Source organism: Phodopus roborovskii, unplaced genomic scaffold (assembly GCF_943737965.1).
Source record: "Phodopus roborovskii unplaced genomic scaffold, PHOROB, whole genome shotgun sequence".
Taxonomy (NCBI): Eukaryota; Metazoa; Chordata; class Mammalia; order Rodentia; family Cricetidae; genus Phodopus; species Phodopus roborovskii.
Window position 1 is genome coordinate 1,788,911 of NW_026125538.1, and position 288,358 is coordinate 2,077,268.

Here is a 288,358-nt window from a genome sequence, read left to right on the forward strand (position 1 = left end):
AGCTCAGAGGTTAAGAACACTGACTGATGAGTTCAAGTCCCAGCAACCACATGTTGGTTCACATCCATCTATAATGAGATCTGGTGCCCTCTTCTGGCCTGCAGGCATATATGTGCAGGCAGGACACTGTAGGCATAATAATCTTTTACAAAAAAAAAAAAAATCTACATCTACAAGACATAGGCTTAAAAAGAAGCAATGTAATCTGGGCACACTCTACTACTCTAGAGTAGTGACTAGAGTCTGTTACACAAAGTGAGTTCCAGGACAGCCAAAGGGCCAGAGCTACATAGTGAGTCCCTATTTCAAGAAAAACAAAAAACAAAACTACCACTCTCCCCAAATAGAAAGCACTACATGATCTGTGTCAACAAGTTTTCTCACCCAAGTTAACAACTCATGAACTAATAACTAATGCCACTTAAAAAAAAAAAGCAAATTTTTTTTTAGTAAAGAGCATGTACACAGGGGCTGGAAAATGGTTCAGCATATAAAGAGCACTTGCTGCTCTTACAGAGCTTTGATTCCCAGTGCCCTACATGGTGGCTCACAACATAATTCCAGTTCCAGAGTATCCTAGTCCTATGCTTTCTTTCAGACCTCCATGTCCAGCACACACAAACAAGGTGCACTCATACAAGCAAACGTTAATACACAGAAAAGTTTTAAAATGTGTTTCTAGGTTATACTACCAAAAACTTCCCACCAAGGGTTAGATAAGCACCTTAAAGGGCACTTTAAATGAGCCCAGCCAGCCAAGAGAACAAGTCATCACCTGGCACAAAATCTAAGCCTGGCAGTGGTGGCACGTGCCTTTGCCTTTAATCCAGCACTTGGGAGGCAGAAGGTGGATCTGTCAGTTTGAGGCCAGCCTAGTCTACAAAATGAGTTCCAAAATAGCCAGGGCTACACAAAGAAAGGCTTGAAAAGCCTAACCAACAAAAACCAAAAACCACACAAGATCTAGGGAACCATGACTCAATTAAGACATTGGTAGTAAAGAGCACACCAATCTGAACTAGAATACTTTAAACAGAAAATCAGCTTCTGTCTTTTGAGAACTGTAAAGACTTAACCAGGAACCTCTACCCACTGTAGTTTTTTTCACAAAATCTTTCACTCAAACACCTACAGTTTTTCTACATCTGAAAGTTGGTTTTTAATCAACCAATTCTCCAGTAAATCTAGTTTCAAAACCATAAACCTTCCAATGAGAACTGAGTGTATGAAGCACAAGCAAACAGTGCTAAGGACAAATATAAGGTTACTTGACCATTGACAGATATATTCTGTTCTGGTTTTTAAAGGCAGGGTTTCTCTATGGAGCTTTGTACACCAGGCTGGCTCAAACTGGGGAGTTCCACCTATCTTTGACTCCCATTCAGAAATCCACATTTCTAACACCTTTGAAGGGCTAAAAGTGGAAGAGACAGGGGTCTCATCAGGCCTGAAAATTCTTTGTAGACCAGAATGTCCTCAAAGTCATAAGATATGAACATGCTCTGCTGGGAGGTGTGGGCATCCATGCCTCTCCTGTATGCCTAACATTTAATGGCAGATGTTTCTCAACCAATCTCAAGTACTGCCAGTAGTCATCTTGCATACTAACTTCTGACATTTATTTACAACACTATTTTTGATGGATGAATTCCTATTTCTCTCTTCACCAGAGCAAAATTCTACTCTTAGGCATATTATGAAGAGGCTAGGCAGCAGATCTGGTCCACAAAGCAAGTTCCAGGACAACCCAATCTTGAAAAAAAACAAACAAAAGGCAGGGAAATGGTGGTGCACCTTTGAGCCCAGCACGAAGGAGGTAGAGGCAGGAGGATCTCTGAGTTTCAGGCCAGCCTGGTCTACAGAGGAGTTTCCAGAACAGGATCCAAAGCTACAGAGAAACCAGGTCCCAGAAAAAAACGACAAAAAATTAACTCCCAGACAAACTGACACTCTACACTATTAGTGCTGGGGATTAAATTAAGGGCACCTTGCATCCTAAGCACTACCACTGGGCTACATTAGCAACAACTCAACACCTGTACCAGCAATTAATGGTTTGGGAAGGTGGTTGTTTTTGTTTGAACACAACTGCATTCGAGCTCTACCTTGTTTAAAACAAAACAAAAGCACAGTTTTACTGTGTAGTTCCGGGCTGGCTTGCTATGGGTACTGATCCTCCTGTCTCATGGCGTCTCAAGTGCAAGGATTACAGGCATGCAATACCACACCTAGCTGGAAACTGCTTATTGCCAAGTTTAGAATGGATAAGATATTGGAATATCCGGAAAAGATTATTTTGTTTTTGTTCCTATTACCTTTAATTTCGGTATCAGCTTTCCCTAAAAATTCAATTGTCTTTTTTGTGCACAATATTCCAGTAACTCGGAAAAATCATTCACCTACCTAAAAATACCTTAGTTGCTCTAATTTAGTACGATACTGCCAACCACTTTTAAGTATCATTTTAAGTACCTACCTCAAGCAAAGTTCCACTAACTTATATATTTCAAGTGATTTCTAACCTGCAGATAAAAAGTAAGCTGTAATTATTGCAATTTTAATTAATCTGCGGCATTTCCTTTTTACAAACAGAAAACTCCGCCTTCTACCGTTTATTCCTATGGGAGAAAAAGTAATGACTACTCAATCTATTGTTAAAACGCCGCTCTGATGCCATGTGGCCCGCCCGGAATTTAGAAGCTTCCAGTACATCTTCACTGTATCGCTCCCCCACCCCCGCCCGACGCTGAACTTAGATTAACAGGGGAATCGTTAAGACATTAGAACTCCAATTATGTTAACCAGCATTTCTTTCTTCCTTCCCACGCTCCCCTCTCGGAGTCCTAATGGTCGAAGGGAATCAAAGTGGCCGTTAGACACGAGCGCGCAGGCAGGGTGTTTTCCGCGCCGACCGTGGCCTGGAGGTCACCAGGTTGACGCTGCGCCAAAGCCGAGGCCTGCTGGCTGCCGCCGTAGTCCCAGTCCCCACACCACGGAACAAACGCGGGTCCGCGTCTGCCGCGAGGCCGTTTTCGCTCCCACACGCCCTGGCAGGGCCCAGGAACCCAAGGCTCCCCTGCACTCGCCCCCTCCGCTTACCAAGAGGAAGGAGAGTGACAAGAGACCGCCTCTCCTCCTGCGGTTCCGGGCCGAGACTCCGAAGCGACAGCAGCAGGCAGCAGTACACGACCGTTCGCTCTCCGGCGCTCCACAAAATGGCCCCCGAGCTCCTCTGCCGCCGAGGCGAAGGTCCAGCCCCGCCCCGCTCCAGGGGGCGTTCCTATTAGCTGCGCCTTTTCTCGCTCCCGCTCCTAATTAGATTGCGCTACTGCTCCTCACAGTGCTAGCCAATCACAATCAGGAGTGGGTTGGTCTAGTTGCGAGAATTTCCACATGCGTAACAGAAGCTCGTTAGTAATTGGTGAATCTTCCTGTCACTTAATGTATGAAGAATGGTCATTGGTCTCTGTACAAGACGGAAACCTGGGTGGAATGTTCGCCTTTGTATCGCTCACAGCTTCTCATCCGGGCACCGGCGGATCTGACTGACGCCGCGTCGTCCTATCGGCGCTTCGTAGATCGCCCAGATCCGCCCTGATCACCGCATTTCCGTGGCGCGGGGGTGGTGAAGTCTGGGTGGAGTCTGGTAGCGGGTGGAAAGGGCCTGCCCTCGCCCCAGGCCTAGAAAAAGGAAAGAGCCACAGTAAGCCTGAGTGTGGGGAGGAGAGTAATCCTTAGGCCGCCTGCAGTGTAGATAACTACAGCCCTGCATTTTTTTTCAAATTCAGATCCTTCCTCATTTCCACATTCTATAAACTGCTTAGGAGGAGGTGGCCTCTCAGCCTATCAGGCTACACAGCTCCTTCCAAACCTAGTCCTCTCCGGTTACCTGGACCCCTACAAATCGGTTGCACAGTCTGCAAACCGAATGGCCAGCCACCTGGATTTCCCACTTCCTGCAATAACTGCCTCTTAATCCCCTCAGGTCTGACCTGGCAGTACATTTCTGGTTATTCTGTAGGAACTTTGAGCACACCGAAATGTATACAGCCCGCTTAGAAAGAGGGATATAACCCCAAGGGAGATACACTAGATCTAGGAAATTCTGATTTAAATTTTTAAGGGTTTTTACATTTTGGTTTTTTTTTTTTTTTTTTGGCCAGGTAATGATGGTGATGCACGCCTTTAATCCCACCACTCGGAAGGCAGAGGCAGGCGGAGTTTGAGACCTGCCTGGACTCCAGGGGAAGTACGAAGAGAAATCCTGTCTCAAAAACCAAAAAATAAAGGAGAAAAATTTAAACCTATGGCATTTTCAAAAGTTTTATTTATTCTATGTGTAAGCATTACGAGGGACCCGATGGACAGTGATTCTAGCACTGGGGAGCCACAGAACACTTTGTGTTACAGCTCAGATGGAAAGGTATTCTGGCACTTGGGAGCCAAAGAACATCACAGGTCACAGAAAGATTAGCAATTTACAGCCCTGCTCTGGCAGGAGAGGGATTCTCCAGCGAAGTTGGGGACTCCAGTCCCCCCAAGAGTATGCTTCTTTGTCGCTAGTTTCAGGGTCAGGGTGCATTTCTTTGGTTCTGATTGCAGGCCCAAAATGTGTTTCTTTATTTTTCCTTTTCTTTTTCTTTCTTTCTTTTTTTTTTTTTTTTTTTTTTTGTTTTTTTTTGTTTGTTTCTTTTCGAGACAGGGTTTCTCTGTGGCTTTGGAGCCTATCCTGGAACTAGCTTCTTGTCGACCAGGATGGTCTCAAACTCACAGAAACCCGCCTGCCTCTGCCTCCCAAGTGCTGGGATTGAAGGCATTCGCCACCATGGTCTGGCAAAGTGTGTTTCTTTGGCTGCCCCTTTTCCCCTATACTGTGTGTATCTGCTTAAGTGAGTTTATGTGCTCCCAATTTTACTTTTTGTTTGTTTGTATTTCGAGACAGGGTTTCTCTGTGTAGCTTTGGAGCCCTGGAACTCACAGAGATCTGCCTGCCTCTGCTTCCCAAGTGCTGGGATGGGACTAAAGGCATGTGCCACCACGGCCCAGCTTACTTATTTTTTTAAAGAAAAATATGGAGGATTAAAGGCGTACCATAAAGATGGCTCAGAAGCTAAGAGCACCTGAAGCTCTTCCAGAGGACCCAGGTTCAGTTTACAGCAATCATGAGGGAGGTCACTGGGTAACTTCAGTTCCAGGGGGTTCTAAAACAGTCTTCTGGCCTCCAAGGGCACTTGGCACACACATGATACACAAACATATTTACAGGTAAGACACACATATACATAAAAAAAATTTTTATATATATTAAACTGACAAGTTGGTGGTGCACACCTTTAATCCGAGGCAGAGGCAGATGGATCTCTGTGAATTAGAGGTCAGAGTTCCAGGACAGGTTCCAAAACAATACAGAGAAACCTTGTCTCAAAAAAACAAAAGACAAGTTCAGTGCTGAGCTCTTGAGCTTAGTGATGGAGTGCTTGCCTAGCGTGCACAAAGTACCACAAACTAAGGAGAGACAATAATGGAGGAAAAAATGGAGATTTCTGTGTGCTACTATTAGGGAAAGAGCCTATTTTACTCTCCCCAAACAAAACCCCAGAAAAAGTTTCTCTGTGTAGTCCTGGCTGGCCTTGAACTCAAAGAGATCTGCCTGCCTCTGCCTGCTGGATGCTGGGATAAAAGTCGTGAATCACCAGACCCAGCTCCTATTTTACATTCTTTATTTATTTTGGAGGGCCCACCTTGGATCATGTATAGTGAACAAAAAAAAAAAAAAAAAAATCCACACTGTATCTCTCAATCTATTATCATCATAATTAGTATTATTATTAAAGCAAAGCACAAAGCTGGGCGTGGTGGCTCACACCTTTAATTCCAGCACTGGAGAAAGAGGCAGGCTGATCTCTGGGTTCTACAGATCTCTGGGTTCTAGACCAGCCTTGTCTACAGTCCCAAGACAGGCAAGGCTATCCAGAGAAATTCAGTCTCAAAAAAAAAAAAAAAAAAAAAAAAAAAAAAGACACACAACACACACAAAAAATGAAGCACAGAGCACTATCTATATAATGTCATTGTATTTGTAGACATTTTTGTTGTTTCAGGCATAGTTTAGAACTAAGTGTAAATGCTAGAGGAAAGTCACAAGGAAACTGTTATTCTAGGGGAGAGAAACCTTCACACTTTCATTATTATCCCTTTTTATATAGTTTAATTTTGGGGGCGGTTGAGACAGGGTTTCTCTGTATTGCTTTGGAGGTTGTCTTGGAACTTGCTCTGTAGACCAGGCTGGCCTCAAACTCACAGAGATCTGGCTGCCTCTGCCTCCCAAGTGGTGGGACTAAAAGCTTATGCCACCACCGCCTGCCTAATTTTATTTTATTATTTTTTTTTTTTTGGCCTTGTTTGTGTATTGCTTGCTACAAACTAATCTGAAACCCAAAACAATAAGTACGGAAAATATATCCTGAAATGGTTTCTTTGGAGGTTTTTTTGGGGAGTAGTCCATTTCTCTGTAGATTTGGAGGTTGTCTTAGAACTCACTATGTAGTCCAGTCTGGCCTTGAACTCACAAAGATCCACCTGCCTCTGTGTCTTGAGTGCTGGTACTAACACTGAAATTGTTTCTTTGAGACAGAATCTCACTGTGCTGCCTTGGCTGGCTTAGAACTCACTATGTGGCCAACCTGTGATAAACCAAAAATTAAAATTAATATAAGTTTAAAACCTTGAGCCCTAAATTTAACTCCTTAAATCTGGAGTGCCATGGCTGGTGCCTGACCCCCCCTCTCAAAGAAGGGGAGGTGACTGGCCACCACTTATGTCAACATTCCTATGTCTGCTAATTGCTGGTCAGAAAGATCCCCTGATGGTTGTAAAGATCCCTCAGCCCAGGGGGATAACTGACAGACGGTGTGACCCTGTAATCCTGCAACCCCATGCCCTGTCTTATCTTACTCAAATGTATATAACTTAAAATATATAGTTAGTGCTTTACTCTGTGTGACCTTAAGTAACTATGGAAACTCTGGAATTTGTGACCTTCAACCTTATGGTCTTCCCCTTTAAAAGCTTCTCTTTATGGCTGGTTGGCATCTCATTTCCCTACCATGGTGTGAGATCCAAGCTGGCCAGCTTGAACAATAAAGAGAAACCTTTGCGTTTGCATCAGAATTGTCTGGCTCCTTGGGTTGGTCTAGGGCTCTTAGAACATGGCACAACACCTGGGTTTGAACTTGTGTCAATCCTACTTCAGTCTCCCAAATGTTAGGATTTTCAGTCTGCACTACCATGCTTGGCTGTTCTGAGAGTTTGTTTGTTTCATTTTTTTGAGTTTCAATTTTACATTTAGAGTGTTATGTACAGGTGTGAATTCATTTCTTTGTTTCTTGAAACAGGATCTCACTTCGAGACCTAAACTGACCTTTACCCCTTGATAATCCGGTCTCCACCTCCCAAATTCAGGGATTACAGACATTCACCACCATTTGTGGTTTAGAGGAGTTAACAGGATTACCAGGATTACAAATCCCTACAATGTCCTCCCAATTTAACCTATGAATAGAATGGAAAAGCAGCAATGGTCTCAGTATCTGTCACCTGGGGATGCAGCTCAGTTGGTAGATTGCTTTGCCCGGGATGCACAAATCCCTAGGTTCAATTGCCAAGGCCAGGAGAGGGTGTCAGATCCAAACAGACAGAGAAAGAGAAAGGGAAGTGAGTGGGGGTATGGTGCCGAGGACAACTTTGTGGAGTGGGTTTCTCTCCTTTCACTGTTACATGGGTTCTACAGTAAAAGTCAGGCGATCAGGCTTGCACAGCAAACACCTTTATCCACTGAACCATCCTGCCCTTAACCTCCTGAGTGGGGGCATTAAGCCACCATGATTCTCTCAAATCTTTATTATCAGCCACATTGCACACTAAAATCTATTGCAATATAATTTTTTAAAAACTCAGTATGCGTGTGCATGTGCCAGAACTTCACAGCAGAGCCAGAGACAGACAGCCTGTGTACTCCTCAATCATTCTGCACTGTGTTTTGTTTTGTTTAAGACAGGGTTTCTCTTGTAACAGCCCTGGCTGTCCTGGAACTCACAGAGATCCGCCTGCCTCTGCCTTAGAGTGCTGATATTAAATCAATGCGCTACCCCTTCCAGGCTTTGCTTTTGTTCTGACACAGGTGGTGGGTGACTGTGTCTCCCTATTGGCTGTGTCCTGACCTCAGTCTTTCATGAAGACAGTCTGGTTTTTAAAGCATGGGGGAAATGAGGAAGGAGAAGGGAGAAGGGGTTGCTTCAGGCTGAGGATTCTGGAATACAAAGGCTACCTGGAAACAAATGCTTTACCAGGTGGGGGAGATTAAAAGATTTGCCTAAAATGTTTACAAAGTAAAATAAATATATGGAATTTTGGTAGTTGAAGGACTAGCTCCTTTTATGTATGTATTTGTTTATTTTTTGTTTTTGTTTTGTTTTGTTTTTTTGAGACAGGGTTTCTCTGTATTGCTTTGGAGCCTGTCCTGGAACTTACTCTGTAGACCAGGCTGGCCTCGAACTCACAGAAATCTGCCTCTGCCTCGAAAGTGCTGGGATTAAAGGTGTGTGCCATCAACGCCTGGCTCTATTTATTTATTTATTTATTTATTTTGAGGCAGGGTTTCCCGGAACTCTGTAGGCCAGGCTACTCTCAAATTCATAGATACCAGGCCAGGCAGTGGTGGCGCACATCTTTGGTCCCAGCACTTTGGAGGCAGAGGCAGGTGGATCTCCATGAGTTTGAGGTCAGCCTGGTCTACAAAGAGTTCTAGAACAGTCAGAGCTGTTACACAGAGAAACCTTGCCTGGAACAAACAAACAAACAAACAAATTTCAGAGATTCTCCTGCTCTTTCTCCAGTGCTGGGATTAAACACCTGGGCCACCACACTGGCTGCTTTTAATTAAGAACAATTTTTTAACTGGGTGGTAGTGTACACCTTCAAACCCAGCATTCTGGAAGTAGAGGTAGGCTGATCTCTGTAAATTCAAGGCCAGCCTGATCTACAGAGTGAGTTCCAGGACAGAGAAACCCTATATTGGACAAAAAAGTCAAAAAAAATTTTTTACACCAGTGCTGTGATTATAGGTACAAGGCATGATACCAGGCCTTTGTATTAATTCTGGACCAACTACGTTCCTTTTTTGCAGGTATTTCAAGCACTTTATAACTGAGCCATCTCTCTAGCTATATATACCTTTTTCTTTTTAGGCTCAAATTTTTTTCTCCAATGCTTCTTTTGTCTCCTCTGCTATTCTTTCATCCCAGCAATGACCGAATCTGGCTTCCTATAGATTAAGCCTCTTTAGCACATTGCCATCTGTTCTTCTGGCTCAGACAAAAGATTTCATCCTCTGATCTTCCCCTCCCCACCCCAGATTAATCTTTGTACAGACTGTGAAATGCGGCCAGGCGGTGGTGGCACACGCCTTTAATCCCAACACCTAGGAGGCAGAGGCAGGAGGATCTCTGTGAGTTTGAGACCAGCCTGGTCTACAAGAGCTAGTTCCAGGACAGCCTCTAAAGACTTGAAAACCCAAAAAACAAAACAAACAGACTGTGAAATGCTTTTTAGTTGATAAAATTTACATATGATTAGGAGCACTTTGCTGTAATAGCACAGGCTGACTTTTGAGCAAACACCTAAATGTTATAAAAAATACTATGTAAATTTCCGGATGGCGGGAGTCATAGCTTTAAAATGTACAATTATAGTTTGCTATTATAAAACACACATATGGGCTGGGGCTAGAGAGACAGCTCAAAGGTTAAAAACACTAGCTGGTGTTCCAGAGGTCCTGAGTTCAATTTCCAGTAATTACATGATGGCTCACAACTATGTATAATGAAATCTGGTGCCTTCTTCTGGTCTGCAGAGATATGTTCCGATAGAACACTGTATACACAATAATCTAAAATAAAAATTAAATTCACACAGAGGATTTTTTGTGGGTAGGGGGTGTGGTTGAGGTGGTAGAGCTTTAGCTGTTGTGTCACGATTCCAGTTCCACCCGAGACCTCTTGGTGACCCTCCCTGTGAGCTTACTGGGCTGGCTACAGAGAAGGAGTGTAAGTGACCCTAAACAGGTCCATCACCACAAAGTCCCATCCCACAATAGGGTGACATCATGGAGCTTCACGGGGTCGTCTTAGCATCTCCCACCAACACATGCAGCTTTAGGAGAAGAAGGAGTGTTAGCTGGAATCCCAGATGGTGGTCAGAGAAACCCTGGACAAATGACTGAGAAGCCTATAACATATCAAGGAGGGTGCAGGCCAGCTCGTCCAGCATCACTCAGTACCTGTGGCTTCTCCCAGCATTTCATTTTCTTTTTTATTCATTGCTACGTATTTATTAATTGGATGTGCATGTATATCCATGTGAGGGTGTCAGATCCTCTGGGAGAGAGATCTGGAGCTGGAGTTACAGACAGCTGTGAACTGCCATGTGAGTGCTGGGGATTGAACCAGGATCCTCTGGAAGAGCAGCCAGTGTTCTTAACCACTGAGCCATCTCTCCAGCCCCTTCCGCAGCATGTCTCACCCGTACCTGCCTCCTTCCCTAAACTTCTGCAGCCTAGGGGCTGGGCCTCGATTCTCTTCCCCATAGCTTCTGGTCCCTCCTTGCTCTTTGGTTCCTCTTGGTTCCTGGTTTGTCTCTTGGCTCCCTCGAGCTCTCTTGACTCTCTTCCCTCTCACCCCTCTTCTTTCTCTTGCTTGCTTTCCCCATCTCTCTGCTCTCTTGGCCCTGTGCAGTCTGGACCCTTCCAGATGACTCCGACCAAACTCTCCTCCATATCTGCCCTAAACCTTCTCCTCAACCATATCATAGAGCAGTCCTTTTCCATTCACCTCCCACCTTCAGTTATTACCATAGACACGGCTCAGTTATTATTTTGCTTAATTATTTGCAAGGCTATTCAACCAGGGTAATCTAGACTCCAAGATGGTAGCCCTGTTATGTTTTAGTGAAAAAGTTAGGGCTCAACTTTGTAAGCCTCTTGCCTCAGCCTCCCCAGTACTTTGAATACAGGACTGCACCAAACACTCTGCACTCTAGCTCCTCTCTCTCTCTCTCTCTCTCTCTCTCTCTCTCTCTCTCTCTCTCTCCCCCTCTCCCTCTCTCTCTCTCCTTGGTCCTTGTTGCTCTTGGTTTTGTTTGTTTGTTTGTTTTTGTTTTGTTTTGAGACAGGGTTTCTCTGTGTAGCCCTGGTTGTACTGGGACTCACTCTGTAGACCAGGCTGGCTTCAAACTCAAAACTGCCTGCCTCTGCCTCCCAAGTGCTGGGATTAAAGGCCTGCACCACCACTGTCTTTTTTTTTTTTTTTTTTTTTTTTTTTTTTTAAAACACATATTGTAGCCCTGTAGTGGTGGTGCAGGCCTTTAACCCTAGCTCTGGGGGGGTAAAAGGCAGATGGATCTCCATGAGTTAGAGGCCAGCCTGATCTTCAGAGTGAATTCCAGGACAGCCAAGACTATTTCACAGAGAAACCCTGCCTCGAAAAACAACAACAAAATATTGTAAATTGATGTTTGCCACAGCACACATGTCAAAAGGCAACTTGTGGGAATTGGTTTTCTCCTTCTACCATATGGGTGCCAGGAATTAAACTGAGGTTGTTAGGCTTAGCAACAAGTATCTTGGACCTCTCAGGCATCTCATCACCCCCATAACAGCAGTTATTAACTGTTTTGGAAATGGTGTCTGAGTGCCACAGAGAGTAGAAACAGGGGAAAGCTACACTGAAGCTAACAGAGGAAAAGGGAAAAGGAAGCCTGTTGGCAGAGAGACTAGAAGCCATTCCCGGGTGACATGCAATGAGCAAAGCTTAAACAAAGCCCCCCCAGATGAAAGAAGCATGCAAATGGTGTATAAATGGTGATCATGGTGCCTGGCTGGGCTAATTTCTAACCATGTGTCCCTGGTCCAGCTTTGTCTTTTGTCACAAGAGCCTGTGGGCACTCCAGTGAGCACCTGCTCCCTCAACCCCCATGTCTTCACGCCTCTACCCATTCCCACTCAGACCCCTGTCTGGAGCACTGGGCTTGTTTCCAATTCGGAGGTGTGTTCTGTTATGGCCAGCTCTGCCTGAAGATCACTGCCTTCTTATCACTCCACTTTGTACTTCTGGCTGGCTAGTTTGTTTGTTTTTTCATCTTGACATAAACTGGACAGCTGGGAAAAGAGAACCTCACTTAAGAAAATGTCTCTTCACATTGGACTGTTGGCAAGTCTGTCTGTGGGCCAGCCTGGAACTACATATTAAGTTCCTGGACAGTCAGAGTTACAGAGAAATCCTGACTCAAAAAAAACAAAACAAAAAGAAAAACATAGCCAGCTGTTGGTGTATGCCTTTATCAATCCCAGCACTTGGAATGTTTGTAAGTTTACTCAGCCTCATTTATAGAGTGGGTTCTAGGCAGCCAGGGTGTCAAAGTGAAACCTAGTCTCAAAAACAAACAAACAAAGGCCAAGAGATGGAGGAAGTAGGATACCTTAAACCCTAGTAGAAAACTATTAAATTATCTGAAGTCATCTCTTACTTGAAAAGGCTCTGGATGCCATGGATTAAGCCAGAAACACTGATCCCATGCAGTCATTTTCCCTCAAAGAGATTTCAGGGCTCACTCCCTCCCCATTGTCTTGAGCTGAAAGTGAAAGATTCTGATTCTTATTTTTTTTTTTTTCCTAAAACAATATCTTGCTGTGTAACCCTAACTAACCACAGACTCACTATGTAAACCTGCTGACCTCCAATTTAGAGCATGCCTGCCTCATACTCTCAGTCCTGTGATTACAGGCATGGGCTCCTACACCTGGCCTGGTAACCACAGATGTAAAAGTCATCCTCCCAATTCCAACTCATTTTTATTAACTCCAAGTCAAACATGCATTTTCCAGCTGTAGTTTTAGTGGAGAAGTTCACTGGTTAAGTAATGCTCTCAATGGTGTGTCTCTAAGTTCAATATGGATCCAGAAAAAGTAGTCTTCACTAGAAGAAAAACAGATCTACAAAGAGTTAACAGCTTAAAGGGCCTGGATTAGTGTCTCCTTGGGCCAGCAGGAGGACAAGAGGATTGGAAGCAGGAGTATTAGAGACAGCAGGAAATCCAGAGGGAAGAACTGCACAGAACTCTCTGGAAGAAGCCAAGATTGTAAGTCTATATAGCTAATACATATTTATAATCTCTCATCTTTTACCCTGGATACCCTTTTTTTGTTTTGTTTTGTTTTAAGACAGGGTTTCTCTGTTTGTGTTTTTTTTTTTTGTTTGTTTGTTTGTTTGTTTTATGGTTTTTCCAGACAGAGTTTCTCTATATAACAGCCATCGCTGTCCTGGAACTCTTTGTAGACCAGGCTAGCCTTAAACTTACTGAGATCCACCTGCCTCTACTGCCAAGTGCTGGAATGAAAGGAATCTACCACCACTGCCCAGCACCCTGGATACTTTTGAGATAAGCAAAATAAGTGTATTCATTTTGTATCCTTTCACCAGCCTTGGAGATCCTGTCACTTTCTTAGGTCTGCTCCACATCCAAGTGTTTGGATGAGTGATGATCCATGCCACTCTTCTGTCCCCAGACCTTCCCCCCCCCCCCACTTCCCAGCGTTCTGCTGACCAAGGGCAATGTCTGGCTGGCTCATTCTCTCCTCCATACTCATTGTTTGTTTGTTTTTCACTTTTTGAGATGGGTCTTGCTCTGCACCCCTGGCTAGCCTGGATTTCACTATGAAGATGAAGCTAACCTAGAATTTGTGGTCATCCTCCTGTCTGCCTCCCCAGTCCTGGCTTTACAGGCATGTGCTGGCATACCACCAGGCTTCCCTCCACACTTCCCAACTAACTAATAACAGAGCAGATTTTCACAAAATTGCCACATTTTAACCTCTATTGCTCTTTTTTTTTTAATTTATTTACTTATTTTTTATTACATATATAATGTTCTGTCTGCACATCTGCCTGCAGACCAGAAGAGGGCACCAGATCTTACAATAGATGGTTGTGAGCCACCATGTGGCTGCTGGGAATTGAACTCAGAACCTCTGGAAGTACTCTTAACCTTTGAGCCATCTCTTCAGCCCTCTATTGCTCTTTCATTCAAAGGAGAGTAACTCCCTTTGTTGTTCTTGCTTGTTTTTTTGTTTGTTTGTTTTGTTTTGTTTGATAGGGTATCTCTAAATAGCTCCAACTGTCTGGAACTCACTATGTAGACCAGACTGACTACAAACTCAGAAATCTGTTTGCTTCTGGCTTCCTGTGCTGGGATGAAAGGCATGTAATATTGTACTCTGCTAAATCATTTTTTGGTTTTTGTTTTGTTTTGGTTTTGGTTTTTTGAGACAGGGTTTCTCTGTGTAGCTTTGGAGCCTATCCTGGAACCTGCTCTGTAGACTAGATTGGCCTTGAATTCACAGAGATCTATCTGCTTCTGCCTCCTGAGTGCTGGAATGAAAGGCATGCACCACCACACCCATCTAAAATATTATTTTTTGAAACAGTGTCTCACTGTATAGCCTAGATTGGCCTCAAACTTATTATCCTTCTGCCTCTTATTAGCATGAGGAGAGCCTCTTCCTCTAAATGCCCTCCAATCCTAAGCATGGCAGCCATCTCCATTCTTGCTTTCCTGAAGGTGCACTCACCCAGGGCATAGACAGACCATATTTCACAAATATGATAGCGGGGCATGTTGGTACAAGCCTTTAATCCCAGAACTCCAGAGACAAAGAGAAATGAGTTTGAGGTCTGGCTGGTCTACATAGAAAATTCTAGACCTGCCAGGAATATGTAATGAGACCCTGTCTCAAGAAAACAGTTTAAAAAGAAGAGGACTAGGGAAAAGTCAAGAGTTTTGACTTGGCCCCTTCATGGCATCTTCTCTCTTTCATTTATTTGGTATATATTTTTTGGGTTCCTATTGTTTTCTAGGAACCATTTTCAGGGACTATACAGGATATGTAAATGTAACAAGTTACATTCATTCTCTTCCTTCAAAGTCCTTATATCTTAGATGGGAGTCAGACAATAAAGAAGTGTAAATGAGTGACAATGATACTTGAGTATTAACAATGGGACAGAAGCTGGACAGTGGTGGCCCATGCCTTTGATCCCAGCACTCAGGAGGCAGAGGCAGGCAGATCTGTATGAGTTCAAGGCCAGCATAGTCTACAAAGTTCTAGGAACACCAGAGTTACCTACACAGTGAAACTCTATGTTAGGGAGAAGGAAAAAAAAAAAGGAATGTGACAGAGGTCTAGTTGAGAGGGATGGTACACAGCTTTAATCCCAGAACCAAGGAGTCAGAGGCAGGCAGATCTCTGAGTTCAAGGCCACTTTGGTTTACAAAGTTCCAGGACAGCTAGACTACATTGAGAAACCCTATCTCAAACACTCACATACACCCACACACCCACAAAGCATGTGACGGGGTAATAAGCAGAGTGAGAAGAGTAAGTGACAGGGAGACTGTGTACTTTAGCTGTCAAGATCAGAACAAGCTCTTTTGGCACATAGAAAGATGCTGAGGACTGCAGCTATAGTTCATCGGTAGAGGATTTATCTAGCCCAAATGAAGCCCTGGGTTTGATCTCTAGATCCCCAACCCCACCCCAAGAAAGAAAACAATGCCTAGAGACTGTGTAATAAAGAGGCAATCAAGTTAAAGGTAAGAGAAAAATAGTTCTGTCCTGCTGTCACACCCCATTAATCCTAACACTCAGGAGGCAGAGGCAGGCAGATCTCTCTCTGTAAACCCAAAGCCAGTCTCATCTACAGAGTGAGTTTCATGACAGCCAGAGCTATGTAGAGAGAATCTGTCTAAAAAAAAAAAATCAGCTGGGCATTGGTGACACATGCCTTTAATCCTAGCTCTGGGCAGAGGCAGATGGATCTCTGTGAGTTCAAGGCCAGCCTGGTCTACAGAGTGAGTTCCAGGACAGGTTCCAAAGCTAAAGAGAAACCTTGTCTCAAAAAAAAAAAAAAAAAAATCAGCCAATCAATCAATATAATAGTAAAGGAGCAAGAGAAAAAGCAGTCAAAGTTCAAGTGCCATGGAGACTAGCAGGAGAGTGATGACTGGAGCCACAGAGAAGACAGTAGTATGTTGTGAGCTGAACTCAGGAGGCACAGAGCCTGGCTCGGGGAGTGTGAGAAGGACACCGCTTTGTACAGAGCCTAAGGGACTTTGGCAGAGAGTTTAGATTTCATTCGAAGGTACTGAAAACCCCCTGGGAACTTTTAAGCATTGCATTATACATGTGGGTTACTTTATAAAGTTGCTATGAATGCCTTAGGGAGAACTGATAGAGGTCAGAGAGAGAAAACAGGGGGGAGCTTTAGGAAAACATGGCAGTTGAGGAAAGACACACAGGTACCTGAGTTGGCAGTGTTGAAGAATGTGAACTATTACTTGCGGAAGAAACCAGAGGACATGCTACTGGATGAGGGAAAGAGAGGTAGCAAGACTTTGAGACTGCTAGGATGCGAACACCACACATAGTGACAGAAATAGAGATCTAAGAAATTAGAGTTCTACTTGACAGGTTGAGTTTGAGATATCCAGGAACCATGCAAGTTAGGATGCTTAAAAAAAATCAAGTATCAAGTGAGGGTTGAGGCTGGAGACCCTCCAGATCCTCTTTTTGTTTTCCCTCTGAGACAGGGTTTCTCTCTGTAACAGCCCTGACTGTCCTGGCACTTGCTTTGTAGACCAGGTTGACCTCCAACTCAGAGATCTGCCTGCCTCTGCCTCCCCAGTGCTGAGATTAAAGGCATGTGCCACTACCCCACCCAACTTTTTCTTAAAGATTTATTTATTAAATACACAGTATTCTGCCTACATGTATGCCTGCACACTAGGAAAGGCCACCAGATCTCATTATAGATGGTTGTGAGCCACCATGTGGTTGTTGGGAATTGAACTCAAGTTCTTTGGAAGAGCAGCCAGTGCTTTTAACCTCTGAACCATTTCTCTAGATCCTCTGCTGTCTTCCTTCCTTCCTTCCTTCCTTCCTTCCTTTCATTCTTTCTTTCTTTTTAAACAATGTCTTGCTCAGTAGCCCATACAGGCTTCAAACTTTGAATCCTCCTGCCTTGGTCTCTTAAATATACCACCATATCTTGCTTGATTTAACTTTCTTTGTCTTTTCCAAGCTCTCTAGGAAATAGTACATGACTAACTTAACTTTAGTCACTATTCTGTGTCTGGTCCCATCACAGTAGCTAGGGGGACTAGGTCATAGAATATAAACTGCTAAGAGTCCACCCCTGTAAACTGAGAAGAGAGGGTTTACAGGCCCATTTCTCAGGGATAAGGGTTGGTGATTTGCTACCAGAATGAGCAGATACTTAAAATTAATAAAAAATGGTATCAATCCTATAATCAGAAAATTAATTTTAATTTGGAATAAATACTATCATTATTGCTGAGTGTATGGCCTTAGAGTTGTTCGCACTATCACAAATATAACTGGGATGTGTCAAAATGTTATCACAAAAGTACTGGGAACTTCCAGCAGGGTGTTGGTGGTGCATGCCTTTAGTCCCAGCACTCGGGAGGCAGAGGCAGGTGGCTCTTTGTGAGTTCGAGGCCAGCCTGACCTATAGAGCAAGTTCCAGGACAGCCTCCAAAGCCACAGAGAAACCTTGTCTCAAAAAATTATAATAATAATACCTACTACAATTTAGAGAGAACCTGCAGAAGACAGTCTAAAGTTATAACTTCATAAAGACTTTTTAATTTAGTGTCTTCTAGGATCTCTTACAGCCTGATAACTGAGGTAATGATACATCTACTGGACCATATACCAGAAGATCTGCCTGTTAGAGACACAGATGACTCGAGTCATCTGTTGGAAGGTAGGCATATCCAGTGCCTAGATGTGGCTGTCTTCACTGACTGAGAGAATACCCAGTCTGTCATGGTGGGACAATCCTGACAACTGTTCTCTTCCAGCCCTTTTCTTAAAATTTCTTTTTGTTTAAATGTTTATTTATTTAACTGTATGGGTATGCACATGTGTGTGTACCTGAGTGTATGTGTGCATCACGTTCCTGCAGTGTTGTGTTCATCAGATCCCCTCGAACAGATTGGTGGGTGTGAGTTGCTGTGTGGGTACTGGGAACTGAACCCAGTCCCTCTGCAAGAGCAGTCAGTACTCTTAACCACTGAGCCACTTCTGAACCTTAGATTCTCTTAATATTTTATTCTGATTCTGAGTGTTATGTTGGTGTGCATATTTGGAGAATAAACACTAGAGGCCAAAGGGCAATCTTGGGTGTTGGCACCTTCCACCTTTTGTTTTGGGGTAGGTACACTTATTGGCTTGGGATCTGACTATGTAAGTTATGTAGCTTGCCTGTGAGCTTTCGGGTATCCACTTGTCTTTGCCACTGCTGGGGTCACAGGCACACGCCACCATGACTGATGTTTTGTGTGGGTTCTGGAGCTCTAAACTCATATCCTCAGGCTTCTGAGATGAGCTTTCCCAACTGAGGCATCTTCTCAGCCATTGAAGTTGTTGTGTTGTTTTCCTTTCAATTAATTTACATGTGAAATGATTCTTGATGCCATGCCTCAGCTTCCAGTTCAAGAGGAGCCCAGAGATATGCGCTGGGCATGTACTCTTGAGACGAGTGCCGCTGCATTTTTTTTTTTTCCAGACAAACCCTGGAGCTAGAACTGGCTCTGTAGACCAGGCTGGACTCAGACTCACAGAGATCCACCTGCCTCTGCCTCCCGAGTGCTGGGACTAAAACGTGTGTGACACCATCGCCCAACACCCTTGGAATTCTTATAGTAAAGATTCTACCCTGAAGTGGGGATGTAAAAAAAGGCTTCTACATTTGTATATGGGGAACTCTTCTCAAGCATGCTGGTTGTAGTCCCACTGGTCCAGGAGGGCTTGTAGTTTCTGTTCACTAGCTGTTTTATATGTTAATCTATTTCTTCTTCTATTTTTTGAAGAAAGGTCTCACTGTGTTACCATGGCTGGTAGACCTCAACAGAAATCTGCCTGCCTCTGCCTCTGGAGTGCTGGGATTAAAGGCTTGCCTCCTCCCTCAACACCCCTCCAGGCTCACCACAGCAATTTGGTGTAGTTTCTATTCTGTTGCTTTATAGATAGAGACTGAAGAATTACAAGTTCAAGGCTAGCTTGTGTTACAGAGTGAGACCTTCTCTCAAAATCAATAAACAGGGCCAGGGTGACCTCAGCAATCAAAGGCACTTGCCACAAAGTCTGCCACCTGAGTTCCATCCCTAGCTTCAGAGTTATAGGCTGTTGTGAGTTGCCCACCATGGGTGCTGGTAACAGAATTTAGGTCCTCTGCAAGAACAGTATGTGCTCTTAAATCCTGGGCCAGCCTTCCCGAGAGCACCCCTCCACCATTTTTAAGGATATATGTCTATATATCTACATATCTAAATCTATGTATTTGGTTTTTCAAGATAGAGTTTCTCTGTGTATCCTTGGCTGTCCTGGAACTCACTCTGTAGACTAAACTATCCTCAAACTCAAATAGCCTGCCTCTGCCTCCCAAGTGCTAGGATTAAAGGCACGTGCCACTACATCCAGCTAACCTATGGGACTCTTTTTTTTCCCCTCTAGACAGGGGTTCTTTGTGCAACAGCCCATGCTGTCCTCATTCTGTAGACCAGGCTGGCCTTGAGCCCACAGAGATCTGCTTGCCTCTACCTCTCAAGTGCTGGGATTAAAGGCATATGCCACCAACGCCCAGTGAGACATTTTAAAATATTTATTGTTATGTCCATTGGTGTTTTGCCTGAATGAATGTCTATGTGAGGGTCTGAGGTCCCATAGAACTGAAGTTCAGACAGTTGTGAGCTGCCATGTGGGTACTGGGATTTGAACCTGGGTCCTCTGGAAGAGCAGGCAGTGCTCTTAATGCCTGAGCCATTTCTCCAGCCCATACTTGGCAAGACTCTTAAAAAATTAACAAATAAATAAAGGTCCAGGCTTTCATGGTGTACACCTTTAATCCTAGTAGTCAGGAGGCAAAGGCAGGTGGGTCTCTGAGTTTGAGGCCAGCTTGATCTACAGATCAAGTTCCAAGGACAGACAGAGCTACACAGAAAAACCCTATCTGGAAAACCAAACCTACAAACAAACAAAATAAAATAGAATAAATAAACAAGACAACATGTAAAATGTTCTCCAACTACTCTCTTTAGGGGCTTCAGGTAAGAGTGTGAAGTCTCAGTCACAGGTGGGCAGGATGAGCCAGGAGGAACGGAACTACAGACTCTTTCATCTTCATGAGGAGCCCATATTGGTGAAGGAACGAGAAAAAAGCAAAAGGTACCCAGAGTTCTTACCTTATAATTGCAAAAGCTGTGTGTGCAGCAGACTGACTCCACACTAAACAGAAAGGGTTATATTTTCCTTAGATGTCTGTCCCCAAAATGACTCAAACACCAAGGATGCTGGGCTCAAAAATATTTTGAGTATTGCTTTATTGTTTTTCTACCACACATCTCATAATTTAACACAGCCCAGAGCAGCCCAAGTAACCTTGGTGATGGCATGCATATCGAGGCACAGAGTAAGAGACTTGGCAGGTTCATGTTTGGCTGAAAGGGAGGGGATGAAGGCAGGGTGAACGGTAAAATCTTGGCAGAACAAGGAGGTTAGAGGTATAAAGAGGAAGTTTTCCTTTGAAAAGTAAAGATCAATAGACTCTACTGCATGCAGGCATTTTGTGTGTTCTGTACACACATGAACTGAATTTCTATTTGTTTGTTTGTTTGTTTGTTTGTTTTTCGAGACAGGATTTCTCTGTGTAGCTTTGGAGCCTGTCCTGGAACTAGCTATTGTAGACCAGGCTGGCCTCCAACTCACAGAGATCTGCCTGCCTCTGCCTCCCCAGTGCTGGAACTAAAGGCTCAAGCCACCAAAGCCTGGCTAGGCTATGGACTTTCAACAGTGGATCTCTGGGTACATCTAGGCAGGAATCTGAGATAGAGGTGCAGGGAGATACACACATAGAAGGATGGACAATCTGAAATCAACCTTTAAGACACTTTGAAGTGACACGCTGGTGTCAGGGCCTTCTAGCCAAGACCAACATTATTGACATGGTGTAGCTGGGTTTTTGTTGTTGGCCTGCCTGGCCTGGAACTTTAAGTAGTCCTCCTGCCTCTTAGCCCAAGGCTGGGATTACAGGAGACATCACACTCCAGTGGTCTCTTGCTTATTCTCATGTGTTAATGTTTCCTAAACAACTGTGGGGCTGAGCTGCAGTTAAATCTAGAGCTGGAATTATAGGCCTACATCACCAAGCCTGAGTCAGAGATTAATCTTTTTTGGGGGAAGGGGTCCTGAAACAGTCCTAGCTGTCCTGGGACTTGCTTTGTAGATCTGCCTGGCCTTGGACTCATAGAGGTCCATCTGCCTCTGCCTCCGGAGTCCTGGGACTAAGGGCTTGTGCCACCATCCTGCTCAAGTAGAGGAGGTTTTTTTTTTTATTGTGAATAAGAGTGAGAACATATTTAGAAGAGTCTTAGAGCAGAGAGAAGAGAAAGTAGAATGGGCATGGTCAGTGCTATCTTCTAGAGAAGCAGGAGAGCTCAGAGTGATGATTCTGATTATAAAAAGGAGGAGCAGCTGGAGGGAGGGAGAGACGTCCATTAGCTGGGGCAGGCCTGGGGGCTGGGGGGGCAGGGAGGGCGGGATACTGGCTATCATGGAGACTTTGAAATGTTCTAACAAGTACTGAGGGAGCTTCCAGGCCAGCTTGGGCTTTGATTTGCAATGTCAGGTAAATGTCAATGAAGAACTATGTGTTCCTTCTGCCAAAGACAAAGGAAATGACTCCTGGCAGAGGGGAATGGGAATGAGTTTTACAAGTTCCTGAGGAAGGAGTGCTGGCTTTTATCTAACCACCATGAATCCTTTTATAGTCCAGCTTGAACGGAACCAAGACTGTCATATCTGGACCTGGGGACTGCCTGAGACCTAACAATTGCATAGAAGTAAAAGCTTTCCTTAAGTTTAGTTTCTTAACATTTGTTTTTTTTTTGGGGGGGGGTTTGTTTGTTTGTTTACCTCCCAAATGCTAGGATTAAAATCATGTACCACCACTGACCAGCTAAAATTTGTTCCTTTTTTTTAACCAGGCATCTTAGGTACATGCTTATAATCCCAGCACTGGGAGGCAGAGGCAGGTGGATCTCTGAGTTCCAGGCCAGCCTGGTCTACAGAGAAAGTTCTAGGATAGCCAGGGCTACATAGAAAAACCCTGTCTAGAAAAGCAAACAAACAAAAGATCCATCTATAGGGCATTTTCTTAGTGATTGATGGGGAGGGGCCCAGGAGAGTCCAGCCCATTGCAGGTGATGCCCTTCCTGGGCATCCTCGGTGGTCCTGGGTTCTATAAATCAATCAATCAATCAATCAATCAATCAAGCAAGCAAGCAAGCAAGCAAGCAAGCAGGTAGAACAAGCCAAGGGAGCAAATTAGGAAGCAGCACTCCTCCACAGCCTCTACAACTGCTCCTGTCTTCAGGTTCCAGCCCTGTTTGTGAGTTCTTATCCTGACTTCCTTCAGTGATGGACTACAATTTGGAAACAAGGCAAATAAGCCTTTCCTCCCCAAATTGTTTTTTGGTAATAGTGTTTTATCAAAGCAATAGTTAACCCTAACTAAGACTCCAAAGCTGGAGCTAGCTCGAGGCTTACCGAGCTAGAATCAAGCAGTTAGTTGAACCTCAGCGTGGGTTGGTGGGTGGGGAAACCCACGTGGTCTATTTTGTTATAGGCGAAAGAGTACATTCCAGCAATCCACAACTCCCCAACCAACCCTGCGGGCACCTGCTGCGCTCCCACAACCTGTGAGGCAGCCAAGGTCCTCCTCAGTGCCTCAGCGCCCTTCGATTCCCAAGAAAAAATCGCGTCCACAGAGGCGGTGTCCCTCCAGCGCGGCAGGCAGCGTGCAGCCTCGAGTCCACGCGGGACGAAGACTGTCCCACACACCTGGTGTGTAACTGCAGCAGAAAAACAAGCAGAGAGAGGGGCGTGTTTCTTCCCTGCTTTATTCCTTTTTTGTTTGTTTTCCTTTGCTCTCCCCCATCCCACCCCTCCACCCCAAAGGTTTCTCTATGTAGCCTTGGCTGCCCTGGAACTCACTCTGTAGACCAGGCTGGCCACGAACTCAGAGATCCGCCTGCCTCTGCCACTTGAGTGCTAGGATTAAAAGCATGCCATGATCACTAGGCATTACCTGCTTTAGTCTACCCACCAGCCCGTGGTTGCTATCTCACCTTTCTAAAAGCATGCCCCGCCCAGCCTCCGCCCCGCCCCCCCCCCCAAGCCTGGTACAAGTTTCTGAATTCACTGCTGGCATGTGGCTCAGTGGCTTAACATGCTTGACTGAGGTCATAGGTTAATCTCCAGGACCACCAAAAGACAAATAAAACAACAACAATAATGAAAGAAAACAATCTTGGAACTAAACAAAACCAAGGGGAGAGGATAAAGAGTAACAGTGGCAAGGAATCAGAGGGAAGAAGGGATGATTCTCTGGGGGAAGCAAGGGAACCCACCAAAGGGGTGGGGGAGGCAAAGGAGGAGATACAAAGCAGTGGTATGTATGTACAACTACAGAGAAACCCATCATTGTGTATGTTAATCAAAAAATGAAACATTAAAACAAAATCAGGACTAGCCAGGCATTGGTGGCACACGCCTTTAGCCCCAGCACCCAGGAGGCAGAGGCAGGTGGATCTCTGTGAGTTCGAGGTCAGCCTGGTCTACAGAGCAATACAGAGAAACCCTGTCTTGAAGCGCCCCCCCACCAAATAAATAAATAAATAAATAAAACTATCAGGACTGCCAGGCACCAGGCACGTTGGTGTGTTCTTCAATCTGAGTGCTCCCCAGGCAGAGGTAGGATGAACTCTGTGAGTTCCAGGCCAGCCTGATCTACAGAGCTAGTTCCAGAATAGCCAGAACTAAATAGAAGATCCTGTCTCAAAAGAAAAGAGTGAAGGGGAAAAAAGAAAAAACAAAACAGGGCTGAAGCAATGGCTCTGCGGTTGAAAGCAAATGCTGCTTTTAGCAGAGGACTGGAGGGGAGGGAGTGGGCAGCTCAATATGGAGGCTAACAACCACCATCGACAGCCTTTTCTGGTCACTGTAGGACCCTACACACATGACCTATAGTCTCACTTAAATAACAATAATAAAGATCTTAAAAATCAACAGCTGGCCAAGCATGGGGGCTTAGGCCTTTAATCCCAGCCTTTGAGAGGCAGAGGCAATCGGATCTCAACTCGAGGCCAGCCTGGTCTCAAAAGACCAAAAAAAAAAAAAAAAAAATTAAAATCAACAGCTGGTTTCTATACTCTCCACTCCCTATCCAGAGTTAAGAGGCTGCGGGATCTCGGAAAGTTTGGGTCATCCTGCCCTAAATAGCAAGTTCCAATCCAGTCAAGAGTCCATAGTGAGACCCCAGTCTCAAAAAATAAAACAAAAAATGAACAACTCAGTTTCTAAAGGATTTTGCCAAAGACAAGACAAGAGTGCAAAGAACAAGTTTTGCTGGTGAAGCCCACAGCAGCGTAGAAAGAAGGTATGTTGAGCATTAGGACTATGTTTACACTTGAGGGTCTGACAGCCAGGCGTGAGGCTGGGAAGCCAGGGCTTGCAGGACAACTGGGCCTCTATGCTTTGATTTTGAAGAACAGGACTCCTTTGAAAACATGACTATATTTAAGGCCCTTCTCCCAAGAAAACTTGGCATACACACAAATTCCACACAATTCTGTAGGCTCAGCTTTTCCCTGAGTACAGACAGTCCTGGCTGAGGTCTAGAAGCTAGACAGCAAATGATCAACGTGGATTATACTTTCTCTTCCTGGACTCCAACTGGCTGAGTCTGAAGTGTCTTGGCTCAACAGCAGCCTCCAGAAGACAGGTAAGTCTCCAGAAGGACCTAAGTTAGTGAGGAGAGCCTGAGTAAAGGAAGGCTACAAACAACATTTTATTAAATGCTCACATTATTGCTAAATGCTCATTTAGGTTTTTTGTTTTGTTTTTTCAAGACAAGGTTTTTCTCTGTAGCCCTTGCTGTCCTGGAACTCACCCTGTAGGCCAGGGCAGCCTCAAACTCAGAGATCTGCCTGCCTCTGCCTCCCAAGTGCTGGAACTAAAATCATGTGCCACCACTGCCCCGAAATACTCACTTGTTTTATGTAGCATGGTTCTATACTTTTAAGTCCTATATTCCAGATAAGGAAATGTTTGTGAAAAACAGCAGAAAAAAAAATAGTCTAAATTTTAGTCCTGAGCCAGGCATCACATTCGTCATTGCAGCACTCAGGAGGCTGAGAAAGGATTGCTGCTACCAGTTGCTGGCTGAACTGGACTTCATCGTAAAACCCTGAATTTAAAAAAAAAAAAAAAAAAGGCAATGCCTTTAATTCCAACACTTGCAGAACAGCCAAGGCTACACACAGACACCAAACCAAACAAACAAAATGAAATAAATGAGTACATTTAAGCATGATTGAGCATCTGTTAGGAGCAGGTTAGGGCTGGACACACATCCTGGCTTGGAGCAGCGTGGATCTTTCTTCTTTCTTCCCACTTGCACCCACTCACTGAAGGAAGGCATTTGCCCCGTGAGTGTATGTAAGAGGAAGGCCAATTGTCACGTAAGGATCTCCCCCCAGAGGCCAACACTTGATGTCCAGGTTTTGGCATGTGGTGTTCTGGAAGGTACTGTGGCTGCATCTCACAACTTTTTCTGCCTAAACTTTCAGGGCCAAAAGACAGGCACAGCTATAAGGTGCCTCCCACATTCAAGGGCTATTTGGCAGATGAAGCCAACAGACTTGAACTCACCAGTGAACCCAGCCAACTGTAAGTTCCTCTTTCGAGTTCCATGTTGTTACCTAGTGGGAAATAATATCATTTAAGGACCAGTGAATGTGGCTGATATCCAGGATAATCAGAGAAAACAAATGGGAACTGTAAGTCAAATTTCAACTTCTTTGTTCAAAAATACAATACTTGAGCCAAAAGGATGAGTATTCCTTTAGTCCCAGCATACCTGCACAGAGACAGGTAGAGCTCTGTGAATTTGGGTTTATACAAGTTTATACAAGTTTATACAAGTGAGGCACTTTCAAGATTTACATTCATATTTATATTTACTTATTATGAATGTAAACATATTTAGATTAATATTTATATTTATAAAATAAGCATTTCTTTGTCCTATGAGGGAAAAAAAGCCCTTTTCATAATGCTAATCCTGAAATTTTCCAAAAAACAAAAACCAGTTCCATCATTTTGGCCAAATTTAAGCAAGGTCTTAAAGGTTTTAAAAGGTTTTAAAACTGACCAAGATGGAATTTGGTCAGGACCATCGTCTGGAAACTTTCCAGGTCAAGGTCAGTGGCCCCAAGACACATGTTGACTGGGCTCTTATGGACAAAACCATAGGCCACTGTACTTCCTTAAGAGGCTTTGTTTGTTTTTGTTTTGTTTTCCTGAGACAGGGTTTCTTGGTGTAGCTTTAGAACTTGTCTTGGAACTCAAACTGTAGACCAGGCTAGCCTAGAACGCACAAAGATCTGCCTGCCTCTGCCTCCCAAATTCTGGGATTAAAGGCATAACTAATGGCTTCTTTATTGTTTTTCTTTTCTTTTTTTTTTTTTTTTTTGTTTGTTTGTTTGCTTTTTTGTTTTTCGAGACAGGGTTTCTCTGTGGCTTTGGAGCCTGTCCTTGAACTGGCTCTTGTAGACCAGGTTGGACTCGAACTCACAGAGATCCACCTGCCTCTGCCTCCCGAGTGCTGGGATTAAAGGCCTGTGCCACCAATGCCCAGCTGACTTCTTTATTTTTTAAGAACTACAACTCCCAGAATCCCAGGAGGTTACCTGGTCCCTGGGCAGGTGGGGCTTACAGATTAACAGAGTTCCCTTTCCCTTTTAGTTTTTAATCTATGTTGACATTTGCAGGTTATATTTTATAAGATTATCCTCTTTATCATTAAGGTAACTAATGTTCTAACTTTATGGTAAGTAAATAGCTCAGTATTATGCCCTAGAAAAATTTCTATTTCTCCCTTTTTTGTGATTAATCTTCCTCTAATTATAACTGATTCAGGCTAAATTCCTTGGTCTATGTATGTTTAACAGTGTTCCCGTTATGGCTACTACACAAGTAGAAGAGCCACCCAGGTCTCCTGAGAGAGTGCCCAGAGATGAAAAGCTTGCTCAGAGAAGCTCAGTGGAGTGTGCTCGGAAGGCTGTAGAGCTGCGGTAAGACCTAGCATTCAGTGCCTCAACCCATACTGAGTAGAAACAGTTAAGGGTTTGGTTTTGTTTAGTGTTTTTTTTTTTTGTTTGCTTGTTTTGTTTTGTTTTGTTTGTTTGTTTTGCAGCTTTTCTTCACCTCCAAGGAAAAGAGACTTTTTAGGAATAGAGTCAATCTGAGACATAGACTTGTAGTATCTAGTAAGTTAAATAAATCCTGCATATAAAGAGGTAGGTGTGCCAGGCTTTGTGGTGAACAGCTTTAATCCCAGCACCCAAGAGGCATAGGCTAGTGAATGGCTGTTGGAGGCCAGCCCGGTCAACACAGAGAATTTCAGGGTTACACAATGAGACTACCTCTAAAGAGGGAGGAGATGGGTAGGGGAAGAAATAAATTTCTCCATGTAGCCTTGGCTATCCTGGAACTAGCTTTGTAGACCAGGCTGGCCTTGAACTCAGAAATCCACTTGCCTCTGCCTCCCAAGTGCTGGGATTAGAGGTGAGTGCCACCATTGCCCAGCCCCCCAGAAAAAAAATTTAATGTATTTAACTTTGGATTTTGTGCATGAAGATATCAGATCCCCTGGAACTGGAGTGACAGACAGCTGTGACCTGCATGTAGGTGCTGGGAATTGAACCTGGATCCTCTGGGAGAACAGCCTCTTAACCCCTAAGCCATCTCTTTAACCCGTCCACCCAAAATTCTTAAAGAATTAATAAAATATAAAAAGAGATAGGCAGAGTACTTATCTCTTTAATGAGATAATACACTCCTCCCCAGACTCCTCCTCTCAGTGACATTTTCTTGAAAAGCCCAAAGCATAACTTTTCCTTTTCTTCATCCTATCTTTTTTTCTAAGCACGTTTGCCCTGGCATGTTGGGCATCACTATTTCTGTAACGCCTCCTCCTCACTATGTGGCTAACCTATTTTTTAGTTTAATTAAATTTATTTAAATTTATGAATGTTTTTCCAGAGGAGTTCAATCCCCTGGAGTTACAGATGGTTGTGAGCTGCCACATGGATGCTGGAACTTGAACCAGGTCCTCTGGACGAGCATCCAGTGTTCTTAGCTACCAAGCGCTCTCTCTAGCCCCTTCATGCCCTCTTAACTCAAATTGGTATGGTGTTTTTCCTTCTCTCCTCCATTCTTCTCCTTTGAGCTCTCCTGCCCTGAAGCAGCTTCCCTTTAAATCCTAATAAAATTGGGTTAGGGTTAGAGACAAAAGGAATGAAGGAAGGAAATCCTGCACAAGCCTGTCCCACCTTTAAAAAATATTTCATTTTGCTTTTATTATTGTGTGTGTATGATATGTGTGTGTAGTTGTCCAAACACACAAGTACACATGTGATGACATGAATGTGCAGGTCAGGCGACAACTTTCTGGAGCTGGTTCTTTTATTTCATGGGAACTTTTTATTTCTGGGAACAGTTTCCCAGAACTGAACCCAAGTGTCTGGCTTCCATGGCAAGGTTTTTAACCTGCTGGTCTAAGGATTGGGGATTTAGCTCAGGATAGAACCCTTGCTCAAGGGCAGAGATGGCTTGCCTCTACCTCTGGAGTGCTGGAATTGAAGGTAAGACTCACCACACTCAGCAAAGAAAAATAGAAAAGACTAGGGAGATTAGCTCAGTCAGTGAGCTACTTATCACACAAGCATGAGGACCAGGGTTTGGAACCCCAGCACCCACAGGAAAGCTGAGCATGGCAGCATGTACCTACAATCCCAGTGCTAGGGTTTTGGAGACAAGGGACACCATGGAGCTCATTGCCTAGCCAGGTTCTGTGTGAGAGACCTTGTCTCAACATATAAAGTGGAGAGCAAATGAGGAAGATACCTAGCGTCAACATGTATGTGTGTGAGCATGAGTGTGAGAGCAGACACATACCACATGGAAATGGACTGTATTGCTTAGATCAGTTTCTTAGTTTCATAGCAAAATTGCATAAGAGGTGCATACCCACATACCCCTGTCTCCACAGCCTTTCCAGTTTTTTTTAAATTTTTATTTCGATTCATTTATGTTTTATGTGTATGAATGTTTTGCTTGCATATGTCCATGCACCATGTGAGTGCCTGTTGTGGAGGTCAGAAGCCTACTAGGTTGTACCCACCTACCATGTGGATGCTGAGACTCGAACCCCAGTTCTCTGTAAGAGCAACAAGTGCCCTTATAGCCAAATTTCTTTATTTTTCAGATTTATGTGTTTTATGACTGTAGGAATGTTTTGCCTATAGATGTTAGTGCACTATGTGTGTCTGATGCCTGAAGAGGCCAGAAGAGGGTGCTAGATCATTTGGGACGGAGGTTGACTGCTGGTTTAACCTGGGACTAGAATCTGTGCTTCCCAAGAGGGGTAAATGCTCTTTACCACTGAACTGGAAGTGATGCCTTTATTACAAAAATTAACTAACAGCTGGAACTGGTGGCACATGCCTGTCATGAGCAGTTTCCTGCCAGCCTGGGTCCAGAGCCGCGTCAGCCCCAAATAACACAGAGATGCTGTATTAGATATAAAGCTGTTGGCCTGTTACTAGCATTTATTGGCTAGCCCTGTCTTAAATATTAACCCATTTCTATCAATCTAAGTGTTTCCATGTGGTCTTATCTTACTGGAGAGAGGGTCCAGACCTTTTCTCTGAAGTCCCTACATCTTGAATCTCCCCTACTACATCTCCCAGAATCCTCCTTGTCTCCTAGTCATGCCTATCTTGCTTTCCTATTGGTCAACAGGGCTTTATTCATTAACCAATAAGAGAAACATATTTACAGAATGACATCTCCCATTACACACCTTTAATCCCAGCACTCTGGAAGCAGAGGCAGGTTCATCTCTGTGAGTTCGAGGCCAACCTGATCTACAGAGTTAGTTCCAGGGCAGCCAGGACTGTTTCACTGAGAAACTCTGTCTCTCGAAAAGCCAATAGAAAAAAAAATGTGTGCCATAAAATAACTTTCTGGCTTTTTGTTTTGTTTTATTTTTTTGAGACAGGGTTTCTTTGTGTAGCTCTGGCTGTCCTAGAACTATCTCTGTAGACTAAACTGGCCTTGAACTCAAAGAGCTGCCTGCTTCTTCCAGAGTAATAGGATGAAAGGTGTAAAGGTGTGCACCACCATGCCCAGATATGTAATTTTTTTTTAAGGGGGGAAAAACAGGCCAACTTGGGTATATAGTGAGATGTGTCAAAAATGTAAATTAAATCAAATACCCAGAAACATCACTCCCTAGCTTTGGAATAGCCTTCGTTTGTCTCTATATTCATGTTTCTAAAGAAATCAGGCATATATTTAGTTGGACTCTGTAAGATTTCTGAGAAATTGTGAGAACTGTAATTTTAAAAAAGTTACTATGTTTTCTTAGAACTCAAGGTTTAAGATTAATGGTCCTCAGATCTCAACTGTCATAATTAAAAACAGGAGAAAAAGGGGCTGGAGAGATGACTCAGAGGCTTAAGAGCACTGGCTGCTCTTCCAGAGGATCAGAGTTCAATTCCCAGCAGTCACAACCATCTATTATGAGATCTGGTGCTCTCTTATGGTGCACAGACAGAGGAAGGATACATTGCAGATTGTGTTTCTACTTCCAGTGTGTTATGAAGGAACAGAATAGGCAGCAGGAGGAGGTCCTGGGCCCCAGATGGAACAGTTCAGTGTCTTCTATTTACAGAGCTTCCATTAAGGAGAATGTGGAGCTGATCCGACTTAAGAAGCTCTTATATGAAAAGAATGCCTCGCTGGCAGCCACAGAAGCCCAATTAACACAAGTTCAAGAGGTGAGCTGCCATAGTCAGCTGTGCTTTGTAGAGAGGGAAAAGCCAATTAGTTTTTGCATGTAGCAATAGGTTCATTCCCTAGTACTGCAACAAAGGGGACCGGGTAGGGGGGTTACTTAAAAAAAACAACAAAACAAACAAACAAAAAAACCCACAACAACCTAGACAGTCTGTGGTAATGTTTGCCTTTAATCTCTGCACTGGGGAGGCAGAGGCAAGTGGATCTCTCTACAGACATACTTCTAAGACAGCCAGGGATACACAGTACACAGAAAAACCCTGTCTTGAAAAGCAAACAACAACAAAAACCCCAAAATTTGTTCCTCCTCCTCCTTTCCTTCTCCTTTCCTCTACTTCCTGTTCTTCCTCTGCTTTGTATCTACCCTCCTCTTTGTAATGGGCACTTATTCTGTAACATAGGCCAACTGAAACTCACTGTGTACCTCAGGCTAGCCTCAAACTTGCACGGTCCTTTCTTAGTGCCCCCAAAGCTGGGATTCCCGGTGTGTCCACCACAGCCATCTGTCTTTTTCTGTCTTACATATGTGAGACCATAATTCAAGACACTAAGTTACTTATCGAAGGGCATATAACTTCCTGGTGGTATTCAGAGTCTATTGTTCTCTCATCGTTTCTCTGTTATGGAAAAGACTCAGGCTCTTGCCCACTAAGGTGGAATTTGGCAGGGTTAACTTCTGTCAGGGTTCAGGTCCCAACCAAAGTAATCAGATTAATAGACATGGGTTAATTTAAATGTAATGTCTAGTTAGTAATAAGCCTAGGTTATCAGCCAAACACTCTGTAATTAATATTAAGCTTCTGAGTGATTATTTAAAGGCAGCTGTGGGATGGGGTGGGACAGAGAAAACTCCGTTTACAAAAGCAGATGAAAGTACACACAGCAGTGAGCAGTGAGGGGTTACACTCCAAAGAAGACAAGTAACTGGGTCAAGGTGTAAAAGAGTAAGAGGCAGAAGAGGATTTGATTGAGGCTAGTACCACAGCTTCCCCACCACCAGGTTAGAAACTATGATGAGAATGGTGGAACCAGGACATCAAGGTCTAAATGAGATGTCAGCACCATTCTTTTATTGAACTAGTATGGATAGAGTATTAAAACTGTGAAAAGTCCTAAGATAGAAAGATTACACTGGCAGAGTTGTTTCTTTCTAACCCAAGTTGTTTGAACTAGAGACCACAGTGAAGAGCATCACAGCTCTAGTCTCCAAGGTCTCCAAGGCCATTACAGGAGTGAGAGTGTGGCAAGATCACAGAACAGCTCTATATGGGTTATGGGAGGTGTAACGTGTATGGGTTTTTCCTCCTGCTGCCAACTCTTGTCCTGCCGCCACGCCACCAGCCCCAAATAATGCACAGAGACTCTGTATTTGATATTATACTGTTGGCCGGTTACTACTTTCTTATCGGCTAGCTCTGTCTTAAGTATTAACCCATTTGTGTTAATCTATGTATTTCCACGTGGTCTGCCATACTGCTTTCTCCTGACTCTCCATCTTGGCTCCTCCTTACTACTTCCTCTTCCTCCTTGTCTCCTAGTCCCTCCTATCTTCCTTTCCTATTGGCCAACAGTGCTTTATTTATTAACCAGTATGAGAAACATTTACAGAATGACATTTCCCATCAGGGAGGTATCAAAAAAGGAAGTGATCAGGCCCCCAGTGGCAGGTGTAAAAGAGAAAAGGCGTCATAAATAGGGATTGGAGTGATGGCTCAGTGGTTAGGAGCACTGGATGCTCTTCTAGAGGACATGGGTTTAATTTCCAGCAACCACATGGTGGCTCACTACCGCCTTTATCTCCAGTTCCAGTGGATCCAGCTCCTTTCTGGCTTCTGCAAGTACCAAGTATGTCGTGGTGCACAGACAGACACTCTGGCAAAATCTTATACATACAATAGAAAATAAATTTTAAAACATTCTAAGAGGGATAAATAAAAGGATTCATTCATGAACTACATTCTGAAATATCACAAGAGTATCATGCAGCATCAAGTGTGCAAGAAAAAGAAAGAATTTCTAGGGAGATGAATGTGGACACACTGAAGGTTTAGGTCCTAGCACCTGTCTGGTAGGAATTTAGGCCTGAGCATGTAGACAGTGGGCAGCTGGAGAGGGAGTTTGAACAAACCTATCATAAGATCAATGTCTTCTCTCCAAAAGATCTCATAGCCTTTGAAAAGCTCTTTGAAATACATTTTAGTACGTAAGTAATATCTTTTGGAAAATGGGTACAAAGTACCAATAGTTACTAGTTACCAATGTAGGTGCCTTTTTGTTTTGTTTTGTTTGTTTTTTTCGAAGACAGGGTTTATCCCTGTACCTTTGGAGCCTGACATGGAACCCACTCTGTAGACCAGGCTGGCCTCGAACTCACAGAGATGGCACAGGCATGTACTACCATCACCTGGCCTGTGGGAGAAATCTTGAGATGTCTCAAGAATTGCAATAGCTCAAGGTGATTATCAACAACATAGCAAGTCTGTGACTAGCCTGGACTATATGAGATCCTGTCTCAAACAAACAAACAAACAAAAACAAAAACTAAACAAACCAACCTAAACTAGGAAGGGGCTGAAGAGATGGCTCAGAGTTGAAAGAACTTGACCTTGTGGAGGATCCAGGTTTGATTCCTAGCACCCACATGGCAGCTCACAACTGTCTGTTACTCCAGTTCCAGGGGATCTGAAACCAATACAAAGACATACATGCAGGCAAAACCCCAATGTACAGAAAATAAATAAGTATTGATAAAAAAGAAAATAGCAAAATTATAGGAGAACAGAATAAGGCTAGAATGGCTGATACAGGTTGTAGACACAGAAATCCTGTAGGATTCCAGGACAGGAGAACCATGGAGATTAGATAAGGACCCAATGAGAAAGAAGCCTGCAGAGAAAGGGATCTTACTTTGGTAAGTCCAGGACACAGAAGAACAGGCTATGTCCCCAAAAGGAGAGAGAGTGAGGGCAATGGAGAAATGGAAGGTGGCTTCTGGATTCCTGCTTTAGGTGAGTAGAAGGTAGTGACATCATTCTCTTTGGTTGGACCTTTCTGCATTCAGCACTGTCTAAGACATGGGTGCTCTGCTGTGGCATATAATATATCTTTTCTTTCCCCTTCTCTCCTTATGAAATAAGGTTTCTTTGTGTAGCATTGGTTGACTTGGAACTTGCTTTGTAGAACAGGCTCGACTCAAACTCATAAAGATCTGCCTGCTGCTGCCTCGCAAGTGCTAGGATTCATATTTATCTTATAGAGATGTCAAGTATCTCACAAAATTGGTGAATTGGTAAAATAATACTTACTTATTTCTTCCAGGCATATGAAGACTTGCTCCAGAAGGTAATTTTTGTTGTTGTTTTTTGAGACAGGATCTGTAATAGTACTTTTTCATCAGCACCACCAGCCCACAAATAATGACACGGGGACTTATTATTTTTAAACTATTTTTCTGTGACTGTTACCATTTTCTTTTCTTCAGCATCTAAGTACATTTTTGGTTGTGAGCCTAGCCTTTAACTGCTGAGCCATCTCTCCAGCCCATCTAAGCACATTTTTAAACATACATCTGTTTAGAGCTTTTCTTGGTCTGAACCTGACTTTATTGTATACTTGCAGCATTCTCTGACCACATGAGATGAATCTCCAAGGCCCTCAGCAGCACCGGCAGCTGGCTCTGCCCACTTCGGGTACTCCTAATAGTGTCAGCTACACCTAACCCTCCCAGCTCTAGGAAGCGGCTGTGTCCTTGCTGTGGAGGCATTAGTATCTAGTCTCCTGTGACAAAGTATCATTATCAGCTGCTCATAGCAGGACCTCTTAAACAAGCTGTGCTTCTGTACACTTTGAGCATTGGGCTCTGTGTATGTGCCCCTTGTTGGGAGCTAAATGTAGTCAGATTTTTCTTTGGGCTGCCAACTTGCAAATAATGACCTGGAGACTTATTATTAATTATGAACACTCAGCCTTAGCTTAGGCTTGTTCCTAATTATTTCTTATAACTTAAATTAACCTTTTTTTTTTTTTAATTCTACATTCTTCCACAAGGCTTGTTACCTTACCTCCATACTGTTCATCCTGTGTCTGATGACTCTGCCTTTCTTTTTCCCAGAATCCTCTCTGTCCCTAGAAGAAGTCAAGAAGTCTCGCCTAACCTTGGCCTGCCTTGCTATTGCCCATTCAGATCTTTTTTTTTTTTTTTTTTGAGACAGGGTTTTCTTTGTAGCGTTGGAGCCCTAGGCACTCAGCACTCAATCTGTAGGTCAGGCTGGCCTTGAACTCATAGAGATTCGCCTGCCTCTGCCTCCCAAGTGCTGGGATTAAAGTTGTGCACCACCACACCCATCCCTAAGTTCTTTAAATCTATTTTTGTTTTGTTTTTCAAGACAGGGTTTCTCCATTTCTCTGTATTGCTTTGGAAATTGTTCTGTAGAGCAGACTGGCCTGGAACTCACAGAGATCTGCCTGCCTCTGCCTCCTGAGTGCTGGGATTAAAGGTATGCACCATCAACACCCGGCTAGATCTATTTTTTAATAATTTACTGATTATTTTTATTTTATGTGCATTCATGTTCTGCCTACATGTTATATGTCTGTGTGAAGGTGCCAGATCTTCTGAAACTGGAGTTACAGACAGTTAGGAGCTGCCATGTAGGTGCTGGGAATTGAACCCAGGTCCTCTGGGAGAATAACCAGTTCTCAGGAAGAGCAGTCAGTGCTGGTAACCACTGAGCTATCTCTCCAGACCTTTAAATACGTTTTTAGCTGGGTGGTGGTGGCACATGCCTTTAATCCCAGCACTCGAGAGGCAGAGGCAGGCAGATCTCTATGAGTCTGAAGCCAGCCTGCTCTACAGAGTAGGTTCCAGGTCAGGCTCCAAAGCTACACAGAGAAACCCTATCTCAAAAAAAAAAAAAAAAAAAAAAAAAAAATCTATTTTTAGTAATCAGAGCAATCAAACTTAAAGTTATATTGTTTCCTCCTTTTTCTTTTTTCTTTCTTTTTCTTTCTGTTTTTGATAATATTGTTCCTAATAAGATGAATTATGCTATTACTATTACAAATTCTATTTATTGTCTTTTTTCCTCTTTTTTTTTTTTTTTGTTGTTTTTTTGAGACAGGGCCTTGCTTATAGTTTCAGAAGCGGAATCCATTGTCATCATGGTGGTAGTTTTCATAATGGTGGGAAAATGGCAGCATGTAGCCACATATGGTGTTGGAGAGGTTCTACATCCAGATCCCTAGGCAGCAGGAAAAGACAGAGAGCCACTGGGCCTGGCTGGGGCTTCTGAAACCCCAAAGCCCATCCTCAGTGACATAACTTCCTCTCACAAGGTTGTACCCACTGCAAGAAGGCCACGTCTCCTAATCCCTCTCATGCAGTACTACTCCCTGATGACCAAGCATTCAAAAAATATATGAGCCTACGGAGGCCATTCTTATTCAACCTACCACATGGTCTGTGTGGCCTCCATCTAAGAATGCTGGAGTTGTTGCTGTCTGGGGACCATTCCTACTGATTGGTATGATCATTCCAAAGGAATTTCCCTTTGTCTGCAGAATCAAGGGGTATTGAATGCAACCCATGATGCCTTCCTCAGCCAAGTGAATGAGCTCAAGGCAGAGCTGACAGAAGAAAGCAAGAAGGCCATGAGCTTGAAGATGCAACTGGAAAATGTGTCTATCTTGCAGATAACGCTGAAGGAGGTAAATACTAGTAATGAAAAGATGCCATAAAATGTGCCATATTCCGGGATTGGGAGCAGCTCAATTATACAGTACTTGCCTAGCACATATAAAGGCCTATGTCTGATCCCCACGCAGGTGTGGTGCTGGGTACAGTGTCAAACACCTTCAGTTCCAGCACTTGAGAGGCAGGGGCAGGGGATCTCTGAATTCAGTCTGTCCTGGTGAAACCTTGATTCAATGCGAAACAAGTGTTGACATACATCTGTAATCTCAGCAGTCTAAAAACAAGATGGTGAGATATTCAAGGTCTTCCTTTGGTGTATAGTGAGCTTGAGACCAGTTTGAGGTACATGATAAACAAAAATAGTTGTGCTAGGCCTAGGCTAAGGACCTGAGGGGGGGACATTGCTTTTTTTTTTTTTTTAATTATTAAAACTGCTGCATTCTAACTTCAAGATGTTAAAAGTGAGCAACATAGCAACATATGGCTGTTCCATGCAAACATTTATTTTACATCTATTGGTGCGTTGCTTGCCTGTCAAGGATGTTAAGGCGCAGGTGTGAGTCCACTCAGGTCCTTTGAAAGAAGACTGAGACACTTTAAGAATGAACTTAGTCTTTCACAGCTACAGGTTCCCCAGCCTCGTTGGACTGAAGCGCTTTCCCTATGCCCAGGGCATTTTTATTTTTCCCTATATTTACACTTTAGCCAGTGGATTACTATATGCTCAGAACAACTTGAATGAAGCTTTCAAAACTTCAATGCCAAGTGCAAAGTCTTGATTCATCAGGTACCACAGTTTTCCAGGTCTCCTGAACCAAGTTTTGCATAGACTTTGTATCCTTTGGAAACTCTTAAACAAAGGTCACATAGGGAGACAAAAGGTATCCCCTCAATAAGGATGGATAAGGGTAGGTGCTAGCTCTCTGGAGCTAGGCCAGGTGCAGCCCAGCAGGGGTTAGGGCTAGTTAATAGCACTCTGGTGCCAGGGCAGTAGGATTCTGCTACACTTATCTGTATGCCACATTAGTGTCTGGTATCTGCTGAAGTAAAAAAAAAAAAGCATCGGATCCCCTAAAATGAGGTTACAGATGTTTGTGAGCCATCATCTGGGTGCTGGGAATCAAACCCTCTAGAAGAGCAGCCAGCGTTCTTAGTTGCTAAACTGTCTCTCCAGCCCTGTTACTTAATTTTTTCATATGAGAACAGTGAACTTCCAAAGTGGTTAAAACACATAGTTTAGAGGATTGCAACATTTGAGAATTTATACTTGTCTATTTTCTAGAGTCTTTTTTTTTCCTTTTTCTTTTTTTTTTTTTTTAAGATTCATTTATTATGTAAACAGTGTTCTGCCTGCATGTATGCCTGCAGGCCAGAAGAGGGCACCAGATCACATTACAGATGGTTGTGAGAGCCACTGTAGTTGCTGGGAATTGAACTCAGGACCTTTGGAAGAGCAGGCAATGCTCTTAAGTACTGAGCCATGTCTGCAGCCCCCTCTTTTTGAGGCAGGTTCTCACTGTGTAGCTCTGGCTAATCTGAAACTCACTCTGTAGACCAGGCTGGCCTCAAACTCACAGAGATCTTGCTGTCTCTGCTTCCTGAGTGCCAAGGTTAATTGTGTGTATCACCAGGATTGGCTGTTTCTTTTTTCCTTACATTTATTCATTGTGTGTCTGTATGTGCAAGTACATAGACCACAGCTCAAGTGTGAACTTTTGAGTTAGTTTTCTCTTTCTATTGTGTGGGTTCTGATGGTCAGACTCAAGTTGAGGGCTGTGTGGAAATCTCCCTTATCTGCAGAGCCATCTCACTGACCACTTTTGTCTTTTATAATGCATTGTCATTTCTCTGATGGTAGGAATACAGATGTAAGAAAGCCATCTCAAAGAGAGTTCACTAATTCCAATAAAATTTCCCAGTTTACCTCCAATTGGCCCCAATCTTTGTTTTTTGAGAGGGGGTTTTATTGTGTAGCCCTGGAGGTCCTGGTGCTTGCTCACTCTGTGGAGTAGGCTGGTGGCAAACTCAGGGATCTGACTGCCTCTGTGCTGGGATTTAATGAGTGTGGCACTGCCAGACCAGTCTTTCAAATGACACTTTGTAGAACCAGTATGGAAAAGCCCATGCCATGGAATGCAAAACCAGCATGGTCTCAAGGATTCTATCATTCTAGTTTCAGGTCAGAATTGAAGATTTGGAAAATGAACGAAAATTGCTGAGGGACAGTTATGACAAACTCTTAGAAAAGTAAGTACAAAGTCCGGTCCCAGAGCACTGCTTTCTATAAGAGAGTCACGGAACCTTACAAACTTTAAGCAGACTGAATAGGTGTCACGCACCTTTATCCCAATGTTTCAGAGGCAAAGGCAGGCAGAGATGGAGGACACAAGACCAGCCTGGTCTACAGAGTGAGTTCCAGGACAGCCAGGGATGTATATAGAGAAAGCCTGTCTCAAAGAACAAAACAAACAAACAAAACAAAACAAAAAGGAGAGATAACAGTAATATTCAAAGGAAAACCAAGTTGTAAACCCTGCCCTGGCTTATTTGTTTTAACATGCTGAGACTATGCAAAGTAAAAGGGTACCTTCACTTTCATTTTAGGTCTTAGGTCTTTTATCACCTTCCTTCCTTCCTTTCTCTCTTTCCCTTACTCTCCCTCGCTCTCTCTCTTCTCTCTCTCTGGTGGTGGTGGTGGTAACACATGCCTTAATCCCAACACTTGGGTGACAAAGGCAGACCATACTCTGTGAGTCAGAGACTAGTCTGGTCTATAGAGTAAGTTCCAGGACAGCCAGGGATACACAGAGAAACCCTGTTTTGAAATGTTTTTTATTTATTTTTATTTCATGAGTCTGGAAGTGTTGCCTACATGTGTGCCTGGTATCTGCCTCTGGAGACTAATGGAGGGTGTTGAATCCCCTGGAACTGGAGTTACAGATGGTTGTGAACCACCATGTGGGTGCCGAAAACTGAATAGGTCTCCTGGAAGAGCAACTGGTGTTCTTAACTGCTGGGCCATCTCTCCAGCTTCTTGTTTTAATTTTTCACAATAAGCATACACTCATGTATTAATTTTGTAATTAAAAGGGTCTAGCTGGGCCTTGTGGCACAGGCCTGTAATCCCAGCTACTCAGGACCTGAGCCAAGTTGATCACAAGTTCAAAGCCTACCTGGGCTACAGAATGAGTTTGAGGACAACTTGGGCAACTTAATGGGACTCTGTCTCAAAATAAAAGCAGAGTGATGGCTGTGGGTGTTGGTTAGTGGTAGAACATTTTCCTCACTTGTGAAGTCCTGGGTTCAATTCCCAGTTTAAAAAAAAAGTACATAGATTTTTTTTTTTTTTTTTAAAGCAAAATGCCTTTTGTCCAGCAAAGGGAGCTGGGAGTGCAATCCTGCACTGTGATCCCAGGATTTAGGCAGCTGAGGCAGGAGAATAAAAAGTTTCAAGCCAGAAATATAATGCGATAAAAAGCAAGTAGCAGAGGAGAGGTCCCCAGGCAGCTCCAGCTTGAAGGTCTCCTGTGGCATTAACTGCTGCTGGTCCTTCTATCACTTAGAATATTTACCATCTTCTTGGGTCTTTAGGTGATAGATAATGCAGCAGGGGAAGGCTTTGAACTCTCTGTACATCCAAGAATGACCTTGAATTTCTGCTCTTCCTGCCTCTACTTGGTCTATGCAGTGCCAAGGACTGAACTCAGGGTCTTGCCTACCCTAGGCAAGAAAACTTTTTTTTGGGGGGGGGCACAGGGTGCTGCGGTTACAGGTGTGTGTCACCACTGCCCAAACAAGTTGTTTTTAAATGGCATTCATTCAGAAATAGGGTTTTTTTGTTTGTTTGTTTGTTTTTTTGAGACAGGGTTTCCTCTGTGTACCTAACCATTGTCTGCAGTCCTGGAACTCACTTCTATAGATCAGGCTGGCCTTGAACTCAAGAGAATCACCTGCCTCTGCTACCCATTCCCAATGGCTGGGATTAAAATGTGTGTGCCTCAATTGCCAGAACATGGTGTTTTGTTTTTTTTTTTTTCTTTTTTTTTTTTTTGGCTAGGATGTTTTTAATGTCAGTGTCATTCCATTTGTATAAATTACTAAGACGTGGCCTTGCATGTTCTATATCCAAGGCAGGTCTAACCCTAAATAACGTGGGATGGAGGGGCAGGTGCTGGAAAGTTCATTTTTGTCCTTGAGTGTAGCAAGTAGTTTAAAGGCACGTGTTTTCTAAAGCAGTCATTGGCAAAGGCAGATGAGGGGACAGACAAGGTGAGAAAAAAAAAAAAAGCTCTTGCTTCTCACTTCTAACTCAGGAGGTCTCAGCATGCCTTAACACATGGGCTGTGTAAGGAAAGCCATCGTGTTGGAGAAGTTCCTTGAAGAGTGAATGATTGGGGTGCTAGCATAGTGGAATCCTGGAGACTTAAGTAGAAGTGACACTGATCAACTCCTCAATGCCACCCAGAAGTTCTAAAGCAGTTGGCAAATGACAGTTACAAATAAAGCTGGGGCAGAAAAAACATGTGAAGAAAGGAATGATCAACTAGGTCCCAGAGATGCTGAAACTGTGTAACAAAGACGCTGTAGCATACTCCTTTGAGGGTCCACCTGACACCGTGCCTCCACTTTTCAGCATGCTGGACAGCAGTCATCCACCTCCCTGGAGCAGTGAGCACACCAGAGAGCAGCTACCGCAGCCAGCCAGCCCACTGCAGGACCAACTGGTCGCTGGACTGGAGGAAACAAAAGTCTTATTCCAGGAAACCAACAAGAACGGTGGGTCAGGTCTGAAAGAGCCTGTGTCTGGCTTAGGAGATGGGAATTTGCTCTACCTTTCCAATATCCCCACATGATGCTGTATTTTGTGGGTCATCAATAACTAGAACTAAAACATGGGCAACCAGGTATTGATCATGCTAAAAGCAAATTTCTCACCCAGTGTGGTAATTCACACCTTTAATTCCAGTGCTCTGCAGACAGAGGCAGACAGATCTGAGTTCTGGTACAGCCTGGTCTATCTAGTGGGTTACAGGAAGCCAGGGCTATGTAGTGAGACCTTGCCTCGAAATACCAAAAGGAAAGAGAAGGGGTAGGGAGGGAGAGAGGAAGGGGGAGGGATGGAGGGAGGGAGAGATAGAAAGAGAGAGCATATTTCACATTTCACTTCCTGTCTCTTTTTTCCATTGATTCGATGCTGGAGAATTTTTTTTTTTCCTTCTTCCTGAGACAGTAGTTTTGGAGCCTGTTCTGGAACTAGCTCTTGTAGACCAGGCTGGTCTTAAAGTCACACAGATCTGCCTGCCTCTGCCTCCTAAATGCTGGGATTAAAGGTGTGCGCCACCACCGCCTGGCTTGGTGCTCGTGATTTTTAATGGAGGGGCCTCATACATGTTAGACTGGTGATCTACACAGGCACTGTCACCAGTTCCCACCACCACCACTTATCTTTTTCTGTCCATTTGTTTTTGAGACAAAGTGTTACCATGTGGCTCTGTCTGACCTCAAATTTTCAATCTTTTTCCCTCGGAATTCCATATGGATTATAGACACACATGCACTGCTTTGTAGACCAAGCTGGCCTCAAACTCACAGAGATCCGCCTGCCTATACCTCCCAAGTGCTGGGACTAAAGGCATGCTCCACCAACGCCCTGCTTTTAATCTGTCTTTTAAACAATGTCATGAAGACTGTGCTCTTCATCTGGTCTCAGATCCTGCTGTATAGTCTTTTCAATTTGTCCTTAGATCCTAGTTTATTCAAATAAGAAAATATAGGAAAAGAAGCATGATACAAGGGCAATAGGGACCTTTGCCTTCCAGGACATGGCAGGAGGATCAAGAGTTTGAAGCTAGCCTGGGCTATGCAATGAGAGTGTCTGTCTGAAACAAAAGAAAGCAGCAAGAAGGAGTGAGCCTTCGTACCTGGCAGTGGTAGTGCATGCATATTGGGTTTTTGAGTCTGAGGCTAGCCTGGTTTATAGAGTGAGTTCCAGGACAGCCAGGGCTATAGAGAGAAACCCTGTCACAAACAAACAAGCAAACAAATAAACAGCAAGAAAGGAAGAAAGAAAGAGCTGGGTTTGCTGGTGCATGCTTTTAAACCCAGCACTCGGGTGGCAGAGGCAGGTGGATGGATCTCTGCAAGTTTGAGGCCAGCTCGGTCTATAGAGAGTTCCAGGACAGGCTGCAAAGCTTCAAAGAGAAAACCTGTCTTGAAAAACAAAAACAAAGTAAGAGCCTTCAAGCAGAAGCCATAAAATAAGAAAGTGTGGGAGCATAACCCAAGCACCTTGCAGTGTGCAATAAGTACAAACTAAGTCTTACAAGATCTGAGGAATTCTCATGGAACTTCCCTGGTGCTCCCTGAGTGCTCTGCATCCTGAACAGCAGTAGCCTTCCTTCCCTGAGACACATACATAACTCCCAGCCTCCCTTGAGTCAGGGAGGGTATGGAGATGGGGCTACAGAGAACAAATGGCCAGAAGTCACAATGAAGAGAAGTTGGTGAGAGACTGGCTTGGATTGTGCTATCAAAAAAGTAATATTTGGTGGGGCATGGAGCTTGGTTGATAGAGTGCTTTTGAATGCATAAGACCCTAGTGTTCATCATCTGTTTATCCCCTCTACCCCCCCTCCCCACTCCCAGACCCTGGACAAAAGTACTACGGGCCCGTCCCAGGCAGCCATGCTGTTTCCCTCTCCATCCCACAGTTCCTTGGGTGTTCTTCTACCATCTTGGCTTTACCTCAGAAGTACAAGTGCTACCTCCTGTTGCCAGGGCCAGCAGGCTATAGGTCCTTTTGTGTCAGCAAGATCCCTCTTGCTTTTCTGTATAAAATGAAGCCTTAGAGCAAAACATTATTTCACATCATACTTGATTCAACTCCGCGGTTGCTGATAGCTGGTTTAAACTCTCTGGATTCCCTTTTTCAGCAGCCCAAGATGAAGATCTGAGGCTCAAAGTCACCAACATCTGTTACCAGCATAAATGGGAAGAAGAGGGACTCCAGACAACAGCCACAGCGCCCCAGTCTCCAGAAGGGCTATCTGAACCAGCCTCTCAGCCCACTCTGCTCCTACAGAGAGATCAGAGAGAGGTAAACAAGTCACTCTACTGAGAGGTTTCTGGCAGGGAAAAACTAAAGGGACAAACTGTCCTGGTTGAGAACTGCATTTGGAAAGTGCCGAGGAAGCTGATAGGTAGTTTTGTGAGCCCCACCTGGTACTTGCATGCATTGCAGCTCATAAGAGGGAGATTCTTCTTTATTTTTCATTAAAATTTCAAAAAGATTTATATATTTTATTTAATATATGAGGCTTGTGTTTGCATGTATGTCTGTGCACCATGTGTGCATCAGTGCCCATGGTAGTAGAATAAGGCATTAGATTCCCTAGAAATGGAATTATGAATGGTTGTGAACTACATGTGAACATGTAGGTGCTGGGAACCAAGCCTTGGCCCACTGCAAGAGCAGTAAGTGCTTTTAATCATTGAGACATTTCTTCAGTCCTTTCGTCTAGTTTTTAAAGATTTATTTACCTTTGTTTTATCCATATGAGTGCTTTGCTTGCATGCATATATGTATCCCACATAAGTGCAGTGCCCACAGAAGTCAGAAGAGGACACTGAGTTTTCTGAAACTAGAGTTATAGACAATCGTGAGCAGCCATGTGGGTTCTGGGAACAGAGCCTGGGTCCTCTGACGGAGAAGGCCTGGGTGAGGAGCAGAGCCTTTATGAAGTGAAACACACCTTGTAGGTCCTGGAGGAAATTTGCTGCTGGTCTTGTACAGCTGTCAACAGCTGCTTGAGAGAGAAGGTTGTGACATACCATACCTGTCATGTTTATTCTTGCTTTTGCCACTGTTTTCACTCTTTAGTTCAATGAACCAAAAGCTCCAGAAGAAAACCTGTCTCAGATGCTAAGCGAGTTGCAAGTGTCGCACGCAGAGACCACACTGGAACTAGAAAAGACCAAAGACATGCTCTTTCTGCAGCGCAAAATCAACATGTGTTATCAGGTGCAAGGAAAGATGAATCAGGAAAAGGGACAGGAGGCTGGGTGTGTGGGACCACACCCCCACACTGGGAAGCAAGCAAGGCCCAGGTTTTTCGGGCTGGTGGTTAGGGATGTGCTGCCCATGGAAGAACTTGAGGACTCACACATGCCCAGGTACCCTGGCCCTACAAGTCAGCTAAGGGGCAGCTCATGAAATGGCAAGTGCTAAGCTTCTGGGCTCATTTCTCCCCAGAGCCTAGAGGAATAATCACCTTAGGGTGCTGCAAGTGCAGCTAGGTGTGGAGGTGGTTGGGAATCCTGTGCTTTCTTCCTGGGTCAAGCCCACCCTGCTGAGGAGGTCGTGGTCTGCTTCCCCGAGCAAGACCCAGTTTTAATTAGAACTCTTTGGATCTGTACCACTGAGAGGGAAGTTCAGTTTTTACTTTTTTTCAGGAGGAGCTGGAGGCAATGATGACAAAAGCTGATAATGAAAGTAGGGACCACAAGGAGAAACTGGAGAGGTTGAATCACCTCATAGACCTCAAGAACAACCGCATAAAGCAACTGGAAGGTATTTTAAGAAGCCACGGCCTTCCAACATCTGGCAAGTCTTTCTTAGTTCTTTGTTTTTAATCTTGGGTGATGTCACGCGACTAACATTGATCTACCCGACTTTTTCTCTCCTGCTTTCTTCCTCTCATCTCTTGTTTTGTTTTTCGAGTCAGGGTTTCTCTGTGTAGCTTTGGAGGCTGTCCTGGAACTTGTTTTGTAGACCAAGCTGGCCTCGAATTCACAGAGATTCCCCCTGCCTCTGCCTCCTGAGTGCTGGGATTGAAGGTGTGCTCCACCACTCTAGGCCATCTCTGGTTTTGATACTCGGTTTGTTACTTCTTTTTCTTCATCTGGTCAGCGTGAGTCTGGTTTTTCTGGGGAATTTCAACAAGGCCAGTGATGCTTCCAGGTGGTTGGGAGAGTGTCATTAAGGATGATCCTGAGGTTGGTGACTCTCTTCTTCCTTCTCTGTTATTTCTTCAACAATGCCTATCAGCCTCTAAGGCAGTTCTTGCCAGGTAATAAATAGGTCTTTGACACTCATTTCCTGTCAGTCTTTTCTGTGATGTCTCTCTGTGCTGCAATGTAAGGATGTTATCAGAGGCAGGGGAGGTTCTACCCAGCGTGTTTCCCGTTCAGGTTCTTCTTATGTAGTTTAGTCACTTCAGGACAGGGTCTCAACCTTCCATGTCTAGAAGCAGGCTTTGTTATTATGCTCAGTGCGGAGAAAGGTGACTTAACCTGGAGAGACTCACCGCAGTCTGTACCTTAAAGCATAATACAAGTTACTACCATCAGCATAAGGGGAGCCGCTGCGGACTTAGCTGTATTATTTCTTTTTTCTTTTTTGTTTTGTCTTCTCCTCCTCCTTTTCCTTCTCCTTCTTTGTTTCTCAAGAGGGGTTTCATGGTATAGCCATGGCTGTTCTGGAACTCACTTTGTAGACCAGGCTGGCCTCAAAATCACAGAGATCCACCTGCCTCTGCCTCCTGAGTGCTGGGATTAAAGGTGTGAGCCACTGAACCTGAGAATTTTACTTTGTAATATAGGCTGGCCTCAAACTTGCAATCCTCCTTTCTGTTTCCTGAGTACTGAGAGTACAGGCATTCACCACCACATTTTTTTTTTCTTTTTAAAAACATTTATTTACTCTGTCTGTGTGTGTGTGTGTGTGTGTGTGTGTGTGTGTGTGTGTGTGTGTGTGTGATGTGTGTGCACACATGTGTGAGGCATGGTACACTTATGGGGGTCAGAGGACAACCTGTGGGAACTGGTTCTCCCCTTCCATTGGGTAGGCTCTACAGAATCAAGCTCATGTCCTTAGGTTTGGCAGCGAGCAGACTTACCTACTGTGCTGTCTTGACACCTCTCCCCTACCCACCATTAGACATGAAGACACTGGGGGTGCTGGACAGGTGATTCAGTGGTTAACAGCAGTTGTTGCTCTTGCAGGGGACCTGGCTTCAGTTCCCAGAATTCACATGGAGGCCAACAGCTATCTTTAACTCCAGTTCCAGAAGATCTAGCAATCCCCTCTGTCCTTATGGGCACATGTGGATTCATACATATATTCTGGCAGAGCACATAAAATAAACAAATCTTAAACAGTTTTTATTTACATAGGTGTTTTGCTTGCATGCATGTCTGTATATCTTGTTTATGCTTGTAAAGACTGTCAGTCCAGTAGAACTGGAGTTTCAGACAGTTATCAGCTAGTTACCTTGTAGGTACTGGGAAACAACAGTGCTCTTATTGGCTGAGCGATCTCTCCAGCTACCATCACAACCCATTCTTTTAAAAAGGATTTATTTTTAGTTTAATACACACACACACACACACACACACACATGCATGTATGTCTGTATGGAAATATATGCACATGTGTGCAGGTGCCTACAAAAACCAGAAGAGAATGTTAGATCCTTTGGAGCTAGAGTTACAGGCAGTTGTAAGCCACCTGACATGGGTGCTGGGAATTAAAATTAGGTACTCTGAGTTATCTCTCCAGACCAATAAACAAACAAATGAATAATAAATAAATGAATGAATAATAAATAAACATTTCGATATACACACAACATTTTTATTCTACTGATTAAATCCTTCTTTCTCCTCCTCCTCCTTCTCTTCCCTGAGACAGGGTTTCTGTGTGTAGCCCTGGCTGTCCTGGTACTTTCTCTGTAGACCAGGCTGGCCTCAAATTCACATAGATCCTCCTGACTCTGCCTCCCAAGTGCTGGAATTAAAGGTGTGCACCGTCACTGCCTGGCTAGATTTAACTATTAAAGTGAAGTATTCACTGTCAGCACACTGTAAGCATTCAGATGTTCCCAGTCTGAAAAGGTTTCTGATTGGTTGGGCTTAAGATCAACATGCAGATTTGGTTCTGTCTCCGAATCTTTCTTCGAATCGACAGCATTTTTAACCTCTTTCCTGTAAGTTTTCTTTCTTACATTTTAACTTGTTACCCTTTGATTCAAAGTGGATTTCTTGATCTCTTGTAATGAAATCAATTTTGAACAGAGAACAAGGAGCCCTCTTGTATCCGAGCTGGTTGGCTCTAGGCATCCTTTCCAGGTGGCCGGGGATGATGTGATAAATGCTGTCACTTCTTAATCTCTCCAAGGCTGACATACAGTTTATTAGAAACATAGTTTATAGTTTATATTTCCAGTGCTTCTCCTTGGGAGTAATCTGTGAATTCACAGTCCCTTGATGCGAGTCAGTGGCACCTGTGTGGTGGCTTGCATTTCCTGGGTGTAGTGTTCACTTCCCAGTCCTCACTTTGCCTTTCCTGTGATGTGTGGGGCAGTCATTTGCCCTTTAGAATTCATTCAGAGCTTCGGCTGCCATTGTATTGCCTTTCCTCTTAAATTGTGTGGCTTCTTGAAATAGTCTTAGCTTGGACTTACATGGTTTCTTTCCCTCCCATTTATCCTCCACACCCCAGGGATGAGCTCTCTCCCTTTTAATGCATAGGCAGTATTCTTTCCCCTGTAGAGCAGCTCAGAGACGTTGCTTACGGCACCTGGCAACCGTCACTGTGTCTGGAGTCTATGCCAGCCCACAGAGGTGAGGATGAAGTGGACATTTCTCTGCTGCGTCAAAATGAAAATCTTTTTGAACTGCACATTCATCAGGCCTTCCTGACACCTGCTGCCCTTGTGCAGGCTGGAGACACCCGACCTACCACTTTCTGCACTTATTCCTTCTATGACTTTGAAACCCACTGCACCCCACTTTCTGTTGGGCCACAGCCCCTCTACGATTTCACCTCCCAGTTTGTAGTGCAGACAGATTCCCTTTTCTTGCACTACCTTCAAGGAACTTCAGTCCGGCTCGATCTGCATCAGGCTGTGGCTAGTGAGCATCATATCCTTGCCACTGGATGGATTTCATTTGGCAAGGTGCTAGAGACTGTGGAGAGAGTCCATGGCTCAGCTGCACTTACTGGTAAGTGCCTTTGGCTTCTTGTAGTTCTTAGGACTAGAGGCTTTGGGAAAACAAAGAATTGTCAAAGCCTGTAGCTGCTTTCTGGTGTTTCCCCCTTTTCATCTTCTGCCGCCAGGCTGGCCCTGGACTCATGGCAATCCTCCTGCTTCAGCTCTCAAGCGCTGGGATGTCAAGGCATTTCAGCAGCCTGGTTTCTGTTCTAGGCTTGACTTTTTTTTTTTAACCACACTATTTTCCATGCCTTCCATGCCTTTTGCTATTCAGGAGCTGGTGGAGAAGACTTGGGGGTGTTAGAGTACTGGATGAGGCTGTGCTTGCCCCTAAAATCCAGTCTCCAGGCATGCAATAAGCAAAAGAAAGCCCAGGCCTACCTGTCAGTCAATGTGCTTGGAGCTTGGAAGGCCCAGAAGGATGAGGTGAGAAAAAAGATGTATTCATGAACCCTCAGGTCATCAGCCGGCGGCCCTCAGAAAGGGCTTGCTCTCCTGTTCCCAATGAGTATTGGTGAATGTGAAATGCTGCTATAGCAAAGTCAGTCCAAATTCTTCCCACGGTCAAAGTTGAGCAGAAATGAACTTGTGTCCAGGGTTAGATATTATTCTTTGCTGTGACCAAATCAGCTTTTCTCTATCATTTCTTTTTGTAGTTGTAATTTTTTTTTATTATTATTTTATGTTTTTGGTTTTTCCAGACAGGTTTTCTCTGTGTAGCCCTGGCTGTCTTGGAACTTACAGACCTCTAACTCACAGCGATCCTCCTGCCTCTGCTTCCTGAGTGCTGGAACTAAAGGTGTGCGCTACCACTGCCCAGCTGTAATTGTAATTTTTATTGCAATTAGTGATCAGCACTGAGATGGAAGGTAGTCTGTGGAAGGCTATGCTTCCAGATACTGCAGTTGGGTAGGTTTGTCAGAATTTCCTAGTAAGGGAAACTGGGATGCAGTTTCCCTTATTGGGGACCGGTATCCCCACCCAGAGCTCGCACTCTACACTTACTTCAAAGTCACGGCCCACTTTTCGCCCTGCACTAGGCATCTGGCCTGGCAGTTCCCTCCTGCCATGTCTGTTTTAATGAGCTTGGTGAGCTTCGTGTGCCTGTATGTCAGTCTTCCTCAAAGTTGGAAATCAGGGGCCATTAACCTTCAGATATTCTTTCTACTCTAACCATAGCCTCATGCCAGCATTCCAACTATTACAGCCTGCAACACTCCCTCAGGGACTACCTGTTGAGTTCCTTCCATTTTGGTCACAATTTTTTTTTTTTTTTTTTTACTCTCTAAGCTAACTATACTGCTATAGTTTTACTGACTTCCTACAAAATAAAGTCTAATATTCAGTTAAAATGGATAAGCAACATACACTTGTTTGCTGTGTTTGTACATGCCATGGTACGCATGTCGAGGTCAGAGGATAACATGCAGCAGTCATTTCTCTTCTCCTAATGTGTGGGAACAGGGATCAAAGCTTGCTCTGTTCTCTCTGTCATTCAGTAGAGGAAGCTGGAGGAAGAGCATGCCCCTGCAGCCACCAGAGCTAGGGACAGGCAGACGATGGTCATCAGGCTTCCTCATGACCTGGCAGACTAGGTTTCTAGACAACCATTCTTCTTCCTATGCGGCCTGTACTTATAACAGCATCTCAGGCTTCCCTGAGTCCAAGATCAACATCTTTCCAGTCCAGATCCGAGACTTGGACACCTAGGAACGAACTGCGGATTGAAATCACCGGGTGCTGTGGCCTCCGGAGCCGGTGGCTGGGAACTCAACCCAGTCCATATGCCATGTATCGCTTCTTCACCTTTCCTGACCATGACACCAACGTCATCCCAGCCAGCAACAATCCATACTTTAAAGACCAGGCTCTGTTCCCAGTGCTTGTAACCTCTGACCTGGACCAGTATCTGAGGCAGGAGGCCTTGTCTATATACGTTTTTGATGATGAAGACACAGAGCTGGGCTCCTATCTTGGCCGAGCTCACATACCCTTGCTGCTGCTGGCACAAAACAAACCTATCAAAGGTGGGCGTTACACATTTTGGAGCTCTTCCCAGTGTCACCTCCCTGTCCTTACTCAACTTGCCTTGCTTACTTGCTTAGAATAGTCACTCTTCCATTTAAAAAAATAGTATTTTTAATATGTGTGTGTGTGTGCATGTGGTGAGTCTGTGAGTGAGCATGCCACCATATACCCTTGTCAGAGGACATCTTTGCAGAGTCAGTTCTTTCCTCCCATCATTATGTGAGATTGAATTCAGGTTCCTAGACTTGTGTGGCAAGCACCTTTTCCTGCTGAGGCATGTTGGGCTGGAATAGTCTCTCTTAAAACCTGAAAGGACTCTGGGGTGTTATCCAGACATTTACAGCTGCCTTGCTCGTGTGAAAACATGAGCTCCTGCTCCTTTGAGCTACACAGTCAAGATGTCCAAGAAGCTTCAGCCTGAAGCCTGAATTCCATACCTCTATCTCTGAAAACATTTTTTAAAACATGACGTCTTGTGCTTTTAATTCCAGCACCTGGGAGGCAGAACACAGCCTGGTCTACATAGTGTTCTCCAGGCCAGCCAGGGCTATATAGTAAGACCTTGTCTCACAAAACAAAAACAAACAAACAAAAAAACCAAACAATTATAATAGGACCTCTTCGATGTTTCCCACCACTTGCCTTTGTTTAAAGACTTGTTTCTTCTTAGTTCCATACTAGAGATTTACGCATAACTTAACACTCTAATCTCATTGCTTTTCAAACATTAGAGATGGCCAGGGCAGATGATAACAAAAGCAAATTCCAGTGACCTGGATCTGAGCTTTATTGTACCTTATTTGCTTACTCAGGGTTGTGGGGGTATGCCTAGGAGAGGCTTGGTCTGGCTTCTGTCTGGGGAGAGTTGAAGCAGTGATTTCCAGACTTTCAATAGACAGTATATCCAGGATAGGCAGTGTCAACCATACTTAACAAGATTCTGAGTGCCCTGGGAGTATGTGAGGCCTGTCTCTAGCCAGTGTCTTTAAAGAATAAGACCTGACACTTAGCCACCTGCTAAGTGGGGATACAAGCAGAAATTTGCCCCTCAGGACAAAGCCACTTTGCTTGTTTTCTTGGTACCACTTGCATAGGTGGTAGTTTTCTGGGGATGACTACACCATAGTAAGTACTTAGTGACAATAAAGATGATTGCATCATGGTCACCAGCTGGATGGCTGGTGACATGCAAGCTTCGTTCCTCTCCACATACCTTTTGATCATCTCTTTCTGAAGCCGGGAAATGCCTGTCTTCCTCTTTGATGCTCTCACTGCACTGCTGCTTTATGTTAATTTTGTATACGTTGTGAATTTTAGCATGTTAATGAATTACTAACAAACGCAATGAATTTTTAAGTGGGAAGAAGTAGAAATGATATTCATAAGTACTCACTAGCCTATCTCATGAGACCAGGGATGACCAGTTTCTCTGGGTCTCTAAGGTGATTTTGATCTCATGGACTCTTCGGAGAAGACCAGCGGGTCCATCAAAGTGCAACTAGACTGGAAGTCTCACTACATGCCCCCAGAGGTCCCCAAACCAGAAGCTAAGACAGAGGAGAAGGACACCAAAGATAGCTTGGAGGCCTCAACCACCGAGGAACCAGTTCCTTTTCTTCCCCAGGTAACTAACTCTCTAGAACCTGCTGGACAGAGGACCTCTCTACATATGCTGTGAAGCCAATCGGAGAGAATAGTCTCAGGGCTGGAGTAAAAGAAAATCCTTCATGAGCGCCATGTGTAATCAGAAGCTCTTGCTGGAGCAGAATCTCAGGCCTTACTATATGGAGGGGCAAGAGCAGGGGAGAAGGACACACTCCTTCTCATCGTTTAAGGCTGTCTGTCTCTGACTCGTCTCTTCAGGACCAGATGGCATTGACAGAGATTCCCATTGAGGCTGGCCAGTGTCAAGTGAAGAGAAAACCTCCTCCAGTAGCACAGAGGAAGGAAAAAGAGCATCAGGTTGCAAGCTATACAAGAAGAAAACACAGTAAAAGGACAGGTGTCCAAGGCAAGAACCGAATGGAATATCTGAGCCGTAACATCTTGAATGGAAACACACTGCAGGTAAGATCCCAGAGACTAGGGAGAGCAGAACATCGGCGGCCACCAGAGGGGAGGAGCGGCGAAAGCAGGAAGGCCACAGTGCCTCCAAGTTGCTTCCACATGCATGTCCAGCGCTCCAGGTGGTTGCCTCACATCTTTGTAATATAGCCCAGCACATTAATGCTATGTACACTGTAATCAAGGCTTGGAACGCTGATACCGTGTGTGCTATGAATTTCTTTAAACGGGGCTGGAGTTTTAAAGTCTGAAAAGGCTAGCCTTAAGAAAGGAAAGTGAGATATTACATCACTCATGCAGTACTCCTGTCCTTGCTCTGAAGCAGGTGCATTACACTGAGTGGAAGTTCTCAGGGCTCAAGCTGTCCCAGGATAATGGCTTTAAAATCCAGGACAAGAAAGAGAAAAGTCTGCCATCCCATCCAGCACTGAGACAAGAAGATCCCTCATATCCTACAAACGGTATCGTCTTTCTAAGATTGAATTTTTCTATTTCATTGTGAATTCTTTTCCTTTTAGAAAGTACCTATTTTTTATCACTCTTTTTTTTTTTTTTTAAAACTTGTCAGTGTATGCATCTGCCAGTGGATATGTGCTTGTGGATTCTGAGTACAGGTATCTGTGGAGGCTGAAAACAGGGTGTCTATTTTTATTGCTCCTATTGAACATTATAGGGGAGATTTTTTGGGGGGAGGGGGAGACAGGGTTTCTCTGTGTAGCCCTGGATGTCCTGGAATTCACTCTGTAGACCAGGCTGGCCTTGAACTCAGAGATCTGCTTGCCTCTGCCTCCTGAGTGCTGGGATTAAAGACATACACCACCACGCTTGGCATAGCACAGATTCTAACAAGTGAAACAAGGGGAGGAAAAATAGTCAAAACTACACAGGTTGGAAGACAAATAGTCTTATCTTTACTTGCAGTTGAAAATTCACCCAAATAAACCATATTTTTATATATTAACAATAAGCCATCCAAAGAAGAAATCCAAGAGACAATCCTTTTCATATTTAGGGATATATTTGACAAAAGAAATCTAAGACCTATGCAGCGAAAACTACAAAGACTCTCAGGAAGACAATTGGGATGGCTTAGGCAAAATCACCTGCCCAGCCTGAGGCCCTTAGTTTGATCCCAAGAACCCACATAAAAATCAGATGCAGCGCTTCACCCCTGTAATTCTAGCACTCCTACAGCAAGATGGGAGGCAAAGACAGAATTACTTGGAGGCTCTTGTGTGAGACCCTGCCTCAAAAAAAAAAAAAAAAAAAAAGATGGAAGTAAGTAGAGAATCAACTCCAAAGAAACAAACAAATAAATCAATCTGTTTTAAAATGTTATCTGGAGTAAGTACCATCTACACTTAACATAAGTGCATGATGGTGCACACCTTTAACACACGCGCCCAGGAGGCAAAGGCCAGTGGATTTTTGTGAGTTCTAGTTGGCCTCACAAAGATATACCTTAGGGGAGGGCACATGTACTCTACCCTTCCATCAGAAGAATGTGGTAGGCATGTGAGAGGAACAGAGGGTGGCACTGTTTGGAGATGACTTGGGGATGTGGCTACCACACACACAGACACACACACGCATACACACACACACACACACACACACACCACATTGCTTGCTTTTCCTTAGTATGGTTGTTTGTTTTCTTCATGCTTCTAGGGAGACTAGGCCACCTGACTACTTTCTTTCATTTTTATATAATTATTATTATTATTATTATTATTTGTTTTTTAAGACAGGGTTTCTCTGGGTAACAGCTTTGGCTGTCCTGGAGCTTGCTTTGTAGACCAGGTTGGCCTTGCCTCCCAAGTGCTGGGATTAAAGGGGTGTGCCACCATGCCCAGCCGTGTGTGTGTGTGTGTGTGTGTGTGTGTGTGTGTGTGTGTGTGTGTGCGCGCGCGCGCGCACGCGCACGCGCGTGAGCTTGGGCATACATCACTATGGCCTGTCATAACTTTTAATTTAAAAATTTTTATGTGTATGCATGTTTTGTTTGTCTGTATGTATATGTACTTACTACATGATACGTGGTGCCTACAAAAATCAGAAGCCGGTGTTCGGTTCCCCAAGAGTTGAGTTACATACAGATGGTTGAGAGCTGACCTGCCAGTGCTGGGAATTGAACTCAGGTCTTGTGGGAGAGGAACTGGCTAGTGCTTGTAACTGAATCATCCCTCCAGCCACACTTTCCTTTTTTCTCTCTTCTCCCTCTCGCCATTTCTCTCCATTATCCTCTCCTCTCCTCTTTTCTGTCCATCCTTTTCTCCCTTTCCCTTCTGAAATGTACCCTGTGTTGACAAACTTCTGAGTAGTGAATCTTTGACGTGCAGAGTTTGACTCTGAAGTAAGGAGGTCAGACAGGGGAACTGGGGTGGGCCTGGCTCTTTGTGGAGTGGAGGGAGTGTTCTGAATCGGTTGTGTAATTCAGCTTGTCCTCCAGCAGCTCAAGAATCCTCTGGACAGACTTCAGAAGCAAGTGAAGTACAAACTACAGACAGTGATGACATCATAGTGACACCCCAAGCTCAGATGTGTCCTAAAGCTGTAAGTACCAGGGGTAACCATTGCCTGTTAGAGAAGGGTAACCAGTAACAGAGTGCTGAGTGGCTACATGTGTGAGATTCTAATCCAGCTTCAAAAAGCCCGCTGAGAAATGCAAGTTAAGTGGAAATTGTATCTGTGTGACCGAGGGTCTGCTGCTGTGGTGATGAAAGGCTTTTCTTATTTTGATGTAAATGACAACTGAGTGTAGCACTTCTTCCCGGTTTGGATCCCCAGCCATTCATGTCCTTCACTGTGGACTTGTTCTTACCCAGCTCGGCTGAGGCCATTTTTCAGGTGAGCAGACTTTGTGTAGATGTAGAGACTGAAAGAAAGGAAGGGATTCTCTGTGGAGGGCTTGGAGAATGTTTCGGTTTCTACAATTTCTGACCCCTCCCTCTCTCCCTCTCCTTCCCCCTCCCCTCCCTCTCCTCTTGTCCCTTCTCCTCTTCCTCCTGTTCTCTGTGGCAGTTTGAATAAGAATGGCCCCCATTGGCTTATCTATTTGACTGCCTGGTTACCAGGGAATGAAGTATTTGAAAGGATTACAAGGATTAGGAGGTGTGGCTTGGTGGAGGAGGTGTGTCACTGGGGCTGGGCTTTGAGGTTTCAGAAGCCCATACTAGGCCCAGCCTCTGCCTCCTTCTCTCTCTCCCTCCTTCTCTCTTTCTCTCTCTCTCTGCTTGTGGATCAGGATGTAGCTATTTCTTCAGCATCTCTTACTTCTGGAAAGAAGAGGCAGGGTAGTGGTTGGTGGTTGGGTTTAAAGACCCTCCCTGGTGTAAAGGTACCTTGATGTTGGCTGCCTACCACAATGAAGGAGGGGCTTGTGTTTGCTTGTATACTTTTGAAAATTAGACAAACGTCAGTCTTCTAGCCAACAGCTCTTGTGCCATTGTAGGCAAAGATCGATGAAAAGGGAGGATGGTGTGACAGTTGTTTTGCATGGAGCTAAAGCAGGGCAGATGCTGTGCATGGCCTGGTGGCTTAGACACATGTCTGGTTGAGTTGTTTGCTATAGTGACTGAAGCTGCTGGAACTCACAGAAGTGCTGATGTGGGTTTTATTGAGAAAACGAGAAAGCTATCTATTCAGAAATCACTTTCTTTATTCTTTGTTTGTGTGTGTGTAGCCCTGGATTCCCTGGAACTTGCAATGTTGACTAGGCTGGCTTTGGTCTCAGAGATTCACCTGTCCCTGCCTCCTAAGTGCTGGGATTAAAGGGGTGTGCCACCATGCCCAGCCGTGTGTGTGTGTGTGTGTGTGTGTGTGTGTGTGTGTGTGTGTGTGTGTGTTCTTTCTGTCTCTGCTACTCTCAGCTTCTTCATTATTCGTCTGTGGAGATAGCCAGGAGTAATGACTCAGGAGGAGATAGAAACCAGATTCTCCTTACAAATTCCCCAGTAACTCTGTGCAGTTTCATCAAGTTGTCTGTTGGTAACTGTTTGGCCTGTGACTTGTCAGTCAATGACTTTTTATAGTGTGCCATGGTGAGTTTCTAGAGAGTATTGTGTTAACATTGCAGCCACATTAAGCTTTAGGGAATCGATATTTCCATTTCAGGATTCAGAGAAGATGTGCATTGAGATTGTGTCCTTGGCCTTCTGTGCAGAGGCTGACGTCATGTCTGATGAGAACATACAGCAGGTGTATGTGGAGTACAAATTCTATGATCTGCCTCTCTCCGAGACAGAGACTCCAGTGTCCCTGAGGAAACCCAGGGCAGGAGAAGAAATCCACTTCCACTTTAGCAAGGGTGAGCTCTCTCTTGCTATTTACCAAAGTGTTATATGTACATGACTTGAAAATATCAAGTAAGTCCAAAAAAAACAGATTTAATTAAGAGGTATTTGTTCTGCAGTTTCTCTTATATTTTTGGTTGTGAGCCTATCCTTTAACAGCTAAGCCATCTCTCCTGCCTATGTTCCACAGTTTCTCTACAAATCACTCTTCCTGCTCCCTCCCATGACTCTCTGTAACGACTTTTTAACTTTTTCAGCTATTTTTAAAATTTAGTTATATATCTAAATAATATTTCCACTTCAATTCTATGATATACTAATTATAGATATTCCTATCCTAGATAAAAAATGTAAGCTATCTTATCCATGTCCTTCACTCACACATAATTGTCATACTTTTTACTGTAATTTTTATTATTTCTATTATTCTAGAATATATATTGACTCTTGTAGTGCTAAGTACCTTCTCTTGCTTTAGTTCTCCTTCCTTTCATATTTCTGGCTTGCCTCTGCCTCCAGAGTGCTGGGATGAAAGGCATACATTACTATGCCTGGTTTGGTTTCTTATTTTAATAGATGTTTCTCAGTAGCTTTCACAGGAAGAGATATTGGAAGTAAATAAATATTTTTGGAGAAAATCAGGCATGAAATATTTTTCTACTCTCCTATTTGGTATCTACACACACACACACACACACACACACACACACACACACACACACACACGCAAGGCATCCACAGATAGTATGCACACACATGCATATTTTTCTTGTTAAATTTTACTTAGGCCTTATTTATCTATTTACGTATCTATGTTTTCTCAAGACAGGGTTTCTCTGTAGCTTTAGAGCCTGTTCTGGAACTTGTTTTGTAGACCAGGCCTGCCTCTGCCTTCCGAGTGCATGCACCACCATTGCCCACCAGTTAGATTTATTTTTATTTCACGTCTGGGCATTCTTCCCACATGTATGTCTGTTCATCACAGACACGCAGTGCTTGCAGAGGTCAGAAGAGGGTGCTGTATCCCCTTGGAAATAGAGTTATAAATAGTAGTTAGCCACCATGTGGGTGCTGGGAATTGAACCTGGAGCCTCAATGCTTTTCACCTCTGAGCCATCTCTCCCACTCCCACTTTTTTTGTTTTTTCCAGACAGGGTTTCTCTGTGAAAACTTGTTTTGTACATCAGGATGGTCTTGAACTCAAGAGATCCACCTACCTCTGCCTGAGGCAGGGTCTTACTTTGTAGCTTTGGCTGTACTGAAACTCACTATGTAAACACCAGTCTGGCCTCGATTTCAGAAACTGGCCTGCCTCTGCCTCACAAATGCTGAGACTAAAGACGCATGTGCCACTACCATCAGCTCAATCTTAGTTATTTGTAATAAAACCATATGAAACAGGGAGCCAACCTGTAGGTCTCCTTTGCCTGTGTTTGCTTTGATTCACTGAAGCATGCAAATAATAACAGTAGCCTCTCCCCGTCCCTCCCTAGCAATACTGAGGATTGAATCTAGGACCTCTTGTATAGTAGGCAAACACTGTACCATAGAGCTACATACAGCCTCATCCCTGTATTCTTTGCTTTTCTTTTACCTTTCATAGTGATAGACCTGGACCCAGTGGAACAACAAGGCAGAAGGCAGTTTCTATTTGCCATGCTGCAAGCTCAAGATCCTGATGAGGGACGGTAAGCCCTTTCATAATGACAGTGCAGATATTCAGATAGGAGTTACGAAGTTTGACTTTTGTGCTTATGCTAATATTTTAATATCTTCATTTTCTCTTGATGAATCTCTAATCTACTGGAGTATCTGAGTGCCCATTCAGTTTAGGTTTAGTTCATATTTCACCTGTGGCAGGGACTGTATGTAGGTGACAGTCATGATATGAATCATGATAGTGTTTTGATAGTGTCCTACATGGGGCAGACAGAGTATTTGGATATTCTTAAGTCATTTAGCTAACTTCTCACATATACAGAAGTACTGCTGGCACACCAATTCTGTGCCATTGTAATACACACACACACACACACACACACTATATATATATATATATATATATATATATATATATATATATATTATATATATTTGTTTTTCAAGACAGGGTTTCTCTGTTTAACAGGCCTTGCTGTCCTGGATCTTGTTTTGTAGACGAGGCTACCTTTTAGACTCTTACTCTTGTGTGCTGGGATTAAAGGTGTGAACTACCACCGCCAGGTTTATACTTTTATTTTTTAAAATTAATTTTTATTAAAATTGAAAACAATCTTATTTTACATACCAATCCCATTTCCCGCTCTCTCCCATCCTCTAATGCCTTCCACCAACCCCTATCCACTCCTCAGGGAGGTTGAGGCCTCCCATGGGGGATCATCAAAGTATGTCACATCATTTGGGGCAGGGTCTAGGCCCTCCCCCATGTATCTGGCTGAGAGTATCCCTCCATAGGGAATGTGCTCCCAAAGTCCATTTGTGTACTAGGGATAAATACTGATCCACTACCAGAGGCCCCCTAGGCTGCCCAGGCCCCACAACTGACACCCATATTCAGGGGGGCCTGGCAGTCTTATGCTGGTTCCCCAGCTGTCAGTCTGGGGTCTGTGAGCTCCCACTTGCCCAGGTCAGCTGTTTCTGTGGGTTTCCCCAGCATGGTCTTGACCCCTTTGCTCATCACTCCTCCTCTACAACTGGATTCCAGGAGTTCGGCTCAGTGCTTAGCTGTGAATCTCTGCTTCTGGTTCCATCAGCTATTGGATGAAGGCTCTAGGATGGCATATAAGTTAGTCATCAATCTCATTATCAGTGAAGGGCATTTAAGGTAGCTTCTCCACTATTGCTTATATTCTTAGTTGGGATTATCCTTGTGGATGCCTGGAGATTTCCCTAGCCCATAAATGGTTCCCTCTATTAAGGTATCTCTTTTCATTCTCTCCTTGTCTGTTCTTCCCCCAACTCGATTTCCTAATTCCCTCTTTCCATCCCCCCTCCTCCTCCTTGGGGGGGGGGAAGGCTTGTATGTCTCTGTTAAGGTCTTGTTTCCTAGCTTCTCTGGGATTGTGGATTGTAGTCTGGTAATCCTTTGTTCTATGTCTAAAATCCAAATATGAGTGAGTACAAACCATATTTTTTCTGTGCCTGGGTTACCTCACTCAGGATGATTTCTTATATTTCCATCCATTTGCCTGCAAACCAAGATTTGTTTTGTTTTTCTCCATGTGTAAATGTACCACATTTTCTTCATCCATTCTTCAGCTGAGGGGCATCTAGGTTGCTTCCAGGTTCTGGCTATTACAAATGATGCTGCTATGAAAATAGTTGTACAGATGCACTTTCTTTGGGTATATGCCTAAGAGTGAAATTGTTGGATTGTGTGGCAGACTGATTCCCATTTTCCTGAGGAACTGCCATATTGATTTCCAAAATGGCTGTACAAGTTTGCACTCCCACCAGCAGTGGAGGAGTGTTCCCCTTTCTCTATATCCTCTCCAGTATAAACTGTCATTGGTATTTTTGATTTTAGCCATCCTGACAGGTCTAAGATGGTATCTTAGAGTTGTTTTGATTTGCATTTCCCTGATGGCTAAGGATGTTGAACAATTTAAGTGCCTTTTGGCTATTTGAGATTCTTCTATTGAAAATTCTCTATTTAGGTCTGTGCCCCATTTTTTAAATTGGATTATTTGGTGTTTTGGTGACTAGCTTCTGAGTTCTTTGTATATTTTGGAGATCAGCCCTCTGTCAGATGTGGGGTTGTTGAAGATCTATTCCCATTCTGTGGGCTGCTGTTTTGTCTTGTTGACTGTGTCCTTTGCCTTACAGAAGCTTCTCTGGATAGGTAGGATCAACATAGTAAAAATGGCAATCTTAACTAAAAGCAATCTATAGATTCAGGGCAATCCCCATCAAAATCCTAGCACAAGTCTTCACAGACCTTGAAAGAACAATACTCAATTTTATATGGAAAAAACAAAGGATCCAGGATAGCCAAAACAACCCTGTACAATAAAGGAACTTCCCCATCTCTGACTTCAAGCTCTACTATAGAGTTATAGTAATGAAAACAGCTTGGTATTGGCACAAAAACAGACAGGTAGACCAATAGAATCGAATTGAAGAACCTGATATTAGCCCACACACCTATGAACACCTGATTTTTGACAAAGAATCTAAAATTATACAATTGAAAAAAGAAAGCATCTTCAAGAAATTGTGCTGCCATAACTGGATGTTGACATGTATAACATTGCACATAGATCCATATCTATTGCCATGCACAAAACTTAAATCCAAATGGATCAAAGACCTCAACATAAATCCAGCCACATTGAACTTCTTAGAAGAGAAAGTGGGGGCTGGAGAGATGGATGGCTCAGAGGTTAAAAGCACTGACTGCTCTTCCAGAGGTCCCGAGTTCAATTCCCAGCAACCACATGATGGTTCACAACCATCCCTAGTAAGATCTGGTGCCCTCTTCTTGCCTGTAGGTATACATGGAGAAACAACACTGTATACATTAAAAAAAAAAAATGACCCAAGAAAAAGAGGGAGGTACCCTTGAACTTGAAGGAATTGGTACAGGAGACTGCTCCCTGAACATAACATTAGTAGCACAGACACTGAGATCGACAATAAAAAAATGGGGCCTCCTGAAACTGAGAAGCTTCTGTATTACAAAGGACAGTTATATTTGTATTGTAAAAGATAATTTAAAATTGTATGTGTGGGGCTGGAGTGATGCTCAGCAGTTAAGAGCACTGGTTGCCCTTTCAGAGGACCCAGGTTTGATTCCTAGTATTCACACAACAGTTCACATCATCTATAACTTCATCCCAGGCCATCTAAAGCCCTCTTCTGGCCTCTGGAAGGCACCACACATGTGATGCACAGATAAACATAGAATTTTCTGAAACTTTTTCTTACATGTGTAGGTGTTCAGTCTGCACGTCTACTTCTTCCTTTGGCTTCTTAAAAATGTTGCTTTCCTTTATTCTCTTCCAGAGGTAATCCTCTTCTGCTTCTTGTTGGGTCCCAGTTGGCTCTGCCCTTGGTGGTTTTACCAGTGTGGTGTGGCAAACAGCACCCTGTCTGTCAGAGGTGGTTTTTGTATCCCAACTCCACTCCTACTTTTGAGCTCTGTGGTCTCTGCAGTGTTGCCTGAATGCTCTTTTCAGAGTGACCCATTACCCACAGCACCTAGCCTGTGATGCCAGTATCCAGGCTGTCTGTGGGCCTGGGGACCTCTTTCACACTGCTGTCTCATCATAGTGGGCAACATTTGCTTTTCAAAGTTTAATAAAAAGAGGCACCAGGGTGGCACACTCTTGCAATCATAGCACGTGGAAGGTGGAGGCAGGAAGCCAGTCTTAGCTATGTAGTGAGTTGCAGACCAGTCTGGGGCTCCACGAGGTCATCTCAAGGCTGAAGCAGACTAATGGGTAAAAGCGCTTGCTTCCAAATCTGACGACTTGAGTTCAGTCCGCAGGATACACACGGGGAAGCAGAGAACCAACTCACAAAAGTTGTCCTGACTTCTATGGGTGCTGAACCCTTCCCACAGATTCCTGACTTTTGGCTCCTTAGAAAATGGAGGCAGGGGATAGGATTCAGATTCAGGGAAAACACGATTAGCTACCAGGTGATGCTGAGAGTCAAACCTGGGTGCTCTTGAAGAGTAACCAATGCTCTTTCTTATTATCTCAGCCACCTCGTCAGACTCCATAATTACTACACAGGGTTTCTCTGTGTAGCCCCAGCTGTTCTGGAACTCACTTTGTAGACCAGGCTGGTCTCAAACTCAGAGATTTGCCTGCCTTTGCCTCCTGAGTGCTAGGATTAAAGGCATATGCCACCATTGCCCAGCATATGTTCACAATTTTAAATGGATTGATTTTTTATTTGTTTCAGTTTAAAGTTTACAGTGGTAAGTGATCCTCTGGATGAAGAAAAGAAAGAATGTCAAGATGTAGGGTATGCGTACCTTGAACTGTGGCAGATATTTCAATCTGGAAGAGATATCCTAGAGCAAGAACTAGAGAGTGAGTAATAACATTTTCTACTTCTTAGTTCCATTTATTTGTAGAGAAAATCTACTTATGTGTAGCTTTTGTTAACCTGTGAGGTTATCTGTGAGGTTGATGGACAAATGTTTTTAAGTCTTCCCCCCACAGCCATATGTATTTCATTCTATGCTTGTCTAGACTCAATCCTCGGAAGTGGAGAAAAAAGTTGGTCTACTTTTATTTTTTTATATTCATTATGTATGTATGTATACACATGTGTTCAAGTCAGGGAACAACCTGTAGGAGTCAGTTTCTTGCCTTCCACTATGTGGGTTCTGGGATTGAACTCAGCTTGTCAGGTTTGTCAGCAAGTGTCTTTACCCACTGAGCCATCTGGCCAGTCCTAAAACCCCCTTTTTCTCTGTTCTAGCTTTTGTCTTGTCTCCAAAGCACCTTAACCTTTTCCTCATGGATTTAAACCACACTATAATGGTTTCACTTTCTTATGAATGAGGAAATAACTCCAACATGACAAATACTAGCCATTAAAAGTGTATAAATGGATGGCTGTGATGGATGGTATAGGCCTTTAATTCCAGAACTAAGGAGCAAAGGCTGACTCTGTTTGAGGCCAGCCTGGACTATACAGGGAGTTATAGGTCAGCCAGGGCTAGAGTGAGAATCTGTCTCAAACAAACAAACAAAACTAAAGTGTGTAAACCAAACATTGCTGGTACCTAACAGCTCTATCCTTCTCCACAGTTGTCAGCCCTGGAGACCAGGCCATCCAAATTGGAAGGCTGAAGGTTTCCCTTCGAGCAGCTGCTGCCCTCCATAGCATTTACAAGGAGATGACTGAAGATTTGTTTTCATGAAAGAACTACTCCACTCTAAGATTTGAGGGAATCACAGTGAGAGTCTCTTATAAAGTAACATGCTATGCCATAAATCTGGTGTCCTGTGCTATCTGCTCTGTTTCTCAAACTAATGGTGAGGCTTACAACCACCAATGAACTTTTGTGGTACTAGGCAGATAAAGGCATTTTGTTCTAACATGCTGACACTTTAGTAGGGAAGACAATTTTAGAAACTGCAAAGAAATGGTCATAAAAGACAAATTTACAAAAAACAAAACAAAACAAAAAAATCCCAGTTTATTTATCTTTTAGTTCTTCCAAAATTCAAAATATCAAGTCCTACAGCTAAGGAGAGAAAACAAACAAACATAAAATCTGAGAAGCCCCTTCTCCTAAAGTCACAGCAGAGGTGGCGAAGTGGGACAGGTGGATGCAGAGAGCCTGCAGGGAGGACAGCAAGATAAAGTCCCCCAGGGCTTCAAAGCTGATCATCAGAAGTGACCAACCCAGGATGCTGTAGACAAAGTAAAGGCAGGAGAAGCAGAGTCCAGCCTTGTGGGTATGGCCTCCTTCCCGTTTCTCTTCTCGTCAAGACATGACTTACTCTTTCAGATGTGTTTTGATTCCCTTGAGCCTCTCTCTAGATTTCATCTGCAGTATGAGGCATGACCTTTCTTCTTTAGATGTATCAGAAGAAACAGTGGAAATTCTGCCTTCTAGCATTGTACCACTTGAAAGGAGAAGAAACCCAGCCATGGAGTGCCAGTGCTTATGTCTTCCAAGGGAGCAGAAATGCCTCAAAATGTGCATGAGGCAAAAAACAAAACAAAACAAAACAAAACAAAAAAACAGGAAAACTTATGACCAGCCATCAGCCCACCCTGCCTTTAGCTCAGCTGTGATATCAATCCTTAGCAGAGCCCATGGACCTTTCTTGAGAACTTCAGATCTGGAACTTAAAGGGACGAAAGGAGGGCTGAACCTGTGGGGCCAGAACCATGCTCCTGCTAAGTATGGTGGCTCAGGCCTGTAATCTCAGCACTTGGGAGGCAGAAGAAGAGGATTACAAGTTTGAGGCCAGCCTGGTTTATGGAGACTGTCTCAAAAAGCCATGAAAAATAAAAATGCAGAGAAAAAAAGAATCATAGTAGAAATAGTTAATGGTCAACTTTTACCACTGTCTTGGTAATTCAGCTTTGAAATACCAAAGATAGGTTGTCAGAAGAAAACAAACAGTATCAAGAGTGGGAGGTGCCTCCTGCCCTTCAACATCACCTCTCTTGCCAGCCATTTGAACGGGGCCACTGGCACATGTCCTGGTGGGCCTGGAATTCCCCGAGTAGCTTGGTCCGCACAAATGGCCCCTAAACCCATAAACACAAATGGCAAAACTTCAAAGAAACCAAAAGGAAAAACAGTTTCTATGTCATGTCGGATTTTTAGGAGTTGACTGCAGAGAGAATAGAGCAGAGGACCACAGTTCATATTACTTTCTCTTTTTCTTGGGGGGTGCAGAGCTGTGTCTGGAACCACGGTTTGAGCCACCACGGCCTGAACTATGTACAGATGCCTTCCTCTTCCGGCTCATACTTCGACTCTGTTCTTCTTCTTCCTCATAACGGCTTTCACGGTCCGCTAAGCAGAAGACAGAGTGATTCATTAGCTTAAAATTCCTACTATTAGTGGACAGCATGAGCCAGCAATTCAACTTGAATGTTAATTTTTATTTAGTCAGTTACTAGTTATGTGACTTAGACAACTGCTTAATCTTTTGGAGCCTGAGCCCATTTTCAAGGAGAATTAAAAGGGTACCTGCCCAAAGCACTTCCCACAATGCTAGGAACAGCAGCAAACATATTCATTTTAATTTTTAACTTTTATTTGGGGCTTGAGTTTAGAGTAATGACACCAACACCAACTAGACAATATTCCTAGTTGTAACTCTCTCACTATGAGGAAATCACACTTCTGTACATCCTGAAAAACTTGAAGAGATGGAATCAAGCTCACCTGGAGCCTATGGGCAAATTATACATCTTATGTCTCCTCTGGTCAAATTCTACCTATGTCTTAGATTTTGTTTTCATTCACGCATGCATGCATGTATGTATTTTCTGTGTCTGTGTGTTTGGGGGAGCACCTAGGGCAAAAGTTGAAATTAGCAGTCTTCCTCAATTGCTCTCTATCTTATAGGACAATTTCTGGGACTGAACTTGGAGTCCAACTAATGGGGTAGACGGGCCAGTCAATAATCCCCAAGGACCCTCATATTTTTGCTGCCCCAGCACCGGATTACTGGCATACACTGTTGTGCTCAGTTTTTATGTAAGAGCTCTAGGGAGCAAAGTCAGGTTCCTTTTTTTTTTTCTGATTTTGGGTTTTTCTGTGCAGCTTTAGAGCCTGTCCTGGAACTCACTCTGTAGACCAAGCTGGCCTTGAACTCACACCTCTGCCTCCTGAGTGCTGGGAATAAAGGCACGTGTTACCATGGCCTAGCCAAACTCAGGTTCTTAAGCTTGAATGGCAATCACTTTACCAACTGAGCCATCTCCCCAATTTCCTGCTGAAACAACTTTATAGTATTCTTTTCCAAATCTCATTGCCTCCTAACATTAACACTTCAAAACAAAGAATAGTGTTAACTGAATTTGCACATAAATTAAATGAATAAATAAGTGACCCCAAACAACAAATCTTAAAAGAACCTTTTCGGGCTTCTTCTTCTAGCTCATCCCAGTCTTTCCCGCTTTCTTCTTCACTGCCCAGAGACTCCTTGGAATAGTCTGCAACAATAATGATTGCACATTGATCATGCAGCAACACAACATAATGTACAACATTTTCCTTTTTAAAAGCATTCTTTAGGAATGATATCAGACGAGGAAGCCATGGTTAAGTGTTTTCTCCTTTAAAATTTGTTATGTGTGTGGGTGCACTGGCCTGTGCATGTGCAGCCCAGGAGGATGTTTACCTTATTTCCTTCCTACAGGGTCTCTCAATAAGCCCGGAGCTCCTGGGATTTTTTGGCCAGGCTGGTGCCCTACAAGTCCCCATGGTCCTCTAGTCTGTGTCCACCCCCTACATCCCTGACCCTGTTATTCCTAGTGCTACTACAAGAGAGCTTGGCTGGCTTTTTATGTGCATGCAAGGGATCTGAGCTCAGAGACTGTAACAGCAAGTGCTGTTACACACAATGAGTCATTTTTGTAGCCCAGCAAATACCCTCTAACCTGATTCTTCTGCTTCTGATGAATAATCTTCATCACTATCCTCTTCTTCCTCTTCATAGTCATCCTCAGAAGGATTAAAAGTCTCATCTTCAATCTCAGACTCAGAGTCTCCATCCTCAGCATCACTTCCCTGGTGAAGTATGGAAAGCAGAAGACCCATACACTCATTTTCTCATATTCACCTTATTAAAAAAATTAATTCAATGTACTTTGTTCACTATCATTTCATATATAAAAATCAAAAATAAGAAAGCTGAATGACCAAGAGATAAAGGACTTGTCTTAAAATTATTCATTAAGGTACATTTATTAGATTCTCAAACAGTCAATTCATCTGTTTTTGTGTGTGGGAATTAATGAGGGAAACACACTTTGTATTAATGCATTATGGCAAGGCAGGAGCTCTATTTAAAATAAGTTTTAAATTAAAAATTTTTTTGTGAGACAAGGTCTCACTGTGCAGTCCTTACCTGGCACTCGCTATATAGACTAGACTGGTCTTGAACTCACAGATCTGCTTGCCTCTGCCTTCTGAGTGCAGAAATTAAAGGAGTGCATCATTACACCTGGTGACTATTATTTATTCTTAAAGATTAATTTTTAAAATATTTTATGTGTACAAATTTGCCTACATGTATGTCTATGAACCGGGTGTGACAGTTTTGTGGGAGATAGAAGGCTTTGAATCCCCTGCAATGGGGTTGGATGGTTGTGGGTTGCCATGAGGGTGATGGGTATTGAACTTGGGTCCTCTGAAGGAGTAGGCAGTGTTCTTAACTGCTGCTGAGTTACCTCTCTAGCCTCCAGAGGACTATTTTTAAAAGTACTTTTTGTAACAAGCCTCAATCCTATCTCCTTCAAAGAAACTCTGTGAGGAATAATTTTATAAATTGAAAGAAATGTGGGCAGTGACTATCAATATCTAATAAAATCATCATTTACCTGCAAAAGAAGCAATAATACCAAGTCGTGCTTTTAGATTTTTTTCCTGCAGGTTGGGTCCCTATGTGCTACTTATAGGTGTCATTTTCTTAAGTGCCTAAAGCATTAGGCAACACTACATACCAAAATAAAAAGAAACCCCACACTCACGCACCTCACCCTCAGGTTCCAGGAAAGACCAGCCACCTTGTTCAAAGAAGCCCTCGGGGTCATCAACAATGGTCTTCATAATTTTAGTCCAGTTGAGGGACTGTACTCCTTCTGTGTATTTTAGGTCACAAGAACTAAAATGACATTACAAAACCAAAATCAAATTGTATTTTCTGTCAATATAAATCATCACTATTAGCTTTCCTGGGTATGCCCCAAATGGCTGGTATTTGAATTTCCAGAGCACTGATACCCATGGCAGAAAGCATTTCAACCCATATAAGCTTTGTTCCTTAAACAATTCTGAGTTCATCCTTTCTCCTCTTCAGCACCAATGATTCTGTTCCTCATTTGTCTTTGTGTGACTCACCCAAGCTCCCCTACCCCTCACCGATGCCAACTTAACTTACAACCAATTCTGAGGTTGACCCAGGTTCAGTTACCATCACTCACTTGGTGGCTCCCACTGCCTACAACCCCAGTTCCAGGGGATCAGATTCCTCTCTTTTAAATTCTGTGGCACCAGGCACACATGTGATGTATATATACACATGCAGGAAAAACACTCATACTCATAAAAACAAATCATTAGCAAATGTCCTGTCTGAGATCTATTAACAGAATCTGCTTCACACAATGTTACCTATACTAAAATGTCTACTTTCTAAATCTTAATTCACCTGGGTCCTCTGCAAAAGCTCATAAATTTAATAATTTCTACATTTTCTAAAAGTTTCTACTCCAAACACTAAGAAACTGAAGGATAATTTTAAGTTCAATTATATACATTGTATTTTATATAAGTTTAATAATTAACCTGGGTCCTCTGACAGAACTCATATATATCTACTGAAACGTTTCTACAGACCCTCCTTTTCTCTTAGTAGTAAGAATGGAGCACAGTCCTTTCCACATTGAACTAGAAAGCCAAACGGAAGAAAGCAAGAGTCCAGTTCTTTGGAAGCTGAAAACTAACAAGGTTTTGTTTCAAATCTGCCTCAGTTCTAATGGGCAACTCAATCAAGAAACAGTGGATTTCATACTCTATACCAATAACTTTCTCCACCCCCAAAGTTCCTTTTTTTTTTTTTTTTTTTGGTTGTCCTATGCTGGCCAGGTTTTAGGAATCTGTATTTCAGCACCCAAGAGCTGGGAATGGTTTATGTCATTTGATTGTATGACTTCAGCCTTCCTGACCCTCCACCTGTTCCACTTGCTAAATACACTACCCTCTTCTATTTCTGTGAACACAGTACTAGTCATTAGTATTACTGAGATTGTTTTCCATCTTTCCATTCACACCCAAAGTCGCTAATGTATTAGGTACATATAGCACTATAAGCAACCCTTTACTTCCTAGTGTTTGGCACGTAAAAGCATAATTATTTTCTTATCTGGCCATTCCTGTACTTTCATTATAGATTACCCTTTGATAGTGATTAATTTTGCAGACAGTATTTTAATAGCAAGGTAAGACTGGAGGGTTGTGCCTTGTGACCTGGCTACCAGCTGGGGAAAACAAGACTGCACCCTGAAACAATAAGGGTAGTCAGGGAAAGAAAAAAAGAATCAAATACAATCATGACCAGACAGGCATGTGTGTGCACGTCTATCTATCCATCCATACATCTATCTACAGGGTGACATCATTGCTCCCAAAATCATCAAAAAAGAACCCAGAAGACTATTCAAACTCTTAAACAAATTCCAAGAGAAAACTATTGCTGAAGTTAATAAGAGAATGTAACCTATGAAAATTGACCCAGAGAGTTGGCCCAGGCTGTTCTTCCAGAGGACCTGGGTTCAATTGCCAGAACCCATGTGGCTGCTCACAACTGTCTGTACCCCCTGTTCCAGGCGATCTGATACTGTCACACCAATGCACATAAAATAAAGTTAAAAAGATTATATGCTATGAAAGAAGAATTCCATACAGGGAGAAACACTGAACAAAACCAAACTGAAATCAGATATCAGAAGGAATCCTTCAAACTGAAGAGAAAATAAGCATCCTTGAAGTCACAGATAAGAAAACACACTAGGGTAATAAGGAGGAAAAGCTGGGCAATGGTGGCACCCACCTTTAATCCCAGCACTTGGAAGGCAGAGGCAAGAGTTTAAGGCCAGTCTGGTCTACATAGTGAGTTCTAGGACAGCTAGGGCTAAAAAAGAAACTATCTTGAAAAACAAAACAAACAAAATAGAAATGAGACCTCTTGGGCTGGAGAGATGGCTCAGAGGTTAAGAGTGCTGACTGCTCTTCCAGAGCTCACGAGTTCAATTCCCAGCACCCACATGGTGGCTCACAAGCATCTATAATGAGAAATGAGACCTCTTAATATTAAAAAGCCATAAAGCCAAAGTTAATTGAGTGAAGACAGGCTATAGAATGTGAGAAAATCTTTTGCCAGTTATCAGAGAGAGGATTAATATCTAGAATAAAGACAAAGACTGAGGACCGGGGTTTGATTCCCAGCACTCACATGGGTGTTTGCAAACATAACTCCAGTTCTAAGAGATAAGATGCCATCTTTTGGCCTCTGTGGGTACCAGACATGAAAGCAGTGTACATATGTGTAGGCAAAGCAGCCATACATAAAAATGAAAAAACAAACAAACAAAACTCAAAACCTAACAAGAAATCAAACAAGCCAACAGGAGCCTGACGATGTAGCTCAGTTGGTAGAGTGCTTCCTAGCATGCACTCTAGGCTTGATCTCCAAAAATGCATAAACTGTGTATGGGCACACAATGACAATCTCAGCACTCAGGAGGTAGAGGCAGGATCAGAAGTTCAAGATACCCTTGGTAGTACATATTGAGTTGAAGCCAACCTTGGCTTCAAGAGACTCTGTCTCAAGAGATCAGCAGCAAGATCTCATCTCGGTGAGATCTCATCAGGTAAGGGCACCTGCTAACAAGACTGATGAACCCACATGGTAGTGGGAAAGAACTGACTCCACATGTGAGTCAGTTGTGGCATGATGCTGCATGCCCCGTCCAACAAATAAATAAATGCAGAACAATTTCAGGCTGGAGGAATGGCTCAGAGAAGAGTGCTTACTGCTCTTGTAGAAGACCTTAGTTCAGTTTCTAACATCTATTCCTCTTCTGACTTCTATGAGTTCTTGCACACACATACACACAGACATACAGATTCACAAAAGAGGAAATATAACTGTTAATGAAAATATAGCATTCAGCTTCACTGACCATCAGTGAAACTAAGATTAAAACTACAATGATTATTTCATCTTACTTTAGTCAGAATACAAGTCACCAAGAAAACAAACAAACACCCCCCCCCCCAATAACAGTGTGGCTATGGACAAGAGGGTCCTTATATACTTATCCAATCTCTGTGGTAACCAGTATGGAGGTTTCTACAAAGAGTGGAAATCTGATCCACCTTTGTACTCCAAGTCAGCACATCACAGAGGTACTTGTATATTAGTGCTTATTGCAGCCCTGTTCATTGTGGCTAGGCTATGGAACCAACCCAGGTATATAAGAATGGACAAGTACCCGGACAAAAAAGAATGCAACTGTAGACAGCATATAAGAGAACTGAGTCAGTCTCAGAAAGTAATTATTATATGTTTTCTCTCATTATGGTCACATAAATTCATACATGTATAGATTAAATCTAAGTAGAAGTCCAACAGTTTAGGTGAATGAAGGAGATACACACACACACACTTATAAATAAATGAATGAATGAATAAAAAAAATTAGAGACCAGATCCTTATATACTACTTGGGCTCAACCTCAATTTCGATGCTCAGGTAGTTTTTTTGCCTCAGGTACCCAAGTTCCTGGGACTACAAGCACAAACCATGGTTTAACAGACATAGCATTTTATAATACAGTGTAAATGGGAAATGGAGAGCAAGGTTACTTACTTCAACCACTCCTTGATGGGGTCTAGAGAGGCGACAGGAATGGCATTGATCATTGTGACTTTCTTGCTGTAATCCTTGTAGACAATCACCATATCAAAGTTCTTCAGGTGAAACTGGACCCTCTCAAAATGGATAAGCTCCACTTCATCCAACGTCACCACAAAAGGTGGCTGTCAAAACAGGAGCTGCATCATTACCATGGAAACTTCCTTCCAAACACTTTTCAAATGTTTGCAGAATCAAAACCACCAAAGAAAGTTTTTAAGTTTGTTGTTTTTAAAGATAAAAGCATACACTAAGAACTTTTAGTGCCTCTCTCAAGAATATATTCGGGGAATCCTGAAACTAATTTTTAAAACACAATAGAGGTTTTAGAAGGATCACTTGTTTAACGAATTTTAAATCTGTTAAGTGTCAAAAGATGAAAATCAGAATAATTAGGTTTAAAAGGATCACCCTTTGGTTTTTGAGACAGGGTTTTTTCTCCATGTAGCCATAGCTGGCTACATGTTTCTGCCTCCCAAGTAGTGGGACTACAGGCGTGCACCTGACTGCCTGCTCCTTTTCCTTTCTAACAATTCTGTTACTAAGAGTAAGCAAGAAGGATGTGGGTTTTACAGCATGTCCTCAGCATGTAAAAGACTGTGAGTTTAATCTCTGAATACTGGGGTAGGAAGAAAAGTGAAAAGGAAAGGACCAGAAAATTAAAAGTAACAATAAAGGATGCAAGAATACTCACCCATTCTGTAGCATTTACTAGTGCACTACTAGTAGGTTGAAGGAGACAGGTACTCCTGTAGGGAGCCCCATTAAACCTGAAAAAGATTAATAAAACAAACAGTCCACTTACTACACAGGAGACTGCTGTTGACATAAATAAGCATCTTCCCTCAGCCAAACAATTCCTAAAGAAATCACCCATGGAAACCCTTAAGATTTTAAAAACATATGCACCCACTTCTTAAAAATGACTTGTACATGTGTGCCTGCATCATGTGGGTGTGTGCATGAGCGCAGATGCCCAGAGGCCAAAGCCAACAGGTCCTCCTGAAGCCATCTCTCTAGCTCAAAATCCTTACAATTTTTGAATTGTTATCTCAAAGGTTATCAGTTATAGAAAAAAAAAAAAAGTATTTGTGATGTTAAACTATTAAAGACACAATATCCCATCCCCTAAAACTTAGACACATGAACTTTCAGCACAAGACAAGAAGAAGTGTATTACCCAAGATCCCTAAATGGTACTTCAAACTCCAGCTCCTCCTTGGTTAGAGCCTCTACTTTTTCAATGAAATTTTTAAAGGCTGTTTTTAGTTTGTGTCTCATTTCTCGTTCCATCTGTGGAGGAAGAGTATTATTCAGTCATCATATGATTTATTAATAGTATTTACCCACAGAAAGTTCCAAATTGTTTTGCAGTTTTAATTCTCCTTATTTTGACACTTTATCTTATTCAAGGCTCATACCATAAACCATAGAGGTGACTTAAACCTATGCCTAATTCATGAGTCATTACACCAGAATCACCAGAGCAGATACTGAAGTTATTTGGTACCTTTTTAGGAGCATAAAATACATCCCTTAGCTCATAGTTAACCCTACTCCACTATTCTGTAATGATTCTGAATTTCTCAGACCTGCTCAGCATAGAGGTCATCTCGGTCATGCATGTGTTGATGTTTCCCCAAATCTGTAGTGATCTCTCCAACTTCTGTGTAGAATTGTACATCTGTGTGTCGTTTCTTCCCAAACATGATAGCATTCTAATGATAAACCAGAGGGAACAGGAATATTAGAAGACTTAGGTCACCCAACCTACAAAAAGACAAGTCGCTTTAAGAAACAAAATACAGTTGGGTATGGAGGTGCACACCTTTAATCCCAGCACTTGGGAGGCAGAGCCAGGAGGATCTCTTTGAGTTCGAGGCCAGCCTGTTCTACAATGCAAGTTTCAGGATAGCCAGGGCTGTTACACAAAGAATCCCAGCCTTGAAAAACAAACAAACACCCCCCCCCCCTACAAACCTAAAAACATACACATTGTACTGACTACTGACTCAAACTTGTTATGGGGTGACCAGCTACCTGACTGGACTTGAGGCTCACACGATAGGGGGTAATCCTCATGTGTTACTGAAAACCCAGTCAAAAGCTATGATGTGGGGAGGCCATAGACCCCAGTGGGGAAACTACAGCTGTTGTTTTGCTAAATGGATAAGATACACACATCAAATTACTTTCTAAATAATTATGTTGATCCCTACAGATTAGTTCTGCTGTCAGAGAAGCTTCTTTTTGGAGTGTGCAGTGGTAACTACAGAAACCTGAACTGTTCGAAGTGCTAAAACTAAGTGATTGTTGAATGCTCATCCATAAATGGGACATCCCATCATTCTCTCCATGGCTCAGGAACACTGTAGAGGAAAGGGCAAACACAATGTAAGATGGATAGGGCAGAGCACTCTCCTGGGAATGATAAGATTACTATACTCATGACCTCACAGCAGCTGTGGTGACTTGTCAACAGCCTAACACAAATGATAGAACCTGGGTTATTAACGCAGGTAGAGGCATTTTCTTTAGTGTGGCCACTTGACAGGTGACCAGATCCCTGTAAATAACTTCAACCATACTCCTGTAGGCAACCCTAATCAAAGTCACTAGGCTACTGTATTTTATAATATTAAACATCTCCCCTTTGTAGACCAGGCTGGCTTTGAACTCAGAGATCCACCTGCCCCACCTGGTTATTAGAACCTCTTTAACTGTTCACAGCCAGCTTAGGTAGAAGAGCGTACCTTGAGATGAAAGTGCAGGACAATAATCATCTCCCCATCACAGGGCTGGAACAAAGCGTGTTTGATGTTATTGTATAGGATATCCACTTTGTCTCCTCGGACAGACGTGAATCGGAAACCTGGGGCAAAGAAAAGGTCACCAAGGGTCAACTAGTGTCTTAGGATAGGCCAACTTGGTTGAACAAGGTCAGAGGAAGCATGCCTCAAGTTCCCATTCTTTTTGCTTAAATCTTGTAATGTAGGTCCCTCCCAGCACTTGTCTGGCACCCTGTATTCTCTGAGGCGCATGTCCAGGCACTTGAGAAGTCATTCATACATACCGTTGACATGGGCCTCCAGTGAGCCTTGCATTCTCTTTTGCGCAATGTTTGGACGAATGTACAGGTCTTTCAGTTTTGGATTACTCCGGTTTAGATTGATCACCAGCGAATCTTGTTTCACAATGCCCTAAGCGTTACAAAACAGTATGTGACTATGCATGTGTTCTCACATGAACTCCAGATCACCCGCATGAAGGTACTTTCTTTGTGTTCACCCTTACCTCCTTTTCTTTCTCCTCAGCTTCTCGGGTCTTGTAACGTTTCTGCACTTCTTTTATAATTCGGAAAGCATTCTGAAGATTTAAGGCTGGTACGGTCTGTTCTCCAGGAGCTTTCATATTTGAAGCTCGGTATGTACTGAAGAAGGAGGAAAAATGTACAGATATGGGCTGGTTTGTAAGAACAGGAGTCCTCCTTGTCTTGGCCTGGGACTTTAGGCGCAAGCTGTTGCACCTATTTTTTTTTTTTTTTTTTTTTTTTAGTATGTGGGTCCTAGAGATCTAAACCACGGTCCTTAAGCTTATATGACAACACTTTACCAATTTTCTCTCTAAGACTACCTCCCCCCACTACATTTTGATAGACAATTCTATACAGTCCAAGCTGGCATTAACTATATTCAAAGGCTATATTCAAAGGCTGGCCTTGAACTCCTGATCCTCTGGCAGCACCCCACCCCAAGTCCTACCATGCTCAGATGGCTTAATGTTTTCTGTAAGAAAAATGACCACTGAAATATGGGAATGATCAGAAATCAGAGGAAGAAATTTTATAGTTAATCCACCTGCATAGGGAAACCACACAGTATCTACCAATATTCCATCACACTCCATAAAGGAACAGAAAACAGAAACCTAATGTAGCACACACTTTCTTTCTTCTTCCTCTTTTGTTTTTTGAGATAGGCCTCACTATTTTTCAGGGTTGCCTGGAACTCATTCTGGAGCCCAGGTTGTCTTTAAACTTGCAAATTTTCTGCCTCAGCCTCCTGAATGTGGGCATCAATGTGTACTGTGTATCACCATAGTTGGCCCACACATATTTTTAACCTGAGGATTCTATTGCAAAATGTAACTGAATGTAAGATTGCCTTGTGAGGATTCAATTAAATTAGGATACATACTTAAAATACTAAAGTCAGCAATGTAATCCTAAACAAGTAGCTTAAGTATGCAGCAAACAATGAACAACTAATTACTGTTCCACTGGCAAGGATTGGGGACAGTTGTTTCCTGGGGACTCACATTTCCTTGACAAAAGTGGCTTCAGGGTTAGGAAAGATGTTGCCCTCATTCCTGCCCAGAGCACTGCCTGGACAATAGAAGTTGATACGCAAGTAAGTATAATCTCCTTCCACAGACATACTTATGTTCTGTTCAAAGAAAGAGAGAAAAGTTAGGTTTGTTACTCGACTATAGGATGCTAAAATTTAATTACTAGCTAAGAGTATAAGGGATTGAGAATGAAGTTCAGTGTCAGAGCATTTCTCTAAAGTGTACATGGTCCTGGGTCAATTCTTAGTCGCAGAGGAAAAGTCAGAATTTTGTTGCTCTTTGAGTTGAACCTATGAAACTAAACCAAAATTGAGATAGGCATATGCAGCAATGTTTTTCACATGATCAAGTGACTGCCTCTCAAAAATAAGTAAATAGACAAGTAAGTAAATAAATAACCTAATTATAAAAGTATCTTATGACAGGAACACATTTTAAGGTTAAATAATGGTAACAAATTCAAAGAAAGACATACAAATTACAGGGGCCAGGAGATGGCTGAGGTGGTAAAATGCTTGCTGCACAAACAGGAGGCCCAAGTTTGGATCCCTAGCACCCACATAAAATCCAAGTGTGGCGTGTACAGCTATAATCCTAGGGCCAAGGGCGGTAGAGACAGATGGATTTCCAGAGCTTGGTGGCCAGTCACTTCAGCCAATTATTCAGCTCTGAGCTCAATGAAAGATCCTGTTTCCATGCTGGGGAACCAACATAGGACCAAACCAGGTCTCCTAAACGTGGGTGGGTTTCATCTAGGAGGCCTGGGCAGTCTATAGGGCCTCTGGCAGTGTAAGCAAAGCAGTATTTATCGCTAGTGCAGGAAAGGACTTCAGGAGCCCATTCCCTATGGACAGATACTCTCTTAGTCTAGATACATGAGGGAGGGTCTAGACGCTGCCCCAAATGACTTGATGAAGATTCCCTCATGGGAGGCCTCATTCTCCCTTGGGGAGTGGATGGGGGACGGGACGGGAAGGATCAGTGAGAGGCAGGGGAGGATGGAAGAGAGAAGGAAATGGGATTGATATGTAAAATAAGATTGCTTCTAATTTAAACAAAATTAAAGACCCTGTCTCAAAAATGAGAGAGAAAGCTATAGAGACCTACGGCACATGCACCTAAATGCCCAAACACAAATAAAAAAACCAAATAACTGACAAATTGTCTATCTGGACTAGTTTAGTGTCCTACAATGTGAAAACTGAAGGGAAAAAAAGTGAGAGCAGGAGATAAAGGAGAGGCAGAATAACAGCACACTGAAGTGTAGGATGGAGGTTCAGAATGGGAGGAGACCAGAGATTATTAAAGTAAATACAACTGGAATCTTAAAAACTTGATGTGAGGCTCCTGACCAGGGAGTACTTGTACCTTGATGGTGGCAATATGGAAGGGTGTGGCAATGCCAAATACAGGCATTATCACAGTCTCATATTTCTTATCAATATAGATCTTCATTTCCCGAATATGTGGTTCCTTAGGCATCAGAGATGGGTTTTTGTAGGATACATTAGATTTTCGAGCTCTGGAGTGGGATTAAAGAACACACAACAAAAGATAAATGAGAAATCTCTACAGTCACATTCTCTAGACAATAGTCTCGCTCAGTGTGGACTCCTACTTCTGAATCTGCTGTTCCCCTTTCTGCTCTGTCAGTCTCCTCTTTGCTTCCTCATTGAGCTGGGCTGCCAGTTCCTTTTGATGGGCTCTTCGCTTCTCTTCTGCAGTCATTTCATTCTAGTAAAGCGAAAATCAAGTTACCAGAACTTGTGGAGCACAAGATAGGATAACCACATTTTGTCAATCTCCTAATGCCTCCATGGTGGCCCTAGCAGTGATTAAGCCCGCTTAATTATTTTGCCTCAGCTTGCTTCTGAGTGTTGGGATTACAGATGTGCATTAGCATATTCAGCTACATGGCCAATGTGACTCCAACAGTAAACTTACCCGTGTTCTTTCTGTCAGTAATGCTGCCCTAGAGCCTCTTCCCAAAAGGTCCTCTGCCTCATCTTTCTCCTCCTCCTCTTCTTCCTCATCTTCATTCTGCGGGAATAAGGTATAATAAAAGTACCGTTTGCATTTTTTTTTTTTAAAAAAGCTGAGTTTGCTTAACTTTTCCACTGTACTCAGATTCTTCTAAAAACCATTTAGAGCTTTCTTACCTTTAGGAAAATCCCAACATTTTTTACTTTCTTTTTCACAGAAGTCAGAACAGTGGCTGGGCCATCCTAGAATAAAAGGAGAATTTAGACCTCCAACTTAAAGCGAACACTTGCTTTTAACTTACTAGAGCTGGTTAATATCATAAACTTTCTAGATTCTAACATCTTTTAAGAAAAACAAATAGTTTTTAACTCTCCTAGTTTCTCATTAGGAACTATAATTTAAGCAATGGGCAATGGTTTATTTAAAATATGGCTTTACCTCTGTAGCATCTGCTTTTTTTCTTTTTAAAGTCGTTTCATTCGTGTAAGGGAATAATAAACTACTTTTTTAAAAAACAGAAATGTGATAATACACATAGATGCTCAGCTTCTAGTATAAACAAAGGAACAATTTATCATCACTAAGACTCAGTGCATATTGCTATTGCACAGGCAAGAACTGACCTCAGTTCCCAGCACACACACATACTGGGCAGACACAATTGCTTGTACCTCTAGCTCTAGGGGTTCAAAGATCTGGTCTCCATGGGCACTCATACAAATACATACATTTGAAAACAAAACAAAAAATCGATTGTGGGGTCAAGGATATGGCTAGCCATGGGAAAAGAGAACATGCTAATGAGGAACCTACAAAAAGGCTGGACACTTTCTGCTCCTGTCTCCCTCTTGTCTTCTGTCCTTTCTCTGTCTCTTTTCTCTTCCCTTCCTTTCTCTTTCTAATAAAACTTCTCACTCAAAACAAAACAAAGGGCTGGGCATGGTCATTCATATATATATATATCTGGAACCTCAGCGATGAGTGAGACAGAAAGACCCCAGGGAATTGTTACTAAGCCTCTCCACCAAAATTTGAGTTCTAGATTCAGGGGGAAACACTGCTCCAATGGAATACACAGGGACTGATAAGGACATCCAATGTCCCTTTCCGGTCTCTTGTGTGTATACATTTGCACACACGTATACAAACATTCAGAGTCACATACTCACATACAGATGAACACGAAAAGAGCAAGTTTCAACATTAGAATTAGCCCCTGATTTGAAGCACTCATGTGCCTGGGCCAGAGTCTTTATTCCTAACCATTCTATCAAGTCTGGGTAATGAACTCCATTTAGCAACCATTAACAAAGACCAGAAATATCAGAGTCCACAACAGACTTCAAAGATCAGTTCATGAGCACTGAAAGTTTAAGAGATAGCACACCTCATCTACAAGCACTGTGTCACCAATGAATAGGGCATAGGTTTTCTCCTCTGGTTTTTTCCCTTCTTTGTTGGTCAGGTCTGAAAATCCCAGGTTGATGCTGAAAACCATTCCTAAAATCATAAAATGGCAACCAGTCAGTGGTTACAGAAGAGTGCAGAAAAGAAACATTTATACAGAAAAGGAATGACAGGTAATCACTCAAAAAATTATTTTCTTATGGCATGCATATAAAAGTTACCTTTCTTTAACTTGTACTGATTTTTACTATTGATTACTAGAGAGCCTTCACGGAATTCAATTCCCATCCCAAATCTGAAAACAAAGAAATATAACAGCAGGTTAAAACATTAATAATATGGCCCAAATGTGTTTTCAACTTTCAGATTAAGCAGGGCAACATGTGGAAGTGATCTGCCTTTGATGAAGGAAGTAGCAAAAAAATAAGCGTGTAAGCATCATGGCTCATAGCCAAAACTAGCACTCAGGAAGCTAGGGGGAGTAGGAGCATTACCATGGTTTCAAGATTAGCCTGGGCTACAGACTGAGGCCTTGTCTAACAAAACAAAGCAAACAAAAAACAAAGAAAACAGTTTTAGGCCTCTAAATGTTATATAATCCCATACTAAAAAATAATTCCCTGGCCCAGTGAGTAGGTGCATATCCATGGCAGAGCAAAGAGCTGCTTCAGGATTTGTCCTCTGACTGTCACATGTACCACAGCACACCTATATTTGCCTCCATAGCACATAAATGTGAAAAAAATTTTTCTAAAGTTCCCCAATCACTTCATGAAACATTTAGAGAGTTCTAACATTAACATACACTTTTAAAGTCAAATTTAATATACCATGAAATCTAATTGGGAGTTTTTCTATAAATAATATAGAAGAGACTGAACTGAGAGGTGGTTTTTTTTTTTTTCAGTAGAATATTGACAGCAAAAATAACAGGACTTGTTATAAGTTCAGGAAGAAACCACAGTAACGAGTACCTAGAACTGGTTCCCTACAAGCTCTCTGTAGCATTTTACCTAGCATTTCTAATTAATTCTTCAATGGTCAAGAAATATTTTTTGATAAACACTGTATCAAGTTCAAAATAAATTTAGAAGGACATTCTAGAGTCCTTAATTGCTTTCTCTGGTAACAATTTCTTGGCACACATAAACTTGTCAGTGAAAAATACTGGTAAAAGAAAGAAAAACAAACAAAAATACTGGTGAGACAATTGTGATGGCACATGCCTGCAATCCCAGTACCTGAGAAGTTTTGTGTAACTCAGGTTGGCAGGAGGGTCTGAAATTCAGGTCACTGTGGGCTCTATAGGGAGTTAGAAGGTCAGCCTGAGTTGTTGCAGGAAACCCCATCTCAAAACATAAAAATCAAATACTCCCCAATATTGGTGAAATCAGTCTAAGAATATAGACTGACTGCAAGTCATGAAAACCGAGTCAAGAGGCACAACACAGACTACAACCCACCCTAGGTTTTTCGTAATTTTGTTCAGCAGCTCTGGCTTTTGCTTCTTAACCACATCCATGACAGAGTTATACACATCACATATCTTCACACCTAGTAAGATAGAAAAGAGACATTTCAGTATTTTTCAGAGGAAGACAACAACAAAATAACATCATGTAATCAAGTTGTTTTTACCTACTAAGTCCCTTAAAGTAGTGTTTCTCAAAGTGTGAAAGGAGGAGTATCTGCCATGATAGGAATTAGGAATCTGAATTTTTAAAAAAGAAAGCATATACTCATTTGTTTCTTTTGTGGTCTCTTTTGGCTGTGCTAGGGATGAAATTCAGGGCCTTGCATAGGCTAGGCAAATGCTCTCTATTACCAAGAGACATCCTTAGTCCCTGAAAAGCATTACTTAGAATCACCGATCAAGGGGAAACATGAAACACCAATATCAGGACCTCCAAACCCTCTTTTTTCTTTGTAATCTTACCATGTCTTAATTCCTTTAGCAACTCCTCTTGTAGCTGGAGTAAAAAGTTGTAATTTTCTTGAACTTCCTGAGTAGGATCGACCATCAAGGTACGAACAAGGTTGGAGCAATAAGATTTGAAGCGAATGCCCATGGCGCAAGTAATGGCTCCAAAATGCATATGATTTTTATCACTAGAGAACAAAGAAAGGAAGTATTTTATCACCAAATCCAGCAAACTATCACTGGCACACATCATCCACAATCACTGCTTGTCCTTGATATTTCCCAAACTTCAATGGAATACAGATATAAACTCCCTCCACCCCTAAAATACCACTTACAGCTCTAAAGTAAAGATTAGTTTTCAAAACTTTTAGGATAAAAATTCAAGAAGAGGTGGTAACTGCATAATAAATAAGTAAAGATAGAGTCAGTTATGGGCATTGGGAAGTTACTTAACATTCTGGTCCACCATGAACTGCAAGTTAGAATTTTGTCTCTGTGTGTATTTGTGTTTAGTGGTGTTGGGGCTCAAATTTCAGGCCTTTGAACATCCTAAGCCAGTGTTCTACTGCTGAATTACAGCCCCAGCCAGTTTCCTTTTACAGTATGTCTTAAAATTAAAAAAGAAATCACCCAATGGCATAACTAATCTTTTAATTCCTATTTTGCATTTTCTAGCACTGCCCACCATGGTCTCTTTCCATAACTCTGTCTGGTCTTGAACACAAGAGATTTACTTACCCTTTGCCTCTGCAGGGCTAGAATTAAAGACATTTGCCATATTTGACTTCTAGCATTTTAAATAATTTTAGTTTTATGTATGTGCCAAAGAAGCCAGGAGGAAGGCTGGATCCTTGGAGCTGTTACAGGTGTTTGTGAATGTCTGATATGTGTGGTGGTATTTTAACTATGTTCCTTATGATAAGATCAGTAATGAAGTGTACACACACACACACACACACACACACACACACACACACACACACACACGGTAAATTTACATGTAAAGCAGGTCTCTTTTGACCTTTTAGAAAAGTCAAAAGAAAAAAACAGGTTACAATGCTCTGGTCGTTATATTATGAGGTTTCCATACTTACCTCACCACACTGAATTTGAGATTATAGTTGCCACCACTCTGAATGATAGGAGGGTAACACATTTCCACAGTTGAAGGGTCTGCTCCCGCTAGGTACTTTTTCTCTTCAATGGCCTTTTCCACAGACTCAGCCAATTTGCTATGCCGAACTTTCTAGAGTATGTAGAAATACAGTAACACTCACTAGAGTAGTACACAAAAGTACATGATGTTTAATGTGCCATCTGAAGGCATAGTATGCACATGTTGATATAACATGTGGTGTATATACCAGACAGTGCTTTTCATTACCTCATCTGCATCCACTATTTCCATGACTCTTTCCTTGAAGAATTTGTTGAAGACCTCAGAGGTGATGCTGGCTGCTTTCTTCATCAAGTTGAGCTCACCATCTTCCTTTACAGCAATGGTGTATGCCACAACAGCACTGATATCTACCTGTAGGCAAAGGGATGAATATCTAATACAAACAGCTGCTAAACACAATCACCAGTAGTGCAATCTATTCAGGGTGCCCAGTCTCTTTCCGAACTGAGTAAACACTTAAAACATCTCTCTTAGGACACACAGTATTCTACGAGACATTAAGTTAATATACTACTTAAAATATAAAATATAGTCATCTAGAGGTGATTGGAAATGCCAAAGGAAGAAAGGCAGGAAGACAGAGAAAAGATTAAATACTGAGATTTTTCTCAGCTATCTAATGGGAGTTACTAATGTGGCTGCACTACCTTAGAATGCCTTATTTTCTAAATGAAAATTAAACTGGAATATCACTTAGCCAAAGGACATGGAAAAACAGAAATGTGAATGAACATGGGTTTTCTCAAGTGAAAATCCTCCGCTGTGAGGGAACCCACTCCAATTCCTGCCTCACTCTCAATGTGTTGCTCCGCGAAAAACTCTTACTTTGTCAAAGCCCTCTTTGTTGAGACAGTCACTCCAGCTTTTCATGAACTCTCCAGGGAACTTGTCTTTGCTGAACACTCCAATCTTCTTGCCATTCTTGCTTTCTTTAATAGCTTCAATCATTTTGTCAAAGCTGCTCTTATTACTTTCATTCTATCAATGCCACAGGAAAGGGAATGTTAATTGAAGAATTAGACTTCTATTTTCTACCTAGCAATAAGCAGAGAGTAATAATCGAAACCATGGAAAGGATAAGTTCTCTGAGCCCCACCCATTTCTTTAGAGCAGATTACCACATGCCCAATGCTGCCATTTCCTTTTTCTTTTTCTAAATTTTATGTATGAGTGCGCTGCATGTGTGCCTGCATGCCAGAAGAGGGCATCAGATCCTACTATAGATGGTTGCGAGCCACCATGTGGTTGCTGGGAATTGAACTCAGGACCTTTGGAAGAGCAGGCCAGTTAACCCCTGAGCTATCTTTCCAGCCCAAACTGACATTTTCTTTAGGTATTTTGACCAGATTGTTTTCTTGTTTTAGAAAAAGACCCAAACCGCAAAATACTCAAAGAAAATTCTGAGAAATGAGTACATCCAAGTTTTCTTATAGATTTTTAGGTTATAAACTCTAATTAGTTACTGCAATGAAAACAAACAGTATCCTCAGAAAAAGCTCAATCAAGTTGTATTGCTCAGAGTCCACTGCTCATTCCATTGCTGCCAAGTGAACAGTTCCAGGGCTCCTTTCTTCCTATCTAACTGAAGACACAGCTCTGTGATTACAGCTACAACTTTCCTCATTTTTTTGTTTGTTCTGAGAGACCCACCTGCCTCAGCCTCCCAAGTATTTGGATTAAAGGTGTGTTCCACCATGTCTGGCCTTCTTTCCATGCATTTAAAAAGTCCCCAAGATACTTGTTCCTGAAGCTCAACAGTCTATCCCACATTTGTAATGACACTTGTTGGTCCTAACCTTCTCTCTGATGAGCAGTGTTATGGCAGGGGCTCCGTTAGCATTCTCATTGCCTTTAGTATTGGCAATCTGTTTCAAAAACTCCACCTTTTTTTTGCTGGCCATGAAGATGATTTTGTCATCACAGAAGACCATGATTGTATCAGTTAGTTCATAACCAAAGAGCCATGTCTATAGGGGGGAAAAACAGTAACAAAAGTATTATAGATAAACATATTATGGATAAATTAAGACTTTCTGGGGGGTAACTTTAAAATCTGGGATGGAATAGCTTTGATGTATATACATATGTAACAACCTGATCAGGATTTGAATTATAGGTGCTAAATGGTACATGGGTGCCATGTGTGAGGTATGATTCCATCTACTTTTTGTTTGTTTGTTTGTTTGTTTTTCGAGCCAAGGTTTCTCTGTGTAGCTTTGGAGCCTGTCCTGGCACTCGCTCTGTAAACCAGGCTGGCCTTGAACTCTCAAAGATCCATCTGCCTCTACCTTCCAAGTGCTGGGACTAAAGGTGTGCCCCACCAACACCAAAACATCAAATCATTTGGACAATTTGTGTTTCATTTACTTTTCCCAGGCAATGAAAGGTGTCTAGTGAATGCTAAGCTCCAGAAAGTTTATACTTATGGGAACTACCTGTCTGTTATTGCTCAGAACAGAAACACACAGCATTAGCAACAGGCATGCCTCTAATAACATGAGCATTTTATCTTCTCCGAGACTGCAGCTGCTTACAACTATTCATGTCTTTCTTCATTCAGAAAAAGACTTGGCATTTAAAACCCTGGGCAAAATGCACAGCAAGACCCTTTCTGCCAGTTAAGTATGGCTGGCTACTAGATCATATCTTGGCCAATAAGAAGTAAATATATGTATTATGTCAGACTTCAGGTAAGCCATTTTAAAACAGGAAGGTTGCTAATTTTCCTTTTTCAGTATTTCTGCTTAGAGTAAAGAATGACCAAAGTTCTAGCAGCTACTTTGTATCGTGAGCAGAATGGAATATCAGGAAATTGGAAAAGGCCTGGGTTCCTGAAAATTGTATCAAGAAAAATACTTTGTTTACCCATAGTTACTTAGGATTTTTTGTTATATGCATTAAATACAGTTGATCTACATATTCCTTTTTTCCTTTGGTTTTACTCAGTGCTAAAGACAATGGAAATTTATGTGATGCTGAAGACATTCTACATTTACTGTGACCTACAAATTAGTACCACCAAGAACCTCACAACACAGGTGATGGGACTAATAGATTATGATGGAGATCAAGTACAGAGCCTCCCAAATATTAATCATATCTTTTACTACTGAGTGACATCTAGATCTAGGAACTTCTGGCTGTAAGCCTCTTACCTGTAAGGCAGTTGATTTGGCATACACAATTTCTTCATCAACACCCACTGATACAACAATGGCATCAATACTGGCATATTCATCTTCTCCTTTCTGAAAAGAGAGCATAATTTACTTACTTTCTTTGTGTATGTCCTCTGTGAAGCCAGAGCATGGTATGGGGTGTCTTTTATTGTTCCACCTTATTGCTTTGGAACAGGGTCCCTCATTAAACCAGAAATTTGCTGTTTGACTGGGCTGGCCAGGTGTTGCGCTCTTGCTATCCACCTGTCTCTGTACCCCAATGTTGAAGTTGAGAGCATGTGCATCTATGATGACTTTTTCATGTGGGTACTAAGGATTTGAAGTCAGGTCCTCATACCTGCAGAAAAAGTGCACCTTCCCAGGACCTTATTATTTTTTACTCACCAGTTACAGAAAGACAGATTTCAGTGTCTGCCTGGGGTACAATTTTTCCTAACAGTAGGAAATCTGACATGTATGCCTGATGATACCAATACAACTATTAAGTTACCTCTTTTTAAAAAACTTAGCTTTGAGATACAGTACAGTACAGCAATCTTAACATAGTCAGACATGGAAAACACCACTACCATCAAATTTCAGAACACCTTCATATCCTCCAAAAGAAATCTTTTATACATTAACAATCATTTCACTTCTTTGCTCTCTCTCCAACTTCTGGAAATTACTTAACTCTTTCTAGTGATTTTCCTATTCTGGACATTTCATATAGCACTATTGTTAGTATGTAGTGTGTATGATCTCTCTCACTTAACATGCTTTTTTTAAAAAAAAAATTGTTTGCCTGCATGTGTGAGAGTGTCAGATCTTAGAGTTATAGACAATTGCTAGTCACCATGTGGCTGCTGGGAACTGAACCTGGGTCCTCTGAAAGAGCAGTCAGTGCTCTTAACTACTAAGCCATCTCTCCAACCCTAAACATGCTTCCATGATTCATTTGTGTTTTAATTATCATCAGTATATCACTGTGTGTATGGAAGTCAGAGGTTGAGAGGTTGGGTGTCTTCCTTAACTGCTCTCAATCTTAGTTTGTTTTAAGGACATGGTCTCACTACATAGTCCTGCCTGGCCTGAAGTTTATGGACTAAGCTGGACTCAAACTTACTGATTACCCCCCCCCCCCATGTCTGCCTCCCAAGTATGCAACCTTATTCTTTGGGGCATAGTTTCTCCTAACTGGGAGCTCATTGATCCAGCCAGGCTAGCTGGCCATGAGCTGCAGGGGTGTCTATCTAAACTCTCCATTTCTAGCACTGGAGTACAGACACACTGATGCACTGGCTTTTACCTGGGTGCTAAGGATCTGAACTTAGGTCTCATGCTGGCACAGAAAGCACTTAATGAACAGAGCCAAATTATTTCATGGTGTGGATACACTTTACTTAACCAACCAGCAGTTGCTAACTCCTGTTTTAGAATTTTTAGTTATTGTGTGTGTGACAGATATAGGCTGGAGTGTACATGGGATGCATGAGGAACTAGGACAACTTTCAGGAGTAGTCCACTGACTGATTCTGGAACTGAACTCAGTCGTTTGACACCGAGATGGAGGACTCACACCGCAATTTATCATTCAGGTGGACCTTTAAGCCTCCTCTACATGAGAGGATATGCAGTACGTTATTTGTGTTTTGCTTATTTCACTTAACATTATGTGAAATAATATGTCTGTGGCAGAATTTCGTTATTTTTTTTTTTAAACACTTAGATCTTCTGGAACTAGTTTCAGATAGTTGTAAACTGCCTGAAGTGTGTGCTGAAAACCAAACTCAAGTTCTCTGAAATAGCAATAAACAATCTTAATCACTGGGACATCTCTCTAGCCCTCTATTTTCTTTTAAAAGACATACTCATGTTTGTGTTATCTCAAGCTAGACTTGAACATCTTCCTGCAACTAAGTACTACAGGTATATGCTGCCATACCTAGCTTATTCTTTGTGCTTCAGTAATACCATGTTTTTCTTACGCATTTATCCCCAGATAGACAAGTAGGTTGATTTCTTATTTTGACTGTTGTGAACAATACTGCAACAAACATGAGTGCAGGGATCTTCTTGGTATACAGCTTTAATTTCCTTTAGAAATATACAGGGAGGATAGCAGCATCATAAGGCAGATCCTGGATACCATTCTGCATAATGGCCACATTAATTAATCTACATTCCCACCAACAGTATCTGAGACTTCCTTTTCCTCCTATTGTTGCTAGCATATTGTATTTTTTGATAATAGTATCCTAACTGGAACAAAGTATCAACGTGCATTTTCCTGATGACTAACAAACTGTTAAAATCTAATAAAATTATATATACTTACAAGAAATTATTGGGGAGGCTTTATTGGGAGGTTTCTGATTTTTAACCAGAAGACTTAAGAGTCTCTGACAAGCTTTTTCCGATATGATATGAGTATTGGTAATTTATTTTCACTTGAGACAAGGTTTCACTAGGTAATTAAAATTGGCCTTGAAATCATACTCCTTCTATTTCAGCATCTTGAATAATTTATTTCGGCAATTTCAAGTAATAGGTATTAAGCTGCTGGTGTATATCCTGTATTTAGATAAAAGTATATGTACTTCCAAATTCTCCTAATATCAGACTACTGTTGGGCTTTAAAACATAGCCTCACTGAATTTTGACCAAACTTTCTGAACTCCACAGTCCTTATCTTCTGAAGTGTTGTTCTGAGAATTACAAGAGTTAACATGCCTGCAACAGTGTTTAGCACACAGGAATCATTATATCATTATTTATCTCTCTTAAAGACTAAAATGGAGGCCCCCAAAACCCCTCAGGGTTTCTCTGTAGCTTTGGAGCCAGTCCTGGAACTCCATATCTGTAGACCAGGCTGGCCTTGAACTCAGAGATTCCCTTGTCTATGCCTCCCAAGTGCTGGGATTAAAGGTGTGTGCCATCACTGCCTGTCTAAAATGTCTTAACTAAAACTCTCAGTGCAAACCAGAAAGGTAATGTTACTGCTATCAAAATTAGCAGCCATAAATTACAAACACAAAATAAATACAGTGTGCCTGGTTCTGAAAACTGTGCAGCTCAAGAGGAATATTCAAACTCAGAGTAAAGTTACATAGTTTCCAGTTTTCTTTTAACCTTGATCACATTAAGAATGTTTATGTTTGAGCTGATCCCTAACACTTGCTACAATGTTAAAACAGTGGCACTAAATGATTTTTATTTTTGTCAAGTGACATACTTTTCTGCTTATACCGATACACAGTATCATTGAAAAAATAATGTGAAGAGTTCAATAGTTTCTCAGAACAGTATTATGAGCAATCAGAGTTTAGCTATACCTGTACTAAATGACTAACAAGCACTCCACAGGGAAGAAATTGGTAAAGTCTCTTAGAATCCCAGGAGACACTTTAAGTACCACAGGAGGAGGATGGGGTCTGTAGATAAAAGCAGAGCTAGTAAGGTTCAGATACATCTCCAATGCTCACTCAGGAGCCCTGATCTAATACCTTTGCAAAATAATTTAATTTTCACTAGAGAACATCAACTGAAGCATTAAGTGTGCTTGGAAATGCTCAACTCAGCAGAAGAGATGTTCTAAATTATCAGGAAGTTAAATGAAAATTCTGCATTCTAGATAACAATACTTACAAACAAGTAATAATAAACCCTCAACTTTGAACATTCTTAACAAATCAAAAAAAAAAAAAACCACACAAAAAACCCCACAAAACATTAAATACTGACACCTGGTGGTTCTCTATGGAATAAACATAGCCAATGCAATGGAAAAGGGACCCATGCAACACACACTATTATGAAACTTCCAAAACAATACCAGACTTTCCCCAAAAGTGTTACTGAAAGCCTGAAGAGTGACAAAATTGGCATCTTAAAAATTCTGAGCAGGGCTGGAAGGTGGTGGCACATGTTTTTAATCCCAGCTCTTGGGAGGCAGAAGAACTTGAGTTTTGAGGATAGCCTGGTCCACAAAGACAGTTCCAGGACAGCCCAGGTTGTTAAGAGACACCCTGTCTCAAAAAAATCCTGAGCAGAAAATGATTTTCAACCTTTAGAAAAGAAAGTTCATCATGCAGCCCCGAAACTCATGGAGATCTGCCTGCATCTGCCTCTCTGAAGTGCTGGGGATTAAAGGTGTGACCTACTACTTCCTGTTCAACCTAGGAATTTTATCAAATTCTTTTTCTCTGGACAGATCTGCTCTAAGAATATTCAAATAATAAATCAAGTATCAATCAGATGTTAACGACTGGAAAGACTTCAAATATTACTGCCAACAATGTCATGCTTGCTTGTGATCTCTCCAACATAAACCCACCACACCCAAACTCCAGTGGTCACCAAAACATTCCGCACAGCTTCCTCAACAGTGAGTTTTTTGAAGTTGCCAATTTAAGCACTTTGAATAATTTTCTTCAAGTCCTGATTAGGACTTTCAGTTGGGATTGGTGGGGAATCAGCTCAACCTTGGCTAAATGCCAATTGTAGCCAATTTAGGACAGCTTTGAGTAAGTCATAGTAGCATGCCAGGACACAATCTTCATTGAAAATTTTAATTTCTGCATTTCATTTTGTGTGCATGTTATGTGCATGCCACAGTGCACACGTCAAGGTCAGAGCACAGTTCGTGAAGCTGTTTCTCTTGCACCTGTGTAGCTTCTGGGGACTGAGCTCAGGTTGCAGTGAGTGCCTCATCAAGCTATCTCACTGGTCCCATAATTATATAATGTGTGCCATAGTTCATTTGTAGATATCATAGGAGTTCATTCTCTCCTTCCATGGTTAAGATCTGGGAATCGAATTCAGGGTGTCAGTCTTATTTAATGCTCTTACCCATTGAGCAATACCACTGAATTCTTTAACTAAACCCAAAGTGTGTTGGAAAGATGGCTCACAACCATTTGTTTTGGAAAATCTGACCCTCTCTTCTGTGGGTAGGAGGCATGTAAATGGTATACAATACACATGCAGACAATCACATACACACACAAGATAAAAATAAAATTCTAAAAATTCAAAACAAGGATAAATACTACAGTTTGAATCATGAAATGTTACCCCAAATCCTCATGCCAAAGGCTTGCTTCCCATGACACTTTGGAAGGTGGACTTAGTGGAAGTTAGGTAAGGGGTGCCCCTTGTAAGAGATATTATAACCTCGATCCCTTCCTCTTTCTTCTTTTTCAGGGTGCTGAGATGAGAGGCCTCTTTGGTAATGTGTTGTATAGTCACTTGTCATATGCCAAAAGGAGTGGGACCAAATAACAATAAAATGGAACCTCTGAAAACATGAGCCCCAAAAGAGCCTTTCCTCGTTATAAGTTATCTCAGCGTGTTTTTAGAGTGGTAGAAAACTATCTATCACATAAAAGAATACATTTTAAAGATATGAAAAGACAAGAAATTTACATTCTACCTACCCTTCTTTAAAAACTTTTGGTAAAATGTTCTCAAAATAAAAAAGAGTGGTCAGGAGAGATGGATTAGTAGCGGTTGTACTTTCTGTGCCAATACCACTCACAAAAACATGATGAACATACGTCCCTAAGATCTGCTAGACTTTCTGCAAGAAATGTAACAAGCACCAGCTCCACAAAATGATATGGTACAAGGGAAAGGGTTCTCTGTAAGCCCAGGAGAAGCAGTGTTATGACTGGGAATGGAGTGGTCCATGGTGGACAGACTAAGCATATTTTCCTCAAAAAGGCTCAAACTACAAAGAAGGCTGTGCTGCAATTTGAGTGTTCTGAGCCCAACTGCAGTTCTAAGGAAATGCTGGCTAGTAAGAGATGCTAGCATTTTCTACTGGGAAGAGACAAGAAAAGGCAAGCAACCTAGTTCTAAGCTCATCTTGTTATGAAGACAATAAAATCATAAGCTTTTATTCACCCCTCCCAATAAAAAGAGCACTTGTTGCTCTTGGAGAAGACCCAGGTTTGGTTCCTGGAACCCACATGATAGCTTACAAGTGTCTGCAACTCCAGTTCCAGAACATCTCTCGCCTCTTTCTGGCCACTATGGGCACTGCATGCATACATCAGGCACAGGCACAGACAAGATATCATTCATGCAAACCATCCATAATTATAAAATTAAAACAACAAAAGCAAGGACTGAAGAAAGAATAGATAACCCAGCACTGTAACATCCTACGATTCAATAGACCCAAGGAAACAGCATGAAAAGGGAGCAAGGCTTAAAAAGTAAATGGATAAAATAGGATTTTGAGAATTCTAGAATAAAAGACTCATAAGAAACCTGTTGGGACAGGAGTGGTGCTTCAATCCCAGCACTCTGGGAAGTTGAGTCACATGGTAGATTGCTGGTGGGTTCCCACTCCTCCCCACCCCATCTCCAGGGTTTCTCTGTACATCAGCTCTGGCTGTCCTGGAACTTGCTTTGTGGACCAGGAAGGACTTGAACTCACAGAGATCTGCCCACCAGCCTCCTGAGTACTAGGATTAAAGGCATGTGCTACCACCTCCTGGCTGGTTTATTGTTTTCTTATACTGCCAGGCCATGGATCCTAACAGAAAACAACCAGGAAAACAAAACAAAAAACAGGAGGTAAATGAAATTAACTTAGCACTTTTTTGGAATACAGGCACTTTCTATATTCCCCTCTACCCTGCCCCCCAATCTCAAACCCTGAAAACAGCTAACTATTCTCAGAGAAAGTCTAGGAAGGAAAGAAAAAAAAAGCATAATGAAATCTCAGCAAAAGCCAGAAAGGTCTGATAATATGGAAGATCTACTCATTGTAGTGAATTTTCTTTTGGGGGGGGTCACAGCTACCCATCACCTCAAACATGACAGATAGCAAATAACTATATGAACAAATGCACCGCATTAGTATTTCTTTTGAAACAGCTACAATTCTGGAACTTCATCTGATTCTTCAAGACAAAAGGCAGATGAGGGAAGTCAAGGTCCATTCAAAATATAATTCTCAAATTATTAATAGATGTTTGAACAGTGCTCCTTACTTCTCAAAACAGCCAGAAATCCAGGAAGGATTTTTGCCCATCTCCCATAATCAGTATAAATCATGTTAATGATTAAAAACAACCACAACAATGAATAGGCTTGAAATCTTTGAATATATAAAGCAAGAAAAGCCACAGGACAAACCCACCTAGGATTTTCTAAAGTAAAAGCAAGACAGGTACCACAAACATAATTTACTTTTGGCAGCCCTAATGTTGAAAATAGAAAAGGTAACACTGTAATAGATTAAAATGTCTTAACAACTATGATATTGCTCAGTAGACAAAGGTGCTTACTGTGCAAGCCTGGTAAACTGAGTTCAATCCCCAGAACCCAAATAAAGGTGGATAAAGAGAAACAATTCTACAAAGTTATCCTTTGACCTTTACATGTAAACAGTGGCATGCATATCTTACACTTTTTTTTTTTTTTTAAAAATAAGAGTTGTAAATTCTAGGAATTATGATGGTCTCCTGTTTCTTTTTCTTTTTTTCTTTTAGAAAACTTCATGGTGTTGAGGTTCCAATGTAGGACCCCACACATTCAACAAGCATTCTCTGCCACTGAACTCTACCCCTAATCTCTGGCAGAGCCTATTTTCTGATCTCCAAAATGACATCAGAATCAGCCTTCTATATTCTTGAGTTAAAATGTAGATTCAATTTACTTTGGATTGAAAATATTTGAGAGAAAAAAAAGCGCATCACATCTACTTTGAACATCACTTAAAATACTTAAAAGTTATTCTCTAGACAATAACCAAACAGCATTGATATTGTAGTAGGTATTCCGATCACTTATAGCCCAACATATGCATGAATTATATGCAAATAATTCACCATTTAAAGACTTACATACCATGCTTGAGGTGGGAGAGCTTCCTACAACAAAGCCCCAAGATACCACCACTACAAAGGACGACTTTCAGATGGCTTAATGGGTTAGGCATTTCTACTCAAAAGTGTGAGATGCTATGCTTGATTTAGGACATGTTGCAAAAAAGTATAATTAAGAACTATGTTAGGCCTCAGCAGTTAAGAGCACTGACTGCTCTTCTAAAGGACTCGGGTTCAAATCTCAGCATCTCCATGGCAGCTTAGAACTGTGTGCAACTCTAGAACCCAACACCCTCACATAGACATATAAGGAAAACACCAATACACACAAAATAAAAAAAATTTTTTTAAAAAAAGTTATTTATATAATAGCCTTAAAATGAAATACCTTGACTAATGTGGACTACATAAAACACCAATATCGTATTCCTCCCACCCTCCTCCCCCAGGGGCTGGAGAGATGCTCAGTGGTTAAGAGCACTGGTTGCTCTTCCAGAGGGCCAGGGTTCACATGGACCCACACAGCAGCAAATAACCTGTAAATTCAGTTCCAGGGTATCCGCTGCCCTCTTCAGGCAATGCCATGTATGGGGTGCACAAACATACATGAAGGCAAAAGTCCCATATGCATAAAAAAACGAACTTAAAACCATACTATGGTCGATGGTGGAAACAAGGGCTTCTGATGATCATCATAGCATACCAGGATGCAATGACCATCAGAAAATATTTTCTGGATAGGGATGTAGCTAAATGGTGCTTGCTATAAAGCTCGAGGTGGTAGGACCAATCCTCAGTACCGAAATTGTTTTGATCAAACACAATTTTGTGATAGTGACCATTTATCTAGTATGTCTTTTAGTAAAGTGACAGAGAACTTATTTTATTTTCAGTATGTAATGCATCTTCTTTAAAAGATACACAGGCATTTTTCAGATGAGGTAGGTAACAACCAATATAAATAGGTGATCCATTTTATTTACATAGCGACTGATACAGACTCTGTGAAGTACAGGCTGGCCTGAAACTGGTGATTTTCCTGCCTTAGTCTCCAAAATTATGGGATTACAGGCACGAGCTCAGACTGCAGAGGATCAAAGTAAGATAGTTCACAAAGCTGAAACCAGAGTTGATACTTTATGAGGGCATTTTCGGGTCTTTTTATCGGTTATATCTTTCCTCCCTCACAAGGTTCAGAGCCCAGACCTATGTTAGACTGTTCAGACAGTATCACAGCAGGAAATCAAACATTTGTTAACAAGTTACTAGCAAGAAATAATAAGTTTTTAGTTGTGAGCGATTATAAAACTGCCCAATCTTTGATGAAGCCCTGGAACTTCCACAGCCTTTTCATGCACACGTGCCCCGGGTATGCTGCTGAGATGGGAAACCAGGTGTGAGGCATCCCATCAAGTTTATCCTTATTATGAGAGCCCGCAGGTTTCCAGCGCTTGGGCTTATTACCCACGCAGGCCTAACGAGAAGCAGCGGAGCGCGGGAGCACCATTTCTCAACTCCAGCAGAGGCCCACAAGCGGAGAGCGCCAAGAGCTCCAGCACATCCTTCGCGCCCCTCCTTCCCGCAGACGGTAATTCTGGCGGGACCTGGCCGGGCTGGTGCAGCTGCGGGGCGGGCCAGGCGCGTGCGGACCCCGCAGGCGCGGCGCGGCAAGCGGGACGCTGCCGGGGCGGGCGGGAGCGCGGCGGAGCCGGAGATTCCTGGCGGAGGGGAAAAGGGCGCCGGGAAGCAGGCTATTATGGGATGTGGGGCTCCCGGGGACGCCGGACTCCTTACCCGCCAGTTACTGTACAGTCTCTTAACTCGCCGGTAGTACGCGTCTTTGTCCAGAGTCACAGCCATAGCCCTGGACGCCGCTTCCCGTCGGGCTCCGAGAATCACGCGAGGTCCCAGCTCTGCCACCCGCGCTCGGCCCGGAATCCCGCACTCTCTGTGACCCGGAAGTACCGACCGCACGATGCCCCTTTCCGCTTCCGGGTCCTAATCGCGTCGAAGACTTTAAAAAAAAAAAAATTCTAGCTCGATAGGGTGGAAGGGGAACAGAGAAAGCCGCGAAAGTGGAGCAGTCAACAGTACGCACAGCGCGGAGCCCGTTCGGCCCGGTCTGGAACGTCTCCCCGCCGCCAGGGTCGTGCGTCACGTGACCCGCCCACTCTCGGCGCTCCGGGCTCTCCAGGAGGCGGGCGGAGGTGGGAGGGAAGCAGAAAGAGCGGGACCCGCGTGCCACCAGGCGCCAGGGAGTGGAGTCCTCTGCCCTGGGGCAGGGCTGTGAATATCAAGGGAAGGCGCTCTAATCCAAAACACTGCAAACCAGAGAAACGGAGCCCACCTTTGCGAATAACCTACATGGAGGGCAGTGTAGGAAGATAAATATTCAGGCTTCTTATAAGAGATGAACTGGTGGGATGGAAGGAAACAAATGGTTTCTAGGGGCTCTGAACTCTAGTTTTTGCCAGTCCCCTGGAGACCCAAGTTATGACAGCACCCTTTCTGTCAGCCTGTACCTTTGCTGTATTGCATAAAAAGCAACATCATTCATGGTTGTTTCAGCTAACTAAAAAAGAAAAAAAAAAAGTGATTCTTGAAATTCATTTTTGTTTTTGAATGTGGAGCCCAACTCAAAACATTTACCTCTTTACCTTGGATCATTTCCCTAGCTTTAGCAAATGGGACAATCCACGATTACCTATACCTTCAGAGGAGTGCAAATGATTTTTCTATTCGTGGTAACTACTGAACTGTAGGAGAGAGGTGTTTAAATTATCCAGCATGTTTAAAATTATACTGTGTTAGAGCAAAGAGAACATGGGAAGAATGGAAAAGGATTAACTTAAATTTATTAATGCCAAGGGGAAGGAAGGTAACAGTTCCTGACCCTCCAGCTGTATCCACAGTTTGGCCAGGAACAGGCTCTGCCAGAGGCTAGGGCCAGCGCTACATAGTCTGTGGTTAATGGAGGTGTTTGGGGAGGGGTGAGCACACCAGCTGCTCTAGGCTCCTTTGCTTCCCCAGAAATGAGGAAGTGGTCATTTATTATTATTTTTTTTTTAGGAGTTCCCCTGCCCACCCAATACTCTCAAAATTGGGAGCAATCAGGTACAAGTTTTTTTCCTTTCCTTTTCACCTCCTTAAGTCTTGGGTTTCCCCATATTGTTCCCTGCCCCTCCCACATTTCCAAAGTCCAAGGGCCAGAGGAAGAGAATCCAGCAGCCACCCAGCAATGGGGCTTCAGTCATCAGCATCATCGCTGGAGTCTGAGTTGGCTGGCATCATAGGATCATCGATGAGTGAGAAGTCCCTTTCTGAGCTATCATAGCCCTGAGATAAATCATCCTCCTCCTCCTCTTCATCATCGTCCTCGGGTTGCAGCGTTGGTAACCGCAAGGCAGTACCAGAGGTGGCGGTAGCTGGTGAAGAAGGGTAGCCAGTGGTTCTTAAGCCTGGGTGGTGATGGTGGTGATGGTGAGGGTGGGGATGGTGGTGGTGGTGATGAAGCATGGTGCTGGAGTCTACGTGGGGGGATGCTGCTGCACCACCCATCACAAACGGCATAAAAGGCAAAGGTGCAGGAGTGGCACTGCTGTGGCCCAGAGACGACACAGACTGGAGGTCACTACTGCTGTGTGGAAAGGTGCTATGCAGGGTTAGAGACCCAGGACTACCACCCTGCATTAGGGCCATCATCTTAGAAAGGTCTGGTCTTGTCCTACGGACACGTTTCTTGCTGTTCTCTGGTGCAATGGGCCCTGGCAAAACTCGGTTGAATGCAGTTTCAGCATAGTGACCCTGTGGGGTAGGAACAAAAGGAGATAACAAAATGACAGGGATTAATTAAGCTGGGCAGCTGTACTGCATGCCTTTAACCCCAGCACTTGGGAGGCAGAGGCAGGTGGATCTCTGTGAGTTCAAGGCCAGCCTGGACTACAGAGTGAGTTCTGGGATACATGGGTCTACACAGTTATCTGTTTATACCCAGTCTTAGAAAAAAAAAAAAAAAAAAAAGTGTGTGTGATTGGGGTCATGAGAAGATAGGAGTCGACCCAGAAACCTAGTATGTCCTAGCTTAGATTTGGCTTGACTGGTGATAATGGGGTAAGGAGATGTTGTACTTAACTGGCTGAAGCACTATGATACTGAGGTGACATCAATAATTTGATATTGATAGCCATGTGAATTCAGTCAGGTGTGCCCCCCCCTTTCACATGTAATCATAACCTTTATCACAGGGAACTATTTCAGAAATATTTTTTGCCTTGCTAGCAAGGGGTTTGAGTAAGACAGTAAATAAATTAGCACATGCACAAAAATGTACTTGAATGAAGACAGCAGCTTCTTGACATGATCTTATGTGAAATACAGCACAACTACATAGACATTAATAATTATCCTCTATTATCACATAAGAGAAGGCTCAGTTTAGGATACCTAAGATGGTTATGGGAAACTTCTCACGAAATTTAATAAAAACTTTACTGATTAAAATCGTATTATCTTTGCATATGGTGGCTCATGCCCTTTGGAGGGCAAGGCAGAATTGCCAAGAGCTCAAGGATAGCTTGGAATACAGTTATTTCTAAGGTAGCCTGGGCTACTGAGTGAGACTATCTCAAAAACAAAAGGAGAGGAGAACAGAAAGCATACACAAATAAACCTCTACAGCAAAATAAATCTTGTATCTGCTTAATTTTAATCCCCTCCCATATTCAACACATACATTTGGTACCTGTGTCTCTGGACATCTTAAAGCTTAAAACCCAAACCTATCAGCTGACATGGAACACACCTTTTTGACCCAGAAAAGCACACATTTAACACAGCATGGATTTTCAAAAATATGATTACAATAATGCCTAGACTCCTGTAGGCCTCAAAAATAATATACCGTTAGAATCACTGCCAGTTTTACAGTACGGGTAAGAACTGTAGAACTAAGAATTGTACCTGGCAAGGAGGCATATATATATATAGTCCCAGCTATTGAGGATTTAGAGGAAGGAGATCACGGTGGCCTAGGAGTTTGGAGATAGCCTTGACAACATAGTAAGATCTATTACTTAAAGAAAAAAAAAAAAAAAAGGTACTTTTGTGCCAATAATAAAATGACTTTTCTGTGGTTTCCTACAACCTTTTAGATTTAGATACCTTAAATATTCTTATATACATTTTTGATGTATATGGGCATGAGAGTTTCTCAGAGCATGTATATGGAGGTCAGAGGACAATTTTATGGAGTTAGCTCTCTCCTTCTCCACTGTTGTCTGTGCTCTGAGGACTGAACAGGTTGTCAGGCTTAGCTTAGCAGCAAACACTTTTACCATTAGCCCAAAGTGTTGATGAGTTAAACTCAATGTACATGATCAAATTTAATTCCACACACACACACACCATCTATATAGTATATATACTATATGTGACAATATATATAACACACCCACTTTTTTTGAGATAGGATCTCACTATGTGGCTCTGGCTGGTCTCAAACTCACAGAGATTCACCTGCCTCTGCCTCTCAAGTGCTGGGATTAAAAACTATTCTGGGTTCAAAACACCCAACTTTTAAAGAGGTAAAGGACTTGCAAAAAATTCCTTAGTTTTATGTAGAGCATCAAAAAGTATGACAGCTGAAAATACCAATCAAAGCACTCTGGTGAACTCAAGGTAATTTTACTCAAAACATATAGAAGGAAAAGGAAAGGTGTCAGTCAATATCGAATCTGTAAGGATGTGGCAGAAAGCACGAGAAAAGCGCTAGTCTCACCTTTTTCCCATTTCTAGAGTTGGTTGTCTGTACTGGCTCCATTCCCAAACAGTTCAATTCTGTCTTATTATTTTTTTTACATCTCTGCCACTTTTGTTTTCTACGTTCTTCCATATACTGCAATAGAAAAGAATTGGTTACCCTAGAGGAATAAAAATCTCTAGACTAATCATTAAGGTACTACTATCTTTTGTTTGACAGTAAACCTGTAGTCTATAACTCAAGATTAGTCATAGTGAAAACTGCTATTAGAGGGTTCCATCCCCCCAAACTGGGGGTGTGTGTGTGGATCGTCTATATAATAGTTTTTTTTTTTTTTTTTGACAGTAACACTTTCTAAGCACTTAGCTCAGGAAGCCCCTGAATATTAGAGTGTTTCAAACCTCAGAGTAACTCTAGGAAATAAGCCTGAGTGTCACCATTCTTATTTTGCAGGTGCAGAAATGGTGGTATAAAGTATGGCGTGCTTTCTTGATCTCATACACCAAGAGGCTTTAAATCTGGCTGGATGGAACTGCCACTCACCGCTAGAAATCGGGGATCAACAGCAAATTCTGGATGACCCTGTAACCACATCTCCAGTTCCGCCCGGCGAGGGGCCTCCTCACCCACCAGCAAAGTGCCATCCACCTTATTGATGACAGGGATCCGGGTCTCCAGGTCCAGATCAAGGTGATTAGGCTCTTCCATGCATTCCACCTCCAGCTGCAAACCCAGAATCCACCCCCATGAGCACATACACTTCTTTGGAGTGGGGAGGGAAGGGAATCAGGGCCAATGGTAGTCACGAGGAAACAATCTTTTGGTACTTCAATACCAAATACCATCAATTACTGATGATAAAAAGACCTTACCTAGTCACAAGGTAATTTAATCATGAGGTAATCAATTCCCTACCACTTACCTCTACTAGCTTTTTCCTGTTCCCCTTCTTCTTATGGAACAGTGGATGTCCATCTCCCATTACACCATTAGCCATCAGTCTGTGTTTCTGGAATGTTAACTTCAACCCTTCTTCCTATGAAGACAAGAACCATGTTCTTATAATAAACTTAGGCTAATGGTCATCCTATGAGAAGGCAGGCCATTTGCGCAAAGAATAGAAATCAGATATACAATCAAACCTTTTCCTTATATTTCTTCAACTAATAGCCTCAATGCAGTTTTGGTTCTATTTTTAAAAATTACTTTTTATTTTTTTAGCTTATATTAACATCATTTTCCACTTCTCTTTTTCCTTCTTCTAAACCTTTCTTTACTCTTTCAAATTCATGACCTCATTTTTCATTAGTAGTTGGTACATGCATATATGCTGTTAGTGTGTTTTTCAGGGATGACAGTTTGGTATTGGAGAGTCATTGCACTTGGATGTGGAGGACTAAAATTTCTCCCATTGTCAGCAATCTTTAGTTGTCCGTAGTTCTTTTGTCTAGGGCTGAGGCCTTGACTTTCCCTCTGTCATGTTAGCATGTCTATTTGCTGTAGTCCTTGTTTGACTCATGTTTTGGCAGTCATGTTGGTCAGTCTTTATGGTATAGCTAGTATCAGCATGGCAAGTCATTATGTGTAAAATCCTACTGTTCTTACTATATACTAATTTAATTCATTTTTCACCCCTTTGAGTAAGGTAGTCAGGAAGAATAGAAACTTCTACATATAAGAATTTTTTTTTGTTTTAATGTCTCAAAATACTCAGGTGTCATTTGAACAGCATTCTCATAACCTGTTTCCACTTTTAAATAATCAGGCTCATATCTAGAATTTAGCCTTCCAAAAGTTTTATGTTTAGTTAGTTCCCTCCCATCCCCAATTATGCTTCCTAATTAAATAACCCATGGTTTCTTTTAATTTTATTTTCAGGAGGTTCATCCTTTACACCAGAAATTTTTCCTAAGTTTACCCTGATTTTCAAAGGTAGCTAACAAACGTGTTTAGTACTTTTTTTTTTTTTTTTTTTTTTTTTTTTTTTGAGATGGGGTCTCACTACAATAGGATGGAATACCACATAGACCACGCTGGTCTCGAATTCACAGTGATCTACTTGCCTCTGTCTTTAAATTGCTATATCCTATTAATGAAGTTAGTTAGAAGTTCCGCACCCTCCCCCACTTCTCAGTGACTAAATGCTAAGGGCTTACATCTTTGATCTGAACTGTAAACTCCTTCTCATCCATGCCTCGGCGAAGTTTGGTAAACTGTGCTGCTGCTGTGGTGACTGCAGATGCTTCTTCCTCTGCCATGGAAGCTGCACTGCTACTTCGTGGTGTGGGGACCGGAGAGTCCCCATATTCTCCTGGGGTCAAAGAGGGACTGTCTAATAAATGGTTGCCTGGCCCCAAAATTCCTCCTGTTGTCATTTCCTGGCTCCGACGGTTAGAAGGCCATTTCCCTGAGAGTACAGCCTGGCAGACGAGGTCAATGCGGTTTATCAGAACACGATCCTGAATGGCAGAAAATAATATAACATGAGTCTGAATACTATGCAACCCCTCAGCTACACAATCATGCCATCATTATTATACCAGGTACAATGAAAATCATGAAAGGAGGTAATTAATATCATCACATCCTTAAACTATAGGATTTCATAAAAACATAGGCAATGCTAAACAAAGAAGAAACAAAAGTATCAACAGCATCTCTTACTCCCCTCAGAGAGCACTGCACCTGTTTCTAGGCTCTGCATGTAGATATGAGACTGGTACCTTGGGCCATTCAGAGGCTCTTTGTCTTTCCTGCAGCAGCAGCAGCTCAGGGGTCATTTGTTCTCCATCTTCATTTGGAAATCCATCTTGGGACATAGTGAGGGACAGAAGGCTCTCTTCGTCATAGAGTTTTGGACGGGACCGGTCAGCAGCTAGAGATCACACAGCATGTGTGAGCAAAGATGATAGAATAATGTTAAATTGGAATGATATGTGAACTAGGCCCACGAAAAAAAATAGATGTACTCTGATATTTTATCAAGTGGCGCAGACCTCTATTTAATCCCAGCTCTCGAGAGGCAGAGGCAGGCAGATCTGAGTTCGAGGACAGGCTGGTCTACAGAGCAAATTCCAGGACAGGCTCCAAAGCAATACAGAGAAACCCTGCCTTGAAAAACTAAAAAAAAAAAAAAAAAAAAAAAAAAAAAAACCAAAAAAACAAAACAAAAAAAAAAAAAACAAAACAAAACAAAAAAAAAAAAAAAAAACCCAAAAGGACCCCAAACCTCAAATCTCTCTCAAGAGTCTGCATTTTAACAGGGAAATAGAAGAGTGGGAAAGGGAGGAGGGCCTACGGCCTGTTACATGCACTCACTTAACTTCTCTTCCTTCTCGTCCTCACTCTCATCAGTGCTGGAGCTGGAGCTGGATGAGGATGAAGAAGAGGAGGATGATGGTGACAACTTGCTCAAGTCCAGCTCAGAGTCAGATTCATCCTCATCCTCCAGTTTGCCTAGTGGAACACTCCGGGGCAGAGGGGCTGTATCTGAAGAGGCTAGACGCATTTCATAGTCTTGTGGGGTGAGTCGGCTCCTAGCCACCACCTCATTCTCTAGCTTTAAAGTCAGACTCTCCAGACTGGGGACCTGGGCAGCAGTGTCGTCAGATGACTTTTCAACAGGAGCGTCTGGGCGCAGGGGTGACGGTGAGGCGGTATGTGCGGTGCACTGCTGATGCAGCAGTGGGGTGGAGCACCGGGACAGGGACGAGGCACAGGCTCCTGCCTGATGGTTCTGCATGTAATTCATACGGGCAGCCAGAAAGGAGAAGTCTGGATCCTGCATGATGTTGCAGTCTGTTTGGCTCACCCCATGGCGGGCTGCCCCTCGTAGAAGCTCCCCATCATGACGGACAGGCTCCCACCATTTGGGCAATTCAAGACCTGGAGGTTGACACAATGCTAGCCGGTCTTCTAAAAGGGGGTGGCATAAAACTTGTTCCCGTAAGCGTCTAAGCAATTCAATACGGTAGAGGGTTCTCGAGGCTCTCTCTTCAGTGATGGGCTCAATGAACAGATTAGGGTCTGGGGGTTCTGCAAGAGACAAAGGTGAAAAAAGAAATTAACTAAAGGCTGATCTGTTACCAATACAGCCTCATTTACCTTAGACTCTACAATCTTACCATCGCCAGCAGCTGGGGGAAGGCGACACACTTGCCGACACATGGCGACAAAGCCATGGAAGTACTTGGTAAGGCTTTCATCTGTTTTCTTGTCCAGTCGAGCAAAAGTGCGGAAGCGATCCCAGTGAAACTGCATGTTGTCAGGGTCGTACTCTACACCAAAGGTAGACACTACTCGGTAGAAATCGGTTTGTTCACGCCTTGTCCATCTATGACAAAGAGTAAAACAACAGTGATCAAACTCAGGAAAACTGGTCATTTTGTAGGATGGTTTAGAACACTAGAAAACAAGTATGAACAGGTAGTGAGAGGAACTATGTAACATATAGAATTATCAAGTGAAGAAGAAAATGATGTAGGCAAACACACAATGAGCACATTAGATTAGGCAACTCTCGCTTACAAAGTGGAGGCCAACCACTAGATATATACTACAGTCCTTTTGTTATCATGTCTGTCCATTTCTTTCTTGCCCAGTCATTGTGTTTATATTTATACTAAAACCTTTTCATAATTATTTCCATCTTCATTAATAAAATAAAGAAAAAAAAAAAAAAAAAAAAAAAAAGGCCGGAGAGGTGGCTTATTGGTTAAGAGTACTTAATGCTTTCGCCGAGGACCTGGTTTTGGTTCTGAGCATTCACATGTCGGTCAACAACCATCAGTAACTGTTGGGCCCCAGGCACACATGTCACATATATACATACATGCAGGCAAAACAATTAACAATTATTCCTACAAGTATAATAAAACTTTAAAAATGTTTTTTTCGTGGGCATGGTGGTAAAACCTTTTAATCCCAGCACTCAGGAGGCAAAAGGCAGGCAGACTTCTGTGAGTTCAAAGCCAGCATGGTCTAGTTGGTAAGTTCCAGGCTGACTGGGGCCACACTCCCACCTCAAACAAACAAAAAGTGTGTGTGTGGGGGGGGGGGGAGAGGGGAGTTCAGTGGTTAAGAGTGCTTGCTGTTCTTGCAGAGGACCAAAGTTCAGTTCCCGGCACCAGAATGGAGTGGCTGAGTGCTACTCCAATGTATCTAATGTTCTCTTCTGGCCTCCAGGGATAGCTACAAACAAGTGTCATTCACTCACACGCATACACACAGATACTTGAAAATAAAAATAATAAAAAAGAGATCTTTAAAGAACAAGTACATAGGACATGTTCCTAACCTAAGTGAGTTGGCTTTCTTTTAAAATGTTGGTAGTAGGAATTTCTGAGCCTAAGACCTTGTACATGGAAGGTAAAGACTGTGGCACTGGGCTATATCCCCAGTCCAAAACAAAATTTTTAAGTACTAGGTAGAGATGAAGGCAGAAAGCATGATCCTGCTGTAGGGAATTTCAAATAAATCTTTCCCATCATACTCTCTCAGTACAGGGCCCACAGCGGACAAAAGGCTTAGAGCTCAGTCCAAATCCCTGGCTATACTATACCATTGCTGTTCTGGCCACTTGGCCATACTATACCGTTGTTGTTTTTCCCGCCTTGCAATTTCTTTTAGCTTAAAGGCTGCTTCACAACGTCGGCGTCTCCGGTCTCCACGTTCTGCAGCCTCTATCTTCATCTGTTCTCGCTTATAGCTGCGCTGATAAGCTGTTACTAGGCGGCGAAGCCTAGCTGTTAGGGCAGAGCCTGGAGGCCAGAATAAATGTCCTGGCTGTTGAGTCACCTGGGCTGTGGGAAACAAAGTAGAATGAACAGGAAGTACAGAAAGAAGAGTAGAAATGATACTTGCATTTCCACCCATGAAAAGATAAACCTTTTAGATATCCAAGATAAGAACAAATTTAGTTGATAGTCCCCCAACTTAACCCTTACTAATAAAATAGACTGTTTGATCTAGAATTTACCTTCATCTCCATCAATGATTGAGATCTCCTCATCCATCATCATCAAGGGATCACCCTAGAGAAGGAGATCCACCCCACAGGATGGAGAGGGGAGTGAAAGGGGAGAAGTTGGCACTCTGAAATCACTTTCTTGTGTATGTCCTTCCGGGGCACCAAGGGATAAGAAAAATTTCTAATGAAAGGAACTCTCACAAAAAATTTGGAAGCAACCAAAGAAAAGAATAAGTAAAACCCGAGCAGTTAGTTCTTAATAATAGTGAGACTGGGATTTAGGAATTTGTTGAACAACATCTCTTAACATCCAGTTTGGATCCCACCTCCTCCACAAAATCATCTTAACCATGTCCTTAAGTTGGCATTAATAGTTGTTATTAATTAAGTTGTTATTAATAGTTTACATTCTTTTATTCTAGAATACTTTATATTATATGTGTATGGGTGTTTTGCCTACATGTTGCCTGTGCAGAACAGGAAAGGGCACCACATCCTCTGGAACTTGGGTCATAGACAGTTGTAAGCCTCTCTTTGGGTTCTAAGAATCAAACCTGGGTCCTCAAAAGGAGCAGTCAGTGCTCTTTAACCATTGAGCCATCTCTCCAACCCTTGTAGCTTACGTTCTTATAGTTTATTTTCAATATACACACATGTATTAGTATAATGAACACACTTGAAATATAATTACAATAATACTTCAAGGTTCAGAGAATAAGATAATTAGATTATGAGTAACATAAAAAGACAGACAAAAGCTGGACTCAAAAGAATTTCTTACCTCATCATCTGGGTCCTTTGGAGGACCCTGGAGTGGTTTATATTCAGGATCTTCACAGTCCTTATCGAAGTCAATCCTAGAATTATCCAGAAACAAAGAAAAGATAATAATATATATTCTATCACTAGGAGATCTGGCCAGACACTCTTTAACCTCATGCTTTCTGGAATGGGGGCCAGGCTTCAAGCCATGGCTATGTTAAGAACTGCTCCCAGGGAACAAATAATTGTAAGTTAAGAAAGGATATATCAAAATTGTCTAACTTAGGAAAACAAAACACTCTTATCCAAATTTTTAAATGATTTTTTATGTGTAGGGTGTTTTGACTGCATGCACGCCTGTACATTATGTGAGGTGTGCCTGGTGTACATAGGAATGGAGTTACACAAGGTAGTTAGCCACCATATGGGTACTGGGAACTGAACCTGGGTCCTCTGGAAGAGCAATTAGTGTTCACAACTGCAGAGTTAGTTATCTCTCTAGCTCTAACTTATGGTACAAAAGCCTGCTAAACTGTTGCTCAAGCTAGTCTTAAACTGACAGGCTCAAGCAAACTTTCTGCTTCATGCTTCTAGACTACCTGCCATCATAACTAGCAGCAAGTCAAATACTTTGATCCACACATCCTTTTCTTCATTCTTCTTATTTAATCACATTTTCCCTCCTTCACAACTATTTAACATTTATTAATTTTGACTGTTGGTGTTTTAAAGATTTATTTTATATATAAGTATCTGAAGAACATTCTTTGTGCACGATATGCATGCCTGTTGTTGGGATGGATGTTGAATCCTTTAGAACTGAAGCTTCAGGCAACTGTGAGCTGCCATGTGAGTAATGGAAACTAACCCTCCTCCCCCAAAAGAACTGAAATTGCTCTTAACTATTGAGCCACTAGTGTTGGCTAGTTTTACATAAACTTGACACAAGCTAGAGCCATCTGAGAGAAGGGAGCCTCAATTGAGAAGATGCCTGTATAGGCTGTGGGCAAGCCAATAGGACTTTTTTTTTTTTTTAAATGATTGTCCACTGGGGGTTGATTGTCTCCAGGTTCCTGCTCTGTTTGAGTTTCTGCCCTTATTATTTTTAATAATGAACTGCTATATGGAACTGTTAGTAAAATACAGTCTTTCCTCCCTAAGTGGCTTTTTGTCATGGTATTTCATCACAGCAATAGTAAGTCTAACTAAGACACTATCTCTCCACCTCTCCACCCCCTGTTCATATTTTTTTTTAAAGTATTAATTTTTACTATGTTGCTCTTGAGCAGAAGGGTAACAGAATGATTTGCAATCAATACATTTGTTTTATTGGTTCTATACCAACCTAAGTGGAGATGTGGTCATCAACAGTCTTGGTCATGCAGACATTTATAGACAGTCCTTAACAAAACCCATCATTGCAAAATGTCCCTCAGGTCTCCATGTGAGAAGTTTTGTTAAACTCACTGGCACCCAAATCAGGGCAACACTGCCCTATCTGGTGACTCAGTATTAGCATGGCAACTCATCATCGGGACATGTCCCCAGGTAAAATGAGTCCTCTTTATGTGTCAGACACCATGGGGAGTGACAAGTCAGGGTTAAAATCGTCAAAAGCTCTGTCACATAAGTAACCTATTATTTTTCAACAGAACCAGTTTATCTTATCAGTTATTACAGCTATACTGAGATCGCTGTTAACCTTCTGGGAAGAACACAGATCTTCACTTGTAGTTATGGCAATGTGTGATTAAGGCCAGTGTCTGGAGTCCAATCTGCTGGTCCTATTCTTCAGTAAGAACTTATCCCAGCGATGGGGTTGGGTATGGTGGGACAAGCCTCTAATCCCAGCACTTGGGAGGGAGAGGCAGGTGAATCTCTGAGTTTGAGGTCAGCCTGGTCTACAAAGCAAGTTCCAGGCAGCCAGAGAGACCTGGAACTCTGTGAGACACTGTCTCAAAACAAAAAAAACCCTACTTCATTCAGCCAAGGCTAGAGTTCGGTAATGTCAGCGCAAGCAACACAGAGTAGAAGAAGGGAAGAAAGGACACCAATGCTTACCCTTCCACCAGGTCAGAGAAATTATCTAAGACCCTATGTTCCGCTGCAATGGCTTTGTCATCTGGCCTGCCAGCCTTTTCCAGGAAGCACAAGGCCGGGTCTGCCCTCATGGTATTATATTTCTCATAGCCTAGAAGAACAATGGCCATAGATTGAAGACATTCAAAAATTCATTTTGTCTGTACTTACTTTCTATACTGTTAGAATCATTACAAGTTAACTTGGAAAGGTGCTAATACCACTGTATTTATAATTTTTATAGTTTTCAACTAATAATTGACAAGAATTTAATAAATAACTCATCTTAAGGTGAATTGTCTATTGAGTCATTTAACTAATAATCTTTGGATTACTATTCTTAATATAAAAATGAAGAAAGTAGCCTAATAATTTATGGATTTTTTCATACATTCTCAAACGAACAATATGAAACATACCTGAAGGTTAACAAATTCTCAATTTGTACTTATATTGAACTCTAAACTTCTGTGTCTTACTAATAAATCAAATGCTGACTTTTTTCTTTTTTCTTTTTTTCTTTTTTTTTTTTGAGATAGGATCTCTTTGTGTTGCCCTGGGTGTCCTGGGACACACAAGATCCGCCTGTTTCTTAATTCCACGAGCTGGGATTAAAGGGTTAGACTACCACACCTGGCCTGCTCACAACTTTTCTTAGCCCTTTACATTTCTCAAAAACAAGTAAATTAAGCACTTTTATTTTAGGAAGTAACAGAGTATGCTTAAAAAAAAAAATACATCAAAGGATAAGCTAATATTCACTGATTCTAATGCATGGAATTTCTTATTAGGCAAAAACTGCTAAGAAATTAGTACTACTGTTACCTCAGACTACAACCCTTTAGACAAGTGAGACATTTAGATGAGCATGACATAAGAAAAGTCACTGAAAGTATGCTTACTATTAACATTATTTAACATATATTACTTTCCTTGACTGGTAGAATCTTAATGTAGATCCCACAATACATAGGGAGGTAAAATTATAGTAACCATGGTTAAAGGACAGACAGAGGCGCCCTACCTTTGATTTAAGTGTCCACATGGAATTTCTTGAACATTTGCTTATGGAATTAACTAGTTTGCTACAGACATTTAAGAACTATTTCTTACTTACAATTTCTGGTGATGAATTATTCACCATAAGCACTTTGTTAAAGGGGTTATCTCTTGACATACATTTTTGATAGAAAAGCAATATTGGAGACGGTACCTACCATGCTTAAAAACGCCAATTAGCAGGGATTTGTCAGCTTCACTATCCCACCATGTTGTTGGAACCTCCAGCTGATCCACTACTGGGAACCATATGTCAATCTCACTAAATGTATAAGTCAGTAAAGCAATGTTAGAAGTAGTAGTGATAACACTTTGAAAGATTATTAAAAGTTGCTTGTTTTATCCATTACTTTAAATGCTTCTGCTGTATTTCTATGAACTTGCACTAAATATAGGATTAAATGCTTGAGACAGAGATTTTTTCTAAAATTACTAGATATCTCAAAGACAGTATAGAAAGAAGCAAACTAGCCAGTCCAGGAGTAAGAAAAGAAATAAAATGAAAGAATGATAAGTTGGTAAGGTGGTTCAGTAGGTGAAGATACTTGCTACCAAGCCCAACAACCTGAGTTCAGTCTCTAGAAGCCACATAGTTCAAGAAAAGCTACACTGGCAACTTGTCTTCTAAGTGCAATAAGCATGCCATGGCATGTCCCTGTCCACCCCACAATACAAAATAACAAATAGATAATTAATAGATAGACAGATGATAAATGAATAAATGTTAAATAAAGGAACTATACCTTGCTATGGCACCCCCTAACACCTTCTCTGCTTGATCTCCAATAACTTCCTGCCTCAGGTAGTACAGCATCCGTACTCTCAACAGTACCCTATAGAAGGGAAGAAAAGAGACACTTTAGCAACAATGTAGCAAGCCTTCCTGCAGACTTATCTGAATAGCGCTCTTACTTGTTACACTGATGTTTCAAGTGCTTCTTGTAACTCTCATCTTGGAACAGAGTATCAGGGTTATATTTCCGGATCCAGTCTGCCTTATGAATGTCAAAAGTACTTTGTGACTTTACTTTTTTTCCCTTACGCCCACGAGGCACAGGGATAGACAGACCTGGGAAAGGGGAGACATCAAAGACTTGGATTGAGAAAAACCCTTACACCTGAAAAGGACTTATATACCTTGTAGAAAAATGAAAAGGTAGGAGTTGATAATTACCTGAATGATTCTGCAATTCTTTTGTCTTGCCATTTTCAGCAGGGCTAATCAAGTCCCAAATGAAGCTTTTGATATTTTCATCCCCACGGTAGTGTAGAAGACAGTATACGAGGATGGCACGGCATATTGTCTCCACATCTCTTTCAGTCATACGTCGCTTAAAACGTCCATGAGACAAAATATCTCGCCAACGTCCCCAACTAACAAAACAAGAAAGGCAACAACACAAATATTTTTGGAGAGATTCAAATTCAGCAATATTTCCCTGGCTCCCAGAATTGCCATTCCTCTAAAAAGTTGAAAAACGAACAGAAGCTCCCTTAAAGGCAGTGTTTCTACATGATGCTTCTAGGTCACATCCTCCATCTGAGGCAACAGGGAGCCAGGAAGCCCAGAGGTGCCCTACTGCTTGTGAAAAGTTGTATTCTTACCCATAGACCAGGAGATGTTTTTCCACCCGAAAGCAGTCAGTGCGCCCATAGGTGTGATGCCGGTCATGTCTTCGGGAGCGCGGCCGCTCATCATCCTCACTTTCCAAATCAGAAAACTCAACCAAGTCATCATCTTTCAGAGTGCTGAAGTGTCGAGTCTGTTTCCGCACTCGAGGTGTGTCAATCACCAAGTTATTCTATATAGAGAATAAAAACATTTCTGTGATCTGCCCACAGGAAATGAGTGAAGACACTTATGGATTGACATAATCTTGAATGTAAGTTATGAAAGTACTCAGATTTTAGGGCATGTAAGCAGTCTACAAGGCTCAGAAAGAAAAAGGTGGTTAACATCTGGGGTTTAAATAAGAATGGCTTCCATAGGTTCACAGATTCGAATGCTTGGTCACCAGGAAGTGGCACTATTAGAAAGGATCAGAACATGTGGCCTTGCTAGAGTACAGAACATGTGGCCTTGCTAGAGTAGGTGTGGTCTTGTTGGAGGAGGTGTGTCATTTGGGGTGGGCTTTACGGTTTCAAAAGCTCAATCCAGGCCCAGCAGCTCTCTCTTCCTGTTTCCTTTGGATCTTAGATGAAATACTCTAAGCTACCCATGTCTGCCTTGTGCCACCATGCTTCCTGCCATGACAATAGTGGACTAAACCTCTGAAACTGTGAGCAAACATCTATTAAATGCTTTCTGTTATAAAAGTTGCCATGGTCATGGTATCTCTTCACATCGATAGAACAACAACCAAGACAAAAATCTAAGTATTTTTAGAGGGTATCCTAGGTAGAGAAAGCTTCTATAACCTTTGTATATAAAATTCCATCATAAGCTTTAATTAGCATTAAAGCGTTAGAACTACTAAAAACTGAAAGTAATTTGTCTTCTGTTTTCTCCCACCCCCTACAAAGGATAGGTAAGCTCACCTTGCTATTCAGCAGATCCATGTCTAAGTCTGCCTTTTTGGCCCATTTTTGCCAAAAGTTTGGATCATCGAGGGAAATATCTGTCCTATTTTCAGAAGCAACAAAGCTTGCCTAGGGAGAAACAAAGGCAGAATAAACTTAACTACAATGCTTTTACACACAAAGGGAAATTAATAAGTATTTAAAAACACTTAAAAGTATTTTAAAAACTTGAGGTTGCTTTCTCCATCTACGTCTTCCCACTTAGGGTCTGCCACAGACAGAACGTGCCTTGGCAAAGGTAGAGCCTTTTCCTTCAGACTCAATAGTGATGGTTGTAGTCCGCCTCAGCAAGATCTGATCTATGTCCTCTTCACAAAACTTAGAGCCCTCATCATCTTCCTCCATTATGGCAGCATATGCACCTTTCCTTAAGAGATCTTCAATCTCTTTCTTGGAGAACTGTTGAATCTGGGAAACAAAACAAAACAAAACAAAACAAAACAAGACAAGACAAAGATAAAAATCCTACAAGAAGAATAGTCTTGACATTTCACTGTACTGTAAAAATAATCATCAATACAATTCCTGGTGACCTGAACTTGACTTCCAAAGCACAGGTGAAAGGTGGAAGGAGAACATACTCCACAAAGCTGCCCTTGACTTTCATATGCACATATGCTCATACTCACACAAACATGCTCTAACACATGCTCTAACATAGTTGCCTTTTGTCGCCCTCCATTACTATGACCCACTCACCACACACTTATCTACAGACTTACTCCAGTGATGTTGCCATCCCGACCACTCATGGACTGAAGCACAGCCTTATCCAATCCCAACTTGAGACTAGCTTTATCAAACATCTCTCTCTCATAGGAGTTACGAGTGATGAGTCGGTAAACTTTCACAGCTTTGCTCTGTCCAATTCGATGACACCGTGCCTGGGCCTAGTTAAAAAGAGAAAGAAAATACGTAATATCAAGTCTTAGTTCTCCACACTCATAAAGAGTCATGAAATCAACTCAAAATCAAAAACTTCAAAAAGAAAAATCTGCCCCATCTAGTAAAATGGGGGTCAGCAAACTAGGTTTTTTTTTTTTTTTTTTTTGTTATTGGATACAGGGTTTTGTTGTGTAGTCTTGGCTGTACTAGAACTCACTGTGTAGAACAGGCTGGCCTTGAACTCACAGAGATCCACCTGCCCCTGCCTGGGATCAAGGTGTGAGCTACCACACCTGGCTCACCAAACTAGTTTGTGTGTTTCTCTTTTCCATAAATGAAATCTGATTCAAATACAGACCCCTTCATTCACATGCTGGCCACTGTTGCTAGTAAGGAGTTGAAACAGAGACTGCAGACTCCAAAGCCAACTCCATTTAGAATCAGGTTCTTTACAGAATGTTAGCTGATGCCTGACCTAGCTGCCACCTCTAAGTAAACAATTTCCCTCTTCTTTGAAAGAGGGGTCTTTCTAAGAGACTGTGATTTATTAAAGACCCCTTGAATTAGGTAGGTAGTTTTTAAGAAAAGAATTTCCTTTACCTGCAGATCATTCTGTGGATTCCAGTCTGAGTCAAAGATAATACAGGTATCAGCAGCTGTAAGATTAATACCAAGTCCACCAGCACGGGTGCACAGTAAGAAGACAAAGCGGTCTGAGTCAGGCTTGCTAAAGCGGTCGATAGCAGCTTGTCGAAGGTTGCCTCTAACTCGCCCATCAATCCGTTCGTATAAGTACCTGGTAAGGAGGGGGTGCATATCACATGGGGAGGGGGGAAGTGGCTAAGCAAAAGAAACCAAGGTCTTGCATGTGCCAAACAAACATTCCACCACTGAGCTACCCAACAATTACCCTTGACGCTTTATGAAGATAGGATAACCACAAGACATTTTAAAATGACTCATCTTACCTCCTCTGGATCAGATAATCCTCCAGGATATCTAGACAGCGTACCATCTGGGAAAAGATGAGAACTTTATGGCCACCAGCTTTAAGCTTTGGAAGTAACTTGTCAATAAGAACCAACTTGCCAGCTGACCGAACCATGGCCTGTAGGTGGAAATCTTGAGGTATAATATGGCAAGCTTCCCGAAATTCCATCAGGATTTTTTCTTCTGCACCTACAAATAAAATAGTCAAAGTTGATGTTGTGAATGAGTGAAAACATATAAAGCCTTATTGAGCATAATGGCTTGAGATAAGTAAGCAAAATAAAAACAGTATGACCTTTGACCCTTCCTACATACACACACACACACACTTGTGTTCAGTAGTATGCCCAAGTATACTAGGAGGCCAATAGACTGTCAGGTGCTTTGCTCAGCCATTCTCTGTCATATGCTATTGATAGAGCTATGCTGGCAGTAGACACACCCCATATTTCTACTCTTTGTGGTATTTAAGTTACAGGTGTGTGTGGCTATGTTCAATGTTTTGTATGAGTGCTGGAAATTCAAATTTATGTCCTCACGTTTATGAAGCAAATGCTCTAATCCATCTCCTTTAGAACTAACATTAGCATTTCTCACAAAAAGTTCAGCAACAAAATATCTAAACTAACCCTCTATTCTGCTATATAAAATATGCTAATTAAGGCAGGATTTTCCTGAGTAAACTGAATTAAGAAACAAAGCATGTAAATAACATGGACAAAGACTAAAATGGAACAAATTTACATTATTAGCATATAGCCACCTCCCCCGAAAAAATTAGTAAGTGCCAGTAAGAACATCCTACATAAAAATCATATTTAATTTAGGAGATTATGTAAAACCAAGGAAACAGAAATAATCAGAGGGGTCAGCAAGATTGCTCAATAACCTGAGCCTGGTCCCTATAACCTCACATGAAGGAGGAAAGAGAGAACAGACCCACAATGTTGTCCTCTGGTTTCCATAATATATGCTGCGGCACTCAAGTCCCAACCCCCATCACACACATGCAACAGCCAAGACATAAATGTTCATAAGTACTTAGGGAAAGAAAATATACTTAAAGATCTCATTTTTTGAAAGGAGAATCTTTCCCCAAATCTTTCCCTAAATCAGTTATGTGGGCTCAGTCAATGGCTTGTCCTTCTGAGGCTTTAAAACGCTCACCATTGATGAGGTATGGGTGGTTGCAGCACTTGCGCAACTCCATCATTGTGTTCAGTAGATTAGGCATGTTGGTATGACCTGCTCCTTTGGAAAGGAAGGAGAAATTCTTTTCTAAAATAGCTCGGTAGTACTTCTTCTGGATGTTGGTAAGCTCTACTTCAATAATAGTTTCCTGTTTGGGAGCCAAATTTTTCTCTACATCCTCTTTGAGTCTTCTGAGCATCATTGGCTTGAGAATGGCCTGTAGCTTTTGAACCTGTGGTTCATTATAAAGGGAAAGAAACAAATAACATATCATAAAGAGATAAACCAATAGCATTGCATTACATTCTAAAAAAAAAAAAAAAAAAAAAAGAAAAAAATAAGATTATATGGAACATAGAAAATTAGTTCTCCACTATCTGAAGACTGTCGACAATGCTACAGGTGAAGTGGACAAAACTTCATTCAGCAAGACCTCAGGTCCTGAGTTAATACTTCACCAGACAGATTTCTTACCTGCTCCTCTGTCTTGAGATCCCCAAAATCCTTAAGGAACTCTGATTCTGAGGGGAACTGTGAAGGTTCCAAGAAATGAAGCAGGCTAAATAGTTCCTCCACAGTATTTTGCAGTGGTGTTCCCGTGAGTAACACTTTATGCTCCTGTAAGTGAGAAGACAAGGGGGATTTGCAGAGATCCCATCAAGTGTACAGTTAGTTTAGCATATCTACACTAAGTCAATAATGGACCATAGAACTGCCTTAACTTTTCTTTTACTTGCTCACTCAGTAACAAAACTCATATAGGAGATGCCCTTATCTAACATACTGAAACCAAGTAACCACTGATTTTGACCAAATAAAGTACTAGGAACTCCAATTATACTGTTTCCAAATTCATGTCTCTTCACATAACTACCCACAGAAATCCTAACTTGCCCCCTGTGTTTTTGAGGTGAGCTAAATCTGGTTGTTAGTTCTCTATAGTTCCTCCCTATAAGTCTCAGCCCTGGAATCCAGGCATCCCCGTGACTGGCTCTGACAAAGAGAATGCACTGGAGGGACACCATGAACCTCAGAGATCCATCTGACTCTTTTCAATACTGTCCTGAGTTCACTTCATATGGAAGCCCACTCAATCTGGCCCAGTAGGAGAGAGGCCTCATGTAAGATAGCCTAAGTGTTCCGATGACTAACTAGTGTCAGCTGCAGCAACATTAGTGAGTACCAGAAGAACATAATGGCTGAATGTGGCTCAATTACAGAATCATGAAAATATTGTTTTTTAAATATTAATCTTTGGCATAGGTAACTAAGGTACCTTTCCAAGTTCCTCATGATTAAGGAGCACTCAGTTACAAGTAATTTCCAAATCTAAAACTTATAACCTTTACCTGACTTTCAGAGGCCCCTTACTACAGGTTTTAATTCTATTTTTCTGTTAACTTAGGGCAATTTTAATTTCACAGGAAAAAATATATTTCAGATGCTTCTGTCTGTAAGTCACTTTGGAGAACTCACCAGGTCCATGTGCTTGAGACTATCAAGTAGCTTGCAATTACGGTTCTTCAGCCGATGGGCTTCATCGATGATGACACAACGCCATTCAATTTCACGAAGCTCAGGACAGTCTGACAAAATCATCTCAAAAGTGGTGATCAAGGCATCAAACTTATATGCGCCCGGGATGAGGCGACCCTAATTATGAAATCAGTGTAGTCAGAAGAGGCGCCTCCTAAACACATGGCCACCTGCAGAGTTCTGAATTCCCTTGCTATATTTAAGGAAGTTTAACATAAAATATAACTGTACTACCACCAACTTTTGTCACTGTTCATATTCCAAACAGTCAGTGCCAAGTCACTGAACTTGATAAAGGCTTTCTCAACATATTCAGCTTCTTAGGAAAACAACAGGCCTACTTCACTGAGTGGAGCTGGACATTTCTGACTGTTGCATTTAGTTGATGTAACTCTGTCTTAGATCATCTCTTGGTTAACAGTGAGATCCACAAAATGTTGGGCAATGCTGAAGCCTACTACAAGTAAAAATGGAAGCCAAGCCAGGTAGCTTCCTGTAACCTAGTTCACTTAGGAAGCAGAGACGATAGGAGCACAAGTTTGAGGCCAACCTGGGATACATATTGAGCTCTTATCCCAAAAACACTAAAACAGATAAAATAGAAATGGCAATAGTCAATACAGAAAATGTTAATATTGGACCCTGTCTAAAGTCTGACAAAATTCAAATAATTTAAACAAAATTAAGAACTATAACATGAGAAAATTTAGCTTAGAGAAAAAAAAATCATAAAACATATAGCAGTAAATAATTAATAAATCTGCTATTAACTCAAAATGGGTAATTTAAATTTTTCCCCTTAGGAAAAAGCATCTCCTATTAAAATTTCAGTCATTTAAAAAATGGGAAAATGCACATTTAAGTTTATTACCACATCTTTATTATCACTCTGAGAAATACTTTAAAACTCATCAGTGCTATTAAATTCTATTTAGAGTACCTGTATCAGGTGGGTATGGCTGTGTATAACTGTCATCTCAGTATGCAGGGAGCTAAAGGCAGGCTAGGTTGCATCATAAGAGTGACTCAAACAAGCCAATCCATCAAAATGATGCACTCATATGTTAAATCAGAACAGTCAGTGACTCACAGTGTCTATTTGGTAGAAACAGCTAAGTCAAATCATACTCTTACATAAAAGAAGATCTTTAATCACAGAGAGCCTCATTGAATATTTTTAATACATTAAGTAGCCTCTGAAACACTAGATACCTTGGCCAATTTTCACAAAGCACAGCATTTCCAAGACATATATATAACTCACCCGTGAATCTTTACAGTACATTTCATACTGCTGAATCATCTGCCGGCTGGCCAGGCTGCCATGGTACACAATAGTGTTCATCTCTGTCCATGTATTGAATTCTCGCTCCCAGTTAGTAATGGTGGACAATGGAGCAATGACCAAAAATGGACCATGGATGCCTACATTATATACCTCCTGTAAGAAGGCAATCGACTGAATTGTTTTGCCTAATCCCATTTCATCAGCCAAGATACAGTTCTGCCTGTAGATTTTGGGGTAGGGGTAGGGGAGAAGAACATGACAAAAATTTATCATTTTAATAAAAAGAATCTACCCAGGAAAATATTACGTATAAAAATAACTCCCAGACTAAGCTTGCATGCTATAAGCTCACTTTTCTTTACCTGTTATACCAATTAAAGAGGAGCCAGTTGACCCCCTCTAACTGATATTCCCGTAATTGGTTTCTGTTTTTATATTCATGTGACAGCTCCAGTTTCTTCCAGGCACTTGCCTGTGGTCGATTCTAAAAAGTAAAAAATTTAAATTAGTTGTACAGTGACACTAATAAAATTACTAATTCTAGTAGTTTAATCAAATAAAAACATTGCTTGGAGTATAACCTATGAAATACATTTTGCTCAATGGGTACTTCAGAAAGATGCCAGGAAACTACTTTAAAGAAATTTAGAGGCCTGGAGAGATAGCTTAAAAATAAAGAACACTAGACACTCTTCCAGTGGTCCTGTGTTCAATTTTAGCACCCACACAGAGGCTCACAACTAAGGGCAACCACAGAACAATGGGAGTTAACACCCTCATACACATAAAATAAATAATTTTAAAAAAGAAAAAGAAGACAGAGAGAAAGAAACTTAGACCGACATCCTTAAAGAAAATTTGGTGTAATGCTGCATGTCTGTTACCCCAGCTCTCAAAAGATTGAGGCAAGAGGGACCGACCCTGGGTTTCTAAGCCTTTAAGAATATTTCCTTGAAGGCTTTCCCCTTTCTGAGGGGTGGATGGGGGAGTGGGCTAGGGTGGAAATAGGAGGAGGGGAGGGAGGGGGAATTGTGGTTAAGGAAAAAGAAAAAATCTTTTCTTAGTAGTCAGCACACACCTTTAGTCCCAGCACTTGGAGGCAGAGGCAGGTGCAGCGCTGTGAGTTCAAGACCAGCCTGGTCTACAAAGAAAGTTCTAGGACAGCCAAGGATACCCAGAGAAACTCTGTCTTGAAAAAAACCAAAAACCAAAACAAAACAAAAAGACAGAGAAATGTATACATGACTAGTACTTGACTAAGAAAGATGATTTTTACCTTTTAGACAAATGGTAAAATAATTATAAATGAAATGAAGGAATGTGTAATTTGATTTAAAGTAAGATACATAATTGAACATGTATTAGTAATTTTTGCCTTAGTGATGGGTATATATTATTTAGTCAATCCTTCTTTACGTGTTAGAGAATAGCCACAGTAGAAAGTTAACAAAACTTCTGCATGTAGGGGGAAAAATAAAGCCTTGATGTAATAGTCATTTGCATGACTACATTTACTGTCTGCATCCAAATGCACCTACCACCCTTTTGAGTTCTGGGTGCCTTGACTGGATCCGCTTAAATTCCCGAATCTTGCCCTCATCAACGTCCTCTTTTAGCTCCCATGTACTGTCCTCATAGGGCAGAGAGCACCACTTCACCAGGTAGTAAATGACAGGCTAGGAGAGAAGAAAGCCAAAGCAGCAGTGATTAAGGGGTGAGGACTTGACTCCAATACTGGATTTCAAAGTATTAGCTCCATAGGTGCTGAAAACACAAGGCTGAATCCACAAACCACAGGATCAAGGAAGAAATGCTCAAGTTCCAACTATAGTCCTGCTCTATAGGTATCTAAGCTACTACAGGAGTGGCAAGGCAATACCACTCCTGTTTTTGTAATTTATGGTAGTCACTGCTGGGGTGGAATAATAGCCCCAATATGCTGATATCCCTGGGTTTGATCCCAGGAACCACAAGAATAAAATTTAAAAAAGGATGATTATTCATGCCTGTGATACAATTTCCATTAAAGGCTTATATAAAGCAAGTACAATCAGAAAGATTAGACATAGCCAGGCATGAGCCCATGCCTTTTATCTCAGCACACAGGATCTATCTGAGTTCAAGGCCAGCTAGGTCTAGAGAGGTAGGTGCTGGACAGGCAAAGATACACAAAGAAACCCTACCTAAACAAACAAAGCAAAATAAAAAATAATAGGTATAGTGCACTCATAGTAAATCCTAACTATGAATTCAGATTATTCCTTGAAATAGCTACCATTAAGTGTGAAAGAACCTCCATAATTACAGATCAAGTAATCCCTAGATATGATCCAATGGTTCTTTCTTTACTATAGTTTCTTAAGTGATTCCTTATCTAAAACCTTTCATAGAAGTCATGAGTTTCCAGCATATTAACTTAATTTTCTAAATAATATAGTTATTTCCATGGTTGGCTAATGAAAAATAGATGAAAATCAAACCTAGTTTGGAGAGGGAGAAATGGATACACAGAATATTGCTGTCAAATATTGAGAACATTAACTATAATATCAAAAGGCCAAAACATTTTTAGCACCACACCAGATACACATTTCAAAGAGTTCAAACATAAGGCCAGTTACTTTTGGAAGGCTAAGCATGATAAAAGGAAGCATAAGACTGCCAGAGCAAAAAAGGCTGAGATCCTGAAAATGATGAGAATTTAAGGGTAGCTAACTTCCTATTCTATATTCACTCCCAGAGACAAACACATAACACTATGCATTCTCAACCCAAGAGGAAAATATATATAATTATATACTTTATACTTAGTAGATGGTTTAGACATTAAAATATTAATAGGTACTCTGTCTCTAAGATCCTATCTGAGTTACTCTGAAGTCTGAGAAAACAAGATAAACTTTGCAATGTTACAGAAGGAAGACTCTGACTCAAAGATCCTGTTGGAGTGACATGTGGTAATGAATCTCATAGCTAGTAAGTGTAGCTTACCCAGATGCATGAACACAAATCTATTCTCTCTTGGTCAATGCCACAAGCCATAAAAACTTTGTGAAGCTAATCCAGCAATGGCTTGAAGCAAAAAGAAAATGAAGCATTTCTGAAGAAAAGGCAGCTTGTTGTCTATAGGTAATTGAAGACAACGGTGAGTTTTGTATGGATTAGATGTAGTGTGACTCTTTGAAGAACCAAACAGGAAATCAGTAAAACTTCAAGTGTTTGAGCATAAACAGAATATGTTCCCTGATCTGTAAAAGTATTAGTACAATGAGTGATTCCCAAACCAGTTTATGAAAGAAAAATTCCCAGAAAACCAACTTGAAAATAAGTATCGTGTAGCCTCAACCTAAACTGATATATAATGGGAACTGTGGGCAGGGATCCAAAATGATAAATGCAAAGTACTGAACTAATGGAATTACAGAAAGCCAGAAAACCTATACAAATGTTTTTATACTCATTGATTTAGGGATTAGTGTGCAGGGTCTCCTATACAGTATGAAGGTAAGGGAGAGACTGCAGTGAGTAGCTCTTCCATATTTGCAAATGAAGCTCTAAGATGCCTGGCAAGGTATCTTTAGCTCTTCTACTCCTTTGCCTTCCCACTATATTTCTAAGAATCCCACAAAAGAAATTCAGAAATACCTTTTCAGTCCAAAGGATTTTTCCGCCACATCTGAAAGATAAAGGATTGGCAAGCAAACCAGCAGAAATCTGCAAAAGGCCTTTCATGTTTCTCCATGCCCAACTCACCTCACCATTATCCTTGTCAACACTGTGAGACTCGTCCAATATCCTATCCACCTCTACATAGTCTGGATTGAAAGGTTCTTCATCCTAGATTATGAAACCAAACAATAAGGCAGGAAAATCACAATCCAATAAACCTACTTATATACCTTTCTACTTCACTTTTACAAGAGTAAAAAAAGAAATTAATGGTAATTGTGTATTTTCATAGCATTAATATCTGTAAATATTACTCAGGAGGCAGGTGGCTCTGTGTGTTCAAGGCCAGCCTGGTTTAGGGAAGCCAAGACTAACACAGAAACCCTGTTTTGAAAAATAAACAAACGAAACCAAATCTATAAATCCATTTCTTCATCTGTTACCAAACACACAGAATCCCTTCTCCCTAACAGGCTACTGTCTCTATACATGTTCTGGATTCTTTCTGGTCTTCTGAGTATTCTGTCTGTTGAACCAGTTACCAAAAGATATAAACTTGATCTATTACATTTCATAAAGCAAACAAATTCCTCTTCTTGACTCTCTATCACTCTGAAAATGTTTTCTGCTCTGCTTCATTAAGCTTTCCCAAGTGTCTCACACAGATGCCACCTCCATTTCTTCATCTCTTTTCCCTTTGACTTGCATAATACAATTAAAAGTCAAGGTCACAAATCATTTCTACACTGTTCATAATGTTCCTTTATTACTATTTCTACTGATACTAGATTAGAAATTTGATTTTTAAGCTTTCTCAGACTGGAGATGAAGTTTAACTGATAAAGTGCTTGTTCAGCATGCAGAAATACACAGGTCACATCCTGGCACATATAAAGTATGTGTGGTAGTGCAATGCCTATGATCTTAGTACTCAGAGGTAAAGGAAACATCAGAGGACAGAGAATCAAAAGTTTAATGTTGTAGTTACACAGTGAGTCAATCTATGCCACATGAGACTGTATCAAAACAACAATAAAACCCAAACAAACCCAGTTTTGATTAGTGAGATAATTGTATCTAAAGAGACAGTTGATGCCAGGTGGTGGTGCCACACACCTTTAATCCCAGCACTCAAGATGCAGAGGCAGGTACCTGGTCTACAGAGCAAGTCCCAGGACAGACAAGGCTACACAGAGAAACCCTGTCTCGAAAAACCAAGAGACAGTTGACAGTTAAAGATCAGTACTGAGAAGAGAATTGAGTATGGATCAGGCTAGTTTATCATCTTCCTAAAAGTCCTCCACCCACTGACTTACCACTGTCTTACAGTACTGAACTTTATAGCTATCCAGGAGACCATGACTAAGTCCAGAAAAACAATAGCATGGTACCAATTAAATAATCAAAATGAAAACTCTATACTCATACATAGAAACCAAGCATATCTTTTGCAGAAGCTGATAGCCTGCTAAATGAATTTGTGCTAGGAAAGAAAGGGAAGGCCATGTGATGGTACAGCCCTGCAATACCAGCACTTGCAAGGTAAAGACAGGAAGGGAAGTTGGAGGATTATACAAGATCCTGCTGTCTCAAAATAAAACAAAACAAAAGATTAAAAAGAAATAATAGTCAGTGCTGATTCCTAATTACCTCGTGAAAGAAGTGTCTCATCTGAGCCATTTTTGTTTTGAACCTCTTTAACTTCTGATGGATCCTCTTATCCTTCTCCAGCTGGGAGATAGTTGCCCATTCACAGTGCAGATAGGAGCTATGATAGATGGAAATAGCCAGGCATGCTGTGAGAATGGGAACCTCTGGCACTGGGGACTAGTCAGCAACAGGATGAACAAATGTGTGCTTTAACAGGAGATAGCTTAGTTCAGTGTTGCTAAAACTTGAATGTGCACACAAACCACCTGTTCTGGGTACACCTAGACACCCACAGTTCATACCAGCACCCAAGTAATGCTAATTGTGTTGTTTCACAAACTATAGTTTACAGTAGTAAAGCTTTAACTACTTTAACTACAGTAGTAAAGCTTTAACTACTAAGGCAAAGAAGACTACAAGGAATTTTATCAGAACCTGCTCTCACCCCACTTTCCTACAAAGAAATAGTCATTTTCCTGAAAACTTCTGAGTAGTAGTTCCCATGGGAGGCCCTTCGATTGCTTGTGGATTTAGGGGGAGTAGTCTCCATAGGAGGCCCTTCCCCAGCCTGTGGATTTAGTGTGAGCAGCTCTGAGTGCACATAACTTACTAGTTCTTATACTTGACAAAGAATTCCTCTGCCTCAGTGTATTGTCCTGAAGGAAGCTGAAAAGAAAAACAGAAATTATAATCATTTGTTTATCAAAGACAGATCTTTTAAGTTCATCCACACATGGCAAAACCTCATCCTACTGTTTCCTAAATATTTCATTGATGAAGGATTAGCGCTAGAGGTTTGAGAGCTAAAAGAAGTAATCTTTTATCCACTGTAAACAAAACAGTGAATGAAGAGATGGTAAGACAGACTTTTTTCCTAGCTAGCTTTCATATACCATCTATTAAAACTACATCCTAGCAATATATTCTGTTATTCAAAGGTGCTTATTAAATTAAACTTGTGAACTAGGGATACAGGTCAGGGGTAGGGAATCCCCATTATAGGAAAAATAAAGAATTTTTTATGAGTGACATTAAAGGCAGAAAGGCCTCACCTCTTTCTTTACAACTCGCATGGAAAGCACTTTGTCCACAATAGCAGCATCTTCTTCACTGGGATTCTCCTGTAGCAAAAGATGTTGTCAGCTAACTGATGGTTGAAAGAACAAACACTGAGTGTGGCAGTTCACACCAGTACTGCACTCCAGAGGGTGAGGCAGAGGAAAAGGATTGCAGCCTGGCCTACAGAATAAGACCCTATCTGAAAGCAACAACAGCAAACACACACACACACACACACACACACACACACACACACAGAGAGAGAGAGAGAGAGAGAGAGAGAGAGAGAGAGAGAGAAAGAGAGAGAGACAGACAGACAGAAAGACAGACAGACCAAACTCTCAAATGGCTAGTGTTAGCTTACCACAAAGAACTGCATGGAAGGCAGAGTCTCTCCGTCAGGTTCTTGCACTGGTTCTGGAAGGATGGGCTCGGGTTTTATTGGACCAGTTACATCCACTTCCTCCTCTTCTTCATCATCTGTTATCTTTATATCTAGATCCTCAGTATATTTTTTTCGTTTAACTTGGCGGTTTGAACGTCTCTTCTGTAGAGGAAATACAGAAATTGCTTAGAATGCTCAAAGTGAGAACTGTTTTTGAGGAAGTGACTTATGTATCTCTGTTCCAGGCTGCTGGCCCTGAACTCTTAAACATCTTGCCCTTGTCCCAGGTACTGGTATGAAATCTATGCCATCTTTCAAAATAAAACTTTTAAAAGTATTTGCTGATGCTAATAGATGTCCAAAGTTCTCATTGAAAAAAACAAATCAAAACTTACTATTGTTGTAGCACGCGCGCATGTGCGTGTGTGTGTGCATGTGTAGAAGTTCACGTGTCAGAGAACAACTTTTTTTCAGTCATTTCTCGTTTCACCTTAGGTTTAGGGATCAAACTCAGATAGTTAGGCCAGCATAGCAAACTCTTTAACCCATGAACCATTCCCATTGGCCTTTGATGTTTTGACAAAGTAATCATTTCATATGTATTCTTCTATCACTTTTTTAGTTAACACTATTTCTTTCTTTCTTCCTTTTTTGGTTTTACAAGACAAGGTTGCTTTGTATAATAGCCCTGGCTGTCTTGGAACTTGCTTTGTAGACTAGGCTAGCCTCGAATGCAGAGGTCCCCCTGCCTCTGCCTCCAGAGTGCTGAGATTAAGGGCGTGTGCCACTAACTAATTCCTAGCTCTTCTTTTTGTTGTTTGTTTTGTTTTTTGAAAGGCAGATCTCTCTGTACATAGTCCCATTTGTCATAGAACTCATTACATAGAACAGATGGTCCTGAAGACACACAGATCTACCAGCCTCTGCCTCCTGAGTTCTGGGATTAAGGGTGTGTGCCATCATGCCTTTAAGCTTAGTTAACAATATTTCTTTGAGACATCTGGGCATACTGGAGCACACCTTTAATCCCAGCACTCTGGAGGCAGAGGCAGGTAGTTCAAGGCCAGACTGGTCTACAGAGCAAGTTGCAGGACATCCAGGACTACACAGAAAAACCCTGACTCCAAAACCAATATATGTATATTTATAATAATATAACAAACCATATAAATATATACATATTTATAGATGTATACATTTATATTTTTAGATATATAAATTTATGGATGTTTATATAACCGTACATATATAAATATATGTATATTTAGGTCTACTTTATTCTTTCATTTTCACAGTTGTGTGATACAAAAATGGGGAAGAAATTATTTTTCAGCATGATATATCCCAGGAAAATGAAAAATAATCAAATGACAGAAATAATAAAGTTGAGAACTTGCATAATATAAAACTAATTTGTAAGAATCAATTTTCCTAGGGATTGGGAGATGCTTAGCACACAGTCTTTGGTATAGTCCCTCTGCACAGCAAATATATATATAACTACATTAGTTATAATATTCCTATTCAGAGTAGGACAGAATACAGTGAAAAGATACCATTTATGAAAGTAAAGATTACCTAGATGATTCAGTCTCTTAAGGTATAAAATCATTCATATGAAGAAAATTTTTAAAAATTATAGGTTATAATGACAAACTTTGGTAAATGGGCATATAAATTTGACCAAAAAACATTTTTAATTAGATAAGCTGATCCTAAAATACAGAGAAACAAACAGTTATGTTGAGAAAGAAATCAAGAGGAAAAAAAAAAAAATCCAACTTATAAAAGCCCTACAGAGGATAAAAGATCTCTAAAATTAAAACTTTAACCACAGACTTCCCATGTTTACAGATTTAAACAATAATAGTAAACAGCAATCTCCAAGTGTAATTTACAAGCTAAATATAATCCCAATCAAAATTACCACAATATTTTTTCAGCAATAGAAAAACATTAAAATTAATAATATAGAAGCACAAATAATTGAGCCAAAGACCAATGCTGGAGTTATCACAATATTTAATTTCAAATTATACCACAGAGCCACAGCAACAAAACCAGCATGGAGTTTAGATACCTACATCTATAAAACAGAATTCAGGGCTTTTTCAGCAAAGGAATGATGGGGGGGGGATGGGAGGGGATGGAAAAAATTTAGTTACTGTACATTGAACAACGAATAATATCTAGAATATTAGAATATGTAAAGAGTTTAAGGTTAGAAAAGATGATTCAGTGGGTAAAGGTGCTTGGTAGCAAGTCTTATAAACTGAGTTCAATTCTTGAACCCACATGGTAGAGAACCCACACCTGCAAGTTGTCCTTTGATCTCCACATGTGTACCTTAGCATGTTGGTCCTTTAACGTACACACACCCACAAACACACACACACAAATAAATCAATGCAAAAATTTATTCTAAAGAATTCAAGAAGATTAAACACCCAAATATAAGTCATCCAATCAACAAATGACAACTGAATTAAAGAGACCACTCTCAAAAGAAGTTAAAATGGCCACTAAATTTTTTAAGACTAGCAGTTTAAGATTAACTTGTGTGCGTGTGTGGTGGGAAGGACAGTGAGACAGTTCAGTGAATAAAGGCACCTGTCACCAATCCTGAGAGCCTCAGTTCGTTCCCTGGGTCCCACATGATAGGAAGAGAAATTGACTCATGAAAGTTGTCCCTCTGACTGTAACCACCTCCCCTTAAAAAGTTAAAAATAAATTAAATAAAATTAAAAAAGCTACTCTATGCTACACAACTGCTAACAACAATGTTCAACATCCTTAGCCATCAGAGAAATGCAAATAAAAACTACACCAAGATTCCATTTAGTCACATCACAAGTAAGAAAGAAAACAAGTGTGGCTAAGGAAGTGGGTAAAAGAAACCAAGTATGAGTTTTAAATAGTGTAGCAACTATGGAAATCAATATGGAGGTTTCTTATGCACTAAAACAAACAAACAAACAATCACATGGTTCAGTTATATCACACCTGGGCATGTTTCTATCAGAGGTATCTACGTTAGCAGACCACAGGATACCTGCACATCCATTTATTATAGCCTATCATAACAACCAAGTTATAGAATTGTGCCATGAATTGATGAGTAGATAAAGAATATGTGGTATATACATACAATAGAGATTTATTTAGCCACAGGGGAAAATTAAATTATACAACCTGCAGGAAATGGACAGAACTAGAAATCATCATGTCAACTAAATTAAGGCAGAATGAGAAAGACAAATATAAGATATTTTCTCTCATATGTAGACTCTAGATGGAGTAGAGACAGGGATGATGGATGATGGTGTATGCCTGTAGTCTCAGCACTTGGTAGTCAGAGGAAAGAGAACCAGGAGTTCAAGACCAGTCTTACTAATGAGACTGTTTCAGTAAATTAAAAACAAAATAATGAAAGGCAGGAGAAGGGCAGCAAAAAGGACTAATGAAAGGAGGCAAATGAGAGAGCAACAGAGAGCAGGCAGGACTTAGAATCACTTAGAAGACACACCCAGAACAATTCTGTAGGAACATTTCCAGAGAGCTTCAGTTGAGAAGGGAAAAACAAACCCTGAATATGGTGGCAATATCCCTGTAGGCCTGTGTCCAAGACTGAACAAAGTGGAAAAAGAAGAGATTTGGATGCCATCATTTATCTCTCCTTTTTCTGACTGCAAGCAAAATGTGGACCAGTTGACTCAAATTCCAGATACCCCACCACCACCAGTTTACACTATGTCCACTCTATCATGATGGATTATACCCACAAGCCTCAAAACAAACCAACCCTTTCTTCCTGAAGTTGCTTTTGATTGACCTTTTGCTAGAGCAAAAAGTAGCCAATATTAAGGAGTGAGTCTGAGCAAAGTATACAATATACATGAATGAAAATATAGTAAAACTGGGACCGGAAAGAGGGCTCAGCAGTTAAAAGCACTGAGGATTCTCTTTCAGAGGCCCCATGTTCAATTCCCAGCATCCACATGGCAGATCACAACTGTCTGTAACTCCAATTCCAAGGGATCCAATACCCTCACACAGATAAACATGCAGGCAAAACACCAATGCACATAAAATAAAAATAAATAATTTTAAAAAAGAAACTAGTAAAGCCATCAATTTGTATATGGAATAAATATTATTTAAAACAATAAACATCAAATAATAAAAATGAAAAGTTGGAACAAGTATAGCAGACCTTTTTGGCCCATAACAAAGCTGAAAGTGTCCAAGTGGACTGAAACCCATACTGGGCTTTAGAAAATGATAAGCTTGGTACTTCTCAGTGAACCACATGACGGCCATACTCAGTAACTGAGACCACAGATTACTAGCCAGACAGAGACAATCAAAGACATACCTCCAAAAGAAAGATATTAAAAATAATAAGAAAATCAGGCTGGAGAGGTGGCTCAGTGGTTAAGAGCACTGACTGCTCTTCCAGAGGACCTGGGTTTAAGTTACAGCACCCACATGGCAGCTTACAGCTGTCTATAACTCCAGTTCCAGGGAACCCAACAACCTCACCCAGATATACACCAATGCATATAAAAATTTTAAAAATGTTTTTAAAAAAATTAGGACAATCTAAAGAACTCGAGTTCTTTAGGCAAAATTTGAGTAGGCAAAATTACTCTAACAAATTGGCAAATTTGACAATATTTACTAACTTAAGGTTATATGCAAAATATAATCCAATAAAAACAAAGCTAGAAAAAACAAAGAAAAAGTGCTGTAGATGTGCTTTTTAAGTATAAGAATTTTGAGCAACAACAAAGAGAAATGAGTAGCAGAGTAGAGAGAAAGGAAAATGACATGAAAATAGTTCACAGAAAAAGATATACTTGAAAAAATACAATCCACATTTTATTCTCAGTCTGGTCCCTGAGAAAGGATTATAGACACTCCCTACTTTCTACCTTTTGTATCATTCGCTTTTTCTATATTGATTAATTAACAGACAGGATCTCGCTATTAATTAATTTGTTTTGAGACATGGTCTCTTTGTGTATGGCTGCACTAGAACTCACTATGTAGATCAAGCTGGCCTTGAGCTCACACAGATTCACCTGCCTTGTACCACTGCCTCCCTGATGCTGGGATTAAAGACATGTGCTACCACACCTGGCTTAAAATAGCATTTAAAAGAAAAAAAAAAAAGTTAAAGCCGGGCATTGGTGGTGCATGCATGCCTTTAATCTCAGCACTCAGGAGGCAGAGGCAAGAGGATCTCTGGAGGTTTGAGTCCAGCCTGGTCCACAGAGCTAGTTCCAGGACAGTCTCCAAAGCAATACAGAGAAACCCTGTCTTAAAAAAACCAAACCAAACAAACAAAAAAGTAAAAAAAAGGAAAAGAAAGATTTACTTTAAAATAACCCAGAAAGGAGCAATGGCCATTACTTGTAAATACTGAAGTAGGAGAATGGCAACATGGGACTTTATTACATAATGTCTACCTCTGAATTTATTTGAAATTTTTCATAATAAAAAAAGCACCATAGGAAGCAGGTATGGAATACTAGTACTAAGTAGCAGTAACATGCCATAAAAACAAACTATTTCTGGAAGGGTATGAGTGCAACCCTGCACCCTCATCCAAATAAACAAACAAAATAGGGTATTAGGGAAAACTAGGGGTTCTGGTGCCTGGAATGGGACATTTTGTTTATTTAGGTTTTTTTTTGGGGGGGGGAGCTTGTATAGTACACATTGTGACAACTGGGTATCTTTCTTCAACTGCCCTCCACTTGATTCATTTATTGAAACAGAGTTTCACTATGTAGTTCTGATAACCTTGAATTTAGAGATGATTTATTCCACCTCCAAGTGTTAGAATTGTAAGTATGCACCACCTTTATTATTTACAGCGTTTCACACTGAACTGGAAGTTAATAGTTGGCTAGGTTGACTGGACAATGAGCATCAGAGGCCTGTCTGCCTCAGTTCCTCCCAGAATTTAAGAGCCCTACACAGTCTTTTATAGTAGTTTGGGGAACCTGTACTCAGGTTCTAATGCTCTGGGGCAAGCAATTTACCAGCAGAGCCATTATTCCCACTCCCTTGTTTTCCATTTTTGTTATAGGATCTCCAGTATCCCAGGTTGTTCTTGAACTCACAGCAATCATTCTACCTCAGTCTCCCAAGTGTGGTGGACTATCTCACTTGGCTTGAAACAAAATTTCATAGTTTACAAATTTAGCACTCCTAAACTTTTTCTCAGATATGTAGATGTGTGTATGTGTATTTAAAACATGGCCTCAGATTCTTGGTTTCAGGTGATCTTTTGCTTTAGCCTCTCTAGAAGCTAGAGACACAGGGTTCTCTAACCATGTGTGAGGTCTCAATTATGTGTGTGTATATGTGTAATTTTATTTTTGAGACAATGTGTCATGTATCCCAGACTAGCCTCTAATTTAGTATGTTCACCAGAATGGCCTTGATACACTGCCTCTACCTCCCAACTGCTGGGACACAGGAGAGTGCCATCATGCAGGGGATGGCACTCAGGGCTTTGTGCATGAAAGGAAACCACTCTACCAATGGAGACACATCCTAGCCCTGAAACTTTTAACAAAAAAAAAAAAAAAAAAAAAAAAAAAAAAAAAAAAGCCAAGGGCTAAATATTAGACAAACAAAAAGCACAACAGTTCCAACAGAGAAAAAGAATACAATAATCATGATCCCTATATCTTAATTAATTGAAGTCCATTTTAAGCCCATTCTTAAAAGCTTATTCATCCAAGGCTGGGGTTCCCTTCCCTGCTTTACGGTGTTTTCTTCCCTTTCCTTCTCCTCTCCATCTTCTTTCTCTCACTGACCTTCTCTTTTTCCTTGCCATTTCCTTCCCCCCTTTGAGTTTTCTTAATATGTTACCCAGACTGGCCTTCTGAATTCAAGTCTTAAAGACATATGGCATTACACTTGGCCTTGTGTTCTTATGAGAAAAGGAATTGTAACCAGAGTGTGGCTCATACCTGTTATCCCAGCACTCAGCATGTCCAGAGGGATACAGAGTGTCTTTCCAACCCTCCAAATAAATAAACATGAAATTTGGACACAAACACACCAGGGTCATGTATTAATGGAGGGAAGACCATGTTAGGACCCAATGAGAAGGTGGCCAGCTACAACTCAAGGAAACAAGACTCAGGAAATACTAAACTCACAAGACCTTAGTTCTTGGATTTACAATCTCAGATTACTAGAAAATAAACATTTATCTGGGTACAGTAGTGCATACTGCAATCTTAGCTACTAAGGAGTGTGGGTAGGAAAATCAAATTTGAAATCTGACTGGCCAATATAGCAAGACTGTTCCAAAAATAAAGGAAAGGACTGGGGACATACCTCACTGGGGACATAACCTCAGGGGTAGAGTCCTTGCTAGCATGCAGAGGGCCCCAGGATCAAACCCCAATTTCAAAGCCACATAAAAAACCAAAACCACAACAAAATGTTGAGCCACCTAATCTGTGGTATTTTGATACAATGGTCCTAACAAACACATACACTGCCTCCAAAATTTTACTCATCATTTATATTATAAAAATTTGCCTGCAGCTTGGTTTTCATCTTAACATACATTTAAAAAAATTCTTGCGAGACAGTGGTAGCTCACACCTTTAATCACAGTACTGGGGAGGCAGAGGCAAGATGATCTCTGAGTAAGAGGCCAGCCTGGTCTATTACAAAGTTTCAGGACAGCCAGGGCTACCCAGAGAAACCCTGTCTTAGAAAAACAACAAAAACAAAATAAAATTCTTGGAAGAATTTCATATTCACATACAAAGTGTTTTGATCAATGTATTATTTAATCTTGTTCATTTAACAAATAGAGACAGTGCTTTCATTATATGTTCTTCGTTTAATTAGTTGAGACAGGGTCTCTGTCTGTAGCCCAGGCTGTCCTAAAGCTAAAACTATGTAAACAGCCATATGGAAGAGATGGTATATACGTAATAACATAGATGTATCTTTTTTGAACAAAAATTAAGCTGGTATGGACAGCCTGTTGATTATGTTAAGAGATATATAATCGATATAATGTATATGTAAATGTATTATGTACTATAGCATTTAATGTACTTTGTGCATTATTAATATTGTATGGGCCACTAACCTGGCTTTCATTATAATCTGTTCATGAACTAAGCACTATTTTATGAATGTTTACATTTTATCCTCATAACAACCCTACTAAATGTGTAATAGTATCATCATTTTACAAGTGAAGAAATTAGGCACCAATAGGTTAAGTAATTTGCTCACAGTGATAAGGTTAATAAATAGAAGTAGTGTGAGAACACATGAGACTAAGCTTATTTCTGGAATATTTTTATCATCACATAAAAATTCCATTTATCAAATGCTAATCTTTCCATTTATGACTTCTGAATTTTTTAAAGATTTTATTTTATGGGCTGGAGAGATGGCTTAATGGTTACTGGTTGCTCTTCTAGAGCACATGGGTTCAATTCCCAGCACGCACATGGAAGCTTACAACCATGTGTAACTCCAGCTCTAGGGAATGCAATAGCTCTTTTGGCTTCCATAGACATGCACACACGTGGTGTACAGACATGTATATACAGACAAACACCAATACACATAAAAATAAATAATAAAAAAATCTGAAGGTTTTTCTTTTGTGTGAATGAGTTTGCCTATATGTACAAATATACACGAAGGTGGCCTTGGAGGCCAGAAGGCTATTTGATAACCTTAGCATTTGGGATACTAAAGCAGAAGGATCACAAATTTGAGGACACCATGGGCAATAGAGCAAATCTCTGTCTAAAAAGAGGGCTGGATATGATGGCACAAGCCTATAAACCCAGTATTGAGAAGACTGACCCAGGAAAATCACTTGAGTCTAAAACCAGCCAGCAGGGTGGTTCATGCCTACCACTTGGGAAGTGGAGGCAGAAACAGTCATTGACACATAAGAGTTGAAGACCAAGCTGGGAAATATGAAACCCTATCCAAAAGCCCAGAGAGAAAGGAATACCACAGGGGGGTAGGGGAAGAAAAAAAGAAAAAAGAAACAAAAAAAAAAAGAATGGCAAGGAAGGGAGGTGTGAGCTGAAAAGCAGGCTCAGTAGTAGGAGCACTTGCTGCTCATGTAAGCATTAAGACCTGAATTCAAGTCCCAGCATTCACATAAAAAGCTGGGTATGGCAGACGGTTTGCTGGCCGCCAGCCTGGTTCCAGGTGCAGGAATAAGGCAGACCCCCAATAGAGAAGGAATCTCACTCAACATTCCCTGTAGTCTCAAAACACAGTTACATACCCACAAACTAAAAATAAATTAATTAATATAAAAGAAATAGAAAGGAGCTAGATAGGTGGCTCAGTAGTTAACAGCACTGGCTGCTCTTCCAGAGGACACATACTCAATTCCCAGCACCTACATGGTGGCTCACTCTGTAACTAATCACAGGGAATCTGGTTCCTTTTCTGATCTCCACAGACAGGCATGTGACACACATATATACATGTAAGTAAAACACCCACATACACAAAATAATAAAGTGGGGTTTGTTTGTTTGGTTTTTGAAGACAGGGTTTCCTGTGTAGCAGTGGATGTTCAAGGTTGGCCTTGAACTCAGCGATCTGCCTGCCTCCCTAGTGCTGGGATTAAAGGCTTGCACCTGACAATGCTATCCGTTTCAGTCAGCAAATTTTAGTTCTTTCTGAGTATACAACTGTAGCTGCAAACAGCACTCACTATAAGGCAACAAATGAGGCTGGGGTTGTTCTGGTCTGGCTTTCCATCTCTTCACTCTCTCATCTTCAAAGGTGTAAAGAAAACAACCCAAATTTTGTGCCTAACTACCCCAGATTCTCATCAGAAAACCTCAAGCATAGAAAAGGTAAAACAAAGGGAATAGCAGATCAGGTCTACGAGAGAGGAAAAGTGCTAGCAATCATAGCTATATTGCATCATGAGCTTACATGGTTTGCTCAGTTCCTGAAACAGGAATTTAGGGAGATCAGACATTTTAATATCGACTATTTTTATTTAAAATGTTCAGAACCAGCATGTTTACATTTTACTAAGTTCTTTAGGGTCCCTTTACTTGAATGTCACTAATAGGTTGTCTGCCTAAAAAGACAGAATTTAGAATATACTGACCAGGTACAGCCTCTTTTGCTGTATATTTTTGGTTCTGGCTTATTAGTGGCAATTCAGCATGCTTTTTTCTACAGATGGACTACACCTTGCATAAAATGCTTAGGACTAAAAGTAGTCCAGATTTGAGATTTTTTTAATTTTAGAATATTTGCGGGCTGTTGAGATGGCTCAGTTGTTAAGAACACTAGCTGGTCTTCCAGAGGTCATGAGTGCAATCCCCAGCAACCACATGATGGCTCACAACCATATGTAATGAGATATGATGCCCTCTCCTGGCCTGCAGGGATACATGCAGAGGGAATACTGTATTAATAAATAAATAAATCTTAAAAAAAAATAATATTTGCAAATATACAGCAAGGCCGGGTAGTTCAGACCTGTAGTTCTAGTCACTCAGGAGGCTGAGGCAATAGCTTGGGCTACAGAGTGAGGATAAGGTCAGCCTGGACACTTCTATTTTTCTCAAAACAAAAACAGGGCTGGATCAGTGGCCTCATTTGTGACATGTTGGCACAAAAAAATTTTTGGACTTTGGGGCTGGAAGGAAAGTTTGGGCTCAGGTGTTAAGAGCATTGCTCTTGCAGAGGACCTGGGCTCAGTACCCAGCCCATGTAGCGGCTCACAACTGTCTATAATTTCAGTTCCAAGGAATCTGAGGCCCTTACTGGCTGCTGTAGGCACTGTATGCATATGGTGCACACAGATTCACACAAGTACATACACATAAAAAAGGCTTGGATTCTAAACTAGATGTGTTGATAATATATGCCTATAATCTCAGAATCTGGAAAGCTGAGTGGCAGGGGAATGAATCACAAGGCTTACTAGGCTACACAACAATCTCTAGGCTCACCTGAACTACAGGGACTATTTTCAGAGCCAGAGTGTTTATGCTCTGCTGAGTTTTTAAGGTTTTTTTTTTTACCTGGATACTGCTCTCTTCATCCTCCCGGGGCGACTGTGCAGGCATGACTTCCACATCAGAGTTGTCAGAAGATGTGTTACGTTTTCTCTTCTTGCCCACTACAGGAGTGATGGTGCTTAAAAGGAAAAAAGGTAAGGATACTGTATGAGTAAAATACAAACTATAATATACTAAACTTCCAGACAGAAATACATGGGTCTAAAGAAAATAAAAATGTTTGGCACTCCTGTCTATGGTACAAACCCTGCTGAGAATAATGTCTGAAAAAGACAACACTCAGACCTATAAGGGTGACCCTGTCCTGAAAGACACTTTGCTGAGGACCAAATAACAGAAACGAAACGAAACTTACTCCCTTTTTATTTTTAAGATGCATTGATTTTATGTGGAAGAAGTATTTTGTCTACATATATGTAGGTATACCACCTGCACGCCTGGTGCCTGTAAAACTCAGAAGAGGGTGTCAGATCCCCTGACCTGGAATTGCAGAATTGCTGCCAAGTGGTGTTTGGGAAATGAACCCTGGTCATCTGCAAGGGCAACAAGCACTCTTCACTTGCTAAACCATCTCTCCAGCCCCAAAACCTGCCTTTTTATAAGGTGAAAAAAACCTATACATCTACACAGCTTGAAGAACACACAGAGAGTAGAAGCTTAAACAAACAAACAAACAAAAAAACAAAACAAAAAAAACCAAACAAAACAAAACAAAAAAAAGCAGCTAAAAGAAATAACAGAAAAAGGACACAAGATTGTAACAAGAACCATAGCAAGCAACATTCCCTCAAGAAGGTCTAAGATTGACAGTGACTGAGGTTTAAAGGCACAGAAGCTATGCCCAGAAGCTCTCTTATGAGTTGATGGTAGGGGTGCTGAGAAATCTCTTCTACATGACAGGGATGAAAGTGTCAGGAATGTGCAAAGTCATAGCTGTCTGAACAGCTGTCCTTTTGAAAATACATGTATTTAAACATTTCTGCTAAACATATAAGCACTAGGACAGAGAAACAAAAGATCTTATCTTCTGTGACAGGTAGCTGCTATATAATATACAGTTTTTCCCGATGTATTTTCACAGGACAAGTGTGCTGCCTCTATTATCCCATCAGGGCAGCAAGGAAAACTCACTTTAGCTTACTCTTGCCCTTCGTTTTAGATGCACCAGACGTTTTGCTCTTCTTTGGCTTTTCCTCCTTCAGCCTTTCTCCACTGCCCTTCTTCCTGCGCTTCTTTTCACCTTCTTCCTCTGGCCGGACACTAGGAAGCTCATCCTCATTCAGGACTCGAGGTATGTTTTGCTCGCCCCGGGCCCGGGCCCTGGCAATTGCCTCTGCTACAATCCGATTTGCTTTCTCTTGCTTTTTCTGGTGCTCCAGCCTGCGGTTCTCCTCCATGCCAGTCTTTCCACCAGGAAGAGGAGCACAGCTTGCTGGTGTAGACAGAGCTGCCACTTCACTGGCACTTAGAACTTTAACCACGGAGAGCCCAGAAGAGGCTCCCTGAGAAGAGCCAGCCTGCAAAAACAAAGATGCTACAATTTCAATACGTTTGCAATTTTAAAAGCCTTAAAAAAAAAAAAAAAAAACCTAGGTATCTAGGTGTACTCAGCCGCCAGACATGGGGGCATCGGTCTGTAATTCTAGCACTTGGGAGGCAGAGGAAATAAAATTTGACTGTTCAGTAGTTCAAGGTCAACCTGGCCTACACAGTTAAATTCCAGGCCAGCAAAGGGTTACATAATGAGGCCATGTCTTAACACATGTACACATACACACACACCATACAAACAAAACACAAACTAGGTACTTACTAAGGCCTTAAAAAATCAGGCTCAGAGTTAAGACTCACTGAACCTAGATCCATCTGAAAAATAAATGTGGTTTCTGATGAGAAAAGAATTCTAGAAAATTAAACTTTACATATTCTTTTGGGTTTTATTTGTTTGTTTTGTTTTTGTTTTGAGACAGGGTTTCTCTGTGTAGCCCTGGCTGTTCCAGACTCACTCTGTAGACCAGGCTGGACTCAAACTCACAAAGATCCACCTGCCTCGGTCTCCTGAGTGCTACCAAAGAGAAGAATGGGCCACTACTACCCAGCTCAAACTTTACATATCCTTTTGCCATGCTTTCATAGTCATTATTTTAGAAAAATTAAAACCTACACAGCCAATACTGACCTTTGTCTTAAACATTAAAAAGTTTGACTATCTTTATGACCCTGGTGTATGTGTGTGTGCAGACACATGCGCATGGATATAGGTATCCTCAGAAGCCAGAGGCATTGGAGCTGAAGCTCTAGGCAGTTTTATGAACCTCCTAATGTGGGTTCTGGGAACTGAATTCAGGTCCTCTGAAAGAGCAGAAGTACTCTTAATCACCGAGTCATCTTACCAGATTCATTAACTATTTCTTTATTCTTCAAATGAGCACAGCTTCATCAAAATAATTATAAAATTTGTGTGTATGTGGGGTAAGCCAGGAAGATAATAGATGTTCTCAATTGCTCTAATTCTCATGAGACGGTTTCTCACTAAACCTGGAGCGAAGCTAGTGACCAACAAGTCCCAAAGATCCTCTTTTGTCCCCCTGCTGGACTGGAGTTGAAAGGCTATGTATTGGCCACACCCACCTTTTTAATGTAGACACTGGGCATCTGAACTCAGGTCCTCAGGCCTGCACAGCAAGTATTCTTATCAAGAGAGCCATCTCCTCAGCCCCATTTTTAAGTATTTATTTTGTATGTGCTATGTATGTATGTATAGGTTTGGAATGTACATATGCACATGGGGTACCAAAGGACAATTTTCTTTTCTGTGTCTCCTTCAAATGCTTTCCACTTTTTTTTTTTTTAAAGATATGTTCTCACTATGTAGTCCTATCTGGCCTGGTATTCAATATGTAAACCAGGAAGGACTGAAACTCTCAGAGATCCACCTGCCTCTTCCTCAGCTGCTGGGATTAAAGGTATAATTCACCACACTTAAGACAGAGCCTCTCACTGATTTGGCTTGACTAGCTGGCTACAAAATCCTAGGGACCCTCCTATCTCCTTTGGTGCTGGGATCACAGGCATTTTGCTATGTTCAGTTTTTCTCATGGATTCTTGGGATCCAAACTCAGGCAGGTCTTTACACTTGAGCCATCAACTGCATCGTAATTTCAAATCATTCTTTTCCTAGATTTTTATCTATTTCTTTATTTGAGACAAGGTCTGTCTATTATGTAGCTCTAGCTCTCCTGGAATTCACTAAGTATATCAGGCTGAACTCAAACTCACAGACAAGCACCTGCACCTGCCTCCCCTGAGTGCTGGGATTAAAGGCAAATGCTACCATGCCTGGCTCCTCTTGAATGTATACAGCCCAGGTCCATTCCCCCACCCCCACCCATAATACTATAATAAGGAAAAGACCACAGTTTAAAGACAAATATTACAGAAATCATCACCTCAACCTCAACAGTTATTCTTAATCTTTGTATGATTGAATCAAAACAATGTTTCTATGGGTGAAATAAAAAATGCGTACATCAGTTCCAAAACACAAATTAGAATTCCTCAGAGTTGGCAATAGTGGCTACTGAAGACAGTGACAAGAGACGAAGGGGATACTAAGGAGATGTTTGCTTCTCTCCCTTTTCAAGTTGCTCACCTGTGGCTGCAGCACCATCTTGAGTGGTACCGAAAGTCTTTGCCCTGGGCTTTGCCCTGGTCCCATTATCTGAGCCTGCTGTACAGAGGAGAGTGTCAATGGCTGGGCTGAGGGTGGTGGCTGTGGCTGCGGCTGTGATGAAGGAGGCTGTGGTACAATCTGAATTTTCTGCTGTGGCTGCTGCACCTGCAGCTGAATAGTGACTACTTTGGCAGGCTGCCCCTGGGCATTCTTGGCTTGAGTCAAGGCTGCCAGCTGGTTGCCCTGTAACACTATCTTGCCTGGTAGACTCCCTAATACAACATGCCGATGTCCTTGGGGACCTCCGGACTGTGGCTGTTGGAGGACCAAGGTGATGCGCTTCGATTCACCCTACAATGGAAAAGGAAATCAGAGAAGAAAGATATTAAAGAACATTATATACAGAAATATTTACACCAGCTTTCTTCATTTGAGATTCATAAAACTGAGTGTCAGAAGAGAATCCATTTTTGTTTACCCTCCAATATGTCTCTATAGCACCTTTTCTGTAACACCTCTAACCAGTGGGTATCAAAGCTATCTGTCTCTCTCTCTCACACACACACACACTTTTTAAAACAACTTTTAATAGCTATGTTCTAAGGCGTCATTTAATGTTTGGAAACTGGGACAAAAATTCTTAGAGTAAAATGAAACATGCCTCCATATTAGCCCCTTTAGCCTTAACGTCTATAATTGCTCCCAACTCTTTGGTGTTTTATGCAGAGCTCTACCTTTTTATGACAGGAAGTAGTACAGGGATAGAAGTTATTAGTGACAACAGGAGAAAAAGGTGCAGTGGTACATGTTGTAATCCCAGCATCAGGAGGCTGAGATGGAGGAGTCCAAGTTTGAGGACAGCTTGGATTACTACATAGTGAGAACCTCTCAAAAACAAACAAACAAACAAACAAACAAACAAACAAACACCTTCAACTGGTGTGATATCGAAAACCTCTAATCCCAGCAGTAAGAATGTGAAGGAAAGTTGATCTCATAATTGAGGCCAGCTTCCCTTGGCTATATAGAATTCCAGGCCAGCCTGGGCTATAACAGCAAGAATCTGTCTCAATAAATACATAGATAGATAAAAGGCAGAGCACTTAAAAAGTCTTGCAAATATATGTTCCCAGAACATTTTTTTAATATTCAATGACAACTTATAGCATACCTCTACTGTGAATTTGTATTTAATGTCCATTATCTGCCTGAAGACTGAGCTCTGTAAAGACAGAGACTGTCCATTGTATTCAGTATGTGATAAGAGTTGAGAGGCACATTAACATTAACTACTCCCACCAAAACAATTAAGAAAGTAGCTGTCAAAGCTCACTAGTGAAAAGCAAAGACAGCCAGGCAGTGATGGCACAAGCCTTCAATCTGAGCACTTGGGAGGCAGAGGCAGGCAGATTTCTGAGTTTGAGGCCAGCCTGGTCTACAGGGTGAGTTCCAAGACAGTCAGGGCTACACAGAGAAACCTTGTCTCAACCCCCCTCCCCCACCCCACCTGAAAAGAAAATAGGCATGGTGGTAAGTTCCTGAAATCCCAACACTTGGAGATCAAAGCAGGAAGAGTGCCATGAGTTTGGGGCCAGCCCCAGTTAGAGTGACTTTATTCCAAAAAAGCCCACAATCTGCAAGACAGACAAACAGACTCCCATAAGCAGTTCTTGTATACCTGTGTTCTCTCTCCCTCCACCCTCACTGCTCCTAAGTCCTCTATGAAACCACAATTCATCTTCCCCTTTCACTCAAGTCACCTGGGTAGGTGTAGAAGTCAGTGTAACTGCAGGCTTCAGTGGGGGCCCTGTAGCCCCAGGGTTTCCAGCAGGAGCTGAACCCTTAACTGGCTGGAGGACTAGCTGCTTTACAGGTCGGCTCGGCTGGACAATGCGCTGAACAGCAGCCTGGTTCCCAGGGACCTTGGTGGCCAGCACTGTATTACCAGAGACAATGGAAACACCTGGTCGAAGGGGTGTACCAGTTAGCACTTTGGTAAAAGTGACTTTTCCACCATTGGCTGTGCCAGCCACTAGGGGCTGAGCTGTACTGGTGATACCTTGGGCCTGAATTTGTGCCACATGGGCGCCCGTGACTGAGGAGTTTGGTGGGGCTTTAAGGATAACGATCTTAGGGGCTGTCTGAGATGGTTGCCCTCCAGTGTTACTGGGAGAGACAGCTGTGGCAGAGACACCCATGAAAGGGTTCCCTTGGCTCAGGATCTCTTGGCTCTTGGAGACCTGCAAAAGTCCTGATGCTGGCGTTGATGTCTGCAAGACAGATTGGGCTGGCTGCTCCTGGCTGGCGGGCTGAGTGGTATAATCATGCAAGGTTAAGGATTCTGGAGCTGGAGCTGTGGATTCTTTGGGAAGTTCAGGGGGAGCTGTTTCCTCTGGTGGGGGAACCAGGTCACTTGCTGATGAATTTCCCACATCACCACCTCCACCATCTTGGTTCATCTGATCCAAGGAGTCCAGAGAACTTGGCAGTCCAAGTGCTTCTTCAATGGGGTCTTGAGTGACCTGATTAAAGCTGTCATCAGTCAGAGAGTCCAGGCCAAATAAATTTGGGTCATCAAACAGATCCATGATGGGGTCTGCCATCTTGGTAAAGTAATGAAGGGTATTTGTTGAAGGTCTGGGGAGGGAAGGGGAGGGGGGGAACTCGTTCTCCCCTCCCCTTCCCTATTAAAAAAATAATGTACACAATGGATGAAAACTATTCTTCAAGTGAAGAGACAAGAAACAAGTGCATGTCAGATTGTCCTGACCTTCATGGAGCAACACAGCCAAGTCTTCAGAGGAAGAAGATGGAACTCCTGTGATAGAATATAAATATAAACAAAAAATAAGCAAAGCTGGTGATTGCAATGAAAAATCCTAAGGTATCATCTCAATATCCATTTCCGTTAAAATAATAAGAGAATATATAAGGAACTTTGTAGATGGATACACAGTAAAAAGAACACTCACATTTCTGTCTCAAAACTAAAAATGAAGAAATAAACTCCCTTTAGGCTCTTATATCTCTACACCTTGAAGTTTCTATCAAGAACATTCAGCTTATTGGGTGTGGTGACACACACTTTGATTGGGAGGCAGAGGCAGAAGGGTCTCTATGAGTTCCAGGCCAGCTAGTCAGTTACACAGTGAGGCCCTGTCTCCAAAAACAAACAAATAACACCCTCCCAAAACATTAAGCCTACTGGGCAGCAGTGACCCATGCCTTTAGTCCCAGCAGATTTCAGGGCCAGACTAGTCTACAGAACTAGTTCCAGGATAGCAAAACAAAATAAACAACCCCCTCAAAAAGCCCCCCCCCCAATTAAGATTGTTTCTATCCATTTCTTTTTACAATTATCTTTTTAAGATAATGATAAGGAAATTTATATTCACTCACTGTAAAATGTAACCTGGGGGGGGGGGGAACTGGAGAGATAATTAATCCTACCGGAGGTTCAATTCCTAGCACCCACATGGCAGTTCACAACTGTCTGTAACGTCTAGATCTGTCAACCTCACATATACATACATGCAGTCAAAACACTAATGCACATAAAATATTACAAAAATAAAATGTAACAAGAACATCTGTAAAGGTATATTAAAGTTTCTGAATACACTATAATAAGTTCTCCTTTCGTTCTAGATACTTCTACCTATGACTGGTAAAAGCCAGCCACCTGTAACCAGGCTCATAACATAATGTGAGCTGAGTCCAGTGTAGTTTTCCCAATAGTATTCCATTAAGCATTTATGATGTCTTCTTGATGCCTTTTTTACATTTAAGATTAAAAACATTTGCCAGATGTGGTGGTACACATATCTTTAATCCCAGCACTCGGAGGCAGAAGCAGGTGAAGCTCTGTGAGTTCAGGGCCAGTCTGGTCTACAATCAGATCCAGGAGAGCCAGGACTGTTACACAGAGAAACTAACTCAAAAAATAAAACAAAAATCTTTCTTTGAAAGAGACTTAGCATTTCAATTCTAACTTGTATACCCAGCCCAACTTTTCCCTCTTACCTTATCTATACATAACCTACATTTCTATCTGGCACAGCACACTCGAAGAATTCTTATGCACACTATGCTGTAGCATGCATGAAATATAGCTTGCTTCATCCTTTCACCCCACTCTACACACCCCTTCCAGCAAAAAACTGCCCACCCCAAAGCTCTTCAACCCAGCCAACTGTGATGACTTGATCCTCTACTTGCTTTAAATACCTACAACATATCTTATTAAGGCAAATAATGACTTTTGTTTTTTTAATCCATATCTTGCAAAGGCCCAAACCATTCCTTTGAGCAAGTAATAGAAGCTATCAGCGTCTTGAGATAGTTGTCTGACATGGGAGAAAATTGTCATAAGTACATAAAAGTAAACAATTATGGATCTTATTCAGTTATATACTTCCAGAACAATGTACTATGACCCAGCTCCTGAGAGATCCTTGATGGTGGAAACTGTCTTATTTCCCAATGGATCACCAAGACAGCATATATAGGAGCCATCCAACGAACGGTTAAAGATAATACTTGCTCACATTACTGGAATGAGCTATTCAGACTTCACTAAAATCACACCGTAATCCTTGATGCTAACATAAGATAGTTCAAAAGCCTCCTATCTTGAAAACTGCCCCATAAAATGATATGTTGATAAATTCCACATCTATGGCTTTAAGTTCATGAAAATAGTAGGAGGAAACAAAGGAAATTAAACAACCAAATAATACAAGTACATGAAAAAGAAGAGAAAAGGAGGGTGGTTCTGCAGTGAAGAGCACTGACTGCTCTTCCAGAGGACTCAGGTTCTCCAGCACCTGTATACAGGCTGACAATCATCCATAACTCCAGCCCCAGAGCATCCAATGTCCTCTTCTGGCCATTGTGGGCATGAGGCATGCACATAGTACATAGACATGAATACATGGAGACAAAATACCCACACACAGAAAATAAATGAAATACACACACACACACACACACACACACACACACACACACACACACACACATGAATGAAAAAGATGTTTGTTCTTGGGCTAGATGGCTCAGTAGATGAAGGTGCTTGCTACCCAGGTCTAGCAATCTAAGTTCAATTCCCAGAACCCACATAAAGGCAGAGGGAAAGAACTGACTCCACAAAGTTGTCCTCTGATATTCAAATATACACGTTAACAATAAACTTTATAAAACATTTTTTAAGAGTATATAATGTCATGACAATCCAGGAAAGCCTTACTTGGTAAGATCCTTTTTCCTATTTGAAGACAGCTGTCAGAAATACAATGTAGATCTGACAAAAGAGACTTTTCCATAGACTTTTCAAGCTGTGTGTGTGTGTGCACGTGTGAACATGCGTGTATGTGTTGGGGGTGGAGGGTTGAGCTGTTGCTTTTTGTTTTTGAGACAAGTTCTCAGTATAACAGAGGCTAGTCCAGGATTACCTCAATCTCATAACCCTCCAGCCTCAGCCTCCCAAGTGTTAGGATAATAGGTAGATACTACCACCAGTGGGCTCAGCCTCTAGCTATTCTTATAAAACAATATTATGTAGGTCAGTATCTCTTCCTGGCTTCAACAACTGTACACTTTTAAAGTTTCAAGATCTGTATCAATTCCTATTTTTGGCCAAGTTATTCCAGTAGTTCATTCCAAATTCTAATATTTGCCCACAAATTACTCAAAATTGTAATCAGCATAGTTATGTACATTTCTTGATTTAATGAAACATCTATTCAATAATTTTATATATTTCCTTAAGTTGCATCAACATTTTTTATTATTAGTTACGCCCCATTTTGCTGTCTATGGTCTTTCATCTTCTACTCACGGTCAGAGAAGTTATATTAAACATCTGTAGATAAATGTCATACAGCAATAGCAAGGGCAGTATTGGTTCACACCTGTAACCCCAGCATAAATACTACTATAATGAAAATTTACACTAACTCCAAGTTTAGACTGACATAATTTATAGAAGTATATATACATACACATATGTATATATACTTCATAATGTCTTGTTATTTATTCATTCTACTCCCATTGCTTCCAAAAATGGGTAACACTCAAGCAAAGACCCTTAAAAAAATATTTAGAAGATAGAGTCTTCTATGTTGCCTAAACTGGCTCTGAGTTTGGTAATCTCCTGCATCAGTCCCTGAAGGGCTAAGATTTTAAGCATATGTCACTTTGTCCAGAAATTTCTTTTTTCATTTTGTAGTACTGGTGGTTACTGAACCTAGGGCTTTGAGGATAGCAAGAAAGAACATCATTAGAGTTAATTTTACCTTTTTATTTTTTAAATTAAAATTTTTATTTTGGGCCTAACATGATGGCATACTTTTAATTCCAGCACGTGGGAAGCAGAGACAGGCGGATATTTGTGATTTTGAGGCCAGCTTAGTCTACATAGTGAATTCCATGACAGCCAAGGCTACATAGAGAGACCTTTCTCAAAAGTACACATTTCTTTAAAAATTTTGTATGTTTTATTTACATGTATGCCATTGCACTCACGCATACCTGTGCTGCCTGTAGAGACCAGAAGAGGTCATCAGGTCTTCTGGAACTGGAGTTAAGGACAGTGGTGAGCCTCCACATGGGAGTTCGGAAATAAACCCAGGTCGTCTGGAAGAGTTCTTACCCACTGAGCTGTCTCTGTAGCTCCTCAATGTACCTTTTATTTAGACAGTGTCCCACTAAGTTGCATAGTCTGGCCTTGAAATTATTCTGTAGACTAAGCAGGTCCTGAATTTGTGGTCTCCTATAACAGTCTTTAAAGAGATGTGTTTACAGGCCTGCAATACCAGAATGGACCAAAGTTGGTACTTTTTAATGAGAAACAGTAACTGCATTTTTCCCCCTGAAATATTTCAGTACATGTGAGTTTAAAAAAAAAAAAAAAAAAAAAAAAAAAAAAAAAAAAATCACTGCATTATCTCTTGTTCTTTGCCTCCTAAATTTCTTTTTGGCCAAATACAGATGTTTTAGTGTGGGCTTAAAAAGAAGGTTAAGACAAAAAGTCAGGCACACTAAAAAGCCAGGTATAGACTTCCTTGAGAGTTACTTTTTGTTTGTTATAGACAGAGTGTATAGCCCTGGCTATCATCAAACTCAAACTCACAGATCTGCCCGCCTCTGCCTATCAGTGCTGGGTTTAAAGGCACGAACCACCAGGTGCACCACCACACCCAGTCTTACTTTTTTGTTTTTGTTTTAAACTGGGTCTTTATAGCCCAGGTTGGCCACAGACTTGCAACAATCCACCTGGCTCAGCTTCCTGGGTGCTAAGATGGTAGGCATGAGCTCTTACCTGGCTCTTTGACCAAATTTCTCTTTTCTACTTGTCAGTCTAGGTTCAATAACTCAAAAGCCTTCCCAGGTGTAGTGGCTCACCCTGCAACCCCAATGTGAAAGGCTGGAGCAGAAGGACTGCTATGAGTTTAAGGACAGCCTGAACTACAGAGGGCGTATCAGGCCAGCCAAGGCTACATAGCAAAACTGTCTCAAAATTATTCCTGCCTCTAACTCATGCAATTAATTTGATCCCACTATATAGAGTATTATTACTTCCCAAACCCTAGCCTATAGTCAACAGGTTTTAATCCTAGCCCCAGATTCTCTGACTCCCATTTTAAACCTCCTGGATTTTAACAAGTTCAAACCTCCCCACATCTCTTTCTTGTTTCCACTCCTTTACTACTTGTGAATCATCCTGCCTGATTCAATATATAGATTAGTTTACCAACTTATACATTTCATGAATTCTCTTTCTACAATTCAAACCCTAGTAAAAACAAATAAATGGATGTTCCACAGGTTTTAAGGTAAAGCAACTATCCAGATAATAAAGTGATATCAGACTTTTGTCTTACTAAGAATGAAAATGCAGTATTGAACTACCACTGCCAAAGAGAAGCACATCCATGTACCCTAAAGGAAAGTCAGGATTTAGTGGCTGCACTTTAAATCACTTTCCATAATCAAAATTAATATACAGACTCTTGACAGAAATCCTGGGGGTTGGAAATAAAGAAGAAAAAGTTCAGTTGAAATTCAAGGCCATCTATCTACAAATGCTAAAGAAAACAGATATTGCCAGAAAAGTACCATCTGTTGTCTTCTTAGAGTTCCCTTCTTCCCAGAAGTCAATCCACATTGGTGTTGTACAGTCTCACCACCTTCATTACAGTTCTTGTACCTCAGTGCTCCAACTCTCCAGTCCTTGAGTTTTGCCTCACCCCTGCCCATTTCTATTACTTGTCTGTCCTACCACAGATTTTAATTCTATCCTATTCATTTATCCTGAAGTCTTCACGCCTTTCAACAAAACAGTGCTGCAAACAGGGCAGAAGGTATGTACACCAAGAAAAGGCTTATGTAGTTTTTAAATGTGTACCCAGCATTACAGTTCTGTATTTGTAGTTTTACACTTCCTTTCTATTGTCAGTACAAGTGGACAAAATCTTGACCAGTAAGGATCTGTAAAAAAAACAATGGGCAAGGGAGCTGATGTCAGTAGAAAGAAAGAAAACAGCATGAAAAAAGTCACTAGTATCTCTGGGCTGGGTTAAGAGTTCTCATGCTACCCGAAAAGAGTTTTTATCATAGTTTACTATTTACAAGTGAAAGAGAAACACTACAATAGACACAATTTCATTATCTAGCAGATGAAGTTATATAAACTGAACCAAAGATGTGAATTCATTTATAGATTCCTCTATACTATATACCCTTAGAGGGTAATGAACAAATGCCATAGTGAGCAATACTGACCCTTTTCTGTTGTATAGTTTTAGAAAGCACTGTTAGTGCCTACCTAACCTCTATGCTCAAAGATTCAGAAAATAAACTTTTTTCTTTCAAAGTATAAATCCTGTTGGGAATTCTATATTTTCAGGAGGATGAGCTAGACAGACATAAACTCCAGATATTAAAACACAGGATGGAGAGGGAAAGTTTAATTTAAACAAGAAATACCTTGAAAATAAAATCTTTATGACAGCTAAAACACAACAAAAATTCCAACATAATTTATAGCAGAGGCACTCAAAAACACTATGACATAGAGACACTCGTGAGACTCAGAGAATATCAAACCTTAGAGATAAACAAAAAATAGACATCTAAAGGGAATTAAATCACAAGCTGGGGTCAAAGGAAGACGAGGAGGATGGAAGGGCACAGAACACAAGAAATGTAGCTAATAACTTGGAGTCACACAGGCTTCCTCAAATAAATCGAGAGCCTATGCCATTTTCTGTCTTCACCATTCTGTCAAATGAGTGGCAACTCTGTTTCTGTTTTCTAATCAATATAGGAAAAAACATATCCAAATTAAGGGTGTAGGCATCTGGGGGCAAATATGGCTGGTAACAGAGAGCATTTCGTTAAAAACAGGGAAAGCTAAATAGTCAACCAGGAAACCTAAAAGCATGTATTTTTCAGAGGCCAAGAGTTAAACTGTAAAAATTAATGCTACTCATGTGGGCAAAGGGAAGGAAACAGAATTGAAGGAGAGGAAAACGCTACTGGAAGTGGGGGTGGGAAGGGGGGTCGGGTACATTACCTGCTCTTACTGCCGGGGTTGGTGTCAGTAAGGCCCATACGGCAGAGGCAGACACAGGCACGGGCAGGAGAGTTCAGGCAACTAGATCTCCCAAATGGAGTTGAAGTACATGCACTTGAGCGAGGGAGCTCCTGGGGGCACCCTCCGAGGTGGGGATGGTCAAGATGGGAAGATGCGGGGGGTGGGGGTGGGGTGTGATGCCTGGGGAAAAAGCAACCTTGGGACGCAAGCTGCAGGCTGGGAGGCCTAGCAAGTCCCGAAGGAGAAAGGGCTCTGCACCTCACCCCGATGGGAGGCAAAGGCGGCTTTACCTGCTGTGGCCGTGGGGCCGGTTCGCTTCTCGCTGTCTCTCCAGCACCAGTTCCCCTCCTTCTGCGCAACCTAACTTGATGTGCTTGCCCGCCCCACACTCTCATTGGCTGAGGCCCACTGCCACTCAAACAAAGGCGCAGAAACGCAAAACAGCGCAAGGGCGGGACTAGAAGCAGCTCCCTTCCCCCGCAGGTTAGGTTGAGAGCACACAGCGAGGCCTATCCGGTTTCTAGGGCCGAGACCAAGCCTGCAGCTTGCTTGAAAACGAAGATGTGGGAGAGCAATCCTGAGAGTTGATTCTTGGCACCCACACCGCTCACATACCCGAGTGGAGCTCTGGGAAGGTGTTCTGCACTAGGGCAGCTCCGCCTCCCTCTGGAACCCCTGCCTTCCGGCGGGCCTGTCACTCCCTCCCACTCCCCACCACAAGGTGCCCAGATACCAAGAGGCAGAATTTCACTATTCCAAGATAAAACACGCAGTGCTACAATCCAGGAAACTGGCTTGCGTGCTTAACACTCCTGCTTCCACAAAGTTAGTTCAGGTGCCTCTAACAAATTCTGTGACCCGATGCCCTCCAAAATACACACCTAGTCCTACCCCAGACTCTGCCCCCATCCTCTTTCTCTTCAAACAGCTTAGCTGTCACGTCACTGTCCATTCCCGGTGAGCCTGAGCAGTCTAGCGCCATAGTGGGGGCATGCAAGTTTAAGTTCCCTAAAGTAAACTATTAACTACAAACAACCGCTTTACTCTGGACCACTGTTTACTCTGAAAAGTAACTTTAACACGGAAATCTTTTTCTGTGCTCTGGGCTCAGAACAGGAAAAAGATCAACTTGAACTTAGACTCCCTACTTTCAAAGACCCAAGGGTTACTAGACAGGCCAGAAACACCCAGTTAGATTGTGGTAGTATTAAGGCTTCCTATTCACTCTGGCTCTGAAACCTCCTCAGTACTTAGCATCTAATTAACTGCCAAGTCCTACTGACACTACTGCAATGTATCAAAACAGACTTCAGAGCCCGCATTGCGCTATAATTGTAAGTCAACCACTTTGTATAGAAGAGAAAACCGAGCAGCTGAAGGATCCAACTGAGAAACTAAGTATCAAAGTCAGGACTTGTAACTCTGCTGCCTTCTAGCTTATTTGTGCAGTTACTTGTGAAATCTCATCACTGATCTTTGTCCGTCCTAATCCGTCCTGCTACCATATTAATTTTCTAATACAAATTTGATCAAATGAACTTGATGCTTAAGAACTTTCAAAGACATCCTAGTACTCTTGTAACTCTGTGGGGCATATCTGCAACCCCAACACTCGGGAGGCTAAGGAAGGGGAAAACAGATTTAATAGCATGCCTTGCCCTTTTGGTAGTAGTTCCCACTGTTATTCACCATAAACATTTACATGCTAGTCAAAAAGTCAAGTTACTATTGCTATATTTTTTCTCATATGGGTCTAGTCAATACTGCTGCATTCAAATTGTACACTACTCTTGATTTGTGTGTCAAGATCTTATGTCCCAAGATCTACATTTCTTCATTCATTACCTCAGTTCTTGTTGTTTGAGGCCAAATCTCACAGTACACAATCCAGATTGGCTTGGAACTCACTATATAGTCCAAGCTTGCCACAAATTCATGGGGATACTCCTGCCTCAGCCTCCCCAGGATTACCATGCCCAATTGCCTTAACATGTACTGAGTAGATTTACTGAGACGACAGTAGACTAAGTAATTTGATAATATTACCCAGCAGACATGATGGTATATGCCTGTAATTCTAACACTTGAAATGTGGAGACAGGAGGATCATGCATTCAAGGCCAGCTTGAGTTAAATGTGACCCTGTTTAAACAAAAAACAAAAAATAAAAAACAAGACAGAGGGAGGAAGCTCAGGAGAGAAAGATATAATCCCTGCTCCTATGTGGGAAAAAGTTAAACAGTAGACACTATGATAAAAATACCAACTGGGCAAATATAAACAGTTATAATACAAGATGGTAATACAACCAGTAGGGGTCATTACAGGGACACAAGAAGAAGATAATTTAGGAGGAAAAAATACCAGGAAGTAGTTTCTTTTTTTGTTTTGTTGAGACATGATTTCTCTGTAAGCTTTGGAGCCTGTCCTGAAACTCAGTAGACCAGGCTGGCCTCAAACTCAGAGATCCACCACCTGCATCTGCCTCCTGGGAGTGCTAGGATTAAAGGCGTACACTGCCACTCAGCGGAAGTAATTTCTTAAATTATGGGAGATAGGTTAAAGTAGACCACACTAAAGGAAAATTCAAGCCACAGAGATTGCGAGGGAAGGCAAAAACAAAAGCATGAAAATGAAAAGCAGTATGTAACCCATAATTCTGTGGGTTCAATCCTATAAACACAAAAATCACAGGAAACTGGATGGAGATAAAGTTGAAGGGTCAGACATTCTTACAGGTAGATAGCAATCTACAGAAACAAATGGAAAGACATGATCAGGACTAACTTTAGTTACCTAACTGGCTTTGAGGGATGGAAGAACAGAAGACATAGGATCAGTCAGGAGGATGCCATGACTCCAGAAAAGAGGTAGATACTGGAGATTTATTAATTTGGGTTTTCTGTTCAGTGATAAAGGCATATAGTATGAGGTGATTGTGCATGAGACCTTGGATGAGACACTCTATCCACAGAGCCCCACTGCTCAGCACTATGACTCTGGCCTCTGTGGGCATGCCTCTCTTGCTTTCAGACCAGCTTTTAAACCTTAACTTTGTGAGCCACCTGATCACTTTTCAATAAATTCCCGTTTTGAATCCTACCTAATAAGATAGTTAAGGTCTGAACTATAGCAATATGATTCAAAATATGATGGGAGGAATGAACAGGGCCCAGAAATATGTGAGATAAAAATCAATACAGTATGAAGTTTAGCTGTATTGAATGAGTTGTTTATAGCATGTTAAATTTTGATATTCAATAGACTGGCTGTAGAAAAGTGCAGTTTGGTGATAGATTTAGAGTTGTCATACTAGGTGTTAGGTTTAAAAGTGGAAACTATCTAAAAAATCTGAGCAATACACCAGGTATAAGAAAAACTGCTCTAGGCTGGGTGATGGTGGTGCATGCCTTTATTCCCAGCACTCCAGAGGTAGAGACCTGTGGATCCCTGTGATCTACAGAGCAAGCTCCAAAGTCACACAGAGAAGCCCTGTCTCAAAAAAACAAACCAAATTTAAAAAAAAAAAAAAAAAAAAAAAAAAAAAAAAAGAAAGAAAGAAAGAAAAAGAAAAACTGCTCTAATATCATTGAGGGATTAGAAGACGTTGGTGTCTGTGAGGAATTAGGAAAAACCAGGATTTCACTAAGTAGCCCTGGCTGGCCTGGAACTCACAGAGGTACACCTGCCTCTGCCTTAGCAGTTAAAGCAATAGATCAGAGATTTTAAAAGTTTACCACATTTGGCCTCCCTAGGTCCATTTTAAACAAAGTAGCTACTATAAGATATAGATATAAATATAAATATAAATAAATATATATTTCCAACATGGACAAAGAAATTTTGATTTCTCAAAAGTTAGAAATGTAGAGTTGTATGTAAAATCTCTTTTGTTTTTTAATTAGTGTAGACAACTAATTTAATACTGTGCAGACTAAACAAAACAGTTAGCTGGAGGCCAAATGCAGTTGGGAATAGATGGCAAAAGCTAATAAAAAAGGATGTCAGGCTGGGTAGTGGGAACAGATACCTGCAATCCCAGCAGAGGCAGGAGGATCTCTAAATTCTAGGCTAGGCTTATCTTCAAAGTGAGTTCCAGGACAGGGCTACACAGTAAAACCCTGTCTGGAAAAACAAACAATAAACAGGGGACATTAGAATTTAAGGAACATAATGAGCTATGTCAACTTTAAAAAACAGAAAGAAAAGCTCGAGATGAAGGGAGCAAGCATAAGGCTGTAGCGGCAAGGAGAGCAGAGACACACAGATGAAAATACCAAGGAAAAATTCGCACTGGAGGGGATGCAGAGAGGGCTCGGTAGTTAAGAACACTTGTTGTGCTGGCAGAGGACTTAGGTTCAGCTCCTAGCACCCAAATGGTAGCTCGCAACTATCTAATTCTAGTTCCAGGGGATGTGATGCCTTCTTCTGGCCCTAAGGTACCAGGCACACATGTGATTGCAGAAAACCACCCTGTCCTTACACACCTTCCTTCCCCTTGGCTTCAAGGCACCACAGTCAGGCTTTCCTCTGCCTCTGCAGTCACTCACTCCTCTGCTCTGGATCCTTGAATACTAAGTTTCACTTAGGTCCCCAGCTCTTTTCTTTTCATGCTATACTTTCCTTTCAGGAATGTCTAATTCATATATGCAGCCTCAATTACTAGTCATTCTTTTCTTCAGTGAATGGTCTACATGCCCTTACACCTTTTATTTTCACCGCTGAGCAAGTTATCACTTCTGAACCTGCTGCTCTAGCTAACTGCTTACTGAACATTCCTTCTTGGTGGCCTCTCCAGTCTTCCACCACCACACAGGACCACCTTCCAGCAGCCTCCTTTCCAATCACAGCCAGAAACCAGACATCCTTCTCTTTATCTCCCACATCCAACATTTTAAAATCTCATCTTCTGAATGGCCCTCAAATTTATCATTTACTTTTGCTCTATTGGTTCAGGTTACCACCAGGCTGCTGTGACTATCAAGTAACTGATTCTTCTCCATTTAACCCTTTCTTTTTTCTCTGCCCCTCTCCAACTTCACATGGTATTAAGGAATTGAACCCAGGACTGCTTGCTCTATCACTCAACTATATATAGCCAACCCTAACTTTCTTAACAAGCATGAAATACTTGAGGACAACGAGGCATAGAGAAACTATTAATTCATCCAATGTCCTACAGCAGCTAGTAAAAAGTGCTGTCAGATTCAAATGAAGAGGTGTGTGAGTGCGTGAGTGTGTGCATGCGCGCACGTGTGTGTGTGTGTGTGTGTGTGTGTGTGTGTGTGTGTGTGTGTGTGCCCCTACTATAAAATCTCTTAGCCAGACATGGCTACAATCCTAGCACTCAGAAGGCAGACAGGATGTTCATTTATGAGTATAAGGCCAGCCTGGGCCACAAGTGGAGTTCCAAGCAAATCAGGGTTATAGGCAAAGGCCCTATGTCAAAAAAACAAAAATAAACTACTAAAGTCTCTCTTAATAGCCAATCCTACCTCCCTTTAAATGGAGACTGGATAACCAATTACATAGTTTTTGATGTCTTTCCTTCCCCTGTTAGAATGTAAGTTCCTCAAGGGCAAATACTATTTATAAACTGTCTTGGTGGTAATGGGCATTCAATGTACTTTTGTTGAAGAAAGTATTAAACCTCCAGCCAAAGGTGGGAATAAGTGAAGCTTCAAAGAGTAATGGGAGGTTTCTAACTGGAGGGCAATGTCTTCCCTTTCTGAACAGTGACAACAAATAAGCAGGAACATGCTTCCCTTCAAGACCACTCAAGGAAGGCATCACAAAATCACCTTCACTTTTTAGGATCAATTGCAGACACAGCTTTACATAGAAAGAAGCCATATAAGGACTAGCGAGATGCTCAGCAGTTAAGAGAAACCGTGTTCAATTCTCAACACACACATGACAGCTCACAATCATCTGTTATTCTAGTTCCAGGGGATCCAAGACCTTTTTCTGGCCTTCATAGGCACTAAACAAGTAAAAGGTGGACATACATGCAGGCAAATCCCATACGCATAAAATTAAAAAAAAACACACAAGACTTTTCTACAGTGTTAATCACTATTGGTAGGAGTGAAATTTTAGTGACCCTCCTTTGGTTTAGAATAATGACTCCTCAGTGGTGACAATTTAAAGCCATGACAAAAAAGCAAATGGATGACAGTAGAGACACCCATAGGACTCAAAACATGGGGTGTGGATTCTTTTTGTTTTGTTTTTGTTTATTTGTTTTTCTGAGACAGGGTTTCTCTGTGAAACAGTCCTGGCTGTCTTGGAACTCACTCTGTAGACCAGGCCTGCCTCTGCCTGGGATTAAAGGCATGCAGCACCAACACCACCTGGCATGGATTCTAGTTAAGCAAACCTCATAGCAGATTTTTTTTTTTTCCCTACAGTTAAAACACTATGCCTGAAGACAGAAAATAAAAGTGCAGTCTAAGTCTTTAAGGGTCTTGCCCTTAGTTAAACGCAGGCTGAATCTGAAGAAACACTCATCATCGGTTCAAGGCTACCGAAGGAAGAAATAACATGCTGAGGACAGATAGATCTGATGCTCGGTGGTACGAGGAGATTGCCCCTCTAGGATAAGAACTTGAGTTCAAGGCCCATGGACAGAAAGAAGGGAGGGGAGAACTGACCCCACAAGGGTATCCTCTGTCTACTACACACGTCAGACATGTGCATGTCCACACATACACAAGATATAAACACTCATACAATAATAATGATGAATAAAAAAGAAAAACAACAACTATTATGATGCGTTCCAGAGAAATCTAACTTGATCAATATAGCTACTGATACTATTTTTGGGCATGCAATGTAAATATCAATGTACACTATTTAGGTAACAGTCCTGGTAACCTTCAGGCAACCTAGCTTTCCCTATTTTAAGTAAGCCATTTTTCATACATTTGTTCTAAGAGAATATGAAAATTTTACTGACTCCAACTACATGCTATAAAGCTAATAGCCCATGCATTTCAAATTAATCCTAAAGAATAAAAGATAGTATGTAATGCTTGACACATAGTAGGCAAATAAAGAGGAATTCATCCCTTAGCCAATATTTTAAAACAGTACCTCTAAAAGTTCTTCTCATCCAAAATTACTCATTGGAGACTTAGCAAAGCTGATCTGCTAAGGCAGAGACATGGGAATCTCAGACACACAAATAGGTTTCACAGTTGGAGCAGCAGGACCCAGGGATTCTGGCATTAATGTGTAGAAAGAGCAGGGCAGCCCAATAGATCTCAGCACCAGTATTGAGGGCAATGACTGACTAGGAATGCAACTCATCTTTTTATGTCTACAGAAATATTCCAGCTTCTATTCTGTAACTATTCCATGCACTTCACAAAACCTTCTTGTAACCTGTAATCAACTCAGTTGATTAGGCTTTCCCTTGGTAGTTCTCAGGCCCACCCCCAGCAGGACTTGGCCTCTGCCAACTTTCCTGAGAGAAGCGAAAGGAAAACAACCAAAACCTGTACAGATACTTAAAGGTCTCATTTTTAAAAAGTTCCATAGCAGGGCGGTGGTAGTGAGTACCTTTTATCCCAGCATTCAGGAGATCTCTTCTGAGTTTGAGGCCAGGCTGCTACAGTGAGAGATCCACGACAGCCAGGGCTACACAAAACAGTGAAACCCTATCTTGAAAAACAACAAAAAAAAAAGGTTCCCACCAGGATATAAGACAGGTAAAAATTCTGCATATTACAGAACCTTGTGTAAATAAAGAGTTGACTTGATATGTCCCTCTAGAAAAAGGAGGTTTTGGGCTGGAGGGATGGCTCAGGCATTAAGAGCACTGGCTATTCTTCCAGAGACCCTGAGTTCAATTCCCAGCAACGACATGGTGGCTCACAACCATCTATAATGAGATCTGGTGCCCTCTCCTGGCCTGCGGGCATATATGCAGGCAGAACACTGTCTACATAATAAATAATCTTTAAAAAGAAAAAAGAAAAAGAAAAGAAGAAAAATCTTTAGAAAAAGAAAAAAAATTTTCCTTCTCTACTTTAAGGATGAGGGGGCTAAAAAGAAGGTTCATGAGTTAAGAACATAAACTGTGCAGGGCAGTGGTGACACACACTTTTAATCCCAGCACCTGGGAGGCAAAGGTAGGTGGTTCTCTTGAAGTAGAGTCAGCCTGGTCTACAGAGTGAGTTCTAGGGCAGCCAGCCAAAGCTACACAGAGAAACCCTGTTTCAAAATAATACAGAGAGAGAGAGAGAGAGAGAGAGAGAGAGAGAGAGAGAAGGAAGGAAGAATGAAAACTGATCTGGCAGAGCTTGGTTCCCATCATCCATAGGAAGTGGCTCAGAGCCATCTATAACTCCATCTTCAATAGGATGTACTGACTCTGGCCTCTTTGGGCACCTGCCCTCTGTGCACACACCTACCCCCTCCCCCACACCACCCAAACAACAAAAATCAACCAGAAAAAAAGCTTCTCATTGATGCAGTTTACTTAGACAAAAATAAAATTACATTCCATCTTCCAAATTCTGTTATGTGAACTCTAAATAGGCAACTAGCCTATAAAAATCACTAAGTAAATATACTGAGTGGTATATTTAAATGCCTCAAAAAAAAATCACTAATTTCTCAAAGAACCACCCCCCCAAAAAAAATTCTATCACTAATGGAACACACTTACAAATACTCATGTTCTATCCTCAAATATGTTTTCAGCTCATTTTCAAAATATGCAGTGGAATTTTTTTTTAAAAAAAGGTGGGGGATAGGGGGTAGGGGGATGCAGGAAATTCCAAAGGTTTCTATAATGACCACAAGAGACAATTTCAAAAACCCTGCAGGACTCATGACTGTTCAGTAGCCTGCCTGCCTTCTCAAATGAATTTAAGAATTCAATTACATGGGGCTGGAAACAGCATTTGCTGCTCTTGCAAAGGGCCTGGTTTTGGTTCCCAGGACCCACAAGGCAGCTCACAACCATCTATAACTCCAGTACATGCAGGCAGAACACTATATACATAATAAAGATAAAATCAGGGATACTTCATTCTTTCAACAATAAAGAGAACTGATTAGTAATTATATAATAATTATTCTGGGAATCTTTTCAAATAAACTAGTGAAACTATACTAAAGGGTAGAATTCCATCTAAGTTCCCTAAACTGTTCCACGGCTCAGAATATACTCTTCGTTCTGTTCCTGCTGAAGATGAATATGAAACAAATATCCATGCTAGGCTCATTGCTAGCTATGTCTACTGAGTTTCCTGATTTTTTTTTTTTTTTTTTTGGTGGTGCTGTAGACCAGACTCAGTATGTACTAGCAAAGTGTTACATTGATAGCCTCTCTTACTGGACCTTTGATAACTGTGTAACATATGATTAGTGAACAGAACTTAAGTGTTTCAGTTTGTTTGTTTGTTTGTTTGTTTTTTAAAGACTCTTGCTACAATCTAAAGGCAAAATATAAGATAATTTAAGTTGAAAATTTTGCTTAATGTGACCTAGGGATCCTGCTGAAGGACAGAAAATAATGGACAATAAGAAAAAAAAAAGTAAGAAAATGAAAAGGCTGGGCTGGGTATGGTGGTACAGACCTGTTTTGCCAACATTTGGGGACATTCAAGGAAGATGATTAGTTCAAAGCCAGTCTTGGACATATAACAGAATTCAAGGCCAGCCCAACATACATGAGACTTATCTCAAAACAAATAACTAAAACCAAAACAACCCCTACCAAAGTCAAGATCCTACTACTCCTTCATGAAGAGTCATAGGCAATTAATGGCTGCTAAAAGAGAAAAAATTAGTCCTATCTAAAGATGAGCCCTCCAAAGGTTAGCCAATTCCAAAGGTAGGTCCTAAGCACATATACACACAAGCAACACTGGATGGACTCAGTAGGTTGTATATGCGCTCACACACCTAACAATAACAATTAAAGAAGTCAATAATGTAGGGAGCAGGGGGCATAGGAGGAATTGGAAGGGAGAGAAGGATGGAAATTACATAAAACAGTATTAATGTATGAAATTATCAAAAGCAAAATTAAAAGAATAAATGCCTACAGACTAGTTTAAAGAGAAACATCAGGCAGTAACATAGTCTGTAGCTTAAATGTAAATATTCGTAACTATAAGGTAGTAAATATATTGGGAATTTAACCCATAGCTTTGTATATGCTTGGCAAGCACTCTACCAAGTTATATCTTTTACCTTCTACAAGAAAAAATTTAAAATACAAAGTACAGCAAGAAAACACAAAAAGCCAAATTTGACTTCATAAACACACACACACACACACACACACACAACTGTGGAAGTTAAAAGGGGAAAGGGTTATCTAGAACATCTAGAATGTAGTAATAGTGAGATAAACATTTTAGGCACTAGAAAGTAGCTGACGTTTGTAACATAAAAATACAGCTGTCTAGGGACTGGAGAGATGCCTCAGTGGTTAGGAACATTGACTGTTCTTCCAGAGGACCTGAGTTCAATCCCCAGCAACCACCTCACAACCACTACAATGAGATCTGGTGCCCTCTTCTGGAGTGCAGGTATACACACAGACAGAACACTGTATACATAATAAATAAATCTAAAACAAAAAGCTGTCACTTAGTGGACAGCCATCAAATCACAGAATCAATGTATTATGAGAAAAAGTAAAGTGAACAAAATCCTAATAAGAAAACCAAATTTATTCTAGAGGAGAGATAAAGCATAACTGTGTCACACAGGAAACATGAGCACCTACCAATGAATCAAATGCCAAAGAAATAGACAGTAAATGCCAGAATGGCCACAAAAGTGGCCATTGGATGGCCTGAGATCAGAGTCGAGATCTGAAAAGCAAGCATAGAAGTAGCGTGACTTCTACTGGTGGGCCTGAGACTTCAGGGAAAGTCTGTCTTAACCTTTTCTCCCAAACAGTAGGCAAATTTAAACTCGGAAAATAGAAGACTTCAGGGCTGTGGATAAATTATTTTATAAAATCATTAAACACTCACAAGAATGTTGTGGTTCTTCCATGGATAAAAGCATCAAGTTTTATTCTTTCAGTAAGTAGTTACCCTCAAAATAATCTTCAGGCACAGTGCTGGTTAAAGGAATTCTCTTTTCTTTTTGAGGGAGGGGCAGTGTCACTGTATAGCTCTGGCTGTCCTAGAACTCACTCTGTTGACCAGACTGTCCTTGAACTCATTGAGATCCAACTATCTCTGCCTAAATAAATTCCAAGAGAATACTAATTTTATTTTGTTTTGTACAGGGTTTCTCTTTAGCTTTGAAGGCTGGCTTCCAAATCACAGAGATACCACCTGCCTCTGCCTCCAGAGCGCTGGGACTAAAGGCATGTGCCACCAACCCAAACGCCCAGTGGAATAACTTCTTTAAAGTAGTTTAAATAATATTTCCCACTTGCAAGATTTTGGTAGTGGTGAATTTGTATAATCCAAGACTTGGGAGGTAGAGGCAGAAGGACAGAGACTTCAAGGTCATTCTCCACAAACAGTGAGTTGGATGCCAACCTGGGCTTTGTGAGACTGTCTGAAAAATCAAAATCAATACAATGACAGGTGGTGGTCAATATCACCTTTAATCCCAGCACTTGGGAGGCAGAGGCAAATGGATCCCTGTGAGTTCCAGGACAGCCTGGTCTACAGAGCAAGTTCAGGACAGCCAGGGTTACACAGAGAAACCCTGTCTTGGAAAACAAAAACAAGATAAAATAAACCAAACAGGGTTGTTGTTGGCTCTCTTATCTCAGAGTCCCCCAGGAATGGCCAGCATTACTAAAGGACATGTCACCCAAGGAAAAAACTAACAAAAAGGAAGATGCGCATTTCTTGTTGTGGAAACTGTAACCATAAAAAGAAATTTCTAGACAGAAGATCTTCTGTAACTAAGAAGACAATATCAGGGTTGGAGAGATGGCTCATTGGTTAAGAGACCTGACTGCTCTTCCAGAGAACCCGGGTTCAGTTCCCAGCATCCACATGGCAGCTCACAACTGTCTGTAATTCCAGTTGTAGAGGATCCAACACCCTCACACTGCCATATATTAAGGCAAAAAATAAAAGCAAACCCAAATGCATATAAAATGAAAAAACATTATAAAAAGTTACCAATTTCATAACCAACAATATAAGCAAAAAAAAAAAAAAAAAAAAAAAAAAGACAACAACCCAGCCACGTCCAGTGGTGCACACCTTTAATCCTAATACTGGAAAGGCAGAGGCAGTAGAATCTTTCCAATTTCGAGTCCAGCCTGGTGTACAAAACAAGTTCCAAGGGAGCCAGGAACTGTTTCAAAACGGGGAGCCGGGGGAGCATCCAAATCAGAAACTCATTTTTTAGTATCTGATGTGCCCCCAAAGGGACCTCAGTCGACACTGGGATAAGCCAGTAAGAGAATCTGAGTTAATAAACTCAGAACGGAGATCAGGTGGACATCGATGTGACCATAGGGTACAGCGAACATTGATAAAGCAGCTCCCTCGCTTGCGTCTGAGATGTCTCATGCCTATCCTTTAAAATTTCGTTGTGTTTAACAGCGGACTTCGGGTTCACTTTGCTCACTCACTGCCAAGACTGGTCCACTATATACCTTTTCTGGGAAGCCTTTAACGACGGCCCCTTAAAGAGGAGTTGCTGCTGCGTATGCACAGCTGCAGCAAATGGCAGGCACATTTTTTGAGACACCATAGACAGGTGAATTAAAAAGCAAAACAAAACTACTCGCTAAGAGACAGGGGGAAGGGGTCCTCTCTTAATGAAGAGTTTACATAATGAGTCAGAAAACTAGCAGACCTGTCAAAGACACAAGACTTGAGCTGTTTCCCCATCTCTACTCTGCAACAACCCCACAGCAATCGGGTACATAACAGATCTCCACACGCTCATCCCATGCTTTTCTACCCACATTTACTAAAACACGGAAAAGATGGGGAAAGAGAGGTGGGTTAAAAAAAAAAAAAAAAAAAAAAAAAAAAAAAAAAAGAGCAGCCGAACAGAATAAAACCCTAGCCACACACTTCTGAGTCCAAAGTATGGAGTAACCAAACCGAGCAGGGGAGTTTTTCTTCCCGTGGAGGAAGAAGAACAAGGCAGCTGCCTCGAATGTGTGCCTCGCCCAGCAGCGCAATGACAAGCTCCAAAACTCCACGGTAGCTCCAGCAAAGCGCTTCCTCGCGGCCCGACCCAGCACGTCCCCGCGGCCCGCACCGTCCCCAGCGCCGGCCTCTCACAAAGGAGAGTGGTTCAGTCCCCACCATCCCCGCACCCGATCGCTCACAAGTGCGCCCACCTGGGTGCGAGCGAGGACGAGCTAGCCCACCCATAACCGGCCCAGACTCCGCCGAGGCTTGGCGGAGGCGCGCGTGCCGCAGGCTTACCTGAGCCAGTCCTGCAGCTAGCTTCCTTCCCCCGGCGGAGTTGCAACCCACCGTCCGGGAGAACAAGGCGCCTTCCGGCGGAGCACGGCCAGCCCTCGCTGCAAGCAAGCTTGCTAGTCCTCCATGCCCCTGGGCCCGCCCACCGTCCTCCATCCACCAATGGTAGGGCCAGAATGGGGCGCCATCCAGGAAGTCTCTGAAGGCTGGGCGGGCCCGAAGCTGAGACGGGTACGTAGGCAACCTCAGATATGCCTGATTGGAAATAAGCTGGCGGGATTGGCCTCTGACCCCAACCACTGGGGGCGCTCCAAACCAAGACAGCACCTGCTACCTGTCTCAGGAGGACATCTTGGGTCGGCTGGCTCCGTGATCATCTACTATTACTTTTAAGCCTTTTTTGGAGTATGTTGGTCCGTTTTGGTCCGGCCCCAACATACTTTCCCTTCACATATTCAGGACACCTATTAGTCTTGGCGAGGAACACGGGGTATAATGTTGAAAGTGAGTGGAAGCAAGCCCCAGTATCCTCTCACTTAAATGTAGGAATGGTGCTGTTTTACCTGGAAATCCATAGTCAAGTTTTTCGAATGACTCATCTGTGACCAATTCCTGGGATAATCCTTTATAAGCAGGATTATCAACAGACAATGGACACAGGTTATATAGCTACTCTACAAGCTTCTCTATGCTTTTGTTACAGATTTTCCATGTTGCTTTTTGAGACAGGGTCTCAATGTGTGGCCCTGACTGGTCTGGAACTCGCTATACTGGACCAGATTGGCCTCAAAACCAGAGATCTGCCCTCCTCTTCCTGCTGAGTACTGGAATTTAAGATATGTGCCACCAAAGCCATGGCCCCCTGCTCTGATTTTAGCAACACAAAAATAGTCATTTAGTAATAGTAGTGGTGAGGACTTCCACTTAAAAAACAAAAGACTGGGCTGGAGAGATGGTTCAGAGATCAAGAGCACTGGCTGCTCTTTCAGAGGTTCTGAGTTCAATTCCCAGCAACCACGTGGTGGCTTACAACCATCTATAATGAGATCTAGTGCCCTCTTCTGGCATGCATGCAGACAGAACACTGTATACATAATAAATAACTCTTGAAAAAGAATAAAAAAGACCTAAACCAGGCAGTGGTGTGGCACGCCTTTAATCTCAGCACTTGGGAGACAGGCAGGTAGGTCTCTGTGAGCTTTGTAAAACAGCCTGGTTTACAAAGTGAGTTCTAGGCTACAAAGAGAAACGTCTCAAAAAAAAAAAAACAAAACAAAAAAAAAAACCAAAAACAAAACAAAACAAAAAAAAAAAAAAAAAAAAAAAAAAAAAAACCCAAAACCAAACCAATACACAAATACCAAAACCCAAAAGACCTTTCATCGATGGTTCCAAACTATACAAGAATACACACAGGGCAAAAAAAAAAAAAAAAAATCTTAGTAGAGAGACCATTGACAGAGCCATTTATACTGGAAAGCAGCAAAATTTCCTCATAAGATGCAACTGAGCTGAGAAAGGTGTCCCTGTATTTTCTAAAGTTCTGCCAACTACATTTCCACACAAGTTTGGTTTTTTTTTTGGGGGGGGGTTGTTTGTTTAAATGCCAGTATTGGAAAGTTCTAGGGTACTTGAGCCATATGACAGGACCTACAAAACTTGCTTTAAAAAATATTTATTTCCATTATGTTTTTAACTATGTGTGTACATGAGGGCAGAGGTGTGGGACCCCCATGGAGCTGGAGTTACAGGGGGCTATGAGCCATTTAGCATGCGTGGTCCTTTGAAGTGGTACAAGCTCAACTGCTGAGCCTTCTCTCCAGCCCCCCAGTGTTTTCAGTTATTAAAGAAACTTTCCAAACAGTAGCATAACTGTATGCAGTTAAGAAGTCATGTCAAGCTGGGCGGTAGTGGTACACACCTTTAATCCCAGCACTGGGAAGGCAGAGACAAGTAGATCTCTGTGAGTATGAGACCAGCCTGGTCTACAAGAGCTAGTTCCAGGACAGGCTTCAAAGCCACAGAGAAAGCCTATCTTGAAAAACCAAACCAAACCAAACCAAAAAAAAAAAAAAAAAAAAAAAAAAGAAAAAGAAATTACATCAAGGTCTGGCTGGCAGTGGTGGTGCATACCTTTAATCCAGGCATTCAGGAGGCAGAGGCAGGCTGGTCTCTCTTGAGTTTGACACTTTTAATCCCAGCACTTGGTAGGCAGAGGCAGGTAGATCTCTGTGAGTTTGAGGCCAGCCTGGTATATAGAGCTAATTCAAGGACAGTCAAGACTATACAGAGAAACTATGTCTCAAAAACCCAAACCAAACCAAACAGACAAACAACAAACAAAACCCCAAAAGTCACGTAATATTTCAGGACAAAATAAGAATAAGACTTAATCACTAATTTTCCTTGTATACTGAATATCTTTTGTCAAATTCTTCCCTAGCTCTAAAATATTACTATATATATCTGAGGTATTAGGACTTATGAGAATAATATTTGTATAATAGTATTTGTGTAAATAGTGTTTGTGCAAATTCAAAGAGGTATAATCTTAATTATTACTGGTTTCTATAATAAGAGCCTATTAACTTCTAGTTATTTTCTGTTACAGAATAAAAGACCCACCAACAAAGAAAGTCATTATAAGCTTCATAAAAAGAAGTGTCTGATCCAATGATTTCTACTAATTATACTGATTTGTTGCTATAAATTACATGATTCCCAGTGTTCATGGTTTCAAAAGCCAATTGACACCCAGAATGTCTCATAATTACCATTCAGAACATGGGGCTGGAAAGATGGAAAGATGTTTCTGTATTCACTCATGACCACTTGACTCAAGTCATGGATTTATAGCCACATTCTTTTCTGTTTCCTTTCAAAATGGCAAAGATACCTAGCATTGGAGGTTATAAAATATAATAGAATTGGGTGTGGGAATTAGGTTTCTTTCCCCCTTTTCCAACGATCCAACAGTATCAGAATGGTTCCCCTTTTGTCACACTGAGAATGACAGCTATAGGCAAAACACTGTTTGGCCAATTCTCTACTCCTTGTGAATTGTTAAAAAAAAAAAAAAAAAAAAAAAGTTAAACAGTAAAGAAAAACTTTTCAACAGAAATTACAATCCTGATGGATATGGGGCACATTCAGTGCTCAGGAGGCTAACATAGGAGGGTCAGGAGTTCTAGGGCAGCCTGAGCTACATAGTTTAATTTAAAAAGAGTAGAGAGAAAAGAAGGTGGGGAGGGGAGATGAAAAAAGGAAAGTACTAAATTATATACTTTATTTAGTTTTGTGCCTGGTAAGGAAACAGGCTGAATGCAAGCAAATTCAACAACTGATAAACCTTTTTGGAATGAGCAAGGTTAAAAAGCAAAACACCAAAAGCATAATCACTTCAATGGCCACATGTAGTCTTCTAAGTTCCTGTGATGTAATGCCGACTTTACTGCTACTACCAGGAGTAGAATTTGGTATTAACCGATTGTAAGAAGTGGGTATCTTTGATACAATACCCTAGGAGGATATCATCTACTTACACTTAGGGTAGAGTCACAAATGACACACGAAATAGCAGCTTAGATCATGCATATATTTAATAGTAAAACAGTCATTAACAATACGATTTAGAAAATTTGGTGAGACCTCAGTGCTGTGAAAGAAAATGAGATAAGTAAAAAAGACAGCAACTGTCCCAGAAAGTGGTGTGAGGAGTGAAGCAGATTGGGCTAAAATAGTATTGCATACTCTAAGGAGTGGGTGAAGACGTATCTACTTATTTGAGTCTTGGTAGCAGGCATTCTTACTGTATGCTGCACAGAATGGAGGGAGCAAGTTACAGTGAAGCAGCAGAGAGGAGCAATAGAGAACCAGGGTAAGCAGATGGGGAAAACATGAATACAATTACAAAGACAAGACTCTAAGGTCCTTTGTTTCTTCTAAAGTCTAAAGCCTTAAGTTTTAAATTATGCCACTCAAATTCAAGATCATGAATTGCACAGGGTACAGTAAAGAATGGTGCGATGGATTGGAAATGACATGGACCCTGCTCTGATAGAGCTTACATCCTACATGAGACAGACTCCCCTCACACCCCCCACCAAAAAACCCTACAAAACATGTTTACAAAGTAAAGCACATACAAATAAATACACATATGAATAACCATGATAGGAGTGCTAAGAGTGTTAATAACTTCTTAGAACTCCCTAAGTCAGTCATGGAGAATTTCCAGGAAAAAAAGAAAGAAAGAAAAGAAAAAGCCAGTATAATGTTAGAGGGCAGAGCATGTGTAAAGGTATAGAAGTTGGAATAAATATGTCATATTCAGTAAGCCAATTAGCTTGATTAGAGTAAAAGTCTAATAGATTTTGTTAGGAGTATGCCCAGCTATCTGGAAATCTGAGGCATCAGGATTCCAAGTTTAAGGCCTGCAAGTTCAAGGCTAGCCTAGACAACTTGCCTCAAAACAAAAAAGTAAAAGAGAAGGCTTCTGAGGGTATAGCTCAGTGGTACAACACTTATTTAGCATGTTTAAGAACCTAGATGTGATCTCGACCTGTCTAGCACACTCTCCCAAACATACATACACACACACATACACAAACACACACACACACACACACACACACACACACACACACACACCAAGTCAAAACAAAACATGAGGCAGAAGTATGATGAAACAGTGGAGATCAATTTGGTGAGAGAACTATAATGCTAGAACTGGTCCCCGAAACAAAACAAAAAGCTAACATTTTCTTAGGTAAATGATGTGGCTACTGGTCCAGTACCAACTCTGCTGCTCTCAAAATTCTGTAGTTAAGAAACAGGAACTAGCAATGAGAAAGGCCAGTTAGCCTCGGCTAATCATGGAGCTCCAGGTTCCTGTGAGAGATGATCTCTCAAAAACCAATGTGATGGTCTCATGAGGAATGATATTTAAGGTTATATAAAGAAACTAGGAATGAGATAGTACAGAGGGCCCCAGCTTCTATAGGAACTCCTATAAAATGATAAGCAGGTTTCCAAGGCAAGGAAATAAATTCAATGAAATTACTATGTACAGAGTTATCATCCAAGTTACCCAGATTCTTAGTCCTAAATGCTCAATTAGAACATCGTCCACTGTAGTGAATAACAGATGGATTTTTTTCCTTTCTCTCATTTTTCTTTTTGAATCAGGATCATACTATGTAGCCATGGACGGCCTGGTAATACTTATATAGTCCAGACTGACTTCAGAGCTCCTGAAAATCCTCCTGCCAAAAATCCTGAGTGCTGGAATTATAGGTATGTGCCACCACACCTAGCAAACAGATACTTAGTAAGTTGTTTATTTTTTAATTACTGTGACAATCAACTTTGATCCTAATATTTTAGAAATCAGAGCCCTGATCTATATGGAATATTCATGTCCCTACTGGTGGACAGGTTAGTAAGGGCCCGGCTTTCTCATGGTGTTTTTAGTGAAGGGTAAAGCATTGCACATTGAAAAGAGGCTGCTCTCAGCCAAAGCAAGTAAGACCTCTTTCTTTAAGCTGATTGATCTGAAGCTGTTCCAGGGGGGGAAAGAAAAAAAAAAAAAAAAAAAAAAAAAAAAAAAGAGTTCAGGCCAGATGTTCAGCAGCAGCCAGAGTCAGATCCTACATCACAAGAGTTCCGCTGAGATGAACTTGGTCCCGTTGATGTTGAAATCGACTGTTGGGGCCCAATCTTGATGCCATTGGCCTGCAAAAGAAAAAGGAATAATTCTTATATCAGTGCTGAAGTGAATGACAGAAAGGACAGGAATAAAGGAATAGTTACATTGTAAGAATCTTGTTCTCTAGCCAAATGTTTGTGGAAGAATGACTGGTTGTGGTGGAGTGTTAGTTAGTAGAGGTGGCTCTGTGCATGTTTTCAAGGTGCACCGCTGCACATAAATTTTATAGCTATGTGCAGAATTAAGATGTGATTAGGCAAGAGTAGGAAAACTAAGGGGACTGAGGAGATAGCTGAGCTGGGGAAATACTTGCCGTGTAAGCCTGAGGACCAGAGTTTAGATCCTTAGAAACCATCTAAGCGCCAGATGGACATGGCATTGCTCCTTCAATCTCAGTCCTTGGAAGGTAGAGATAGGGAATCCCTACAGCAAACTGGCTAACCAGACTAGTCTAAATGGTGGGGGAACCTGCCTCAATATGTAAGGTTATGAGTGATGGTAAAAGTACCTGCTGTCAACTTTAGGGCTCCACACATGTGAACATATGTATGTATGTATATATATATGCATGCACACCACATAACACATACATATGCCAAAGACACTTATTTACAGAGTAAGTGAAGTGAAAGAATATAAGTGGCATATTAGCATATGATTTTTTTTTGTTTGTTTGTTCTATCCCAGAGTTTTCCCTCCTGAGCAATTAAGAATTATCTTTCTCTCATGTTCTGGAATAGTAGGAAACTGAAATCAAGAAGAAAAAAAACTCATAGTATGTTAGTCTGTGGACGGCTAGCTTATCTCTTTCAGTTTTATGGGGCTCAAACTTGAGTGAAAACAGAAACTAAAGATGGGTTCTTAGCACCTGCACTTACAAAGAGAAAAAGTCTGAATTGGCAGTTGTGATTAATGTGATGCCAGGCAGGAGTGCTGACATGACAGGGAGCTCCTATCAAGGTAACTGCCAGTCCCAACCCCACCCTTCTCACCTCATTGTGGACATCAAATAAGCCCTGCTGGATCTTCCTATATATTTCTTTGGCTGTGTTAATGAAGGCCTGAGAAAGACATAAATCATGTATCACTCTTAAATGTAGACATGAGAGAAATACAAATCTGAGGAGATCCAGATCAGCCAGGGCTACCCAGAAACACTCTATCTCAAATTAACTAACTGAAACCTTAGAATAATTAAGAAACACTAGAAAGGAGTATACAAAAAATTTCACCTAGGCATGGTGGTATATGCTTTTAATCCAAGCACTATGGAGGCAGAAGGCAGGTGGATCTCCATGATTTTGAGGCCAACCTGGTCTACATAACAAGTTCTAGGCCAGTCAAGGTAATCTAGATCCTGTCTAAAAAAAAAACCAAAACCTCAGCCAGGCAAAGGTGGCACCCAAAAGGCAGAGGCAGGCAGATCTCTGAGTTTGAGGCTAGTCTGGCCTACAGAGTGAGTTCAGGATAGCCAGGGGCATATGGAGAAACTGTCTCAGAAACAAACAAAAAAGGATAATTTCCACAGATGTCCTTTTAAAAGCCATTTACTAGATAGAGTGATATGTACCGGTCATCCCAATATGTCAGGGACGAAAGCAGGAGGATCGCAAATATGAGGCCAGCCTGAGTTACACAACATGTTTTGGGGTAGTTTGGGCTGTATAACATGATTATATCTAAAGAAAGAAAACCACCACCACAATAAAATACATTAAGTACAGTTGTAAAAATGTAATCTTACTGTATGTACTGATGTTCATAGGTATTAGATTAGCAGCCATTGCAAATAAAACAAATACACTCAGCCAGGCAATACAGTCAACACCTGGCATCACAATGAGGACAGTTTCTGTGGGATTCCCAACTTAAGTGATTTATAAATAACAGTGGTATCTAATCCTCAATAATGTTATCCAAGGCAAAAGTAAACCGTTAGGAATTTGGGTAAAGAAAATGGGACAATTCCCCTGGAAGGAGACATCCAGTCACTCTGACCACAATACTTTCTTTGTTTACTCATGTCCCCTGGAGAAGAGAATTCTGAAGAATACAACAGCAGTACAGCCTCTGAGCACTCTCCCCATTTTCTTTGTAATGGTACCTCTTCAACATTGCAGGCTGTCTTGGCTGATGTTTCCATGAATATAAGGCCATGCTCCCGAGCAAAGGCCTCTCCTTCCTCTCTTTTCACATCCCTTCGGGATTCTAGATCACTGTAAGAGAGTAATAAGGGAGAAAACTTTAAAGATTTAAGAGGAGGGGGTGACCATAGTTCCAAAGGATCCCACCACAGTTTAAAACTGCCAATTAATGCACCAAAGGTGTAAACACTACAGGAAGATCTTATATGGGCTTATTGACTTCTATGATTCACATTCATAATAGCTTCTGAAGGGCTGAAGATAATACTACTCTCTGTTACAAAGAACAGGCTTACACAGAAGTAAGCAAACCTCAGTCACTTCAGGTATCCTATGCTTTTTGTTTGTTTAGGTTTTGGGTTTTGGATTTTGTTGTTGTTGATGTTATTGTTGTTTTGTTTTTCAAGACAGGATTTCTCTGTGTAGCTTTGGAGCCTGTCCTGGAACTCTCAGTAGACCAAGCCATTCTCCAACTCAGAGACCAGCTTGCTTCTGCCTCCTAAGCGCTGGGATTAAAGATGTGCACCACCACCCAGCTGGTCTTTTGTTCTTTTATTATGAGACAGAGTTTCCTCTATGTGTTCCTGGCTGTCTTGGAGCTCACTCTGTAGACCAGGCTGAACACAAACTCACAGAAATCTGCCTGCCTCTGCCTCCTGAGTATTGGTGTTTGCCAACGACCCCACCCCCACCCTGTGACTTTTCAGGTGGGATCCAGACAGCACAGTAGAGATGATAAAGGGAGGTGCTATTTAGTAGAAGGCTAAAGATTTCTCATCCTGTAGTGATGACACTTTCTTTACCTAGAATAAACTCATGAGAGACTGAGCCAGGAATAAGGAGAACAGTAACCTTAACTTTTTCTGGCCTCATTTCTAGTATGTATAGGATACTTAGCGCTCCAGAATTAGAGAAAGTGATAGGGATACAATTTAGGTGAAATAGGAGAAAGAAGAGCCAAAACCAGAAATGAAGAAAAGTAGCATGGAAAGGCCATGAAAACTAGAATAAGAAGCTAGTGAAAACAGTAAGATTGACCTAGTTTTTGTTTTTCAAATGGGAAATTTTGTCTCAAAGAGTCTAGTTTTTAATCATGAAAACAATAAGAAGTCCATGATGTTTGTTAGAATTACTTTTGAGCTGGGTGGTGGTGGTGAACATCTTTAACCAGCACTCAGGAGGCAGAGGCAGGAAGATCTCTGTCAGTTTGAGGCCAGCATGGGTTCCAGGATAGCCAGAACTATTTCACAGAAAAACCCTGTCTTGAAAACAAAAACAAACAAAAGAGAATTGATGGGAGATGCCATTATGTATATATGTTTCTCATACTGGTTAATAGTAAAGCACTGTTGGCCAATAGGAAAGGAAAATAGGAGGGACTAGGAGACAAGGAGGAAATAGGAAGTAGTAAGGAGGGGTCAAGATGGAGAGCCTAGAGAGAACAGAACCGCCATTCCTCCGCTCTCGGTAAGACCATATGGAAATACACAGAAATGGGTTAATAATTAAGACAAAGCTAGCCGATAAGAAAATAGTAACTGGCCAACAGTATAATAACAAATACAGAGTCTCTGTGCATTATTTGGGGCTGGCGGCATGGCGGCAGGACAAGACCTGGCAGCGGGCGGAAAAACCGTACTCGTTACAGAGAATTACTATTGTTGTAATGAAACACCATGACCAAAAGCCATGTGGCAAGGAAAGGGTTTATGCTTCCACATCACACTATCATTAAAGGACAGTCTGACTGTCCAGGAACTCTCTGTGTAGACCAGGCTGGCTTTGAACTCAGAGATCCACTTGTTATGGTATGCATCACTATGATGATGAAGAAAGAATGGAAATTTTTATAAAAGGAAGTATAAATATTTTTTTTTTTTTTGTTTTTTGTTTTGTTTTGCTTTTTCAAGACAGGGTTTCTCTGTGGCTTTGAAAGCTATCCTGGAAGTAGCTCTTGTAGACCTGGCTAACAATTTTCTTTTAATTTGGCCTTATAACTTTTCTAATAGTTAATACATTATTATTTAGGAGTTCAAATGTAGTTCAGTTAGTAGAATGCTTGACTAATATGCACAAAGAACTGCGTTCAATCCCCAGGTATTCAGAGCTTACCCTGGTAATTCTAGCCGAAGGATTAGAAAATCAAGTTTACCTTCAACTACACAGTGTGTTCAAGGACAGCCTGCCACACCTGAAGCTCTGTCTCCAAAGAAGTTATGTTATTTTCAATACATTTTATTTATTTATTGTGTGTGTATGTGTTTACCCGTGTGGGTATACCTATGACATGGCATATAGGTAGAAGTCAAAGGCAACATATGAGAAAGTTGTTTCTTTCTACATGTATGATCCAGAGATCAACTTTATATCATTGTGTCATTGGACTTGGCAGCAAGTACTAAAATATGTTATTTAGATCTAACTATTTCATTTTTTAAGATTTTTTTTTAAAAAGTTATATGTATGTGTACCATTTGTGTTCAGGTACCCATAGAGGCCAGAAGAAGGTGTAACATCCCCCTACAGCTGGAGTCATGGGCAATGGTGAGCCACCTAACATGGGTGCTGGGAATAGAACTCAGGTCCTTGGGCAGAACAAGAGTTCTTAACCCTTGAGCCATCTCTCCAGCCTGTTTTTGGGCTCATCTAGCCCAAGTTAAGCTCCATTTCTCTGTATAACCAAAGATAGTTTTCAAATCCTGATCCACCTGTCTCCACTTCTCAGATTTTTGGATTACATGGTAATGCCTGGTTCATCAATTTTTATTATTTGTCTGTTGTTTGCTTTTTTGGTTTTCTGAGACAGGTTTTCTATGTGTAACTTTGGGGCCTGTCCTGGCTGTCCTGGAACTCACTCTGTAGACCAGGCTGGCCTCAAACTCAGAGATCTGCCTGCCTCTGCCTCCTGGGATTAAAAGTATACACTATCATTGCCTGCCTTTGAATTTTTAAATACATATTTATGTACCAATTTATTTGTGTGTTTGTATGTCTGTGTGGGGGTACATTCACATCATAGTGTACCCATAGAGGTAATAGGACAACCCTCAGGAATCACTTCTCTAACTTTTACCATATGGAGCCCAGGGACTGAACCAAGGTTGTCATGGTTGGTGGCAGGCATCTCTACTCACCGAACCATCTCACTGCTTCCGATCTAATTTTTGAGACAGGGTTCTGATATATAGGCCAGGCTGGCCTACAACTTGCTATATAATCCAGATTGGTCTCAAACATGAATCTCTGTCTCACAGTGCAAATAGATATGCACTGGTTAGATTTAATTCAGCCAGGTATTTCTTTTGAGCTATAGATAAAATTTTTAAAAATTATATATTAAAACTAAAAAGAATAATTTCTTTTTAATTTAAATTAGGAATACAAGGCTTGCCAAAATGTAAAGTGGAACCCTTGTGAACTTCTGGTAGAAATGCAAAATGGTGCTGCTACTGTGGTGGCTCCTCAACATTTAAACAGAGAATTCCCAAATGATCCAGCCACCTTACTGGCTACACAGCCAAAAGAACGCAAAGTAGGAATTTGAACAGACACATCTTTTTTCCCATGTTCAGGACAACAACAGTCACAATAGCCAAAAAGTTGCAGTAGCCCAAGGGTTCACAGAAAGACAGGTAAATGAAACGTGATCATTATAAATACTAGAATTCTGAAAAAGGAAGTTCTGATCATGCTGTAATGGACAGTGCTTGAAGACATTTTGCTAGATAAAATAAGCCACTTATAAAAGCACAAGCATTATGTAATTCTACTGATGAGCTGCCTACAGTACCTGTATTTATTTGTTTATTTTTAATTCATTTCTCTTTTATGCCTTTCACATCATGTATCTCCATCCTGAGTACTTGTATTTATAAAGAATGTAGAGGCTGGGTGTGACGGCACAGTCCTGTAACCCCAGCACTCAGGCCTAGGTTGTCTAGTGAGATTGAGGCCAGCCTAAGGTACACAGGCCCTGTTTCAACGATAACAAAAGAAAGTAGGATGGTGGTTGCCAGATGGTGAGGAAGACACCAAGGGCAAGGAAGATGACAAAATTCAATGGTTCCAAAGTCTGAGAAAATGACAAAGTTCTGAAGATGGATAATGGTGAGGTTTGCAGAGCAATTCTAATATGGTTAGGGCCTCAGAATATCCTAGAAATGGTTAAAATGGTAAATTTTGTGCATATCTTACCATAGTAACATTTTCTTACTAAGATGATATATTAAAGTCTGGGTATCAAGACAAAGAAATTCCATATCCACAGAGAAAGTTTGATGCCTCCTGGTAACTAGTATTTATAAAGGTAAAACGTTACCTCTTATTTCCGATCAGCATTATAACCATGTTCGAGCTTGAGTGCTGGCGGGCATCCTCTAACCATGACGTCAGGTGGTTGAAGGTTTCACGTCTATAGCAGAACAATTTAGAATCGTGGTAAGGAGCCTGTTTCAATAAGTCAAAGTTGCTCCGTATACACGAGAAGGGAAGTTACATGTGTGCAAAAGACCAGCCATCCCTACTCTGAGTCCTTGGCAGAGGCCGTAGATAGAGGACAGCTTTAGGGAAGTGAGGCAGGCCCCCCTCCCCGCTCCAGCCACTCACTCACCTTGTGATATCGTACACCAGCAGTGCTCCAGCTGCTCCCCTGTAGTAGGAACGGGTGATAGAACGGAAGGACTCTTGCCCAGCCTTTACCATCAACATGGCAACAAAAAATCCCAGTAAAACTAGGTTATTTCCAGAGAAAGTGACTTGCTCACATGCCACCCTAAAACAAAGAATTTAACTAAAGAAAGAACTTGTGCTAGATTAAGAAATAATAATAAATTAGGGAAAAGAAATATGCCTGTCCAGGGAGGAGTCCAGGTGAGCTATTTTTCAATAAATAAATACATACATATTTAAGTATTTTATTTATTTATTTATTGGTTTTTATGTATTTTATTTATTTATGTATTGGTTTTTTTTTGAGACAGATTTTTCTGTGTAGCACAGCCCTAGTTGTCCTGAAAGTAACTCTGTAGACCAGGCTGGCCTCGAACTCAGAGATCTGCCTGCCTCTGCCTCCTGAATGCTGGAATTAAAGGCTTGTGCCACCACCACCTGCCCAAACTACAAAATATTCTTAGCCTTTGGTCCAGACTCAATGCCAACAGTATGATACCAACAACCTTCATATATGTTTCCCAATATCCCCTAGAGTAAAACTGGAAATGGGGCTGAAACTCAATCCCAAATATGATGTTGAATATATTATATTACTTTTTCTGTTTTCATTCATGTATCTGTAAAAAAGGAAGATTATCTTAGAATGCTAATATTTTGTCTGGCAGAAGGCAAATTTCAATGCAACAATGTAGAAAATCAGATATGAGCAACTGAGTTTATGCTAAGTAGCCCTTGGGTTTCTCTGATAACAGCAAGACTACCTGGAAGTTCTTAGCTAAGATCCTGTGGTAGAAAATAGGAATAAGGAATAGGGAATGAGCCGGGCAGTGGTGACACATACTTTTAATTCCAGCACTTGGGAGGCAGAAGCAGGCAGATCTCTGTGAGTTCCAGACCAGCCTGGTCTACAAGAGCTAGTTTCAGGACAGGCTCCAAAGCTATGCACAGAAATCCTGTCTCCAAAAACCACAGTGGGGGAGGGGGAGGAATAGGGAATGACGTCCAAGATCTAGGATAGTTTTCCTTAAAAGAATCTTGTTCAGCCAGCTGGGTGGTGGTAGTGACACATTCCTTTAATCTCAGCACTTGGAGGCAGAAGCAGGTGAATCTATGTGAGTTCAAGACCAGCCTGGTCTACAGAGCAAGTTTCAGGACAGCCAGGACTGTTACACAGAGAAACCCTGTCTTGAAAAACAAAAACAAAAAACAAAAAGAATACTGTTCAGAATCTTATCTCATGTCTGATGGAACAAAAATATTGCCTTATTTATAACTGAGCAATGAATTCCTCCCATGCTCTACATACTTTTGTTTTTTTAGTCTAATAGTTCCTTTATTTTATTTTTGCTTAAGGGAATCACAAGTGTCATTTAAATAACAACACTGGGCTGGGGAGATGGCTCAAGGATTAAGATGCTTGCTGTTCTATCATATGAAAAAACTTCAGATTCCAGATCCACACCAGGCAGCACACAAACACCTGTAACTCCAGTTCCAAAGGATTCAGTGCCCCTTTCTGGCCTGTGTGAGCACATAATATATACATGCGCGCGCACACGCACGCACACACACACACACACACACACACACACACACAGCCTTCTTCTAACACTAATACTCATTCTGCATCCGAGTACTGAAAAGACCAAAGCAAAAGAACCCTGAGTTTGAGGCCAGACTGGACTGCATAGTAAGACCCTGTTCTCAAAAAACATAACAAAACCAACCTACCACACAAAATACTTAGTATTGAATCAATCCTGTTAGAAAAGTTTTCACATTTTTGGAATAATTTATCCTCATAAAACCCATATTCTATCACTAGAAATCTATGTTGGAAACATAAATGGTCTTTTATAGTATACAACCAACCCATAAAAGTACTGATATAAAATAACAAGATTCTTCTTTGAAATTTAAATAATTTTATGTGTATAAGTATTTTGCCTTCATGTATGTTTGTATGTATACCATGTCTGGTACCTATGGTGGTCAGAAGAAGGCACTGGATCCCCTGGAACTGGAGCAATGGATGGTTCTGAGCCACCATATGAGTCCTGGGAATTGAACCCAGGACCTCTGCAAGAGCATCAAGGGTTCAACCTTTGGGCCATCTCTCCAGCTCCTACCATAACATTTTAAACTATTATTTATTTATTTGCCTAGGAACCATAAGAGATAATCACATATATCATCTAATACAATTTTCCTAGTACTCTTAAAGAAGACTGCTATTATTCTCCTTTGAAGAAAATGGGGGAAACAAAGCTCAGGGGGGCAAGTTAGACAGCTGGCTAAAACCTACACAGCAGTGCTGTAATATAAAAACAGAGCAGTAGCACTCCATAGCACAGAAGCCTTACAATCTGAGTTAGGGTACAACTATATGAGAAGAGAGTCTGCTAACTTATAGTGATTCTCTCCCCAGATACACAGCCTCTGGAAGCATCATACAATTCCTTAGTCTTTTACTGGTAATTCTGGAAACACCTTTAAGATTTGAAAAGCACCTTTGTCCACTAAAAGTTCTGTAGAATATTATATTTACTCTGTCATAGTATACCCTAACTCTTTTGGGGCCCTGTTTTGCTCTTATCTCCTAATTTTTTTGTTTGTTTGCTTTATTTTTCAAGACAGCCTACGGATCAAGTTATAAAATTCCCAGCTAGTGCTCCAGTGCCTGTCTGCTCCTTGCTATGATGATCATTGAACAACTCTCTACAACTATAAGGTCCCAATTAAATGCTTTCTTTATAAGAATTGCCTTGGTCATGATGTCTACTCATAGCAATAGAATAAGTAAGAAATAGGTGTAGGTAAGCCATCACATCAAGTGGAACATGGATCTTTGATGAAGAGAATTTACAGCTTTTTAATTTCTCCCAAGTGGGAGTAAGATACATAGTTTGAAATATCAGCTGTAAGTCAGATAGTGTTTTGTTGGTGGTGGTAGTAGTGTTTTCTGTTGCTTGTTTTTATTTTCTTGTTGCACTGTGTTGGTTAGCCTGGAACTCTATGTAGACCAGGCTGACCTTGATTTTCAGGAACCCTCTGTCTCCTGAGTGCTGGGATAGCATGCATCACCATGCCAAGCTTGCCATGTAGTTCTTTTATTTTTAAATGATTCATTTCTTTTTATTTTATGCACATTGGTGTTTTGCCTGCATAGATGTCTGTTTGAGTGTGCTCGATCCCCTGGAATTAGAGTTACAGACAGTTGTGAGCTGCCATTTGAGTGTCAAGAATTAAACCCATGTCCTTTGGAAGAGCAGCCAGTGCTATTAACCACTGAGCCATTTCTCCAGCCCTGACACATATTTCTTAAAGATCCTATCCATATAACATATAATTGTGGCTCTAAACTTTTTTCATGACCAAACCATTTTTCATGTCAGCACTTAAGAAAAAAAGAAAAGCCCACTCAGGAATCAGTGGCAGGTGGATCTACGTGGGTTCAAGGCCAAGGCCAACCTGATCTACAGAATAAGTTCCAGGACAGCCAGTATCATAAGAGAGAAACCCTGTCTCAAAACAAAACAACAAAACAAAAAAACAAAAACATGGCCCTGACCATACTAACTGGCATCTACAAACTTTTATTCTTGGCACTAAAACATGTATTTTTCTTTAAATACAGACATGGTGGCACACACCTTGTAATCCCAAAATTTGAAAGTGGAGGCAGAAGGATAAGGAGTTCAAGGTTATCCTTAGCTACATAGCTACTTGGGCTATCTGAGGTCCTGTCTCTAAAAAGAAAAAATTAAATAACATTAACTTAAGTCAAAGAAGTAGGAACTAACTTATACTGGTCTTTATACCCACTGGCTTCACCCTCTGCTTGTAAGAATTTATATCTTGACCTCTTGGGGGTGTGTGGGGTTCCCATTAGTAGAAATACAAAAATTAAATATAATAAAACCGGAATTGCAATATGTAGTTGGTAAATAGTGGCAATGAACTCAAGACAGGGAATGATTTTAGGTAAATATTATGAATTATTTCTAGTTCTTTTAAACTAGAATAGAGACTACAATATTTGCCTTTGAGGAAAGAATAGTATAAATGAAATATTGCACACAAAAGCAATTTCTCTCGATTAGACAAAAATTTGTTAAGCCAAGCCAAACTTTGATAGTATTTCACTGACTAAATTTTAAAATACAAGCAAGTCTCAAAACAAGCAAGCAAACAAACAAAACCCTAAAAACAAATAAATAAAATACAAGCAACTTTAGCCCTAGAATTTTAATTCTCAAACATCTGCATAGAATTTTAATAAATAAGAATGTTCAATGAAGACATTTAGGGATAACCTAAATGTCTATCAATGCACACACACTTTTGTGACTAGGTAGCTGTTAAAAGAAGTGAGACAGATCTGTATTTACTGATATTGAAGTCTTGGAAATATGGAAACTACTATAGAAAAAGCATAGTTATGTTTACTCTTGTCCTAGTTCTACACATGTAAATACTAACGAAAACAAAATCTCAGGCTGGTAAGATGGCTCAGTGAGCAAAGCACTTGTTATGCAAACCTGACAGACAGGCTGAAAGAGAACCACTCCACATGTACCAGGTTGCATGCATACACCACCACCATACACGAGTAATAAAGAAGTTGTTAAAAGTCTTTGGAAAGGGCTAGAGAGATGGCTCAGCACCTAAGAGCCCTGCTGTTCTAGAATCCTGAGCTCAACTCCCAGCAACAACATGGTAACTCACACCCATCTATAGTGGAATCTGATGCCCTCTTCTGGCATAAAGTCATAATGCAGATAGAGCACTCACATGCATTAAATAAATATTTGTTTTTAAAAAGTCTTTGGAAAAACTCAACCATATACTTGTACTTATTTATAGACAGGTCTCTCTGTAGTCTGGCTGGCCTAGAACTCACTATGTAGGCATGTCTGGCTTCTAACACAGAGATTCTGCTTGTCTCTGCATCCAAAGTCAAGTGCTGGGATTAAAGGTGTGCAAAATGTCTATTTATGAATTTAAATGCACAGAAGTCCGAAAGCATATACACTGAATCATTAACAGTGGATCCCTCTGGCAGAATAACAACAGTGGGGGATAGAAAATGGTCTTATTTTTTATTTATTTATTTTTTTACTGTATTGAGTCTCTTTTTTTAGGGGAGTTTTCAAGACAAGATTTTTCTGTATAGCCCTGGCTGTCCTCAAACTCACAGAGATTCACCTGCCTCTGCCTCCTGAATGCTGGAATTAAAGGCCTGTGTCACCACTGCCCCCTCAAAATTGAGTCATTTAAAATAAAAAAAAAAAAAAATGAATTTTTTTTTTGACTTGAATATCTTAGTATGTAATCCCTTCTGGCTTGACCTTTCAGCTTCTTGCCTCATCCTACAGTTTTAAAACTACAGGTGTGTAGCACCACACGTGGCTACATTAGCTTTTATTGCTATAACTGGATCTTGGTCTAGTATTAAATTATTTTTGCCTTCTCTTACCGTATCCCAGATTTGCAGTTTGATTTGTTTTCCATCAATGTTGACCATACGGGCTCCAAACTCCACCCCTGTCAGTGAAGGCCAAAAGAAGGGATATGACTGTCATGAACACATGCATGTTAATCTGGAAACTCATACTTTTCCCCAAAGGGTTATAATGATTCCTTTGTGTTCACTCACTGACTTTCAGCTCATTACAGCTACTTACTGCTCAACTAAGATTGTGTTCCTTTGGTTTCTTTTCTAGAATTAAAAATCCATGGACACTGGGGGATGTAGCACCCTTGATAAAGTATTTGCCTAGCATGCATGAGTACCTGGATTCAATCCCCAGAACCAAATAAAACTGAGCACGAGGCTGGAGAGATGGCTCAGCAGTAAAAGCAAAATATGTGCTGCTCTTATAGAGGACTGGAATTTGGTTCCTAACCCCCTCATCAGATAGCTCATAACTGCCTGTAGCTCCAGGGATCCCTTTCCTGGAATATGCGACACAGACAGACAGACAGACAGACAGACACACACACACACACACACACACACACACACACACACACACACACCCCAAAACCCCTTAACTGGGCATGGCAGTCATGCCTGAGATCCCAGCTCTCAAAGAGGGGGAGGCAATAGGAGTACTAGGATCAGGAGTTCAAGATCATCATCACTTGTATAATAAACTCAAGGTTGGCCTGAGGTTCAGGTTAAAAAAAATAATCACATTCTACAGCTGTATGTATAATTCAGTGCTAGTGCAACTGCAAAAGATTTAAGTCTCTTGGTTTAGTCCCTGGCACCAAAAATAAATAAGTGGATTCTAAGTGATAATACATCCAAATGTAGATAAGGGAATAAATTCTAATTAAAATAAAAAAAATACAAATATTCTCACTGTTCTGATTTTATGATCAGGGCAAAATTTACTGTATTAAGACCCCGGAGGGCAAGGCTGGAGAGATGATGGTTCAGTGTTTGAGAGCATTGGCTGTTCTTCCACAGATCCTGAATTCAATTCCCAGCAACCACATGGTGGCTCATAATCATCTATAATGAGATCTGGTATCCTCTGCTTGTGTGCAGGTAGAACTGTATAATTGAAAATAAATAAATCTTTTTTTTTTTTAAGACCCTAGAGGGCTACAGAGATGGCTCAGTGGTTAAGAGCACTGGCTGAGCTGGGCACTGGTGGCACACACCTTTAATTCCAGCACTCGGGAGGCAGAGGCAAGAGGATCTCTGTGTTCGAGACCAGCCTGGTCTACAAGAGCTAGCTCCAGGACAGTCTCCAAAGCTACACAGAGAAACCCTGTCTCTAAAAACCAAAAAAAAAAAAAAAAAAAAAAAAAAAAGAAAGAGCACTGGCTACTGTGCTGGCTCTCAATTCTCAATCACCTGTAACTCCAGCTCCAGAGAACTCAACAATTTCTGGGCCCTGCCAAGACCTGTGCACACATGTACAAATAGATATGCATATACATACAAATAAAAATAAATAAACCTAAGCGGGGACAGAAAAGAACACGTATATGTCCCCAGGGCTAGTTCTTTCCCTAGGTCTGGTTTTACAAATTCTGGTAATAACACAATCAGTTGATTTATTATATATAAGACCTTATAATGATGACTAAGATTCTAGATTATCTTTTATTAGCCTTAAGAAAAGTGACAGATGTTGGGTGGAGGTGGTGGAGCATGCCTTTCTTTAATATCATCACTTGGGAGGCAGAGGCAGGCAGATCTTAGTGAGTTCCAGGACAGCCAGGACAGAGAAATCCTGTTTCAAAAAAAACAACCAAGTAACCAAACAAAAAGCAAACCCAGAGCAGTTACTCAAACAATTTGCAAATAATGTCTGGAGAACTTGTACCCATTACAAGGCAAGTTCCAGGACATTCAAAGCTACACAGAAAAACCTTCTCAATGAAAAACAAGAGTGAAAGTACAGCCACTGTAGGGAAGTTTTGTGATAAGCAGTTTCCATTGTAAAGCTACAATTCACAGAAAAAGATTGAGAAAGAAAACTTACAATTCTAGGAAAAATAAAACTGAAAGGCAGTAAAGTTTTTCTTCTTTTCTTTAAAGATTCATTTATTTGAGGCTGGAGAGATCACTCAGCAGTCAAGAGCACTGGCTGCTCTCTCAGGGGCCTGGGGTTCAATTCCCTGTATCCACATGCAGCTCGTAACTGTCTGTAGCTCCAGTGCCAGGAGATCCGACACCCTCACAGAGACATGGATGTGGGCAAAACACCAATGCACATAAAATAAATAAATCTTTATAGATTTATACAGTGCTCTGCCTGCACACCAGAAGGTACCAGATCTCATTATAGATGCTTGTGCCCCCCAAGACGTAGATAAATTCTTAAGAATGTTAGTGTATACTAAAATCTGACTATGTAATATGTAATTCAAAGAATTTCTAAACTGTTTGAAAGTACTTTTTTTTCTTCTTCTTCTTTTTTTTTTTGTTTTTTTTTTTTTTTTTTTTTTTTTTTTTTTGGTTTGAGACGACAGGGTTTCTCTGTGTAGCCCTAGTTGTCCTGGCACTCACTCTGTAGACCAGGCTGGCCTAGAACTCACAGAGATCTGCTTGCCTCTGCCTCCCGAGTGCTGGGATTAAAGGCTTGTGTCACCAATGCCCAGCCTTCTTTTTTTTTTTTTTTAAAGATTTATTTATTTATTATATACAGTGTTCTGCCTGCATGTATGTTTGTGTGCCAGAAGAGGGCACTGGGTCTCATTATAGATGGTTGTGAGTCACTATGTGGTTAATGGGAATTGAACTCAAGATCTCTGGAAGAGCAGCCAGTGCTCTTAACCTCCGAGCCATCTCTCCAGCCCAGTATTTCCTCCTCCTTCTTTTTGTTTTCTTTCTTTTTTAGGCTTTTAAAATTTTATGAATATAAGTGTTTTACCTACATGTAAGTATGTGTGTTACATGTGTGCTTAGTACTTGTGGAGGCCAGAAGAAGGCAACAGATCCCTCTGGAACTGAGTGACAGATGGTTATGAGTTGCCATGAGTTTCCATTTGGGTTCTGGCAATTGAACCCTGGAAGAGCAAGCAGCCAGTGCACCTAACTGACGAGTCATCCCTCCAGCCCCCTTGAAAGACTTGGCAGTGTCTCAGAATGCCCACTAGTTCTGTGTATAAAGCAGGACTTCTTTACTGTAATTCTGAAATTATTTTCATTTGCAATTAAGAAAGTTGCCTAGAGACAGGTGGATCTCTGTGAGTTCAAGGCCATTCTGGTCTACAGAGCAACTTCTGGGATGGCTAAGGCTGTTTTACAGAGAACCCCTGTGTTGAAAAACCACAAAAGAAAGGAAGGAAGGAAAGAAGGAAGGAAGAAAGGAAGGAAAAAGGAAGAAAGAAAGTTGCCTAAGAAACAGATCTTCTCTTTGGGTGGAGGGGGGCATGGGAGGATGGGAGGGAGAGGGAACTGGGATGGATATGTAAAATAAGAAAAAAGGAAGACGGAAACAGGTCTTCAAGGACAAGAGATCTTCACTAGTAATTCTCAGAATTCACCAGAAATAGCCTATCTCAAAGAGGTTTGGAAACTGGCAAACTGATAAGACTTTTGGCATACTTCTATTTCAAGGTAAAATTCATTTCAAGGACAGTATTTCAAAAACAGTCATGTTAAAAATGTTGCATCATATGTCAGACAATTCCTCCCCTTTTCTATTTTTATACAGTATTTTGGACATAGCACAAGTAATGACAATTCAGTCATCCTATGTAGATATCCTCTCCCTACATAGAATATTTCTACTTTAAGGTGCTACAACCTATAAGACAGATATAAAAATTGCTTCTGCCTGTTACCTCAATAAAAAACAAAAGCTACTTTTTGAAAAAAAGTCAGTCAATTTCTCTTTCTTTCAGAAAAGTTAAGAATGTAATTTCAATGAGTAAGAAACTAAAACATTGGGGCTGGAGAGATGGCTCAGGGGTTAAGGGCACTTCACTGCTCTTCCAGAGGTCCTGAGTTCAATTCCCAGCACCAACAAGGTGGCTCACAGGCATCTGTAATAGGATCTCATGCCCTCTTCTAGTGTGCATGAAGACAGAGCACTCATATACATAAAATACATGAATAAATAAATAAACCAAAACATCAACAAGCAAACAAAACAGACTGAGCACATCTAATCCCAGCATTTATGTGGTGGAGGCAGTAAGATGCAGACCTGTTCAAGATCATCTTCAGGTTACACATGGGGTACAAAGCCAGTCTTCCAAACAAACAAAAAACAAAATTAAGGTGCATGCCCCTAATCACAGCACTTGGAGGCTGAGGCAGGAGGATATCTGGAAATTCATGGCCAGTGTGGAATATAGAGTGAATCTGAGGCTACCCTGGACTATATAGTCAGAACTTGTCTCAAACAAAGAGGGCGGAGAGGAGAAGGACTGGGGATGACTCTTACATTGGCTTTCCCCTCTCCAACACAAAAAGAGTCGTATGTCAATGTTTACTTCGAAATACATTACGTTGGTAGTTAACCACAAAGTACAGATGAGTTTCTGAATAAGCAGTTGTGTTTACGTGGAATTTTTTCATAAACATACAAGTTGCATTTGAAGAAAAAATTCCTATGGCAACTAATGTTTATCTCACATCCATCTCTAAAGTTACCTTTCAATTATTTACCCTCTATTTACCAGCTTTTATCACTTTTCATATAGCATGGCTTCGGACTAAGGTAGGGAGGCGTAACTTTTTACTTAGAATACTGAGACTGTTAACTTCCTCCTTCAGCAGTTCAGCCAGCCAGCTTTTATATGTTCTGGAACGAGGGGATACGCTTACCTATTGTGAGGTCGTGCACAGGCTGGAACCGCTTATCGGTGAACTGCAGGAGGAGGCATGACTTCCCCACACCTGAAAAAGGACGGTGCGGACTAGACGCGCCACCCGGGAAGCGGCTGGCTCCCAGGCCGGGCACAGGGTCTAAGGAAAGACAGCCCCGCCCCCGGAGCTCGCCCCGCCCCCTCCGCTCAACTCCGCTCGCCCGGCCCCCTCGTCCCGCCCCGCCCCCAGGCCGATTTTGGAGGTGGGATCCCCGCCCCAGCCTCGCAGGCGGTCCTCCGGCGGCTACCTGTGTCTCCGATGATGATGTACTTGAAGAGATAAGCATAAGTCATGGTCCCGAGGCGTCTGTGTTCCGGGTCCGCCTGATTTCTACAGCCACTTACCTCCGACCTCTCTAGCCACTCAATCTACCGATCTCCTTATTTGCCTCCGCTCCAGCCCTTCTAGCTCAGGCCGCGTCTCTATTGCTCTCCCCAGAAATCCTCGCTGGATTCGGAGTACCCGACGCCGCCTCTAGGGCCGCCCCGCGCTCTTCTATATGCCATTATCCCACCAAGCTCCAGGGGGCGACAGCGAGCCTTCGGGCAGCTCGGAACGCGACTGGTTCGGCCAGGACTCCCTCCAATCAGCAGAGAGCGACGCTCCTCTTTGAGGAAGTGACGCATTCGGAACCCAGTGGGGCCGGTGGGAGCGATGCGGACGCTGAGACGCTGGTAGTGGTGCCGTGAAGATGGAGGTAGGCGCAGAGTCTGGAGGGTTGACGAGCAGCGCGGCCGACTAGATGGAAGCAGAAGCAGGAAGCCGGGCAGCGGGGAGCGAGGGCCGCTCGGGGGTGCTGGGAGGTCCGGGGTCCCCGCGCGCCCCTGCTTCGCTCACTTATCCCCGTGGCTGTTTTTGGTTTACAGTTTCCCGGAGGAAATGACAATTACCTGACGATCACTGGGCCCTCTCATCCCTTCCTGTCAGGGGCCGAGGTGAGCAAAAGCTGCCGACGCTCGGGCGCGGAAGGGCCTGGGCAGCGGTTGGGGCCGGACGGTGGGGGAGAGCGCGGGGGCGGCCGGGAGCTGGAGAGGACAGTGGCCGAGGCTTCCAGAGCCTCCGAGGACTGTCGGGGGTGGGGTGGGGAGACGGATGGCAAGCGGCTGTCATCAGAAAACCAATTGGAGACTGCCTACTTAAGGAAGGAGTCCGGTTCTGAATCCGGAGATGGAGTGGAATTGTCTGCTTTGGTTCGGATGAAGTAGTTGCAACCATTTTGGGAGATAGCAAGGGAGAAAATTTTTTTCAGTAAAGAAAACCTGATAGGAAAATAGTTCATCTAGCAAGAGTTAACCTCGGGAAGGTTCTTGAACTCTGAAGTGGTCATTTTCACCAACGTGGTTTCTGCTCGCTTTACCAACGAAGGAAAGAAATAGCCGCCAGAGAACATAAAAGGAATAGAGTATACCTGTTTGCCAGTGAATATAAACTTTGAGCAGATTGATTCACTTTGGGATCACAGTTGTCAAATAACTACAATAATAGGATTTGTTTTGTTTTGCCTCTTTTGTTTTTCCAACCGTGGTTTCTCTGTATAACTTTGGAGCTCGTGCTCTATAGACCAGGCTGGCCTCGAATCACAGATATCTGCTTGTTTTGCTGTTTAAAGATGGTGTGAAGTAGAAATAATGGTTGTTGGAGACTGTAAGGTAGCGGTTCTCAACCACTGTGTCACAACCCCATTGGAGTCGAGCGACCCTTTCACAAGGGTCACATACTAGAATTTACGTTGTGATTCATAGCAGTGGCAAAATTACAGTTAATGAGGTAGCATCAACATAATTTTAGAGTTGGGGGTCACCTCAACATGAGGAGCTGTATTAAAGGGTTGAAGCATTAGGAAGGTTGAAAACAACTGCTCTAAGATATTCCAGGAAACTGGGTTGGCATATTTTCCTACTATAATGGAAACCCTTATTTTGGCAAAGTAAAAAGTGCAGTGTATGAAAATCCCCCCCATTGTTTTTTTTTTTTTTTTTTTTTTTTTTTTTTTTTTGAGAAATTGAACGTTGGACTTCTTTTGAGGATTATATTCCCCAAAGCAATGTGAATATTTTGCATTTCTTTTTTGCACCAAAAGTTGTTGATTACTGTTTTGTTGAGACATAGATTGATGGTGAGTAATAGTTGCTAGTTTATTTATTTTTCTTTCTTTTTTTTTTAAAGACAGTTGCACCATGTAGCTCTGGCTGTCCTGGAACTCACTATATAGGTCAGGCTGGCCTTAAAGTTGGAGATCTGCCTCCCAAGTGCTGGGATTAAAGGCATTTGCCGTCACCGCCAGGTTGCTAATTTATTTTTTAATTTACAGTTATGGAATAGTCTAAGCAGGGGAAAGTGTGACTCAGATGAGTGGCAGAATTGGAAAGAAACTCAGTCTTACACTTGTTCCTTCCAAGTGAGGTCTCCATGGTTTAATGTCATTGCCATAAATCTCACCTTGTCTTTATTCTTAGGAAAAGGCATTTTAAAAGCAAATACAAGCTGGCAGTGGTACACCCTTTTAATCCCAGCATTTGGGAGGCAGAGGCAGGTGTATCTCTTTTGAGTTTGAGGCCAGCCTGGTCTACATAGTGATTTTCCAGGACTGCTGGAGCTACATAGACCCTGTCTCAAAACAAAACAAAACACATTTTCATATTCATCCCACCAGTCCCTTTTATGAAATTGAATAGTCAAAAGTAGTTACATGAGAGATGGCACCTTTTACATGTACCAGGGAACTAGGAGTAGGTAGTAGAGCTCTTACCTGCTATGTTCCAGACCCTTGATCTCCAGCACTGACAGCGAAAAGAAGGAAATTTCCAGGCTTGCATCTGCTCTTCATTTTTAGTGAGAGGAGGGGACACACAGCTACTTTCTTTAGCTTCCTTTAGGTCTAGGTTCTGTTATCGTTTACTTACAACTTTTGTTTTGGGTTTCCTTTTTCTTTTTCTATTTTTTGAGACAAGATTTCTCTGTGTGGCCTTGGCTATGGTGGAACTCACTCTGTAGACCAGGCTGGCCTCGAGCTGTTAGATTTGACCACCTCTGCCCTGAAAGTGCTGGGATTAAAGGTGTAGACCAACACTGCCTGGCTTGTTTATTTACAACTTTTATACCTTATTATTTCTACCCCTCTTGTTGGTGAATTTTTAACTTGTATGGCTTTTGTGTTTTGCTTTGGGGGTGCGGTTCCACTGTGCAGTCTTGGTTGGAGGGCATACTTGCTATGTGACCTCTGCTTTTTATCTGCCTCTGCTTCCTGAATGCTGGAATTAAAAGTGTGTGTACACCAACCACCATGCCTGGGTTTTAATCTTTATATTAATGGGTGAATGAGTTTTGTTGTCTTCAGTCTTATTTCGAGCCGTGTGTATAACTTAAAAGAGGGAGATGGTTACTTTTTTTTAAGCAATCCTTTTTTGAAGAACAGTAGTTTTTCAGAGTTATCTTTTTCCTTTTTTCTTTTTCTTTTTCCAAAAAGAACAATAGCTGCTCATATAGCATACCAACCATAAAATAACTGAAAAATTCAATTGTGTTCAAATTAGGAACTCTTTATATCAAAAGACATCATTATAGGGGCTGGAGAGATGGATAAGTGGTTAAAACACTGACTGCTGTTACAGAGTTCCTGGATTCAGTTCCTAGCACCCACATGACAGGACAAAGGCGCCTGGAACTAGTTCTTCTTCTGGCCTCTGTAGGCACTACACACACACAACACAGGCATACATGCAGGCAAAACATACAGTTATGTAAGTAAAAATAAGTATTGCTTTTTTTTTTTTTAATGACATAAAGGCTGAAGAGATTGCTTAGAAATTAAATCATATCTTCTTGCAGAGGACCCAGGTTTAATTTCCAGCACACACGTGATGGATCACAACCATCTATAACTTCAGTTCTAGGGGATCTGATTCCCTTTTCTAGCCTCTGTGATCACTAGACACGCATGTGGTGCTGATATATACTCATACATATAACATAAATCTTAACAGGTGTTATGGCAAAAGCCTTTATTCTAGCCCTTTCAAGGCAGAGACAGGCAGATCTCTGTGAGTTCAAGGCCAGCCTGATCTACAAAGTGAGTTCCAAGACAGCCAGGACTGTTACACAGAGAAACTCTTGTCTTAGAACCCTCTCCCCAAAAATTTGTATTTACAAATACATTGTAATTACATGTGCAGAATTTCACATATGAGATTCTGAAAAAAATTTAAAGACATTATTAACAAATAGGAGCTCCAGAAGAGAAGGTATTTATAATATATACGTGTAACTCATATTTAGAATATATAAAGCAGTAGTACAGTTTGAAAATGAACAGAAGTTTTAAACAGTCAATTCACAAAGAGTCCATCTAAATTGCCACTAGGTATATGAACAATTTCTTTTTAAAAGAATGAGTGTCAGAGAGGAAGGAGTAGTATTAATTACTGCACTGCTTCAGATAGGAAGCTTATGTGATGTGACGATTAGTCTTCTGTTTCTCCGTTGAGTTGGCAGGTACATAGCGTGCTTTGTATTTGACTACCACCTTTAATCTCAGCATTCAGGAGGCAGAGGGGACAGTTTTGTGCCCTCCAGGCCAGCTAATACTACATAATGAGATCATGTCTGAATTTTCTTTTCTGTTTCATTGTTTGGGTTTATGAGATAGGGTCTCATAAAGCCAAGGCTGGCCTCCAATTCCCCATGTAGCTGAAGATGATGCTGACTTTCCTAATCCTTCTGTCTCTACCAGTTCAGTGGGTCTTAACCTGTGGGTCTGGACCCCTTTGGGGGTTGACCAGCCCTTTTACAGTTCATAATAGTAGCAAAATTACAGTTACAAAATGGCAGTGAAAATGGTTTTATAAGCCAAGCATTGGTGGTGCACGCCTTTCATTCCAGCACTCGGGAGGCAGAGGCAGGTTAGAGGCCAGCCTGGTTTACAGAGCAAGTTCCAGGACAGGCTACAAAGCTACAGAGAAACCCTGTCTCAAAAAAGAGAGAGAGAGAGAGAGAGAGAGAGAGAGAGAGAGAGAGAGAGAGAGAGAGAGAGAAAATAACTATTTGGTTGGGGTCACCAAAACATGAGGATTGCAGCATTAGTAAGGTTGAGAACCACTGTAAGTGCTGGGATTGTAAGTGCACTGTCACGCCCATTGTATTCTGTTTTTTTTTTTCTCTTCCTTCCTTCCTTCCCTCCCTCCCTTCCTCCCTTCCTCCCTTCCTTCCTTCCTCCCTTCCTCCCGTCCTTTTTTTATGTGCATTAATGCTTTGCCTGCATGTATGTCTGTGAGGGTCTCCTGGAACTGGAGTTACAGGCAGCTGTGAGCTGCCATGTTTGAACTGGGAATTGAACCTGGGTTCTCTGGAAGAGCAGTCAGTGCTCTCAACTGCTGAGACATCTTCAGCCCTGTATTCTATTTCTTTATATACATATAAAAATATATATTTTTGAGACAGGGTTTCTCTGTGTAGTTCTGGCTGTCCTGGAACTCACTCTATAGTCCAGGCTGGCTTCAAACTCAGAGATCCACCTGCCTCTGCCTCCTGAGTGCTGGGATCAAAGGTGTATGCTTCCACTGCCCAGCTTTAAAAATAATTTTAAGGATCTATAATAATTACATTATAGGATAAATTAGGTGTTAAAGTCAGTTTCTTTAAAATGAATATACAAGAAATTTTTTTTAATTAAAAATTTTATATGTATGGCTGTTGTGCCTGCATGTATATTTGTGCACAACACACTTGGTGCCCTTGGAAGTCAGAAGAGGGTATGAGATCGCTTGGAACTGGAGTTAAAGTTATAAGCCACTATGTAGGTGCTGGAAGAGCAGCCAGTGTTCTTAACCACTGAACCATCACTCTATCTCCAGTAAACTTTTTTTTTTTAAATAATGGATGGTTGATATATGGGGTCAGTTTAGTGTTTTGCTTAGTATTTGTTAGGCTCTGGGTTCAAGCAGATGAAAGATGATAGAAAACAGAGAGAAGATGAAAAGAGGCGAGAAATAGTTTCTCAAAATCATTTGATGTATGTGTGCATGCAGAGGACAGAAGGTGTTTGAGCCCTGGAGTTAAAGGTGGTTGTGAGCCACCAAAGTCGGTGGTGAGAACTGAGCCCCAGTCCTCTGCAGTCATCTCTCCTGTCCCTCCTTCACTCAGTATCTAAGCATCCTTTATTTTTATGTTAATTGTATTACATTTTATTTGCTATGTGGGTTCTCTCTCTCTTACTGTCACACGCACATGCACTTGCAGGCATATGCACACACATGCAAGCATGCATGATTGCCCAAAAGGGTTAGTGGTAAGAAGTAGGTTCTCTTCCTCTGCCACTGGGGCCCAGAGATTGAACTCAAGTTGTTAAGCTTGCTATCATGCACTTTATTTGCCCATGAGCCATCTTACTAGGTCCTGGGCATCCTTCTTATAAACATAACTCCCAAAGTGATCTTTCCTCCACAAAAAGCCCAGAGCTTGGCAATAGTTTAGACTGAGTACATTTCCTTTGCTCTGGAGTGCTAGGATGAAAAGTACTTGTGGCCACATGCAGCTTATTTTTGTTTTCTTAAGATAGGGTCTTTCATTGGATTTAGGGCCTGGCACTAACTATATAGCCCAGCCTGGCCTGATAGTTATGGTAATCTCGTGGCTCAGTCTTTTGCATGCTGAAATTACAGGTGTTTATCACTTTGCAGACTTACAATTTCTGTTGTTATAGATAAGGAAAACCTGCTCAAGGTTATGAGCAGAGATGAGCCACAGGTCTTTCTATAAAGCCTCTCACTTATTACTTATAATACTTTGTTGCTATATGCTTCTGTTTTAGTTTTTTAGTGGCACAAGGAAAGTGTCAAATACATCTTAAGTTAGACACTGCTGTTCTGTGAATATTGGCCCCATTCCCAATAGGAGTGAAGCTGGGTGTGGTGGTACACACTTTTAATTCCAGCAGTCAGGAGACTTGCCAGGTCTTGAAAGGAAGGAAGGAACGAAAGAAAGAAAAAGGGGGAGAAAAAATACAATAAACCAGAAGACTGATTATCGTTAGTCAGACTACAGAGAGGACAATTGAGCCAGGTGCACTAATCTTTTTCTTCTTTTGTTTACTTTTTATTTTTAGGCAAGTTGTTGCTATGTAAGCTAGGCTGGCTTCAAATTCACTTTGTAGCTTGATATTATTGGACTCCCAAATCCTTTAAATCCTATACAGATGATAATCTTGTCAACACTGAAATTTATAAAACAATGTTTTGTTTTTGTTTTTAGAGACAAGGTTTCTCTGTAGCCCTAGCTGTCCTGGAACTCTGTTTGTAGACCAGGCTAGCCTTGAATTTACAGAGAACCCCATGTTTCTGCCTCCTGAGTGCTGGGATTAAAGCCGTGTACCACCATACCCACTTAAGATGTCTTAAGTGTTTTTTTTTTTTTCCCTTTTTTGAGACAGGATTTCTCTGTGTAGCTTTGGAGCCTGTCCTGAAACTCACTCTGTAAACCGTGCTGGTCTTGAACTAAGAGATCTGCCTGCCTCTGCCTCTCAAGTATCAGGATTAAAGCTGTATGCCACCATCACCACCATCCAGCTAAGTACAAATGTTTTAGAGGTAGGTAAGTTTTCTATGACAGTATTGTATAGGATTTAATCCAGAGGAACCTAAAACAATAAAGTGTGATTGGCTGATCAGCTATTAATTTCTGTGGTCTGAAAAATTAAAGTATAACATTGTAAGATAACTGGTGTCTAATAGTATCTGTCAAGTGGGATGTTAAGCACCATAGGCTGTTTCCTTACTTGTATTGAAAGACTAGTATTCCTTAGAAATAATTTAAGACAAAGGTAGTAAAGATTAGAAAGATTAGAAAGGCTAAAAAGATGTTTGTTTATAAATTGTGTTCTGTGGAGTCAGTTACAAAGTGGAACAGAGCCAAACAGAAGCACACTGATTCTCGATTGTGCTCAGCTGTGGCCTGTCTTAGGGACATGCAGTTTCTCCTCTTCCTACTAATTCTTCCCTTTTTTTCACACAGACATTCCATACACCAAGCTTGGGCGATGAGGAATTTGAAATCCCACCTATCTCTTTGGATTCTGATCCCTCCCTGGCTGTCTCAGATGTGGTTGGACACTTTGATGACCTGGCAGACCCCTCTTCTTCACAGGATGGCAGCTTTGCAGCTCAATATGGAGTTCAGACATTGGACATGCCTGTGGGCATGACTCACGGCTTGATGGAGCAGGGTGGGGGGCTCCTGAGTGGGGGCTTGACTATGGTAAGGAAAGACACATCGGCAGGCTCACCCAAACTCAATAGGAATGGGTTTAGAAGGACAAAAGTTAATCTCTATTCCCTGCTAAACTTGGGTAGTACTAGTTTCTTATTCTTATAGAAGCTCAACAACAAAGACTTCATTTTACCTAAATAAATGAGATTTTCTTGAAAAATAATTTTAAGTTGTAAAATATTCAGTGTTAACTTGAATATTTTGAAATGAAAATGATTCAAAGTTTTTTAAAAAGTTTTTTTTGTTTTTTCAAGATGGGGTGGTTTCTCTGTGTAGCTCTCTGTAGACCAGGCTGTCCTCGAACTCAGAGATCCACCTGCCTCTGCCTCCTAATTGCTGGCATTAAAGGCATGCGCCACACTACTGCCCAGGGTTTTGTTTTTTTGTAATAGCCTTCACATTCTGGAATTCAAATGTGTAAGTGGCACATTGAATGATTTATTTTAAAAAATGGGCTGAACCAAATAGAGCCCTAATTACAGACTCGGTTTTTGTAAGTGTTCAGCATTTCCATCTCATGTGTTGGTGGCAGGCGTCTGTCTCCACTGCAGCTTCTCTGCTTTCATTGCCATGCATTACAACTTTAAACCCTATTCTAGAAGGGTTTGGTTTGTATGTTGTCACTACCCACAGATTATACTAAATGGATTATTTGTCTCTTTCTGTTTGTTTTTGAGACAGGGTCTCACTATGAACTTAGAACTCAGATATGTCGATTGGGCTAACCTCAGCTTACAGAGAATTTAGAGAATTTTATCCCCTTCCTCTTTTCTCCTGAGTGTTGAAATTAAAGCCAAGTGCCACTGTGCTTGACCTCCTAACATGGTTTCTTTTATAGACAAAGTATCTGATGTTCTATAGGATTTAAATGATGATGGTCTACATAAGCCAGGGATTTATAAGGAGGGGGAGATGGTATTTTATTATTTATTTATTTATATATATATTTTTAGATTTATTCATTGTGTGTACAGTATTCTGCCTGCATGTATGACTGCATGCCAGCAGAGGGCACCAGATCTCATTACAGATGGTTGTGAGCCATATTGTTGGGAATTGAACTCAGGGCCTCTGGAAGAACAGTCAGTACTCTTAACCACTGAACCATCTCTCCAGCCTGGAGATGGTATTTTAATGTTTAGTATTAGTCAAAGCTAAAATACTGTTAATTAAGTTTCCATTATGGGTATTTAGTAGGAAATGGTTGTCTGGTCATTTATCAAAACCTAAATTTTTTTTTATAATTTGAAAAGCAAAACATAGAAACATGAGAATGATAATCTTAAAATTTCTGCTTCTCTCAGGACCTGGACCATTCTATAGGAACTCAGTATAGTGCCAACCCACCTGTTACAATTGATGTACCAATGACAGACATGACATCTGGCTTAATGGGACATAGCCAGTTGACCACTATTGATCAGTCAGAACTAAGTTCTCAACTTGGTTTGAGCTTAGGAGGTAGCACCATCTTGCCACCTGCCCAGTCACCCGAGGATCGTCTTTCGACTACTCCTTCACCTACCAATTCACTTCATGAGGATGGTGTTGATGACTTCCGAAGGGTGAGACATTCCATGTCAAAATTAATTCTTCTGTTTTTCTAGGGTAAAATGCTTATCATCTTTACTTGGTTCTGGGTGTGGGTTCCTACCTCTTGATTTTGTTTATAATGCTCTTCTCAATGTTCTTAGTGATGCTCACATATGGCTTTCATATGTTGCTTCTGATTTTTAGCTTAAATGCTATGGTTGTGGCTACTTTCCCTCCTTATGTGTAGAGCTGTCTCTCCAGCCTAGTTTTATTCCTATCAAAACCCTTTTCTTATTTCTCTCCATTTTTTTTTTTTTGTCTAACAGCAACTTCCCAGCCAGAAGACAGTGGTAGTGGAAACAGGGAAAAAGCAAAAGGCTCCCAAGAAAAGAAAAAAGAAAGACCCTAATGAACCTCAGAAGCCAGTCTCTGCATATGCATTATTCTTTCGTGATACTCAGGCTGCCATCAAGGGACAGAACCCTAATGCTACCTTTGGTGAGGTTTCGAAGATTGTGGCTTCCATGTGGGACAGTCTTGGAGAAGAGCAAAAACAGGTGAATAGTGGGTAGTAGAAATTGTAAGGTTTTAACTGGACAGAATCTTAGTGTTATATTGTTGTGAAGAGACATCATGACCACAGAACTCTTTTATAAAGGGAAGCATTTAATTGGAGCTTGCTTACAGTTCAGAGGTTTAGTCCTTATCATCATGGTGGGGAGCATGGCAGCAAACAGGTAGACAGGTTGCTAGAGATGTAGCTGAGAGTTCTATATCCAGATCTGCAGGCAGCAGGAAGAGGGCAACACTGGATCTGGCTTGGACTTTTGAAACCTCAAAGCCAGCCTCCGGTGACACACTCCTTCCCACAAGGAAGGAGTACCACTCCTAATGTCTAAGCATTCAAATACATAAACTTATGGGGGCCATTCTTATTCATACCACTACGGGTTTTTACCTGTCAGCTCTTTGTTAATGGCAGCCAAACATCCTTTATCTTAGAAATTACAGAAAAAAATCATTTTAATATAGTTATTTTTGTGGCATTGGGTAGCAAACCCAAGGCTTTATGCCTAAGCTCTCCTACTTATCCCTGTATGCTCTCTACTGAGCTAAATCTCTAGCCCAGAAAATCCATTAACAAACCATGTGGGAATGCAAGATGGGTCATTGTGCTTGAGCCCCATTTTCCTCATGGCGGTTGGGAAAAACTTAACTTCTACAAGCTGTTCTCTAATCTCTACATGCATTTTCAGAAACATACATGTGTACACACAAAATAAATAATTGATAAAAATTTATTATAAAAAACACTATCTTTCCTGAACTGTAAAATAACCATTATTCTCTTCTCTTTACTAAAGATGGACTATGCCAGGTGTAGTGGCTCATGCCTTTAATCCAAGCACTGGGGAGGTAGAGGCAGCCTGGTCAACAAAGTAGTTCCAGGACGGCCAGGGCTGTTACACAGAGAAACCCTGTCTCAAAAAACAAAACAAAACACTAAAGATGGGACTCAGGTTCACTGCCCAGTTAAGGTCATACGCCTTCTAAATGAAGTTTCAGCTAGTTTCATTAACAGTCTCCTCATGAAATGTAAAGTTAAACTATAGTTAATCTCCCTAAATTTAAACTGAATTTTAAAAAAAATCAACTGTAATAGTGGTATGCACATCTAGCACTTGGGAGGTGTGTATTGCACGGAGTGTGGTTGGAGGGATATGAGTCACCATAGCAGGCAAATTGAAGATAGCTGAAATTTTCGTTACCCCACAGAAGCTTGTGTCTTCTCTTGAAAGCAGATCCTCAATATCAAAAAACAAAAGGCTGAATTTATTATTATAATGTATTTTAGTTATCTGTTGCTGCTTTAATTCTCATCCTCATCCTTTTGGGTTAGTTTGGTGTTTCTGCTGTTCTTGCCTGGATTTCTTACTGTTGTAACAAAATGAGAGGATATAGTGGCTGTAGCTGGCTGTTACCACCATGTTAGTTGGCATGTTGTTGCTTCTTCAGGTAGCTTTCATGTTTTAGATCTAATGATCTAAAAAGTCACGGAGAGAGATAGCCCAGATTCAATAGAAGAGGACATATCCTTCAGCTTTTGGTGGGAGAAGGGTACATAAGAGGTAAGGACTCTTTGACAGTTTAGCACATTCCTAGGGAACAAGTTTCTCAGTTGGGTAATGTTGGGCTATGTAGACTACTTACTCATCTTACAATTTGGAGTTGATTTTATTTTTGAAATAGCAATGAACATAGATTGCTGTTCACTTTAGAAGTATAGGTAGACTAGTAAGACAGTAGAGTGAATTTTACATAAAGGTTGCCATTGCTTGCTCAAATGTTTCACTAAAGGAGTGGTCCATGGTTGGACTGAGTTCCTGATGAACAATAATAGACTGTCAGATTCTCCTGGGAATATGGTTATTTGAAACAGTGTCTTTCTCGTTAGGTATATAAGCGGAAAACTGAAGCTGCCAAGAAAGAGTATCTCAAAGCACTAGCTGCTTATAAAGACAACCAGGAGTGTCAGGTCAGGTGACAATGGATGTCTTAAACAAATTCTTTGTTTTTTTGTTTTGTGTGTGTGTGTTCATTCTTTTTTCATATATTTTTTTTTTAATTTAAATTTGAAACAAGCTTGTTTTACGTGCCAATCCCAGTTCCAGAACCCTCCTGTCCTCCCCTGTCCCCCACCACCAATCCTTAGAACAGGGCCTAGGCCCTTCTCCATGTGTCTAGGCTGAGAAAGTATCCCTCTATGTGAAATGGGCTGCCAAAGTCCATTCATATACTAGGGATAAATACTGATCCACTACCAGAGGCCCCATAGACTGTTCAGTCCTCCTAAGTAACACCCATGTTCAGGGGGTCTGGGTTGGTCCTGTACTAAATTTATTTAAATATTATTATAGGTAAATCTTTCTCACTCTCTCTCACACAAACACATACACACATACTCACACAGAAAGGCACATGTTAAGAACACTGGCTATACTTCCCAGCACTCACATGGTGGCTTAGGACCATCTGTAACTCCAATTCCTGAAGATCCAATGTCATCTTCTGACCCCAAAACATGCATATGGTGCACATATGTGCAGATAAACACATATACACATAGAAAAATTTTAAAAACCCTGTGGAACCTATTATTACATAGTGTTAAAATTGATTTGAGCTTCCCCAGTATCATAAGCCTTGTAAATAGTCTTTGAGTTTATCCATTATTTCCAGTGCTTATTTAAGAAAGTCTTTATTTTTTCCTTTATTTATCTTTTCTTGAAATGTAATAAGAATGAATGTGTGCTGCAGTGAAGAGTAAATTACTTGTTGCCTTTCTGTTTTGGTCTTTTAGGCTACTGTGGAAACAGTGGAATTAGATCCCGTCCCACAGTCACAGACTCCTTCACCACCTCCTGTAACTACTGCTGACCCAGCATCTCCAGCACCAGTTTCAACGGAGTCACCTGCTTTGTCCCCTTGCATTGTAGTTAATTCCACACTTTCATCTTATGTGGCAAACCAGGCATCCTCAGGGGCTGGAGGTCAGCCCAACATTACCAAATTGATTATCACCAAACAAATGTTGCCCTCTTCTATTACCATGTCTCAAGGAGGAATGGTTACTGTTATCCCAGCTACAGTGGTTACCTCCCGTGGGCTTCAATTAGGCCAAACAAGTACAGCTACTATTCAGCCCAGCCAACAGGCCCAGATTGTCACTCGGTCAGTGTTGCAGGCAGCTGCAGCTGCTGCTGCTTCTATGCAACTGCCTCCACCCCGACTACAGCCTCCTCCATTGCAACAGATGCCTCAGCCCCCAACTCAACAGCAAGTCACTATTCTGCAGCAACCTCCTCCACTTCAGGCCATGCAACAGCCTCCACCTCAGAAAGTTAGAATAAATTTACAACAGCAGCCACCACCTCTGCAGAGCAAGGTTGTGCCTCCACCCACTCTGAAAATGCAGACTGCCCTAATTCCTCCAGTTGTGGAAAGCAGCCCTGAGCAACCTCTTAACTGCAGCCCTGAGGCCCATACAGCAGAGGCAACCTCTCCTGAGACAATCTGTGAAATGATCACAGATGTAGTTCCTGAGGTAAGCCTGTATTGTTTTCTGAAGGGGGAAAAAAAATCCACTTGTGCCAGTTGTATTTTGTTTGTTTGAGATAGACTCTCATGTAGGCCAAGATACATAGACTCACAATGCAGCCAAAGAGAGCCCTGAATCTGATTCTCTTACCTGAGTGTGCCAGTTTTAATTTATAACAGATTATTTTAAAATAAAATTCTTAGAATCTACATGTTATCCTGCTTAGCAGAACTCTAAAGCTTAGTTATAAAGACCAAGGACTTACCTTTTTCTGAAACTCCTTATGTGAGGGGGTATGAGACCTGTTTCTCTACTGGTATGTGAGATGGTTTTGGCTAGGTAGGTAACACTCTAATCCATCCTTGCTTGCTCCATGTTCTAAGGTGGAGTCTCCTTCTCAGATGGATGTTGAATTGGTGAGCGGATCCCCTGTGACACTGTCACCTCAGCCTCGATGTGTGAGGTCTGGTTGTGAGAACCCTCCTGTTATCAGTAAGGATTGGGACAACGAATACTGCAGCAATGAGTGTGTGGTGAAACATTGCAGGTGAGTAAAACAGTTCTTATAATTAAAGTAGTAGTTAAGCTGTCTGTTGGGGAGCACCTTGAGTATGTAATCAGTATTACCTTAGGTAGAGCAGCTTGATATATATAGATATAGATATAGGTGGATATTTGATTAGAGGTGCTACTAGAAAAAAGCTTGGTTCAATCTCTTAGGGATGGGATATAGTTCAATTGAAGATAGCCTGCCTGGGCCAAACAAATTGGTAAGGGATAGGTAAGGGGAAAATAGCAGAGTAAATGCTAAATGTGGGGAGATTAGTCTTACTACTTAGCTACAGTAGTAATTCATTCCAGGGAATTCCCTATATCCATGAAACAAATGGATGATGGATTAGCATTGTCACTACTTCTAACTTTTAGATTCTTTGTTCCTGTGTTTACTAAAATGATGTTATATTTTAGAGATGGGGGAATTGTTTGGGTATGTTTTTTCATTGATAGTTAAGGAATATATCTAGGCTGTAATAAGTTTTTGTTATTATCTTTCCTTCTCTTAGGGATGTATTCTTGGCCTGGGTGGCCTCTAGAAATCCAAACTCTGTGGTGTTTGTGAAGTAGCCTTTCTGTTTCTCCAAGCTTTGAAGATTCATCTACCAGACAAAAGTCCAAGATCCTGTTTTTGAGACACAAGCTGGGCTTCTTCTGGTAGTGCCTGACCTTTACACCCATATTCCTTCATGTCACCATCTTTTCTTTCTTCAGCAGAGGCCAGACTATGTAGCAGAGCCAGTGAATTTACTATAATTTGGAATTGTTTTTCACTTTGGACTATAAGCAAATTTACCAGGTTATATAGCACAGGGAAGGGAGAAGGGAATATGGAAGCAAACCATAGGGGGTTATTAGAAGAAATGTGTGGGTAAAATTGTCTCAATTTTAGGACTTGCTTAAAATGTTATTGGGAAAGTGCTTAGCTCTGTCCCTAGGAGGAAATAGCACTGGGTCAAGAGGCTTAGGGTTACAGCTCAGTGGTAAGTGCATTGAATTTAATCCCAAATTAAAGAGGAATGAAAGTACTACTTAAAATACTCCCTTTAAAGAGGGAGCTACTATTATTAATCTACACAGTGCTTTAAGAACAAAGGTTTGCTGGGCTGGGGGTATGGCCTAGCACTAACAAAACTGAGTTCAGCCCCCAGGCAGAAAGATCAGGAGTTCAAGGTTATCTTTGGCCACAAGTGAGTTTGAGGCCAGTCTAGGCTACATGAGGCAAAAGTGGAAGAAAGGCTTTGTAGACGTAGTGGCCCATGCCTTTAATCCCAGTATTTTGGAGGTGGACATAGGATTTCTATGAGTTAAAAGTCAATCTGAATTTACATAATAGACTGCATTCAAAAAAACAGAGGCTGAGGTTGGGTATGGTTACACTCTCCTTTAATCTCAGCACTTGGGAGGTAGAGGAGTTTGAAGCTAGCCAGGATTACATACATAGTGAGATCCTGTCTTAAGGTTTCCCCCCCCTCCCCATCACACACACCCATCACCACCACCACCACCACCTACCTATACACACCTACACACCTGTCTCCACACATTAGGCTGGAGGGAAAATAACACCATCCAGGACTATTGTTTTTGGGGTTTTTTTTTTTGTTTGTTTGTTGTTTCTGAAGACAGGGTTCCTCTTTGTAATAGTCCTAGTTTTCCTGTAACTCTCTCTGTAGACCAGGCTGGCCTCTGCCTCCTGAGTGCTGGCCCTAAAGGTGTGTGCCACCACCGCCCAGCTAGGCTTTTTTTTTTTGCACTAAAAGTATTCTAGTATTCTGCATTCAAAACTTTGTTTACCTGATTTGGTTACCAGTTTTGCATGTAAGAGGCAGAACTCCACCTTTAATGAGAAGTTTTACAAAGTAAAGAAGTTGTGTTTGATGAAATAGCTTTTAAATGCGCTTTCATTTACATAATGCATAAGCCAGTTCTTTCATATTGTAGGTTCTTCTTTAACTGAAGATGATCTTATTTTTCTTAAAAATAAGCTACAGAATAATAAACCAGTAGAGCCACATAGAATAAGCAAAACATATGCCTGGTAAAAACTAAGTGAAATTCAAATTAATCCTGTCCGTGGTGTGCTAATTGATAAACACTATGAACCTGTGTAGTCCTATTTATAATGATCACATGTTAATGCTATTCCATATGTCCATTTAATTTGAACATTCACAACTAATGAAGTTCTTACAATGAATCATACAGAGAGAAGAGTTCATGTGCACATGAACACATGCTAAGTGGTAAAGCCAGAGTTTCACTTCAAAAATCCCAATTAGAACACAAACTTTTATTTAAATATGGGGTGGGGGCACTGTTGTGTAAACACTCCTCTTAAAATGTGGCCTGTAGAGCCATAGCTGAGTGCTCAGCTTTATAAGGAAGTGCTTCTATAAATTCTTAGGTTTAGAGATGATACCATCTGGATACCTTTGCTTAAACCGGGCAACCACATCTGGGTCTAGTAGGTGTATCCCATCCAATTGGTTTCCAAGAGTAATCCTAAAAGGAAGGGGTCAAGAGGAGGCAAACCAAAAAAAATCCTGTAAGGCTTTAGTGTACTGCTTATACCAAGTTTTGTTTCTTTAGGTCTCTCAGGCTGTCCTGGAACTCTCTATGTAGACAGGGCTAACCTTGAACCCATTCAGATCTGCTACCTCTGCCTCCCAGGTGTTGGGGCTAAAGATGTGTTCCACTATGCCCAGCCCATGTCAGTTTTTAAAAAAAAGATCATTAAGAAGTATATGGCAGTGTGACCACTCAGGAAGTGGTACAGATGCAGATATTAAAACTGGCAGGATTTTTATTTCTTTGGTGGTGGTAGAGATACTGGGGATTGAATCTAGGGGTCTTACATTTATATACTATAACACTGAGATATATCAGCGAATAGCCCCACCCCCTTTTTTTTTACAGATCTCATCTCACTAAATTAAATTCATTATGTAGCCTAGGGAAACCTTAAGCTTATAATCCTTCTGCCTCAGACTGTCACAGGATCCAGCAGATCTATACACTTAAAGATCAGTAACTGAGGTTAGTCAGGCATATTTCATTCATAGTCATTGTCAATGAATAATCTTTGGATAACTTAAAATGCCAGCCATAGGAGTCATCATTAAAATTGGCAGATTAAACAAATGCTTAGTAGCCACTAGGGGGCAGATTTAATAAATCCCATAGATTAGTTGAGGATCCTTAAACTTTGGATTCTAGTGAATGTTAAGATTCCAGCGTTCTTTAAAAGCCCACCTATAGACTTAACTACCAGAATATTTACAAGTCACTGATTTCTGTCCTTGCCTATAAAGTTTTGCCCTGTTCTTTAGTAATGTTACCAGTTGGGTTGCACATTGTGTGGTCGTCCAAATAACTCAATCTTGCGGGTACCAGGGGACAATCTCTCAATCATGCCATATATTTCATCTGGTTTATGACTGGTGGAACGAACCTAGAAAACAAACACCAAGTTACTTAAAGTTAAGGTTGCGGGGCTAGAGAGATAGCTCAGCAGTTAAAAGCACTGGTGCTCTTCCAGAGGACCTGGGTTCAATTCTCAGCACCCTCATGGCAGAACAGAAGTATCTGTAATTCCAGTTCCATGGGATCCAACACCCTCACAAACAATTATATTCGGGTAAAACACTAACACATGAAGTGAAGATATTTTTCAAAAGTTCTTCAAGACTGCAATTCTAGCCCTGTCTGTAAATTATCCAAATGAATAAAGTTGGAGGCTATTCCTGACAGGAGTAATTGTATTGACAATGCCTGGGGGATATGTACATACCTCTGCTACAATCACATCACAATCCAGACCCTGGTTGAAGCCTTGGGGATTTCCTTTGACACCAACCTGCTCATCACAGAGAACATTGTTACTTTATGAAACCACAGCTTCTAAACAGGTCCTCTTACTCAGCCTGGACTATTGTTACTCACCAAGCAGTGTTCCTTTCCGTGGTTTAACCAGTGACCTGTTCGGCCTGTCCTAATGATGCGCTGCAGTTGATTAGTCTTCACCCAGATGATCTCATCCACTCGTTCATAGCTATGGAGCATTAAGAGAGAACTAGAGCTGTAATTAGCTTCACAGCTGAGGCACAGTGCAAGACACAATGGCAAAGACTGATAGGAATACTGAGAGAAGGGAACATGCCTCTCTTAGAACTCAAGTTAAATCTCCCTCAGAAAACAAACAAAAAAAGCACACACAATTTCTACTTACCCCCAGAGGTTCAAACACTCTCTGCCCAATTCCATGGCCCTAGAAAGATATAAAGGTTAAACAACTTGTCTTTCTGTATTTTTCCCTTCAAAACCTCATTATTAAAAACATTTACATGGAAAACACCAGTGAGGCAACCAAATAAACCTTACATTTTTGGTTGAGAGTCTAGCCTTTAACAGCTGAGCCATCTCTCCAGCCCCCAAATAAATCTTAAGAATGAAAAGATTAAACGACATCTAATCTGAATAACTATTTTTCTAAAATCAAGAATCCCAAGTGCTGTAAAATATTAAGCCCCCTGGAAGTGTTGGAATCCTACATCATTAACATTTTAATCTCAGGCCTGAGAAAACCAGCCTCACAGGAGGGGGGTGGGGAGGCATCTTTAATCAGGAACACATATAACTGAATGCTGAAGAAAACCCAGGACTTTATTTCCCACCCAGTTTTCACTCTGTACTATATTTGCCCATACCTACATATCTGTGGATTGTATTACCTGCCTGTGACCCAGAGGAAAAGAAAGCCATCATCCTGCAGTACTGGTATATTGAGCCTGCGCATCTCATCATCTGTTAAGGTCCCATATGGTAGTTCCATGTGAATATCCCAAGGTGGGTCAGCCATCACAACTGCAAATTTGCCCAAGATACTGACGTCCAGGTAGCGGATATCACAACAGATCCACTGCATGAGGTAGTATTTGGTCATCTTTCCTTCCTTCACAAATTCGTGGTCCCAAACCCTCTAACTCAAGTGTTCCTATCCCATGCCATTCCCATCAGTGAGCCAGACTGCTAAATTATTCCTTATTTTTCTACATGTACAGATACCCCATTCAGTTTAAGTCTATAGGTTGAAATGGGTTTTCCTAGGCTGTCTAGACATGTAGGTACCTGAGGTGGAAAAAGTCGATCTGCACTGGAGTCACCCCCAACACTTTGTGTAAGAGCAAGCTCCTGGCTTGGCGTATGCTCCTTGCTGCTGGGACTCTCAGAATCCACGCAAGCATCAATTTCATAGTGAACATATTTACAGGTATCCATGTGGAAACATGTGTTAAGGAAAGAGCAATCACCTAAAGACTCATCAGTGTGCTTATTGATAATCCGTCTGGGAAAATAAAAAGGGGGATCAGAATCAAGATGGTACTTCATAAGTAGATCATACAATCAAATATGAGGTTTCTTATTCTCCCCCAATTTTCTGTATTGCTAAAGTATCAGTTCTCTGAATAAATACTTGACTTGGGTGCAGTGGCTTAGGCCTATAACCCCAGCACTGGTTAAGTAGAGGCCTAAGGTCAGAAAAGGCATCTTCATCCTGGCTAACCTGAGCTACAAAACCCTGTCACAGAAACAACAAAATACAGACTTTCTTTTCTACTACAGGAAAGAATAGTCCAGGAAAGGCCTTGGTTGTTATATCAGAATAAATACTGGCCCCAAGTCCAGGTGGTTTCTCTAGGTCTATCCTCTCTCCAGAGAACTTTAATTTTTGTTGTTGGTTATAGACACAGATGCCTGACTAGAAATCTTCCTTTTATTTACAAGTGAGCCTCTATTCCTTCTCACGCAATAGCTATCCCAAAGACAGATAATATGCTAAAAAGGAATTACTGTTTCTGGAAAACCCTCCCCACCTCATTCCCTCCCAGGAGACCTGAAGTGCAGCTTTCGACAAGGCCGGTCAGCATCACTGGCTTTCATGCACTCTTCCTTGGTCCCATAGTCACAAAATTCTTGCACCTGGGCCCGACCTCGAGAGCGGAACTTTTCAACAATGGATTGTTCCTTGGCTGTTGTGGTATTTAATAGCTCTAGGATCTCCTGACTGACCTGTGACAGAAGTAGCCTTGGTCTTAAGGGTTTGTAGATAAATTATCCCTTAAAACACCTCCACAAGTCTACCTCCCAGTAGTATTTGTTAAGAAATAAATGAGCTAACAATGTAGGAAAATGGGTTCAGCCCTCATAAGCATTTAGAAATCAACTCAAATACAAAGAGCCTGGTTTCTACAACTGAGTATTGAGCTGATCTTACCTACCTAAGAGTAGAACTTCCCTTCAAGAGAATCTGTATTGATTGGGTACTCAGAAAGGCACAATGCTACTATTCTATTGTTTAGCTCAGTATATTCAATAATTCTGTAAGGGAAAACACTGGTTATCCTTATGGAAAGCCAAACATTTTAAAACTAAACTAGAAGTCATAAACAGATGAGACTTCAATGTAGTTCTAATTAGAACCATTGTATTGATAATTTCATTGATTTCCATAAATTGGTCTGAAGGAGTATCATTTAGTATTCTCCACTAGTCTTCCTATATTTATTTCTCTTTTCTCTTAATCTTCTTCTGAGGGTTCTTCCAAATAGATTCCATAATCAGGACTCCCTAACAATGGAATTATTGAAATTTTGGGCTAGACAGTTTTATTGGTATTATGCTATACACCATAGCATGTTTAGCAAATTTTTTGGCTAACACCTTCTAGATCCTATATCTACTCAGTGCCAACAGCACTGTCCCATACTGTGATAACCATGTAGTCAGACACTGCCATACATTGGGTGGAGGTAAAGGTAGAAGAAAACCATCTCCAGTTGAGAACCACTGCTCTGTCTTAATTCTAAGAACTACTCCTTGTCAAAAAGGTAACAAATCAAAACTTTAGTTCTGAGCATAATGTGAGCATTTCCATATGAGCCCTACCTTCTTGCTCTGTTGTTCTTTAGTAGACTGTTGGTTCAAAAGACTTTCTATCTCCAGATCAACATCTGAGGCAGCATGTTTCCTTGATTTCTTAGCTGGCTCCTTAGCTGGTTCTGATGTTGAAGAGGTCAAACCAGATGCTAAAGAACTGGCAAAGGCAGCCACTGTGGTTAAGTCCTGTTCTGCACGCCGTTTCTGTCCTGTGATAGTCCCTGCTACTTCTCCAAGGCCTTTCTTGTCTGCCACAGCACCCATCATGGCAGAGAGCTTGGAGTGGTCAGCATAAGTTACAAGCGTGGGGTGTGCATCATCTTGTAAGAGACCTCGTTTCACCTCAATCAATTCCTGAGCTGCAAATTTCTGTAGAAGGCTTTCTACCCCATCTTGAGTGGCAGGTGCATCTGGCTAGAGAAAGGAGAACATTAGACCCTACCATGAACAACAGCAAATATATAATAAATTCCAACTTTATCAGGTTATTACCGTAGAGATGGCAAGACGGATGGATACAGCATCAGTGGGCAATGTTAAGGCCAGATCTGAGAGGTGGTGTAGCAACTTCTTCTCTAACTCTGGGTCTGTAGCTAATTCAGGAACTATAGAAGTTGTGCTGGGCTTAGGGCCAGTAGAGGTAGGTGCAGTAGGCACTGGGCTATCACTACGGAAGGTTGGGGACAGTGCTGCTTCTGGATTCCTTAAATCTAAAAGAAAAATAAAGTGAGAGGGTCAATACCGTTAATCTTTACATTCCTCAAGGTCAAATTCTTCAACATATCTACCACACACCTTTCATTTCAAGCAAGTTCTCTGACCAGCATTAGGCACTAGATCACTTTTCAGTCACACATAGTCTTTTGCTGCTTTGTCAAAATAATCCTGGATTTTACTGAGAACGGCATCTTTTCTCCACTGGGGTAAAAGTTTTTTCCTCACTCCTTCAGAGAAGTAAAGCAGCATGGTACATTTACAGGGCTCTGCCACCCTTTTCTTCTTTTAATGATACAACCAATCCACACTTTAAAATTAAGAATGAATATTTTTAATAATCAAAACTGGGATCAGGTATTTTCCAGGGATACATTTTGAATTTATTTATTTGAAACATGGTTTCTCTGTGTAGCCCTGGCTGTCCTGGAACTCACTCTGTAGACCAGGCTGGCCTCAAACTCAGAAATCCACTTGCCTCTGCTTCCTAACTAGGATTACAGGCGTGCGCCGCCGCCACCACCACCTGGCAGATTTTGAATTTTTAATGAGTCAAGGCCATTGGCTATCCAGAATAATGTTTCACACTTAAAAATATTGGGCCCTTGGAGTACTTGGACAAAGGCCTGGTCAGCAAATAAAGGTCCTAGCATATTTCTACTGTTAGTTCTTACTCTACCAACTGTACACATGAAAACTTGCATGAGTTAGAATAACTGGCATTAGCAAAGTAATAATTACTGTGTAGCATACTTAAAAGAGAAAGGCTTGTATTTTAGTAGGATTACACTGGTAGTTACCAAACTCTTAGAATGCAGAGATCCCACAAATCTAATAAATGTGAACCAAAACAGTCATAATACTAGGAGCAAATCCTGAGTTTTCTTATTCAAATTACAAATCTGAAGTACCAACTATTACCTTTTTTTTTTTTTTTTTTAAGATTTATTATGTAGTGTTCTGTTTGCGTGAAAAAGGCACCAAATCTCATTATAGATGGTTGAGAGCCACCATGTTCGTTGCTGGGAATTGGACTTGTCCGCTGGAAGAGCAGCCATCTCTCCACCCCCCCCCCAAGTTATTTCCAATAAGCAAATATGCACAATGATAAAAGCTACTGGAACAAGGAAACACAAACTATTTTTAAATAGGAATTCATACTATATCAATAACTTTAAGTGTTAAACATTTTTCTGACTCATGAAGTATGCCAAAGGGGGTATTGTAGAAAATGTGGAAGCCAGGCAAGTAACCCTAGCTTCTCTGGAGGCTGAGAGAGGAGGGTTCCAAGTTCACAGAATGTTTGAGCTACAGAGTAGTTCATGGCCTAAGCCTAGGTAGTTTAGCAAATCTGTCTCAAAATACAAATTTTAAAAGGCAGCTGGACATAGTGGCACATTGCTTTTAATCCCAGTACTCAGGCAGAGGCAGGCAGATCTCTGAGTTTGACATAACAAGTTCCAGGCCAGCCAGAGTTATATGATGAGATCTTGTCTCAAACAAAAAACAAAAACATGTAAATAATAGTAAGGGATAACATATAGCTCAGTAGTAGAGTGCTCAGCACGTGAAAACTTATACAAGTCCCAGTAACAACCTCTCCCACTAAAAAAAAAAAAAAAAAAAAGGATGTTTGATAGAGACTATTTAAAAAATGGTACGTTTTGTGTGTGTGTGTGTATATATAGCCTCTGGCTGCCCTGAAACTTACTATGTAAACCAGGCTGCCCTTGTACTCATGAAATCCTCCTGCCTCTGCCTCCCAAGTGCTAATATTAAAGGCATGTACCACCTCACCTGGTAAGTTTTAAATCAAAGTATATCACTACTTTATCATGTAGATGTCTGATTCCTCATAGGATCTTACTATATAGCCCAAACTGTCCTGAACCTACTATGTAGCTGAGAATGACCTCAAATTCTGCTGTCTTAGCCTCCCAATTGCTGAGATTACAGGCATGAGCCATCACTGCTGGACTTGTTTGTTCTGAGACCAGGTCTAACTACTTAGCCTAGGCTAACCTAGGATTTTCCATCCTCCTGCCAAGGTTATAGGTATGTGATGATGCCATGACTAGCTTGGTAAGTATATTTTAAAAACAATTTTTTTTTTTTTTTTTTTTGAGACAGGGTTTCCCTGTGTAACAGCCCTGGTTGAAGTGTTTTTAAGTTAAGTCATATATTAGCCATTTCCCCATTTATACAACTATGTACCCAGGGCTGTATTATAGAGGATCTGAGTTTGGTTCCCAGAATCCACATAGTGCTCTCTCTAGCATTGAAGGGCACCGGCACACACATAGTACACATAATTAACACTCACACACATAAAATACATTAAAAAAACAAAAGCAACTATATGCTAAGCACTGTGTAATTTAATGCTGTTTCCATGAGTATTTATTTGTTAATTAAAGGCCTAAGGTCTCTCGAGGCAATTATTATACCTTGATTTTTTTTTTAAGTTTTTTGTCTACCTCAATTTAATGAAACTATTTTGAGAAAGCTGTCCATGTTCAGAACAAATTTAAGTAAATAAATGTTAAATTATTTATCATTTTCCATGGATTTCAAACTTCTAATTAAAGCTTCAGAAACATTTTTTTTTTAATGTACTCTAATCCAAATTCTGTGGGGAAACATTCTACTTTTCAAACCAAAAATATTGTTAAAGCTGGTATTTTACTTAAATATGCAATGATATCTGATACCACATTTGTTTTGCTTTTGTTTTTTAAGGACAGGGTTTCTCTGAGGAACCCTGAATGTCTTGAACTTCACTGAGTAGATCAGGCTGGCCTGGAACTCAAAAAGATCCCCCTGCCTTTGCCTCTGGAGTGTTGGGATTAAAGGTGTGTGCTACCACCCTCTAGCAATACTACGTTTAAAAAACATTTTGTTACTAGGTTTACTTCAAACTTTGAGTCTACTAACTCAAAGCAAGCAATCTGACAGTTGTGCTTAATACATTTTTGTGATTAAAATTTTACTGTTCTTAATGTGTTTTGTTTTAGACAAGGTCTTACTATGTAGCTCTTACTGTTCTATAACTCAATGGCCTCAAATTTGGAGATACTCCTGCTTCTGTCTCCAGAGTTCTGGTATGAAAGGCATGGTCTGCCACACCTACATTTTTGATTATGAGACAAGGTCTTTTTCTACCCAAGATAGCTATGTCCCTGAACTGAAGATCTCTTTTGTTTTTCACGTTCAAGATTACAGGTGTATGCTACCATATGCAATTAGATTTATATTTTTCAACATTATTTACATAAGTTAGGATTTTTCAGAAGCACCCATATATATTGTGAACATGAATATTTTACTGTTTTTGCATTTGTGATTGTGTTACAAATGGCAGCCTCTATTATTCACTTCCTTGTCTCTGCTGTTAACAGTGTTTGGGATTACAAGACCATGCTGGGGGTTAGAACTCTGGTCCTCCTGCTTGCGAAGCAAGTGCTCTTAACTGCTGAGCCGTCTCCCTACGACCCCTAAATGACTGCTTTCCAAAGGTAATAAGACATTTAAGTCTGCCGGGCAGTGGTGGTACACTCTAATCCTAGCACTCGAGAGACAGATCTCTGAGTTTGAGGCCAGCCTGGTCTACAGAGAGAGCTTCAGGTCAGCCAGGGCTACACAGAGAAACCCTGTCTCGAAAAAGACTCCAGCAACTGGAGTCTTTGGTAAACTGATTAAAAGCCCATTTAATCACTGCCTGTGACAGACATGTAATTATATGTTCTACATAAAATTGATACACAGAAAGACCAGGAGTTGGGGAAATGGCTCAGCAGTTGACAACACTGACGACACGTGGAGAGGACCTGGTTCAGTTCCTACATTTCCAGCACCCACATGGTGTTCACAACCTTGTGAAATTCAGGTGCAGGGGAATGCAGGGGTAGAGGGAATCCTTTCTGGCCTCCATGGGCACCAGCTGTATGGTGCACAGACATCACAGACATACATGTAGGCAAAATACACATACACCATACACATACACAGACGCGAAAAATAAGAAAACCAAACTGACCGGGCAAAGAAAATAGTTTGTATGGGGAGGAAAAAAGAAAATTTCCATATCTTAGTTTCTAATTATTCCCTGATCCTATGTTTTGCACTTTGTTTACCATACTGCCCTATTTTTAATATTATGTAACCTGACAAATTTTGTATTGGCTAATGAAATTTAAAAATCAAATCAATTCAAGCGGCAACTCCTATGTAGGATGGCTCCACTGAAGTCATCGTTGTATTCACTGTGGGCCCATTCTCTTAGAATCTTACATATACGCTCCTGTATGCTTACATGTATGCTCTGACTTTACTAGGGGTTGTTTGCTATTGTCTATGTAGTCCTGGCTGTCCCAGTTTGAGCCTGACCTCAAACTCTATAGATACTCTTCTTTCTCTACCTCTCCAGAATGGGGGTTAAGGTGTGTACCACCATGCAGGCTTTCTCTGGTCATTCCTTTTAAGTTCCTAGATTTTAAGCTCCTTTAAGGTAAGAACGGTGTCTTATTTTTGTCACGACTCCTGAATAGTGTAGTTATGCAATATATGCTTACTAATTAGGGTAGGGATCTTGTCTGAGCATCCAGATGCATAAAATAAGCACATGAACTTAATTTCATCAAGATCTGCTGATAGGAGTTGAGAACACTGATAAGCACTGTCACAAGGTAGCCATACATGTATGGATTCAGTATTCTTGCACAGATCTGCAACTACTACTGATTTACCTTAAATAATTGACTTTGTGGTGGGGAAGGATGTTAGAGTAGGATTCAAAATCCTTTAAAGTTCCTTCAAATGTTCCGAATTTGTCATACAAGTGAGAGTGGGAAAATGTTTGAAGACCAAAACCAAGTATTTTCGGACTTTTGCTACGTTTGTAAACACTTTCCCCCTATTCAGCACCACTTAGTGAGGTCCTTGTGGCTGCTAAATTGGGCACTGAGGACATACAGGTGCAATCCTTGCTCCCTGCCCACAGTATTAAAGAAATGGCCGTGACAAAGCAATCGCTACAACTAAGGCAGAACAACAAAAAGGGCCTTGTTGCCTCTGAGAACAGGGTACTGAGAGGCTTCGCAGAGGAGGCGGCACTCAAGCTTCCTGCAGGTGGGCACAGGCTTCGGCTACTCCGGGGAAAGACGGGCTACCAACAATCGACGCGCCCAATAAATGGTCAGTCCGGAAAGGGCGCCAGAGCCCGAGCTGCCTTTCTCTCCTGGGGTCGCTGGCTCCTCCACCGCCCGCCCCAACCAACCCGCACCTCACCCAAATGCCCCGAGTCCTGCTTCCGCCTCCGCTGCAGTCGCTCGCGAAGCGAGTCCAGCTGTTTCTTATGGGCCTGGATGGAGCTCCACGTGTCCGACATCCTAGTTCCCGGCACCGGCTCCGCTCGAATCAAGCGAGGGGAACTAGCACCTCCCAAGCCTAGAACGACGATACATCCAATTCTCACGCGGACGCCTGCAGGCCAGCCGGATAAAGAGGCAAAATGAAAAGCCACTTCCGGTTTCGCGAGCGCAAGCTTTAGGTGTTGGCGAAACAGCGGATGTAATCCTTACGGCACCTCTCTCTCGTGCTTCCGGGAGCAGTGACGCCGCGTTTGCCATATTGGTAGCTGGCAGAGCGGCGGTGTTGATTCTTTTGAGTCCTCCTTACTGAGCACACATTACAATAGCGGGAGTAAAACACGAGTGGGTGGATGACGTGTCGATGTTACGGGTGAGATATGGGCGGGATAGTGGTGCACAGATGTTTGTCTATAGTTAATTGTACACCCAGGTCCTTGCACATGCAATCAATCAGCATACCACAGACTTCCTTTTTTTTTTTTTTTTTTTAAATAAGACAGGATTTTTCTTTACTGTTCTGGAACTGGCTTTATAAACCATGCTGGTCTCGAACTCACAGAGATCGAGCAAAAACTCAAATCAGCCTTAGTTTATGGTACAAATTGGGTGTTGATTTTTTTGTTGTTGTTGTTTGTTTTATTCATATGAGTACTTTGCCTGCATGTATGTATGTGCACCAGATGCACACCTGGTACCTGAGGTGAGACTCCATCTGAGTAATGGAAATTAAACCCAGGTCCTTTGCAAGAAGTACAAGTGCTCTTAATCACTGAGCCAATTCTTCAGTCCCCCTTATGTTCTTAAGACAAACAGCTTAATAGAGTGCCATCTTTGCTGCACGAGGGAGCATAGTGCAAGGAATGCAGAGATAGCGCAGTAAAATTCGTGCTGTGCAAGCATGAGAGCATGAGATTTTGAGATTTCCAGAACCTACAGAAATTTAAAGAAAAGCTACGTGTAGTGACAGACTTATATTTTTCAAAGCTTAATTTTGAAAAAGACCTATTTTTGTGTATGACTGGTTTGCCTACATGGTATGTATATCACGTGTGTGCCTGGTACCCTTGAAGGCCAGAAGAGGGAGCCAAACTTGTGAGTGGAGTTGTGATCTGTGATGTGGGCACTGGGAATTGAACCTGGATCCTCTAAAAGAGCAGCCTGTGCTCTTAACCATCAAGCCACCTCTTCAATCAGTAGTTAGATAGTTGTAATCTCAGCATAGATCCCTGGGGAAGCTAGCTGGCAAATGTAGCCAGAAACAAGAACTAAAGCAAAAGATTTCCCTTATGGGGGTATGATAGCACTGCTGAAGTTAATTTTTTTTATAAAACTAGATTCTTTTGTTTCTAAGATCGTGTGTGTGTGTGTGTGTGTGTGTGTGTGTGTGTGTGTGTGTGTTCAAGATGCTGCAGGTTGAACCTCGGACCTCATGAATGCTAAGCAGGTGCTCTACCACTAACTGCAGTCCCAACTCAGAGATCACTACTCCTCTTATAAGGTCCTTAATGTGTAGACCTGGTGAAAGATATGTTATAGTTAAACATTTTTTAAAAAACTGTTTTTTAAAGATTTATTTATTATATGTTCTGCCTGCATATATGCCCACATGACATAAGAGGGCACCAGATTGTATCACAGATGGTTGTGAGCCACCATGTGGTTGCTGGGAATTGAACTCAGGACCTCTGGAAGAGCAGTCAGTTCTCTTAAGCTCTGAGCCATCTCTCCGGCCCCATAGTTAAGCATTTTTATGTAAAATATTTGCTGTGTGTGGTGCTAGAAATAAGGGACTGCATCATTCCCCTGCATACCCTGGCCTGTGCATACTATGAAAGTGCTCTACCACTGGGATATCCAGTCAAAGATGAAATAATCTTTGTGGAGAACCACAGCACTAGATATAGCCTTGCAATCCTGTAGACAGTGAGAGATCTTGATTCCACTTTAAAGACAGTAGCCCTTAGGAGCCGGAGAGATGTCTCAACAGTATTTGCTATTCTTCCAGAGGATTTGACCCTTCCAACTTCTTGGAAAAGTTGTTGTTGCTATTGACATATAGCATATGCTATTATTGGTACACACACAAAAGTTGTAAATTTGTTATGTTGAGACATGCAGCCCTGGCTGTCCTGGAACTTGCTACATAGAGTAGACTGGCCTCAGACGCAGAGAGCCACCTGCCTCTCCCAAGTGCTGAGATTCAAGGCTTATGCCACCACATCTGGCTATAATTTGAACTGTTGAGCTTTAGCTGTGCTGTCAATCTTGGTAAAAGTGTCACGGTTTATTGGGTTAATTTGGCAGTGTGCAATTGTATGAAAATGTATTCTAAATTGTATAGAAACATTGTTCTAAAAACACGAAACTACTATTTTCCATTTGTGCAGAGGTAACAGACTGTATTAAATATGAAAGGTCATATCTATAGTTCACTGGTGGAGCAGGCACCTAGCATGCACAAAGCCAGAGATCTATCTCCAGGACAGTGGGACAAGATCAGAGTGAGCCCGATTATGAGCAGAGCCATTACACTCCTCACACTTGGCTTGCTGTGCTGTGGGAGATGGTTCCACAGTTGGCCACGACGTCACTAGTTCTTCATGTTCTTATGTGGGATACATGGCTTTTCTATTCTTTCTGTCAATTTACTTAAACACAGTATCCATGCATTTTGGTGTTTAAGTCCTACTCATATTTCTACTTACTTGTTTATATTTATTTTTGTAGCACTAGGGGTTAACTAGGGCCTCACATGCCCTCATCTCTCACATTTTGAGACAGGGTCCTAATTAACTTGTATCTTCTGCCTTTTTCTGTTCTTGGACAGTCTTTTAACTTATTCTGTAACCCAGGCATGTCTTGAGCTTGCAACCCTCCTTTCCAACTCCCCAGGAGCTGAGGTTACAGGCCCCTGCCACTAGCCCAGCTAGTCACTTCCTAATTGACCAAAACATAAATGCCCACAAGGATTTATCAGTTTACTGTTATTAAATGTGTGAAAAAGACAAGCAGAAATAAAAGGAGGTCAAAGTTGGGCCTCACTGGGAGAGGGACTAGTGCAAGGATTTGGAAATCAGGAGTTACTATTAGTTAATAAGTTCTAAGAATGGTAACTAGTGCCTCAGATACAAGAGTTTGTGAGGGCCAAAACATGCCAATATCCAGGGTCAAGGTAGGTAGTGGGGTGGGAGGGATGAGGCATGCCTTTAATTCCAGCACTTGGGAGGCAGAGGAAGGTGGATGGTTATAAGGGCTAGTTCCAGGACAGCCAGGGCTACATAGAGAAACCCTGTCTGTTAATGAGGTTTAAGGACCTTGATGACTATGGAAGAGGGGGAGGAGAGGAGGAGGAGATGGGTGATGAGGGTTGAATTATCTGAGAAGCACATGCTAAGACCTGAAGGAAGGGGAATGATGCAAATCTAAGGCTGCTTTTGCAGTGGATGCTCCCAGAGGGGACTACTCATTAGAGGCCCCAGTGTTATTTGTGTCTTGGGCTTCTTCAGTTTTTGGCCAGATGTAGAAGAGTCAGATAGTTGTCTGTTCACCAGGCTCCTTGAAGATAGTTGTTCTTACAAGGGCATCTCAAAAGCAACACAGCTATATGCCAAGGGGAGTTAACTTAATGGATCCTATATAGTTTTGTAAAATGGTATCTAGATCTAATGTATTGGATCCATTGCTATGTTTAAGAATGGCTCTTGTATAGACAGACTTCATTTCTAGTGTTGGATTTGAGTTAGTTATCTCTAGGATCCCACAGGACATTTTTCTTCTCATCTATCACCATATAAAAGAGTGTTTACATAATTCTTCCTCCTAGAACAGGCTCATGGAAGTGCTGTCATGTCTTACTTACTTTCTTACCTGAGAAGCACTTGGCCTATGAAATGAAATAAACCCCCGGAAATTAAGTGAGAAAAGCAGGTATCTTTTGCCTCTCATCCATACATTTGTTCCTCCAGTTTGAACTAGAGTCTCTTGCTTATGTAAAGTACATGTTTTGCAAGCTACATTTACACATACTCATTCTAGTAGGTCAACATTAACTCATCTTCCAAAAAAGATAAACCTAGTGGAAAGTGAGAAAAAGGATGGGGTCCTAGCAAAAAAGAAACCAAAGGCACCCTGAAAAAAATGAGTTAGCAAGAAAGACAAACACAAAAGCAAGAAAAGTAGAACAGGAAAAGGATGAAAAGGAGATAGGAAAGAGCCTGGAAAGAGTGTGGAGCAGGTTTGTGTCAAAGGAACCTCCTGACAGCTGCTGCCATAATGAGAACTGACACTAACTAGCAGGCCAGTCTGGTAGAATTAGGCAAATGGCATTATCTCCATCCAGTGGGAATGAAGGAAGTTAAAGGAATAGAAGAATCAGTCACTTGCCTTCCTCCATGGGCTGAAAGGGGTGGGGGAAATGTATTTACAAAGCCTTACCAGGAATTAAGAACAAAGGAGTTATTTTTCCCTCCTTAAGCCCCACCCCCCAATTCCCAGGTGTTAAAGAGGGCCTCCTCCACTGCTCTGGTAGGGACACCCAGAATCAAATAGTTCCTTATTCTAAGCAGAGTGAAGAAAAGATTTACTCACCTTCATCTTTGCAGGGGGCCTGCTGTCACAGTAGTATCAATGTAGCAGGAAACCAGTGTCCCATGCCTGAAAGCACCTCTAAGATGGGACATCTAGGGTCCTAGTTTACTTTCCTTCCCTTCCCTTCTTTTCCTTTTTTTTTAAAGAGTATTATGAAATTCAGGCTAACCTTCCACTGATGATACTCCTGCCCACACACAGCCCTATCAGGATTACAGTTCTCGATCATCCCACCCAACTGGTCCTGGTTCTTTAAGTTGCTTAATTTCTTTTTGGGTTGTTGTTTTGACATAGTCTCATACAGCCCAGGTTGGTCATAGCCAGGGATGACCTTAGATTCTTGGTCTTCTCTTCCTGCTTGTACCCAAGTGCTAGGATTAGGATCATAGGTGTTTCAGTGTTTCTGTGTCAATCTGGGTCTGAGACATTGTGCTTTATTTTTAAAAACCAGTCCCATTCCTTTAGCTTAGTGTTGTTATCATTTTATAAAGGAAAAAAATCTGTAGATTTTCTAAGGGTGTATGTGGTGGTGGTGGGGGTGCTTCCTGGAGTTGAACCCTTTCTCATATACTCTACTGCTGTTACACCCTCATTTATAGAAAGTCGATTCTTTAGGAAAAGCAAATTCTTAGAGAAATTTCTAAATTTTACTGTGTTGGGGAAACACAAAGTTAAAAAATACATTATAATATATGCTCATGTCATGCCACCTGCCCCCCCACATACACACACACACACACACACACACACACACACACAAAACAATGTTCTTGTCAGTTGTGTAGCAGACCTTTAATCCTAGTACTTAGGAGGCAGAGGCAGGTGGATTTTTGTGATTTTGAGGCCAGTCTAGTCTACATAGTGAGTTCCAGGAGAGCCAAAGCTATGGAGAGACCCCCCATCTCAAAAAATAAAAAAGACAAGGTTGTTGTGTATCCAAGGCTGGTCTCTAACTCATTGCGTAGTTAGAAGATGCTGGCTTGTTCCATGCATATGAAGTAGGTTCTACCACCTGAACTACATCCAGGGCTCTTTCACTGCATCATTAGTTATTGTTTTTTTCAAGACAAGGTTTCTTTGTGTAGCACTGGCTGTCCTGGAACTAGCCCTTGCAGACCAGGCTGGCTTCAAACTCAAGAGATCTACCTGCTTCTACCTGGATTAAAGGCGTGTACCACCTTTAATTATTGTTTTGAATTATTGGCTTGAATTGTTTTTAAAAATTATTTTATTTCACATTATGAGTGTTTTGCTTGCATATGTATATTTGTACTATATGTGTGCCTGGTACTGGAAGAGGCTAGAAGAGGTGTCAGATCTCCTGGAACTGGAGTTAACATGGGTCTCTATGTAGGTATTTCGAATTGAACCTGGGTCCTTTGAAAGCACAGCCAGTGACCCAATACTTTTATCTGCTCTCTCCCCAGCCCCTTTGTCTGCATTTTTAATAAGAACTCCCTTTATTGGTAGAATTTTTCCCTTTCTGATTATCATATTGGATCTCAAAAGTCATAAAATGTCAATTATCTTGTTTTATAGACTGATATCAGCAGGCAGCTTGAGGTCTGGGAAAGACCGGCAAACAGCTTCTAAGCCCAGACAAGGTAACACAAAGTTGTGTTTTAGTAGAAAGTGGTAGAAAAAATCTTAAAAGGAAAACCTAGACATTACCTGGATACTGGGCAAATAAATACCTTTCAAAAGATAGAATCTCCATTAAAAAACACCCTTTTCCCTCATAGTGAAATCACCCTCACTGGAGGTTGTTCTAGGACAAAGCTGAGTAAGTTAAGTATTTCTATACCATATGTTCAGCTTTGGCAGGAGGAAGAGGTGGGAAGGGAATCTCCATGCTAGTGAATGCCAGTATCACACCCCATCTGGCTATTTAGCCACAAAATAAGAAACACACAAATACTTGGCTCAAACACCTTTAATGACGAAGGGAAAGATGCTAACTCTCCCCTCTCTGCTCTTACACATTTCCCTGTGTTGCAGAGCTCTGGAGCCACTACTTTAGAATCATATTGACATCAACTAATGAAATCCAGGCTCCTCCTCAGAACTCCTGTTCCACAGGATCCTATGTTAAGAGTAAATACTACATCTCACTACAAGACAGAGAGGCAGGGAGGAACCACTTGAAGCTTGTCTCTCAATGTCTGAGACTCTTAGAAGCAGACAAAAAAGAAAATAAGACATAAGCTCTGGTCCATGATCAGGCAAAATTGGGGAGGAAGGGGGTTTTGAGAAGACGAGGGACATACAAGGGGTAAGGGAATAAAATAGCGAATCCTCTAAAACTAAAGCATTCTAGTGCTAGGAAGTCGCTCAAGACTCCTGGTGCAGCTGCAATGCCACTTCACCATTAGCCCAAAGGGACACTCATGAGAATGTTCATATTCACAAGAGCCATTCTTTATCAAATAGGTTCCCAGAAATTCCTTTTAGAAACACTCCTCAACTCATCATGACTTCATTAACCACCCTCACCAATAAGACTCTTGAAAGTTATGAACTTTATACTTCCTAAAATATCTCATGGAGACTTCCTGGCAGGAAATCTGCTTGTTGGTTGAGAGGCCATGATAAATGAGAAGTTGAAGGAGTTCATGCATCTTGACCAGCTAATATCTTTGCCTTAATGTGACAAGTCAAGGGATATACTGAAAAGGCCTCCCAGTCCTTCATTTTTCCCCACCTGCAAGGGTTGAATCACTAATCACTAGAATATCTTCATTGCCAGCACCTTCTGGAGCAGGGGGAAAGAGAAAGAAGTTATAGTTTGTTACTTCTTTTCTCCAGTTCCGGTGTGCTTGGTAGGCACCACCTGGATACGGGAGGCAGAAACAGATGAGAGGCTACGTTCTCCACTGCCTCTCTGGATCCTGTTGTTGGAATCCTCTTCTCAAACAGTTCTTGGGCTTTAATAGCAATGGTGGCGCTAGGGCTGAAGTGGCAATTAATCTAGCACTCCAGGGTTTGGTGGGTAGGCCACCTGACAGGTTGCAGAAAAGTAAGATACCCACCCTTCCCAAGCTTCTCAAGAGGGTCCTGGCACAAGAGGTCTTGCAAGATGACTTGGTCAACATCACCATAGAGTAGCAGTGGGCCCTCCATAGACAGCTGCCAGCCCCTTTGAGCAAGGCTGCGATTCCATAGCTGGGGGTTCTGCTGTACCAGCCAAAGGGGAAGGGAGAAGAGAGGGCTCTCCTTAAGTATGTGAAAGCTATTGAGAATCTGTTTTTCTCAGTTACAAAGAAGAAAAAGGTGATACAAATTTCTTAGGGGGCATCCCCTTTAAACTCAAATTTTAAGCTCAGGGACTAGAGAGAAACCACTAGAAACATCATATTAAAACTTGAGAAAAGAGGAGGTTGAGTAAATCTTGAAGGTCCTTCTATGGAGCCTCGGTTTCTGTGCCCTGGGTCATAGGGCACCAGGTACAGACAGGCTCATGGGATGGCGGGGTCATCTTTTCGAGGGAACGGGGAGAGCCCTGGAGAAGTGATGGAAGGCGAACAGCCAGGGACCAGGGAAAGAGGAGCAATATTCTGAGGGCCATGGGGTGCAAAGGACGGTACCTGGTGGTGAGCCAACAGCATGTGCTTCTTGAGGGTAGGACGGTCAAGGAAACCCTGCCTGCAGAAAACACAAGTGAAGAGTGGCCCTTCCTTAGGGTGGGTCTTCTGATGCTCCTCCAGAGCTGTCTGGGTAGGAAAGGTCTGGCCACACACATCGCAGGCCTTTCTGCTGTTGCCTTCTCCTGGCTCCTTTCTCGCTGCTTCAGGCAAGCTCAGCACCTCCACCAAAGGGGTGCTGATGCCCTCCCCTTCTTGGGTGACTGCTGCAATTGGGCTTGGGGTCCCCTCCAGTTTGGCCTCTTCCTCCATGCCTCCGGAAACATCACTGGTTCCCTGTTCCATGGGTTGGGGATGATCCAGGTTGTCTGGTGGAGGTGGTGGCAGAGACGCTTGTTGAGTGGCTTTCTCGTTACTATCCGTCTCCTTTGCCGTGGTGGGTGCTGCTCCCCCTCCCACTTCCTCCTCTGCCCCAGATACCTCTTCGGAGTCACCTCGCACTGATATGGCCTTCTCACCCCCACTCTCTGAGCCTCTTCCTGCTAGGGAATCTTCATCTGTCACATCTTCCTCTTCTTCCTCATCCTCATCCTCTTCTTCAGACAACTCCTCTTCTGGCAATGGCTGCTGGGATTGCTGCTGGGGGAAGTTCCCCGGTGCAGAGACTGTAGACTGCTCAGAGCTATTCTCCTGGGCAGCTCCTCCACCTTCAGGGAGTGTGGAACCACCATTGGGGATTTGGCCCCCCAGGTGCATCCGAACATGTTGCTGCAGCGTCACAGCGTTAGTGAACTTCTTCTGGCAGATGGGGCAGGAGTTCTGGGCCCGGGCAGCTGGACTGGTCTTGTGGCCCACAAAATGTGCACGCAAATTGCCCCTTGTGGAGAAAGCTCGGCCACACACTTTACACTTGAAGGGCCGCTCACCTCCATGTTGGCCATAATGCAGGCGCAGAGCCCGGGGACAGCTGAGCACCCGGAGACAGATGACACACTGGTTAGGTCCTGAAGATGAGGATGAAGGCGCAGGGGCAGAAGTGGTGGGAGCTCCTGATGCGGTGGAAGCCACTGCCACAGCTCCTTGGCGGTCAATCTTTTCTACCAGCTGCTGCAGCTTTGATGTCTCAGAAGGTGAAGCCCCCAAGGGTTCTAGCACATACGGGAAGGGGAAACTTCCAGTTGACTTCAAGTGGTTAGTAAGCAGCGCCCAACTTGGCAGCGAGGTGACCAGCTTACTTAGCTGCATTCGAGTTGCTGTGCCACTGTCTGCTACTCCAGTAACTGTGGAACCCTCGCTTCCTGGCGGTGTATTTTCATCAGCTTTACTCTTGGGCTCCACGGCCTTCATGAGCACAAACTTGTTGAAAGTAGGGAGTCCAGGAGCCACTGCTGTACTTGTGCCAGTGGAGAGCAGTGTCAGGCTCTCTGTGGCACTGAGTGCCGCGGTGGAGGCCACTAGAGGTTTGCGTTCAACAGCTCCACCTGGTGTGGCTGCCTCCTCTTCTGCTTTCTCTGGCGGCACAGACATTCCATAAGGCAGCCCACTGCTGGTGATGACATAGTCTAGGTGCTCTGGTACCGGATGCGGATTCATTTGCACGTGTGGGTACTTCTCGCGATGCCGATGGAAATGTACTTTGAGGTTGCCCCGAGTAGTGAAGCGGTTACCACAGACGTTGCACTTATAGGGCCTCTCACCAGTGTGCGAACGAAGGTGGATCTGCAGGGCGCTGTCACTGCCAAATACTTTGGCACAAAAGCGACATTTGTGCCGTCCACTAGGCTTTTCCAAGGAACTGAGCACTTCCCCATAGCCCAGCTCACCACTTCCATTCTTTGGCTTCAGGAGCCCTGGGGAGGCAGCCGCCTCAAGGCCCCTTGCTGCCCCAAGACACTGAGCTGCCAAGAGTCCTGTGTTGCCTGGGAATGCCAGATGAGGTGAGGCAATCAGCTGATCTGTGCTGCCTGGCAGGGCAGGGGAGGGGGCAGGTGTGGGTTTGTGGCTTCGCCCAACTCCTCCTACAGAAAAGGGATGTTGGGATCCCAGTGGGTGGTAAAGGTGGAAGAGAGCCTGCTTAGGCAGTTCTGCCCCGGAGGTGGCTGAAGAGGAGGAGGAAGGTGCCAGTGTCTTGCCGGTTTGGACAGGCTTGATGGGACTGAAGAGGGGCAGTAGGGGCTTGGTAGAGGAGGCAGTCCCTGTCCCAGGCAGCTCTGAGGGACTGGCAGGGGCACCCACCGTCTGCCCTAAGGAGCCAAGTAACAGCACCTGGCGGCAGATCTGCTCAGTCATCTGCATCTGATGGATCTGTCGCTGCTGCAGCACCCGCAGCTCCTCCAAAATTAGAGGAATGTTCAAGTGGCCACTGCCTACACCTGGAGGGGGAGGGGGAGGAGGAGGGGGTGCAGGGGTAGACTCTGGAGGTAATGGGGTTGCTCCTAGCTTGGGACTGGCCAAGATTAGGCCCCCACCTCCTCCAGCCGCTGTACCTGTGGCAGCGACCAGGAAATGCCCCGAAGAAGAGTCCTCTCCTCTCCGCTCTGGCCCCCACGTAGAATCAGGGGGTCCAGAAGACCCAGAATCGGTGGGATTGCTGTGCTCTGTATCCATGACCTGGGACCTACTGTGGCCCTCTGGCCGGGGTGCAGAGGACGCTGATGAGTTGCTGGGGTTCTCCTGACCCCCAATTATCACCATTACGGGTGGGTCAGTACAACATGCGTTCTGATGAGCGAGGAATTCGGTCGGGTCAGAGAATTGTGCGCAGCATTTGGCACAGACTTGGGGGTGGTCCTCCTCGCTAGCATCACCTGGGGAGAAGACAAGGAGAGAGCGTGGGTAATGCGGTTTTGGTGGGTAAAGGAAGCTCTAAGGAACGCGCAACCCAGGAACCGCGGGTGGGAAGATAAGCATGAAGCCAGCGCTCAGATCAGACCCGACCCGCGTGGCTCCTGGACACCCAGCAAAAGGGGGAGGGGGCAGGGCGCGCACATTCCGAGCCTCCTCCGTCACCCCTCCCCCTCCGCTGGCCCAGGGAGAGTGTGAATGGATGTGAGAACTGGGGCCTATGTGTAGAATCACACATTTTACCCGTCCACTTAAAGTCCTTATACGCGAGCGTCCCCTCAGCCCCCATCTCTGCCCAAGCCTGGCCCTACCGCACCTCCGTGCTCCGCAGGCTCCCCGCAGGGCCCCCCGAGTCGAGAGCTGCTCCCGGTCTCCTGCGCCATGGCTGTGGGGAAGTGGAAGGCGGGATGGGATAGGACACAATGGGTATCCGGTCTGGAAAAAGGCGTCGGTGGCCGCCGGCGCTGCGGCAGTCTCTGCGCCCAGCGGCCCAGACTGCGGAGGAGATCCGCGGTGGCGGGGGCAGGGAACAGCGGCGGAGGGGGAGGGGAGCGAGAAGGCGCGGAGGAGGGGAGGAGCTGGAGCGCGAAAGCCGGTGGAGGGGAGATGGGGGAGGAGAGTTTGGGGGGGGGAGGAGCTGCCAGGGAGGGAGACGAAAGCTTGAGGAGGCAAGGGACAAGAGTGAGTGTGGCAAGCCTAGGTGGGTAGCTTTACCCGGGCTCTGGGACAGGTGCGGCGAGACACCTTGGGGGCCTGCTGTGCCCTATCCTCTGCCAGCTCCCCACCCTAGATGTCTTTATCCTTGCTGCTCCCACCGAGCCAGCCCCAAGCGCTCAGTGGGAAACATTGCCCGCTCAATAGATTTAGGCGATAGGCTTCAGTAATTTTTCTTCGGATAAAGGATCTGCTGAGCTTGGAAAACGTGGATTCCAAAGGGTGGTCTGCCCGCCTCAGAGGTCGGAGGACAAGAGTGGGAGGAGCCACTCCAATCGCCTATCTCCTTACCGGCTCGCACATTACAGAATGACCAAGTTTTGTGTTCATCCCTACTCCCTCATCCTTCTTCATAAAAGAAGTTTCTCGGAGAGTGGGGGGCGATTGCAATATAGAATTCCCAAGAAAGTAATTTGAGGGTCCGTTCTTGAGAAACAACACTAAGCCCTTCCCCCCAGAATAACAGCTCAACACAAGCCAATCCACAGGCCACCGGCCCTACACCAAACGCAAAGAGTTCGTACTTAAAAGAAACCCTCTCCAGCTCAGTACCCTCTACTCTCCTGCCCACTCCCCCCCTCCCCACGCCCTGTTCACTGTCCCTAAGAAGGACAATTACAGGCGTTAGCTTGTAAAGGCCTAAAGAGGTCCTCCCAGCTCCAACCTTGGGGGAGGGGAGCTCATCCTGCAACAATGGGGAAGATTCGGAAGGGGCTTTCACAGTCTGCCGCTTCCCCTAAGTGCCCCAACCAGATCTGAATTCCCAGACAAGACTGACACCTGCTCACCTCCACCGGGGCCTGCCATCTATTCAGAGGAAGTGGGGGTCAAGTGCCTCAGACCAGGTGCATTCCTTTTCTTCCTTGAAATGAGATCTAAAGGATCCCTCACTTCCTAAAACCCTTTATTTTTACATGTAAAATGTGATTCTTGGATTTGTGGCTGGTCATCAAATAAACTCATATTGTCCTTTTGTTTATTTTATATTTTTTGAAACATGTTCTTACTATGTAGCTCAGGCTGACTTTGAAATCATCAACCCTCTTGCTTCCCAAATGCTAGGCTTATACGTATGTGCTACCCCCCCCCCAACACAACATAACTGGCGTCCTCATTTTTGCTTGTTTTTGAGACATAGTCTCATGTAGCCCAGGCTGGCTGTGTCCCTCAGTCTAGTAGTAAACTCCCAACCTTCCTGTCTCTTCCTCAAATGCTGGAGTCAGTCTTGCTCAGTGTCATCGTTCCCCAACCCCTCAGACAGGGTTTCTCTATGTAGCCCAGGTTGCCCTGGAACTCTGTAGGCTGGACTGCCTTCCAAGCGCTGGAGTTAAAGGTGTTTGCCAAGGAATATGCCATCATCTCCCTTTTTTAAAGAGATAATATTCTACACACACTACCTGAATCGATGGAATATTTTAAAAGCAGAAAAATTGAAAAACTTGCTTTTTGTTTTTGTCTCTGTGTATGTGTGTGTGTGTGTGGTGTGTGTGTGGTGTGTGTGTGTGTGTGTGTGTGTGTGTGTGTGTGTGTGTGTGTGTGGTGTGGTGTTGGAGATGAACCTTGTACCAAATGTCCCACCACTGAGGCATATGCCTAGTAGGAAAATGCTACAAACTTTGTATTAACATATGTGGGGCTTCCCCCAAAAGAGAATATAAATGACAAACTTTCTAAAGTTTGAAGATCCTTAAATATTATAGAATAAGGAATTTATATTTTTAATAACAAGATAAAAGATAACCTAAAATAAACACACACTAGAATAACATCTTTTTGTTTGTTGGATATATTTTTTTTAAACATAGGATCTCCTGTAGCCTAGGCTGGTTTCAAACTCACTACATAGCAAAGGCTGGCTTTGATCTTCCTGCTCCTACTGTCATGTACTCAGATTATTATAAATCTGAGCCACCATGTCTGCACTGCATCCCTGCACCACTGTGGGACTGAACCCAGGACCTATGAATGCTAGGCAAGAGTTCTACCACTAAGCTACATCCTTATATTCCTCATCCCTCAATCTTGTTCATTTCTCTGCAATATCACTGACAGGTCTAGGTTAGAGTCTTCTTGGGGGGAGGGGGGAGAAAGGGCCAGGTGACTCAATCTAATCAAAATGTTAACAGTTGAGAGTGGTGGCATGGATCCCAGCACTCAGGAGACAGAGGCAGACAGATCTCTGTTAATTCAAAGCCAATCTGTTCTACATAGAAAATTCCAGACCAGCTGGTGTTACAGTGAGATCCTGTCTAAAATAAATAAATAAGAAATAAACAAACAAACAACTACTGCCTTTATAAACAGAAAACAACTCATAGTGTTATGTTTTAATGCTTCAGATAATCTCAATGGTTTTAGCCTTGTGAAGCAGACCACTGAAACGTCTGTTCTTTGAGACCTGGCCTTTGCAATTGAAGGAGTCTGTTTCAGTTAGTTCAAGACACAGGTAAGTGCAGAACGCTTTAGTTTTACAGATAAGGAAACTGAAGCTGGAAGAGGTTAAGTGACTTCCAAGTTCACAGAGTAATTCAGCAGAGCTGCATTCAGAACTTTGGCTCCTGTCCAGTGCTCCTCCAAGGCATCCTAATGCTAGAGAAAGGGGCCTGTGTGGTTCCTTCCTGAAGCTTGTTCTTTGCCCTCAGGTCAGAGAGACAGAATCAGATGGGGACTTTCTACCTAGCATTTGTTAATTAGCACTGCACATTTGATATCCAGTTGCAGCTCTGTCAAGTCCTTGGACAAGAAGAAAAGAAATCCTTTTCTTTTCTTCTCCTGGGAAACAGTGTCCCTTTCTTTCGTTTTTAATGAAATGTGCTTTCTGATGTGTCATTTGATCTGAGCTCTTTAAGTTCCTGGTGAAAGGTAATGTATCAACAGCCACCTGTAAGAGGAACTACCTACTTTTACACTCTGCCTAGCCTGAAAAAGGGAGCAAGATACTTATGCAAACAAAACTAAAGTCATAAAAAAACACAGGGACATGCTAAGCTGGTAATGGTATACCTAGATAGCAGAAACTTTTTAAATGAGCTGCCATAGATCACTGGTAAAGACTGTGATGGGTGTGAACCTGCATATGCTTGTTCAAATTTACAGAGCTTAAATGACCAAAACAAAAACAAAAGCACTGGATGTGGTGGTTTACCCCTTTAATTCTAGCATTTGGGAGACAGAGGCAGGCAGATATCTGAGTTTGAGGCCACCCTGGTCTACAGTATGAATTCTAGGATAGTCAGGACTTTACAGAGAAACTTAGTCTGGAAAAACCAAAAGTAAATAAAATGAAATTTGAAAGTAAATAAAAATAAACCCATAAAAAACAAACAAACAAAACCGGATAGCTTTTCTTCTAAACCTTGTGTCTAGGGGCTGGCTGGGGGTGTAGTTCATTTGGTAGGTAGGGTGCTTGCCACACAGGCATGAAACCCCCACGGGGGGGGGGGGCTCAATCCCCAGCATAAACCAGGTACACACCTGTAATCCCAGCACTCTGGGGTTAGAGGCAGTTGGATGAGAAGTTCAAGATTATCCCCACTGACCCCATCGCAAATTGATGGCTGACCTGAACTGTAAAAGGCAACAACAACAATAACAACAAACCTGGGGCCCTGATAAACTGCTTCAGGCTTGGGAGAGAATGGTTGGGAAGAACACAGTAAAAATACATAAAGCATGAGCAGCAGAATGGCGAATCTAGTATAAACAGTGGCTCTCAGCCTTCACTATACTTGGATAGCTTTAGAGCTGTAGGACATATTGATATCTTGGGCTGGGGCTATAACTCAATAGTAGAACATATACTTGTAAAGCCTGAAGCTCAATCACTAACACTGGGAGGGAGGGGGAGAGAGGAGAGGGAGAGAGAGAAAGAAGCAATCTCAAGTCAATTTATTTATTCAAAATCCCTAAGAATAGTATTCTTAGCATCAACATCATCATCATTTTGATACAGACTTTGGAACTCATAGAGGTCAGCCTATTCTGACTCCCAAGTGCTGAAATGTGTGTCCCATCATGCCCAGCTCAAGCATTAGTATTTTTATGAAGCTCCTCATTTATTCCATTGTACAGCAAAAGGCTAGGTGTGAATGCAGTGGTAGAATGCTTGCCTATCACTAACAGAAGCTCTGGGTTTAGACCCATTGGACCCATGTGAACACACACAAAGTGGGCATTTTGGTATATGCCCATTATTCCAGCATTTGGCCATGCCACTACTTAATTTCTGAGCTACATGGTGAGACCCTGGTATAAATTATAGATACAAAATTGTACGGTGAAACTAAGGTGTGATGATGACGTTCAGTGGCAGAGCATTATTGGCCCACAGGCCGTGTGTTCAGTCTGCGGCACACATGTATGATCCCTCTCCACAACACACAATGGAAGACAAATACTCCAATAACAGAGCTGAAAGGACTATTCTTCAAACCTTCCCCCTATTCCTCACAAATCTTACCTGAATTAAATCATTACTAATTGGCAGCCTTCAGAAATATAGATTTTGTAACTGTTGCCAAGGTCACTTTTTAGAGAACGTCCCATCTTCCCTTTTTCAATCTTCTCTGTTAAGCTCATATACATAGTTTTTTTTCTTCCCAAACAAAACTATTATACTGAAACCTACAGGTGCACCCATGGCCTGTTCCATATAGTAGACAGCGGCAAGACACCAGGTACCAAGTGGGAAAGACATTTTCATCAGGACATGAATATCGTCAAACTCCAAACAGGTCTCAATGGACATTTTTCTGAAATCAAAGAATGCAACACAGCATGGAATTCAAACACTGTTTTGGAGCTCAAAGGCATTTTAGAGATCTGACTCTTCGTTGGGCACAATTAATAGTTAAAGTCCTAGTTTTGGTTCTCTCTCTCTCTCTCTCTTACTCTCTCTCTCTCTCTCTCTCTCTTGAGACAGTGTTTCCTTATGTAGCCTTGCCTATCCTGAAACTCAACTCTGTAGACCAGGCTGGCTTTGAACTCACAGAGATAAGCCTGCCTCTGCCTCCTGAGTGCTGGGATTAAAAGCATGTGCCACTGCCAACTGGCTCTTTCTCTGCTTTTCAATTTGAGGAGAATTTCTTTCTTTCTATTTTGAAGCAGGGTCTCACTATATAGCCCTGGCTAGCCTGAAACTCACTATGTAGACCAGCCTACCCTGGAATTCAGAGAAACCCACTTGCCTTTTTTCCCTGAGTACAGGTATTAATAGTGTGTCACCATACACAGCTGATTTGGGGAAAGCTTCCTTATTTGTTTATCTGCTTGTTTAAGACAAGGTTTCTGAGTAGCCCTAGCTGTCTTGGAACTCTCTCTGTAGACTAGGTTGCCTCTGAATTCTGAGCACTGGGATTAAAGGTATGCACCACTATGCCTGGCTTGGGAAAAGCATCTTCATCTAATACTATGATTTGTTTATTTTGAAAATGGGGATACAATGGCTCATAAGAGCACTTTGCTGTTTTTGCAGAGGGCCAGGGTTTGGTTCCTAGCCTTACATGGCAATTTACAACTGTCTGTAACTCCAGTTCTACAGAATCTGATGCCCTCTGTTGGCCTCTATGAGCACCAAGCACACATATGGTACCCTGATGTACCTGCTGGCAAAACACCCATGCACATAAATAAAACAAATATATCTCAAGTAACAATAGTGAAATGAAGGAGGCAGCTGGATGTGGTGGCAGAGAGCTACCTATGAGTTCAAGGCTAGCCAGGGCTACATAGTATGACCTTGTCTCAGAAAAAAAAATAGTAATAAGTAAATAAATAAATACAGGGGAGGTAATGATAGAGGAGTTAGCAGGAATAAAGAGAAACAAGTGCAAGAATGAGTTATAGATGAGTATTATGAGCTGGCAGCAAAAACTGACAGGTATGGTAACAAAGACCTCTGATCCAGGGCTTAGGAGACTGAGTTAGAAGGATCAGAAATTCAAGGATAGCTAGTTTGAGCCACATGATGCTGTCACCAAAACAAAATAAAACAACAAAACACAAAACAAGATTGGGGTAGGGGGTTCTCTACCTTGACCTTTCCTTAGGAAATAAAGGATTTGTTCATGGTTACAAAGTCATTTAGTTTTGAGATCCATACTAGTTTGAAAGCCCAGTTTTCTCAGATGGGTGGTGTTGATGCTCACTTTTGATCTCAGCACTCAGGAGGCAGAGGCAAGCAGATCTCTGAGTTTGGCCTCTACAGAGTGATTTCCAGGTCAGCAAGGACTATACAGAGAAACCCTGTTTCAAAAAAACAAAACAAAACAACAACAACAAAAAGAATAGAAAAAGAAAAAAGAGAGAGAGAAAGAAAAGCAAACCAGGTTTTTTCCTTCTTTACTTCATGCTGTGGCCAAGCCCAAGTTAGTCTCCCTCACCTCATTGCTACCCCCAACCCATTCTTTTTTGATAGTCTAGAGTTGCTCAGGCTGGCCTTGAACCTGCTTCAGCCCCAATACAGACTTCTAAATTACTTTCTGTCCACTTGGAGACATATTCTCCCTGACCCATGCCCTCATAGGTACCTAAAGCTGGTCTCTGGGGGTTTGGAAGCCTGGAAAGTTAGCTCTGCACCTTCTTGTGTAGGGATGCCCTAGTTTTGCCTTCCTTGCCTTTGCAATTCTTGCTGTCTGCCACCTCCCTGCTCTCCCTCCAGGTCTGCTTGGCTGTTGCCCTGGTTTCTCCTCACTAAATATCTGGGCTTCTGATCATTCCCTTCAGTTCCCAGATGGACCAGTTAGCATTTCCTCCAGTTACACCCCTTATGTCCTCTAATTCAGATATCTAGACTCTGTAGAGGAAGAGAGCATTTTCTTCCTCTAGAGTTCCTAAGTAGGCTATTTCCTGCTCATCCCTTTTGTGCAGTAAGTATTCTGGTAGGTTTTGGTGTTCTAGTCAGGGAGCTGTACAAGAAGAAAGTGGAGAAATAGATTTTTCAGTGCTTTTAAGTTACAAGCTTATAAGAGCAGGAGACAGTTTCAGATAGCCATGTCAAATTGCAGGTGAGACCCAACAAACCTCCATTCAGATCATGGAAGTAGAGTAGGCAAGAAAGTCCCTAAGGAGCTCTGGTGTGAAAACCCTTAGGAGCGCCTTTCTGTCCCTTTCCTTTCTCTTTCTTCCTTCCTTCTTCATTCTTCTTTCCTTTCCTTCTTTTTTTTTTTTTTTTTTTTTTTTTTTTTGGAGACAAAGTTTCCCTATGTAGCTCTGGATTTTTCTCAAAACACACAGATATCTGCCTGTCTCTGCCTCCTGAGTGCTGAGATTAAAGTTTAGTGCCTCCATGCCCAGTCCTCTAGAAGTCCTTAAAATAGATTGTAAAAAAAGATTTATTTATTTGTATTTTATATATGATGTTTTGCCTGCATCTGTTGATATGCATCACTTTTGTGCCTGGTGGCCATGGAAGACAGAAGAGGGCATTGGTCCCCTGGCAGATGGCTGTGAGCTGCCACATTGATGCTCTGAATCTAAACTGGGTGCTTTGGGGAGGCAATCAGTGCTCTTATGCCTTAAAAGCAAACTTTAAAAACAAAAGAAAAAACTTTATTTATTTACAATTATGATTCTTATTAGTAGTAATATTTGTGTGTGCATATATGTCATAGACTAGTGGTTTTCAACTTGAGGGTCGTGACCCCTCACAGAACTATCTAATACCACCAGGAAGCAGATGTTTACATTATGATAAATAACAGTAGCAAAACTACAGTTATGAAGTAGCAACAAAAATAATTGTATGGTGGGGCTGGAAAGATGGCTCATAGGTTAAGAGCACTGGCTGCCCTTCCAGAGGACCTGGGTTCAATTCCCAGTGCCCACATGGCATCTCATAACCACCTGTAACTCCAGTTCCAGGGGATCTGATATATTCACACCAAAGCATGTAAAAAATAAATAATTTTTAAAAAAGTTTATAATTGGGTGGTAACCACAACAACTATATTACAGGGTCACAGCATTAGGAAGGTTGAGAGCCACTGTCATGGACAGTGTCTTGAAACTGGTGCTCTTCTCTCACTTATGAAAGAATGATCAAAATTTCTAATGCTTTTTGTGCCCTAAAATTTCTTGCTTCTAGTGGGTGTGGACCTTTATGGGTTTCTGTAGGAATGGACTTAGAGCAACAACATTTCCAGGTATCCAGAGCCTAAAAGGGCTCAAGAATTCACCTCCAGCAGAAAACCTTCCCTCAGCCATGGTGTGAGCAGATGGGCGGGAGGAGAAGATGCCTCTTGGGGGGTTGGGGGCGGTGTTCAGAAGAGTTCCACAATTGAACCAGCAGGGGAGTAGGACTGTAAGGCAGCGCTGAGGCTCTAGGGAAAACCTCCTATAGAGCACACGGAGGAAACATCCGGCCTATAGCAGCATTAAGAAGGCTTAATGTGTCTCAGGAGGGAAGGATGCCATCACCATAGAACCTCTAAATATGGGCACAGTGGGATCTCAGCCAAGCAGTGGCTTGGGGAAAGATGTGTCCTACCTCAAACTTAACTTGTTTGTTAAGGTTTCATTGTACATGGTGCACTGACTTGACTTAAAGTCATTTTTGTACAAATAGAAAGACAAATTCATTCCATGGTTAGTTCTAGTCATCACAAATACACTATTCCAGAGGCTCTCATGTCTCATAAAGAAATACTGAAGTTGCCCAGTGGTTCCTGAGTGGTCACTGCCCTCACATATGATAATGGTGATATTCCTGCCCACTAAGTACTTATGGTAGGTATATCACTAAGAAATACTATTTATGCTGGTTGTTTCCCCAGAGGGCTCACACAAATTAACAAGGTAACTATTATACTCATCCATCTGTTTAACAGATGAGGAAACTGGGGCATGGAGAAGCAAAGTCAACCAACCAAGCTTGCATAGGTAGTCAACAGAGTGGACTAAGGTTTGTCCAAAGCTAATCCTGAAAACTATGGCGTTGGAACCCATATGGCTAATCTTACCATATACTTTTGGGCATATCAAATGTTTGCTAAGCACATGACTGGCCCCCCAAGTTGGGCTTTCAGACTTCCACTTGTGAACACAAGTAGCCATACTATATAGTGCAAAATGGGCTTGAGTCTAAGCATCACCCAGACACAGATACCTATACCTAGCTCAGCCCCAGAGAATGAGTGCCACCAGCCTTAGGGGAAGGCAAGCATCTAGATACCTATGCTTTTGTGCTGACTCTGTCTTCGGTTGTCTGTGAGGCATTGAACAATCAGTTCCTTTTATCTCCTTATTCTATCCTGGCTTTCCACATGCTGGAGGATTTTGAGAGTATGCTGAGGTTTCCATCTAGCTGTGCTGGTGCATGTCTGTAATCAGCACACAGAAGGCAGAGGCAGGGGGATCAGGAGTTTAAGGCCAGCTTGGCTACATAGCTTGTTTCTCTTCTCCCAGAGGAAATTTGTTGGTTTAAAAAACAAACAAACAAAACCCCCAAAACATCGACTTAGCATATGCTGGTGCACATTTGTTCAGGAGCTTGAGCCAAGAGAACTGCCGAATGTTTCAGGCCAGCCTGGGCTCTAAGGTTGATTTCAGGGCTAGTCTGAACTACATAAGGAGACTGTCTCAAAACCCCAAAGTAAGTCGCAAAATTCTTATACAGTGATAGCATATATTAACAGGTATGCTAACTTGCCCATATGTGTTATCTTTGCCTCCCTTAAAACACAAACCTGAATCCCTTACAGGGCTATGTTCCAGTGTCCTCTCCGGATGAGGAGGACCGCACCCTTTAGCTAGCCTGCATTCTGACCGACATTAGCTTTCTCCCCCTGGGAGCTCTGATCTGTTCTCAGCTCAGCCCAACAATGAGAAACTTTATTCTCTTCTCCCTCAGGGGGAACCTTCACGTTTATCCAATTCATTCTCTTGCAACCCAACTCTCCAGAAAGAAGAGGGGGAAATCCCATCCCTGAGAGACGGGTCTTCAGGTCTGAGGACGTTACTTAGCAACGGCACAAAGACCAGTGAGCAAAGAAGGACTTGGAGAGAAAACTCTTGGGTAGGGAGACAGAGACAGTTTGAAAACTCCATTTCATCCAGAGAAAAGCAAGGAAAACACAAACAGATACCAAGGGGGTAACTCCCTTGTACAAGTCATCTCCTCACCTCCTGAGGTTTGCAGTCTTTCACATCCCCAGTGACCAAATGTGGGTCAGGTTTGGCTCGTGGCCGAGGTGCCCTCCATTGCCCTGGCCTGGACCATGCAGGTTTTGGCTGTCCCCCTCCACATTCCCCCCCCCCCAGCCCCTAGCACCTACCGTTCTCAGATGCGCTGGGACCTTCGCAGTCCGAGATTAACTGCTGGGGTCTCCGCTGCTTTCGCCGAGACATTCCCGAGTAGAGAGCGGTAGGAGAGGGAGGGCACCACGCACTAAGTTTTAACTGGGTGACCTGGTCGGATCACCCTCTCTAGTCTGAGGCCAACGACTGTCTTGTCCCCCAGAGCAAACCACCGCGAAGCAGAGGAATTCTCCCTTCCCAGAGATGGGCGGTGGGACTAGTGTGACTCCTTACCGACTCCTTTTCTCTCTCAATCTCCCAAGTCTAAAGAACAGACGCCCCCTCTTTTCCCCTTCAGCTTCTTCTCAACGCTCCTGCAGCTCCTATTGTAAAAGCAAAAATCCTAATCTTTCCGCACACTCTTTTCTTTTGTACCGCGGAGGAAAGGATTTAACCCTCTCCTCCCTGCTAGTACTTTGCGGCCTCACTGTGACTGCCCCTGGACTGTTTTTCTAACTTTTCTTCCAAGATCTTTGCAAGGGCTTTTTAAATTTCCCATAAGTGTGCCCCTGTGTTCGATGATGCTTAACTTCTGGGTTATAAACTTCAACACAAATTTTCTCATACATTTTGATTGTTAGGTCAAGAAGTCAGTGACTGCCAGGTGAAAATGGGAATATAGAAATTTGGTGGACTGAGTAAAGATAGACATTATAATAATTATGCAGATATACCTTTGATACCTTACATAGATCTTCATTTGTATGATGTATTTTAGCATTACGACTCTTGAAATTAAATTAGCAGGTTTTCTTTTTAATTAATTAAAAAGTTATTATTGAGCCAGGCGGTGGTGGTGCATGCCTTTAATCCCAGCACTTGGGAGGCAGAGGCAGGTGGATCTCTGTGAGTTCGAGATCTACAAGAGGGAGTTCCAAGACAGCCTCCAAAGCCACATAGAAACCTTGTCTCAAAAAACCAATAAATAAATAAAATAAAAAATTAAAAAAAATTATGATTGAGTTATTATTGAACCTTTAATCCCAGCATTTGGGAGGCAGAGAGGCAGGCAGATTTCTGTGAGTTCGAGGCCAGCCTAGTATACAAAGAGAGTTCCAGGCTGTTACACAGAGAAACCCTGCCTAAAAGAAAGAAAAAAAAAAAAAAGGTATTATTGTGTATGTGTGCATTGTCATCTCTGATATGACATGTATGTGGAGCTCAAGGACAACTTTGTAGAATCAGTTTTCTCCTTGTATCTCTATGTGGATTTGGGAGATCCAACTCTGCTTGCCAGACTTGACCATCAAGGGCTGAACCATTGTGTCATCACAGCAGGTTTTTTTTTTTTTTTTTTGCCCCCTTGCCCCTTGCTTTGTAGCTCTGGTTGGCATGGAACTCACTGTGTAGACAGGTTGGCTTCAAATTTAAAGAGATCTGCCCGCTGGAGATCCTGATTGCAGATAAATCAGAAGGTGTATGGAGGTTAGGGAACCTGCTCAAGATTATGCAAGAAACCCAGGGCATATTTTTATGTTGACAAGAATGCAGTGTGGCACTACACAGCTAATATGAAAAAATAAAGTGGTACATCTGAAGGAATTTTACTTAAAATAGCACTACTGGTGGCTGTCTCTCCCCATCCTGTCTAGGTCTCTCAGTGAAGAGGTTGCCTGTGAGAAGACAGCAGATGACTCCCTTCTGCACCTCAGCGTAAAAGCCCTAAGGAGGCTCTAGTGAATCTATGAGTTTTGTGTAATGTGTTCCCAGGTAGAAAATAACTGGTTGGGCAGGGGTGGCTCTTGCCTTTAATCCCAGCACCCAGGAGGCAGAGATATCAGTGAGTTTAAGGCCAGCCTGGTCTACAGAGCCAGATCCAGGACAGTCAGAACTACACAGAGAAACGGTGAAGGATTCTGTGTGAAGGACTTTTTTGTGGGAATCAAATTAGACCTTTAATAGTTTAGCTGTGGCTGTGCTGCAGTTTACTAGCAGAGCACTTGCCTAGGATGGTGAATGACTGGGGTTTAATCCCATCACCAAGGGGGAAAAACAAAAAAGGAATTTATCCAGCTGGGCATACTGCTGCCTACCTACATTCCTAATACTCAGGAAACTGAGACAGGATTATCTTAAATTAGGGTCAACATGGGCTGCACATAGAGATGCTTAGTCAGAAAAAAAAACAAAAACAAAACAAAACTATTTATTTATTTATTTGTTCTGTAGCCCAGGCTAGCCTGAAACTGACTATATAGTCTAGACTGGCCTGGAACTCAAAGCATTCCTCCTGCCTCAGCCATTAGAGTACTGGAATTACAGGCATAAATCCCCACACTCTAATTTTTAAAAAGTGAATTCAGCAACAGTCATAAGTATTTAGTCATCTAATATATTGTTCTTTAACTTCTCATTATGGTGTCCTACATAAGTGAGTAATATTGGGTCTAGAATATCCTAGCCATGTCCTATCTTTTAGACATTCATACTTGAATTCCCTTCTTTTAACCTTTACTCTTCTGGCTGAAGCAGGGGACCATTTGAAATGCCAGGGTCTTCAGAGCAGCGAACCTTGGGTGTAGGTTTTCCATTCTTGTCCTGACAAGTCCTGGATAGTTTGGCAAATACCGAAAAAAGGAACAAAAACAACTGGTGATGGAAGGGATGCTGGAGATGACAAGGAAGGTATATCACCCGTGGAGAGGTTTGGCAAGTCATCGTTCATTGTTTTCGCAGTTCCCAGAATCTTTACTGTTTTCTCAGATGTTTGGTGTTGGGATCCCAAATGGCTGGTTCTCTCTCTATTTTTGAAACTCCTGGGCCTCATACTTTAATGCACATTTCAATGGTTCTCGATTATCACTCGAAATGAGGACATGGAGGTAGGGGAGGTTCTGGTTCTTCATTGCAGAGGACTGTGTCCTGTTCCCCTCTTTCCATTGTTTGCATTGTTTATCTCCTTTGTGAGGAAGAGAAGGGAGAGCAGGGACACAGCACTCTGCTTTACTCACGTATCTGTCTACCTTGTAAGGGGGCAGACTTGGAGCCCCATATTTGCCCTTTCCTGAGGCTTGGCTGTCTTCATCCTTCCCTATTTCCCTCTTACTGGCCTTATTATGAAAGGAAGGGCTCTTTCCCCTCCTCTCCATTCTTCCACTCCTCCTCTTTACCACATTTTTTTTTTTCTTTTTACCTCTCCATTGTGGCCTCTTGACCTCCCTACAGAGTTACAAAAGTAGAATCCTTGAAGAGATGCTGCTGTGGGAATGTTAATGAGCCTTCCCCACAAAGGGGCAAAGACTTTACTCCACTGAATTGGAAAAAAAGCCCCTTTCAAAAGGGATTTCTGTGTGTGGTGAAGTGGAGAGGAGAGGGGAAGGGGGAGAAGGGAAAAAAAGGGGGGACAGGGGAGAAGGCGAAGAGAATGAAAGGACAGGCAGAAATGCAAAAGGAAGAGACCCTGTGAAAGAAAATGTGAAAGTAGCGATCTTCCGCCTTCAATCTGTGGCTGAATTCTTGGAAAATTAACCAAGATCTCAGTTCTTGAGACACCGAAGAGCACCGGAGATGATACACAATAGGAAAAGGGGACTTATTTCCTCCGCCATCACTGTTCCATACCTCCCCAGAGCCTGAGACCCTGGGGGAGTATTCTAGGTGAAGCTGGTGACTTTGAGATTCTTTAAGATGTTTTCTAATATTTATCAGTATCCCCAGTTTTGGTTTCCTTACTACCCATTGGTCTAATAAGGTCTAGGAATGGCTTCTAGTATTGTTAAGGTCTTTAGTTCACAAAACCAGGCCACTTTGTCATCTGTGTATAAAGGTTGTTTCTGACTTTGCGTGCTGTGGCCCCTACTCACATTCACTCATGTATCATACGTGTATGCACATATCCACATACATTCATACATAGACACATCACATACACATATACACCAATAGACTCATCATAGTACACACACACATCACACACACACACACATACACACACAAGTACCCACACATGCACAATACACATATACCATATACACAGACAGACACTCACACATAAGGAATAATGATAGAGTGTATCTGGCTTCTTCTTTGTCATTTCTTCTACAGTCCTTTTTCTGAAACTACACAGACTAAATCCCCTGTTGCTTCTTGGCAACCAGACATTACTGCCTGCTGGTTTTGCCTTTTCTTGGCTGATCTGAACACATGGCTTCCCGACCATTCTAAGTTTCCTAGAGTAAATCTCTTTAGCCTCCTCCTTTTTTTTTTTTATTTTTTATTTTTTATTTTTTTTTGTTTTTAGACGGGGTCTCACTATGCTATGTAGCCTAGTCTTGGCTATCCTGGAATTCACTAGACCAGGCTGACCTTGAACTCACAGAGATCAGCATGCCTCTGCCTCTTGAGTGCTGGGTTAAAAGCATGAGCCCTTATACCTGGTGTAATTCATCATTTTCTTAAGTAATTACTGAAATACCAAGAAACTGGGGATAAAGTAGGTCAGTTGGTAGAGTGCCTACTTATTATGCAAGAGGCCCTAGGTTTAATCCCAGGACTACATAAAACCAGGTGTGGTGGCCCATATCTGTAACCCTTTAGTATTTGAGAGGTAGAGGTTGGAGGGTCACAAGTTTAGGTGACATAGCAAATTTGAGGCCAGCCTGAGTTTCATGAGACTATATATCAACAAATGGAACAAAATAAAGACAAACAAAAACTAAGAGGAAGCGTAGGGGTCTCAGTTGTACAGTACTTGCCTCTTCCCAGGTTCTGAAAGGCCCTAAGTTCTATTCCCAGCATAGCAATAAAAGGAAACAATGGGATGAAGCAATGGCTTGGCAGTCAGTTAAGAGCACTTGCTGTTCTTCTGGAGGCCCAGGCTTGATTCTCAGCACCCACATGAGGTAGCTCACAGCTTTTGTAACTTCAGCTCCTGGGATCAAAGACCCATACTCAATTGTGTACTACCCCCACACACCCCTATGCATACGCATAATTAAAAATAATAGAAATAAATCTGAAAAAAAGAGAGAGACAGGGCTGGAGAGATGGATGGCTCAGGATTTAAGAGCATTGCCTATTCTTCCAGAGGTCCTGAGTTCAATTCCCAGCCCCCACATGGTGGCTCACTACCATCTGTAATGAGATCTGGTGCCTCTTTTGGCCTGCAGGGGCACATGCAGGCAGAACACTGTGTACATAGTAAGTAAATCTTAAAACAAAACAAACAAACAAACAAAAAAGAGCCAGCCATGGTGGGGCATGCCTTTAAGAGACAGAGGCAGGCAGATCTCTCTGAATTCTATAGGACAGCCAGGGCTACATAATAGGGAAACTTGGTCTCAAAAGACTAAAGTAAAATAAAATAATAAGGCCAAAATATGAACATGAAGCTTTATTTATTTTTATGTACATTGCTTTTTTTCCTGCATATATATCTCTCTGTGGGGGTGCCAGATCCTCTGGAACTGGAGTTATAGACAATTATGAGCTGCCATGTGGGTGCTGGGAATTGAACCCAGTTTCTGTGGAAGTATAGCTGGTATTCTCAACCACTGAGCCATCTCCAGCTCCAGCAAATTGCTATTTGTATTTGTTGTTGTTTTGAGACAGCGTTTGTCCATGTATTAGCTCTGTCTGTCCTGGAACTCATTTTGTAGATCTGCCAGCCTCTACCTCTGGAGAGCTAGCATTGAAGGTATGAGCCAACCCCCCACCTGGATTTTTTTTTTTTTCCAGTTTTTTAGAGACAGGGTTTCTCTGTGTAATAGCTCTAGCTGCCCTGGAACTTGCTTTGTAGAACAGGCTGGGATAAACTGCCTTTTAAAGAAAAATTCTAATAAATTTATTTATTATTTATTTTACATGGGCACAGTTTTCCCTCCCTCCTCTCCTCCCAGTCCCTCCACTCCTCTTCTGCTTCTGTTTAGGAAAAGGCCAGTCCCCTTTGAGAATCAACAGAACATAGCATTTCAAGTTGCAATAAGACTAAGCACTCACCATGTATTAAGGCTGAGCACTAAAACCCAGTATGAGGAGTAGGGTCCCAAAAACCAGTAAAAGAGTCAGAGACAGACCCTGCTCCCACTGTTAGGAGTTCCATAAGAGGATCAAGATCTACAAAGGTCACATATATGCAGAGTGCCTAGGTGCAAATTGCTTTATTTTTTAAATTTATTTTTTGCAAATTGCTTTTTAAAGATTTCTCTTTGTTACTTTTATTTATGTGAATGTGCGTATGAAAACTGGTGACTGCAGAGGCTGGAAAAGCTTGTCAGATCCCCTGAAGTCAGTTATAGGTAGTTTTAAGCCAATGGATGTGGATGCTGGGGTTTTAATTCTGGTTCTTTGTAAGAGCAGCAAGTAACTTCTAACCACAAAGGCAACTCTCCTACTTTGAGAAATTGCTTTTTAAAGCAAACTGATCGCTTTGTTTGACTGTCAAGAGGCTTCTTGCATACAACTTTGTCATTTGAGTAGAACATCACAGTTACAGATGCCAGAACTGTGTGAGAAAGGAGGTGACCAGGATGAGATGCCAAGAGGAGAAAATGGAGAAGTTCCCAGTGCCTTTTATTCCCTTTGGACTGGTGAGTCCCAGATACTGCAATCACACGAAGAATTTACGGAGCATTCACATGCCTGCGCTCTGCCCCAGTGCTTGATCAAGCTCTGGAGGTAAAACTCAAAGTTTAAAGAGTCTCTTAGATGTTTCTTGCAGAGTGAGGTTTGAGAGAAGTCCCCTGATTACTGGCTTCTAACTCCCAGCCTTTAGACAGTTGGAGGAGTGCACATTACTCACAAGGCACCCAGACTGCGGAGTGGAAAACCTGCTTCTCAATCGGATTGTACAACTATCAGCCCATGCTTGTCAGTGATGTTAAGGTTAATGCTCCATTAGTCATATAATTGTGATATCAAACTCAAAGTGGGATTTGTCCTAAAAGTAAAATTATAGGGCTGGAGAGATGGCTCAGCACTGGCTGCTCTTCCAAAGGACCCAGGTTCAATTCCCAGCAACCACATGGCAGCTCTCAACTGCCTGTAACTCTGTTCAGGAGATCTGACACCTTCACACCGATGCACAGAAAATAAAAAGTATTTTTTTTTAAAGTAAAATTATAGTTATGTGGAGGTTCAAGAAACCTTTTGGCATTTCATTTGATGACTCTTCTCAGGATACAACCCTGCTCTTTTTCTAGTTTGTTCATAGAAATATAGGCATCATTAGAGCCATTTTTCTAACTTCTGATGAACTAGAATGTTATGGTTCTTTAACTTGAGAAAGGACTGAATCAGGAATCTGGAAATGCATATGAGATTTCTACTGATAGCAATAATCTTCACTTTGGGTCTTTGAATATACTATCTTCTTTTAGCATTAAACTAACTTTGCAAGGGGTGCACTATGTACATAGATTTAGTTGCAGAATCTCATTTCATAAAAAGGAAGGCCATACTCATTTTGTTTTCCTTGTTCCTGCAGCATATCTTTTTTCTTTGTTTGTTTTTGTTTTTTTGGAGGCAGGCTTTCTCTGTGTAGCCTTGGCTTAAATTTCAAGACTGAAAAAAATAGATATTAGACTGGGCTGTGGTGGCATATACCTTTAATTCTAGCACTCCGGAGGAAGAGGTAGGTGCATCTCTGAGTTGGAGGCCAGCCTGGTCTACAGAGTGAGTTCCAGGACAGCCAGGGTTACACAGAGAAACCCTGCCTTGAAAAACAAATAGATATTGAACATCTACAAGGAAATAGGTTCAGTACTTTCTGGCTCAGCATTGCAGGCACTGTCATGTTGGTTGTCCTGCTAGCAAAAGTACACAAGCTGTGCAGAATAGAGGGGAGTGCCCTGTGAAGACTGCTGAATAAGAGCCTGGGCAAACAGTCTCACTAGATGGCTGCCCTAGCCTCTCTTTCAGGTGGCAGTTGCCATGGTATTTTAGGGGAAGATCAAGGAGGGTCCTTCAGAGTCTTGTCTGGTATTCCTTTTCATAGTTCATTTTGTTAGGGATGGCAGGAATTTAAACAACATTCCAAAGAGGAAGGATAGGGCTCCCCTTTGCTTTCCTTTAGACACCAGAGAAACTGGTGTTTGTAGAGCAGAGAAGAAAGGTAATGGAACAGGAAAGGGAGGGTGTGGGGGAAGGGCTGGGAAGGTGAGGATGTGTGTGTGTGTGTGTGTGTGTGTGAGAGAGAGAGAGAGAGAGAGAGAGACAGAGACAGAGAGAGACAGAGAGTTTGTGAAATTATAAGGACTATTTGTTAAAATTCTGGGATCCTAGGGTTGCCCATTAGTACGAAAATCAAAGCCTGGGGTCAGGAACAAAGAGGCAACAGGATAGTGGGAAACCCAAACCCCTAACAAAGCCTTCAGAGAGGAGAGTAAACCAGACAGACAGAAGGGTCAAGTGTCAGAGGCACGCTCTTGGAGCAGCTAGGGCATATACTGAAGTATGTTTGAAATTATGAGTCACTTTTTCTACACAACTTTAATCCCAGCAGAGGCAGGCAGTCTCTGAGTTTGAGGCCAACCTGGTCTACAGTTCCAGTTTTAAGAGAACCAGGGCTACATAGAGAAACCCTGTCTTGAGAGAGAGAGAGAGAGAGAGAGCGAGAGAGCCAGGTATTGGTGGTACATGGCTTTAATCCCAGCACTCTGGAAGCAAAAGCTGGGTTTGAGGCCAGCCTGGTTTACACAGAGAAACCCTGTCTTGAAAAACAAAACAACAAACAAACAAAAGTCTTTAAAAAAAGATGGAATAAACTGAGAAAATACTCCACGTTAACCTCTAGCTTCCACAGGCACGTACACATGTACTCATGCAACACACACACACACACACACACACACACACACACACACACACACACACACCAGAAACAGGAACAAGTAGGAGCAAAGCAGATGGCAACTTAATTTCTTGGTCCTTTTATGGTGGAAGGTCCATCCAAGTCCCCTCCCCTATCTCTCTCCAAACCTCTCAGAATGCCTGCCATGTGACGACCCCTCCCCCAGAGATGCTCAAGACCACTCCCACAGGGTATTTAAACTGCTTCCCAGTTTTCCTGGTCTCTCTTTTCTCTCTGGGGGCCTGGAAGGCCACTCTGGAATGTTGTATCCATTAAGCTTGGACTTTTTCTAATTTGGTTTGTGTTGGTCTGATTTGGATTGCTGCATTGGTGGAGAGGTTTATCCGGGTGTAGAAACTTTTCAGTCCTCTCTAGAATTTACTCCTTTTCTTCAACATTGTGGGGTAATAGTAACAGCTAATTAATTAAGCTATTGTTCATTCATTAATCTGTCAGATAATTCATTCCATTTTAGAAACCACTCCTAGGAAAGGGAGCCCTTGGTAACTATTTAAGTATTGAAAAAATAGTACTGGGGATTGAGTTTTAGATTGAGGTTTTAAGTTCCTGCTAAGAGCATTAGACCCTGTATGAGACAGGGTTGTCTAGAGAAACAATGGCCAGAATGGGTTTGTTTATTTATATAAAGATGGGATATATAGAGAGGCTTACAGGCTGTTGTCTGACTATCCAACAATGGCTGCCTCCTATCCAGGAATCCAGTAGTTGTTTGGTTTATAAGGATAGATGTCTCACTGGTCTTCAATAATTGTTGGAATCCCAAAGAAGTAGACTCTAATGCCAGTGAAGGAATGGGCTTGCCAGAGAGAGTGAGGGCAAGCAGGCCAAGAGCAGTTACTTCCTTATTTCTATGTCCTTTACATAGGCTGATATCAGAAGGTGCAGCCCAGGTTTAAGGTGGATTTTCCTACCTCAAAAGATTCGGATTAGGGTGGCTTCAACTGATTCAATTAAAAAAAAAAATCTTTCACAGGTATATCCAGGTGCTTGGGTTTTAGTTAATTCCAGATGTAGGCTACCAAGAGTAGCTATTACAGTCCCTTGCCCTTTCTCATGCCCTGGCCTTCTAGCTGATCCCCTTTTTTCTTTCCAATTTAGTAATCCTACTTTGTGTGTGTGTGTGTGTGTGTGTGTGTCTGTGTATGTATGTGAATGTGAATGTGTGTGTGAATGTATGTGTGTCCCAGTGAGTTTGATTAGGGTTGCTTATGGAGCATGGATGAAGGGTTTGGTTTGGGGGATGATAACTAGTAAATCTATAACAATGTAAAACAGATTATGTTCTTTTGAATATTATGTAGAGTTTCTGTTTTGTTTGTTTTGTTTTCTGGGACAGGGTTTCTCTGTGTAGCTTTGGAACCTGTCCTGGAACTTGCTTGGTAGAGCAGGCTGACCTCAAACTTACAGAGATCCGTCTGTCTCTACCTTCCCAATGCTGGGATTAAAGGTGTGTGTCACCCTGGCTTCTATAGTGTAGTTTTTAAGCATTTCTAACTTTTTCTCCAGTGTTGGACATGGAAGCCAGTACTTTGTTCATTATCATACACTCTACCACTGAGCCTCTCTCCTAGCAGTATGCAGCTGTTTTGTAATTGTTTAGACTTCAGTTTTTGTTTGTTTTGTTTTGAGATAGTGTCACTATGTAGACATATCTGGTCTAGAATTGGCTTTGTGTAAACCACGCTGACCTCAAATTTACAGATTTTGGCTTGCCTCTGTCTCCTTAACATCACTTTTTTTTTGTTTGTTTTTATTGGCACAATCTTGTAAGTATTGTTTTAATACAACTTAATGATGATAATAATAATTTATTATTGTTATTATTTTTGAGACAGTCCCAGACTGGCTTCAGTCTTACTATTCAGTCAAGCATGACATTGAACTTTGGATCCTTTTGCTTTTACATCAGAGTGCTAAGATTTTAGGCTTCACTGTCACTCCAGGTTTTATTGGGGTTGAGAGTTGAACTCAGCTCTTCATGAATGCTACATAAATTCCATGAATTGAGCTACAGCTTCAGCCTCTAATGTCCATATTATAAGAAATGAAAGCAGCCAGGCAATGGTGGTTCCTGTTTTTAATCCCAGCACTCAGGAGACAGAGGCAGAGGCAGAGGCAGAGGCAGGTAGATCTCTGCGTTCAAGGCCAGCCTGGTCTACAGATCGAGTTCCAGGACAGAGAAACCCTGTCTCAAAAACCAAAACCAACCAAACAACAAACAAAAAGGAAAGCATCTGGATTGGCAGGAGCATCTCTGTGAGTTTAAGTGGGGGCAGCCTGGTCTACATAGTGAGTTCTAGGCCAATCATGGTTACAGAGTGGAGATCCTGTCTCAAACAAAACAAAGCAAAACAACACCCCTCACCAACCAACTAAATGAAAACCCAAAAAACAGGAGGAAAGGAAGATAAAGAGGGAAGCAGAGAAAAAGAGAAAAGAGGCTAAAGCGACTTCAGCTGCAGAGCAATAGCTCAGCATCACAGGCCCTGAGTTCTGTCCTCAACACAGGAAGGCAGGCATTGAAAAAGGCATCTAGGCCTCTGACTAAGAGCAAAACTAGACTAGCTGCTGTGATTTTTAACAGTGTAACAACTCCAGCACCCAGTCACCACCACCACCAGTTAGCATCAGGTGAGAGTGCTGGATGTCACACCCACAGAGTGAGCATTGAATGAGTGAGAGCTGTTGTTAGCTCATTTCATGACCACCAGCACTTATCCCACTCAGGGATACTTGCATATATACTTCTGAGAAACCAGGGGTACCCTCCCTGTAAGCAGGTAGAGAACACTTTTGGAGGTATTCCAAAGGGCAAGAAGAAATTCTGGAGGCAGTGACAGTTGGGAGAAGAGAGCAGGATGGCTCTTTTACCCAGGCTGCCCTGGAACTCACAGTGTAGCCCAGGTTGATCTTGAACCAAAGGCAATTTCCCTGCCTCAGTCTGGCTTTGATAGCACTTGTGGATAGGGTAGCTGGGACTTGGGGAAGTAGACAGGTGAGGAGAAGGCAGTGGATTAGAGACCAGACATGATGTGGGGCAGATTCAATGACCTGATTATGTGGCTGTGAGGTTTGGGATCCCACCCTCTTTATCTTGTTCAGCAACTTTCACTATTTTTTAGTTGAGTGTGTTGTGTGTGTTAATTAGTGTGAGTCTGAAAGAAAAGAGGATGAAGAAAGCCCTTGGAAAATAGGTATGTTATGTAAGAGAAAGTTTTTCCCCCCATAGCTTATCATCATCTCTACAGATAGTCACCATTCTCCTATATATTGGCTTAAAGTAATAAGTCATAAATTATGGAACTGAGGGGCTGGAGAGATGGCTCAGCGGTTAAGAGCATCGACTGCTCTTCCAGAGGACCTGAGTTTGATTCCCAGCACCCACATGGCAGCTCACAGCTCCAGTAATAATGCACATAAAATAAACCAAGTAAATTATTTAAAAGAAATTATGGAACTGAAACACATTTAGTCACAAGCAGCTTGGCTTACATTTAAATTTAAATTGCCACCACTTTTCACCTTCATGACCTTAGGCATTTTATTTAACTTCTCTGGGTCTTAGTTTCTTCCTATGCAAATTCAGGCCATTAGCACTTACTTTGTAGGATTGTGGTGGAGGTTTAACAGAATTCAGTGAAAACTTTTGGCCTAGGGCCTGGCAGTCTTCCAAACTAACAGCTTCTGTTGCTAACCTCACTTTGCTGTCCTTGGAAGGCAACAAATGGGTCCTCTCATCCTTAGGGAAAGGAAAGTTCACTCCTAGCTGCAGAAAACACTGCTTAGATTAAAGGCAGATCACAAAGACATCACACTTGGAAATCTGTTGTTATTTGTGTGTACAGTGTCTACAGTCAATGTCAGGGGTCCAGTGTACTCACTAAACTGATTTTCCTATTCTGGCTCAGAAGGTGATTTCTATCATTGACCAAGAGTTTATTGGGTCTACTGGGTACTTTAGTGGCTGGCCAGACAGTCCGTGAGAGCTAAAGAACAAAACAACTACTTTTCAAAAAAATGTGTGTGTGTGTGTGTGTGTGTGTGTGTGAGAGAGAGAGAGAGAGAGAGAGAAGAGAGAGACCCAAACAACTGAACCAAGCCCCCACAAAACTAAGCCAAATACCAAATCTCCCCCCCTTTTCTTTTTTGTGCCAAAGAGCATTATCTGCCTTCACAGGTCTCTGTGCAGCTTCCCTACCAGGCCTTCTGTGGCCCTAGGCATCTCTGGTTCAATTTACCACGTTCTCTCCAGTTTTCAGTGATTGCTATTTCTGCTGTTGCTCAAAAGCCTGGAGGAGGGTAAAAGCCTGTCAAACACGGATTCCTATGGAAACCAAACACTGCGTGGGGAGAAGGAGGAATAGGCTTGCATTTGCCCTGCATTCTCTCTAACTTTCTCAAAGTGCATTTAGAAGGGGCTAAAGCCGACTTCGTCAGCATGCTCAGTGAATAGATGGAAGGCAGTAGGACATTGCCACCTGGTGGTAGAAATGTCAAACTACCACCCAGAGAAGACCTAATTAAAGCAAAGATCTGAGGTTTCTGTGTTTTGCCTAGGAAAGAGTAGCTGATACATTTAACTCATTTTCCTCAGCATAAATTATTCTAGGATTTAAACATTGTATTAAGGGCTGGAGAGATGTCTTCGAGGATAAGAAGGTGTATTGCTCTTGCAGAGGACTTGAATTCTGTTCCCAGCACACTCACTGGACAGCTCACAACTGGCTGTAACTCCAGCTCATGGAGATCTAAGGCCTCTGCCTTCCATGGACACCTCCACTTACATGCACATACCCCAACACACACGCACACACACAGGCACGCACACACACATACACGCAGAGCTAAAATATATTAAAGAGTTTTTCTTTCTTTCTCTCTCTCTCTCTCTCTCTCTCTCTCTCTCTCTCTCTCTCTCTCTTTCCAGACAAGGTTTCTCTGTGTAGCCCTTGATGTCCTGGAACAAGCTCTATAGACCAGGCTGGCCTCAAACTCACAGAGATCCACCTGCCTCTGCCTCCTGAGTGCTGGGATTAAAGGTGTGCACCACCACTGCCTGGCCTGATGACTTCTTTTCTAATGAAAAATCTTTTGGGGGTGTGTGTGGAGGGATGCTGGGGATCCCACCAAGACTTTTGTGTCACTGAACTGTACTCTGTCACATCAGAATTGCCTATCTGAATGTCTCCATGTTACAACTGCTGTGAAATCCAATAGCCAGCTGCGCAGCACTGTCTGTCTTCCCTCCACATCTCTTTGGGAAGTAGCCTTTGCTAGCTCTGCCTCCATGTCCAGCTATTCTGAGGTATGCTAATTAGGAAAAAAGGAGCATATGGCCTTGTGGCACAGGCCTATAGTAATAACCTTTGGAGACGTTAAGGTAGGAGGGTATAAATCCAAGGTCAGCCTACATTACATAGTGAGTCAAGGCCAATCAGAGCAACTTAATGAGAAACCGACTAAACAGAAAAAGTACAAGCAGAGCTGGCATTGCATTGTTCACATGGAACCAGCCTATCTATTCACCCACAGATGAGTGGACAGAGTGGGAGAGAGAGCTGGCTGTGTTGGCACACACCTTTCGTTCCAGCACCTGAGAGGCAGAGGCAGGTGGTTCTCTGTGAGTTTGAGGCCAGCCCAGTCTACACAGCGAGCTTCAGGATAACCAGGGTTACATAGAGAGACCCTGTCTCAAACAACCAACCAAACAACCACATATGGTAGATATGCACAATAAAGTTTTATTCAGCTATGAGGAAAAGGTGAAATTATGACATTTGCAGGGAAATGGTTGAAGCTGGATATCACCGTTAGATAAAATAAAGACTCACAAAAACAACCATTACATGTCTTTTTCATATACAACGTTTAGGTTTAAATTTTTGGGGAAGGGAAGGACAGAGTGTGATAGACATGTGGTATAAAAGCAGAAGGCAATTGGCAGTTTGTGGAGTTGGAAGGGGTAAGAGGGAGAGATAGGGAATGGAGAAGGCATGGGATGCTAATGAGTTTAGGACTGAGCCAAATGTGCTGGCACACACCTTTAATCCTAGCACTGGGGAGGCAGAGACAGGTGGAGCTCTTTGAGTGTGATGTCAGCCTGATTTAGCCTCTCCTTTTCTCTCTCCCCTCTCTTTCTCTCCACCCTCTTTCTCTCTCTTCCTCATTTCTTCTCCCCTTCTCCTCTCCTTCTTCCTCTTTTGACAGGGTCTCACTATGTGGCTGGTTTCTACCTCTCAAGTAATGGGCTTAAAGACATGCATCACCACTCTCCCCCCCCCCCATTTTTAAATGATTTATTTATTTGCTATGTACACAGTGTTCTGTCTACATATATGCCTGCATACCAGGGGAGGGCACCAGGTCTCATGATAGATGGTTGTTAGTCACCATGTGGTTGCTGAGAATTGAACTCAGGACTTCTGGAAGAGCAGCCAGTGCTCTTAACCTCTGAGCCATCTCTCCAGCCCCATATGTGACAGAAACTTTCCTTCCTTCCTTCCTTCCTTCCTTCCTTTCTTTCTTTCTTTCTTTCTTTCTTTCTTTCTTTCTTTCTTTCTTTCTTCCTGTTGGTTGGTACATTTTAGTTTCTCTGTGTAACAGCCCTGGCTGTCCTAGAACTAGTTTTGTAGACCAGGTTGGCCCCGAACTCACAGAGATCCATCTGCCTCCTGAGTGGTGGAATTAAATTTGTGTACCACCATGGCCTGGCATGAAACCCAAAAACAAATGACACAACAAAACCACTAAAACAATCAGTTAGGGCTGGAGAGATGGTTCAGAGATTAAGAACACTTTGCTGTTCTTACAGAGGACGTGGGTCTAGGTCTCAGCTCACACTGTGGCTCACAACCACCTGTAGCCCTAGTTCCAGGGAATCTGATGCCTCTTCTTACCTCCTTGGGCATCAGGCCAGACATATATGTAGATAAAACACCCGTATGCATAAAATAAATAAATAAAAACAAAACCACCACCACCAACAAAAAAAATCCCAGAATTTGGGTGGCAGAAGCAGGTAGATCTCTGTGAGTTCCAGGTCAGCCTGGTCTACAGAGTCAGTTCCAGGTTAGCCAGGACTACACAGAGAAACCCTGTCTTGAAAAGAAACCAAAACCAACCAACCAGCCAACCAACCAAAGAGAAACAAACCAAAACAAAAAACCAAACCAAACTAAAAAACAAAACAAAACCCCCCCAAAACCACCAGAACCTTCTTTTAACAAATCTATCAAACAAACTAACATAGTAGGACTGTAGCTCAGCAGTAGAGTGCTTGCCTAGCACAGGCAAGAATCTCAGTTTATTCTTCAGTAAAGTGACAGATAAATAAGAGGAAGAAAAGTGAAAGCTGGGTGTGACAGCACACAACTTTGATCTCAGCACATGGGAGGCAGAGGCAGGTGGAGCTGTCAGTTCAAGGTCCTCTTGATCTACAAAAATGGGTTCCAGGCTACTGTGGGCTACATAGTGAGACTGTGTCAAAAACATAAAAATAGACAACAACAAGCCAAACAGACAAGAAACAAATTAAAAAAAAAAAAAGAAAGAAAAATGGATTAGTTCTGACATATTGACATGAAGGACTGGGTGCCATCGGCTAGAATGTGAGAAGGACAAAGCATGCTTTAGAATGATGTATATGGCTTGATTCTATATTAGAAAAAGAAAAATGACCTAGGTATTCTCATTGGTGGTGTTGTTTGCTTTCAGGCACAGAGAAAGTTAAGGAATCCTGCAATAATCCTTCACTGTGGTTTATGTTGGATGATGTTTAGATTATTTAAATTCTTTAGTATTAAATACATTACAATGTGCATTCACTACTTTTGTAACTTAAAATTTGTGGGTTTGAGAGATTAATGACAGTGATGTAAAAGAGAAAAACAACAATAATATCAGAGGAAGCCTGTGTCTCTGTGTGTAAAACAGGAGGGATTAAGGACAAGCCATGCCAGAAAAAGAATGACCAAATAGGAAAACGGACCCTGAAGGAAACAGGGATTTGGTAAAGAGACTTTAAAGTCATTGGACACTTAGAAGTTTAATGAGAACTTTCAGAGAAATTAAAGAACCTACTAAGACATGGGTCATGAATAATGATAGTACACATAATTATAAGAGAATAAGAAAGTGCTTGGTGTAGGGGATATAGTTTAGTAGTAGAAGAGTTGGCCAGCATGGGCAAGGCCTCAGTTCTATCCTCACTACTGAAAAGCAGGGAGGGACAAGAGTCTGTTAAAATGAAAATTTCAGTAGACAAGAAAGATGAACCCAGATAAAGAAATATTCCAGGACACAGAATAAACTAAAGCAAAAGTGGACCAGGTGGTGGCACCACAGCTTTAATCCCAGCACCTGGGAGGCAGAAGTGGTGGATCTTTGGGAGTTCAATACCAGCCTAGTCTACACAGGAAGTTTCAGGACACATGGGTACATAGAGAGACCCAGTCTCAAAAAGCAAACCAAAACAAAACAAAGAGCAAAAAGAAAAGAAAAACAATGTCAGAAATGGCTTATACAATTAAAAAAAATCTCTAAACCCAATGTTTGATTAATAAACATTTCAGGAAGAACAAAGGCCATAGAAGGAAAGAAATGATCAAGGATATTATAAAAACCATTCAAACCTGAAGTGACACATGCTTTTATTTGTTCATTTGTCTGTATTACATTTATTTTGTGTGTGTGTGTGTGTGTGTGTGTGTGTGTGTGTGTGTGTGTGTGTGTGTGTATGAGTCATGGTGTACAGATGTAGCTTCCTTAAACTCTTTGAAAGTTCTCATTAAACTTCTAAGTTGCCAATATGGAGGTAAGAGGACAACTTACGGGAATTTGTTCTCTCTCTTACCATGTGTGTCTCAGTGTCAAACTTCAGTTATGGAACTTGATGGCAAGTGTCTTGGCCTGTATGTATGTATTTATTTTTGTTGAGAAAGGGTCTAGGCTGCCCTCAAAAACCTGATGACACTCTCCCTCTTGACTGTTGGAATTACAGGTGTGAGCATCCATGCTTGGCTTCAGACATGCATTTATTTTGTTTTATTATTATTATATACTACATAGTCTAGGCTAGCCTTAAACTCACTAGGTAGTGGTGATAATTTGACTGCAATTGGTCACCATAATCTCTTAGGGAGTGGCACTATTAGTAAGTGTGGCTTTGTTGGAGTGGGTGTGACCTTGTTAGAGGAAGTGTGCCACTGTGCTTAAGATACTGCCCAGTGTCTCAGTTGACTTCCTGTTCCCTGAAAGCCAAGATGTAGCAGCCCCATGTCTGTCTGCACACCATCATGCACCCCACTGTAAGGATAATGGACTGAGCCTCTGAAACTGTAAGCCAGCCACCCAAATTAAATGTTTTCTTCATAAGAGTTGCCATCATGGTGTCTTTTCACAGAAATAGAAACCCAAACTAAGACAGTAGTCAAGCATGACTTTGAACATCTGATTCTCCTGCCACCACATCATGAGTGATGGGATTATGGTTGTCTACCACTATGCCTTATTTTTTGTGTAATGCTGGGGGATCAAAACCAGTGCTAAAGATCAAGTATTTGAACAAAAAAATGCTTCTACCATCCTAGTTGGTTGCTCAGATAACTCGGGTGTTTTTGAGAGCTGTGTTAGGGCTGAGAAACACATCCTAAATACATATTGTGTGTGTGTTGTGTGTTGTGTGTATGTATCAGAGAGAGAGAGAGGGAGGGAGAGAGAGAGAGAGAGAGGGAGGGAGGGAGAGAGAGAGAGAGAGAGAGAGAGAGAGAGAGAGAGAGAGAGAGAGGTGGAGCTTGTTCTGAGGGCAAGTGTAAGAGTCAAGTAGAATTGAGTGGCTCACAGTTGACAATTGGTAGCAGAATAGGGACACATTGTAATACCATTGAAAGAACTGAATTCCAGTAGTTTGACGAGGTCTTGATTTCAGCCTTGTAAGACTGCAGAGAATTAAGTCATGCTTGGCTTGACCTGTGCAATGGTGAGCAAATAAATAGATGTATGATAAACAGCAGAGCGTGTAGTAGTTTAGTAGGTAGGAATAGAAGATGAGTATATTGCCTATCATGTTAAAGTAAGCAAAAGAGTTTCATGTAGTTTTTGAGGCTTCACACAGTCTGACCCTTGCCTGTACCTGCAGTATGACCATCTGTCTGTTCCCCAGGTCCTGTCTTCTAACTAGTCTCCTTTCAAACACATGATAGTGGTTTGAAAGAAAAGGCTCATGTATTTGGGTCGTTGGTCTCTGGTTGTTGATGGTGTCCATGTATTTGGGTCCTTGGTCTCTGGTTGTTGATGGTGTCCATGTATTTGGGTCCTTGGTCTCTGGTTGTTGTTGGTGTCCATGTATTTGGGTCCTTGGTCTCTGGTTGTTGATGGTGTCCATGTATTTGGGTCCTTGGTCTCTGGTTGTTGTTGGTGTCCATGTATTTGGGTCCTTGGTCTCCAGTTGTTGATGGTGTCAACAGAACTGATGAAGCCATTAGAATATGGGGCCTTGCTGGTGGGATGTAGGCCACTCATTGGTGGTGATCTCTGAGTGTTTATAGCCTTGGCCCACTTCAGTTTGCTATATCTCTGCTTCTGTGTGTAGTTGAGATGGTCTTTCAGCTTCTTGCTTTGGCTGGTATGCCCCCTGCCATTATGGGTATTAACACTCTGGAACAATAAGCTAAATTCTATCTTAAATTGCTTCTTGTCATGGTTTTTTTTTTTTTTTTTGAAGACATGGTTTCTCTGTGTATCTCTGGCTGTCCTGGAACTCGCTCTGTAGCCCAGGCTGGTCTTGAACTCAGAGAGATTGGCCTGCCTCTGCCTCCTGAGTGCTGGAATTAAAGGAATTCACCACCATGCCTAGCCTGGTCATGGTATTTTATCACAGCAATGAAAAGTAATTGTAAGCAAGGCACTAAATCCCTCCTTGGATAGAAAGACAATTTATTTGGGGAATTAAATTGCTATGCTGTCTCTCCGGGGGAGAATGGTGGGTGAGGGGAAAAACTTTTTTTTTTTTTTTTTTTTTTTTTTTTTTAAGGGGACAGGAATCTGTGGGAGGAGAGATGCAAGCCAGAGCAGCCCAGGGTATAGCATGGAGCTTTGATCTGTAGCAGGCTGTTTGGGAACTAGATACCCTTGTTTGAGATAGTTGATCATTGGGGTGGGTAAGGGAAGTAGTGGCTTTCCTGCTAAACAGAAACCCACCTCAAGGAATGCTCAGTTTAGGCCTCTTACTCAGTAACAACCCTTCTGTTTACGCAATCAGAGTCCTTCTGTTTAAGATATTGTTACCAGCACTGCCAGTTTTGGGGTCCAATTTGGACCTAATAGTAACTAAAAGAGAAATTGGTACCACATGGGGTTATCGTGATTCTGATCATATCACTATTTTAGAAAAATTTGGAAGTTTGGAAGTTTGGACTTGAATGGATCATTCAAGAAGGAGTTTGGAAGACAGTGATGCTGAGAGTAATGTGGACTGTGGGGACCTGGCTAGTGAAGTTTCAGATGGGATAAGGACTCCATTAGTAACGGAGATAGATATTATCCATGTGATATTTTTGTAAAGAATATGGCTTCATTCTGCCTCTGTCCTGAGAATCTGCCTGAGGCTAGAGAAACTGCAATGGACCAATTTCTTTGATAGAGGAGATTTCAAGGTAGCTTAACACTGAGCTAGTGGTGATGAGGGATGTCCTCTGTAAATATGTTTTTCTTATTGGTTGATGAATAAAACACTGTTTGGCCAATAGAGGCAGGAAGATAGGCGGGGCTAGGAGATGAGGAGGAGAATTCTGGGGAAAGTAGGCAGAGAGAGACTGCCAAGAGAGCCATGTAGCAGAGGAAGATTAACAGGTCTGGACCCTTCTCTGGTAAGTAAGACCAAGGGGAAATACTTAGGTTAATAGAAATGGGTTAATAATTAAGACAGAGCTAGCCAACAAGAAGCCCTAGCCATTGTTCAACAGTCTGAAGGGTGACATGACCTGGTGGGACAAGAAAATGCCAGCAACAGTTGTGGAATGGTTGTCATGGTTGATTGCTGTCATGCACACAACAAAACAACAAATAGTGCAAAAGGAAATAAGAAACGTAATTTAACCAGATGGCGGTGGCATATGCTCTTAAGTCCAGCATTTGGGAGGCAGAAGATCTCTGTGAGTTCAAGGCCAGCCTGGTCTATAGAGTGAGTTCCAGGACAGCTAGGACTACACAGAGAAACCCTGTCTCAAAAACAAAACAAAGCAAAACAAACAAACAAGCAAACAAACAAAAAGGGATTTTGAGAGGAGAGGAAGGAGCACTAGAGAACATAAGACTGAAGTGAAGTCATGTGTGGAAAAAGAGGCTGCAGTTGTTAAAAGGTGGCAGCTCCTGAACAAGAAACCTTCTGCTCTGCACTGAATAGAACTGTGGGGAAGTGGCATCAGGGCAAGACTCCACCCAGCTAAAGCCACAGCCTGTGAAAGAGAGCCTAAGGTTTCCTGATCTGAGAAATAAGCAGCACAAGAGCTGATGCAACTATGGTTCAAGGGCCAGGGTCCATCCCAAGCTGGCAGCCATCCTTGTCACTGCCATTCATGTGGTACTGGTTTGGGAGGTGTGAAAGCTTAATCCTGGGAATTTCATATAGTTATATTTTAAAAACAAAAATTGCTATATTATGGAAAATTTCAAGAATACATGAGTGAATCATAAAATGAGTCTTTTTTTTCTTTTCTTTCTTTCTTCCTTCCTTTCTTTTCTTGAGACAGGGTTTCTCTGTGTGGTCTTAGCTGTCCTGGAACTCAATCTGTAGACCACACTGGCCTTGAACTCACAGAGATCTGACTGCCTCTGCCTCCCGAGTGCTGGCACTAAAGGTGTGAGCCACCACTCCTGGTTTCTGAGTCTATTAACACACTTTCATGAATACAGTATGACTGGCCTTTTTCTTTCTCTCCTCTCTTTCTCTGCAGCAGGTGCCTGCCGTCCAGGCTATTCTTGAAGTTGTGACAATGCTCCTGCCTAGACTTCCAGCGTGCTGCAGTCACAAGCACACACTATCACACTCACTTTCTTATTCATGCTCTGTAAGTGATGAGATTAAGTTATGAGCCACCACCCCTGCCTCTTTTTATTTAGCAATGGTGTGCAGTGTGTATGAAGAAGGTTATACTTTTTAAGGATGAATAATATTTCACTGTATGATGCAGTAGTACTTTTTCATCAGGACTTCCAGTCCACAAATATCGACATGGAGATTTGGCCTTTAGTCTTGCCTCAACTAGCTCTTATAACTTAAATTAACCCACTTATATTATCTACGTTCTGCCACATGGCATTACCGCTCTTCCATCTTGCACCTCCTGTTTCCCCTCCCTGTCTGGCTGACAACTTCACTTTTCTTTTTCCCAGAGTTCTCTCTTTGCCCAGAAGTTCTGCCTATACCTCCCACCTTGCTATTGGAAAGTCAGCTTTTTATTACACCAATCATAGCGATACGTCTTCACACAGTGTACAAATATCTCACAACAGTGTGGATATACTGCATTTCGGTTACCCACTCACATTCGTTTGTCTAAGGAACTTGGCTTGCTTCCATCTTTTGGTACTTCTGAATAATATTCCTGTGATCGGGTATATATAGACATTTCTTAGAGATGTTCTGTTCAGTCATTTTGAGTTGGTATGCAGGAATGAAAATCATGAGTTATATTTCAAATCTATTTTTTAGTTCTCTAAGGAACCTCCATATTGTTTTCCATAGCGCACCATTGTACATTCTCACATTCTCATTGTATATGTGGTCCAGTTTTCTTTTTTATTCAAATCAGGGTTTCTCTGTGTAATGAAAGACCCACAGAGCGTGGACCTTCACGCTCCCACTCAGGAAAGGTGACACCCCAAATCACTCACGAGAAGCGGTCTTGATGTAAAAGCATGAAGTCTTTTATATTCCAAGTGCACTGGGGTCCACAGTCTTACGCAGGGGTAGAGGACTGAGGACCCTGAATACAGAATTGAGACAGCTTTTATAGGGTTACAACAAAGCCCGCACATCTTAAACCAATCATCTCATAGCATCCAGAGCCCACAGTGGGGACCAATCAATTTAAACCATCCAAGCCGGTACTTGTGGGCTCTGTTTTGCTAGAGACAAGCAGAGACTCATGCTGCTCCTTTAAGGGAGTCCTCCTGACTCAGCATAAGGGCAAAAAACCACACACTCTTTTAAGAAGCCCTGCTAACAATTGAATGGTGTGTACAAGAGCTGGCAGTGGCAGTGACCACATCTCCAAGCCAGCAGCATGCTGCTTGATGGCAGAATAGACAAGACAGTGAGCATAGCTCTCACTGCTGGCAGTAAACATACCCCTGCCATATTGGAAAGCAATGTTGTTTAGTAGATGAAAGACTCGTGGCCAGGAAAAGATAAAGATTTACAGTAAAGACATATTAAGATAAAGAAAAACCTCTAAAGGTTTACAGTGTGTTTTAAAATATACATAGGCTTGGGAGAGAAAAAGAAACAGGATAAAGTGATTTTAAAAAATAAAAATAAAAAGTTAAGAGAGTAGCTGGATGTGGTAGCATACAGTTTTAATCCCAGTACTCAGGTGGTAGAGGCAAGCAGATCTCTGTGATTTCAAGGCCAGCCTGGTATACAGAGAGAATTCCAGGATAGGCAAAAGTCACACAGAGAAACCCTGTCTCAAAAAATGGAAAAAAAAATAGAAGTAGAAGAAATAGAGTAATAAAAAAGCCATGTGAAGATGGAAAGCACACAGAGAGTCTGGATACCATATGCTATTGTGTGGTCTTTGAATTACTCGATCGCTAAGGAAGAAACAACACTGCTAAAATACACTTCATTATCAATGCTGCTGAATTAATCCAATATATATTTTAAAAATGCCTTGACTTCAAAATTTAAACCTAAGGACAGGTTACTGAGAAAAAGAATTTCTGTTTTTGTTTCCACAAAAATGAAAAGCTGTGGATTCCTTCCAGACTAACATGGTTTGATCAAGCCAGACCCCCTGAAGCAATGTTCCACGTGATCCAACATTCAAAACAGCTGGGACAAGGCAGCCTTGCAGAGCACTACAGCCAGGATTTCTGCATCTTCTAAGGATCCCCAAGACAGTGCCCTCTACCAGCAGGAAGCAGTTTGGAAAGAACAACATCCAAATTCCCAAGTATTGTCTATAAATGTTTGTTTTAATCTAAGTAGGGTAGGTTATAAATGGTTAATGATCACAACCTTTTTAAAGGTAAAAAGGGGATTATGGTATAGAAATGAATGCTTTGTTTTGGAATGGATTTTCATTTATTGATACAAATTTTAAGGTCAATTTTGTGATATGTCTATTTCTCCTCTTGTTTAAGTATTGCGTTTATATAGCTCATTTAAAAATGTAATGTATAATTTCATACAGATTTAGACAGTTACTTATAATAGTCAAAACTTTTTAAGTTATTTAGGTTTTCCACATATACAGAGATATATTTCAAATACATAGGCATTCTTCAAACCTTTGAAAGACCTACAGAATATGGCATTTAAAATGGTTTTAAGGAGGCTGGAGAGATGGCTCAGAGGTTAAGAGCACTGGCTGCTCTTTCAGAGGTCCTGAGTTCAATTCCTAGCAACCACATGGTGGCTCACAACCATCTGTAATGAGATCTGGTGCCCTCTTCTGGCCCACAGCTGTACATGCACATAGAACACTGTATACATAATAAATAAATAAATAAATCTTAAAACAAAAAAATAAAATGGTTTAGAGTTTTTCATGACTATAAGACACAACTGCTCCTGACAAAACCAATTACATCCAAGAGGAAGATGGGCACAGAAGAAACTTGTTATGGAGTTTGCTTTTGATATAGCAAGACTAGCCATTTGGGCAAGAAACTGCTAAAGAGTGACTGCAAAACTTGCCTGGACTATTTGACTGTTGCTTTATAAAGTAGACATGCAGGACCCACAGGAAAGTGACTGCTGATACAAGATGGACAGTGCTACAGGGTTCCTGCTTCATGGAAGACTCTGCTAGACATTCTGCAGGACACAGAGAAAAGTGACTGACAAACTGCCAATACAGGTGGACAGTTTAAAGTTTCCTGCTTTTCTGAGGAGTCTGCCAGACACACTAAGGCCTATGGGATGAAGATGGAACATTACAGAAGAATTTTGGATGACTGACCAGGCAGTGAGTTGTCTCTGTCATTTCTAGAGTTTATATATTATCCTTCTGTGGTCTTTGATGGAGTTGAAGACAAATAGTTATGGTTATAGTTTTCTTTAGTTAGGATTAAAGATAAGTTACATATAAGACTTTAGACTCAAAAAGATAGGATAGATGATGAAATATTTTCTTTAAATCTTGCTAAATGTTAATGGATTAAATATTGTTAACTATAGTTCTTATTTGATAACTGTTTTGTTATATATTTTACTGTATTAGAGTTAAAACCCTTCTTTTTGTTTTAGACAGAAAAGAGGAGATGATGGGAGATGTCATTCTGTAAATATGTTTCTCTTATTGGTTAATGAATGAAGCACTGTTGGTAAATAGGAAGGCAAGATAGGAGGGACTAAGGAGACAAGGAGGATTCTGGGAGATGTAGTAGAGAGGAGTTGAAATGTAGGTTCAAGAAGAGTATGAGGTCCAGACCCTTTCTCTGGTAAGCCAAGACAACTTAGATTAATATAAATGGGTTAATATTTAAGACAGAGCTAGCCAATAAGAAATGCTAGTAACAGGTCAACAGTTTTATATCTAATACAGTGTCTCTGTGTGTTATTTGGGGCTGATGCGACTCTGGGACTACACTGACAGAAAACTTCTTTTTTAAAAATTTATTTTATTTTTAATTTCTCACCATTTTAAAATTTATTTTTCTTATTTTACATATCGATCCCAGTTCCCTCTCCTTCCCTCCCTCCCTTTTTCCCTCCCTGCTTCCCCCCATCTCTTCCACCCTCCCATGTCTCCCAACCACCCTCCCATCCCATTCCCCTCATCCAAACTCCACAGGAAGGATGATACCTTCCAGGAGGGTTCATCTAAATCTGTCAAGTCATTTGGAGTAGGGACTAGGCCCTCCCTCCTGCCTCTAGGCTAAGGGAGTATCCCTCCATAGGGAATGTGCTCCCAAAGTCCTTTTGTGCACCAGGGATACATCCTGGTTCCACTGTCAGAGGTCCCTTAGACTGTCCATGCCTTCTAACTGAGACTGGGTGCAATGTTGGATTCCAAGCTATCAGTCTGGGGGCCCATTATCTTCTCCTTGTTCAAGTCAGCTGTCTCTGTGGGTTTCTGTAGTCTTGTCCTCCCTCTCTACATCTGAATTCCAGTTCGGCTTGAAAACTTCTTGTAACACCAAATCCTAGTTTTTTTTTTTTTTAAGATTTATTTAATATGTATTTTTTATTATTATGTATATTTATTTATTATTATGTATACAGTATCTTGCCAGCATGTATGCCTACATGCCAGAAGAGGGCACCATATCTCATCTCATTATGGATTGTTGCAAGCCACTATGTGGTTACTAGGAATTGAACTCAAGACCTTTGGAAAAGCAGCCAGTGCTCTTAACCAGTGAGACATCTCTCCAACTCCTTTTTTTTTTGAGAAAGGGTTTCTCTGTAGCTTTGAAGCCTGACCTGGAACTCACTCTGTAGACCAGGCTGGCCTCAGATCCACCTGCTTCTGCCTCCTGAGTAAAATAAAGGCATGCACCACCACCACCCAGCCTTAAACTTATTTTTAGAATTTATGATAGTAAAGACGTAAAGGAGAGTGTACTTTTTGGTACTTTTTGGTGAGGGGAATCTGACACTTTGTGGACTGCCTGTTTTCTGACCAAAACACTGAAGATCAGCTTCATCTAAGGGGAAGGTTAGGTTTTGACTCTTTTCAGAGTTAAGTGAACTAGTGATGAGTCCCTTGGGAATGAACAGTCATAGGACCAAGTTTGACTGAGAGACTTGGCATGTGGAAGTGCCCACAACTTGAAAAGCTAGGTGCTAATGGGTTCAAGTCAAAGGTTCCACAAAATTTGCTCACACTTGTAGGCCCTGACAGCTCAGTGAAAGCTTGTTCATCTCACATAGACCATGAGGTGCTCCCTTGGACTAATTATGTTGGTGCTCTGGTCCACTTCCTAGTTTTCTCTTCACGTAAAATTTCACATTGGGAAAAATTTGAAAAGAACACATTGCACTCTGTCTTTTGGGTCATTTACTTTGGGAAAGCACCATTTCAAGAGAAAGTTTATTCTTCAAGCAGGCAAGAGTCCCTCTTCAACCATTCACCTACCTGGTGTGGCCATAGGGAATCCCCAGTCAGTCCTGTTAGGAAGCCAGCAAGCATCCCTAGTTCCTTGTCTAATACAAGGTGTTGAGGCATATATTGCACTGGGAAATGAAGATGATTGTAGAAGGCTTAACTGATGATGACCAGGACACCAAAGTCTCATTGGATGCTTTTAGAATGTCAAGTGTGCCAACCTGGTTGGGTGATTGTGTGTTACTGTGTACTTCTTTGGTAGCAGGGAGCTGTTTGTATGGAATGGAAACTGACAAACTCCTAGGAAGTTGTGTTTTCTCTTCTCTTTCTCATTGTGTGAATCTGTGTGTCTACATTGATGAGAAAACCCATGCAGGAAGCCTCATGAAACCCAAGCTGAAACCTGCATGTCTAGTCAGTAGAGGAGAGGTCTTCACATCTCACTCTTAGCCCTGTGGCCTCCTATCATTCTCCTCAAGGCCAACTTCACCTCCTGGTTCCTTAGAGTGTAGATGAGGGGGTTGAGGAAAGGAGTGATGGCTGTAGGGAAGAGGGCAGCTGCCCCATCAAGGACGCTGTGGCTGTCAGGTCGCAGGTAGATGAAAGCACAGGGCACATAGTACACGGTGACAATAGTCACATGGGCTCCACATGTTGAGAAAGCTCTTCGCCGACCATCAGCTGTGCGGATTCTCAGGATGGCCCGAATGATATAGATGTAGGAGAGGAGGATCAGGGAGAAACAACTGGCAACCACCACTCCAATGTCCACAAAGGTCACCAACTCATTGACTGTGGTATCGGCACAGGCTAGCTTCAGAACTGCAGGAATGTCACAGAAGAAGTAATCTACTTGGTTGGGACCACAGTAGGGCAATCGGAAGGTTAGAATGGCCTGGATTGCTCCATGGATTGAGCCAGCCACCCAAGCCCCAGCCACCAGCAAGGTACTCAGCTTAGCAGACATGAGTATTGGGTAACGTAGGGGTTGGCATATTGCCAGGTACCTGTCATAGGCCATTGTGGTGTACAGGAAACACTGGGAGCTGCCCAGAAAGTGATAGAAATAAAGTTGGGCCACACAACCCCCAAAAGGGATGGGCTTAATGCCTGGAGTGAAGTTCATCATGAGCCGGGGAACAATGATGGTAGAGATGCCCATGTCGATGATGGAGAGAGCACCAAGGAAGATGTACATGGGGCGTGCATGGAGCTGTGAGTCTGCAGAGACTGTGATCAGGATGAGTAGGTTCCCCAGCTGAGTCAGGATGTAGATCATCAAAAAGAACACAAGTAGGAATGTCCTTAGCCTGGGAGGGTGGGGAACTCCTGTTAGAATGAACTCAGTTAAGAGCGTGTAGTTGACTCTTTCCATCTTTGGGAGATATGTTATCTAGAGGACAGACAAGCAAGGGTTAGCATAGGTGGCCTGAAGTGAGGGGGATTGAAGAAGGAGACTGTGGGAACCTGGAGCAGTGGTGGGGAAGTTCTGTGGAGATGTGACCCACGCAGAGGACCACCGCATTCTCTCTGCCAAATGCCAGGAGCATTGTAACTGAAAGCTCATGAGCACAGAGCTGTTCTCTCTCTCTCTCTCTCCTCCTTTTTTTTTTTTTTTTTTTTTTTTTTTTTAGTACTGAGTACTTATGAATGCTGGCAATCATATTACAATGACTAAATGGTGACTTTTTATTAAAAAGCCACACAAATCTAAAATATTATGATAGTTCCTGTTTACCTTTATTTCCAGCACTTGAATGGTAGAGGCAGGAGGATCAGGAATTGAAGATCTTTGTCAGGCACATAGAGAGTCTGAGCCAGTCTGAGCTAGCTGAGAAGAAAAAAAGAAAAGAAAATAATGAAAGCCAACCAGCTAATACAGGTAAACAGTGACAACTGCACTTCAGAAAGGGAACACCGTGCCAGTGAGTTACTGATTCTAGTTCCCTCCACCTACTTTCCAACCTCGATGAGCCAAGCAGGGCCTATGCTCCCACCTGAGTTCTGTGGTATATTCCCGACTAGGTTATCAACATCACTTGGCCAAGTGTGCCCAGGTGGCAGCTCTGATCTGCATGTCACTGGTATTCTAACTTTCTGGGGTTTCTAAGTCATAGTGTTAATGTGTTTACAACTAGAAGGCTTAGTCAATCATGTCTTTCCCTCAATAATACTCTGGGAAATAATTTGCCACCATTCACGTACCCAAGAGAATGATAAAGAAATAGTAAGATAGATCACTGCAATGACTGAAATGGTGAGTCTTGGTCATTATTAGAAATAAAATTAGGAACAGTGTGTATGTTTCTTCAGTTTTGAATGGGAGCATTTTGAGACAGGGTTTCTCTGTGTATCAGTCCTGGCTGTCTTGGAATTTAGTCTGTAGACCATGCTGGCCTCAAACTCATAGAGATTTTCTTGCCTCTGTTTCCCCTGTGCTGGCAGTAAAGGTGTGCGCCACCACCACTTGGCTTAGGAGCATAGGGAATTTGATACAGCAGGTTTAATCTGGGCTGTTCAAGTTCTGAGGTGTTTGTCTGGTAAATTACCAGAATCTTTACCTAAGAGGCATTTCTACTTTCTCTTCAGGTGCATGGCCTTTTCCTTTAGGTAGTAGTGAGGATATATTGATGGAGTTTTACTCCATTTTCTTCCTGAGTCTGTGTCTTTCTCAGAGTAGATTGTCATCACTTTCCTGTTACATATTCCCTAAATCCTTACTTTTCACACCATGTTAAGGAATGTTATTTTCTTCCCCCTCTTCTATTGCCTCCTCTTCCTTCCCTTCTTCTTTCTCTGGATCTTCTTCCTCTTCCTCCTTCTTTTCTTTCTTCTCTCCTCCTCCTTCTAACCCCAGTGCTGAGAATTGAATCTAGGCCCTTGGGTATGGGAGGCAAGTATCTATCTACGTTGAGCTACACCCCAGTTGAGAATGTTCTCTAACTACTGTCCAGAAAGAGTAACTTCTTTTGCAGAAGTTACCATTGCTAGTGAGTTGTAGTTCATTCTCAGTGTGAATTGCAGTCCACCAACAGAGATCTGGAGAGGGCAGTATTTCTTAGTCCTGTCCTTGGATGACAGGGCCTCTTATTAGGAGCATTGAAGGACATGGTCCTATTTATAACACTGAATGTCTATTTGATGTGAAGTCATTCTAGGTGTAAAATTTTCCTGTCATTTCTTTTTCTTCTCAGTTAATTATAAATATAAATAGGCAAGCTTCTCTTCCCCTCTGTCTGTCAACATGTTCCCTTTGGGTCATGGCCATTGCCATAGATTTTTTAAGCATGAAGGTTGTTATCTATAGAGCAACCACTCTATGATATAGTTTTGATTTTTTAATATACCCAGACCTGGCTCTGAGACAATTTAATGCCTTCCAAGGACAGAGATAGGGAGAAGAGAGAGAGGAAAGAACAGAGAATGGAGAAGAGAGAGGAAGGAAGAAGCATGGCAGAAAGGGAAGAAACCAAGTACTGGTGAAGCCTCATTTGGATGGGGATGGGGCTCCATGGAGAGCACTGGACAGTGGGATATGCAATACTCTGGCTTCAGACCCAGCACTGAGACAGTAACACTGTGGCCTCTCCTTCACTGGAGTATGGTAGTAAAAATGGGTAGAACTGGGGACAGTGACTTAATGAGGACCACACAGGATCACGAATAGAACAATTGCACACACCAAGACACTCTCATCCTCTCTGGCTCACACTAAAGGCAGTCAGTGAACTGTTGCTCCTAAGGAAGAGCGTTGGTGAAAGATAGAGCCAGTGACAGCTCGAGAGAGTGCACGTGATTTAACAGAATATTGTTGGAGAGCAGAAAGAAAAGTATGCCCTAACCCTCACCTGTATGTGAAACTAAGGTATTTGGGAACACTGTCCTGTCTCTTTAACACCCTCTGCATTAGCCACCAAGCCTCCAGATGATTCTAAGAGATGGGAGTCATACCGTGCTGGTGTGGAAGTGTGAGGTGTCAGCATCTACTGAAGAAGGTCCTTTTGCAGTTAGAGAGAAGGCATACACTCTTGCTGGAAAGAGTTCTACATCCCACATGGTCCTCACACTAGCTAGTGTGAGGAGCTGATAGGAGAAGACTCAGCTCTGGCTGGATTAAAGTAATGGACTGCCTGACTGATACTTGGATTATTTATTATTTGTGGATCTTCTTCTCCCCTTTCCTTGTGGACTGGGGAAGACTGAGGCTGTTACTAATGGTGGTCCCAGCTGTGATCTGATTTTGCTTTGTTTTCCCCCAGAGGTACTTATGTGTGTGAGTTTTTAGTGTGGGGATTGTTGTAACAGCACCCCAGTGAGAAGGCAGCTCTCGTGTCTGTAATCTGTCTCCTGGGAGATGTCCTTCCTTTCTTTCTTGCTTTCTCCAGGTTGTAAGACCAGGTGGGACAAGGTTGTTGGGGCTTATCAGGGCTTGATGATTTCATAACTGTGGTCCTCTTTCTCTCTGAAAACAGATTTTGAAGTTGGAAGGAGAAGAGGGGAAGAAGGAGGTGTGAGGAGTAAGTGGGAGTAGGTGGAGGACCAGGAAGGAGGAGGAAAAAGGGGGAAGAGGAAGAGAAAGAGGAGAGAGGAATAGGGCTGTTAAAGGTGAAGAATGTTTTTATTAGCATATTCACATACCATGAATTAAGCTTTCTTTGAATGACTAAGATACTATGGTGGATCTTCATAGATTAAGACTCTTAGGGTCTCCAGGCTACTTAAAATATTTATTTTATAGTTTATTTTGCTTTTGCTACTGGGTCTCAGGTAGTTGAAACTAAATTTGGACTCCTGACCCTCCTACCTCCACCTCTCAGGTAGCCAGGGTTATAATTGTGGTCACCACCCCTAGTGTTGCATAGGTCTTCTGATCCATCTATCAATGGATCCATCTATGAATGTCTTTACATTCATTTATTTTGTCTTCGTGTACATGTATAGTATGGAGCAGATATTTAGGCACTCCTGTTTAGTTCAGAGAACAACTTCTGGGGGCAAATTTTCTCTACACTGTGGGTTCTGGGAAACCAAGTCAGGTCATTAGATTTGGTGGCAAGGGTCTTTACTGCCTAAGCTATCTTGCTGGCCCCTATGTACAATATTTCAAGTCATTCTCTAGGAGAGTCACTATCTTTGTTTATTTCAGTAAATGTATTTATCTATTCAGTTTTTTTGCAAGTATACAAAAAAATGAACACGCTTTCCCATATCTCCTACTGTCCTGTTCCTGATTCCTACTCTCAATAATTTCACTTGTCTTCTAGGCTAATTTGCTTGCACTATTCACATGCATAATATCTTTTTTGATTTAATATTTGTTAGTTTATTTACATTTATTTTCACTTAGTTATTTGAGAGTGACTAGTTTTACACAATATGGTTTGATCATATTCACCTTGCTTCCCCCAACTCTTCCTAGGCATTTTGTAGGAGTATCTGATGGGGGATGTACAGAGTGAATTCCAGGTCAGGCAGAGAGAAACCCTGTCTCAAAAAAACAATGTGTGTGTGTGTGTGTGTGTGTGTGTGTGTGTGTGTGTGTGTGTAAAAGAAATAGAATAATTAAAAAGCCCTGTAAAGATGAAAAATACACAGAGAGTCTGGATACTGTCTGTTATTGTGTTGTCTTTGAATTGTTTGATTGCTGAGGAAAGAGAAACAGCTACTAACAGACATTTGATTATAAATGCTGCTGGATTAATCCAACATATATTTTTAAAATGCTTTGACTTCAAAATTTAACTCTAAGGACAGGTTACTTTGGAAAAGAGGTTCTATTTTTGTTTCCACAGAAAATAAAACGCTGTGGATTCCTTCCACACTATTATGGTTCAATCACACAAGACCCAGGTGATTCAACATTCAAAAACAGCTGAGATGATACAGCCTTACAGACTACTACAGCCAGGATTTGGCCAAGTTTCTATGTTTTCTAAGGATCCCCATGGTATTGATAGCACCCCCAAACAACAGAAAGCAGTTTGGAGATAATGACACCCAAATTCCCAAATATTGTTTATAGAAATAAATACTTTACATTGGTATGGATTTTGGTTTATTGATACAATTTAAGATCATTTTTATTATATGTATATTTCTCTTCTTGTTTAAGTATTGTGCTTATATAGCTCATTTAAAATGTAATATATAATTAAATACAGATTATATATAGTTACCTATAGTAGCCAAAGCTTATAGTTATGCTAGTTAGGTTTTCTAGATATACAGAGATATATTTGAGATGGATAGATAATATTCAAATCTTTCGAAGACATATAGAATATGACATTTAAAATGGTTTAAGGTTTTTCATGACAAAAAGATATAACTGCTCCTGGTAACACCAATTACTTTAGAGAGGAAGATAGGCATTGAAGAAACTCGTTTCTTTTTTGCTTTTGACATGACAAGACTAGCCATTTGGGTAAGAAACTGCTCTTGCCTGGACTGTTTAACTGTATGTTATATAAAGTGGACATGCAGGACTCATAGAAAGTCCTGCTAAGTTTGCCAAAACAAGATGGGACAGTCCTAAAGGTTCCTGCTTTTTGGAAGAGTCAACCAGACATTCTACAGGACACAGAAAAATGACTGACAAACTGCCAATGCAGATGGACAGTTTAAAATTTCCTGCTTTGCTGAAAAGTCTGTCAGACACACTACACTAAAGATGGATGCTCCAACATTACAAAAAAAACTTTGGGTGACTGTTCAAACAACAAGATGTCTCTGTCAATTCTAGAATTAATATACTATCCTTCTGTGGTTTTTGATAGAGTTGAAGACAAATAGTTATAGTTTTTCTTAGTAATGATAATAGACAAATTACACATAAAACTTTAGACTCACAATGATCAGATAGATGACAAAATATTTTCTTTAAATTTTGCCAAATGCTAATGGACTAAATATTGTTAACTATAGTTCTTACTTGATAACTGATTTGTTATATATAATTTTGCTATGTTAAAGTTAAAACCTATCTTTTTATTTAGACAGAAAAGAGAAGATGATTGGAGTCATCATTTTTATGTATGTTGTCTTATTGGTTGATGAATAAAAACACTGGCCAATGAGACAGGAAGATAGGCAGGATTAGGAGATGAGGAGGATTCTGAGAAAGTTAGGCAGAGGGAGCCCGCCAGAATAGTCTCCATGTAGAACAAAAAAGGAGCAAGAGGTCCGTGGACCCTTCTCCTATAAGATAAGACTAAATGGAAATACTTAGATTAGTGAAAATGGGTTAATAATTAAGACAGAGCTAGCCAATAAGAAGCCCTAGTCATCTGCCAACAGTTTAACTATTTAATATAGTGTTTGTGTGCTTATTAGGGGCTGAAAAGGGCAGTGGGTCTTGGTAGGACAAAAGAAACAACATGTATCCACTGGGACTGGGCTCCATAGTTCTGCATTTTGATTGGTTGTGGTTTTCTATAATGGTCTCCATTTGTTGCAAAGAGACATTTCCTTGATGAATGGTGAGGACTACACTTATCTGTGAGTATAATGACAAAAAATTTAGGATGCAGTTAGGGAATAGATGTTTTAGTAAAGTGGTGGTTGTAGGTTCTCCCCTAAGATCCATGATTTCAATAGTCCTGAATAGTTGGCTATATTTCCAGTACCAGGTGTGATTTCCTTCTTGTCAGTTTCAGGTCTGATTAGAGAACTGTTGGTTACTGCCCAGGTATGTGCACTACTACTGCATCCTTATGGTTATGGTGCCATGCTGGCCATGTTGTAGTTCATAGAAGTCATAGCTGGGTAGGACTGTTGGTTTCCTCCCTCTTTTGGAAGCTTGTACGGCACTTTCTAGCTCAGGGTCCTGTGGGTCCCGTGTCTAATATGTATGGTTGTCTTCAGCAATAGTGACATATCTTCCATATCTGGGAAAAACCAAGGGCAACAGCAATCATCTGTAAGGTTTGAAAGTCTGTTGGATGTCTCCAACCAACAACTCAAAAGAGGACTTATACAGAGTTGTATGTATTATAGTTGTTTTAAAGGTAGATAGTTAATAGTATGACTCTTTCTGACCTTTCAGACATCCATGCTGTTAACCTACCCTCCTCCCTCCTTTTTTTTTTGTAGTTATCTCCACTCCCTAATTACAGCCCCCCACTTAGCTGACAAGACAATTGTACCCTATCATTCCCTTCTCTATTGTTCCCCATTCTCCCATCCCAGTAATGGTCCCTTTATACTTTCTTGGTTCTTTATTTACTTCAGGGTATGTATTCACTGCTGAAGATTTAAAGTGAGGAGCCTCAGATAAGAGAGTGGATCTCTGTGTGTTTGAGGCCAGCCTGGTCTACAGAGCTAGTTCCAGGACAGATTCCAAACCCTGTCTTGAAAAACAAAAACAAACGAGAGAGAGAGAGAGAGAGAGAGAGAGAGAGAGAGAGAGAGAGAGAGAGAGAGAGAGAGAGAGCACATGTAGTAACTTTTGTCTTTTTGGGCAAAAAAAATCAAGCAAAACAAAGAAAACAAAGCAAAAACAAAACCAGAGAAGAATCTTGTTGTGGAAGCTGTCGTGTGGTCCATTGAGTCACACAGTGTACCTTTAGTTCATTCATCTCTGTTTGTAAATGTTCCCTGCCATGAGCCTTCCTTGATTCTTTGATCCATTCATCTTTCAGTAATAAGCTGCCTAATCTCCATGAGTTCACACATTGTAACTTTTTTTTTTCTTTTGTGAGACAGAGTTTCTTTGTGTATACCTGATAGTCCTGGAACTCACTCTGTAGACTAGGCTGTTCTTAAACTTCTGCCTCCCAATTGTTGGGATTAAAGATGTGCACCCCACCCACTGCTCATACATTGTATCTATCTATATGCAATGTAGGAGCCATAAACGAGAGAAAACATGTTTGTTTTCCTGAGACTGGCTGATTCCCCTTAATGTGATGATTTATAGTTTCACCCACTTTCTTGGATTTGACATAACTTTTCTTTATGACTGTGCAGATTGTTTACCCATACTACAGTTTCTTTGTCATGGGCCCTGAATTTAGCTGCTGTGAATTGTGTTGGAATGAAACGTCGATGTACAAGTGTCTCTGTGATACACTGGTGTCAAGTCCTTTGGGTAAATATCTAGTGTGGTTTGTATGTATACCCAATGAGACTCCATTGGAGGAAGCTAAGGGATAGACTCTGGGTTAGGGATGGCAGCTCCTGTCTACTTCCCCTCTCAGTTCTGGGATCCCATCTTATATAGACTCATGCAGGCCCTGTGCTTGCTGCTGCAGTCTCTGAATTCACATGTGTCCTGTTGTGTCTGGAAGACACTGTGTCCCTGGTGTCCTCCATCCCCTCTGGCATTTACACTCTTTCTAACTCCTCTTTCACAGGGTACTCTGATCCCAAAGGGGGGGGGGGGCTTGAGAGAGGCATTCCATTTAGGGACGAGTGTTCTAAGGTCTCTCACTTTTTGCATAATGGATGATGTCTTTATCTGTTCTTCTGTTGAGGGGCATCTCAGTTGTTTCCAATTTCTGGTTATTATGAGTAAATAGGACATCAATGAACAAGTTTGACCAAATGTGGTAGGATGAAGCATCTTTCCTTTGGGTATATGTTCAATAGTGATATAGATGGATCTTGACAGTATTGATTCCCATCTTCCTGAGGAACCACCACACTGATTTCCATAGTGGCTGTACACATTTTCAGCTCCACCAGCAGTGGAGGAGTGTTCCTCTTGTCCCCATCACTGCCAGAATGAGTTGTCACTCGTTTTTATTGATCTAAGCCATTCTGACAGGTATAAGATGAAATCTCAAAGGAGTTTTGATTTGCATTTCCCTGATGGCTAAGGATGTTGAACATTTAAGTATCTTAAATTTGAGTTTCCTCTTTTGAGATTCTCTGTTTATATCTGTACCCCAATTTTAGGTTGGGTTATTTGCTTTCATGATATCTAGTTCTTTGAGTTCTTTATATATTTTGGATATTAGTCCTCTATCAGATGTGCAGTTAGTAAGAATCTTTTTCCATTCTGCAGACTGCCTCTTTGACTGAATGGCAGTGTCCTTTGCTATGCAGAAACTCAGTGTCATGAGGTCCCATTTATTAATTGTTGATCTTAGTGCCTATGCTAACAGTGTTCTGCTCAGAAATTCTTTTCCTGTGTCAATGATTTCAAGGCTAGTCCCCACTTTCTTTCCTACTAGATTCTGTGTATCTGACCTTATGCTGAAGTTCTTGATCCATCTGGAGTTGTTTTGTGCAGGGTGTTAAATTTGGGTCTATTTGCATTCTTTTACATGTCATCCAGTTAGACCAGGACCATTTGCTGAAGATGCTTTCTTTTTTTTCCCATTGTGTATTTCTGGCTTCCTCATGAAAAATCAGGTTCATAGGTGTGTGTGTTCATGTCTGGGTCTTCAGTTCAATTCCATTAATTGATGTGTCTGTTTTTGTGCCAATACCATGCTATTTCTATTACTATAACTCTGTAGTACATATATATAGTTTCAGATAGGAGATAGTGATACCTTCAGCAGTTGTTTTATTATTCAGGATTGCTTTAACTAGCCTGAACTTAGTGTGTTTCCATATGAAGCCGAAAATTGATTTTCAGTTTCTGTGAAGAATTTTGTTGTAATTTTAATGGAGATTTCACTAAACTTGTAGATTGCTTTTGATAGGATGGACAATTTCACTATATTAATCCTATTAATCCATGAACAAGGGGGGAATCTCTCCATCTCTAGTATCCTCTTTCATGTCTTTAACTTTTCATTATAGATGTTTTTCTTTCCCGTACTTTGTTTGAGTTACCTTAAGATATTTTTTTTTAAGTGGGGAGGCTATTATGAAATGTATTGTTTCTCTAATTTGTTTCTCAGTGTTTTTGTCATTTGTATATAGGAAGGCTATTTGGTGAAGCTGTAGCACAAACAGCCATGAAACATGCTTTCTATTCTTCAGGATTCCTACCTAAGCAATCACATAGGTTACTAAGGAAAAGTTCTGTTTCAGAGCTCTAAGAACTATAGTCATATAGAGAAGAAGACAGAGGTTATGGCCAAGAGAGTTAGGGAAAGCTCCTTTAGGACGAAGAATTTTTCTACCAGTCTTGAATGAAGCTTAAAATACCAGCTAACCAACATGAAGGAGGAGGAGGAAGCACATTTAGATATGGGACTAAAGATGTGGGAAAGCACACAGAGTGTTTAGGGGATTGCAGGTAAATCAAGGGGGATGAACCAGATGAGGAGGTAGAGGTATTTTGAGAGATGAAGAACATTGCAATTGGATATGCAGGACTTTGAGTTTATACTCAGCGCCCACCTTTGTTTTTGTTTTTTTGTTTTTCCTGAGACAGTGTTTCTCTGTGGTTTTGGAGGCTGTCCTAGAACTTGCTCTGTAGACCAGGCTGGCCTCGAACTCACAGAGATCCGCCTGCCTCTGACTCCTAAATGCTGGGATTAAAGGCGTCCGTCACTAACGCCCGGCCCCACCTTTGTCTTATGCAGTGGATAGCCAGTGAATGCTCAGAAGGAGAAACATGAAATATTTAGTTTTCAATTTCAGAAAAGAACTGGTAGTGCTGTGGTGAAGGATTGAGTGACACAGAGCCTGAGGGACATTCCTGGAGGCAGAGTGGACAGAACTTGGTGTATTGCTCCATGGAGAAGTAGAAGATGCTGAATGGACACTTAAAGGCTCTAAAGAGTTCCCAAGGAGCTCACAGACTCCAGACCAACAGCTGGGGAATCTGCATAAGACCCACACTAGACCTGAATGTGGTGTCAGCTGGGAGGCCTGGGCAGTCTATGGGGCTACTGGCAGTGGCACCAGTATTTATCGCTAGTGGCTTTTTGGAGCCCATTCCCTATGGAGGGCTACTCTCTCAGCCTAGATACAGGGCAGAGGGCCTTTGGTCCTGCCCCAAACGATGTGACAGACTTTGATGATCCCCTATGGGAGGCCTTACCTCTCTGAGGAGTGGATTAGGGAATGGGATGGGGAGATGGTGTTGGGAGACAGAGGATAGGAGGGAGAGGGAACTGGGATTGAAATGTAAAATAAGACTTTTTAAGTTAAATAAAAACTTAATAAAAAATTTCTAAAAAATAAAAAGAGTTCCCCAACAAATTCTTGAGAGCATACATTTGCCTTGACTTGCACAAAGTGACTCTGAAAGCTGAGAGCTTGGGGAGTTAGGTTGCAGCAAAGAGATGGCAGGAAATGGAGTCCTATTACAGTGTTTTCCCCAAACCTGCTCAGAAATTCACTCCTTACCATCAAAATTTGTGTAAAATATGTATTTTTCTGAGGAATGGATCAGAAATTTAGAAAACAACCAGTGAGTTATTGAGATTATGTAGAGCATCAGACGCATCTGTTGTAGTATAATTATATTCAGTTTATCCTAAAGTGTTATCTGTGTATTAAACATTTGTCACATGGACAGTAGCTCAAAACATGACAGTGATGGTGGCGCATGCACATGTGGTCCCTGAGCCAGTGGCTACTTATCTCCATCCACATTCCCTCTCCCTGCTCTTAGCCTCTTCAGAGCAGACTTCACTTCCTGGTTTCTCAGGGTGTAGATGAGGGGATTCAGTAATGGAGTGACAACAGTGTAAAATACAGCAACTGCTCCATCCAAGGGACTCTTGGAACCAGCCCGAAGGTAGATGAAAATACAGGGGACATAGTAGACTGTGACCACAGTGAGATGGGAGCCACAGGTGGAGAAGGCACGGCGTCTCCCATCAGCAGTGCGTATCTTCAGGATGGCATGAACTATGTTGGCATAGGAGAGCAGAATCAGCATGAAGCAACTGGCGGCCACTACCCCAATGTCCACAAAGGTCACAAGTTCATTGACTGTTGTGTCAGCACAGGCCAGTCTCAACACTGCAGGAATGTCACAGAAGAAATAATCCACTTGCTTGGGTCCACAGTAGGGCAATCGGAAGGTCAAGGAAGCTTGAATAGATCCATGGATGGAGCCAGCTACCCAAGCTCCAGTCACTAAGATGGTGCATAACTTTCCATTCATTAGCACAGGGTAGCGAAGAGGCTGGCATATTGCCAGGTACCTGTCATAGGCCATCAAGGTGTAGAGGAAACACTGAGTACTGCCTAGGAAGTGGAAAAAATATAGCTGAGCTACACAGCCACCAAATGGGAGAACCTTGCTGGTAGGAGTGAAACTTAATATAATTCGAGGAACAATGACAGAGGAGAGCCACATGTCCAGGAACGAGAGCACGCCTAGAAGAATGTACATAGGACGGGCATGTAACTTGGGATCAGCCCACACAGTGAGCAGAATGAGCAGGTTTCCCAGCTGTGTCAGGATGTAAATGAGGAAGAAGACCAGGAAGAGGAAGGTTCTCAGATTTGGAGGGTGAGCCAAGCCAAGGAGAATGAACTCTGTCACCATAGCGTCTAGTGATGTGTTTCTGTTTCTTCTCATGTCTTAGTCTGTTGAGATGAACCTGAAGTTAGACAAGGGAACTACAATAGAAGGAAGAGGTAAGGCAATGCTTATATCTGGGAATGGGAGCTTAAACAAAGAACTTGTAAAATTGAAGGAAAACATTTGCCATCTGCCTAATTTAATCTCTTCTGCTGTGACTAATACCCTGACAATAAGCAGTTAGGGGAGGGGACAAGTGCTTCTTTCACTTTACAATTCCAGGTTTCATAATCATTTTGAAAAAGCAAAGGCAGGAGGAACTCAGACTTATTGCATGTGTTATCAAGTGTAGGGAAACAAATGCGCCCATTGTTCATGGCTTTGTAGGGAATGGCGCTTCTCACAGTGGTCTGGGTATTCCTATATAATCAGATATCAAGAAAATCGCCTTTAGTCATGCCCAGGCCATCCTGATCCAGAGAACTAGTCAGTTGAAATTCTCTTTCAGGCAATTCCAGATTGTGTTAAACTGATAGTTAAAACTAATTGACACAGCATCAGTCATCAGAATTGTTTGGCAAGACAACACCCCAAAGTTTGTTACATTGTTGGGAGCTGCTACACAGAAATATTGGAAATAAAGTAACAGAAGAATGCCTAAACAATTGGATAATATCATACAATGGGAGTGTGCCCCAAAGAGGAACCAGAGAGGATTTCAGTGGTCTGGAGAAGTGGAGCAATTACTTCACAATTTCTCTCATTCATTTCTAATTAATTATTTCACAATGTCTGTCCTAGCTAGTTTTATGTCAACTTGACCCAAACTAGAGTTATCAGAAGGAGGGCACCTCAATTGAAAAATTGCCTCTGTAGGCAAGACTGTAGGACATTTTCTTAACTAATGATTGATCGGGAGAACCCAGCCAATGGTGGGTGCCATCGCTAGGCTGGTGGATCTGTGTTCTATAACAGTCTGAGCAAGCCAATAAGCAGTACCCATCCATGGCCTCTGCATCAGCTCCTGCTTCCAGGTTCCTTTCCTGTTTAAATTCTTTTTCTAACTTCCTTTGATTATGATTGATGATATGGAAGTGTAAGCCAAATAGATCCCTTTCCTTCCCAACTTGTTTTTGGTCATGGTGTTTTTTCCTATGAGGACTCTACCAGGACTTTTGTCCTGGGTACTTTTAGGCTTTTTAGGGTCCTCAGAGCATCATGCTGTCCTTTCTTTTGGACCTATCAGTTTTTGGATCCATTGTCACATATCTTTATTCCTTAATAATGACTCCAACCTCCTCTGGGGAGAATTTCCTCAGTTCCTATTCTGAAAGGTGATTGCAGTATTTTTTTTTTTTTTTTGTGAGCCTCACCTTTAATGGCTGAGCCAACTCTCTAGCCCAACTGCAGTATAATTTAAAGGTAGAATGTGCTTAATATATACTTCTTTCTTATTGTATTTATAATCTACTTTAGATCAAGTACCAAATCTATTTTGTTCTTTGATATATCTGTAGCAACTGTCCTATTGCTTGGCAACTGGAAGGTAACAGAGAAGTATTTACTGGCCAATTAGTCAATTATGTGAATAATGCCTCTTCTATTGATCCTGTGTGATCATATTTCTCTTACTTCATGCCTCAGTTTTGGACTGTAGGAGAAGTATGTCTAGCAATGTGAATTCATGTTCAATGGAGAGAAGCCCAAGGCACCATCAATACTTTGTTTGCTCAGGAATATTACATTCATTTATTTAGTGGCCTCAGAGGAGTTAATTGGATTGGGTTATGTGGATTATAGAAGCATTGAGAGTCATAGGATCTGACCTTTAGTACATATCTTACTTACTTTTTCTGTTGCTGTGATAAAATACCCTGGCAAAAGCAATTTTAGAAAAGAAGGGTTTGTCAGATGTGGTGGTTTACACCTTTAATCCCAGCACTTGGGAGCAGAGGCAGAGGCAGGCAGGCAGAACTCTGTGGGTTTTAGGCCAGCCTGGTCTACATTGTGGGTTCCAGGACTACATAGTGAGTTCTTTCAAAAAAAGAAAAAAAGAAATAAGGATTTATTTTGGCTTATAGTTTAAACAGAATTCATTGTGCTATAGTCATGTATTAGTCATTTTTCTCTTGCTGTGATAAAATACCATGGACAAGGCAATTTTAGAAGGAAGGATTTATTTGGGATTAGGGTTCCAGAAGGATTAAAGTCCATCCTCATCATAGCATGGAGGCACAGTAGCAGGCAGGTGTGATGGCTGCAGCAACAAACTGAGAATTTATATCTTAGACTGCAAGCAGGAAGCAGAGAGAGCAAATGGAAATGGCAGGGGATTTTTTAAAAATTTATTTTTATATTTGTTCATCTTAATGTTTGAGACAAGAGTTTTGCTATATAGCTCTGGATGTCCTGGAACTTACTTTGTAGACTGGGCTGTCCTCAACTCACAGAGATCCTCCTGCCTCTGCTTCTCAAGTTCTGGGATTAAAGGTGTGTGCCACTAAGCCTCAGGAAGGATCTTTTAAACTCTCAAAGCCTGCTGCTAATGACACACTTCTTCCAACAAAACCATACCTCATAAACTTATCCAAACAATGCTGCCATCTGTATGCAAATACCTGACTTTGGGGGACATTGTCATTCAAACCACTAAAGACTATTAGGACAGCGGGAGCTTGAAGCATTTTTTCCCAACCAGGAAGAGGACAGCAGTTAATCCACACTGTTTTTCTCTTTTTAAAAATGAAGTCTGAACTGAAGTCCAGCACATGGTACCACCCATTCTCAGTGTGGATCTTCCTACTCAGCCTAGTCATGGTAATTCCTCATAGACACCACCTTATTAAGACTGTCCTCACACAGTTATCCTTTCCTGCAGAGAAAATCATTCACATAGCCATGCATTGATGAGCCATGCATTGAATAACCACTGAATTCTAGGCCTGTAACATCCTACAAGTCTACTGACTTTTATACTCAAGTTCTAGACTTGTAATATCCTTCAAGTCTACTGATTCTATACTCAAGTGCTAGACTTGTAGCATCCTTCACGTCTACTGACTTCTATACTTTAAGACATGACAAAAACTGCACAGGACCAATCCTGTGCAGTTGAGTGACCAGCACCCCCCTCCCCCAATCTGGACAGCCCAGTTTCTAAGCCCTAGGTCTGGGGCAAAACCCAGGGCCCCTCCCCCACCCACCTTAGACACAGCAGCAGGTCAGTGGGCAAGCCTCCTGTAGGCAGGCTACTCCAGAATCACCCCATTGGATCCTGTAATCTACAAGTTCCACTCTGCCTCCAAACCTACCCACTCCCAGTGACCTCAGCGGCTCCCTGAGACACAGACTGACTACACAGAGAGGATCAAGAAAGAAGACCAAGAGCCAGCAACTGCAACAATCAGTCCAAGAGAGGATCCCTGAGACACAGACTGTAAGACCCTAATTCCGGGGTCCTGATGACCAACGGGAGAGCCCCGGGACACAAACACCAAAACCAGGAGATGAAACAAGCAAGAGGTGTTTATTGAATGAGTGGACTCAGGGTTCAGCAATCTCGGGGAAAGCTGCACACCCCTCAAAGGGTTCAGGCTCCTTTTTATAGAGAAGACCACAAATCAGCATACATGCATGCGGCACAAGGTGATTGATTACAAAGTATGATCTCATGTTTTAGAGATCATCCAGGTGTGACCTGTTCTTCTTCAAAGGAAAAACCACAGAATGACTTGGAAAGACCCCAGACTGTCTGTTGGCCAGGTATGACCTAGACAGGGCTGGTCATCTGGAATCATTTGTTTCAGGGTTGGGGCCTATTTCCTTGTGGTGGGCCAAGACCTGTGAGAAACTTCTTTCATACTCTGGCTTTCTCTTGGCTGTACATTTAGAGCCTTCAGTTATCCCACAAAGGTTTGATGATTTAGTAACTAGCCCTATTTAACAAGATCAGCCTAGCATATAACCATTAGCCCCATCACCATAGTGACCTTTCTTGTCCTCATAATTTCTGATCTTTCCACCCATGTCTATTCTTTGCTTGCAAGAACTATTTTCCTTACCCTTTCCTACATCCTTGCTCTGCAAACTAAAGTCTTCCAAGGCACCAACTACAAAGAGCCTGCACCAATTAGAGGAAGAGATGGGTAGGCACCAATGCAAGAATACATTGAACAACCTAAGGAGCAATATGGCAATATGAGAATGTAGTGGTCCTACAACTGGAAGATCTGAACATCCTAACCCAGAAGCAGCAGAAGAAAATGACCTGAAATAGAACTTTATGAAGATGATAGAGACTTTTAAAGATGAAATGAAAAACTCCCTTAAATAAATGAAGAAGACAAACAAAAAATTGGAAGAAATCAATAAATCTCTTAAAGACAGTCAAGAAAACCAAGAAAAAAAAAACAATCAAATAGGTGAAGTAAACAGTTTAAATAGTTCATGACTTGAAAATTGAAATAGAGGCAATAAAGAAAACACAAATGGAGGGAATGCTGGAAATGGAAACTCTTGGTAAATGAGCAGGAACTACAGATGCAAGCATAACCAACAGAATACAAGAGATGGAAAAGAGAATCTCAGGGATTGAAGATATAATAGAGGAAATAGATTTATTGGTCCAAAAAATTCTTAACACAAAACATTCAGGAAAGAAGAGACCAAAACCTAAGAATAATAGGGATAGAAGGAGAAGTCCAGCTTAAAGGCACAGAATTGTACAAGAGAACTATCCCAATCTAAAGAAAGATATGCCCATGAAGGTACAAGAAGCTTACAGAACATCAAATAGACTGGACCAATAATAATAATAATAATAATAATAATAATAATAATAAAAGGTCCCATCACTGTGTAATAATCAAAACACTAAACATACAGAATAAAGAAAGAATATTAAAAGCTGCAAAGGGAAAGGGCCAAATAACATATAAAGGCAGATCTATCAGAATTACATACAACTTCTCAATGGAAACTCTGAAAGGCAGAAGGTCCTGGACAGGTGTGATGCATACAATAAAAGACCATGGATGCCACCCCAGACTACTATACTCAGCAAAGCTTTCACTTACCATAGATGGAGAAAACAAGTTCTTCCATGACAAAACCAGATTTAAACAATACCTATCCATGAATCCAGCCTTGCAGAAAGTACTAGAAGAAAAACACCGACCCAAGGAAGTTAGCTATACCCATGAGAACACAGGCAACAGATAACCTCACACCAGCAAACTCCAAAGAAAGAAAACACACAAACACTATCACTGAAAAATAACAGGAATTAACAATCACTAGTCATTAATATCTCTTAATACCAACAGATTCAATTCACCTATAAACAGACAGGCTAACAGAATATGGATACGGAAACAGGATCCATCCTTCTGCTGTATACAAGAAGCACACCTCAAACACAAAGACAGACATTATCTCAGAGTAAAGGGTTGAGAAAAGATTTTCCAATCAAATGGACCTAAGAAACAAGCTGGTGTACTTATCCTAAGATCTAACAAAATAGACTTCAAACTAAAATCAATCTAAAGAGATGGAGAAGGTCACTTTATACTCATCACAGGAAAAATCCATTAAGATGCAGTCTCAGTTCTGAACATCTATGCCCCAATACAAGAGCACTTACATATGTAAAAGAAACATTACTAAAGCTTAAATGGCACATCAAACCCTACACACTAGTAATAGATTTCCACACCCACTCTCACCAATGTTTGCCAGACAGAAACTTAACAGAGAAATAAGAGAACTAACAGATGCCATGACTCAAATTGACTTAACAGACATCTATATATAGAACATCCCACCCACAAACAAAGCAATATACCTTCTCAGCACCTTATGGAACCTTCCCTAAAATTGACTTCGGTAACAAAGCAAACCTCAACAAATACAAAAATATTGGAATAACTTCCTGTATTTTATTGGATCACCATGGCTTAAAGTTAGAATTCAACAACAACATTAATTGCAGAAAGCCTACAAACTCATGGAATTTGAACAATGCTCAACTGAATCACCCTTGGGTCAAGGAAGAAATAAAGAAAGAAATTAAAGAATTCATAGAATTCAACGAAAATGAAAGCACAACATACCCAAACCAATGGGACACCATGAAAGCAGTGCTAAGAGGAAAGTTCCACTAAGTGCCTACATAAAAAAGTGGAACTTGAAGAAACCACCCCGAATGAGGTAAACCCAATCACAAAAAGAGGAATGTGGTATGTACTCACTCATATATGGATCTTAGACATAGAGCAAAGGACCACCAGCCTATAATTCACACTGCCAGAGAAACTAGGATACAAGGAAGATTATAAGAGATTCATATAAGGCCCCTCATTGAAGGGGAAAGGGACTCCTGAGCATATTGGGAGTGTGGGGGGCCAGTGAGTGGAGAGGGGGCTAGGAGAAAGAGAAGGGGAGGAGAGGAAAGCATGTGGAACTAGGAAGATTGAGTCAGGGGAGGAATAGATGAGAGAGAGAGAGAGAGAGAGAGAGAGAGAGAGAGAGAGAGAGAGAGAGAGAGAGAGAGTAGAACACAATAGAAATGGAAGGAACAGCACCAAACTCTTTTTTATGAGGCTATAGTTACTCAGATACCCAAACCACACAAAGACTTAACTAGGAAAGAGAATTACAGATCTATCTCTCTCATAAACATTGATGCAAAAATACTCAATAAAATACTGGCAAATCTAATATATCAAAAATCATCCACCATGATCAAAGAGGCTTTATCCCAGAAATTCATGGATGGTTCAACATATGAAAATCTGTCAGTGTAATCCACCATATAAATAGAGGGAAAGAAAAAAATCATATGATCATCTCATTAGACGCTGAAAAATTTAACAGCCCTCCATGATAAAGGTCTTGGAGAGATTAGAGATACAACGAACATATCACAGCATAATAAAGGCTATATACAGCAAGCCAACAGCCAACATCACACTAAAGGAGAGAAACTCAAAGCGATTCCACTAAAACCAGAACTAAGACAAGGCTGTCCTCTCTCTCCATATGTATTTAATATAGTACTCGAAGGTCTAGCTAGAGCAATAAGACAATGAAAGGAGATCAAAGGGATGCAAATTGGAAAGGAAGAAGTCAAAATTTTACTATTTACAGACGATATAATAGATATATAAGTGACCCCAAAAATTCTAACAGGGAACTCCTACAGCTGATAAACACCTTCAGTAATGTGGCAGGATATAAGATCAACTAAAAAAAAATCAGTAGCCTTTCTATATACAAATGATAAAAGGGCTGAGAAAGAAATCACAGAAACATCACCCTTTACAATAGCCACAAACAACATAAAATGTCTTGGGGTAACTCTAACTAAACAAGTGAAAGACCTGCATGACAAGAACTTTTAGGCTTTGAAGAAAGAAATTGAAGAAGATATCAGAAAATGGAAAGATAGGTAGGATCAACATAATATAAATGGCAATCTTACCAAGAACAATCACCAGATTCAGTGTAATTCCCATTAAAATCCATAGTTCTTCACAGATCTTGAAAGAATAATACTCAACTTCATATGGGAAACAAAACAAAACAAAACAAAAACCTCAGGATAGCCAAAACAACCCTGTACAATAAAGGAACTTCCAGAGGCATCACAACTCCTGACTTCAAGCTCCACTATAGAGCTACAGTAGTGAAAACAGCTTGGTATTAGCATAAAAACAGATAGGTGGACAAATGGAATTCAAATTGAAGACCGTGATATTAATCCACAGACCTATGAACATGTCATTTTTGACAAAGAAGCTAAAAAATATAAAAAGGAAAAGAGAAAACATATTCAACAAATGGTGCTGGTACAGCTGGCTGTCAACATGTAGTAGAATGCAAATAGATCCATATCTATCTCCATGCACAAAACTCAAGTTTAAATGGATCAAAGAGCTCAACGTAAATCCAGTCACTCTGAACCGTATAGAAGAGAAAGTGGGAAGTAGTCTTGAATACATCAACACAGAAGAACTACATATAATGTCAGTAGCACAGGCACTGAGAACAACAATTAATAACTTGACACAGAGAAGCTTCTGTAAGGCAAAGGACATAGTCAATAAGACAAGATGGCAGCCTCAAGAATGGGAAAAGGTCTTCACCAACTCCATATCTGACAGAGGACTGATCTCCAAAATATATAAAGAACTCAAGAGATTAGACATCAAAATACCAAATAATGCAATTAAAAATGGGATACAGATCTGAACAGAGAATTCTCAACAGAAGAATATCAAATGGCTGAAAGACACTTAAGAAAGTGCTCAATATTCTTAGCCATCAGAGAAATACAAATCAAAACAACTCTGAAGTACCATTTACACCTGTCGGAATGTCTAATCTCAAAAACACCAATGATATCTTATGCTGGTGAGGATTAAGAATAAGGGGACACTCCTCTATTGCCGGTGGGAGTGCAAACTTGTACAACCACTTTGAAAACCAATATGGCAGTTTCTCAGAAAATTGAGAATCAATCTACCTTAAGATCCAGTAATACCACTCTTGGACATATATCCAAAAGATTGACTCTCATACCACAAGGAGGTTGGCTCAACTGTGTTCATAGCAGCATTATTCATAATAGCCAGAACCTAGAAACAGCCTAGATGCCCCTCAACCAAACAATGGTTAAGAAAATGTGGTTCATTTACACAGTGGAGTACTACTTAGCTGTAAGAAACTATGACATGATGTAATTTTCAGGCAAATGGAGGAACTAGAAAAAAACCATCCTGAGTGAGGTAACTCAGACCCAGAAAGACAAACATGGTATGTATTCACTCACAAGTGGATAATAGAAATAAAGCAAAGGATAACCAGCCTACAGTTCATGACTCCAGAGAAGCTAGGTAAGAAGGAGAACCCTAAGAGGACATAGGATCCCCTGGGAAAGGGAAATAGACAAGATCTCCTGAGAAAATTGGGAGAGTAGTGGGGGTGGGGGTGGAGAAGGGAAGGTGGAAGGGGAGGAGGAGGGGAAAAGGAGAAGGGGGAGGAGAACATGAGGGAAATGGATGGTGGAGATGGTGCAAGAGAGGGAGAGCAATGAAAGATATCTTGATTGAGGGAGTCATTATGGGGCTAGTGAGAAACCTGGCACAAAGGAAATTCCCAGGAATTCACAAAGATGACTCCAACTAAGACCCTAAGCATTAGTGGCGAGGGTACCTGAACTGGCCTTCCCCTGTAATCAGATTGATGACTACCAATTATCATCATAGAACCTTCATCCAGCAACTGATGGAGGCAGATGCCGCGCACAGCTAAGCATTGGGCTGAGCTCCCAGAGTCTAGTCGAAGTGATAGAGGAGAGTTAATATGAGCAAAGGGGTCAAGACTATTTTGGGGAAACCCACAGATACAACTGACCTGAGCTAGTGGGAGCTCACTGACTCCGAACTGACAGCAGAAAAACATGCATGGGACTGAACTTGGCCCCCTGAATGTGGGTGGCAGTTGTGTGGTTTGGGCAGTCTGTGAGACCACTGTGGGACTAGGATTTATTCCCAGGGCTTGAACTGGCTTTTTGGAGTCCCTTCTCTTTGGAGGGATACTTTGCTCAGCCTAGATATAGTGGGGAAGGCTTTGGTTCTGCCTTACAGAGATGTGCCAGACTTTACTGACTTCCCCTGGGAAACCTTAATCTCTCTGAGGAGTGGATGGAGTAGGGTGGGAGGAAGATGGGGAAAGAGGGAGGAGGGAAGGGAGTGTGAACTGGGATTGGTATGTAAAATGAGAAAAGACTTTAAAATAAAAAATAAATAATGTCTAAAAAAGATATGACAAAAATTAAACTCATGAGAGTTAATCATAATCTGAGCAAGGTGATGCACACCTTTTATCCCAGCAGGTGGGAGGCAGAGGCAGGTGCATCTCTGGGAGTTCAAATCCAGCTTGGTGTACATAGCAAGTCCCAGGACTGTCAGCTATATAATACAGAGACCCTGTCTAAAACCAAAATAAAAAATAAACAAAGGAACAAACAAAAAAGAATTAATTATATGGAGATCCTAACATTAACAGATAGAACCATAGATATGCCGTTAGAACATTCTTCTTTATAAACACAAATCTTAAACACATTTATTCATACTATTATTGAAAAGGATTAGTGTGTACAATACCATTTAGTAATTAATAATTAAAAATGTATCCTACTTTATAGGGTTCAAAGAAGTACTAATTTCTGTGATTAAGTTAGATTTCTCCTACCTTATTTTTAGAAGAGGGTGCCTTAATTTCCTTTGGAAGGATGGGTGGCTCTTTGTTTGGCTGGAAGAGAAAGAGATGGTACAGTATCGGTATATTCCACATTAGGGAATGAAGTGTTTCTAAAAGTTTTGTGGAACAGAGACAGCTGACCTGAACAAGGAGGAACTAATGGGCCCCCAAACTGATAGCTGGGAATCCAGCATTAGACTGACTCAGACCCCCTGAACATGGGTGTCAGTTGGAAGGCCTGGGCAGTCTAAGGGACCTCTGACAGTGGAACCAGGATATATTCCTGGTGCACAAAAGGACTTTGGGAGCACATTCCCCATGGAGGGATACTCCCTTAACCTAGAGGCAAGAGGGAGGGCCTAGTCCCTACTCCAAATGACTTGACAGATTTAGATGACCCCTCCTGTAAGGCATCACTCTACATGTGGAGTGTTGGGGGGGAATGAGATGGGAGGGTGGTTGGGGACATAGGAGGTGGGAGAGAGGGAGAGGGAACTGGAAAATAAGAAAATGAATAAATAAAAAAATAAATAAAAAAGAGGAAACTATGATCAGAATTAAAAAAAAAAGTTTTGTGGAAACTTGGTCATACTACCATTATATGAAGATGACAGTTGCTTGAGTATTAAATGTGTGTTAGGAATCCTAGTGTGGAATAAAACATATGTTTCTTCAACCCAAGACAGGAAACTCTGGTGCACTTTCCCAAGCGCTTTGCTGTGCCAACCCTTTCTTTGTTGTCTGGCCCTGAGAAACTCAGCTGGTAAGTAGGGAGATAGAGGGTGTTTATTGTGGGTGGGTCCAAGGGACAGGTTCCTTTACTGGGTAGAGATAGCACAAAGTGGTGGTTTTGAGTTGGGTGTGAGCTGTGGGATCCCAGAAGAAGGTCGACCAGGGAGGTAAGGGGAAATGGCTGTGTTCTACTAGGAGAGCATGGTGCCTGATGGAGTCCTCAAGAGATCAGTGTTAGGAATGGGTTGAGTCTTGATTGTTTTTATAGACAAAAAGGAGCCAACCTAGGGTAAAAAAAGGAAAACCGAGAATGATTGTTAATCTGTGAGATTTTATTATAAGATACCGATTGTTTAAAACTCTGTAGTTTTAGTCTATAAAAACTGAAGAGTGAAAGAAAACTTGAATTCATCACTTAAAAGATATAAATATTGAGGAGAAGTAGATGGCCTGTTGTAAAGCATAAAAACGTGTGCTTGGATTCCCAGCTCCCACGTAGAAGCTGGGCAGGGTGGCACTCATTTGTAACTCTAGCACAGGACGGGGAGTGAGGAGGGTCCCCAGAACACATTGATTAGCCTGTATAGCCAATTGGTGAACTCAGGTTCAGTTAGAGACCTTGTCTCAAAACATGATGTGGTGTCTGGAGAATTGGCTCAGCAGTTAAGAGTACTGGCTATTCTACTAGAAGACTCAGGTTCAATTCCCAGCACCTATGTATTGACTAAGCAGTGTCTATAACTCTAGCTCTGGGCTATCCAATGCCTTTTTATGGCCTCCATGGGTACCAGACACTCATGTGGTACACAGACATATAAACATGTAAAACACCAATACACATACAATAAATTAATAAATTGAAAAAATTATGTGGGAAGCAATTGGAAAAGAGACTCAGCATTGGCCTAGTCTCTATGTACACACACCCACATGAATGTAAATAGCACACACACAAATAAAATAATAAAACTAGTATATTCTAGATGAATTAAAGTATATGAAATGTAATATAGGAGTATGCATCAAAACTTTAATATATTGGCTAAATATTTATTCTAAAATTTCTTATTTTAAATAATATATAGTTTGTTTAATGCCATCTTATACAATAACTGTAGCTTAATATTAAAATTATACATTTTATAAAACATATTTATTTTTATTTTATATATCGATCCCAGTTCCCTCTCCCTCCCTCTCTCCCATGGTCATGGGAGCCCCTCCCATTCCATTCCCCCCCAAACTCCACAGGGAGGGTGATATAAAGGCATACATATAAAGCAAATAAGAAGGTGGCAATATCACTGATAAAGTCGTCATTTAAAACAACAAGCAATGTGGTTCAGGATAATAGCACTGTCAAACCACATCTCCTTTCCCCTCCAATATTTAAATCTTATAAGTGATGGGTCCAAGTTTGCTTTTACTCTTCAGTTTTCATAGACTAAGACTACACACCTTCAAGCATCCATCAGTAGTCATATAATAAAACATCACAGTTAGATTATTATTTAATTACTCTTGGTTTTCATTTTTTCCCCTAGTGGGGTCAGGGCCCTCTTAACCACAGGGTGGACCATTTGCTATTACCCTTTCCTGGGAAGCTGATTTTCTTTGAGCCCTCTGTGTGGTATCTCTTCTTGCCTATCACAACATTAGGTGTATCAGAGGCAGCTGGCCTCTTTTGGCATAGCTGTACTGAGCCTGGCCTCTTCAGCATGTCTGCACTGGGGCTGATTTTGCATAGGACACATTTGTATGAGCAGATACCAATTGCTTAATACTGTGGAATG

The 288,358-nt window shown here is 41.7% G+C and overlaps 9 protein-coding genes and 2 non-coding genes across 14 annotated transcripts; 3 read left to right on the forward strand and 8 right to left on the reverse strand.

Annotated features, from left to right (window-relative positions):
- Positions 1-12,980: 12,980 nt before the first annotated feature.
- Rpgrip1 (RPGR interacting protein 1) lies at positions 12,981-64,140 on the forward strand. Its single transcript, XM_051176829.1, has 25 exons — positions 12,981-13,191; positions 17,781-17,894; positions 20,230-20,356; positions 22,815-23,032; positions 25,819-25,918; positions 27,202-27,324; positions 30,990-31,095; positions 34,433-34,456; positions 36,674-36,820; positions 38,980-39,053; positions 41,440-41,582; positions 43,742-43,902; positions 44,686-44,826; positions 45,258-45,408; positions 48,357-48,809; positions 49,074-49,225; positions 50,484-50,826; positions 52,270-52,451; positions 52,691-52,894; positions 53,217-53,352; positions 55,332-55,447; positions 57,008-57,200; positions 58,790-58,874; positions 63,097-63,227; positions 63,954-64,140. The coding sequence occupies exons 2-25, from the start codon at positions 17,819-17,821 to the stop codon at positions 64,064-64,066; spliced, it is 3,699 nt and encodes a 1,232-aa protein (XP_051032786.1). The 5' UTR covers positions 12,981-13,191; positions 17,781-17,818; the 3' UTR covers positions 64,067-64,140.
- Positions 64,141-64,327: 187 nt separating this feature from the next.
- Positions 64,328-96,126, reverse strand: Supt16h (SPT16 homolog, facilitates chromatin remodeling subunit). The gene is made up of 26 exons (XM_051176826.1): positions 95,953-96,126; positions 86,315-86,407; positions 84,956-85,126; positions 83,985-84,137; positions 83,364-83,510; positions 83,074-83,225; positions 81,992-82,164; positions 81,519-81,609; positions 80,277-80,350; positions 80,036-80,148; positions 78,825-78,890; positions 78,610-78,705; positions 78,284-78,399; positions 78,034-78,187; positions 76,636-76,763; positions 75,613-75,748; positions 75,392-75,518; positions 75,072-75,190; positions 73,911-74,036; positions 73,499-73,611; positions 73,013-73,088; positions 72,274-72,443; positions 68,375-68,504; positions 67,279-67,408; positions 66,754-66,831; positions 64,328-65,683 (listed from the first exon to the last, which is right to left on the reverse strand). The coding sequence occupies exons 1-26, from the start codon at positions 96,016-96,018 to the stop codon at positions 65,535-65,537; spliced, it is 3,147 nt and encodes a 1,048-aa protein (XP_051032783.1). The 5' UTR covers positions 96,019-96,126; the 3' UTR covers positions 64,328-65,534.
- An 870-nt stretch (positions 96,127-96,996) lies between these two features.
- On the reverse strand, positions 96,997-162,908 carry Chd8 (chromodomain helicase DNA binding protein 8). The gene is made up of 38 exons (XM_051176828.1): positions 162,755-162,908; positions 141,523-142,580; positions 139,742-140,113; positions 137,221-137,606; positions 136,093-136,207; positions 124,997-125,179; positions 124,626-124,694; positions 124,184-124,239; positions 123,574-123,691; positions 122,008-122,091; positions 119,793-119,930; positions 118,617-118,738; positions 118,231-118,474; positions 116,907-117,083; positions 115,905-116,048; positions 115,407-115,662; positions 114,218-114,428; positions 113,850-114,045; positions 113,087-113,254; positions 112,593-112,772; positions 112,323-112,433; positions 111,390-111,586; positions 110,959-111,158; positions 110,697-110,853; positions 110,528-110,617; positions 109,943-110,046; positions 108,708-108,837; positions 106,666-106,741; positions 105,894-105,948; positions 105,510-105,717; positions 104,041-104,249; positions 103,235-103,951; positions 102,640-102,791; positions 102,073-102,375; positions 100,839-100,952; positions 100,460-100,639; positions 99,935-100,051; positions 96,997-97,962 (listed from the first exon to the last, which is right to left on the reverse strand). The coding sequence occupies exons 2-38, from the start codon at positions 142,363-142,365 to the stop codon at positions 97,405-97,407; spliced, it is 7,740 nt and encodes a 2,579-aa protein (XP_051032785.1). The 5' UTR covers positions 142,366-142,580; positions 162,755-162,908; the 3' UTR covers positions 96,997-97,404.
- LOC127216270 (small nucleolar RNA U6-53/MBII-28) lies at positions 108,074-108,183 on the reverse strand. Its single transcript, XR_007834009.1, has one exon. It is a non-coding gene; the product is annotated as a small nucleolar RNA U6-53/MBII-28 (small nucleolar RNA).
- Positions 162,909-166,332: 3,424 nt separating the features above from the next.
- Rab2b (RAB2B, member RAS oncogene family) lies at positions 166,333-186,147 on the reverse strand. Of its 2 annotated transcripts, none has more exons than XM_051176833.1 (8): positions 185,863-186,147; positions 185,574-185,645; positions 180,753-180,820; positions 175,212-175,373; positions 174,921-175,013; positions 170,563-170,674; positions 169,451-169,519; positions 166,333-168,484 (listed from the first exon to the last, which is right to left on the reverse strand). In XM_051176833.1, the coding sequence occupies exons 3-8, from the start codon at positions 180,785-180,787 to the stop codon at positions 168,377-168,379; spliced, it is 579 nt and encodes a 192-aa protein (XP_051032790.1). In that variant the 5' UTR covers positions 180,788-180,820; positions 185,574-185,645; positions 185,863-186,147; the 3' UTR covers positions 166,333-168,376. The 2 variants fall into 2 exon arrangements, with proteins under 2 accessions (XP_051032790.1, XP_051032789.1); XM_051176832.1 differs by having other exon boundaries at positions 175,212-175,294; positions 185,863-186,130.
- LOC127216268 (small nucleolar RNA SNORA72) lies at positions 182,248-182,335 on the forward strand. Its single transcript, XR_007834008.1, has one exon. It is a non-coding gene; the product is annotated as a small nucleolar RNA SNORA72 (small nucleolar RNA).
- A 19-nt stretch (positions 186,148-186,166) lies between the features above and the next one.
- Tox4 (TOX high mobility group box family member 4) lies at positions 186,167-203,811 on the forward strand. Its single transcript, XM_051176830.1, has 9 exons — positions 186,167-186,312; positions 186,482-186,550; positions 193,620-193,862; positions 195,179-195,439; positions 195,734-195,964; positions 197,863-197,943; positions 198,769-199,512; positions 199,890-200,053; positions 200,571-203,811. The coding sequence occupies exons 1-9, from the start codon at positions 186,307-186,309 to the stop codon at positions 200,629-200,631; spliced, it is 1,860 nt and encodes a 619-aa protein (XP_051032787.1). The 5' UTR covers positions 186,167-186,306; the 3' UTR covers positions 200,632-203,811.
- Positions 202,334-213,255, reverse strand: Mettl3 (methyltransferase 3, N6-adenosine-methyltransferase complex catalytic subunit). The gene is made up of 11 exons (XM_051176831.1): positions 213,001-213,255; positions 207,493-207,710; positions 207,010-207,414; positions 205,958-206,133; positions 205,192-205,408; positions 204,795-204,982; positions 204,293-204,331; positions 204,007-204,115; positions 203,855-203,920; positions 203,403-203,515; positions 202,334-202,566 (listed from the first exon to the last, which is right to left on the reverse strand). The coding sequence occupies exons 1-11, from the start codon at positions 213,098-213,100 to the stop codon at positions 202,455-202,457; spliced, it is 1,743 nt and encodes a 580-aa protein (XP_051032788.1). The 5' UTR covers positions 213,101-213,255; the 3' UTR covers positions 202,334-202,454.
- Positions 213,256-220,744: 7,489 nt separating this feature from the next.
- Sall2 (spalt like transcription factor 2) lies at positions 220,745-235,413 on the reverse strand. Of its 3 annotated transcripts, none has more exons than XM_051176834.1 (2): positions 235,081-235,413; positions 220,745-224,058 (listed from the first exon to the last, which is right to left on the reverse strand). In XM_051176834.1, the coding sequence occupies exons 1-2, from the start codon at positions 235,151-235,153 to the stop codon at positions 221,126-221,128; spliced, it is 3,006 nt and encodes a 1,001-aa protein (XP_051032791.1). In that variant the 5' UTR covers positions 235,154-235,413; the 3' UTR covers positions 220,745-221,125. The 3 variants fall into 3 exon arrangements, with proteins under 3 accessions (XP_051032791.1, XP_051032794.1, XP_051032793.1); XM_051176837.1 differs by lacking the exon at positions 235,081-235,413 and adding an exon at positions 224,810-224,996; XM_051176836.1 differs by lacking the exon at positions 235,081-235,413 and adding an exon at positions 224,412-224,638.
- A 27,206-nt stretch (positions 235,414-262,619) lies between these two features.
- Positions 262,620-263,561, reverse strand: LOC127216259 (olfactory receptor 10G3). Its single transcript, XM_051176880.1, has one exon. The coding sequence runs from the start codon at positions 263,559-263,561 to the stop codon at positions 262,620-262,622; it is 942 nt and encodes a 313-aa protein (XP_051032837.1).
- An 11,106-nt stretch (positions 263,562-274,667) lies between these two features.
- Positions 274,668-275,624, reverse strand: LOC127216260 (olfactory receptor 10G2-like). The gene has a single exon (XM_051176881.1). It carries the CDS (start codon positions 275,622-275,624, stop codon positions 274,668-274,670), a length of 957 nt encoding a protein of 318 aa, XP_051032838.1.
- Positions 275,625-288,358: the final 12,734 nt, after the last annotated feature.

Excerpts from the sequence above, each read along its gene's own strand:
- Rpgrip1 (XM_051176829.1), top strand. The coding sequence starts at position 17,819 with ATGATACATCTACTGGACCATATACCAGAAGATCTGCCTGTTAGAGAC. Across the intron at positions 31,096-34,432 it reads AATTAACACAAGTTCAAGAG|GCATATGAAGACTTGCTCCA; the intron begins GTGAGCTGCCAT and ends TATTTCTTCCAG. Across the intron at positions 41,583-43,741 it reads CCAGGAAACCAACAAGAACG|CCCAAGATGAAGATCTGAGG; the intron begins GTGGGTCAGGTC and ends CTTTTTCAGCAG.
- Supt16h (XM_051176826.1), bottom strand. The coding sequence starts at position 96,018 with ATGGCTGTGACTCTGGACAAAGACGCGTACTACCGGCGAGTTAAGAGA. Across the intron at positions 78,891-80,035 it reads ACACAGTGCTTGTAGATGAG|GATGGCCCAGCCACTGTTCT; the intron begins GTGTGCTATCTC and ends CTTTTATTCTAG. Across the intron at positions 76,764-78,033 it reads TCCATATTGCCACCATCAAG|AACATAAGTATGTCTGTGGA; the intron begins GTACAAGTACTC and ends TTCTTTGAACAG.
- Chd8 (XM_051176828.1), bottom strand. The coding sequence starts at position 142,365 with ATGGCAGACCCCATCATGGATCTGTTTGATGACCCAAATTTATTTGGC. Across the intron at positions 123,692-124,183 it reads TTTGTCAAGTATAAGAACTA|CTCCTATCTGCACTGTGAAT; the intron begins GTAAGTTATGTG and ends CATCTATCATAG. Across the intron at positions 110,854-110,958 it reads AGAATTGCAGAATCATTCAG|GTCTGTCTATCCCTGTGCCT; the intron begins GTAATTATCAAC and ends CCCCTTTCCCAG.
- Rab2b (XM_051176832.1), bottom strand. The coding sequence starts at position 185,908 with ATGACTTATGCTTATCTCTTCAAGTACATCATCATCGGAGACACAG. Across the intron at positions 180,821-185,573 it reads TGTGCACGACCTCACAATAG|GGGTGGAGTTTGGAGCCCGT; the intron begins GTAAGCGTATCC and ends CTTCACTGACAG. Across the intron at positions 175,295-180,752 it reads AACTGCAAATCTGGGATACG|GCTGGGCAAGAGTCCTTCCG; the intron begins GTAAGAGAAGGC and ends TTGATGGTAAAG.
- Tox4 (XM_051176830.1), top strand. Across the intron at positions 197,944-198,768 it reads AAGACAACCAGGAGTGTCAG|GCTACTGTGGAAACAGTGGA; the intron begins GTCAGGTGACAA and ends TTGGTCTTTTAG. Across the intron at positions 200,054-200,570 it reads TGTGTGGTGAAACATTGCAG|GGATGTATTCTTGGCCTGGG; the intron begins GTGAGTAAAACA and ends TCCTTCTCTTAG.
- Mettl3 (XM_051176831.1), bottom strand. The coding sequence starts at position 213,100 with ATGTCGGACACGTGGAGCTCCATCCAGGCCCATAAGAAACAGCTGGAC. Across the intron at positions 206,134-207,009 it reads AAGAACAACAGAGCAAGAAG|GTCAGTCAGGAGATCCTAGA; the intron begins GTAGGGCTCATA and ends CTTCTGTCACAG. Across the intron at positions 204,332-204,794 it reads TTCCTCTGGGTCACAGGCAG|GGCCATGGAATTGGGCAGAG; the intron begins GTAATACAATCC and ends ATATCTTTCTAG.
- Sall2 (XM_051176834.1), bottom strand. The coding sequence starts at position 235,153 with ATGTCTCGGCGAAAGCAGCGGAGACCCCAGCAGTTAATCTCGGACTGC. Across the intron at positions 224,059-235,080 it reads TCCCAGCGCATCTGAGAACG|GTGATGCTAGCGAGGAGGAC; the intron begins GTAGGTGCTAGG and ends TCTTCTCCCCAG.
- LOC127216259 (XM_051176880.1), bottom strand. The coding sequence starts at position 263,561 with ATGGAAAGAGTCAACTACACGCTCTTAACTGAGTTCATTCTAACAGGA.
- LOC127216260 (XM_051176881.1), bottom strand. The coding sequence starts at position 275,624 with ATGAGAAGAAACAGAAACACATCACTAGACGCTATGGTGACAGAGTTC.